General features: G+C 53.5%; 1 protein-coding gene across 1 annotated transcript; it reads right to left on the bottom strand.

Moving 5' to 3' along the window:
* Positions 1-68825: 68825 nt before the first annotated feature.
* On the bottom strand, positions 68826-282171 carry Grik3 (glutamate ionotropic receptor kainate type subunit 3). The gene is made up of 16 exons (XM_046418816.2): positions 282022-282171; positions 155254-155430; positions 144016-144273; positions 136206-136387; positions 134201-134254; positions 126790-126963; positions 126123-126266; positions 120269-120376; positions 117020-117133; positions 108265-108468; positions 95103-95326; positions 89873-89991; positions 87245-87462; positions 77986-78208; positions 77367-77617; positions 68826-74884 (listed from the first exon to the last, which is right to left on the bottom strand). Exons 1-16 carry the CDS (start codon positions 282134-282136, stop codon positions 74690-74692), a joined length of 2760 nt encoding a protein of 919 aa, XP_046274772.1. The 5' UTR covers positions 282137-282171; the 3' UTR covers positions 68826-74689.
* Between the last annotated feature and the right edge of the window lie 3204 nt (positions 282172-285375).

The raw sequence follows: 285375 nt of genomic DNA, 5'->3' as shown, positions 1-285375 counted from the left end.
GATCCTTCGGGTCTGAGGAACAGTTATGGATGAACCGTCCCCAGGGCCTGGATGGTGTTTGCCAGCGAGGCACCCCCGGAGTTTCTGGCGCGGGGAACTCTTGCGTGGATGGAAACAGATGGTGGGTCATGAGAAGGTGCTTGGACTCCTTGCGAGTTAGTTTCTACTGTGATGAAACATTGCATCCAAGGGTCAAGAGCTATTTCTGATGCTGCATTCTTGGTCCCTCTTAATTTCTAATAATTCTGCCCTGAGATTGAGGTAACTGTCAGAGGGGCCCTTAAATGCTCCCTACAGATCTTAAATCAACCACGAACCAGGAGGAGTTCTGTTTGGAGGGACTTCACACAACATGGGTGTGTGTCCACTCTCACACGGCCACCTTACCCCACCCCTTCCGCCTCTTTCCCCTTTTCCCCTTCCTCTCCCTGTAACTCCTGGGGACTTGGTTTTATGGCTCGGCACAGCTAGGTGAGGTGGCCCTCACACTTTCTGGAGTGGCTCCTGCTTTTTTAGAGAAGTCAAACAGGAAGAAGGCTTAGGAAGAACGAGTGTGGTCCCAGAGAGGTCACAGACAGCGCCATGTGCAGCCCGCGGACACAGCCGTGGAGAGGAGGCAGCTCGTGTTTGATTTGAGATTGAAAGGGAGGCCGGTGGTTTCTGTCTTAGGCCCCTGCCTGGACCTTGAATTTCCAGAAGAGTGTGCTAAATAAAACTCTTTTCTTAGGGTCCTGCGTTGTGCAAGTGTTATGAACACAGGTAGCTGGCTGGGGCCAGAACCTCTGGGCTTGAATCCTGGTTCTTCTATTTCTTAGCTGTGTGACATTGTGAGCCTCAGTTACTTTATCTATAAAATGAGATAATAACAGTGGCCTCGATTTATAAAGATTGAGTAAATGCAGTAGAATTTTGGGAACTGTGCCCGACATGGAATAAGCACGGTGTAAGTGCTTTCCTTATGTTATTGAAGAATGAAAGTCATAGCTGATGAGCATTGATCATTCACTCTGGGGTGTCACAAGAAGCCCAGGGCAGGAGGAATTGTGAGAGGAAAGAGTCACAGGAGTCAGACACTCCACAGAGATTAGACAGTGCCAGAGGGCATCATCAAGTCACTGGTGAGTCACCGGTCCAGACCCACGGGGACCTGGTGTCAGGCAGACCAGGCACCGTCCCAAGTCCTCCACAGGGACTCTCCTGTGTCCCCCTCTCGGAATCTCAGAAGTGAACTACAGTTTGGATGCGATTGTCTTCCAAGGTTCATCTGAAGGGAGCTTGGTGCCCAGGCTGGCAATACTGGGAGGTGGAGTGTGGTGGGAGGTCGTTAGGTCGTTGGGCACATGTCCTTGGAAGACAAATTTCTCATGCGATTCTGGTTAGTTCTCAAGAGAGGGTTGTTTTAAAAGCCTATGCCTGGCCCCATCCAGCCCCTCTCTGTTTCCTGTTCCAAGATGTGGTCTCTCCCTCTCATCATGTTCCTGCCATTGTCATCTGCCATGATATGGTACAGCCAAGAGGGCCCTTGCTGGAGCTGAGCTTGAATTTCCAGAACAGTGTGCTAAATAAATCTCTTTTCTTCATAAGTACTCTGCCTCAGGTACTTCATTACAGTAACAAAAAATGGACTACTACAGGTGGGTACAATATTTACCCTCGTGTCACATATAAGACAACTGATACACAGAGCAGTTAAGTATTTTGCTTAAGGTCACATTTGTCATAAGGGGTAGGACTAGGAATCAAATCCAGACGGTCTGGATCCAACATCAGTGACCTAACCAGTCATGGGTTGCAACGTTGTGTTTCAACTTAGAAAGCAACATCAAGGTGCACAAACATAACTGTATCTTTAAAAATCATGCCAGAACTCAATTAAATTATGGGTGCCGAGGACTCTGGGTCATTCTTTGAAGATGATTAGGGTATTCTTTTAGGGTAAATGAACACACCAATCCTAACATCTTTATGGAAATGGGAAGGGATTCCCAAGTAGTCAAAAATAATCTTGAAAAACAAGAACAAAGTTGGGGGACTCATAGTTGTGATTTTAAAACTCACTACAAAGGCCCAATAATCAAAACAATGTGGTACTGGCTTAAGGAAAGACATATAGATCAATAGAAAAGAAGTAAGAGGCAATTGTGTTTGTGTCTGATTTTTGACAAAGGACCAAGATCATTCAATGGAGAAAGAATAGTCTTTTCAATAAGTGATGTTGGGACAATTGATTATCCACATACAAAAGGACATATTCTCACCCCTACCTCACGCCATATTAAAAATTGACTCAAAATGGACCAAAGACCTAACTATAAGAGCCAAAACTAGATAGCTCTTGGAGGGGAGCCAAGGTATACGTCTTAATGATCTTGTATCAGGCCAATGTCTTCAATATGATAACAAAAGCAGAAGCCACAAGAGAAAAAGTAGATAAACTGTACTTCAACAAATTAAAATATATTTATACACGAAGGGACATTATCCAGAGAATGAGTACACAGCCTACGGAATGGAAGAAGGTATTTGCAAGTTATATATCTGATAACAGTCGAGTATCCAGAATATATAAAGAACCCTTACGACTCAAGAACAAAAAGACAAACAACCCAGTTAAAAAATAGGCAAAGGATTTAAATAGATGGTTCTCAAAAAAAAAAAAAGACATAAAATGGCTAATAAGCACATGAAAAAAATGCTCAATATCATTAGTCATTAGGGAAATGAAAATAAAAATAAAAATGAGGTATCACTTTTACACCCACTAGGATGGGTTTATAAAAAAAAACAAAATGGAAAATAACAAGTGTTGGCAAGGACGTGGAGAAATTGGAGGCCCCATCCGCTGCTATCAAGTGGTGCAGGCGCCGTGGGAAGCAGTTTGGCAGTTCCTTGGGAAGTTAAACATAGATCGACTGCATGATCCAACAAGTCCGCTCTGAGGTGTGTATCCAAGAAAATTGAAAACATATGTTTCCACAAAAGCGTGTACGGGAATGTTCATAGCAGCATTGCTTAGAATAGCCCGAAAGTGGAAACTGCCCAAATGTCCATCAGCCCAGGAGAGGATAAACAAAATGTGCTGTACCTACACAAGGGGTTACTATTTGATTATAAAAAGGAACAAAGTACTGCTACACGCTACCACGTGGACAAACCCTAAAAATATTACACTCAGCGAGAGAAGCCACAAGAAGACTACCTGTAATAGACTTCTACCCGACAGAATGCCTGGAATTGGCGATTCCATAGACAAAATGTAGATTAGGGGTTGACAGGGGCTGAGGGGACAAGGGGATTGGGGGTGACAGTGAATGAGTACAGGGTTAATTTTGGGGGGGGTAACGGAATGTTCTGGAACCAGAGAGTAATGGTGGTTACGTAATGTGGATGATCAAGCACTGAACAGTACATTTAAAAATAGTTCTGAATGCCAGGCTTTGTTGCGTGAATTTTACGTCAATTAAAAATATTACAAAAGGGGGCTGGGGCTGGGGCTCAGCGGTAGAGCACTCGCCTGGCACGTGTGAGGCACTGGGTTTGATCCTCAGCACCACATAAAAATAAAAATAAATGTATTGTGTCCACCTACAACTAAAAATAAATATATTAAAAAAATATTGCAAAAGACAAAGCAAGCCTGAGCCCCCTGCCTGAGCCCCCTGCCTGAGCCCCCTCTCCCGGCTGCTTCTCATCCCAAGGCCCACCTGAGCCACTGCTCCTCCTCCTTAGCCTCGCTCAGGCCCCTTGACTCCCTCCCCATTGGACTCCGCTCTTCTTTCCTTCAGTCCCTTCTGGGAACCTGCCAGGCTTCCCACCCTGCTCTGGGCCTTTGCACAGGCTGCTCCCTCTGCCTGAAGCATTCTTGTTCTTCCCCCTTACAGAATCTTCCATGACCTTCTTGACCATGTCAAGACTCACAGAGCTCCTCGCTCTTTCCCTCTGAGCCTTCGCCCCGTTTGTGTGTTGGCGTACACACACGCACACTCATGTGAGCACAGATAATGACTGAAGCCCATTTTACCCTGTCCTGGACACAGCGTCTAGCCCCCAGCTCAGCCTCGGTTGGTCCCTCCTACTGTGGATTCAGGCACTAACTCTAGCCATCCCTTGTTACGTCATTCTGCCAGCCCAGGATCTTAATCCTGGTCGCTCAGTTGGATTACCCAGGGGACTTAAACCCTGCCCCTGCCTAGGCTTCAAGCAGACAATGGAGCTGGAATTTCTAAGGAATGGGGTCTGAGCAAGGGTGATGTTAAAGCTGCCCGGTGCCTGATTGCAGCCAGGAGCGGCTCCTCCAGTCCCATTTCCTCCCCTCCAAACCATGCAGGGCGGGAAGGACCATCCCGGCTCCTCCACACAACTTATGTCACCCTTGGGGATGGCCCCCTTTTGAGCGTGTTTGTGGCCTGAGGCCTTCCCCAGCCCCCATGCGCGGTGAGGGCCTTCTCCAACATTCTTTTGGCGTCAGTCCTAGTGGATAGGACAGGAGACCCCTAGGGGTGGCTTCAGACGTTCCAGTGTTCCATGTATGTTTGCATCTCTCTTCTGGTTCTGCCTGGGCAGGAGCAGGCTTCCTTCTCATGCCCAAGCCCCACCAGGGGCCTCAGGTCTCTTTCTGGGAGGGGTCAGGGTGACTACCTTCCTGGAAGCAGATTGGGGCAGGGCTAGGGGATTGGGCATGAAGTTATACATGTGCGGAAAGTCTGAAATTTTAACTTTAGTCACATGTTACGTGTGAGCAAAACTCATATCCTTTAAAATAAGCCGTGACTTTGGCCTGTGAGGCAGGAGCAGAGCACTGGCCTGGGTTTCCACTCGGCTGTTGACTTCCTGTGGGGCTCAATTGCTTCTTCTTCAGAATTGACATAATAATGGAACTTACTTCTCTGGGTTTTCGGGAGACTTAATGAGATAATACACATACAGCACTTAGTACAGTGAGTGGAGCAGAACACACTCAGGAAACTTTATTATGATTAACTGAGCCACACAGAGATGTGTACGTGTGTGTGTGTGTGTGTGTGTGTCCCAAGAAGCGTATCGGGGTCTGTTACTCGTGCATTGTATCAGCTCGTGCATTGCATCACACATAACCTCATGAATAATGGAAGAAAGTTAGGCATTAATATTTAAAGTAGGTTTCTCATTACTGATGTTTTGTAATGTGGGGTTAGCTTGGAAATTAATTTTGGGTCCATGGAATAACACGACGGTAATCATTTTATCAAGGGACCTGGTGCTTGTTTCATACATTGGTTCCAATGTCCGCCTCCTGCAGAGGCAGTTTTTTGAAGGATATGGACCATTCTGAGGTCAGGTCAGAGACCTGGGGCTATGAACCTGCTTTAAGGTTCCCATTTCTGTTGGGTGTGCGGCCAGTCTCTTGGGTGTTGGGGAGAAGTTCAGAGGGGACGCAGGGTGCAATGGGGTCAGGGAGACCTGGGTCTCAACTCTGGCTCTGTGCACACAAGCCACAGGGAGGTGTGGCCAGCAGAGTGTGCGGCCAGTGCTTAGCGCCTGGAAAGCGGCTTACAAAGGGCAGTGATGATCAAGGTCTCCACTTTGGGGCACTTTTGTAGCACCAGGGAGCAACCTTTGTGAACATCACCAAGCTTCAGCATCAGTCTCTTGGCCCTGCCCTCCCTGCCCAAGGGCTGAGGTTCCAGAAGGAGACTTCTCCCTCCGGTTCTGCTCTCTGCGCCTTGCCATGAAGTCCCACCATGTGTAGGCCTGGCCCTGTCCCCCTCCTCCTCAGCAGGCAGGCCGTTTCCAAAGGAACCCAGCTACCTGAGGGGGAAGATGGTCACAAAGACCTCACCATAGAGGTGCAAAGCCGTAGGGGAGGCAAGATGGCAGAGGGGCTCTGCAGCTGACTGCCACTTGGCTGGTTCTTAAGCCCCCCGGGCCTCAGTTTCCTCATCTGGACTCTGGGGGTGATCATAAGACCTTACTCCTAACGTGGCCGCAAGACTTAGAACGATGCTGCAGCTCCGAGACGGAAACTTGTGTTCTCGCTCATCTGTGAAAGCTAGAAAAGATGACTCCATAGAAGCAGAGAGCAGAAGAGGGTTACTAGAGGGAAGGACAGGGATGGGAGGGTGCCAAAATACGGTGACATATGTTCTAATGTTCTGCAGCATGGTCGGGTGACTACAGTTCACAATAACTTATTGTACATTTTATCACAAGCGAGAAGCGAGAAGTTCAAAGGTTCCAACATGAAGAAATGGTAAGTGTTTGGGGAGAGGACATGCTGATAGCCCTGAGCTGCCCGTCACATATTGGGTGTATGTTTCAGATCATCACCTCGACTCCATAAATATGTGTAATTATCACGTTATTAAAATATTTATTGGAAAAAAACACAAACAGAATAGTGCCTAGGTACTTAATAGGTGTCAGTTACAACTACCCCTAAGTCATGTCCTGAGGGAAGGGTGCCGAGCTCCCTGGTACCCCATATCCCCCACGACAGATTGGGTGCTCCAGAGGGGCAGGGCCATGGCTTGGGTGTCTATAGTCCAAGTGCCCAGCACAGGGTCTGGCATAGCAGGTGCCCAGTAAATGATTTGTAGCCTCTAAAGAGGGTTATGGGATTGGGGTCGAGTCCCACAGGATGGAGAAGGAAATGAGGTCCCAGAGGCCCAGGGACAGGAAATGCAGACTAGGAGGGCATCTGGCCTGCAGCCTCCCCCAGGCCACAGCTGCCTGGGCAGGGCTGCACTCCCCCTCCTCTCCTGGGCCTCGGCTAGAAAAACTACGGGGAGGCAGGGCTGGGCCTCTGGGATGGGCTATGGATCTGGATTCTGGGGGGGTGAGAAGTAGGAAGGGAGGGACCATCACGCTGCATGGCTGGGCCAGGGTGTGACTTGGTCCTCGTCTCCGCTCCTACAAGGGCGAGTGGAGAAGGAGAAGCAGAGAAAACCCCGTGGTTAAGTCACAGCCTGGTCCACTGTAGGAGAGGATGCTCCAGGCCACACTGGCCAAGGAGGCGACCCTGGCAACCTGTGGCCCTGAAAATCTGCTCCTACCCTAACCCCACTGCCACCTCTGTGCTGGAGTTCCACTGCAAGGGCCACTTCTTTGCCTAAAGCTGTGACTCTGGAAGGACCTGTGAAGATGTATCCCTGCTGCGCGGGGAACAGTCACCATCGCTTAGTATGACCTGCTGTCACTTAGTGAGTGCCAAGGCGGGGCTTCAGGGGTGGACACAGGAGATGGGGGAGAGTCTTGACAAGAGTGGGTAGCACAGAGGGCAGGGAAGGAGGTTGGTCTAATAGAAGGTGGGGCTCACTGAGGCCGGCAGGGGCTGTGCACGGGGGCAGGGGTGAACCAGGCACCCGAGGGCAGAGGACACCAAGCCTGACCTGGGGGCCTCCCCGGGCAGGGGTGAGTGCTCTGGGGGAGGGTGGTACAGGAGGGTCCTGAAGGCACCCTTTAGTCTTCTCTTTTCTGAGAAGGCCTCTGTGTTCCCTAGGCCTTCAAATGCTGCCTTGGGCTGGGCTCCCGGGAGGGTCTTCTGGATGGCAGCTCCTCCCCATCACCTCTTGCAGAGCAGACTCTGCCTCCAGAAGCTTGTGGCCTAGGAAGATGAGTCTTGCCCTTTGGCCTTGGTTTCTCCTCCTGCAACATCAAACGTGTCTGCGTCACTTCCTCCTGGCTAGTGAATTTGGGGCTGAGAAGATGGATGGTGACATAAATAGCAATGATGATGACAATGTTACGTTGACAGTGACAATAACAGATGCCGCTTCCCTCTGGTGAGCCCATCTTATAGAGATGGGGGTGCAACTTGTCAGGATCATGCAGAGGGGATAGAAAGGAGCTGGAATTCAAGTTCAGGTCTGTCTGGCTGCAGTGTGGATACTCTTAACCACCATTCAAGTTCAAATAGAATGAAAACATTCTACACCTTTAATTAAGGTCAACATAGGCGTGAGGAACCCCTGGGGGTCTAGGTCTTGTTTGAGGAGAAGATAGAAGACCTGGGACATGATTGAGATGCTGCTTAGCAGAGTCTCAGTGCCTGTGGGGAGATGGGTGGCATCCTTGGGCATGGAGTCAATGTCCCCTGCTAGGGCAGTCCTGCTCCTGACTGGGCATCCACGACAGAGTTTCCCTGTCTTGTCCCCAGTAAAGTTTACCCAAGAAGTTCTTGGCTGTAAATTTTTCTAACTCCAGCAGCCTCCCGGCCCTGGCCCCAGCCTCGGTCAGTGGATGGTGCTGAGCAGACAACAGATTTGTCACTGGGCGAGTCCCTGAGCCAGCATAGCTGTCAGCAGGGGGGAGTGGCTCAGCACCATGGCCATGGCAGGTTTACCCTTGAGCATGACAGGTGCAGACAGAGACCTCAGGATTTGTGGCTCTTCCCTGTGAGTGATGGATGGAGCTGGCTCCTTGAGCCTCAGCTCCACCGCCTGCTGCCAGAGGAGGCGAGTCTGGCTGGTGGGGCGGGGAGCAGAGGGCAGGATGTGGCTCTGTGTGATGCTGGGCAACTTGATCTGCAGGCAGGGCTGGGCCTGAGCACAGTGTCCTTGACCAAACTAGAAGCCGGGACTTGCAGGCTGTGACTGGGGTGTCCGTTGTTCTGCCAAAGCCTCCCGAAGATCTGCATCTTTCCCCTCCACACACCATGGCAAAGAGCAGGATCCAACCCTCCCTCCCTGTCTTGCTTGTCTTCTGTTTTTTTCCAATGACCAATCCATTCAGTGTTGACTTCTAGAACCTGCACTGTGAGCAGGCACTGAGCAGGATGCTGGAGAAACAGCGGCAGAGGAGACACCCAAGATGCTACTCTCCGGAAGCTTCCAGTCCAGCAGGGGCAGCCGTCAACACCCACAGCACAGAAGCAAAAGCCTCAGGGGACTATCAGGGTCTTGCAGGGACTCAGCAAGAGAATGACCAAGGGAGGGGTCTAAAGGGAGGAAGGTGTTTCTTTGAAGGTGACGTTGAATGATAATGCAGGGTTGGGCAATTTCGGGCAAGAGCCTAGGAGGCAGAAGAAACCCCAGGTGCAAAGGGTGGAAGGTGTGGGGGAGCTGGGAGCATTCAGATCAGAGGCAGAGGCCTTTGGCTGGAGTGGAGCAAGGGGTGGGGACGTGGCCCAGGGCTACTTCTTTGCAGGATTTGATCAGCAATGAGGGGCTTGGGATTATCCTAACTACTGGAGGATGGGAAGCTACTGGGGATTTAAAGTAGATGAGAGGCCTGATCTGATTTATGTTTTGAAATGATTACTCTGGTTTCATTAGAGCAGATGCCACTAGCAAAATCCAAACTTGCTGGAGTTTTCCAGCTGCCAACTCACACAACCTGCCTGGAATAGCCAATGCTGTTGGTCCCGGTGCCATGTCGGCTGCAGAGGACGCATTATGCTTAAGACCGTTTTCAATGTGCACAGGTTTTGTAGTCGTGTCATGACACCCAGACATATACCTCACGAGGACTGCTTTATGAGACCTGTGGACAAGGTCCAATCTTATTTGAGCAAAGATACACAGCCCTGAGTCAAATTGGCACCATTACAAACCATCCGGAGTCCATCCGTTGCAAAAACTACTCCACATAAATTGAGTAAAGGAAGTCAAATGCAGGAGCCTGAGGAATGTGGGCCCATTGGCCCAGAGGGATATTAACAGATTGGTGTTCGAGTGTTGATGTTTCCCGAGGTTTGGGCCGCTTCCGAATTCAACACATGGCTTGGTGTGACAACATTTAGTGTGATATGTTGAATCTCAGATGAGTATGTCATCTATAAAAGAGAGAGGGAAGAGCTAGCTAGAGCTCAGAAAAGAAAAAAGGGAGTAAAAATTGAGAAATGTGTATTAGAACACGCTGGGAAAGAATCTAGAGGTCCTGGAGTCCAATGGGAGAGAACAGCGTGACCATATTTCTTTAACGTTCTGCCTGGTCCCTGAAATAACCCAGGCTGCCTCTGGGCGGCTGTGCATCTGACCCAGCGATCACGACATAACTGGGCAGTCCCCGTGTTTTCAAAATGTCTTTGGGGAAATTGGAAGGTGCACAGAGACCATTCCAAAGAGGATCCCCCGTTCCTCTGATAGGATGGCCAAGTAGGGACAATCTGAGCACAAAAATTAGAAATTCTGGGCAAGCGGCGCTGACTCAGCCTGCAAGAGAGTCTAGGAGACTCTTGAGACGTGGCAGAGAACGTGGGGTGTGTGGGAGGCTGGCAGACACGCACCCAGTTTTCACCTTGTTTTGCCCAGGGAAATCGTTAAGTTACCGAGTTGGGGCTCACGCCTAAATTGTGACCAGTCACCCAGGCCAAATTCTGTTGACTTGTTGCAATTGTTGCTTGAAGGATGAAAATGTGTGTGGCATCGTGTGGTCCTCAAGACCTTTATTTGTTTGTGCGTGTGCTCTACGTTTGTAGAACCAAGGGACAGAACAGTGATCTGTCAGCTGTGCCCGTGCTCAGACCCCCAAACCCAGATACTGTCGGTATAAACATTGCCCTTCACCCAGGGAAGTGGATCATACTAAAAAGAGGTGACGATGTCTTGAGAAAAGGCCAAGAACCAACAGGGTATCTTTGACCCAAGACCAGAACCACCAATGCCCTAGGGCCACATTGAGCCACCAGATCCCTGTGTGCTGTGCATGTGTGCATCTCAAAACTGACAGATTTTTTTTTTTTTTAGAAAAAGCAAATATTGCAAAATTTAAAATGAGGGAGGTTGTACATATAATCCTGCTTTTCAGTTCTTTTGAAAATATTTGGTCTTGACAGGAAGTGGGATTGAATAGGGACTGCCCTTTCTCCACAGCCTGCAGGTCAGTCAACCCCAGTCCCCACCACCCGCAATGGTTTCATGCAACCATCTTCTGTAGGCATTTGAGTTTTGGGCCCCGCTGATGACACAAATTGGCTGTCGTAACTAAAGGGCTGTTGTCACTATTTTGTAGGTTAGAAAGCTAAGGCCCAGAAGGCTCAAGGATATTGTCTGAGGTCTCCGGCCATAAGAGGAACCACTAGTTGACCATCCTGCCACCCACTCTCCTTCCTCATTACTAACAGAACCTTATTTTATTGGACCTGGCAATGAACTCAGATAAAAAAGTCTATTTCCTGGTCTCCTTGTGGTTAGATGTGGCCATATGATTGAATTCTGTCTGATGTAGGCAGAAGCATAAGGCACATTTTAAAAAGTATCCTTAAAATTAAGGGGAAAGTCTCCCCACTCCCTTTTTGTTGTCATCCTTCATACCTGGAATGCAGTTACAATGGCTGGAGCTCTTCCAGCAATATTTGGCCATGAAAAGACCTTGAGAATAGAGGTCAGGCATGTCAGAGCAGAAAGATAAGCACTGGATTTTCTGATGAATGTGCAAATCCGCAACAGCAGTCCCGCGTCACATCCTTTAAGACTTCTTTTACGATGGTTCAGAAAACTACAGGCTTTTAAGTCAGGACTTAATTACTGCAACTGATACAGAATTGAGGCCAGGATTCAGGCTCAATCCGCCTGAGCCTACCAGGGCCTGGGCTCTTGGTTCTTCCTGTAGCCAGAGTTCTAATCCAACCCCAGACTTTCCCTCTCACCTGTAGCTGGCTTCCACACTCCCTCCTCGCCTCTTGGCATCGCAGGAGCAGGTGCACCCCGTAACTGCACAGGCTGACCAGCACATGGCCATCTTCCAGTTCTGTACAAACTATAAAATGGACCCAAACGGGGACAGCTTGGGAGTTCCTCCCTCCTAAGGGAACAGTTCCATATGTTACCTCCCTGTAAGAACAATAGCATCTGAACTTCCTTTCTGGGCTACCCTCCAAGGCCAAATGACAGATCAACGACGCCCACCACAGGGAGCCAGGGGAGGGGGTCTCCAGGCAGAACCCAGCAGTCTGCTGAGGCTGTCACCAGCTGCCACTCTGTTTGTACTCACGTGCAGGGTGTTCCTGGAGAGACAAGTGTCCTCTGAGTTCAAAGTAATGGATCTCTCTTGTTTAAGTGGTTGGGATTATTAATTTTGCTTTTGGCACAAGAAAAACCCACATGGGCAGATATTGAGAAGCCTCCTGGGTGCAGGGATGGCGACAGCCTTCTGGCTGCTTTGTGCTCCAGGCCTTCCCACCTTAAAAGGGATGGTGACCACATTCATGCCATCCCTTCCAGCCACCTTTCTTCTTGCTTTCGCTTCTTCCAGAAATGACCTCAGCCCCTCCCCCTGTCCCCTCCCCTCCCCCTCACTGCTCACCCCAGCAGCCTCTGCTTCCTCCAGGGCTCCGGGGACCCCTCTGGTTAAAGTCACCAGCCGCCTCCTCTCCGTGGAGTTGGATGCCCTCGGCCAATCCCTTCTCCAGGTGCTCTTCCTCTAGACTGACAACAGGGTCTTGTGGGTTCCCCTCCTCCTCTCAGACCCTTCGTGGTCTGGATCCTGTTCTGCAGAGGCTCATCATTGGTCCCCTGCCTGCCCCCACCTCCTCCTCTCTGCTCTCCTTTCTCCTTTCACGGTGCCTGCCGTCCATCTCTCCAAGTGCCCACTTGAAATCAGCTTCCTCAGAAGGAGACTCTGGGGGTGCAGATTTGCCTGCAGAACTGTTCCTGGTGGGGGTGCTGTGGGAACAACGGCCGAGAGGGACGAAGGACCAGGTTGCTCAGAAGGGGCTTCAGTTGTGGTGCAGTTGCCACCAAGGCTTTATTAGATCTCACGGGGTGCTCTGGCCCTGGGGTGGTCCTTCAGCGTCATCCTGAGTGGAAGTAGAAGGTCCCCGCCCACCTCAGCATCCCTGGGGCTCAACTCACAGGTGTGAGCTGCCCCTGGGGAGTGGGTGCCACCCTGGGGGGAGGCAGCTTCCTTCTGCCAAACCCAAGAAGGCCGAGCTAGAGCAGACAGCAGCCCTGGTTCCCAGCAGCTAGGGACCGGCAGCTCTGCCCCTGAAGCGGGGTTTGGGCAGCTCCGCGGGATTCACTGTATGACCCAGGTCTGAATCTACAGTCCTAACCTTTCCTGAGCAAGTCAGGTTTCCTGTTCAGCCACTGCTGCAGGTCCTCGCCAGCCCCCACCCCCCACGCGACCAGCTGGCACGTGGCTCTGCCTAGGATGTGCTCCTGGTGATTACTGTCATTATTTCCATCCCCTTCCCTGTGTCCCCAGGGCCCACTCTGTGCCAGGCACTGTGCTAAGACCTGAGTCGCTTACCAGGGGCTTTCTGGGAAGTCAGCTCTGGGGCATGGGATCCACCTGCCAGGTCCAGGGAGGCTGATCCGAAGGCCCTGGCTGATCAGGGCAGGATGGGGGGAGAAGCCGGGCCAGGGGATGGTGGCTGGTATGAGGCTGGGGGCCTGGGGCAGGGCTCCCATGACTGACCAGATATGCCTGGGACTTGGGGAAACTGGGGCAAGGTGCCTCCCACCCTGTGCAGCCCCTGCCTGGCTCCCTGTAGGACCCCCAGGCACCTCCCTGCGGGGGCCAGCTCCCATGTTGCAGGAATCACCCTGTGGTCCCTGATGACTCAGTCCAGCCGAGTCACACGCAGACCCTGCGCTATCTATGTGCCCACAAACATAAATGTTCCATGTACAGAAGTACCAGGTCGTAATCTCTGGAGCCCCCCCGATGCACACCCACACACCCGTGTTCCCCACAGACTTGCACACATGAATGGAAGGCATAGGACTGACACGAGGCCCGGTCATCAGCACTCAGAACCCCCACACAGGGGTCCCACTCTCCATGACATGTGCACACATGTTAAGGAAATTCACCTGCATTCTCCTGGGCCTGTGAACACCAGTTTGGAGAGCCTGAGTGACAATTGTTAAAATGTAGCACTGTGGACACCTGCAGAGTCAAGTCCCTGCTTCGGGGCAGGAAGAATTGTGGCTGGGGTTGCCTCAGCCTCCAGCCGGCAGAGGAGGGAGAGCCTTTTCCTGCTTCTCTCCCTGGGCCGCCCTTCTGAAGCGCCATGAATACGTATCCTTCCCTTCCCTCCCCAGAGACCAGGCTGCTCTCTAAATACCAAGGCAGGCAAGTGGAGACTTAAAAAGGTCATTACCAAGTTTCTAGAGGGTGGTATTTAGCTGGAGAAGTGGTTTCTGCAGGAGAAACCTCAGAGCTCGGCGGGAAGCCTTTGTTATCAGCCAGTTTGCCACCTGGGTCCCAGTTGCTGAGCCCCTGGGAAGGCAGGAGGAGCAGGGAGGCTCCACCCCCCAGGGTAGGAGCAGGGACTGAGGACCACGTGGACACTGCATGGGAAAGATGTAGCCCACAGGCCGAGATCAGAGGAAGCTGGGCCCAAGGGATCCCCTATTTTTCTGGGGGGCAGGTGGGAGGAGTCAGGGCTTCAGTTGCCACCCCAGGACTATAGGGGCCTGGCAGGGCCCCCAAAGGCCTGTCCTTCTGCTTCCGGACTTAGAGATTTCTGGAACGGGCAGTGATCCCTTCCTTCGGGGACACCTCCCTCCTTCATTCTTCTGTAACTGAGGTTGGAAAAAGAAAAAGTGACCGTCTCCCTCCCAGCTGTAGGCCACAGGTCCTGTGGTCATAGATAGAGTCCTGCCTCGTTCCTCCTGGCCTGGCTACACTTTCCTAGAGATGAGGACACCCTGGGGATCACCCCGGAGAGCAAGGGCTGGAAGGGTGGGTGGTGATGGGCCTGTGGGTGGGCATATGCCGGGGAGAGGCCAGGAAAGGAGGTTCAGAATCCCAGAATGGGATCTTCCATGTAAGGAAAACCTGGTGGTCAGCCGCTCCTGCCTGCCCCTGGTGAGCTGTGGCTTCTCCCTCTTCAGGACCAGGTGGCTCCCCTTCTTGTCCACCTGTGGCTGCCTGGAGAGGGTCGGGGAGGAGGAGCCCCATGGGAGCTGTGATTTGGGGCTGGGCTTATTTCCTTGGCTCCTGTTAGGCAGTGGGGGAGAGGTGCCTTTTAGGACCCATTTTTTCCCCTAACTCGTGACGCATAATGCAATCAGATGACATTTAAATATTCATGTCATAAAAAAAGGGATGCAGATGCTAGTGTGAGATGGGCGGGCTGGAGGGGTGGGGAGGGGAAATGGAGAGCCACACGCTGCCTTTTATGGGGCTGCAGGATTTCAGAGTGAGGAAGGGCGTTTGGGATCCTCCGGTTGGACCCTTCACGGAGGCAGGGATTTCTTTCTGGTGGCCCTCGTGAGGGACCCTCCCCACCACACCCACTCCATCCTAAAGCAATCCTTGCTGTGGGAATTCTTCCTCAGATGGAGGTAAAGTCTTCATCATGACCCCCAGGAGAGTCGCCTGTGGTCCTGGCTTTGGCCCCCTGGGGTCACCTAGGATGTGGCCTCTCTAGATGTCCCCCCAACAGCCCTCAGAGAGCTTCAGCAAGTCTGTGTCTTCCCAGCTCCAAGCTAAGCAGGCCTCCGCATTCCCCGCCCTTGACCAGGCCTTCCTTCCGGTGCTGCCAAAGAGACCCCCGGAGGGAGGAGGAAGGGAACTCACTACTGCCCAAATGAACAGGGGATCAGGCATGTCTTTCTGGAACCAGTGAGGGAGTGGGGTGGAAGGGAAGTGACACCAGCGTGGGCGTCAGGAGGCCGGGTTCTTGAGCCAGCCTGCGTACCCCTGGCTGCACGACTGGGAGGAAGTCACTTGTCCTCTCTGAGCCTCAGTTTCTTCACTGGTAATGCAGGGACACTTCCTTACCAGGACTTCATGAGGAGTAATGAGCTGGGTGAGCCTGTCCTGCAGCTGGAAGGGACATGCAGCTGGCTGGTGGAAGGACCTGAGGCTGGGGGCCTGGGTGTCACAGTCCATTCTCCCAGGCTCCACGTGGCAGCCACTTTGAGTGACTGGTGTGGAGAGGACTCAGAAGTCAACGTCACTGCTTGGTGATGTGGCTGCAGGACGGCTGCCTCTGCCAGGGTTGGACTGGGGTCTTGGAATGGGGACTGTGGACCCAGCTGTGTGGGATGGAACAGGTGTGACGAACCCGGTGCTATAGGGTGACATTTTGCTCCTCCATTTGCTTTGTGACCTTGAGCCAAAGTCCAGCTTTTCTGACCCTTGGGTTTCTCTAACCGAAAATTACGGAAAAAAATAGCCAGACCCTCCTGGGAGATGTTTTATTAGAGATTAGTCATTAATTAATTGAGTTCATCAGGAAATGAACCCGACTGGGTGGTCCTCTCAGAATTCCAGGATGGGTGTGTGACTGAAGGTGGCCCGAGGAGGTCCTGGAGAGGGGGACCTCAGCTCAGGACAATGGGGTTCTTACATACATGACAGAAGAGAATTTTAGCAAGTGTCAGATATTGAGAGTCACAGAGATTTATTTAGGAAAGAAAGGAATTCAAGGGAGAATGAGGGCCATCTCTAGAGTGAGATGCACTTTTGGGGTTTGGGGGAATCTTCTTTTAATGGAAGGTTGGAGAGAAGGGAGCATGGAAAACATAGGGGTGACAGTCTGGTGGTCACAATGGCTTATGGTGGTCTTGCATCTCAGGATCCTTAGGTTGACATCTTCTCCGTTACCCAATCAATAGGTAACATTGGAAAAGTACCCTACATCATAGGTGTCATAGCTCCCTTTGGGTTATGGTTTGAAGTGCCCCCCAAAGACTCAGGTGTGGAAGGCTTGGTCTCCAATACAGCAGAGCTCCGAGGGGGGCTTTTGGGAAGTGACATCTGAGGGCTTCCTGGATTGACAGCTGAATAGGCCACTGGGAGGTGGTGGAAGCTGTAGGCAGGTAGGGCGTGGTTCAAGGAGGTAAGTCACTGAGGAGACACCCTTGGGGACTCCATCTTGTCCCTGTCCCCTCTGCTACCCGCTTCTGGCATGATATTCTGCCTCACCTCAGGCCCAAATCAATGGAGTCTGCCAACCCTGGGCTGAAACCTCTGATACTCTGAGCCCAAATGAGTCTTTCTTCCTCGAAGTTGTTCTTGTCGGATATTTTAGTCACAGTGACGAAAAGCTGAGTAGCACTCTTTGTTAACTTTAAGATCGTGACTGGAGTGAAGATTTGTAGATTTCTCAGAAATTTGGGAATGACGGGCCTGGGAGAGAGAAGTGGCTTGGGGAGGAGAGTACATGGCACTTGAGCACGTATCTTCCAGATTGAATTTATAATCTCGGTGTCCTTCGGTTGGTCTCCCTTCTTTCTATGTTTTGCTTCTTTCATTCTATCCTACCTCAGATGGGGTCAGAGGAGTGACCAGGAACTGTGCAGGGCCATGTGCGTGTGTGTGGGGGGCAGCGAGGGTGTCCACAGGGTGCTGGCCTGGCCAGACGTAGCATCATCCCTCCCAACCTGGGATAGCTGAGGGAGAAGGGGGCCCTGTGGCATGCCTTTAGTACCCAGGGAAGGACAGGACATGGAGGGTCACTGTCCAAGACCCGCCCCCAGCTTGGGAGCTCCCACTCTTGGTCCCCACGAGGCTCTTGGCCTAGACTTCTTGACTGAAGGGGACTCACCACTCCTTCAGTAGCCCATGGCAGAGTGGAAGCTCTATCAGGGAGTCTCGCTCAAGCTAGAATGAGTTCTTTTTCCACAGTCCATCAGCTTCCTTGGCCCCAGACAGGCTTGAGAAGGGCTAAGAAGCTTCCACCCTGGGGGCTGCAGGAAACATTCTCACACAACAGAGCAGCCATCCCCGGGCCTTGAGCTGTCCTCGTCCCTGCTCAGCCCCGTTCCCTGTGCTCAGCCCTCACGGCTGCCCAGAGTTCCCTCCTCTCCCGTCTCTCGAGGTGGAGGTCCAGCGTCTCACCTTCCAATTTCTTGGGGCTCAGGCTCCCTCAACTCTCTGGGGGGCCACAGTTTCCATGCCCATCCTTGCTTCCTCCTTCCCATTCCCCATGAGCAGCAGCTACTCCTCTTCCGGTTTGGTTACCCTCCCTGGGCCCTTGACCCCATCCCCCAGTCCTCCTGCCTGACATCCTGCCGACCTGCACTGGGGACCACACCCACTTTCTTTGGACTGGACTTTGGCTTTGAAGGCATCACCACCTCCTGGATTTCTGCCCACCGTCTGGCCCCAGTTTTTCACCTGCTCCTTCTGATGCCACCAGTTATGGCTGACGAGTCCTGCTTCCTCACATGTTGAAGTCTGAGCGTTAGAGAAGCACGCTGAGCCAAGCATATGAAGCAGGGTTTATTCAAAAAGGGGTAACACAGACTTCTCCAGGGAGGGAGAAGGGGGCCATAGCTGGTATCCTGGTATCCCCCAAAGCGAGGTGTTCTGCCCTTTTTATATGTCCTAGGCTTCCTTTTTCTCCTGCTCTCTTCCCCTAACTTTCTCCTTCCTGCTAAGGTACATGACTGGGCATTTGACTAGGCCCAGGAGTGCTCAGCGGGATGGCCAACAGGTGGGTCACAGGTGGGCTGAAGGGGAAGGGCAGGAGCAGCCGAGGACAGCTGAATTAACAACCTCATATATTCTTGTAGGGAGGGCGATTCCTTGGACAGGTTACTTTAGCAGCAGGTTGGAGCAGGGGAGGTTCTTGATAAGGGTGGAGGAAGGGCTCTGAAGGAATTAACACTTCAGTTCTTCATGGGACAGTCTCCAACTTGCCGGACCCACTCAAAATTGGCCTCCTTGATCCGACCTGACTCGATTTACCTATCTATACCGACTGCCTGGCTAATTCTGGCTTCACTTCTCACAGGTGAAGTTCTTTGGTTTTGCCAGGCCCTCTCTTTTGCTGGATGAGGCCATCCACTGGGTGGCCATGAGTGTCATCGATACACCAGAGACTCTTGACTCTCTCTCCAGCCTGAGTCTCTCTTCTGAGCACCAGGTCTAAATCCCAACTGCCTGCAGGGCATCTCTGCTTGGATGCCCTTCAAGATCAACATGAACTTGAAGCTCGTCATCTTCCCCCAAGGTTCTCTGTGTCAGGGAACATCACCTCTAACAGCTGTCACCCAAACCAGAGACCTGTGGGCCCCTCTTCAACTCCAATCTGTAGGGCCTGCCTGTCTTTCTTGAATCTGCCCCTTCCATCCTAATGTATGAACACCATTGCTGTGGTCCAGGTCAGCATCTCTCACCTAGATTACTGACACGCCCCTGCTGGTGTCCCAGCTTCTATCCCTGATCACAGCAACACTGGCACTGCTGGGCCCCAGGAAGGAGGCAAGGTGTCTGCAGATGTCATTGGGACAGGCCTCTGGCCCTCCCATCCTTCAGAGCCTGGATGAACCTGGAACAGATCTGGGAGTCCTGCGTCCTTGTGAGTAGGGACCTGGACTTGGGGACAGGGGTCTATGCATGCATGGGTGTGCACACGTGCGTGCATGTGCATGTGCTGGAGGGTGGGAATGATCCAGGAAGGGCTCCCATCCTCCTGGTCTCCGGGAGATGTTTCCCAAGAGCCCGTCTCCTGCCGTCGCCCACCCACGCGGGAGAACAAAGCTCTTTCCGGCTGACTGCCGCCCGTGTTAGCTGAGACAAGGGTTGTACATCTCAATTTTTATCACATGAAAACGAAATAAAAGAATGCGAGAATAGACCCCAGAGAGACAACAGTGAGGAGATGAACACTTCTTTGCTGTAGAGACCCCTAGTCCCCTCTGCATCTCCCAGAAGAGCTGTCTCTGTTGAGATACTGGCACTCTCTTTTGGGGGCCTTCAAAGAGGGTGGCTCTTACATTCTAAAACACAAGGAGAGTTAAATGCATGACAGCGACAGAGGCAAGAAACGCAGCCAGGAGAGGTGCTGCGTGCTGGCTGGCGCTCGCCTGCACAGGCTGCCTTGATGTTGCCACCCGGACTAGACTGCAGATGCTTCCCTTCTCAATTAGGAAAAGTCCACAGCTGCAGGCCTGCCTGGGAGGGGGCAGCTGGAGTGAGCACTGGGGGAGGGAAGGGGAGGGGAGGGGAGGGGAGGGGGCAAAAGCAACAAACTTCCCTCCCTGCTGGGCCCAGGTGAACACTCTGTTTCTCTGGGTCTTGCCCTCCCTCCCTCTCCTCCACTTATTCATGCAGTAAACTTGAACTTGAGCCACTTTCTACTCTGTGCCAGGCTCTGTTGTAGATCTGAGGTCGCAGAGGAGTAAACTATGGTCCTTGCCTTGAGGGTGCTGAGGGCTAGATAAACCCAGAAGCCAGATCCAGGCCAGGTTGATTCACAGTCCCTGCCAAACAGACTGCACACTGTAGTCTCCTGAGGTTCCTGCAAATCCCGGAGCGCTCTGCACACAGCACGGTTAGATGTGCAGATTGGAGTCAGACTGCCCGGGTTCAGATCCCAATTCTCTTCCTTGCTAGAGCCTCACGTTCCGCAACTGCTCTGGGCCTGTGTCTCTGTCACCGTTACATTTCCACGTCTACAGAAGGCGGATAATACAGGTAATATCAGCACCCGCTTCGCAGGGCTTCGCAGGGTTGTCGTGAGCATTAAATGAGTTTGTTCCTGTGCAAGCTCAGAGCCCAGCCTGGCACATGGCAAGCACTGTGAAAGATTAGCTCACATTCTCATTGTCATTTCTGCCCTGAGCTCCTGCTTGCATTGAATTAATTCAGTTTATGCATCTTCTTACCCCCTGCTGATGTTGTCAGTTTCACCCTGAGTCGGTCCAGACAGGACCTCAATCCTTTTCTTTATGTTCCATTAAAAAAAAATCAGCCTCACCCCTAAAACAAAGCATGGCTGGGCACACAAAGTCTCCGTGGGTAGCAGACATTTCCAAAGGATGGGGAGACGAAGGGATTTATAGATTGCAAAACCGCCAGCAGTGTGAAAGCCCATCTTTGATATATCCCTTCCTAAAAGCCCCTCAGCCATTTCTACCACCTGAGCTTCAACCTCCTGTTACATTGTTTTATTATTTTCCCCTTTGCTCTCTGGCTCTTCCTGGCCCCTCCCAGTTTTCACTTGTTTCCCTTGCAGAGCAGTTTAGCAAACCATTTGTCAAATCAGGCCTTCAGGATGCTACCTCCCCACCAGCGCCTTGCCAAGGTATTTTCTTATACAAAGACCCGTTTGCTTCTCTAAGAGGAATTCGGATGTCAGATGTTATATCAGTCAAGATCCAGCCACGAAAAGAGAAACCTCTCTCAATATTTAGGACAGAAACGATTTCATGCCGGGCTTTGGTTGCGGATGATGGTTGCTGATGGGAGCGGGGAGGAGCCAAATAGCAGGGCTCTTCCGGTGAATTAGATATGGAAATAGATTTCTACTGGGGAAAAGCAGGGGTGCCAGGCCCCCAGGGGCTTTGCTTCTGCCTCTCCTTTCTGCTCCTCCCCACCTCCTCAGGATTCAGTCACCAGAGGGTTAATGCCATTCCCAGCAGGGCGCCTCCAGCATCTGCCCCAGGGTATCTTTGTCACTGTTAAATATTTGGAATGCCACCCCCCCCCCCCCCCCCCCCCGTCTGGATGAAAGGGGCACTGTGAGTGGGAGCAAAAGTGGAGCCGACAGTGGCCTTGGAGGCGGAGGAGCCTGGTTGAGCCAGCAGCAGGTGCCTAGTTAGAAGGCTCTGCAGGGGGTTGAGGCCAGCCTGCCAGGGGAGGGTCCTCCGAGTTGTTTCTTTCTTCACTGAGGGTGAGGTCTGGGTGGGACACTGGTCCTGTCTTTTTATAGATGGGGAAGTTGGGGCTGAGGAGAGAGGTTGTTGTCCCTGGTCCTAGAGAGCACAGACCCGAGCTCTGAAGCCCGCCCAGCCCTAGCCGCGGTGTAAGGTCAGCAGCACATCAAGAGTCAGGAAGAGGAGAGGAGGGGAGGGGTGGGGCGCAGGGCCCACTGGAGGGGGTTCTCTCAGGACACAGCCACACTGGAGGAGGCCTGGGAATGACTGCAAAGGGAGGCCACCACTGAGCAGTCCAGGACACACACAGCCCCACTTCTGGGACAGGAGGGGGCGAGAGATGATTCAGGGTGGTGACAGACAGTGACAGAGTGGCTGTGGGGAAAGAAGAACCAACCCTCTCTCAGGACAAACCTTGTCCGAGAGCCTGGCTCTGGGCCTGCTGACCTGGGCTGATCTGAGAGGCACACAGCCGGCTAGAGCCCGAGGACAGCACGGGGGTGAAGCAGTTCCTCCTTCTGGGGTCAGGCTGGGTCAATCTGGTTCTTATTGAAAAGTATCAGAAATGAACGCCTGGCCTGCTTACGCAAAAAAGCATTGCCCAGCAAGCAGCCTTTGTGGTTGTCCCAGGCTCAGGAGGAGACATCAGGACTGGGCTAAGATGGGGAAGGTGGGTCAGGTGAAGGGGGCAGGGTCTCCGGCTGGTACAGCGTGGCCAAGACCCACCTCTGGGCACCCCTCGGAGAGTCACAGGGGCCGCCGACTGAGGTCTCAGGCTCATTCCCAAGCTGTGCAGGGATCAGGAGAAAAAGAACAGCTCAACCTTCAGACTACAAGTGAATCACCTGGAATTTTCTTTGCACTGAGCACTGAGGCAATACTCATCGAAGCAGAGGTGACTCCTCATCTTCACCCTTCCCCAAATCTGGGTGATATTAAAAATTGGATCTTGGGAAATCAACACCTGAAATATCCACGGACTGGGGCTCTTTGGCTTCCCCTGGTCCCCTGGGGATCGCCTCCTCCGCCCTGCACTCTGTCCTGGTCCCCAGATCCCCCGAGTGCTGGCCTCATTCCCTGGGGCTCTTCTGGGGATACAGTTTTTCATTTAAGCTGCTGCAATATCTGCGCGGCAATCATCTCTCGCTCCACTTTCCTTTGGCAGCTCGCTGCTGTTCACTCCACAGCCAGGACGTCTTTAAATGCGAGAAACTTTAAATAAGTTTGGGAGACTCTGAAGGAAAGAAAACAAATCCTCACTACTCTCACAGTTAGGAAGACCGTGCTGGCGGCTGGCGGCTGGCTCACAGGCCGTCCTTCACCTGGGGCCGAAGAAACACAGGAGGACTTCTTTCCTTCCCCCATCCCTGCCACCCACCCTCCCCGTGCCAGGTTAATTGGATAGGAGGCTGAGCCCAGGTCCCCAGGGCAAGATCGGTCCTCTCGTGCATCCAGGGTGACAGGGTGGGGCTCCCTCTCCTCAAGGGTAATTTCACTCTCCTGTCAGCACCCCAAACTCTTTTCAGGAAGGGGAGTGGGCTTGGAAGGAAGGAAGAAGGCAGGAGGAAGGCAGGAATTGGTCAGCTCAGGTCACTCCTCTAGGCTGCCAACCCAGAGGTTCTGGCCTCGGCAGGGCCCTGAGTGTCTCTTGGGATGAGCAAGTCTCCAGTGAGGTCCTGGCTTGTGCTCAGCTCTGTCCTTGGTGCTGCTGCAAGAAGACCCATCCCCTTGCTTCCTCTGCCCATGGCCAACCCCTCCCAGGGTGGGCCAGGATGGAGGACCAGGCCACAGTGAGGGGCCTGGGGCTTCACCAAGCCCAAGTAGAGAGCTTCGTGGGTTCTTTCTCTCCCTTCCTCCCTCTCTCCCTCCCCTGGGGTTCAGGCTCATGGGGACACAGAACTCTTGTGCTCATTTCCACTAAGTGTCTCTGAGCATCCAAGAGGTGGGCAGGTAGGGACCTCTCACAGGTGCAGTCCCTCCCCAGGAGGGTGAGAGGTGGGTGGGTGAGCTGGTGCTCCCCCAGATGTTGGGGCAAACCTTCCTCCCCTCTTCTTCCCGTGCTGTGGTGAAATTGAAAGAGCAGGGATTCGGGGTGTGAATGGGAGTAGATATCCAAAAAGACATGGGGCCTGTAGGCCCTTGGCAGCCTCAGGTCCTCCAGGGTGCAGATGCGGCCTCCTGAGCTCCTTGTGGTCCTGCTTGGACCCTCAGGGAGCAGCTGGGGTCTGTGGCTGCCGCCCCATTCTTGGGCAAGTCCTCTGCGTCTCCTCTGTCCAGCCTATAGCAGCAGCTGACTGCCTGGGGTCCAGAGGTTCCATCCTGCCATCTGTCTGAAACATTAGCTCTTAGTATACTTATTGGGGACAAGTCCAACGCTGTGAGTTCCACTGACATTGTCTCTCTTATTTTTTTATTGTGATAAAATATGCTGACTATAGGGGCTGAGGTTGTGGCTCAGTGGTTGAGAGCCCCTGGACTTAATCCCCAGTACCAAAAAGAAAAAAAAAAGATACAAAATATGGAACAGAGTATGACTACAGTGTTTTCCTGTTCAGAAGACAGCAGCAATTTCTCTGTATAGACTAGAGAGACAGAGTGAGCAGAGCCTCTTGTTTGTGGAAGGTGCGGGAGGCTTCCTCTAAGTAATACAGGTGTAAGACGAGCAGGCAAGGGCATTGAGGGGCAGCGCAACATCCCAGAGGGTGGATGTGCATGTGCCTGCTTAGATGGTGTAAGAGCTGGTACCCTGGGTGCTCAGGGGTGCTGGCAGGATTTACCCCTGCTGCATGGACAGGTTTCCTGGCAGGCAGGACGATCATCTTTAATAGGAATGACCTGTGTTGAGCCCCCCATGGCTTTGGAATAATGTGGAGGGGATGAGAGGCCAGGTCTCAGTGGAGTAGTGGGCACTTAAATAACTGAGAACACACCAACAGATGTGTCTGATTTGGCACCCACCTGCTGAGCTGGGCCATGTTGGTACAGGCACTTTATGTCCTTAGAGTGCTTGGCACACAGAAGGCATGAAACCCAGAAGCCACTTTCAAGAATTTAAGCCGGAGCAGGGGAGGTGAGGCTGAGCATATTTTGAGGACTGTAACTCAGACTTTTGCCTGACCCAGCCCCACGGAGTCCTGTGATGTGCTTGGGAGAAGGGAGGAGACCTACAATTAGGTAAAAACAACAATTGGATTCAAAAACCTTGAGCATGACTCTGGCATCCCTCTATCCTAAGAGAGGAACAGGACCTGCCTGCCTGACCCTGACCTCTTCTTCCAGGGGGGCTGCTCCATCTCCTGTCCCAACCCTGTGGTTCATATGGGAGCTGTCAATCACAGTATTCATCCTGCAGTCGCTAAGGCACGTGACCAGGTTCCCCCAACCGTGAATCTTCTCTGAGACTATTAAATTGGAACTGAGGCCAAAGAACCAATTGGTCTCTGTGTCCAACTTTATCAAGAGAAGCAGAGCCGAGAAGTGGAGACGGGGAGGACTTGGAGGGCAAACTCCCGGCTCGGATCATTTCTGTACTCCAGGTCTCTGCCCCAACTTCCCATGGTTTGGTCATGAGAACCAAAGAACTTTTCATCTGGCTGGTTCCAGTTGGGATTCTAGAGCTTGGGAGTCTGGGCTTTGGGACCAGGTGTTTCCATGTGCATTGACAGAGCGATGGGCTGGGGGAGTTGGAAGCCTGTCAGGGATAAGGGTCCCTGCTGAGAGGGGTGGTGCCCAGCAAAGGTGGCCTTCTACCAGAGGGATGGCAGAGACATGGAAGAGAGAAGGCAGGGTTGGGGACACGAGCAGCATCTCACAGAAGCAGCAGAGAGCGGGAGGGTGAGTGGAGGGAGGCCATGTCACGTCACTGAACAGACTTATTTGAGAAATCTGTCATACAACAATCGATGCAGCCTAGCATTCTTTTTATTTCCACTTGTCTTTACACCTTGGGCGTTTTTCTTTAAAATTAAATATGATTGGGGAGTGTGCTTTTTAATGACCACAGAACATTCCATCATAGGAATCTAACATGATCTGTTTAACAAATTTCCTCACGTTGAGCACTGTAAATAATTTGTCTTCATTGTTTTCTGGGTTGTTTTTATTTTATTTTATTTGTTATATACCATGCTGCTAGGTACCTCCGTGGAAATAAATCTTTGTGCACATCTCTAATCATATCCTTAGGAGAAATTGTTATAAATGGAATTGCCTTCTAAAGGGTCTGGACATTTTAAAGCTTTTGATCCACATAAATAAATCACCCCGCAGAATGGTTGAGACAAGTCACGCTGTCACCATGGGATAGGAGCATCCCCTTCCCTCTGAATCTTTGCCAGCCCTAAGTACTAGGATTTTTTTTTAAAAAACTTGGCTAAAATGACAGGTGGAATATATATCTGGTTGCTTTCATTTGAATTTCTTATATTATTAATGATGCTGAAATTTTTCATGTATCTATTGGCTATTTGTAGTTTTCTATGGTGAATTTCTTATAAATGTCCTTTGTTCATTTTTCTAATGGGGTTTCTGATTTTCTTATTGATTGTTTAGTCACTTTGTCTATCATATGTGTTATTAATACCATTTCCCAGTTTGTTTGATCTTAAATTTTGTACATGATATTTTGATTGGTTAAATTTTTATGTTTTCACATTTGACATTCTTTTCTTTTGTGCTTTCTTCTTTGTCAAAAGAAAGAGATCATAAAAATGCCTTCCTCGCTCCAAAGTTAGATAAATATTCACCTCAGTTTTCTTCCAGTTCCTCTAAAATTTAGTACTTTGAGAGCATTCCTATAATCCCAGCTCCTTGGGAGACCGAGACAGGAGATCTCAAGTTCAAGGCCAACTTCAACAACTGAGTGAGACCTTTTCTCGAAAAATAAATCAGTAAATAAAGAGTTGGGTGTGTAGCTCAGTAATTCAGTGCTCCCGGGTTCAAATCTCAGGATCAAAAAAAAAAAAAAAAAGTGCTGTGAATTTTCTCATCCAATTAACATTTATTTTGATTAAAGTGAGATAAGAATTTAACTATTTTCCTCTCCAAATAGTCAAATATTTGCTTCAGCATTATGTTAAACAATCTATTCTGTTAGCACTCATTTGAAAGGGAACCTTATCATCACTGAATTGCTTTAAGGGTTAGAGTCTCTTTCTGGGCTTCTGATAGGTTCCTCTGGTCTGCAGTTTGCCCTCCATGAATTCTGCATTGTGGATTCAACCAACCACAGACGGGAAAATATTTCTTAAAAATTGCATCTGTACTGAACATGTACAGAATTTTTTTCATGCCATTATTCCTTAAATAATACAGTATAACAACTATTTACATAGCATTTACATTGCATTAGGTATTATAAGTAATCTAGAGATGATTTAAAGTATATAGAATGATATGCATAAGTTATATGGAACTATGCCATTTAATAATATAAAGGACATATGCATTTGCAGAGTTTATTGTTTGAGGGGTGTCCTGGAACCAATCCCCCAGAGATACTGAAGAATGACTATATCTGACTATTCTTAGATCAGAATATAATTAAATTATTTTTTTTGTAACCTAAACCAAGAGTCCTTGTTTTTTTAATAGGGAAATTTAATCCCATTGGTGTTTGTTAAAAAATTGATCATGTAGCTTTGCATTCCCATCACGGTTCATGTTATTTTTTTTTTCTTTTTTGCTTTCTTTTTTTCTGTCTTGTTCACTGCTGTATCTCCATTGCCTGGAACAATGCCTGACAAAGAGTAGGAACTCAATAAAAACTAATTAAATTAAGGGATGTGTGAATTTAGTCTAGGATAAAGGTGGCCATTTAACTAATCGAAGAAAGAATAAGTAATGTTGAGTCAATTGGCTAGCCATCCAGAAACCACGCACATATAGATTCTGACCATCTGCCATGCACAAAACCAAATTTCAGATGAATAAAAAAAAATCTTTGAAGTAAACTAAACAAATATAAGGAAAAATTTGGAAGGTTTAACAGTGGAGTAGATAAGATCCTCTTAAGAGATCAAAAGCAGAACTCACAGGATTGATCATCTGTCTACATCCGAATTTGAAGCTTTCTGTAAGACAAAAGATAGAATAACCCCAGCAACAGAAAAGGAGAAAATATTTGCAATATGGAACAAACAAGAATCAGAATAGATAAGGAGATCTCATAAATCTGTAAGAAAAGTAAAAATGAGTTCAGTACAAAACAGAGTAAAAGAAATGAACTGGCAATTTGGAGGAGTAAATGTTCCCCCCCCCAAAAAAAAGTAACATTCAGAACATAACATTTTTTTGATCGTCAGGATAATCAGAGTTATGAAAACTAAATGACAATTTTCATCATTTGGTTAGAAAATATCAAGTGGTGAGTTGGCTTGGGTGTAGGAAGAGGGTATGCTCACACCCACCCAGCGGCGGGGGGGTCATCATGGAAGGCAGTGGAGCATCATCTATTAAAATTAAAAATACATGAGACCTTTGACCCAGCAATTCCACTCCTTGTTATTTATCTTCCAAGAATTACTCCCACAGGCAAAAAGAGGTAGGTATAAAAATGTTTCTATTATCTTTGTGAAATCAAATGATTTTAAAGACCTTTATTATATTTCCTTCAGAGGAACAAAGAAATAAACCGAGGACCATTATAACAAGCATTCTTAACATGCTTGTGCCATGAAACTGACGGGCAGTCTGGGGAAGCCCATGGACTCCATATAGCAATGTGTATTTTTATTAATACCATATCATCAAGACCTAGAGATCTGTTAACTACTGGAAAATTGAAGCTGAAGGTAAGCACTCTTGGATATCTCAGATATCTCATCTGATATGAAAGCCCTGTGATTTCTGTGGGTGACAAGGTGATACTGTTGCTCATTGCCTACTGTATTAGTTTCTTCTTGCTGCTGTAACAAATGACCACAAACTTACAGATTTGGAGAAGTTAAAAAGCGTATGAAGGGCCCCAAACCAAGATGTCTGTGGGGCATCATTTTTTATTTTTTCCTTTGGAGGTTCTTGGAAGAATCTGTTTTCCTGTTTCTCTCATCTTCCAGAGGCTGCCTGCCTTCTGGGGCTTGTGGCCCACCCCCATCACTGAGGCCTCTGCTTCCCTCAACACATCTCCTTCTCAGATTCTGGCTCACCTGCCTCCCTCTGTAAGAACCCTTGTGAGGACATTGGCCTACTAAGATAATCCAGGATAATCTCTCTATCTCAAGAACCTTGATTTAGTCACATCTGCAAAATCCCTTTGGTCTTATTAGGCCTCATATTCCCAGATTGTAGGAATCAGGACCTAGATATTTTCAAGTTCATTTCCCTGCTCCTTATGACTAAGGGATATGCTCTTTCAGTGGGAGATTAGTGAAAATAAAGACGCAAAAACTTCTCACTCAAGTTCACAGATTTCCCAGGAACTCCACCCATGAACCTGGACCTGTGGTATCGATACCTACAACAAATTGCCATATAGAAAGGTGGGACCAATTCATACTTTGTTCAATGGGCCATGCAAGTGTCCATGTCCCTTGGGCCAGGTTTTGTCATTTAAAAAAAAAAAAAGGAAAGCTAGAATGAAGGAAGGAATACAGGAAGGAAACAAATGTCTTCATCAAACTGAAAGGGGAAATAACTGAGAATTTTACTCCACTGAGACACTATACTCTTTTAATCTCAAAATTTACCTGAAGTTTCCGCACCATCTTTCTGCTTCCTGTGAATGGCCAGATGACACATCCTTCAAGCTCCGTCTATGTTGCAGCTACTCAATTCTGCATCAGAGTGAAACAGGCACAATATTTGATTCAACAAATGAGCATGGCTTAGCTCCCAGCGGAACTTTATTTACCAAAGCAGGTGCGCCTGATTTGGTGTATAGACCCTAGTTGGCCAACCCCTGTTTCAGAGCAGCGTTTGATATTAAACATAGAACGCCAGCCACACATGTCATCTAAAATTATCTAGTATCCATATGAAATAAGTGAAACAAAACAGATAAAATTAATTTATTTGATTGGATGCAACATTTTCAAAATATTATCATTTCAACATATAATCAACATAAAAATTATTGGGCTATTTCATAGTTTTATTTGGTTGAACATAATCACAATCTGGTGTGTGCTTTTCCACTTGCAGCACATTCCAATTCAGACCAGCCACACTGTAAGTGCTTGATAGTCCTGTGTGGATAGTGGCTACTGTGCTGGACAGGAGAACACGAGTCTAAGCCTAATTTTTTTATATGCAGGAACTGTTTTTTTTTTTTTCTGTTTAAATATTTACATGTAAGGCTAGGAGTGTAGCTCCGTGATAGCATCTGAGCATGGGCTCAATCCCCAGCACCACACTCACACCTCAAATTGACCTAGGATATATTTAGTCTTTCATGATTTTCAGTATGACTGTCTGCTATTTAGTGATTTATTTCAAACTGTGGACTCACCTTTTAAATGGAACATATTTCTTTTAATATCTTTGAATATTGCTTTGGTCTTATTGTGTGTTTTAGAAGCACCAATTATTTGCATATTGGGTCTTAGTTCTCTCTCTCCCTTAACCCTCATTCCTTTGACATTATTTTAGTGTCTTTTTACTTTGCATTCCAAGGCAATTTTTTTAAGGTTCATCCCCCCCATCACTAATTCATTTTTTTTAAATTATTTTTTTAAAAAAAATCTTAACAGGCTTCCAATGAAGATTTAAATACTACAGTGTTTCCTTATCTAAATAGATAGGAAATTGTTTTCATAGAAGGCTGTTCTCCTTAGTATAGAGTGATGCAACCACTGTTTCCTATTATAGTTGGTATATAGCTTTATTTCTGCCTACCTCTCAGCCAAAAAGCTTCCTTTTCCTCTAAAGCTTTTGTTTTCTTACTTACTTTTTTTCCTATTTAAAATTCAATTTGTTGAACATTTAAAAAGCTTATTTTCTTAACCCTCTGTTGAAACCTAAAACTATGTAAATCTTCAAATTATCTAGTGTAGGGGCTGGGGATGTGGCTCAAGTGGTAGCGTGCTGGCCTGGCATGCTCGAGGCACTGAGTTCAATCCTCAGCACCACATAAAAATAAATAAAGATATTGTGTCCACCTAAAACAAATATATATATATATATATATATATATATAAATTATCTAGTGTATTAATCAGCTACTGCCAAAATGATGCTGTGTAACAAACCACCCCAAACATCTTGAAAACAGTAAGCATTGTTCTCATGCTTACAGGGCTGGGGACTGGGGGGAGGTCCCTTTGCCTCAGGCTGTGGGCTGATATGTCAGTTGGGCTAGATCTGCTCCCTGTCTTGTTTGGGTCAGTGGCCACTTGGGACATATTTTTTTCAGGATGGAATGGGAGTCAAAGTTGCCTGAGAGGCAAAAAGTCTCTAAGACACAGAAAGCTGGGGCTCAAAACTCAAAACTCACACTGTCACTTCTGCCCATTTACCCTTGGCCAGACCTTGTCCTATGACTAACTGAAAACCAACCAGGAGAAGTTTTATCATTTCATTCTTTATCACTTTAAAGTGAAGACCATTTTTAAAACCACAGTGATATACTACTACATGTCTATTAGAAAGGCTAAAGTAAAAATCAACAAAACCTGATAAAACCACGTGCCGCCAAGGATGCAGAGAAACTGTAACACTCATACGATGCTGGTGGGAATGCAAGATGGTGCAGCATCTTTGGCAAACAGTGCAGCAGACTTTTATAAAGTTAAATATACATATAATGCATGGCCCACGATTCTATCCCTAGGCATTTGCCCATGAGAAATGACAACTTACCCTAAGCAAAAGAATCCAGATTGAGAAAGCCACATACCAGTCCTCTCCACTTATATGACTTCTGGAAAAGGAAGGACTATGGGACAGAGAACAGATGCATCAATTAAAAAGATGATTGAAAACAAAAACTGAGGTCTTTCTAAAACTGCCTTTTGTTTCCTTTAGGAAACTGTATTCACAGAAGGCTCTTCTCCTTGGTACAGAGTGAAGCAGCCACTGTTTATAGTATAGTATATTCCACAGCCGATGTGGTTGGATTTCCCCCTTTCCAGTTTTGAATGAAGAGAATTTTAGTGTAACTGAGGTGTTTACCATAGTTAAAGGGCTCCTTGGTTCTATTGAACCTTATCATTTTTCTATCTGATTTCAAATGGGAAAGTCAGTTTTCCGACTGGTCTTCCTGTCCTCTGTAGCTCCTGGCCAGTGAGCCTGTCTATGCCGGTGCCAGGAATACTGTCCTGGGAGCATCATTCATTAGAGGTGTCGGGGGTGCAGGTCTCAGCCCAGTGATCTGGGCCTGAGAGGCAACAGGTGGTGCCTTTGACACCTTTCATGAATCTCGAGAGGGGACTCTTCTCTGGAAGGGAGACTCAGGCCTCCATTTGCTAGGCTTGGTGACAGTGGCCCCTGAAATTGCAGGGGCTGAATGGTCAGGAATGAAGGCATCCAAACCGAGACTTTCCATCCCCTGTCCTTCCTCCAAGAGAGGCCAGGGTGCCGTGGGCCAGGCTATCCAGACTCGCTAGCCCTTGGGGCCCCTCTCTGCCAATTTCTTCTCTAATTGAAACCTTCTTTGCCCTCCCCCATCAGCCCCAGCTGGGGTCCCCAGCAGGCAGAGCACACATTAATAATTAGCAGATTTATGGCTAAGAAGCCTGCATAATTCTGCAGAGATGAGCTTCTCAAAGGAATCTCCCGGGTTTGGCTGATGTTCCTGGCTTCCTCCTCTTGTTCCTGAAATTATCTCTGGGCAATCAGTGATTTCCTCCCACCCCCTGGTCTGCTCTGGGAATGCATGGAGCCCGCTGGTCTCCTTGGGCTGACCTAGGGGGTGATGCCACGGGGCAGTGGCAGCATCAGGGCCCAGCCAGGGCTAGACCAGGGACTGCTGCCACCCCTCCAGCCATCCTCGGGGCTCCCTGCAAGTGCAACTTTGCTTACCTCTGCCCTGTGCACCACTTGCCATTTTAGGGCCAGCTTCCATCTTGGCCTGGCTGGTGTGGGATTTAGGGAAAGGTCCTTCTCCTAGACCTTAGTGTCCCTTTCTCAATTATCTCGGGAAATGATTTGACTAGCCCTGAAAGGAGATATAAGGACTGGGTGGTGGGTGGTGGGTCTTGGCCTGGGGGAGGGAGTCCCCCTTTTCCTCTGGGCCTGTGTCGGTGGGACCTGCGCTGAGCTGAACCCGTCTCTGCCTTCTGCAGGCAGGCGGAAGCCAGGCAGTTTTTCTGAAACTTGGCCTTTCTGAAGCCCCCTCGGTGGTCTCGGTGTGGCCTGGAGGGAGCCTGGCACCTACAGTGGAGATGAGGTGGTGCAGGTCTTTGGGGAGTGGGCTCAAGGGGAAGAGGGTGGTGGGTAACTGTTGGATGGATGGTGCACTCAGGGGTGCTTTGAGGTGGGTTAGACGATGGTGGTCCAGCTGACTCTGCTTAACAATTCCTTAGAATGGGGCTTCATTTTGCAGTATCCACCTGAGAAGCAGGGACATTCCAGTGGCAGAGGGTACAGGGAGGGGGCATAAACAAGGTGCCCAGAAGCAGGGAGGAAGGAGCACCTCCTTCCATCTGGGGAGTCAAATTTTGCAGAGGGCTCATTTTGAGTGGCTCTCTGAGGGCACTGAGTGGCCACCTTTGGGCACAGCCCTTTGCTTCTCAGACTCTCTTTGGGACAAATTCTTGGAAGTGAAATTTCTGTGCTAGAGGCTGGGGTGGGGGTAGGTCACATCCTTTTAGCTGTAGTGACAGAAACCCCTCAGACTGGCTCATCAAAACCAGACGAGTGTGAGCAGCTGCCCTGGCTCCTCCGCAGGGGGAGAGCCGGGATCAGTCTGCATCTTCGGAGCTCATCCTCCTTGCTCCAGCTCTCGGCCTCTCGGGCGACTTAATTCCCAGACAGGCTGTCCCTGCTGGGTCCCCTGGAAGCTCAGGTTTAGATCCCACCAGCTCAGCACAAAAAGGGAACCTCTCTTTCTCATTCAGGCCACAAACATCCTAAGTTGAGTCTCACGGGACCACTTTGAGCCCCCGACTGGGACACCGAGGCTGGGCAGTCAGGGTCTCCCACGCCTCTCTGGAACATGAAGGGGGTGGCCACACAGAGCAACAGATGGACAGTGGGAAAAGGGGGTTCCCTAAAGGCAACAGATGGAGAGTGGGAAAAGGGGGTTCCCTAAAGGCAAATCGGGATCGTGCTAAGAAAATATAGTTCATCAGCCCCACGGAGGTCCACGGCAGGCAGGGCTGGCTGTGACCCTCGCCGTATTTACTACATTTTATTCTCAGCAGTGATTCTGTGGCCTTGGAGAGAGCAGTGGGAGCAGAGGACCGGGGAGAATCGGGCATCTGTCCTACATGCATGGAATGTCACTGAAGGTCAGGAGCTGCTAGGAGCCCAGGTGAAGAGTGAATTCATGGGCCGGACCCCGTCCAGGCCCCGGGCAGGGAACAGTGAACCCCACAGTGACTGTGGTCAGGAGCTCCCGTTCCATGGGGGGAACGCACGGTGCTTGAAGACGCGGGGGACAACCAGATCCCAGCTCATGGTGCAGAGGACAGATGAGTGGGCTCAAAGGGGAGGTGAGCCTTAGGGGAAGTGAGACAGAGCTCTGAGACGGGGAGGATGACTGGCACTGCCGGAGGGGGGAAGGATCTTGAGCAACGTCCAGTGGCTGGACCCCTGGCTGGAAGGTCTCCCTGCCCTTGGGTCTGGGTCCTGGGGAGGGGTGTTGTGCACTCAGCCCAAGGGGTTGGCTAAGGAAAATAAAGGGTAGGGAGGGCCCTTCCCAAGGGAGGGCCCTGCCCATGGGCTTGATTTTGAGCCATGGGAAGCCAGATAAGGGTTCTGAGCAGGAGCATGGCTCAGAGGTAAGTGAGGTGAAGCTGCGCCCAGGCAGAGGGAGGGACCCATGGAAGATGGGGTGACGGGGCACACCTGTCTCTGCTCCCACCCTCCCTCCCCTCCTCTCTCTGGTCTGCCTCCCCCTCCCTCCCTCCATTCCCTCTTCCCTTTGTCTCCTTGGAGGATGGGAGACGCCTTCCCAGAAATAGAAGTTTATGGGGAAGTTTATCCTTGGCACGAGAGACATCCGCCTCACTCCAGAAAACCCAGGGTAAAATAAATCTAATTAAATCTGTTACTGTTCACAGAGACTAGTTTTGTGGGCAATTGACCTGTTTTATTTATTATGTAAACCATCATGAAAACCAGGCTCCATATTATTTATGCTAATGGAGGGAATAGGTAATAAATCCCGCATGAGGATGTAGGCAGACCAGATGGTGCTGGTGGCACTTTGATGGCTGGTGCAGGGGGAGGCCGGGCCAGCCGTCGCTCCCAACCCCAGGAGAAGGCCTGGGAGGTCTGGGAGGGGTGGGGGTGAGTCTGGGGGGCAGCCTCACTCTCAGTAAATTGCAAAATGCGAATGAGAAGAGGGCCTTTTCTGGGTCACCTCCTTCTCCCTCTTGGAGGAAATGCCAATCTGCGTGCGGTTCGTCCCTTGGAGAGACGGGAACAGAATTAGATATGCTGGGTCCGAGGCAGGAATGCCACCTAAGCAATGGCCCTGGACTTCCACAACGACCCCAAGAAGTAGGTCGGCCCTGCCCCTGGTTCATAGGTAAGAAAACTGAAGTGGCCCCAGGGCTGGGGTGTGAAACTGGGGGTAGAAGCCTCGAGCCCTTCCAGGGTGCCAGGGCCCTGGATAATCCAGATCTGGAAGAAGGAAGGAAGGGTATGGGCCAGGAGGGAGACAGGAATCGGGGCAGGGAGCAAAAGGAGAGACCGTAGGAAGGACAGGCCCCTCTCTCTCCCCCGGAGAACAGCCGGCCCTAGATACTCCGGGGAAGGAGAGGTGGGCAAGTTCAGGGACCGTCCACGCGCAGGCTGTCGCTGCTTCTAGCTGTGACAGCAGTTGCCTCTTAGGGACAGTGAGAAGCAGGGAGCTTGTTTACTGAGGAAAGTTGAGCGCCACATCTTCCCTTCAAAGAAAGGAAGAAAGACACAAATCAGCAGGGTATGGAGAGAGCAGGGGTTGGCAGGAGCCTTGCGTGTAAGGCCCTGGGACACCGCGGCGGGCTTCTCTGCGCCAGGCGCAAGCTCTCTCTTTGCTTGCTCATCCTATGGCGTGTGGTCTGCTTCCCAAACAGATGAGGTGCCGCGGGAGAACCGCGGAGAGGGCACTGGAGCCTTCGGTGGCCCTGGAGAGGGCTTGGACTCGCTCTGCGAACTTGAACGGGTTAGTGTCTACGAGCCTCAGTTTTCTCAGGGGACAGCACTGGCCTCCTCTTGTGTTGTGGTGAGGACTGAGGAGGACAGGGGACAGGCCAGCACAGTGCCTGGCACAGAGGAGGAGCTGGCTTAGGTCAGACTCCGAGGAGCCACATTTTCAGATGGGGGGGTGTCCCAGGAAGCTGGGTGCAGGGTGTGGGGGGCAGGGTGGTAAGTAGGACTGGGTGGAGAAAGAAGTTCAAGGGTCATGTGGTGGCAGCAAGGGCTTTAGCTGGGAGCTCTGGATGCACCTGCAGTAGGGTGACCAAGTGGCCTACTTTGCCCAGAGCCAGGACTTTTGGTGCTAAAACTGAAGAAAATCCTAGGCAAACTGAGATGAACTGGTTACCCTGTCCTATGGAGCTGGCCTGCCTACCCTACAGGGTTTCTTGTGTGCCTGGGGTTGGGGTCCACCTGCCCCTCTGTCTCTCGGGCATTCAGGCTCTGAGAGTGTTCCAGAAGGCAGGAACTGGGAGCTCCCAGTCTCTTCAGGCTTGGGTGAAAACTGACCTGTCCTGTTGGTCAGCGTCATCACAGAGATCATGCTAATGCAAAGGCGAAGAACACAGACTTTCTCCCAGTGAGAGGCAGGTCAGGGAGTTTGTGGCCGTCTTGAATCTACCACAGGGCCCGGTCTGTTCCTAAAGCCTGGTGTTTAGCTGGCTCCAGGGTGCCTCTCTGCCTCCCTCTGCAAGCCTTCGCCTGTCCCTGCGATCCCCTGTCATTCAGAAGATGAACGAGCAGCAGTCCCTTTGCCCCACAGCCTCAGATCCCTGATGGAGGCCGCCGGAGTCCACCTCCCTGAGGGTCTCCACTCCTTGTCCCCTTCCCTGCTTGTCTCCCAGGCCCGTGCTCCAGGCCTGCATGGCAGCTCTGTCCTGGATTGGCCCGGGGACAGTTCTAGCAGACCGCGGGGCAGCACCATCCGTCAAAGGGGAGATCTGCAAGTCTGCACTGGCCGCTGGGGCAGGTGGGGGGCAGCCAGGCTGGCTCAACACTGGTGGTGGCAGTGAGGAACCACAGTCCAGCTGGCCTCAGGAGCCTCCACTCTGGTCAGGTGGCCCGTGTTGTCTGTTGCCAAGGCCCTGGTGTTTAGCTGTCACTCAGGCTCGAGTCCCACACGATCTGATCTGACCTACTCTGGAGCCTCATCCCATCTCGGACTTTCTTCTACACTTGTTTTTATCTGGGGGAATATGGGGACTGGAGCTGCCGAGGCCATCTTGAAGCCTGGAGAACTTGGAGGGGAGTGAGAAAGTAGAACTGATGGATGGAGAAAGGGAGAAAGGGAATGGGAATGGGGACAGGGAGATCCTGGATAGCGGGTTGTGTTTGATACCTGGATCAAGCCATGCCTGAAGCTTTTTAGATATACACAACTTTTCAGTCACATGATCAATGAAATTCCTATTTCCTCAGGCCAGTTTGGGTTGGAATTTCTGTCATTTGTAACAAAAGAGCCCTAATGATGAGGGCGGTGAGACTCAGCCTGGATATTTAGTCCTGGGTAGTGGTCTCCCTGGGAAAGAGCAGAGCATGTGACTGACTTGGCTGGGAAGCTTCATTCTTCATTGTTAGTGGGAGAAACTGAAGCCCAGAGGGGCAAGGTCACACGTGGAGGGCACAAGGTCTCTGGGGTCTGAATCGGGTCCTTGTGCCACAAGAGGTGTTTCAGCAGGGAGGGAATTTCAGATCCGAGACTTCCTCCTGAGGCCCGTGACCCCACCTTGAGTTGTGGGGCACTGTGTGGGGCTCTGATCTTGCCCAGGCTCCACTCGGGGGCAGCATGACAGTTGAACCTGTCCCAGGGAGGGGACAGGGTGGAGACACCCACCAGGCAAATCCTGAGTCCCTGGGCTTGGTGGTTCACGGAGGATGCAGGACTGAGGGTCAGGAGGCCTCAGGGGGTGGGGCAGATGGGCAGCCTCAGGACTGACCACTGGCCAGCACAGGAGGCCGGAGGGCCCAAGGCTGAGGCCCAAATAGGTAGTAAGGACACCCCAGGATTCCACATGGTCCACTGTTTCTAGAATGTGCCTAGAAACGTGCACACCAGGGCCTTTGAACACAGTTTCCGCCTCCTCCCCCACCCCCCACCCCGCCTTGCCATCCCCTTCCCCTCCCCCAGGTCTCAGCTTAAATGTCACTGTCTCAGGAAGCCTTTTCTTATTGCCTTCAATAATTTAACAAGTGTCCCTGAGCTCCTAACACACGCCAGACACTTTCAGAGGCCGGTGGTGGGCGAGAGCAATTGGAGCTTCCTGTGTCCCTGGGGGGGCCAGCAGGTGAAACACAGACAGACAGACAGACACGAGAGGCCCACACAGACACTCACAGATGCCTACCGCACACAGGCACACAGAAACACACGCACAGCACACACGTAGATACACCCGACACAGAGACAGACGTACACACACATCCGGGCACATGGATATACAGACACACACAACACAACATACACAGACACAGAAATGCATGGACACATATGGAAACACACATGGTGAGTGTAGGGGGCGGGGCTGGGGCTTGGCTTTGCAGGCCCAGCCAGGAGCCCAGCCAGGAGCCCAGGCAGGTGGGGGCGCTGGTGAGGTGGATGGCAGGGCTGAGGTCACAGAGACAGATGGGGATGCTGCAGGCCTGGCCTTTCAGGCCCACGAAGGCCTTGGAACTTCACTGGAGTCTGCAGTGAGAGGCCGTGGCGGGGGTGGCCTGGTCTGATCCAGGTTTCCATATGCTCCCTCTGGCCGCCAACGGATACGGAAGCAGGAAAACTGTGCCACTGGTCCAGGCAGGCTGGGTGGCCACTGGGGCCAGGAAGGGAGCTGTCACATGGGGGAAGGGGTGGGATTCTGGGAGGGCCAGCAGGATTTGCGAAGCACCAGGATGTGGGATGGGGAAGAGGCCAGCGAGCGCCTTGTCCTGGTGAAGCTCGCGGAGGTCGAGGGAGGTGGGTTTGGGAGGAAGCTGGAGGGTCCACGTGGTCTGGGATGCCTCTCAGCCGGGGATGTGTCCAGGAGGCAGGTGCGCAGCTGAGTTTCCAGCTCAGAGGTGGGTTGGGGTGGAGACACACCCAGCGTCATGTGTCTAGTGCCACCTACTTGGATGATGAGGGAGATGTAGGAGGGCGTAGGCAGCCGGGCAAGACGGTGGGTGAGGAAGTCAGAGGCAGGGCCAGGCCAAAGGAGCAAGGAGCAGGTCTTCCAGGGAGGCCACTTTCCCGGTTGACAAAAGTACTCATGGGCAGAAGTGGGGGACCCAATAGACACTTCCACACTCCTGATCCTAAGCGGAATCCAATAGGAAAACTAAAATAGACAAGAGGACACTGGGGACACCGATGAACAACCGTGAGGAGGGAGTGGAGAGGGGAGGAGATGGGAAAGGAGGAAATTCCAGGGACCATAAAAAGAACAGCCCAAACATCCCCAGCGGAATCCCAGCTCTGAGAACCTGCTTTTTGGAGAAGTGTGTTACTGTTGCTTTTGCAACAAGCCTGCTGCTTGCTCACTATCTTCGTGTCCTGTTCTCCAGTTCTTTGCTGCACACCTTCCAGGGGTCTAGGGACAGGCTTTGCTTGCTTTCTCCAGAATCTGGGGCCCCAGGACAGGAGCGCTCCGTGGGAGGACGGCTGGGAGGAGAGAGCTCTGTAGGACTGGGTGGGGAACCGGGTGCTTCCTCTTTCTGGAAGGAAATGCACCCCTCAAATCCTTGCCTAACACCTGAGAGTGCCACCCACCTTCCTCAGCCAAGGTGCCAAGTGCTAAGCCTGGTCTGGGCCTGGATAAGCTGCTGTTTAAATAGTCAGAGATTAGTTTTCAAATTGACAAATAAAGCCCATCTGGAGTGCTTGCAGCCGGCCCCTCCAGGGCCTGGCTGAGCAAACCCAGTTTAATTAGCCCTGGTTCGAGGCCTGCAGGGGTGGCAGGGGAGGGGTGCTGGCATCCCTCCAGCTCCCTAGACAGCTGGGATGGCCCCTGGCTGTCTGTCTGTCTGCCTCAGTTCTTCTCCCCAACAGTTAAAGTACAGGAATGGGGGTCTCTGAGCCCTTCCTCCCCCTGGCCTCCCCTCACATGCTGCACTGAGGTCCCTTCGGAGCCTCATGCTTTTACCTGTGCCCGGGTGTGCCACTCTGTCGTTCACCCGTCCTTCCATCCATCCACCCATCCATCCATCCATCCGTCCATCCGTCAAATAATTATTGAGCACCACGTTGGTTGGTGCTCAAAGAAGACAAAGGCCCTGCCCTCTGAAGCTCTGGGTCTGGGGTGGTCAAGAGATACCGGTTAAATCATCAAACCAATATATAATCACAGACTCTGAGACGTGCTCAGGGGAACGTGCAGTGTTGAGTGAGTGAGGAGCTTGGTGGGGTTGGTGGAGGTGGGGACCCTGAGCATTTGGGGACACCCCCAAGGAATGGCATTGGAGCTGAGATTTGAAGGGGGTGAGGGGGCTGGCCAGGTGAAGGGAATGAGTTTGAGTGTGTATATATGTGTGCTTGGGTGTGTCTGCCCGTGTGTGCAGGTGTGATATTCCAAGCACAGAAGCTGGGCCTGGTTCTGGAAGTGAGGGGTACAACACCCAACGCACCCAAGGGGAGGCCAAGGTGGGGATGGAGCCCAGGTGGAGGTCCTTGACCTGCTGCCCTCAGTCTTGAATCCCCAAAGCCATGGAAACCCTTAAAGGCCTCAAGATCAGATTTACTTTTTTTTTTTTTTTTTTTTTTTGGAACTGGGGATTGAACTCTGGGGCCCTCGACCACTGAGCCACATCCCTAGCCCCATTTTTTATATTTTATTTAGAGACAAGGTCTTGCTAAGTTGCCTGAAGCCTTGCTAAATTGCTGAGGCTGGCTTTGAACTCACGATCCTCCTGCCTCAGCCTCCCCAGTTGCTGGGATCACAGGCGTGAGCTACTGCACTGGCTCAGATTTACATTTCAAAGAGATCTTTCCTCTTTCTGCCAGAAACACTGCTCCCCAGCCACTCTATTCTGCCCCTTCCCACATCTGGGGCTCTCCTGGTACCTGGTCTGTGTTTTCTCAATGCCCATTTTTGTGCTAAGCTAATGTGTGTTGGATGCATGATTGAAGGAACCAGTGAACGGAGTCTCAGCTTACGCCAAGATGAATAGACTCCTGACTGGGCTCAGGTCCTAAGTTGACCTGCTCCTTCCTCCCTGTGCTTACAGACCCCGCTCAGACATCTGTCATCCCCTAACCCAGACCCAGTGGTGTGTTAACAAACATTTAACAACCAGCTCTGCAGAGGGGGATAAAAGCCTGATTTGTGGTGTTCGCTGATACGGTAAACATGCCCACATGGCTGATTAAAAACTGCTCACCTGACATTGAAGAATGCAGAGCTGGCCAGGGGTGTGCGTCGCCTGCTTGGGGGCCATAGGAGCCAGCTCCAGCCCAGACCTACCCATATGGCTCCATTGGAACTGAACCAGGATCCACGGTTGGTCAGGGTGTGTTTGGCCTCAGGTCACTGCCAGCTGCAAGCAGTAGCCCAGTGTCCTGGTCAGATCCCAGGCTCTGGAGCCAGAGCACCTGGGCTGGAGTCCTGGACCCACCTTTTACTAGCTGTCTGACTGCAGGCAGATCACCTGCCTCCCCTGCCCTGGTGTCCTCACCTGAGAAGTAGGGGTGAAGACAGTAATAACTCCTTCCTGGAAGGGTGTGCAGATCAAGGCCCAGGCCCCTCACCTCCTCGGACCCTTCCTCTGGTCCTCAGTAGAGACCCTCCTGTCTGTGGCTGGTACCTACCACCAGTGGCAAGAGCCAACCTGTGCCAGATCTGGGGTCCTAGACCTGGTCCTAGAAATCTGGAAACTTCCATCATTCTAACAATCAAAATCTGTAAGCAGAACAGGGGTTTTGCACCAAGACCCATGAATTATTCATGAGGCCAGTCTGGAAACTCCCACCCCTTCTCCTAAGTTGGCTGCAAGTCCCAGGGATGAGAGTCCAGGAACACAGGAAGGTGGCCGGGGCGCGCTGGAGGATGCGTCATCTGTTGATCTCTGCGAACGGTCATTCAGGACCCCGCCAGGCTTGGTGCAGACACACGTGTGCCCACAGACTGGCTGCTCTGCTGTCCTTCCTGACACAGACGGGAGTTGGCCCCGTGAGCAGTTGGCACAACAGAGGCCCGGCCAGGCTGGGCGGAGGCCAAGGCTCCCTGACGGGTTTGCTTTCTGCCTGGTGATTACCCATTACTCCCGTCAGTGCCTGATAAACCGTTATCATGGAATTATCCGCCGCAGGCTCCGGCATCAGTATGAAATCCATTACTGTCCGTCAAGCCCTGTGGCTAATGGGAAAAACCCGGCAGCTGCCCGGTGCGCCAGGCGGGGCTTGGGCAGATCCGTTATCTGTCTATTACTTTAGCAATCGCACCTCGTAATGGAATCTGGGATGGGAAATGACAAGACGTCCCAGGATGTGTCATTCTGATGGGCAGCTGGTGGGTGGGGCTGCCTGACTGGTTCTGGAGTGTGGAGTGGGGCAGGGAGATGACTCAAGGGGTCAGCACTAGCGCCAGCCCCTTTCGCTGCAGGGCCTGTGGGAGGATTCCCAGCACAGAGGGAAACAGACATGTTAGTGGGTGGAAAGATGGACTGATGGACAGATGGGTGGATGGACTCCCAGGCCGTATCCCAGCACGAGAGGTCTGTGCCTCACTGTTCCCGCTCACCCCCCCTCCTGGACTGAGTGCCCCCCTCATCCAGACACAGATCAGCTGCTGTGGTGGCCTGGTGCAGGGGCGGGCACCGGAGTTGGGCAGAGCTGCATTTGAGGCCAGGACTCAGGTAGCAGACTTGGGCTCTGTCTCTGTAAAATGGAGCAATACTGGGGTAATAGCACTTGGCTGATACTGGGCTGTGCTGGGTGGCCAGGGGGTCATGCCTCATCTTGTCCCTTCCTGTTTGTGATGGCAGTAGCATGTGCTTATTGAGTGCACTGATTTGGGAACCAACCTGGGCTTCAGTCCCGACTCTGAGGTGTACTGCAACCTGACCACTGGTCAAATGCTTCTCTCTTCCACTCCTCCTGCTGCATCTGTGAAATGGCAGGGGTCTTGGAGTCTCGTGGTGGAATCCTGGGTGCTGGCATCACCCTCTGACTTCATTTCCAATTCTCTCCCTTGTTCACTCTGCCAACCCACAATCTTCAGTGGGTTCAAACATTCTCCTAAAGCCATGAGTCTGGGTACACTCCATTCCCTAAACATGCCAGGCTCTCTCCTGCCTCAGGGACTTTGCACCTGTGCTGTTCCGTCTACCTGGAATGCACGTCCCCAGATGTCAACATGTTTGGGTCCCTCAGCTGATCCAGAGCTTGGCCTCATGTCACCATCTCTGCAAGGCCTTTGCCAATCATCTGGTCTAAAATGACTACCCTCCTGCTCCCACTCCCCATCCCTGTTGGCTTCCCTCTTAGCACTTACCATCTTCATTTCTAAGTACCTCTTGTCTCATTCTGTCCCTCTAGAATGGAAGCCCCCTGAGGACAGGGAGTTGTCTCTTTGGTTTACTGACGTGTCCCCAGCCGCCTCTGGTTCACTGTATGTGCTCACTAAATACAACTGAATGAACCCTGAAGAGGTACGTGCAGGGCACACAGGGAGGTTGGAACTGCCAGCTTCTTTGGTCACAAACCTTTCAAATTTGACCCCACTTTCTTCTACTTCCCTGTTCCTTGCCCTGGCTCCCAGCCTCTCTCCCCAGGGCCTCACCAGAGGCCCCCCACTGCCAGCTCTGCTTCCTCCCCTTGTCCCTGTGGTCCAGCCCCACGCAGCAGCAGTCAGAGTGGGGCTCTTGATTCATGGGTGGGAATCAAGGCTGCTTTTCCCTCCCCAACCGAAAGCTTCCGGTGGATTCCCAGTGCGGCTGCAACAGATTCTAGTCCTGGACTCCACCCGCCCCCTCCCCTGCCCAGGCGAGCTGGCCTCTCTGGCCCTCTCCTGCAATGCTGGCCCCCAGGTCCCTACAGGTCTGGCTCCTTCCTGCCAGTTGGATTCAGAGCAGGAGAGTCTCCCCGGGGCTTTGGACCTCTCTCTTCCGTGTCAGTCTGTTTATTTTCCTCATGGGTTGATGGCTAACTGCAATCATTTTATTTGTTTGCTTTTTTGTCGTGTCTCCCACCAGAAGGTAAGTGCTTCCAGGACCAGGGCTCGTTTGTCTGGCTTGGGCTGGAGCCTCAGTGCTTGATGGAACGTTGATTTATTGAAAGGGAATGAAAGAGAGCAAAAAGAAGAGAGGGAGGGAGGAAGAAAAGGGGGGAAGGAGGAAAGAGGGAGGGAAGGAGGGAGGACAGAGGAACAGGGAGGAGGGAGGGGGATTTCACGGGACTGCGTCACCCTCTGTTCTGCCACCATCCTGCAGGTCTCAGGTGGCCATGCCGACAGCCTGTCCAGCACCCTGGCCTCTCGGTTCCTGAACATCTTCACATTGGCCACCGTGTGCCACACCTGGGCCCTGAATGCTCAAAACTGGTGCAATGTCGACACTTTAACAGCCACCCCCTGTGTCCACGACCTTCTATCCTTTAAGTGTCCCTTTTCATGACTTTGTGGGAGTGAAGAGCTGTGTGGCTCTGCCAGGCCACCCCATGCTCCTCTGCAGCAGGTCTGGTGACGCTCCTTGCAGGTGGCTGAGGGGCTGGGGCCCTGCATGGTGGCCCTGGCTCCTCCTCCATCTGCCGTTCCTCAGCCGCCTCCTCTCCTTCTACTAACTCAGCCTGAGGTCCTGGAGGGCGTTACTGGGCCACCTGCTGCCCCCTGCACCTTTCTCCCTGCTGCCCCTCGCCTGCTGGAAGGGCCCAGCCCTGGGTTGATCCTCCCGGGTTCTTCTCCCCACTTCCCCTGGGGACTCTGCAGTCTGAACAGGGCCACAGGCCGCCCCCATGGTGCCCTGCAGGTGTGTGGTCCTGGGTCTCACTGGGGCCACAGGAGAGAGCACCAGGCTCTTGTCCATGCCCAGGTCCAATTCCTGGTCCCCGCTGTGCTCTGTGGGTGCTGCCCTGAGCCTGCGCTGGCCCTGCTTTCTGGTCCTCCACCGACACTCGGTCCCTCTCTGCTCCCCTACTTGCCCATGCCTGAAGCCTCACCTCCAGCAACGGGGCCACCCTCCCTCCAACTCCCTGTCTGAGCCTGTCTGGGGACTGGGTGGCTGTTGCTGATTGACATCTCTGCCCCCCAAACACGTTTTCACCTCCCTGGATATTCTTTGCACACACAATGGACCCACATCCATGTGTGCTCTCCTCTCTCTCTCACACACACACACACACACACACACAGGTGTAGGAGATGTCAGTGGGAACAGTCGTGGGGCACATGGGTCACTCCCCTCCCATGTGATGAGCAGGAGGGAGAGTGGAGGCAGAGGCCGGCAGCTCAGGGGCTGGAGGTCCTATGTCCCGTGGGACAAAGAATCCTGTCCTGACGCAGGGACTGGGAAGCAGGGAGCAGCCCAGCTGGACCCGCAGGGGCTGGGGAACCAGCCTGATGGAGGATGCTGTCAGTGGCAGGACCCGGGCTGCTTCAGGAAGGTGGGGGGATGAGGATGGAGCTTGTCCCAGGATCCAGGGGCAAGGGGCGAGGTCAGCAGGGGACTGAGGCCCGGCAGAGCGGGCGCACCTTGCATCCTGACAGGAAACCTGGGGCAGGGCTGGGGGGCAGGCCGGAGAGCACGAGCTCGTGGTCATTGAGCCCTTTACATGGTGACCTTGGTAGGATCAGCCCTAAGCAGGCAAGTGGGGTGACAATGCAGGGATCTGTGACGGAGCCCAGGTGGCTGGTGGCAGCGGTTGAGCCCTCCCTGTCCTGCTCATGCAGTAAGTGCGTGCACCCAGGGGCACGGGTGCACACCAGACCTCAGCGGCTCCCGCCTGCCCAACAGAAGGGTCCTCCAGCTCAGACTTGCCGCCTGCCTCTGCGGCCCCTGGACCGTCAAGTGGAATTAATTCATGGAAGCAGAGGAGGCACCAGGCGTGGGAAGGACGGGAGCCGCTAAGCAGCCCACCAGCTGGGCCAGGCCCCATGGAGACTCCCAAGCCCAATTAGCAGTTTTATTAAAGACCGTTGGATTAGCGGCGTCTGATCTGGGGGCGTCTCTTCGCTTCCGCCAGTGAGCTGTTCCCTGCTACTCTTGGGCCCTTGGAGGGCTTGGCCTGCTGGACACGCCCTTGCTGGCTGGCTCCTCTCACCTCGCCGCATGGGTCCTCTCCTACTGCTCACGCCAGCTCCTCCACTCCCTGGGACAGTGCCTTGCCCAGGAAAGGGTGATCCTAATAGTTCTGCGGCTGAAGTCGAAAGAGAGGAGCTGGAAAACAGCTACGCTGGATCCTCCCTCTCCCTCCTGATGACCCCTAGCCCACCCACTGTCCTAATGGGTCTCAGAGCAAAAGAGACCTCACGTCCTCCTGCTTCCTGTGGGGAAAGGTGCTGGGCGCATTCCCACGGCCACCTCCCCTTTCTATTTCCAGCCTCTGGGCTTTGACACATGCTATTCCCTCTGCTTAGAATGCTGTTCCCCAGTTCTTGGTCTGGCTGGTGATTTCCCATCCTCCAAGTTTATGAAGTGCCCTGAATGAAAGACACTGCTCCTTCCTTCCCATGGAGAGAGTCTCTTAGTGACGGCAGGGTCCTGGGTGACCTCATAGGCACCACCTCCTCTACACACAGAAAGCACCGAAGGTCCTCCCCTGCCCCAGGGGTGGGTCAGCCTCTGTGCCTACAAAGCATTCGCCAGCCTGAGGTCCCAGGCACGGGAGGGGTGGCCACAGGCGCTGCGTCCTCTGGTCCCCAGTCTGGGCGGGGGGGCAGGAGGCTCTCCAGGGCCAGCAGCAGTCTATTCCCACCTGCTGCAGATATTAATTTGGGGGTTTATAGAAAAATCCATACAGTGTGAGTTATCCAGGGCGGCGGTCACAGGGAGAAGCACAAAATCGATAGTGAGAGATGGTCCTATTTCATGGCTTCTGTAAACCGGCTGGCTGGGCCACAAGGGTTGGCGCGGGTAGGCGCAGGTCAGTGGGCTGCTGGCCCTGCGGTGGTGCGGGGGCCTCGGCCAGTCCTGGGGGAGGCTCGTTCCAGCACCCGTGGGGTTGATTTGTGCCCTCAAAGGGCTCCGTAAAAATTTATTAACACTTCTCCGCAGGCGAGAGCGCTTCTTAGCTGTGGCCGAGGTGATTCTCATCACGTCACGCCGGGCCGCTTGCCTGCCATGGACAACAGTTGGGGGGGCGCGCCAGCAGCCCAGGGAGGGGTCCCAGCCTGGCTGGGGCAGCCGCAGCTTCGTCATGGAGAAGTGGCCTGAGGTTTTGCAAAGCACGAGGCCGGGCAGCGCCTCGGTGGAGAGGATTCCACTGTGCCGCACTGTCCCTCCCTCTCAGCCGGTGCACCTGACTTCATCCACAAGCTCACTGCCACACTCAGGCCACGTCCTGGCCAGGATCAGAAGCACTGGAGCAGTGGTGTCCCGAGAGAAATCTGATGTGACCTGCAAAGGCAAGTCATGTGTGTGAGCTTTAGATTTTCTGGTAGCCACGTTAACAACGGTAAAAAGAAACCAGTGACATTAAATTTAATAATAATTTTTCTTAACCCAGTAGATCCCCAAATATGATTTCAACACTGTGTTAGCTTTCTGTCACTGTGACTCACATCCCAGAGAATTGACTTACAAAGAGACAAGGTTGGTTTTGGGTCACAGTTTTGGAGGTTTGGGCTCACGGTCTTTGGGCCCTTTGGCTCTCAGGTCTGTGGCCGGGAGGACATCATGGCGGAGGGTGTGCGGCAGAGACCAGCTGCTCACCTCAGGGCCATGAAGTAACAGGGAGAAATAAGAGACCAGGGTCCCACGTCCCCCTTCCGGTCCATGGCCCCAGTGATCTGAAGACTCCCACTAGGCCCACCTCATGAAGTTTCCATCTGTCCTGTCCCTGTGGTGTCTGTCATGTCAGACTGGGGGCCACACCTTATCACATAGACCTTTGGGGGACACTGAGGGTCCAAACAATAGCAAAGATTCCCAGTTGTCCTGGGCACTGGGCAGGACTGGGTTGTAGGGGTGAGCACATGGCTGGCTTCGGCGAGGAGGTACAGGTGAACCTGGGCAGGTGAGGTCTGAGGCTTTAAGAGCCAGAGTGCCATTCACTTGTGTCCTTTCCTCTGCCACAGTGACAAGCAATGAACCACTAGTGGCAGCTCTGAGTCCCTGTCAGCCTGAGTCCCCGAGGGAGAGGCTGAGGCCTGGGAGGACCCCACAGCACGTGGGAGAAGCAGACGTTGGTTGATCTGGGCCCTTGAGGCTGGGAGGTGTTTGCCGCAGCTGCCTGACCTGGCCTCTGCTGGCTGGTGTAGGTGGACGCCACATTGAGGACTTCACCTAGCTGTCACTCAGCAACGCTGAAATGCGTGTCTCCCAAAGCTGCGGCCCAGGGGTCCTGTGGAAAAACAGTCCAGCAAGGGCCCTGCCCACGTAGCACTATCATCTTAATGGGGACTCAAACATTAAGTGGTGGCTTTCCCAATTATATGTCTAATTTCTTTCTCCTCCTCCTCCTCCTCCTCCTCCTCCTTCTTCTGGTACTAGGGATTGAACCCAGGGGCACTTAACCACTGAGCCATGTCCCTAGCCCCTTTTTAATATTTTATTTAGAAACAGGGTCTCACTGAGTTGCTAAGGCCTCGCTAAGATGTTGAGGCTGGATTTGAACTCGTGATTCCCCTTCCTCAGCCTCCTGAGCTGCTGGGATATAGGTGTGTGCCACCGCACCCAGTTTATGTGTCCAATTTCAATCATGATGAGTCATTGAAGGAGGCAGTGAGGGGCCAGGAAGCACCTGGCTTGGGAACCAGGAAGGCTCCTTGGAGCTGTAGGGACCCATGCTAAGTGCCAGAGGAGGGCAGGGTCAGGTAGGCAGAGGGTCAGTGTGGAAGTGTTGGTGGCTGTGGGGACAGTGTGTGTGAGGTCCCTGAGGTGGGAAACACATCCGGAGAATCCTAGTCTCCAATTCTTGTATTTCCAGGAGGGAATGTCCTCTCCAGGGAGAGATGCCTTGTCCCTTCTGTCCCCCTGCTCCTCTCTGTCCCTCCCTGAGGAGTTAGGAGAGACACAGCAGGTGACTTCAGGAGACTGAGCTTGCTGGTTTGGCCCTTTTCCCTCTCACCTGAGTCTGAACACGGAAAGAAAAGAAACTATTGTGTTTCCTTCCTTCCCACTCTGGGGCTGTGGGAAAGCTATGGCCTGGCCCAGTGTTGGGCGGGAGGTGGAGGTGAGGGGGGAGGTGAGGGAGGAGATAAAGGTGATTGTGAGGGTGAAGGTGAGGGTGGTTGAGGGTGGTGGTGAGGGTGGAGATGAAGGTGGAGATGAAGGTGGTAATGAGGGTGGAGGTGAGGGTTAAGGTGAAGGGTGGAGGTGAGGGTGGAGATGAAGTTGGTTGTGAGGGTGAAGGTGAGGGTGGTGGTGAGGGTGGAGGTGAAGGGGGAGGTAAGGGTGGTGGTGAGGGTGAAAGTGAGGGTGGTGGTGAGGGTGGAAGGGAGGGTGGAGATGAAGGTGGAGGGGAGGGTGGAGGTGAGGGTGGAGGTAAGGGTGGTGGTGAGGGTGAAGGTGAGGGTGGAGGTGAAGGGGAAGGTGAAGGTGGTGGTGAGGGTGGAGGTAAGGGTGGTGGTGAGGGTGAAGGTGAGGGTGGAGGTGAAGGGGAAGGTGAAGGTGGTGGTGAGGGTGGTGGTGAGGGTGGAGGTGAGGGGGAAGGTGAGGGTGGCAGATGGACAGGGTGCAGATGATGCTGGGCCAGGAACCATGACAAGGGTTTTAAAGCAGGATGGACTGACGGCCTCCTTTCCGACGGCCTTCTGGAAGGAGGATGGCCTGGGGAGTCAAGGATGCTGGAGGAAGAACAGCCAGGAGGCTGTGGCTGGTGGACCCTGGTGAGAGGGTGGTGGCCTGGTCAGAGGAAGCCATGGATGGGGAGAGGCAGTGAATCTGAACGTGATGTTGGGGCCTGGGGGAGGACAGGGCGTGGGCCGGGTCAGAGCCAGAACCTGGTGCACTTCTGAGAACCCGCGACCAGCCTTGTCCTTTGGGAAGTCTCAGCGTCCTCCTTGGCAGGGCTCACAGGCAGCCATCACGAATGGGTTACAGCTGGTCTGGGAGACAGACTCTGTCACTGCTGAGCTGGGTCCAGTGCCTCTGGGGCTGGCATGCAGTGTGGCTGTCCTGCCAGCCCAGCAGCTGTCCACCACACACAGCAGGTATAAAAGCTTGTGCTTCTAAAACAAAACACCCCCGGCTGGGTACTGTTTATAAACAACGCAAGTTTATTTATTTCCACAGTCCTGGGGGCTGGAAGTGCAAGTTCAAGGCACTGGCATTGTTGTCTGGAGAGAACTGTACTCTGCTTCCAAGATGGCAGCTTCTTCTTGAGCCCTCAAGTGGTGGAAGGCAGAAGGACTAGGGAGGCCAGATGCCGGGGAGGCCCCTTTAGTAAGCGCCTAATCTCACCCTCAAGGCTTACCTCCTGAAGGCCTGGCTCTTAAGACCATCACTTCCAGTTGGCTTTTGACACATGAATTTTGGAGAAGGGACACGGTTCCAACTCTAGCACCAGTGTCACTTGTTCTGTCTCCCCTCTGGGGTTCTGAGATGCCAACCCTGGGGTCCCAGGATCTCACAACAGGCTGTGGGCAAGTGCAGCAGTTCCTGACACACGAGAAGATCCCCGCGTGGCCCTTGAGCTCCAGCAGGGCATGCTAAAGCCGCTTAAAGCTCTGTTTTATGGAGCTCTAACCCGGGCTCACTAATGACCACTATTTGCTAAAGCTCCAGATGAGTGCACACCTGAAGAAGCCACGTCTGTCCTCAGAATTTTAAGGAGAAGGGGTTTCCTGGGGGCCTTTCATTACTTCCAGCCAAGGTCATAATGGGACTGGGTGGAACATGGGGTGGGTGGCTGCCCGTGAGATAATGGCCCAGACTGGGCCAAAACCTAAGGGTCCACCACAATGGCAGCAGAGCTCTCAGTCACCTCTCCCCTGGAAGAGCCCCCTCCCACCTCCAGTGGGTGGGCTGTGCTTCAATGCTGGGACCTCTGCCAGCCCCACGAGGATGGTTTTGCCACCCTGGAGACTCCTCCACAGCTGGCACTGAATGGCTCGCGTGTGCCCAGCGACTGCAGTCACATGAAATGTGCAGAAATTGCAAAAGGGAAAATGTGAGGGCCAGGAGATGAGGAAGGGTCTCTCTCTAACGACCCTTCTTCACTGGTTATGGGGTGGGCGCCGTGATCCGGGACCACCCCTCCGGTTTCCAGGGAGTGAATCTCTACTGGAGCAGCCCCAAGGACCTGGCGAACGCCCACCCTCTCATCCTGCTCTTCTGATTGGTGGGTTTGGCCGAGGCACTGAGCATGCTCAGCTGAGGCCCTTGCTTCCTCCGGGTCCCAGCTCTCTGCACAGAGGTCCCACCACCTTTTCTCTTTCCCCTGGGAAGCAGAATCATGCAGGGAGGGCAGGTCTGCCTTGTGGGGCGGGGAGTTCCGTTTATGGGGCTCATCCTAGGAAGACCCCACGCCTCCTACACCCAAACCCTGGATCTCCATCTCCCTGGGCCTGATTCTATTGGGCAGAGAGGGATGTTGTTAAATTGGCCTTTCTTAAGAATCATTGTTGTCAAAAAGTATTTTATTAAAAATTTAAAAAAGGAAATGGACTACTTTTTTTTTTTGAAGACAAGGAGCTTTGCAAAATGCTTGGTTTAAGATCCAACGGCTAATGGGGTGCACCCTGGACATTTCACACAGGACACTCCACCAACACTGAGGACAAGGGGGACCCTATCACAATATGACAGGGCACAATAAAGAGTGCTTGATACCCGAGGTGATCAGGTATCAAGGCCAGCCACATTCCTCAGCCAGCCAGCAGGACACCAGTCTGCTATTGTCTACCACCTGACCTTGGACCTGGCACCTAACCAAGTGTGGGGTGTGGGCTTGAGAGTCACCCAGACTTGGGTTTGGAGTCTGACTTCCTCGCTTACTGTGGGATCTTAGGAAAATCACTTAACCTCTCTGAGCTTCAGTTTTTCCATGTATCAAATAAGAATAATGGGATTTCCTCTTCCAGGAGGGTGCATCTCATGGTGCTGAGCATGCCACATGACCTTTCCCCAACGGGCATCTCGTGAGTCAAATGGACAGAGTTACCCAGATATCCAGGTCGGAGATTCATACAGAAGCTCCGGACATGTGCTGTCTTCTGTTGCCCACCCTTTCCCTCTTTGTCCACCTAGTACCCTCTGCAAGCCCACCCCACCACCCACCTCCAGGGCACAGAATCCGTTCCATGGACAGCGTTTGACTCCCACCTCGGTGTGTTGGGCTGATTTCACGCCAACACGACTTAGCATTTTGACACCGCCAGATCGAGCCTCTTTATTCCGTCTCAGAATTGTGAGTTTTTCTCATAAAGTGTTTACTGGGTATGTAAAATATAATCACGGCTTTATGAATATGAACTAGATTATTTTAATGATTGCAGGTAATTTAAAACTTAAGGGCAATCACATTTCCCAGCCATCTCACGGTGCTTTAGGAGCACGAGTGAGCGCTTCTCAACAGCCCTGGTCTCGCACGCCTGCCCCTCCGCAGCGGCCCCGTGTTACAGCGATCTGATTATTGTAATTGATGACATTAGGAATAAAGAATCCGCGCAGAATAATACAGGAGCCTGTCATGCCAGAGCGGTTTTATTCATTGTCGGAGAAGTTCATAAAGTTGAGAGGAAGCGTGGACGTGGGCGGTCGCGGGTCTCAGTCCTTTTGTAATCCGTAAATAAAATGATGAATTCCAGGAACCCACTGAAACTGACAATTGAAACCAGCCCTGCACCCGGCTCCCTCCTGCCTGGCACCCCTGGGAGTTGCACTCTGACCCCCGTTTTCTGCAGGAGACCCCTGCCCTGCGCAGCCCCAGGCTGCAGGGCCCTGCGTTTCTTTTGTGCCAGGCCAAGTTCTGCTTTATGCTGTTTTTCGCCTGCCCTCCCTTGGGGGACCCTCTTCCCGTCTGGCTGCAGAGTTGGCGCCTTTTGTGTGTGACCACTGATGACAGAACTGGGGGTGTGGAGGTTCCTTCTTCTTTCTGGAACCCCAGGTCCCCCTTTTAGGAGGCCATTGTAATCTATGGATTTCGACTTTCTATTGAGTGATCGAGTACAATAACTGTGGCTGGGTGAAGGCTACCGCGTGCGGGTGTGGCATTACCCGCCGGGGTTACCTAATGGAACTTCTCTGGGTCACCTCCTGCTGTGGATTTTATAATTCCCATGTTACAGAGAAGGAGGCTGAGGGCCAGACAGGTTGAACTACTGGCCTAACAACTACCTTTTAGTTGGTGGCCGTGATGAGAGTCAAACTCAGGTTCGTCTGGCTCAACGTGACTACAAAGTTGCCGTCTCTCCAGGAGTGTGGGGTGCGTATTCAGGAGGGCGTGGGCGCAGGGTGTAGAGTGGGGTCTGGAGGCATTCCCGATTCTGGTTAATGAGTGCTGGTTCCCGTCCCATCCCCCACCAGGAGCAGTTCCTTGGTGGAACAAGAGTGGCGTTAGATGGCGGACGGATGATTTGTGCCAAGGAGAGGAATTTTGAAATATGGACGGGGGAGGGAGAAGAGTGTTTTGATCAGAAGCAGCAGGAGTCAAGAATCCAGGAGAGAGGATGCTTACAAGTGGGGAGGGATTCCACGCCTCCGGAGCGTGATGTCCTTCAGCAATGCCTGGTGGCTGCAGAGGGAGACAAGGGGAGGAGATGTCAGGCCGCCCCCTGGTCCCCCAGGGGAGGGGTCCGGAGCTTGAGTCTCTAGCGCCAGCCTGTGTCCACGCGGCCCACACCTGGGCTGCTGGTGCGCGTCCCTCTGCCTCCCCGTCACTCTGCAGTGTGACTGCAGATTCCCAGCTCGGGCCACGGGGAAGGCAGGGTGAGTTCCCTCTCGCTTCTGCTAATTTGCTGCTTCTGCTTAAGCTCGTAAAAAGTTTCCGAGCAAAACCATTCCGGCCTGAGTTCGGCTGGAGCCCGCTGAGCTGGTGTAATTAAGCTTTGATTAGCTGGCTATAAATTCCCCTTTGGAAGCCAGCTTTGCCCTTGGAGGACCTCAACGGAGGGGTCGGTCGGAGTGTCCCACGTGGCTGGAGTCCCCAGGAGCCATGGTTCTTGAGCTGTGATCCTCAGGGGTGAGGCCCGTGCCATTCGGCTCAGTCTGGCTGAGCTGGGGACCTGCAGGAAAGAGGCTGGGGCCAGCCCCACCACCTCCCCGAAGGGAGATGACCAGGGACTGGGGTTCCCGGAGCAGAGGAGGCCGCTGTTGGGCGGGGATGGGGTGCAGGCATCCTGGTCTCTGTTCCTTGACACCAAACAAAAGACCTTGGCCAAATATATTTTTCTACTACCACAAGCTTGTTGCAAAGTGGGTTTTATGGACGCACTAAACCTGCCTTTTAAATTATCGTCAAGTGTAATAAAACGGCAGAAAATAGTCAATTTTCCTGAGAATGTGAGTAAAGTGAAAGTTAGTTACACGCCGGCCTGGGAGCTGCGGTCCAGCTGCGTCTGCAATCAGAATGAAGTCCTGCGAGCTTTGGCGGAACAGCTGTTTTCTGATGGCGCAGCAGAGCTTGGATTTTATTTGGAGGAGCTGAGGCCAGAACCTTGGGCAAGAGGCCCCTGCCTGGGAGATGGCGATCTAGGGCCCATGTGTCTGTCACCCATCCAGAGGTCGATGAGGATGAAATGGAGGGCTCAGAGTGTCCCCAACCAAGGCTCCCACCTCCTCTCTTATAATTTCCAGCCAAGAGCCACGATGGCCCAAGATGGTCAGGATTCCGTAGCGAGGAGCAGGTGGCGGTGTGCTGTAAATGTTTAGTGACCGACTCTCAAAAAAAAATGCCTGCCGGGTGGCGTATGCCAGGTTCCATGGTGTAAATACTTCTGGTTTCAAAACGCCCACATTGACAGTCCTGAGCACGGAGCAGGGAAGAGATGCAAGCCACAGTGATATATGGTGTCTCTGCCCCACAGATTTTTTGGGCATATCTAACCCCAGGTGCCTAGATAACAGAACAACTCAGCCAATTAACGGACATGATGCGCTTTGAGCTATATCATCTTGGTTTCCAACACAATTACCACAAGTTAATATGATTTAGTTTTTTTAAATTGCTTTTATTTTTTAAATACATGACAGCGGAATGCATCACAATTCTTATTACACACATAGAGCACAATTTTTCATATCTCTGTTTGTATATAAAGTATGTTCATTATTATCCATGGATTCAGGTGGCAGCTGACTCGAACATTCTTGGAAAATGGACGGGGGACTGGGCCGGGCTGGTGAGGGCCTCCTGCAGCCCTGGAGGCATCCTAGGAGTGGCCTGCTAGGTGGCAGAGTCCAGGAAGGCAGGACGCCCACTGCCTCTGTCTGGCTCGCTGTTGGATCCTTTCCACGGAGCTCAGTGCTCAGCACTCAATAAACGTGTCTAGGATTTATGAATAACAGGTGGCAGGAAATGTCCCTCGCAAGGCGTCTTCCTGTGGCAGCGCTGATTCAGAGCTAAGCGACCCTGCCCTCCTGCTGCTCGGAAGCTGTCCTGGAGCCCAGCAGGCCAACCTGGAGAAAGGAGGAAAGAGAGTGGGGGACAGGAGGGGAGGGGCAGGGAGACACAGGTACAGAATGGGGATGAGTTACAGCAGCAAGAGGAAACTAACCCACTCCCTGAGACATGCTCAGACACGCCCAAAGGCTCACTGCCCTCGTCCTCGGGCCGGGACTCCCACCTGCCAAGGCTCACCTCCAGCCCCTGACCTTTGGGAGCCCCATTTAAGCTCGTGCCCTCAACCCTCACCTCCAGTCCTGACCTCTTGATGTTCACCTTTAACCTCTGACCCCTGAGTCTCCACTTGGTCCCCTGGAGCTCACCCCCCATCTCTCACCTCCTGAGGTTCACTTCCTGCCACCAAGCACCCCGCCCTCCCATCCTCGACAGCTGCCCTCCAGCCTCCCACCCCCTGGGCTCTCCTGGGACCTCTCCCCCTTAGGCCTCCGTAGGCATCTGGTGGTCAGGCAGAACCTCATGCATGTGTGACAGTTCACAATCCCTTCTCCGAGGATGGAGAGAGGGGCAGGTGGCTTTGGGTGGCCCTGCCTTCTAGAGTTTTATGTTTCAGTAGCTGCATCCACATGACACCAGAACAACTGGCTGTGGAGGGAAGCTTGGCATTGTCACCAGCCAGGAGAGGAGCACTGGCGTATTTGGACTAGATTCCTTAATGAATTCCACCAAGTACTCTGTAAATATTGAGTTGATCAGAATGATCTTCTAATAAAGCTACTATATATTGAGGATGTTTTATGGGTCTGACACTTCAGTTACACCTTCCAATCTAATTCCCATAACTACCTCTGGGGGAAGTTATTATTTCTCTTATTATAGGAGAGAAAAATCAAGGTTCAGAGGGGCCAGGGGACTTACCCAAAGACACACAGCTGGAAGGTGGCAGAGCCAGAATTTGAACCAAGCAGAGTGGTTTAGCATCTGTGTTCTTTTTTTTTTTTGGTCATCTATTTTTGCTCCTTGAAACCTCAGTTTTCCCGTCATAGAAGGGGGATGTTGCGGTGGAAACTACAATTTCTCTGGGGCTCTTCAAGTGCCAGTGGGATAGAGGGAGGGATGCTCTTCTGGCTTCTGCTGCCAGTCTGCAGCCTGGGTTGGGCACCAGTTCTTCTGGGTCCTTAGGGATTCTGCCCCTCTTGCCTGGAACACACCAGCCTTTGCTCCCCGGGGCCTCCTCCGGGTTTCCTTCCCAGGGCTGCTCTGCACCGGAAGCTGCTCCTCAGGACAGCGCTGGAGAGGAGCTTCCTGCATGCTCCCCCACCTCTGCACCCCCCGGCGACTCTCTGGGGCCCTGCCAAGTGCCAGGGGCAGGGCCTGGCTTCCTTGCCTCCTCTGGTTATAGCACAGGGGACACAGTTCTGGGGTTGGATGGGGAAGACACCTCAGAGGGACCTCCAAGGCCAGGAGGAATTCCCAGTGAATCAGGGGGATCTGATGACGCCCCTTGAGCTTCCCACTTTCTGGGTGGCCTAAGTGAGAGGCTCTGCCTTCATTATCCCTGTGAGCCTCCGAGGAAATAAAATATTGCGCTCGTCTGACACGGTTCTTGTGCTATTTTGCTTTTCCAATCGTTCCCTTTTAAATGCATTTAGTTTTAAGCCCCTCAAATCCCGTTTAAGTGCATGGGGATAAGCCTTCCACGAATAAAGCAATAAATAGAGAAATAGGAAGAGTCGTGAGTTTCTTCTTCCTCCCTCCTCTGCCCCCCTCTCTCTCCCTGAAGCTGGAACCTAATGCCTCTCCTGACTTGCAGCAGTTTGGGGCCAGTGTCCCCAGGCTGGGGGAACAGAGTTGACTCGGCGCATGGCTCAGTGTCTGGCTGCTCTGCCGGGCCAGCTGGAGGTCAGCCCCCTGTACCCCAGGCCCTGCACCCTGGAACCCCACAGGGCACCTGTCAGAAACAGAGCCCAAGAGGGTGGGGCTTCCCAAACAGTGGGAGACACTCTGGGAAGAAAAGGAGGGAGAGCAGGTAAGGCCAGGCGAGAGCAAAGGGCCTGAGGTCTCCGAAGCACAGGTCCCATCTTGAGGAAAGGGCAAGCAAGGCTTTTGTGCGGCCATTTCTAAGGCCACTGGCTGAGCTGCCTCCTGTAGGTGGGGGGAGATTGGAGGCATCACCTCATGGGGAGAGGTGCTTGAGACTTCTGGGAGCCAGGACCAGCCAACACCACAGCCGCGAGGGATGAATGCACTGCCCAAGGGAGGGGATCTGGGCAGGGAATCTCCTTCGCCCACCCAAGAGGCCCAGCACCTCCAGAATGGACCCCTGTCTCCCCCTCCCAGGTCTATCCACTGAGATCCAAACCCAAGGGGCTGCACATTTCACATCCATTTTTACAAGCTCACAAGGTGGAGCCTCTGAGCATGTCAGAGAAGTTGGGTAATAGAGCCAAAGTCACACAGCTTTGAGGCGGTAGGACTTCCCAATCCCATACAGGTGCTGTGCTCTTGTCCCTGTCCTTGTCAGTCCTACAAGACTCCACTTTCAGGGACCTTGATTGTCCTCTGCCCAACTTCAGTCTCCCCTCTGTGCAGCCAACTCCACTTTCCATAACATCCCCCTGTGGGAGTCGCTCCTTCCTGCGCCCCTGCCTTTGCCCACTGCGGCTTCACTCATCTGCCAGGAGCAGGAAACACCTGACTTGCCCACAGATGGCCTCCACAGGGGTGGGGGGGGGAGATCTGGGCTCCACCTAGTCCTTGCTGACTCTTCCATTGACCTGGTCCTTCTGAGGACAAGGGACGCTTCTCCCTGACCCTCTGAGGCACAAGTGCCATCAGATGCCGAGGCCTGAATTCTGGGTTGTTGCCAAATCAGCGATGGCCCTGGAGTGAGCGGAAAGAGGTGGTGCGGGGGGGGGGCACAGAAATAGCAGAAGCCCCCTCCCCTGCAAGGAGCCTCCTCCTGGGGCCACCGAAGGCTGCAGCCCAGGGCAGCGGGGAGCTCGCGATTCCTCTGCTGCGTTTTGGGAAGACACAGGACAGAAAGAAGTGGGGAACGTGGAGATTGGGGGCAGGGTGTGGGCTGGCTCTGGGGCTCAGATACCAATGTGGAATGAACACCAGAAAGGGGCCCTGCAGTCACATGTCCAGCTCTGGCCTCCGAGATGTGAGTGAAGAAAGGGTGTCACTGCGAGGCTCAGGTGGTCACAAGCACTCACAGGATTCTTCAGCCCATTCGTCCCTGGGCTCAGGCAACCATAAAGGTCTCGGTTGAGGTGGTCGAGCCACAAGATGGACCCCACCATCAAAATCGGCCTGTGCCACTGGTTTCCACAATGGAGGGCAGTCAGACCCCCAGGGGAATAAATGGGCAGGAGAAATAAAGATGGACGTGTTAAGCCTCCAAGACGTTGGGGTCGGCTGTGGCCTGCCCTCTCCTGACCACTGCCACTGGTATCTGTCGGTCACCCTCGAGCTGCCAAGGACAGCCAGCTCCCCATATCCACGGACTCTGCACTCATGGATTCAGCCAGCCACAGATAAAAAAAAAAAATTGTTAGGAAAAAACTCTCCATGCTGAACATGTACAGCTTTTTTTTTTTTTGTCATTATTCTTTAAACAATAGAAGATAACAACTATTTACATAGCACTTACATTGTATTGCCATTACAAGGGATCTAGAGAGGATTGGAACTATCCAAGAGGACTGTGTAGGTTATATGCAAACACTGGGCCATTTTATAGAAGGGACCTGAGAATCTGCAGATTTTTGGTATCTTTGGGGGAGTCCCGGTGGCAATCACTGCAGATCCTGGGGGTCAACGAGGTTGTGCTAAGTTCTTTTTATGTCTCATCTCACTAAATCCATGCCACACCCTCCAGGCAAGACCTATCGTTAACTGTTGCACAGATGTGGAAACTGAGACTGGGTTAAGTTCCACAAGATGTCCTACAACTAGCAGGTGGCAGAGCTGGAACTCAAACCCAGGTCTGTCTGATCCAGAGCTATAAGTTGGACACACAGATTACAGAGAAGCTTGGATTCTCTTCCCTAACTGGGGTCCTGGCGCCCTGATTTCCACAGAAGCTTGTGAAAGCTATTCCCGGAGCATCCCAGACAATGAACTGTGCTTTGTCCAATGAGTGGGAGTCGGTCAAAGGCCACAGACACATTCGTCTCTGTTCCTATGAGGTTCCCAGGCTGATGGAGAGACCAAACTAAACAAAAGTGTAGGCGTTGGGCTGAGTAGTGTGTGTGTGCGTGTGTGTGTGTGTGTGCACAGAGCATGCCTGTGTGCAGGTGGGTAAGCAGCCAGTGCATTGGTGGGAGGGGTTGAGTGTGTCCCGGGCAGAGGCCATACGGGGTCCCTTGGCCTCTCTGAGGGAGAATTGGAAGTATTGGGGTTGGGGGGGACCCGGTCCGCCCTCACCCATCCTAAAGCCCTCCGGCTTTCCAGCTCCATCCTCGGGGAGAGCCCGCCCTCTGGCCTCCTGTGGCCTCTTCAGGCTCACAGATGGGGCTAGAGCACAGACTAGAGATCCTGGGAAGCAGAGTGAAGGGCTGAGACCTGAGCTGGGCAGGAAGACTAGAGAGAGGCCGACGGGTGGGAGTTCAAGTACAAGTTCAGCTATCACCACTTCCACAGGGGTCACCTTGAACAAGCCCTGAAGGTCGTGTCTTCCTACGACAAATACAGACACCTGTGAGGACCCAGTGGCACACACTACGTTCCTCTCCCTCCTCCCCTCTCTCCCTTCCCACCCTTCGAGCCGGCTACCCCCAGAAGCCGGGCATGACCAGGGGCAGGCCACAGGCCGCTCCAGCTGGGGAGCCCTGCTGAGACCCTTCTCTGGAGCCTGCCCTAGAGGGACTCCGGTGCCAGCTGCGGGTGAAAGATCCACTTGAACTCAAAGCTCCCCCAACCCCTCCCAGTGTCGCGTGCCTGGAGGGCGTTCGTGGGCCTGGTAATGTATGGCTCCATTTTTAGATGTTGCCGAGTTCCATTTGCGGGAGATCTGTGTTTTATTGCCGTATCAGTGTTTCTAAATTGCACTATATTTTCTTAGCTTGATGGGGATTTACAGCACCCGGATCCGAGCGAAATTGGGCTCTCCCCACGGCTTGGAAATCACGGGGGTCGATTGCCATGGCTGCGGCCTCCCCCTCTGAGCCTTTCGGCTAATTACTCATATTAAGAAGGGAGCTGAGTCTGAGAAGGGAGGCCCTGGGAGGCCCCCTTGGGAAGACATCCATCAAGGGCGGGGAGTCTGTGGCTGTGCCCCATGGGGACCGTGTGACTCTGGAGAAGGCGGGAGGGCTGTGCTGTGGGTGTGGAGCAGAGCTGGGGAAGTCCAACCAGGAGCCAACGGAGGGCCTGGCACATCCCGGGGAGTGCTAGACATCAGGTCGCCATCTCAGTAACCAGAGGGCTGATGTGGCTCCTCGGGACACCCTGTCAATGGCCTTCCAACCCTTCTGTACCTTCTTGATCCTCCTGTGAGGAAAGGAGTCCAGGGAATACAACCCCATTTTACAGAGGAGGACACTGACGGCCCAGGGGACGAAGTCCCATGGAGGAGCTGGGAGAGCAGCCAGGACTGGGCGGCTCCCTAGGGGGCCCACTCTCGCCACGCCCAGCCTGGGTGTCTCTCGCTGCAGACTCGGGAGGGCTGCTCTCTCTCACAGAGCCTTACTGCCCACCAGGCACTGCGCTAAAGGTTCCAGCCAACCCAGAGGTGGGCATCGGTCCATTTTACAGAACAGCCTCTGGATCATAGGTCCTTTCCCCCAGATCTCACAGAGACTCCTCAGCAGCAGAGCGAGGTTCAGTTCCAGGAAAAACTGCTTCCAAAACCTGTTCTGAGCCACCACGCTTTACTGCTTCTAGTGACACCAGCTCATCCAACTCCCGCTGATACAGGCACCAGCTGCCCAGCTATGGGGTGGGGATCCCGGTGCATTCTGGGAGTCAGATGTTTGCTATCTGGCTCTGACATCCAGCAGGCTGCGGGTCTGCACAGTGCTCGCTGGGGGCTTGGGCTACACCTGCATTTGAAAGTCACCATTACCCTGGCCCCAGCCTCCCCGGGAGACAGGGCACCACCCCAGGGCTTTGGATAGAGAGTGGGGAGTCCTGAGGACCCAGCCCAGGGCGGCAGGAAGTCCTGGCCCATGCCTCTGGCAGGTCCAGGCAGTTTATCTCACTTGGCAGTGATCCTCTGTCTAAAAACACGTCCGACGTTTCGTGCAATAAAGTTAATGGACTTCCCCGTCTTTGAGCAGCTGAATTCTCTTGAAGCAGATGCTGAGGGTTATGGATGTTCTAATTAGGAAGCTGCCTTTGGCATTGAGGAAGGGAGGGAGGCTCGCGATGCGTTCTGCACGCCCTGCAAAGACCCCCTGCCAAACTGCTTTCCGGAGCCTGCCAGGGTAGAGGCGCGCTGCGGCAGAGGGAAGAGATGCTGCCTTCCTCTCCCACCTTCCGCTTCCTTTCCAGCACCCACCGTCCTCCTGGTGTAGCCGGAAGTGACCACGAGGACCAGGCACCATGGCCACACTCTCTCCCATGTCGGAGCAACCGCAAACGGGGTTGAGTGTTGTGATCAAATAAAACTTACAACCAAGTTAATCTGACACATTTATTGATGTGCATGATTGTTATTGGACTGCACCGCAATTAGGCATAAATGGTAGGTCGTTCTTGTGAGTGACTGTAATTAGTAATTCTCGTTTTTGGCTCAATCAAGTCTGGATTTTTTTTCCCCCCATAAGCTGTTTTTCCCAGTCTCTGTTTTCTGATTCACTCCTTCATTTATTCATTTTCTCATTTGCCAAATCTGCGAAACAGCGGTCTCAGACTGGAGGCCTCATTCCTCTGCCTTCTGGGTGATTGCGGGTGATTCCTCTTCTCTGGGCCTGTTTCCTTGTGTGTAAACAGGGAGGCGACTCCTCCCAGCTCATAGGGTGAGAGTCGGGCCAGATGAAGCATGAAGGGAGACAGGCAAGGTGCCAGGTCTGGGGCTGTGGCTCAACTGGCTGCCGCCTATTGTTTTTATTATCAAGGACAATTCCTCCTGCATAAGAAAAGGCTGAACACCAGCGTCCTCAGTCTTCAGGAGGGTGATTCCAAGTTCAGAGGGGACTGTCCCTTGGACCCAAGGGACTGGAAGTCTGGGTCATGCAAGAGGGCCCAGAGTAAGTGACATTTGGGTCCTGGCAGCTGTTATGATCTCACCTTTACCCACAGGTGAATGGGGCTGGGGAGCTTCTGGTTTTCCATATCTTTAATCTCATCACCACCCAACCCCTGGGAGATAAGGATCTGGCCCTGATAGAGGAAAGTGACTTTTTAAAGCATCATGCTTAGAAGTTCTCATGAAATGCTTGGCTTTCTTCCTGTCCCATAGATGTCTTATCAGAGTTTAGGGAATTTTTAGTGACCCAAGGCTGGGTTGGGGGAGGGAGGACGCAACTGAACTGGTGAGGATAAACTGACAGGCACCATGACCCTGAGCCTCCAAAACTGTGAACTAAATAAACCTCTTTTCATTACAAAGTTAGCTTGTCTCAGGTATTGTGTTATGGTAACAAAAAGCTGACTAATACAGAGGGGAATCTAGTCTTAATAGAAAATGGAGAGTGAAGGCTTTGGGCCAGTGGGATTGGACAGAGGTCTGCAGCTTCTTGGAGGAAAATCTCTGCATAGGGACTCCCTGGGGAAGGTGTGTGCTTTGTCAGTATACTGCACACTGGGAGAAATTGGCCTGGGAGACAGCCTGGAGCTGGCAGGGTTGTAGGGGCTGTCAGCAAGGCCAGGGCTATAGGAAGGAGCATGGGTGAGGGCTGGGCAGATGCCCCAGGAGCTCACACTGTGAGAGAGATATGGAGGGCCAAGGGGTAGGGAGGCACTATTGGCTTCTTGAGTTGGACAGGCAGAGAGTCCTGGGTTAGACTGCTTTGCACCTACTCACTGGACCTTGGGCAAGTTATCTGGTCTCTGTGCCTCCATTTCTTCATCTGTGAAATGGGATCATAACATGCTGTCAGGGTCTCCCACACATCCCTTGCCCTTACACTTCGGTGTAAGCCACTCATGTCCCACTGCTAACATGTGCATTGCTCTGCCTGAGGCCTTGTCCTTGTCCAGAGCCCTCCTTGCCACCTGTGACATGCCACAGATACCTGGTATTGATCACCTCTGGAGATCAGCCCTGGACCAGAGATTGCCAGGACTTGGTGTATACGCACCCCACTCTCTCACCCCTCCAGTGGGAAGCTCTTGAGTGGCATGGTGGAGGCTGGTTCCCAGAGTGCCTTGAAGGATAGGTTGCCCACGGAGGCAGCTGCACCCTTCAGCATCTTGCATTCCCACCTCCATTTTTACCTTGTCTCAGGGGTCTCTTCCCAGTGGAGGAGGGTCCCAGACTCAGAGGACAATCCTGTACCTGACTCCTAGCACGGTGGGGCCTGGTGCCCATTAGGCATTGAATACATCTGGCTCCCCATCATTTCCCCTGTGTCCTGCTGGGTACCAGCAACTCAGTCTTCAAGGGGCTTCCGCTGTTGGGGAATTGAGGCCAGAGGCCTGAGCCACACTGGGCTGAGGCTTGGGTCTTTGAAGATGAAGGACAGGGCTCTCCTGGGATGGAGGCGGGCCTTGTGGGCTGTCTGGAGGGCAGCCGAGTGTCCCAGGGCGGGGCTGCTGCTCGGGAAGCCATCTCCACGGGGCCTCCTCATCCCGGATCCTGTCTGGAGGCCTAGGCAGGCAATAAATCCCCTCGGTGGAGCTGGTCCCAGCGTGGGCCACCCTGCAGAAAGGCTTCATCAGTGGCCTCATTTGCATAAGATAATGAAACCGCAGTAAAAATAGTGAAAGAAAAAATGGCCTGGCAACTTTGTTTCCATAATGACAGATGCTCCTTAAACACCGGGCTTCTGTTCCCAAAGAAAGTGTCACCGAGGCCCTGGCCATGACCCAGATGGGCTTTCGGAAGAGACACTGGAGCCCCTAGAGCCCCCGAGTGACCCGCTCTGACCTCCTGCTCCTTGGCTTACTCCTGGGCAGGTGGCAGGGGACAAAAGGAAAGGAGGGAGGGGGACGCCACCTGACTGAGGAGCAGAAATGAGCCCTGGAGAACAGTGAGCCCCATGCTGCCCTAGTGCACGAGTGTACGGGAATGTTCCTTCATCCTTCCGGGAGTTCCCCGAGACAGCCAAGGTGGGCATCCTCCCTGCACAGGTGAGCCAAGGCTGGTGACTTGTCCAAGGTCTCCTGCTTAACATCCAGGCACAGTGGAGGGGCCTCAGAACTCATCACTTCTTCTGTCCCTGTCTCCTGTGCTGGTTGTCATTGGAGAAGGCTCGAGAGCTGGCAGGGTCCTGACCTGGAGGCTGTTGGGGACCTGCGGGGGGTGGGAGCCAGCTCATGGGGTCTCAGACCTCTGCTCTGAGAGGCCACAAAAGAACCCAACCAGAGTCCGCTCCGGAGCTGTCTTGTCTAACCTCCAGGCTCTCTGCCTCCTGGCCTGGGCTGCCTAAATAACAGCCACAAGAATGATGATGAATCGGGTAATGGCTGAGGGAGCCTTCCAGCTCAGAGGGGAGCGCTGGTCTAGCTGTACTTGGCTTGGTCGCCCGTGGTCCTTGCTGCCGTCCCACGACCTTCCCTGGAGAGTTCTTAATGGAGCCCTGATTCCTTGATTCATTCAAAGAGGACATTGGCTGTGGCAAAGGGTCTTCACTTGGCTCCACTGCAGTCAGGCTTCTGACACTTCTCCTAGCTCACCCCTGTGCTTCCTTGTGAAAGTCAGTTTTGGCAAAGAATCCTGCTGAGTCAGTTCAGCAAGAACCCCCACCCTCGAGGCCTGAGCCTCCTTGATGTCTGGCCAGGTCCACCATCCTCTCTCAGCCCCCAGCTGCTGTGTGACCACCCTGGCCTGTCCTCAGTGAGAACAGGCTGGGTCAATCCAGCCAGGATCCCCCTTAGCCCTGACGTGCCCTCTTATCATTTCCAGTCATTGATCCCCTCGACCATCCTGCTCTTCGGCCATAAATCCCCACGTGCCTGCTCTGTGTTTAGGGTTGGGACTTGTGGCAAGACCTGTTGCAACAGTCCCTGCATCCATTGCAAGGGTTCTGAATGACCTTCCTTACTGTGTTTTAAACAAGTATCACTGAACACTTCTTTTTAACAACCACGCAGGGCAGGGAAAATGGACACTGAGCCAATGCTCAGGGTATAGATGGGATGTCACTCAGCAAGATGGCCACTGTGTCACTGGCTGCCAAGGAGGGTGTCCTGAAGGAGACACTGAGCAGGATCTCTCAAGAGGCATATTTCCCGGGCCCAGGGCTGAGTTCATGCAAGTGGAGACTGCTGGGTCCCCTCCCCAGGGCTCTCTAGGACTGGCAATTGGACCAGCATGTGCCGGCAGGAGCTGGGGTCTTTCTGAGGTGTCTCCATATCTGCCTAGTGGTCCTCCCCAGGCTCCCTCCTCCCACTTGGGGAGTCTCTGGTCTTATTTGGAAAGTATGGAAGCTTCCAGAAGTTTTTGATCTTAGACTGGGACCCAGACTTTTGAATCTCAAAGCTGGGTCTTGAGTCACCTTTGTTTTCTGATTTCTTTGTGTTGGGACTAGCCGGACCCTTGGCATTTTGAGGAGTCCAGTCATTTGCTTTGCCTCCATGGTCAGAACTAGCGTTGGCTGAGCTGGTCAGTGCCAGGCACCAACACTGTCATGGAATCCCTGCAACAGTCTTTTGGTGGGGGGGTCTTATTCTCCCCATTCTGAAACTTAAAGAAGACAGAACAAGAGGCAGAACCCGAACAAACTGCTCCTCATGGAGTGGGCTGGGGGCTGTGCCTTTGGAGCTGGGAGCAGGAGGGCAGAGGCTCACTGTGCTGACTGCGATCCAGGAGTCCCAGCAGTCCCTGCAAGTTTGTGGGCAACACACGCTCAGGCCATCCCAGAAGGACTGGACCTAACCCTTCACTGGAACGGGATTCTTCGTGGGGCCAGGTGGAGTTGGAGGAGTACGTCTGCAGGCTCCGCTCAGACGCGGCCCCTCTGAGAGAACTTCTCTACCCAGTCCTCTTGGGAGAGGGGAGGGTAGATGATTGGATTGGGGGACATTTTCACTCTCTGTGGTTCCTGTTGGACCCTAGGGCTGGAGGGACCTAAACCAAGGTGGGGGCAACCATTTCCCCAGCAAGGAAACGGGGAGGGAGGTAAAGAGTGAGGTGGTGGTGGTGGGGGGGGGCTGGTCTGCTTTGTCATGTGCTTTATGATGAAGCCCTGTTTTTCTCCAGGGAGGTTGAGGGGTTTCTGTTCCTTGCCACAGTGATCCCTGACTGAAGAACCTTCTAGAACGTTCCATCCCCTGGAGGCCCTGTGCAGCAGAACTAGGAGTCAGTGTATGTCTGTTTCCTGAGATGGGAGGGGCATACAGGGCCCTGGCCAGGAGAGGCCAAGGCAAACATGGCCATGCTCACAGCAGCCGGGGCCCAGCCAGGACAGCCGCAGCGTAGCCTACCCTCTCCTGCAGTCCGTAGGCTATGGGGGCAAAGTGTGGGGCGTAGTGCCTGCTGGTACTGAGCACTTGGTGATGGGGCTGCACGTCCCTCCTTGGGGAAGGAGTAGTGAGAAGCTGCTCCCTCCAGCTCTGCTCTTGGCGGAGTGCAGGGGAGGCCTGACCCACCACCATTTCCTTGCTTCCTGGAGGCAGAGATGGGGATGGAGAGCCAGGGAGGGCAGGCAGCTGTGCAGGGCTCTGAGGGGCAGAGTCAGGGCTTCTCAGGGAGGGTGGGAGGCTGCCTGGTTCCGTCCTCCCTGCTGCCCAATCCAGAGACCATCAGGGCCACCCCAGTATCTGGAGAGGGATGAGTGTCACAGATGCACGAGGGGTGGTTCTCGTGGTCACGCATGTCACAGATGAGGAGATGGAGGCTCAGGCAAGTTCAGTTGCTTGTTCAAGGTTACAGTCAGTGGGTGGTGGTGATGGGACTCATGCACAAAATTTTAAGTCTGTGATGAATGAATGAATAGAGGTGGGTGCTCTGTCCCCACCACAGGCCTCATTCCTACCATGTCCCCTCATTCCTACCTTGTCCCTTGTCCATGTCCCCTCACTCCCCGCAGGACCTGGAGTCTACCATGAGCCCCAACATGCTGAGCCCCAGGACCTCTGCCCTCCAGTGGCTAATGGACAGCCCAGGACCTTTTCCTGCCTCCTACCTGGCTTGGACCCAAAGCCTCCCCTTGGGCTGTGGCTCCAATTGAGACCCAGGACTCTCTGACACTATCGCTCAGTAGGTCCTGGCTTCCTCTCCATTCTGCAGAGATCTCTGGGGCCTCAGCCTGGCTTACCTGGCCCTTGTCCGTTGATGGAACAAGGGAGTGCATCTTTTAGGGGGCCTGCCAACCCACAATCTTCAGTGGGTTCAAACATTCTCCTAAAGCCATGAGTCTGGGTACGCATGACTATATTTTGTGACTTCTCTCTCCCAATCATAGCCACTGCCTGTCCTGAGATTATAACTGGGACACAGAGCCTGTGCCAATGGTCCTGGACATTGGGACTGAAGGGTCTGAGTTTTGTGGGCATCTGAGGAGAGAATGCAAAGAGGGATTATGTGCTAAGAGCCTGGCACAGTGCTTGCCTTATGGGAAGTGCTCCTTCTCCCTCCTGGGCTGTTTGTCGTGGCACTATGAGGTTTTCTGCGGCATCATTCCACTATCCATCTTCAAGTTGGATGATGAGAAGCAATTAACGCGGGTGGTGAAGGCAGCAGCTTCTTGATCCAGACTTCTCGAACCCCGGACTGCAACTGTGGAGTGTGTCTCTTGTCACAGCTGTCATGTCACTCCCCTGGTGGATCCGTTCCCTATTGTCCTGGGAGCCCTTCTTGGGGGCCTAGGCTGGCCTTGCTCTCATCCCTCACATTCATGTTGCAAACCCCTGTATTCAATTCTTTCTGCTTAAAATTTCCCACACTGAGCTCTGATTGATGTAGACAGCTTCCATCTCCAAAGAGTGACTAACTTACGGCTTTCTGATTTCCAGTTTGCAAAAAGCTCTAGCAGAACCTCTGACCAGCCACGCTCGAATGAGACATCCTCTAGACCTCACCAACTGTGACAAAAGGGATAGGGTCACTTAAGGACGTGGCAATTCACAACGGAGCTTTGAGGATGATAAGTTGGGGAGGGATGTACCCAAGAGAGAAGGAGACAGAGGCCAACTAGTCTCAAGGACAGACACTCCATCTCCCATATTTGAAACAGAACAGGAAGGCGGGGCTAGAGACGCCCACCTCATCAGCACCAGAACCTTCTGCCCATGTCCTTGTCATCCCAGGGGGTACAGAGCCAAAACAAACTGTCCAGCACCCCCTGGTTCTAAAGAGAGAAAAGAAACAGAAAACACATCTCAAGGGGGCCCTGTTTTCTAGAAACATTTCTTTATTTAAAATTTAAAACCATATTACTTCATACAGCAAACTGTGCACTTTGATATATCACAGTGTCTTAAAAAGGAAAATAATCGGATTTGTTTGGAAATTTATTTACATCAGCCTAGAGTGATTGGCAAGTAACACAGTTACTATGAAACCCAAATTGTTACAAAATGTTTACAAAAAACTATATTCATAGAAATTCTGCATGTCCACAAAGGGCATCCCCTGAATGGCCCAGAGACCAGTGTGTGGGAACCTTGTTGAATGGGAGCAGGGGTGTCCAGGCACTCTGGTCTGGGTGGTGGGACAGGCCAGGGCTCTCAGAGGCCCATGGTACTGTCCAGGGGGCTCAGCCCAGGGGCTGGAAACTGAGGTCCCCATCACAGAAGCCCAGCCAGGAATTCAGCCCAGGCAGGGGTGGCTGGGGTTTCGGAGCACAGTGGCATGAAGGCTCTGGAGCCTCTGGTCCCAGTGGGGCCAGGACAGGATCCTCCTTGGGGCTGGATTTAGATGCACTTGGCCAGGGCCCAGAGCTAAGTGCAGACTGATGCCTGGGGCCGAAGCAGAGGGCAGGCTGCAGACGCCACAGAAGCCAAGCCTACTCCAGCTCTGTCTTCCCCTGCGTGGGCCAGAGGTGCACGGACCCGTGAGGGGCTAAAGAACTGCAAGTGCAGAGCACAGATGGATCCAGCAGGTCTGTGGCTCGCTGGGGCTCTCTGCCAATTGCCCTCTGGGGAAGACACAGAGGACCGGGCAGACAGGTGGCACTGGGCTGTGCTGGGACAGGAGCTGCCTCTGGCCTCCCACCTTTCACCTGTGTGTCTCCTCCATTGTTCCCTGACATCTGGCCCCTGGAGAGTGCGTCTGGGTCGCAGGGGCACCACGTTCTCAGCTGGCATTTTTCCGAGCCCCTGGCTGCTTGCTCCTACCTGGAGGCCTCAGAGACAAACTGTTGGGTGAGGTGAGGTCCTCCGTTCTATAGGCAGGGGCCAGGAGAGCAGGAGTGGTGACCTCCAGGGCATCAGGACATTGTAGTGGCATGCTGGCAATGTCCTCAGGCCCCTCTCTTTACAAAGCTGGGGGTGTCCTTGTGTGGTGGCACCACTCTGAGGCCTTTGCTGCCCAGAATAGCCCCCATCTGGGTGTCTCCAGGTGGAGCTTCACGCCTGCCCGGGGACTGCAGGTGGGCAGGACCGCAGCCCTGGGGTGTGCCCCTTCCTCCGGCCAGGCGTCCCAGACCGTCCTGCCTCTGACTCCTGGATGCAGACAAGGTCCCGTGGCTGCTTTCTGCCCCCACACGAGGCCCACCTGCCAGCCCTGCACGGTTCTACCCTCTTTTTCAATCTCTGATGGATGAAGGGCCTGTCCCACCCCTAAGGGCTTTCTGAAACCTCTGTCCCAGACCTTGCTGCAGTGGCCCCCATCTCTCACCTGGTCCCCACCTACACCGGCTGGGTCCCGTACACTCTGCAGACGTGCGGGGAAGGCTGGTATACACATGGGCTATGGGCGTATATACACTGTGCATATATATATATATACATACAGTTATATATATATATATATTTACATTCATATATATATTGTACAGAACATTAACCTTCTACCTAAAACTGTTTGGTGACTTCGTGTACCACCTCAGCTCTGAAAATTTTAACATCAGGGCAAATCAGGGCTGAAATGAGGTCTTGAGTCCAACCAGCCTGGGGACAGAGGGCAGGGCCCTTCCACTGTGGCAAGAGTCTGGGCCCATTCCAGATGTGTCTATCCAACCTGGAACTTCCAGATGTGTCTAATCCACAGACCCCTTCACAGAGCTGGGCCCATTAGTTTTTTCTTTTTCTTTTTTCTCATCTGTCCATGGGACTGGCTGGTCCCAGATGTTATTAAACTCATACAATTGTCCACATCATGAGGCCTTTCCAGATGGGTATCCATGCAGGCCACTCCAGATGTGGGCCACTGAGTTGAACCTGCTTTCTGATGTGCGTGCACACGGCGGTGTGACTCAGGGAGGGGCCAGCTTCATGCTGAGTGAGGAAGCAGAAGCTGCTCCCGGGACCCCCACCTTGGAAAAGCAGGCAGGGAGGGGCTTCTGACTCATCTTGGTGAATCTGTGCCCTGGTCTGACTTCTGCTTTCTAGGAGGTAAGCGGTTTGGACCCCTCCCACATCCTGGACCAGGGTTTGCATCTTCTGGTGTGAGGCTGTTGGGGCAGAGCCCAGCTGAGCTCTTCCAGCGGAGGCAGCATCTGGACTGAGGAGGGGTGGCCCTCCATCCTCAGGGATGTAGAGTCCAGCTGACTGGCCAGTGGGGCACTTTCCCTCTTGTTAGACACTTGCAGAGTGGGGCCACCCCAATGCCAACAGAGCTCTCAGGGATTCTTGTCTGCCCACAGCAGGTGGAGGGAGGGGCAGAGGAGGGCTCACTGTCGGGTGGGGTGGCCTCTCCTCGGTTTGGCCAGCATGAGTACGTGGACAGGCGCAGGCATTGTGGAGAGGGCCTTCTTCTGCTCAGCGCTGGCACGTGGGACCAGATGGGGATATTTAAGCACCCGCTCAGGCACCGTCCACCTTCTGCTCCATCTGCACCAGCTTTCCTGCCTCCTGTCACTCCACGTGTGCCCCGACACACACACAGGCGTGGCTCTGCCCCGGCTCAGCTGCACCCCCCGCAGGCAGCACAGGCCCCAACCGTAAGAACTCTTGATCCGCCTCAAGAGCACCTCCCTCAGCACCCTCCTCCCCTCCCACCTCACAGAGGGAGCGCCACCTTCAGCACCCTGGGAGGGACAGCTTGGCCCCAGGCAGTGCCGTCTCAGTGCACCTGGCCCGTTGGGCTGGTCTCTGGAACATCAGCCAGAGGCTGAACACTAGCCACACCTCTGGACACAGGCGAGGAGGGGACAGACCAGGAAGTGCGCCATCCCACCTCCATGGAAGAGTCTAGAAACCATTTCAGTACCTTTTGGGGACTGCCCTCGTTGAATTGTGCCTGTTTATCCAACCATTCTTCATTCCTTTTATGAAAAACTTCCAACCCCACGTCACTTCCCTTTTGTCTATCACAATCTCCACAGGTGCATAGCCTCAGAAGAACACGACACGCACGTACAGCGTCCTACACGGAAGCACACGTGTGAGCCATGAGCGTGGACGTGGCATGTGCTATGAAGTCGTATCTGACAAAGTGAGACAGTGGTCCATGACTGTGGTTGGTGGGAGGGAATCGATACATGTGTTCATTAGAGTCCTGGTATCAGGAATCACAAATACAAAGCTGTTTTCCCTTCTAACAGGGCACTCTGCCTATAGCATAGGAGTCACCAGCCATGAGCCCCTGCAGGGATTCCCCACGGGGACGTCACCCGTGCACACACGCGTGCCATCTCCCCATATCTGTGGCACACAATCCCTCAGTGATAGGAGTGCAAACCGACCCTGATGTCCCCTTCCTGGTTGATTGTCCGTCTCTGCTCCTGCCGTGAGCTGGAACACACATGTGTGTCCAAACACTTGGGCACGAGCACACTCACACACGCAGTCACAAACTCCAGTTCCACATGCTCCTCACATGCCCTATGTGTGGACCCATGCTGCGTGACAGTCTGGTTCTGCCCACCTCCTGCTCTCCGCTGGGCACACAAGCCTCCCCGTGTGCTCACTGGCTCACGCGTGGCCCCCTTGATGACATGGCTTCTCCTTTTACATGTATTTGGCTGTGCTGCAGGCCTCACCTGCCCTCCATCCTCTGCCATTCAGTGTATGAATGTGTGTGCGCGCGCACACACACACACACACAAGCCGACACACCGTGCCTGTATGCGTACCTCTGTGTACTCGTCAGAACCCCGTTACGACATGGCTTCTCCTGTTTTTACATAAATGGGGTTCTACTGCTGGTTCAGATATGTCTTCCTAGTCCTCAGTTCACTCAAGTGCACACACACACACACACACACACACACCAGATCCCAAAAGGTCACCTATTATTGTGTGCCCTGGACATTATATGTCCAGATCAGTTTCCCCCCCTCAACCCCCAGGCTCACACTTACAGAGACAAATCCACGTGCACACTCCCGCGACCCCGCAGAGCTCACGACAGCATGGCTTTTCCCATCATCTGTACCCTGGGCTCCACTGCAGTCTAGCCCTTGGGTCCCTCCTCCAGTGTAGCCCGTCCTGCTGTGATTCTGGGAACCATGGGGGTGGGGGTCCCGCTCAGTCTGGAGGAGAGACAGGCTCCATCACATGTGCCCAGGGAGGGTGCTTCACCCCCACCGAGAAGGCCCTGGAGGCAGAAATGTGGCTCTTCTCACTGGATTCCCAGCAGCACCAGGACAGAGGGGGGAGAAGTGGCTGTTGTCCCCTGGTCCTCAGTCCAGAACTTCCGGCCCTCTCTACCTTGCCCAGAAATTACCCTCTACCCTTGGCCACGGGAGGCCTGCTGGCCCCACAATGCACTCTTTAAGGACACTTTGCACCTCACCCTTCACGTCTCGTTCTTCTCTAAGAATCTTAAAGTCCCAGACCTCTAGAAAATCCATGATAGCAAGGTGGAACCCCCAGACCATCTGGTCTGCCTCCCTCCCTGGCAGCCCACACGTTGCTCTCTCCCCCAAGCCCAGCAAGGCCGTAGCTGCTCCAGAGAAGAGACCAGGGGCCAGGAGGGCATGTGTCTCTGTGTTGGGTCTTTGGTTAATTCTCCAGGAGGCAGCTTCTCCCTCCCTGCCCTTGGGGCCTGAATCTATCCCATTCCTCAAAACCTTCTGTTCCAAGGCAGGAGTTATTTGGCTCCCCTCAGGATTTTCCCACCTACCCCAAAGTTAGCCGGTTCAATAGGACACTGACCCCTCTTTTAAGAAGGGATAACTTGACTTTCACTTCAATCGAGGTCATTCTTTCAAGATGAAAGTAAGGCCAAGTTCAACTGGCTAGGCATGGAGAGTGGGTGATGAGTAGATGGCACAGATCCCAGGTTCCCAAATGCCAACGAGGTTTAGAAAACAGCTTGGTGACCAGCAAAGCAAGGTCCATGGGTCAAAGGCTTGTGGATTTTTCATGGAATCCACAGTTCCTCTCCTGGGCTTCAAATATCAGATGGATCTTTGGGCATCCTTTATGATAGACGCATGGGGTCCTCTGTCCTGTGGCCAGAACGTGGAGAATCTGTGGTGACTATTACCCCTTTTGGAGGAGTGGGAGCCATTGGGACATTATCTGTAAGGATTCAAAATGGCGGCTTCTATCTGTGCATTCTCTTCTCTCCTCTTTTTCATTCTGCCTTCAACTTGGCCAAGGAGCTGCCATGGGTCAAGCCAAGTCTAGAAGATCAGGGCCATGTGAACAGCCCTCAGGGGCTGAAGCTTTCCTTTTACCCAGCTGCAGGGGATGACCATCCTTGGGTTTCCATTGGCAACCCCACTCTAAGATCCTCAAGGTGCCCAGTTTTGCATCTCTGGTCTCATGGTCAAGACCAAGAAGGCTTGGGCTCTTGGGGAAGGAGTGGCAATATAAGATCTATTTCCCATTTCCTGTGGCCTGACTCTAGAGGAAAGTTGGGGGCGGGGGCGGTGAGTTTGGCCTGAGAGAGGCATGTGCTTCCTTTGGCCTTGGCTATCTTGGCTGGCAGCTTTAGAAACCCACAGAAGAGACAGGAGGAGAAGGAAGCCCCCACAGCGGGCCTGAGGCCTGCTGGTTTCCTGGTAGGTTGGGGCCGAGAGTTCCTGGCCCCACACGCAGGCAGTAGCTCTGGTCCCCAAGCTCAGCGTGGGGGATGGGGATATCCTTTCCAGTTTCCAGTTTCTTTTACCTTGCGTCAGGCCTGTGGTCCCCACCCCACCTGAGCCTAGGGGAACACAGGGGCTAAGGATGTGCTGCAGGTCATGCTGTCCTTGCCCGGAAGCCGGCGGTCATTGAATGTGTGCATGTTGATGACGGCGTCAGTCTTGACCATCATGGGAGGCTGTGGCTTGTGCTTGACCCGACGCTGGCAGGTGAGGGAGAAACGGATCTCATCGGCCACAGTGCTGCAGAAGGAACGCTGGGGACGAAGCAGGGCCCACGAGTTAGCCTGGTTTGGCAACTCTGGCCGCCTCCTCCCTCCTCCCAGACCCTGTGCCAGAGCCTCCCTATCCGTCTCACACCTGCTCCCACCCATTCCTCCGCCTCCGGCTTGAGGGTTAGTTTGTACAGTCGTCTACAAAACCCCCTCTCTTGTTTGGGGACTAAGGAATGTGGGGCAGGTAGTGTCATCCCCAGCTCACAGATGAGCAAACAGATGATTGGCGTGCATGTTAGAGTTCGAGGAGCTCTGGTTTATCTGTCTGGTCCTCTCTCCTGGTCCCTAAGGGCAGGAATCAGCCACGTTCATTCCCGCGAGCCCAACCCCCAGCGCCAGGCCTGGCCCAGACTCAGGGCTCCAGATACACTTGGTGGAGGCGTGGGCAGCCCTTCTCCTGGCAGGACTTCCAACCAGGGAAGAATCGCTGTCCTCCCATGCAGGAAAGCCCAGCACGTGTTTGTCACGGTGGGCAACTGGGAGGGAGCTCCTTGCAGGGTGGTTGGGTGGCAGTTTTTGGCCCTGGTCCCTGTAGGCAGCCAAAGAGGAACATCAAAAGTGCAGCCTTGCCACGCGGATCGAATGGTGGTGGCTTCCATGAGATGAACCCCCAGTGGTCATCCCAGGGCTTGTATGGAAGGCAGTGGGGGCTGCGGAGGCCTCACCTGACCAGCAAGGCCAGGGCACCAGGACCACCTGCCTAAAAGTCATGGGATGCAGGGGTGGAGACCCACCTCTGAACTCTAGCTCTGCCTCTTACCAGCTGTGACCTTCCCTACCTATGAAATGCAAAAGGTCATCCCTCTGTTTTCTTCAATGTGCAAATATTACCTGAGACTCTACTGTGCACTGTTCTAGGGGTTAGGCATCTAGGAGTGAAGAAGACTGATAAGATCCCAGTGTTCAGGGACCTTGTGGTCTAATGATGGGATGGAAAAAGATTAAAAAAACAAAAACACTTAAACTAGCAATTTCAGATAGTGATAACTATTTTTAAGATAACAAAACCCTGAAATGGGAGAGAGAGGGGCTGGGAATGGGGACAGGTAGGAGAGGTTACTTGAGGAGGTAAGCTGAATGACCAGCTGGTGCCAAGAATATTAAGATGCACTGGAGGAAGAATATTAAGATGCAGTGGAGGAAGAACATTCCAGGTGGGTGGAATAGGATGTGCAAAGGCCCTAAGGCAGACGCATGTTTGGTGTGTTATGGACTAAAAAGGAGGCCAGTGTGTATGGAACAAAGTAAGGGAGAGGAAGATGGGAAGAAAGAGATCCTAGAGATGGGCCAGGACTGAGTCCCATAGGCTTTTTGGTAGAATCTGGAGCTCTACCCAATTTTAATCTAAATTCCTAAAGAATTTTTTTTTTTTTGGTATCATAGTTTTTTTTTTTTAGCCATTCCCAATTGTTGGACATTTAGATAATTCATCTATGTCTTATGTTATAATTAACACTTCAACAAATATCCTCTTAAGTAAAACTACATGTATCCCTGACCAATTCCCCTGGTGCATTTCTAAAAATAGAAATTGACTGGCCAAAATCTATGACCAGTTTAAAGACTGAGCGCCCTGGGGCTGCCTCGTTCACTCTTCTCTCAGCAGCTGGGGGCGTCTCTCTCTCTCCTGCCCACGATGACCAGGAGGAAGGATTGTCTTCCCTTCCTCCTTGCTGACCAAGGCTTGCTGGTTATAAACGACTGTTTCATTTTTGATGGAAGTAGAAGCTGTCTGTTGTCACAACCCTTCAGTTGTGATCCAACTGCAGTCCCTGCCACACCGGACCTAGGCTCCTTTGAACCTCTCTGGTAAGAGGCGATTCCCCCACCAGAGGCCTCAACTCGGTGCGTGTTTAAATCACCCTGTAGGCTTTCTGAAAACCACCGGTGCCAGGCTCCACCGCAGGCCAATTAGAAAGGAATCTCTGGGAGCGAGGCCAGGGCATTAGCACTTAAAAACCCTCTCCCTGTGGTTCTCATTTGCTGTGGGGACCCAGAACCACTGCCCAACCATGCTTGAATTAATCAGACCGGCAGAGCCTTGTTCCACCGTCTGCATGCTAGGTCTAGGCCTCTTAACTTTATTTTTTTTTTTTTAAACTTCTGATTATGGAAATTTCCAAATCTATACAGAAGTAGAGAGAACAATATAATGAACCTCTATGCCACCGTACCAGCCTCCACCACCGCCCTGCAGGCTTTACCCGGGGGACTGATGAGGTTTAAATTAAGTTTCACGCCGGGCACTGGCTGCCGTTTGACTTGTGGAGGGAGCAGGCAAGTGTGGAGGCTGGACGGCCAGACTGGAGGCTGCCACAGGGACCAGGCCACAGGTGCGGAGGCTTGGCCCGGGGCGGAGTAGCAGGGTCTGGACAGTAGAGCCGGCAGGACGTCTTGGAGGACTGGACGCACCAGGGCCTCCTCCCTCCTGCCCCCCGCCCCCCGCAGGTCCCCACGGGGTCACCTGTTCTCGCTCTGCTGTCTTGCGGAGCTTGTACACGAACTCTCCCACGGCCACCAGCACCGACAGGACCAGCCCGGCGGCCAGGACGATGAAGATGCCGCCGATCTTCTGGATGCCCAGGGCGCTGGCCTCCTTGTTCTCCTCCTCGGGGCACCCGCTGCCCCGCCACCATTTCTCCTTCATGATGTGCAGCTTGTCTTCCTCCTGCAGCTGCAGGATGGCGATGGTGATCTTGTCCCTGTACGGGGAGCCTGGGGAGGACAGTGGACCCCCAGCTGTTGGTGGCGTCTGTTTGGCGGGACATGTATTCACCTCTGGCAACCCCCTTGAGTATCTGTCCCTATGGGTCCCTGGCAGGCCCCCTGTTGCTGGGCTGTATCAGCAGGGGTGGGACGAGGGGAGGTAGGTGTGGCCTCTGGGAACTGGCCCCCCATTTCCTGCTCAGCCAGGGCTGACCTCAGCAGCATGTGACTCTGTCCGGCTCCTGGGCTGGGGAAACGCCACCCCTCTAGGTTTGATGGAATGAGCTGGGGTCCGTGTGCATGAATGGATGTGGGGGGGTGTGCCGCCCTCCTCTGTCCACTCCGCCGAGGCCCTCCCCACCACGCCCCTGGCTCACCCATGGGTGTGCCGATGCCGTAGCCCTTGGAGTCGATGAGGCCCCCGATCTGGGTGAGGTTGCAGTTCCTCTGAGTGACGTATTCGATGGTGGTGGACTCCATCAGCAGCGCGTAGTCCGCCGTCAGCGTCCGCTGGATGCCCTCCTCATTGTTCTTCACCAGAGCCGAGGGCTTGCTGCTCATGAAAGCCCACATCTTCTCGAAGGTGGAGATCTTGGATTTCTGGGCCGCGAGGGAAACAGGGACACACACATAGTTACTGAGCCCCCCAGGGACCGAAACTGCTTCCCTGCTCAGCAGGGTCACTGAACTCTCCCATGTGCTCTTCAGGGTAAGGGAGCGCTGCCCGTTGCTCAGATGTGGAAACTGGGGTCCACGGAGGCGCAAGACACATGGCTGAGGAGTGAGGAAGCAGAGGTTCGGGCTCAGACTCACTTCCTGAAAACCCTGGTTCTCTGCCATGGCACAAGTGGTCTTCAGAATGACTTTTTTGAAAATTATTCTTTCCTCTGACATCAGTTAAGCTATCAGCCCGTGCACACCTAGTTCTGAGCGCCTCACCTGCATGAACTCATGGAGTCCTCCCTGAGATCACAGGAGGCAGGGCCTACCATTAGCTCCATGTACAGGTGGGGAGTGGAGGTATGGCCTAGGAACTTGCCTGAAGGTGCCCAGACGGCAGAGCCAGGCCTCGAATCCAGTCCCTCTGGAGCCCGAGTCCGTGCTCCTCACCACTGAGCAGCACTGCCCCCCGGGACCCCGTGAGGGTGGGTGGTGGGAAGCACTGTCCAGGGGAAGGCTTTGCCGAAGTGTGGGTTCCAGCCTCTCCTTCAGTCCAGTGAGCGAGGCCGGTGGGGATCACAGAGCGGGAAGGGGGGCCATCAGAGCAGGTGGTCTGCAGGCCCCGGGCTGGATGCTGTTGCAGGGGCAGGGCCAGCACCCCTGAGCCCTGGGGTGGTGGGAGGGCTGCCGCACCTACCCTGGGAGACTCAGAGAGGTTGCCGGGGCCGAGAGGGAGGACCGGGGCTGAGTGGCTCTTGCTGGCTGGGAGGCTGGGCAGACAAGGTGCTTGGTGTTCACGAAGTTTCTGGGGGAACTCAGTTCCTGCCAGATGCCTGCTCCCAGCAGGGACCAGCTCTCCCCAGCGGGTCCCAGGGGAGCAGGCGGCTCTGCAGCCCCCGTGCTAGTGGCTGTTTCCAAGTCTGCTGTGGCTTTCTGTGATGTCAGCCTGTCTGACTGGCACCCAGCCCAGCCCTGGTGTGCGTGACAGCACGGGCACTCACACAGGCTGGCACGGGACCGGGGGCTGGGTGGTGGATGGGGAAGAAGCTGACTCCTCCAGGAGGGGGTGAGGAGACGGGAGGGAAGTGAACTATCTTCCTACTGGCAAGGGATGGCCCCTCGGGAATGGCTCCTGGAGACCCCAGTACTCGGTGGGCGAGAAGGCAGTGAGGACGGGGGGTGGGGGCGGCTGGAGCAGTGGGCAAGGCCCTGTGGCAAGCCACCTGGGATGGGGCCAGCTGAGCGCCAGCAAGACCTGCTCTGGGCGCAGGGGATGGGGTACCTTTACAGATAAGCAGCCACTGCCCTGCCTACAAATTTACCTGCCCCAAAGTCAGAGGCAGGAAGGGCTCAGATGCCCTGGGTCCTCGTCCTCGATGGGCTGCTCCGGCCCCTCTTGGCTCCTGGCTGCTCTTCCTGCCTCCGGCTGTGCCAGTCACTCTCCCTCTCTGCCCTCCTGCCTCCTGGGGTTTTGTGTTCCAAGCTGCCCCCCTTCCTGGCTACTCTTCCGCCTCAGCCCCTCCCCAAGTGTCCCCGCCAGCTCCTCTTCCCTCCAAGGTGTTCCTCGTTTCCAGATCTTCTGGCACCCAGATGTCTCCTATTTCCTAGGTAATTTCAGATGCGCAGAGTCTCCCGCTGCCAGCTTCCTGTGAGCCCTCTGTTCCTCTCTCTGCAGGTTCCTCCTCGGGTTTCCTGTGGTAGGAAGCTTCTAAATAGCTCCTAGGGATCCCATTTCCTGGTAGTCAGACTCCTCTTGGATGCAGGATGGACTTCCTGACTGGCTTTTACCTCCTCCCTAAAGTGTTGGAATGTCACTTCTAAGATAAGCTGCAGGAGACTGTGACGTCCTCTGTCTTCCCTGAGGGAAACACTGTCAGGTTGTGAGTTGCCTTATGGAGAGGTCCCCAGGGCAAGGGACAGAAGGTGGCCTCTGGGCAACAGTCAGTGAAGAACTGAAGCCCTCAGGCCTATAATCTGGGAGGAACTGAGTCCTGCCACCAACCGCATGAGCCTAGAAGCCACACCTGGAAATGACTGCAGTGCTGGTCACTTGGGATTGCAGGCTATGAAAGGCCCAGCCAGGCGCTCAGCTGAGCTGGGCTGCATTCCCGACCCACAAAGGGAGATGCCAGGTGCTGCTTTAAGATGCTAAGTTCTGGGTCATTTGTTACACAGCAGTAGATAACTAATACACTCTGTCACCTACATATTCCCATGAGCTACTTCTGTTCCCCAAATAGTTGCTTTTCAGATAATCATTAATTCTAATTATTCTCACAATCAAATTATCCAGGTCCAGCCATCTCTGCAATACCAGATACTCACCCTCTCCCCCAGGTCACCCCCGCATCCGATCCTTTCTCCTTTGTACCCATCTCACCCACTCACTCTCCCATGCAGCCAGTCATCCATACCTAAGTCTTGGCCAAAGTAACCAAGGAACCATTCACAGAAAACACCCCATGGCTTCTGTCTCAGAATGGGATCAGAACAGCTCCTTTCTCCAAACCTCCCCGTGCACCCTCCCCCCATCATCCCACTCCTCCTACACATGGGTCTGCCTGGCACCCAAACATAGGCTTTTCCCAGTGACGCAGCGCCATGCAGGGAGACAGGGATTTCATCCGGAGGCTGAAGGGAATCTGCAGATGGTGCTGGGGGACAGACACATCAAGCCACCCGTGGGTAAAGGAACTGAATACGGGAGATGGGAAAGGACACCAAAGAATGTGGGCCGTTGGGACAGGAGGTGACACCAAGGTAGAAGGTGGCTGTGACACAGACTTCCAGGGGTGCCACCCTCCCACTCCAGTGCCCCAAACTTACCGCCTCTACCACCTTTCAGCAGATGGACTGAAATCTTCCTGGGAGTGGGCTTCCCACTGTCCTTGCCCATATCTTGGGGTCCCCATTCTCAATGACATCAGCTCATGGTCTCTGCATCCCCTTCAATTCTGCCTTTGAGCAATTCTAGGATTCCGGGGCACAACCCTGAGAAGCCCTCCCTGGCACCTTGAGGCAGGGCAAGGTCAAGTCAGGGCCCCTCTTGAAATCTCAGGCCTCCCTCCCTGCTCTACAGGCCTGAGCACCAGAGCCCCGAGTTCCAGTCCCTGGCCTGGGCTACCATCACACCCCCACGGAAGAGAGTCCCACACACCTGCAGGTGCTGCGTCATCCCACCTGTCCTGGCTTCGGTGGGAACCTTAATGAGGTTTACTTCAGGGCCAGTCACCCAAATCAATTAATGGAATCATTCAGAGCAGCCAATACAGGGCCATCTGCCAGGGCGGAGATACTTTTTTTTATCAGAAAAATTGGCAAGAAAGTAAGTTTCAGGCTCACGACTTTTCAATTCCAGCCTCCTCAAAGAAGTAAATTGATTTTCCCCAGCTGAAGATACTTAATCTTGAGAATTTAACATTTCTGTACAAGAGAACATATATAGGCCTATATATACATACATAAAAATATATATATATCAATTTTGAAGGGAGCTGGATCCCAGGGAATATGTGCAGAGAGACAGCAGCGGTGTGATTCCATGCAAGACCCTGGGTGTTTTCCACACTGGAAAGGAGACCTTTCCCCAAATTAATTAGCTTTCTGATTCCTGGATGTGGAGGCTTTAGCCTTATCGGATCCATGTCCTCTAGCAGTGAATCACTTCTCTTGGGTGATTTCCATGGGGACCAGGAAGCCTCTCTGAATTTCCTGCCTTTTCCCCCTGGCTTGAACTCCCCAAGGAGGACAGACAGACTGACCCTGTGCCCCAGCAGCATTTCCCAAAGTCCCTGAGGCTTGCCACAAAGGCCTGTAGTTGGGCTTGCAGCTGGACACCACAGGGGAGCCCAGAGGTGTGGGCGGTGTGGGCATGTGCAGAGGGAGGGGTCAGCTCCTCTGCACCGACTCTGGTGTCACATCAACCTAGGTTTAAATGCCAGCTCCTTCTGGGACCACAGGCAAGTGATGTCACATCTCTGAGCCTCCTTTCACCTCTGTAAAAGGGGCTTTGACTGCACAGCATTATTGTAAACATGCAACAAGAAAAGGCGCCTGCGCTGCTTATTGACCCAGAGCCTGGCCCCCGTGTCTCCTGGTGCGGTTGGCTTCATTACTTCTCTTTAAGGCTCCTTGATTCTCTCTAAGGCTCAGTTTCCCTATTTGGAAGCAGGGGGCAATATGATCTTCATGGTGCAGAGTGGCTGCAGGATTTAAAACCCACATAAGAAAGACTTAGGGGCAGAAAACTCAAACGCTGATGGGGCCAGGCCAGGCACCGGAAATAGCTCACGAAGGCTCGAGCAGACTCTGGAGACAGACTTGCTTCTGAGCTCTGAAAACTGTCCCCCTGCAGGACAGCCAGCTCAGCGGTGCCAGATCTTTCGTATATTCAAGAAGCTCAGAAGGTAAAAAAAATTTTTTTTTTTTAAATTTTAAACACAGAAGACTCTAAACTTTAAAATACTGGCAATTAATCTAAACAAATATCTAATCTATAAGAAAGCCATGCATGGCCCCCAAATCTTAACTGTGCCAAACACGCCTGGGTATCACCGGTTTGCAACAATAAACAGAAACAGTTGACATTGACTGTGTCTGCTTTGTGCCAAGTGCTGTTCTAAGCTAAATTCACGAATGACCCCATTTAATCATCTGAATAACTCGATGAGATGGAGGACTGTTATACCTAGCTCACAGACGAGAGAACTAAGGTCCAGGGAGGGAGGTCCTCAGCAACTTAGGCATTTCCAATGACTTCTCCGACACTGCTCCTCACCCTGCACCTGCTGCTGTTCCTTTACTGGCTTCTCCCATTCTAAGGACCTCGGGGCTCTTTCTGAAGTGCTTAGTCCTGTGCAGAGGAAGGTGACCACCCTGCAATAGGAGAGGCCAATGTTCACCATCTCAGGAGGTCCAGTCCAAGGGGATCTGGAAGAAGAGAGGATCTCCAGATGCCCTCTCGCTGGCCCCTCTCCAATGTGCTCTGGTGAAGTCACTGCCTCAGGAGAGAACTTCGGGACAAGAGAATCCCTGGCCCTGGCTAACCAGTGTCCAGTAGCTAACTGAATCCAATTGCAAATTGCCTCATGGTGGGCCTTGGTATCCCTGGGGTACAGGGGAGCAAGCAAGGGCTTATAGAAGCGAAGTGACTTGTCCAAGGTCAGCCGGCATAGTTATTCCCCAAGACTCACATCCTGGTCTGTCTGACTTTAAAACTGATGTTACCTGACCGGGCCAGGCTGACCACAGTTGCCTGATCACTGCATGTGGGTCCTTCTGGCCTGGAAGGCAGAGCTAAAGCTCCAAGAAAGGCCAGCAGATGGGGCTGGAGAAACTGGAGGCTGAGCGGAGGGGAGCATCCTTCAGATGCCTGCAGCTCAGGGAAGAGACAGCTATGCAGCTAGAGGCAGGGGGTGGATGGGGGAACCTCTCCAAGTGCCTTCCAGGACAGATGCTAGGACAGAGGCTGTGCAGAGTAGAGGGACTGACCATGCCCAGGGCCCTTCCGGAGAGGCTCCCTCCCACCTTGCTCAGCTCCCCAGCCCCACCAGTCAGAGAGGGCTAGATCTGCTGAGAAGCTGTCTCCCCACTTCTTTTCCCTTCAAAGCCACCCAGCCCGCCCTGCAGAGAGCACGATTGCTCCCACATCCTCCTTTACATTTTGCCTACATATTTTACAGCCAAACAGTGTTTTCAAAGACCTCCTTTTTCATCTCCTAATTAATTTTATCTTCTAAGACCGAGGGAGGACAACACAGGAGACGCTGTTTGTGATGTCTGCTGCTTCCTGACAATTCTCCAAGTGAAACTATCTCGGCAGAGATAGGGCTGCCTGGAGCCATGCAGCTCCCAGGCTGCAGGACGGGGCTCAGGGACCTGGGGGCCCTGTGAGCTGGATGCCCTGCTTTTTGCTGTTGTCCTCTTTGAAGAGGGATGGGTTCTTTCCCTTGTGTTCTGCTCTCAGCCAGGGGAGACGGGTGTTCAAAGACAGTTTGCAGACTAACCAGGCACAGGCTACGGTGGAAATGAATTTCACCTGCCCTACACTTTGGACGACCCACAGGACACCACCTGGGTGGTTCGTGTTCTCAGTACTACCGCCTGCGCTTGCTCTCTGTGGATCCCGCCTCCTTTAAATGCTATCCTTTAATTTCATGGCAGCCTCCACTACTGCAACCCAGCTGGGGTGGGGGCAGGGGAGGCGGACCAGGAAGCCCAACTCTGGAGGGCAGAGGGCGGGGGAGGAAGTAGGTCTGTCCAGACGCCTCAGGGCTGGGAGTGCACTGCTCCTAGCTAATGCTTCCACCTTCAGGATCCTCCCTTCTCCATGACAGTCCCACTGCTGCTGCTGCCAGGGACAGGAAGCCTGGGTAAGAGGAGCTTCCAATGAACGTGAGAGGCAGCGTCGCCAGACGCGGCCAGGGATTAATTGGCCACCGGGAGAGCATGAAAGTGGAGCTGGTTCTGCAAGGGGATGCGCCCTTGCTGTTTCTGGCCAATGGGCCCTCTGAGCACGGCTCTCGAGCCCCAGAGCCCCAGCTGGGTGTCAGCATCGGCGTCCCTCCTCTGCCCTCCTCACTGTGCCATTTGCAGGGAAGGTGGGTGAGGGCGGAGTAGGCTGCAGGAGGCGCTGCTTGATGCTGAGGACAGAGGCTCGGTGGGGAGCTGGGACCAGGCTCTGGGAAGCCAATCTGAGCATCTTAGCATGGAGGGAGGCAGGGGCATCCAATCAGCGGCAATGAGCCGGCATCGGGCTTATTTATGCTGCTTCCCTTTGATCGGGAGCCCTGCTTGGAGAAGGCTCATGCCTAATGCATGAGAGAGGCTCTGGCACAGTCAAAGGGCTGGGCCGCAGCCCGGGGCAGACAGTGAGCAAACGAGCAGGTACACACGCGCGCGCGCACACACACACACACACACACACACACACACACACTCACTTTCTGGCAGGCACTTGTGTACACTCAGAGGCACAAGTCCGTGTGCCCAGATCACAGAGATACATCACACATGTGCCCACCAGTACACACAGATGCAAACACTTGTACCCAACCCCAGATACATGCACCCACAGAAGCACATTCTTGTGCATTGGCGCATGTGTGCACACTGAGGACACAAATGCACGCTGACATTCCCTGATGCTGCATGCACACGGGCAGCCATGCGCAGGTATGCAACATCATAGACATTTCATACTCATGAACACACAGAGCTCCTAATGTGGCTTTTTTTTTTTTTTTTAAAAAATTAAAGTTGTAGTTGGATACAATACCTTTCTTTTATTTATTTGTATGTGGTGCTGAGGTTTGAACCCAGGGCCTCTCACGTTCTAGGCAAGCGCTGTACCACTGAGCCCCAGCCCCCTAAAGTGTTAGATAGCGCCTTGGCTTCCTCTCACTCTACATATGTAGCTGTGCCCCTTAGGCAGTGGGTCTGCGTCTTGCTGGTGGCAGCAGCAGCATGCAGGAAGCGAGTCTTCTCCTCCTTCTCTTTCCTAAAGATCTCCTTCCAACATCGGGGAGGGGCATGGAAGGCTGGGTGGGGGTCAGTGCTGGGGGGTGGAAGGCCTTCCCACCCAAACTCTCCACCCAGGCCCCTCTGGGGGCTCCATCTATCTCTTGGCCTAGAAAGAAGAGGGCATCCAGGGTTCAGAGGAAAGGGAAATGCCCCAGGCTTCCAGGAGGACTGAGAGCAGTTCATAAATGAATGAATGAACCTGCAGCCACAGAGTTCCAAGATTCTGATCATTTCTGAGCCATCATTAGAGCAGTAGTTCTCAAAGTGTGGTCCTAAATGGACCCCACCAGCATCACCTGGGAACTTCTTAGAAGTGCTAATTCTTAGGGCTGAGGATGCAGCTCAGTGGAAGAGCACCTGCCTAGTAAGTGTGAGGCCCTGGGTTTGATCCCCAGCACTACACACAAAAATCCTTTTTAAAACAGTTGCTCATCCCTGACTCTCTCTCAGACCTCCTGAGTCATATACCCTGAGGGCTGGGTCCTGGAACTGAGGGGGATTAGAATGCATCCTCAAGTCCTTGAGCCACCGTCTTAGAACACAGACCCTGGGGGAAGGCAGACCTGGCTCAGCATCTGGCTCCTCTAGTTGTGAGTCTCTGGATGAGTCACTTAATGGCTCTGAGTCTCAGTCCCCACGCATGTACAATGGAAATAATGACAGTGCCAACCTCACAGACAGCCATGGAGGTTAAATGAGGCTGAGCACCAAGCACCGTGCCTGGTGCACTGTGAGCGCGCGGTGTGGGTGGCCATCGTTATTGTTATGTGAATTTCTGGGGCACATTGACCACTACTGGTCCTTGGAGGCCAGGTAGAGGAGTTTCCGGTCTCCTTGATGGTCGGCTATACCAGTAGAAGGTGGATAAACAGTGGGGAAGTGAGAGCCATCCCTTCCAAAGCTGGAGGAGCAACAAAGTCCCAGCCAGACACCCTCTGGAGCAGTCACGTGGGCAGGGGCCCCCAGCATTCCAAGAGTCTGTAAACACCTGCTCAAATGTTAAGTCCCCTCCCTTCCCCTAGGATGTGCCCCTGTTCCCTCTCAGTGGGAGGGCGCTCACCCCCAAGCCCAGGCTAGCCTCTTAGACGTGGATGGCACTAAGGCCTCAGGCCAAGTGCAGGGCGCCCACGGCCCCAGAGGCTGGGTGTCTGACCACTTCTCTCCTCTCCCTTCTCCCATCCCTCTTGTCTACCTGTCCTCTTCAGATGACTCACAGTCTTTGTCACAGGTACAGAAACTTCTAGAATCTGTTCTGTAACCAAACTACATGGCTCACATTGCCATAGCTCCCCCAAATCAGCTGTCCTAAACAGGGAGGGTGTGAGCCTGGGGTTCTCTAGCCCATCGGCTCCAGCAGTGAGGGAAGGACAGAGACCCCTTCCTCCCACTCCTCTTCTGCTCAGCATAGGGGAGGGGCCCGCTCATTGTGCTGCAATGGGAAGGAGAGACCCTCACCTTGAAGAAGGTCATGGTGGCCCCGTCCTTGACAGCCCCGTACTCAATCTTGGTTTGCTTGGCCAGGTCATCAGCAGAGTCGATAGGCGATTCCATGCGCTCCACGGTCAGAAAGGCAGCCAGGTTGGCCGTGTAGGAGGAGATGATGATGAGTGTGAAGAACCACCAGATGCCACCGATGATGCGCGTGGACAGAGCTTTGGGCATCAGTTCAGACCCTGGGAGGAGGCAGGAGGCAGATGGCGCCTTACAAGGTGGAGGCTTGAGTGAGACAAGGAGTTGTCCGAGCCCTGGGGTCATGGACGACCCCGACATGCTCACCAAAGCCCAGACCCTCGAGGTTCTCAGAAGTGTGGTCATCAGTATTGCCTGAGAACTTGCTAGAAATGTGAATTCCCAGGCTCTACCCCAGGACCTACTGAACCAGCACCTGCGGGGCAGCGCAGGATGAGCAATCTGTTTGAGCAGCCTCCCAGAAGGTTCTGATCCAGGCTCACATTTTAAGAGCTACCGCTCTCAAATCACACAACACACATGCCCAACAGTTCACGGGCTCCTCAGCCCCTCAGATGCCTATCCACCAACTGCTCCTGGGTCCCAGGTTAAGAACACCTGGAGGTCAGAACCCCTGGGGTCCTGAGTGGATCCTGTTCCCAACTCTCTGTGTGATCTTATGCCAGACACTTCCCCCTCTCAGGGACCCTGCAATGTCCTTCCTCTGTCCCAGCCTTGCAGAAATACTGCGATCGGCAATGATACAATTTGAGGAGAAATTGCATCACAAATACAAGTGGTATACAAATATAAGATTGCTCGGCGGCGCTTGGCAGGAGGAGAAAAATCAACATTTTTGGAAGCTCTTTGCTGAAATATATCACTCTTCCTCCCCGACCTTGGGTGTGGAGCACAATGCAGATGAAACCTTCTAACTGAAGTAATTAACTAGGCGGCTTTCAAGAGATTTAAATAGCAAGTGACTCCTGAACTTTCCAGAATATTTGGACCTGCAATCTAAAAAGTGTCTGCTTTGATATGGATGATTTTTTTTTTCTCAAAGAAATCACTCAAGGGAGAGTTTTTCAAATACATAACTATTTTTCTCCCTTCTAATCAAAACCATGCAGGGAATGCATCGGGGGCCAGAGCTTTGAATAGCAGCAGGAGGCAGAAGAGGAGAAGTTATTACTGCAATGAGGAGCTTCCAGGTCTTTCCCAGCTGTCACCGAACAAAGATGATGGCAAAAAAGCAAGGTGAGGCTTCGGGACACTTGTTAATGGCGGGGACAAATTGAAGCACTTCCCTTGAAAGCTGTCTGTCACTTCTCAGCTACTGGAGCCTCCCCTCCCCAGCCAGACACTCCCAGCCTCCCCCAGGTTGCTCCATGCTGGGGCTTCGGCTGTGCCCCCAAAGGGAGAATGGCTTCTTTGGGTTGTTTGCTTGGGGAGCTCCTGCAGGCAGCTTGGACCCCCGCCCAGGCACAAGCCCCTGCCCTGGCCCCTGCAGGGCTGAAAGGTCTCCCTGGGACTGATGTATTTTTCTCTCTTTTCTTTCATGCAACTACCCAGCATAGGGTGGAGAGGACCTTTGATTCATTTGTTCATTTAGCATTTGCTCATAGCTGTCTCCTGAGGATGGGAGTTTGTGCTGGACTTTGAGGTCACACCCAGAAGAGTGAAGGACAAGGAAATGTTCTTTGTTCCTTGAAGCCCCCTCATTCCCGGCCCTAGTTAGGTCCCCCAGGGGGACTTAACACAGCAGAGACTGGGCTGCTCCCCACCCTCGGCCTGAGCAGGCAACTCCACAGTTGCAACTCCACAGCAGAGGCTCAGGGCTCCTGGCCAGCGGGCTGGCCAGGGCAGTTCCCCTGGGCTCTTTCCTGGCTGGCCTCCCTCTCTGCCTGTCTTCAAGCCCTGTGATGTCTCTGCATCTCACTCCTTGCATTGAGAGCAGGTTCTCTGCCTCCTAGCCATTTAAACAGCTGCGGATACTCCCAAAGGGCCACCCACACAGGTCAGGAGCAGCACATTGGCCCTCCCTTTGGAGGACATAAGAGAATCCCATCATCCTGTGGATCCCACCTCTGGTGTATGTGGGTGGAAGTCCCTCCTCAGCTGATCCCTCCTGCTCCCAGGTGCCCCAGAGCCAGATGACCCCAGAGTCCTGACCATCTGCCTCCTAAAGTCTTCTCAGTCCACCTCTGCCTTCCACCCTCCTGGCCTTGACCCCAGTTCAGGTCTCATCTTGTTCCTGCAAGGGCCTCCACCCAGCCTTCCTGCCTCTAGTGCCCGCCCCCCCATCCACAGCTCAGTTTTGCTTAGCTGGATTCTGTGGTGGGGAGGTCACTGGGGGCCAACCCAGCAAGCAGGGTGCTCATGTCCAACTCATGACGCTAAAGGTGCTGGGGCTGAGTCCTGCGTGCCATAGGCTGGCGTGGTTTATCTGCTCAGATCCTCCAGCTAGAGCATTCTGAGGAGTGGGGTGAAGGAGGGGGGTACACCTCAAAGTATCCACCGGGGTCTCCAACCTTCTGATGGCTCAGCAGGGACTGACGCTGCCCTTGAGCTTGGGATGGCTCTGCTGACTCCACAGAGGCCATGGGACACCCTGGTAGAGAAGACGGCACTCACCTTGCTGCATGAGGGAGCCCATTCCAAACCAGAAGCTGTTGAGCAGAGTGAAGTTGTTCTCCACCACCTCGGAGCCCGGGTTGCAGGGGTGGGCATCGTACCACTCATAGGGGCTAAACCTACCAGGGGAGAGAGTGGCAGTGAGGCGGGGCTGTGGGGAGACAGAGGGAAGTGCACCTATGCTACCAAGATGGCAGTGTCCCCAATGTGGATGTGGGTGGCTCATTGTTCCTCCCCGGAGGCAGGCAAGGGGCAGAAGCACCACCGTCCCTCTTGTCCTTTACCACGGGCGCCCTTTTCTGGTTATAAAAGTAATTCAGCAGCACTTCTTAAAATTAAAATGCATGTGCCCTTCAACCTGGCAATTCTGCAACTCATTATCCACCCTAGAAAAAAACACACACGAACATAAAGCAAAACACGGGAGGGTGTTTATCAAAGCGGAGTTTGTAACAGTGAACAACTGCAAACCACCTCAATGTCCTTCACCAGAGGAGCGACTGATAAACCCCGCCACAGCCACGCTGTGACATAGCATGCGGCTGTTAGAGAGAACCAGAGACTCCTAGGTGAGCCAACAGGGAGAGATCGGCAACACACATTTGGCTGAGAGAAAGTGATAAAAAATAAGAACAGTGCGATCTCATTATATATATTCCTGAATTCATGACTCTACGGCTCTTTTATGTATATTTGTATGTGAAATGCATATAAAAGGGTCTAGAAGGTTCCATATGTAAAGAATGTCGGTGCGCATCTCTGGGGAGGGGAGTCAGAATGGCAGAACGCACTTGAGGAGGCCTGTTGCTTTATATGTATCACATGAATTTTTTAAAACGAGAAGATGCTTTTGAATTTTGTATATAATTAAAAAACGGAAAGAAAGTAAAAGACACTGTATGAAATATTCAAATGGTATAGAAGAACACAATGAGAAAGCAAAAGTTCCTGGCAGCCTGCCCCCTGGAGAGAAGAATGTGGTCTATAATTTTTCATAGTTTTCTCTTTGAATATACAAATATATAAATGACAGGAAAAGAATTGTTTTGAGAAGCTGCCCACTGCCTTCCAAGGGGCAGGGCCCGGGATCGCTGGAGGGAATCTTGGCTGACTGCGTGAATTCCAGGTGGCAATACGTAAATTCAAAGATGCCAAATGACTGAGACCACGGAGGGGTCCCTGGCTAGGACGAGAGGTGTGCAAGGAGAGACAGGTGCCATCAATTTTGTTATGTTTTCTAGTGTGATGGCCCTTAAATGTGATGTTGTGGGGTCCCTTTTCCACGTCGCTTTTCCAAGAGTCCAAACATCATGAATGCTCGTGTGAGATGAATTATGTTCTCATGAAGCAGAAGGCCCCTTGGACAGGAAATTCCCCAGTAAGGCTTCATGCCAAGTTGAGAATTTTCAAAGGAACTGACCATGAACTGGTTGAAAGATCTAAAAATCACAGGGCAGAGATGGGGGATCAGGAGAGCAGGGGTGAGGGGCTGTGTGAGGAGCACCTTGGAGACAGCCCCAGAGAGCTGGGTGCCCAGAGTCTCGGGAGAGGGCCTTCCTAGGATGCTGGAGGGCAGGGCTCAGGAGCATGACCTCTAGGTAGGTGGAAGCAGGAGGGTCCCTGCTGTGAGCCCAGAGTCCACCAAGCCCAAGGACCATGGGTGCACAGAGCTTCACCACTGAGTCCACGCAGAAGAGAGACCCGGCCAGGCCCACCATGGCTGCCTCCCAGAAAGCCAGCAGACGTCAACAAGTGGAGGACCCAGGACAGGGGCTGCTCGAGGGCCAGGGGCTGGGTGTGGGATGGGCTGCTGGAGGAGGCACTGCCAAGGGGGTCACTGGGGCTGGAGAAGGCTCCCGTGAGTGAGTGAAGACAGAAATCCTGAGTGGGGGGACGCTGAACGAGCTTTTCATTTTTGGATTGAAACAGTGAATTCACGGTCTAGAGTGGCACCTAGACTTTCTGTGACCTGGCGGTGAGCCAAAAAGCCACAGTCCTGACAGTTTTCATGGGATGGAGAAAACCTGAGTCTCTGAACACAGTGGAAGGAGGGCTGGGGACAAAGAAGGGGACTTCTGGGAGAAGCTCATGGGTCCTAGCGTTTCCATGCTCCAGTTACACACACACACACACACACACACACACACACCCCAACAACAAAAAAGACTGTCATACCAGTATCCTGTCCTAGAACTTGGTTTTCCTTTTTCTTTTCTTTGTTTTTAAATCTGATAGTCACCAACCTCTCTCAGGCCAGTTCCTCTGGATCTACCTCATGCTTCGTAATCACTTCCTGGGGTTTCCACCCTGCCTCTGTGGCGGGCACTTGAGTGGTGTCCTGTTTCCCACTCTTGTAGACTCTGCCCACCACCGTGGACACCAAGGCCAAAGGGTGGCCTGGTCCCCTGGGACGTGGCTGTGAAAGGCTTCCTAGATTCTGAAGTGTGGTTTCAGATCCCCGGAGGTGGAATTGCTTATCATGATGAAAGGAACTGGCCCTGGAAAAGGGACCCTCGGTTATCAAGTGTCGTCACAGGCTGGGTCCCCACCACCGCTGGACGGTTCCCCATTCAGTTGCCATCCTACAGCAGGGGAGGTGGGTGCCATCCTGCAGGCAGTGGGTGGGAGGATCCAGATTCTTCAGGAGAGACGAGGAGGGGACGATGGCCTCTGGACAAGGCCCGGAGGTACCACACCAAGTTAAGTGTGGACCTTGGATCTAGGGCTGGTGGCTGTGGGGGGCTCTGCAATCTTGGGAGCAAATGGGAATTAGAAGCAGGGACCTGGAGACACTGATTCCACTCAGGGAGGAAGCCATACTCCAGCTGCAGAGGTGTAGACAGGACACTAACTGTGGCCACGACCCTCTTTTCCCTGGGATACTCATTTGTGCAGGATTTGGCCAGAAAGTGGCTCCCAGGGCTAGACTGGCAGTTCAGCCTGGGACCCGTCTCCTGGGCCAGACACCAAGGATTAACTCCCTGCCACAAGTGCCCACTGTTCTCTCAGTGGTGATAAAGTGACCTCCACTCCTCTCCTGTGTCCTCTTACCTCACCAGGCATGAAGCAGACTATAAGAAAAAGCCTGGACCCCTCAATGCCTGGACCCCTCAATGCCTGGATTCCTGGTGCTACACAGGCTTAGGTCAGGCTGGGTCAGGCCAGTCTGCAAGATGGACAGCCCAGTGCCATGCCCAAGCTGCCTCTGAGTGGGCCTAGGACCTGCCCACTCACAGCAGACTCCATCTTTTGGAGACATGGGCTGTGTCCGGACCTGTAGCAGCAGCATGGAGTCACGCGAGTTGTGGGGAGAGACGGCTCCATCCACAGTGCAGATGTCTTTGTGCTAGACCCCAACAGTGTTATAAAAACCAAATTAATGGCCACACAGAGAAACCATGAGAGGTCACATAAAAATCTGACTCTTGCTGTACAAATCATAAGTGCTGTGACACGGGCCCTAGGTCTCTGTCTAGCAGAGAGACAGGTCTGTTGGTGCAGGGTGGCGGCCACCCCCTTAGCCAGCTGTGCATGCTCAGTTTGCTTCCATCCCGATCGCTCCTGCTGCCCGCCAGTTGGCTTGCTTCTCTTCCTTATGTCACCTGTCTGTCCCTGTCTAGCACCTGTGTTGGATTTCATGTTGAACAGGACTGGCCCAACTCTGCCAAGGAAAAGCTTCGAGACTCCTGGCAATGAGCTGACCTCTCTGGGCCACAGTTTCTGCTACTGTAAAGTGGGGATAGTCACACCCACCTCAAGGACTGTTGTCAGGGTTTGACGAGACGGGGAGAGTCCTATGGTGATAATTGCCCTGTGGGGCTCCTTTGGGCCAAGATGTTCATCCCTCTCCTCTCTCTGGAGAGGACCCTATTATTCCAGTGGCTCTAGAAGTCCTGTCTCTTCCCAAAAGTCTCCCAGACCAGCCTTGGGAAGGGGCCTCTGCCTTCCCGCCAGGAGGGAGAGCCTGGGAAGAGGCCAGGGACTGAAGGGGGAGGGGAGATGCGCCAAATGAGCAGAACTGAAGCTGGAAAACAGGGTGGTGGGCCATGGAGAGGCCGCTGGAGCTGCTAAAATTATGGCAAGTGCGCCGTGAGCGGCTCCTAGCCCTCAAAGGCCCGTTAGAGCGTGAGAGACAAGAGGTGTAATGAAGGCCTCTGGTGGCTGCTGGCTGGGTGACCGGGCAGGGCAGCACCAGGCCGGCTGGCAGCAAAGCTTGGGCGGCAGGACGGTTTCATCTCTCACATCCTTCCCTTTGGTCTCTCCCTGTGTGGGAGGAGGGAGCGCACAGAGCCGAGTGGGGGGATGGCTTTCAAAGAAGGCTCCGGAGGAAAAAAGGCTGAGACACCCAGGCTTGGATCTCCAATTGCCTTTCCAGAGAAGTCTCTCTTCACCCCTTGTTAGGATTGAGAGAGAAAAAGAACCAGGGCGGGGGCCAGAGCTGGGCCCTGGAGGGAGGAGGCAGAGGGCCCATTTGGGAGGGAGTGGAAGGGCTGGGTCACACAGCCACTGGCTAGGGGTAGGGTCAGAGCAGTGGTCGGAGGTGTGCATAGCAGATTAAACCCTTGGTGACTCAGGTTCAAGTGCCAGATGTGCCACTTATTGCTTGTATGATCTTTCTGGGCTTTGGTGGTCTCCTCTTCGAGGGAGGCTTTGAGACTTAAATATGGTAATGGCTACAGGGTGCAGAACACCGTGGTCAGCAGATACCAGGAGCTCCCAAAGGGCTGGGCTAACACTGTTCCCTAGCAGCCTTCTACCATCCACCAGCCAAGAGCGCTGTGTCTGTTTCACGTGATCGACCAAATGTGCAGGCATGCTTCCAGCACGTATCCCAGCCAGGCAGGGGTGTGTGCGCCACATTTAAGCCACCCACTGTGTGTGCTGTACCAGGTGCCTGGCCCAGGGGTTTCAGCTTTGGGCAAAATGATTCAACCTCTCCAAGTCTGGTTCTGGGACCTGGGGTGCAAACGCTGCATCTCGGAGTCCCCAACACAAACCAGGGGAGGACCAGGTGATTCAAGACTGGAGAAGGGAATAGAATGTTCCCTAAGTGGGGGGATGGCTTTCAAAGAAGGCTCAGGAGGATCTAGGCCACGTGTTGGGAGAGAGCAGCAGCAACAGTAGTGGCCTGAGCCTTGGCTTCCTGTGCCAAGGGCTGAGGATGTAGGGACACTCCTGGCTCCCAAACCTTCAAGCTTGGGCCTGAGTTCTGGCCAAGGCATTACCTTACCTGGCAATGACAAAGAGGACGCAGCTGACACCCAGGTAGGCGAGGAGCACATACATCCAGATATCTGGGGACAGGGGGTTGAGGAAGGAGAACACGCTGGGGTTGGTGCCGTTGGGCTTGCGATACAGGATGCTCACTCCCAGCGTCATGAAGGGCTTGGAGAAGTCGATGGCCTTCTCGCGGACATGCGTGATGGTCAGGGGAGCCACGGCCAGGTCTGCCTTCTGCAATGACAGACAGACAAGGAGCAAAGTCTCAGATTAGCAGGTGACAGAGCCCCCCTTCTTGAGGAGGACCGAGGAGGGAGTGAGGTTGTCTGAGCCCAAGGTCATTTCTCCACTCTCCGGGTCTACGAGCCTTCCTTCTGACCTGGGCTGGGCCCAGGCTGCAAAATTACAAGGATGAGTTCAACTTAACCTTTGTCCTTCAAGAGTTCATGGCCTTGAGAAGAGGAAAGTGACGTAAAGATGCAGAGAATGGAATCCTGTTAAAGTGTGACCGTGTGGTGCCTTCTCAAGAAGCTTTGTCAAACAAATACAGTTCAGCAACCTACAAACATTTAAAAATAGCTCATGTTCTCTCCACGTATTTCAAATATCTCAAAGAGGACACAACGACTCTTATTTAAATCTGCTTTCCCTTCCCACCCACCTCGGGGCTGTTTTGCCCCATGCTGGATGGTCTAGAGATCCTAAAACCCTCCCCAAAGTCAGTTGGGCAAAGACAATACCCTTCTTGGAGGGTAAAGTGAGCAAGAAATTGAAAAGGCAAGTCAGGGCCAGGTTCCCAATAGGTGGTGTGGAGGGAGACGGTGGGGATGGGGATGTCTAGGGATGCTCATATGTTAATAAGTTTTATTCCAAAATTTTAGAGGGAGGAAAAAATAAAGTTTTATTTCTTTGAGCTTTTCCTGATTACAAATCTGAACTCCCTCCTCCCCATCCCATATTCCAGCCTCACCCCACTGTGGCCTCCTAAGCCAGGCCCCATTAAGCCACCTTCTGTTTCCTGTATCCTCTTGTTCTCCTCGGGGCTTGGCCCATCTCGCTGCCCTGTTGAGGATGACCCTCTCTACCTCTAATTTTTACCCTCTCCTCTTTTCCCTGGTGCATGGTGCCTCTTCCAGAAACCCTTCTTGGCAGCCTCCAATTCTAAACTCCCATGAAGTACCATGGTGAGACCCAAAGCCACTCGGCACGCAGGGCAGTGTGTGCAGCCAGGGGCCCCGTGTCTCACCTGCTGATCCGCCTGTGAGTTCTAGAGTGCAGCAGAGGCTATGGCTGATCCAGCGCTTTCTTCCTCCATTCCCCAACCCCCCTCAGTCCTGGGATCATCTGTTGATAGTCTCCCCTAGGCCTTCTGCCGGTATATATACCTCAAAGTGGGAACAAAGTTATCTGGTGGGACAGGGCTGAAGAAAGGACGGGTCCTGAAGGCCAGATCTAAAGACCCATTGCCAAGGGAGACCAGTCTTTGAAACCCTCTTCTAAGGTAATGTCTCTAGGCAGTCCTTTGCTGGCCTGACCCTACACTAACCATTAATCCATCCACCCACCCACCCACATCCTTCCATCTACCCACCAGTCTGTCATCTGTCCATCCATCCATCCATTGTTCTATGAGATCCACCAGGCACAAAGGATACAGAGCAGACCTAAGCCAACATGGTTTCTGCCCTCATGGAGCTTACAGTCTAGTAGGGAAGATGGTCATTAATCAATATTTAGAAAAGGGTAGCTGTTAACATGAGCTCTGACTCCATTTAGAATTGGAGCTAGAAATCCAGTAGAGATTAGACTTCAAGGAGGGGTGGGCTGGGATGGTGGAACCCCAACTTCTAGACAGATCTGTGTGTAGTCCAGGCCGCGAGGGAAGCTGGGAAACACACAGCTCTGGTGTTTCACACCCCAGTGCTCCTCCTGACTCAGCCTGTACCCCACCACGGACACTTGGAGCCTAAGGGTTCAGCAAACTTCAGAGCCTGAGAAAGGCAGGGAAGAGAAGTCTACAACAAAGGACTAATATCCTTCCTTTTGCAAATTTCTGAATGTGTGGGTTGGAACTTGCCTGGCTTTGAAGGTAAGAGAAGGAGGAAGGGGGCAGCTGCTGCCTCCCCAGCTCCTAGGGCCCTCTCAACTCAGGCTGTGGACAAAGGAAAGCAATGGAACACGAGCGAGCTCTCAGGGAATGTGCAGAGTGACCAATGTGCATTGGCTCAAAACCTAGAGTGCACAGGCCTGGCCCTGGCTGGGATACAGTGGCAAGCAAGTCCCTGCTCTCATGAAGCTTCAGGTCGAGGGAGCCCCTGATGAGGGTGATGACAGGACTCCTGGGTCATGTAGGAGTCAAGACACCCTGAAACATCCCCTTCAGTCCTGAATTCTAGAATTTTCTGTAATGTTGATGTGACAGGGATGTGGAGGGCCTTTTATTCTAGAACCCAGCCTCCCCCAGGTGGGTCCCTTCAAAGCACACCCAGTTGGGAGGCTCTGTTCTGACTCCAGAGTCCCTGTCATCCCTCAGTGTGCATGGTGAACGGGCTCTGGGAATGGCCTGCGCGGCTTGGAGTGGTTTCTTGGAGAAGTCCGAGGTGGAGCATCTTCCCTGGGCTTGAGAGCAAGTTGCATGAGAGCAAGGTGTTTGCAGCCAATGCTTATCCCACCAGAATGTTCCAGAGGCTGGAGACAGAGCCCGTGACAGGGCCCTCTTCCTTTCCTCAGACTCTCTCAGGGCCTTTGGAATCTTCCTGCCATTATTTTCCTGCTGTCTCGCTCTAACAGGCTGGGAGGCAGGAGCGTGCGTGGCATTCGGTGCCTACATACCAAGATAATTGGCCGGCATGACCTTCACTGGGAGATTAGACGTGTTCTCCCTTGGGCTTCGGGAAGGCTGGCTTCTCCACTTCATTTTTGGGTTAGGCAGGAAATACTCTGTTTCACTGTTGGTAACGATTTCCCTGAAAAAGGCATTATTTTGTCCAACTTCCCTTGAAAGATGGGAACAGATGTCAACGCTTTGCTGTTTCAGTTCATTACTCAGAATGAAAGGCCCAGTCTTGGCAGACTCTTCCCACTTGTGCGAGTTCTCTTCGAGGATGATTCATAAAATCATAGGCTGTCAGAGCTGGACGAGGACCTTCCAGAACATCCACTCCAACCCCCCATTTTTTTGTTTTTTTGTAGAGGGAAACTGAGGCTTGGAAAAGCTCCTAGGTCTTCACTCTCCTATTTACAGAGCCAAACCTCTGACCTTTTTGTGCACATCTTCACTGGTCTTAGACCAGGGTTGGTGCCTCCTGCCTCGTCAAGGACCTTTCTATACAGTTCCTAACCCTCTGGAGCGGGAAGGGTGGCCTTCCTGGGACATTCTTTCGTCCTTGCAAACAGCTTTCCACTTATCTAGAATCTGCTTGGGATGCACCTGGCTCAGGCCCTTTTTGTGTTCCTCCAGCTTCCCACGGAGCCCCTGGCCTCATCCACTCTGCCACAGCCCCAGCTTCCAACGCTAGAGGCAGGACTTACCTAACCAGCTGTAGATGGACACAGTGCCTTTATTTATTTATTGTATGTAGTGCCGAGGATTGAACCCAGGGCCTCACACGTGCTAGGCAAGGGCTCTACCACTGAGCCACGCCCCCAGCCCCTCGGGCTCCACATTCTGGTCCTTAGTATTCAACCATCCTGGCTGCTGGCTGGACCCTAGCCTTGCACTCCAGGATGGAATCTGGGCCACCTCCTACCAGATTCTAAGAATGGGGTTGGGACTGTGGTCCCAGTTCCGGTAACTTGTCACTGATGGGCCTTCTCTTGAGACAGGGGTCCTTCCCCGGAGTTTTAGACCTACTACCTGAATGCCAGCTTGCTCCCTGGTGTCCTGTTGGCATCTGTCCACTAGGATTCCTTATCTCTATGCTGTGCCTCTTGGTTGGGTTCCCCCAGGGCATCTGGCTGCCCGGACTGTGACCTCTTACAGTAAAATGGTAAGAACCGCTATCGCAATGGGTGCTTCTTACCTGCTGACGATTGCTAAGTATGCTGTGGACATTGCTCCTGCAGCCTCCTAGTAGCCCCGAGAGGTAGGAGGCGTCATTACTGCATTCCAAATGAGGATAAGGTGGCTCGATCACACTCAATCAGATTCAAAGTGGGTGAGTAGCAAAGCCAGTGCCTGGACTCCATTCACGGTGACCTCAAAGCCCAATATTTTACCACTCTATCATACAAGCCACGTGCAGTGAGTTGAATTTGTGCCTGATCTCAGTCACTTCCAAATCCTAACTGCCAGTCCCTATGAAGGTGCTCTTATGTGGAATAAGGTCTGTGCCGATGTAATCAAATTGATATGATTGTAACCATATCAATTACTTACTGAACTAAGGTGGGTCCCCAACCCAATGACTGGAGTCCTTCTAAGAAGAGAGAACACATGGATACACACAGAAATGACAACGAGGCAGATGCTGTGATAATGCAGACACAGCCAAGAACCCCAAGGGCTGTGGGAACCTCCAGAAGATGGGAGAATGGAACGGCCTCTCCCCCAAAGCCTCTGAAGGGAACAGAATCTGTTGTTACCTTGATTCCTGATGTCTGGCCTCCGGAACTGTGAGAGAGAGAGGAAAAAAAATTCTCCCATTCTAAGCTAGGAGGTTTGTGGACATTTAAAAAAATTTTTTTTTTAAGTTGTTGGTGGACCTTTATTTTATTTATTTTTATGTGGTGCTGAGAATCGAACCCAGTGTCTCACACGTGCTAGGTTAGTGCTCTACCACTGAGCCACCACCCCACCCGGGTATTTTTTATGCCAGCTGTAGTAACTGGAGAAGGGTCCTGTTCCTGACTCCCAGAAGCCTCCACTCTGAGCCTCTGTCTCTCAGGAAGGACAGAGTCGAGCATGCATGTACCTGGCTCCGTCTCCCGTTAACGCAGGTTTTCTCCCAATTACGTGTTCCCACCACCCCCGCACTACTCTTTGGTGGCCTGTGCACAACGGACTTTGTATGTACAAGTTGTTGCTAAGTCTCTGGCCCCTCTGCCGTCTGACTCCAGGAGAGCAGGAGTCAGTTTGTTTTCCTCCTGATGGGCCTCTTGGGATTAGCACAAAGCCTGAAATAAAGTGGAGGTTCAATAGTGTTTTGTTGGGAAAATGAGCCTGAGGATGCCCCCAAGGCTGCTGCTCTCCCCTCCCCCCAGCCTAGTGGGCGGAGCTCTGGTCTGTCTCCCTGCTCAGCACCCCATTCTCTGAAGCCACATGGACCCTGACAGTTGACCCCATGCTCTCTCTCTGTTTGGACCCTGCTGCTTGTACCCTGGCACCTGATGGACCAATCTGAACTTTGCTACCCTTTTCCCTCTGACATGCCAGTGTATCCCCAGGGCAGACAGCCCTCACTCGCCCTCAAGGACCTGATGACATCCTCAGCTTCATAGGGCTCCCTAATCACTGCCCCAGGCAACTGGCTGTCCACATTTGTAGTCTCTCTGTCCCCCCTGCCTCCAGGACTCTGTTTCATCTTGGGTGAGCTCCATCATTACAGCACTCTGGCCCTGGGCTAGGGGGCTGGCTAGGTGGGGCTCCTCTGACTGCACACATGGCTTAGGACTGATGCATGCAGGCCAGGTCTGGTTCCTGGTTATGAGGAAGAGGGGACACAGTGCGGCAATGGTGGTGTGTCTTTGACACCAGCTCTTCCTGTCAGACCTGGGGTCTGGAGTGGCCAGAGTTCAGAGGTCCCCAGCCATAACTGGTGTTGAGTGACGGCTTCCCAAGACCATGTCCTCCTTCACCCAACGCCACCACCATCTTCTGCTGCTCGAGAAGGAACCGGAAAGGACAGATGCCTTCCCTGGATTTCTCTGACTGCTGCTGGCTTAGGGGATGGGAAATGGCTACCTGCTGCCACTCACAAGTCTTCAGGACCTTCCTCCAGGGTTTCTTGGGATGGGTCATGGGGACTCCCTGCTGCTCTCTGGTCCACAGGACCTGCTGGGAGCCAGTGGGCTCTAGTACCAGCCGTGTCCCTCTTTGACACTGCTCTGGCTGCGTGCTGACCCCATCCTTACGTTACAGATTCCCGTCTGTTTCCTCCATGAGACGGTAAGATCCCGGGCTCGGAGAAGGACTCCTACTGTACCCGCAGCACCCAGCGGGGCCTGACTTCATAGACTGACTGAACTGGTCAATGTAAACATGGGAATTCATAGAGGTCGCCCAGCAAGCCCTCTGTCAGGAGTGAGGTGTGACCGCATTCAAGGTGCGCTGTCAGAGAAGGGGCTGCTGGTGACCTGCCAGCCAGCAGGTAATCCTAACGGATTAGCACTGTGGGTGTCCGTTACCTCAGAACATGGCGCTCCAAATAGTTCCCGTTCACCCGAAAAGATGCAGGACAGGTGTTAGAGAACCCCAAGTGTCAACAGAGGGGTCATGCACCTGCGGGGCACACAGCCCTCCTGAGCTGAGGGATCCCAGCAGGGAGACAGGGGGAGTTCCCCGATTTCTGGGCCCCCGGGGGCAGGGCTGTGTTTGTGTCAGGAAGGCTCAGCAGGTATCCCTGCCTCATGGTGCACTAGGGACACAGCACACCCTCCACTGCCATTCCTGGGAGAATCCCCTTCCCCACTCCCCGGGTATCCACTGGGCAGCGTCCGCCCAGGTCCGGCCTGGGTACCGTGACGCAGGCCTGCGGGTGCCCAGCTGCAGCCTCGGTTAGGCCCTGACGGGGGGCAGACTTCTCCAACCTCTGCAGCCACCAGGTAGGCTCCCTAATCATGGTCTGGCACCATTCTTCAAGCTGCAGCTTAAAAGCCACTTCCTCAAGGAGGCCTTAGCCACTGTCCTCTGTTCTCTCCCCAAGCCCCTCTTCGCAGCAGCAGCTGAAATCCTAATGACATTTTGCTTGTCTGTTCCTGGAGGGCACAAATCCTGTCTGCCTCTGTCACCCTCACATCCCTCTTCACTGTCCTGGGTCTGGCCTGCTGACGGTTGGTGCTGGGGTCACACTCATCTCATGCACTAGTTAAGACATGGCTCCCACCAGCCTCACACAGGTTCAGCCTGATGGCACCTCTCTCCTGCCCACCTGGGAGCTGAGACGCCCCCCCCCCCCCCGCCCCAAGGTTTCCAGTGGACGCTGCTACAGAGTCCTGATTGCCTCCCATGTCCACCAATGATGCGTGGAAGTCAGGGACATTGGTAGCCCTGTCCCCTGCCTTCTTTTCCTCCATGAGTGACCCTCCTAAGGCTCTCCAGGGTGGGGGTCATGAACTGAGCCGTTAGCCATGCTCCTGGTGTGGGCTTCCCTCCTTCCTGCGGCACTTCCTCTGCCCTGTCCCCTCCTGGGCGTCACACTCTAAGTAATGGCACAGGCCTTGGCCTTGGCCTGGGCTCTGCTCTCTAGGATCCCAGGTGGAGACGGTGCTCAGTACGGTTCTGCTGAATGAAGGAACCAACAGATGGTCCCAGCCAGGGCGCGCATGGTTCCAGCTGCCCCTCCAGCCTGTCTCCCTTCGATACCTGCTGCACCCTGAAGCTCTCTTGCACCTTGTCCCAACCATGATCCCCGCAGGTCTTCGCAGGCCTTTCTGCTGCTGAGTTCTAGAGCTGATGCTCCTGGGGTGCATCTCCCAGTCCTTCCTGCATCTCTGGCCAGGTCCTCAGAAAGATCCTGGTGACACCTGCTCCTCAGCCCTTGCTATGGCAGCCTGCTGCCTCGACAAGAGTGCATCTTGGTAGCGCACCTGTTTCCTCTGCCTTCCCCCACGCTGTCCACACACTTCCGACCTCTCAGGTCACCTCTAGTTTGCCTTGCTTCCAAGGGTGGTGGCGTGGGCAGAGCTTTCCCTGGCCCAAACAGGGGCTGGGAGCCTCTCCTAACACCAGTGCTCACAGCCAGAACTAAGATCTGGCTCCCGCCTGGAAGGTAGGGGACCTGGTGGGTTATGGGGCCGTGGCCTTGATACCAGACCCTCCCTCTGCACACCCTGGAAGGTGTCACGGTAGTGAGTCACTCCTGACCCCACAGCCACGTCCCTGGGTGAGGTGGGCCAGCCCGTGCTTGTTCTCCTGTCCCTCACTCCCCGGCACCTGCTCAGTATGGGTCTGGCCCGTTCTGGGTGTTGGGCAAGAGCCAAGTTCAGCCCACCAGGTGCTCCAGGAAGAGCCAAGCAAAGGGCGTGGGCAATTCTGCCCATGCCACCCTCCTTGTATTCAGCGTTATGGGAAGCAGTTACTAAGTAGCACTCCGGAAGTGCTACTTCTCCACAGGGTAGAGGACCATAGGCCAAGGCTATGTTTGGCTATTCCTTGTCTCCATCTTGGGCCAGGCCATCGCACAGCCAGGAGAAACTCTGGTCATTCAGTATGTATGACAGTGAGGGCAAGAGCATAGAGATAAAGGAGCCCAAGGGCTTGCTGTGCCCCAGAGGCCCTGGACCCCTCCTGCTCCTTCCCTCTTCCTCCGCCTCTGAATCCAGTGCCCAAGTACCTGGGAGAGCAGCGTGGACAGGGCTCCTGTGTCCCTGAGACCAGGTTTGCCACGGGCCAGCCAGGGGCACTCAATGACCCACGCTGGGGCTCACCCTGCACCCTGGGGGGTCAGGCTCAGGCTGTTGTGTAGGTGCTGCTCCTTCCTCGCCCCAGGGACCGCCCCCCGCAGCTCCGTGCTGTCCTAGGTCACTGTTTTCCTCTTTGGCCTTCACAGCCCAGGTGTCTCCGGAATCCCCCTTTCATGCTGTTCCTGGTCCTGCCCCAGGTCTCACCTCTTCTCTTCCTGAGCAGAGACCCCATCCCCGACTCCCAGGTCCCCTGCAGCCTGAGCTGCCTGTTCCCCCAAATCCTAACCTCCTGCCCTGCTGTCTCCTTGGATGTCCACTCATATGGCCAGCTGCCAACTAGGTCCCAGGTCCCAACATGTCCCCAGCTGAACTCATGACCGCTCCTGAGTCCTCGTCTTCTCTGGGGGACTTGCTATCTGGCAATGACACCCGGCCTTCCATCTGTCCTGCTGGAATTCCACACCTCGTCCTGACTCCTCCCTTCCCCCTCTCTGTCCACCAATCACCCATCTCAATAATGTCAACTCTGTGTCCCCTCGCTGTGCCTTCACTTCCCCAACCTAACGCTCTGAGTTAGGCTACCACACTCCCCACCCAGGCCCCGGCCACGCCTCCAGAACGGCTTCCATTTGCCTCAGTAGCAGAGTTATTTTCAAGTGCCAAGTTGACGTCACTCTGCACCTTCTGGGATTCAACCAAAAGTTCTGGTTCAGTGCACGGGACTCTTCAAAGCTGTCTCTTGCCCCTTCTCCACCAGCAGCTCTCCTCTTGGCCTCAGGATCTCTACTCTTGGGGCTCCGCCTCCCCAGGCCCCAAAGAGGCTCCTGGGTACCTGGCGCCAGGACACAGAAACTCTAGATGGCAAGCTGGGGCTCCCCGTGTCGGAAAGGCCAGTGCCCCATACTCTGGAGTTCAGTCAATGTGAGTCAGTTCCCCGGAGCTGCCTGTTTGGGGTCCTTGAGGTAAGGTTGAGGTCCTAGCCACATCTGGCCTAGCAGGAGGGTCACGGCTGATGGGTCATTTCTCCCACAGCCACCATATTGAAGCAGGGTCACATGTTAGATGGGGGGCTGCCCCCGAATGGAATAGTGCCCAACAGGATGGTTCCCAGGTCTGAGGGCTTACTCAGCACCAGGCTCTGTTAAGCATTTGGAGGCAAGATCTCATGAAATCTTCCCATGAACAAGGGGCAAAAGGCCTCTTTATTATCCCCATTCCACAGATGTGGAAATAAAGGCCAGAGAAGTTAGATAACTTTCCCACGGTTAGCAGAAACACCCCAGGCCAGAATTCGAATCCATTTCCATTGGATTCCAGTGTCATCAAAACACAGGGGGGTCATTGAGGCACAGGGGTGGGTAGAAGGCTTCTGAGGTGGTAAACAGAGCAAGCAGGCAGCAGCATCGCAGAGACAGATGGGTGAGGATGCAGTAACTGCCACCCTAATTGGGTTTGTGGCTCCCGTGGTTCAAGTTCAAGGCCATCCAGGGAAGGTAAGTCATTGGCAGGTGAGGGGAGCATCCTCCAGGTACCCTTCCTCCTCCACAGCCCTGGCTCCTTGGAAGGCTGTGTGGCACGGGACAGAGGCCAGCAGAGTGTCAGGGAAGGACATTTTAAGTCCCGCTGGTCGGAGGCTCCACCCAGGGCCTCCAAATGGGCCTCGGGAGGCAGACACTTGCAAAGGTGGGCATTCATCATTTTTACACCTACGTTCAGATCCCTAATAATGAAGTAATAATATTGCCAAGTCTTTACCATGCGTTCTAGGAGCTAGTGAGAAGACTAATTATCTGACGACACTAATAAATGGTTATGATGTTATTAAAAAGGGCACCAAGCTAGGATTAATAGGCTCATCAATTGTAGGGAATCGGGTTTAACAAGGTCCTCTGCATGTCCCATTAGGGCTCATGGCCTTGATGGATCCTGGGCCTCCTAAAGGGCCTCCTAGCTGTGCAGAGGAGGCCGTGGATGAGGCTCCCTCCCTTTCCCAGCTGAGGGTCACTCGGGAAGACGAGGCTCTGCTGGGCTTTCTCTGCATAGCCCTTTTAAAAGTGGCTCTTCCAAGCTCTTGGGCCACTGGAGAGGCTGTGACTGGCAAGAGCAGTTCAGCCCGGCTCACATCCGCACGTGGCCTTCGCTCTGCCTATGACACCCCCTTCCGCCCCTGCCTGGCTTGCCTCTGCAAAGGACGGGCTCAGAACCCACCCAGGGCCCCAGACTCCAGAGCCCCACAGGAGGCGCAGGGGAGCGGATAGACGGAGGTGCCTCTGGGGCCTGCTGACTGATTTCCATAATAATTACAGTTATTACTAATAACAGTGACAACACCACTCCCCTCCACTTACAGCGGATCCTACCACCTAGAAGCTGCTCCCCCACCCGCTGTCTCCTCCGGGCCTCACCACGGCTGGGAAGAACTCGGGGCAGGTATCATCATTCTCACTGCGGAGTCAGGAAATGGGAGCTCAGGGAGGCAAAGGGACTTCCTGAGGCCCCTTCCCCCAGCCTCCAAGGAATAACTGGAAGATGGGTGTGGGGGTGCACATCTGTAATCCCGCAACTCAGGAGGCTGAGGCAAGGGGATCACAAGTTTGAGGCCAGCCTCAGCAACTCAGCAAGACCCTGACTCAAAATAAATAACTAACTACATAAATAGGGGTAGGGATGTAGCTCAGTGGTAGAGTGCCCCTGGGCTTAATCCCCAACAGCAATAAATAAATAAATACCATTTTTAATAGAAGATGCTGAGGCTGCGCTGATTAGGAAATACACACATGTTAACTGAGTCCTCGTGACAACCTCATGAAGCAGGTATTATCATCATTCCCCTTTCACAGATGAGGAAACTGAGGCACAGAGAAGTTAAGCAACTGTCCAGGAACACACAGCTCCTAAATGGCAGAACCAAACCCAGCCTGAGTTCATCCTCTTTACCATTGAGACTTTCCTATCAGGCTTCCCCGGAAGACCGGTTCCCTAGGCCCTAGGACAGGACTCCGCGGAGTCAGGCTCTGCTTGAGCCTTCATGCTCCAAGCTACAGCCTCCCTCCCCGTTCTCAGCCTCCAAGGTACGGTAGCCCCCTCAGACCCTTAACAGGAAGTCTGTTTGGCTTGCCTCCTCCCTGGAGAGGTGAGGTAATGAGTCCTACCCATTGGCTGGCACTTGTGGGTTGCAAAGACCTACTGCATGAGCTGCCTCTGCCCTGGCTCCTGATTAGGATATGCTTTTTGGAGAGGCTGCAGCCCTGGGCTGCTAAGGCACAGAGCCCCCAAAGACTCTACCACTTTGAATCCAGATCCACCACTTACTCTCCCGGGGCCTTCTCTTTACTGCCTCATCTGTGAAATGGGTGTTACTGACAGCATTGACCACAGGCGGCTGGATTCAGGGTAAGTGAGAGAAGGAATCCAAGGGGTCTATTATAGCCCAGGCCCTGCATCCGTTAGCTTCTGGTATGATTTCTATGGAGTTAGACAGATTCTTCCATCAAGTAGAGGACTCTGAGCCGGAAGGCAGGGGCATTTATTCTGTGCCAGGTGAGCCTGCACAAATGGGGCCTTAGGGGTTGCAAATATTCTAAATCCTCCTAGAGGAGAAATGCAGACATGGAGGCCCAGGGGGGTGACGAAATGTGAGGGTCACACGTCTATTGGGTGGGAAAGCCGCACTGAACCCCGGGTTCACTGGACTGGGGGTCCCTGCTTCCAAGAGCCAGGATGTGTTTGTGGTAGCATCTCACGAGGCATGTGGAGCCGGAGCCTCACAGCAATACCAAACGGCTCCCGGGAAGAGGGGGATTAATGTGCCCATTTCACAGAGGAGAAAGCAGCTCACAGAGGTCAGGTGACTCACCCCTGTCCCCATGCTAATGAGGGAAGAATCAGGAGACCAGGGTCCCTGATCTCTCCCCTGCTGTGGCTTCCCTACCCCCTTGATCCCCCCCTGCTGTGGTGTCCCTAGCTGGTGGCTCCTCTGCTTCCCTCCCATGTCCCTCAAGCCCTGGCCCTGACCAGCCGCCCTCTCTTCCCTCCGCCCGCTGTGGCTCCTGCTTCCCGGCCCTTCTCCTACCAGCAGCCTGAGAAGCTGCTTCTGGTCTCTTCTGGTAGAGCTTGCTCACCCTCCCTCCCGACCCTCAGCCGGCTCTCTGGACCACCTGTCTCCCCCGTGAACCCAAAGTTCCTAGAAGCAGTGACAGATCTCTCCGTGTCCTTGAGGTTGGTGGACCGTTCCATCCTGGCCCCCCAGCCCCTGGCCCACGTCTGGGACATGCTTTTGTACCTCTTAAAGGAGCCGAGGGCCCTGAGAAGCTGGGAGACTCCTGAGAAAGTTCATCATAGATGCTGGTGGGGCATGCTCAGCCTCAGGGGCTGACACAGGTGTTTACAGGAGGTGGTTGGCAGGAGGAGGTGCCCAGGAGGCGGGGCAGGTCTGGGAGAGCTGGGCACACTTCCCCAGTCTCCAAGGGCACAACCTTCACCTCCATAGCCCTGGCCACCAGGTCCTCAGCTGCTGGATGCCTGGCCCTGATGCACAAGTAGCACCTTATCAAGCCTCCCAGGGGCCTTGCCCACCACCCCACCCCCGCCCGCACCCCTGTCCCGCTTACGTGGTCGATGAGCTCCTTGACCATGCCATTCCACTGGCCCTTGTCGTCCTGCGCCCCGTACTTGCCGTCCTCCACCAACCGGATCTCATAGGAGAAGCCCAGGATGTGGGCCAGCTCCTTGAGCAGGTCAACGCAGTAGCCCTCGAAGCGGTCATTCCCATACAGGGTCCTGTCAGACTTCCGGAACATGACGAAGGGCTCCTCCTACAGGGACAGATGGGGGAGGGGATGACAAAGGCTGAAGGGGAGGTGGAGGCGGCTGGAAACCTCTACTTTTTAAAAAATAAAACATTTGAGGGCTGGGGTTATGGCTCAGTGGTAGAGCGCTTGCCTAGCATGTGTGAGGCACTGGGTTCGATTCTCAGCACCACATATAAATAAGTAAAATAACAATCCATCAACATCTAAAATAAATAAATAAATAAAAAACATTTGGGGTGGCTCAGATGAGCGGCCGGCTAAGTGGGCAGAGGGACAGCGCATTTCCCAAGAGCCAACTTGGTGCCCTGCAAGCTGAATGCTATGGGCAGTTCCTGGGTACCTACTGACCCGCTAGCCCAGTGGCCACAGAGCTAGAAGGTGGTAGGACAGGGCTTTGAGCTTGAGACCGCCTGATTCTAAACCCACGTTCTCTCTGGGCCAGAGTTCTGAGTGAGCTCCCGGGGCAGCATCAGCGGCAGGACCTGGGAACTTGTTGGAAATGCACATTCTCGGACTGCATCCCAGACCTACTGTGCCAGAAACCCTGGGTGTGGCCCAGCAATCCGGGTTTGCATAACGCTCCTGAGAATCCGGATGTCCACTCAAGTGGGAGGACAGGGCTGTAGAAAGCCCTTCATCAAGTGTCTTCCATACTCCGGCTGGAAGATTAGATCGACACACTCCTGATACCACTCTCTTTCTAAGCATCTCCTCAGTCTCCGCGCTAGGATCTGCCAGGTGAGTGATGGCCAATAACGGAGACAGCTTCATTTGTATGTGGCTGTGCGGGCTCCAGGAAATTAGCAAATGAGACAGAGCTCAACGTGCGTGCTGAGCACAGGAGCCCAGAGTCACCAGGCAGAAGCCGGGTGCCTGTTTAACTGCAGAGCAGACCCATAGGGGGTACTCGTGACCCCATCTGATGGAGGCAGGAAGTGAAGTTCTGGAGGACAAGTGACTTGCACCTGCTGACCCCGGGGGCATCGAGAGGGGACCTGAACTTGGGGGATGGGACCCCTGAGTGCAAATTCCAGAGGCCCCAATCCCCATGGTGTAGCTCCCTGGGGACAGGTGATCCTCATAAGGTGGTTTGTAGAGCCAAGGACACCTGACCTGTGTCAGATTCCCCTGCCACAGGCCCCCACATCTGCAGAACCTGGGGGTTCTGATGTGTCAAGGTCCAGGCCTCCAGCATGGTGACCGGAGGCCAGGTCAACATGCAAGCCCATGTCGCTGCTGGTTCTGTCTACCCAGGCTCACGCATATTTCCCTAAGTTGGGGTCTGGCTGAATTCCAAAAAAACTCAACATGGAATGAATTCCTACTATGCACCAGGCACCAATTTAAACTCTTATCACAGGATGTCTTAAGTCTCACTAGCTTGCAAAATAGGTGACATTATTCCTATCTGATAGATGAGGTTCAGAGAAGGTCAGAAAGTTGCCCAAAGTCACACAGGAGCTGACTTACAGTTCGATGGGTGCAGCTCCAACCCTCCGTGGGCAGCACCCCTGCCTGGCTGTTTCCCTTCATGTTCCGGGGGGCCGAGGGGGGTGTCGGAACTCCCTGACTTCATGGGCTTTCCTAGATTCCAGACTCGGGTCTAGAACTGACGTTCCAGTGCCTGCCTCTGGACCACTGGCTTGGGCCTGCAGCTTCCCTGCTCCTTCCCGCTGGCCGACCTTCCCCGAGCCCCGCTGGGCAACCTCTGCGTCAGAACGCCTCGGGCCTCAGCTGAAGGAATGGTCCTGTGGTGGAGGCCTGCGTCCCCTCCTGCCTACATTAAGGCACATGCCTGAGTATGCAGGTGTCCTACTGGCCTCTCCACTGCTGAGGCCATGCTCTTGACCCCATGGGCCCCTGGGGTGGGCTGGGCACTGGGAGGTCCAGTGAAGACTCCTGCCGAGGTCGGTCAGGAGCAGAACCCCCAGTAGCCTCCAGGGAGCTCCTGCTATGGAGGGGTTCAATTTTTTGGTCCAGGTTCTCCAGCACTGCCACCTCCCGAAATCCCGTCCCCCATATGACTGATCCACTCTGGCTTTCAGGAGTCCCTTGGGATGGGGGACGCGGGGCACATCTGAATCCCAGGGGGCCCTGACTCTTCAGGGATGCTGGGAAAACATCTTCTCAGTCTAATGGATGGAAAGCTGGACCTTTCGGCCAGCCTTGGTGCCTGACCTCAGTGCCTCTCCTGTCCTCCCGCCAACTGAATAGGTGGCTCAGCAGTGTTGGGGACGAGTCCAGGTGGGCTTGGGGAAGGTACTGAGGCCACCTGGAGGAAAGGGAGATTCATCTGGTCCATATGAAGCCTTCCTATCAATTAGTCTTTGGGCAGAGGCTGCCTGAACCCTGGTCCAGGGCCTGGTGAGCAGTGCCTGGGCAGAATTTCAGTCCAAACTCATCCTTGGTTGATGCTCTTGTGCAGTGAACAAGCCACACTACCGCCCATGGTGGCCCTGATTTTATTTAGTTCAAGGAAAGACTCAGAGAGAAGGTACCATCTTGCCTAGGGGAACCACCAACCACGCCTAGATTCTTAATTCCTTCTGGAAGATGGGGGTAATAACAGACCCCACCCTAACCTGCAGGGTTGTTGTAAGGATATAACACATCCACCTCCGAGAAGCACTTAGCACCTGGCAAGTGTTAGCTGTCCATATTGTCTCCATCAACACTGTCACTGTCGTCATCACCTTCTTCCCGTGTGCTGGCTGACCTGTTACTGCAGTGACCTTTCCAACCTAGAGACCGCCCCCAATGCCACCACAGGGTAAAAATCACCTCGCCGGCAGGGGGAAACCACTTGGGAAAGGTCCCTGAGAAAGCACACCTCCTGACCCCTCTGCCCCCCTCTCTGGCCTTATCCTCTAAAATTAGCACTTCATTTGTGAAGCCACCGAAGCCCAGAATCTATACATCTCCATATAAATACGCTGCCTTCGGAGCAGCTGTAAAATGCCATTAATTTCGGGAAGTGCTTTGCGGATGGCATACATATTTAACAGCCAAAGCCCAGAGCATTAAAATGGTGCTCGCCTTAGTAATGTGTCTCCAGACCTGCAACATTTCCTAGGGGGTAATTCTGAACTCCGCCAACTACTTATTCATGGACTATTTCACAATTTATTACTGGAAATGTCCAGACAGCCAATTCACAAGCTCTCTCGGCTGCTAATCGATTGCTCAGTGAAGGTGCCCTCAATTTCATAACTTCACGCTCTCCTATTGCTCGGGGAGAACAGCCGTAGGACCAGGGGTAATATTTCTCTTCAACAAGTCACAGAAAACAGGGGTCCAGAAAAATAACCTTTTCCGACTTTCTGTCACTGGGGCTGCTGCTTGGGTTTCTCAACAATCACTTTGACCAATGTGAAAGCAGGGCCTAGCACTAAACTTCTCCCCGTGATAGGACCCTGGAGTCAGAAAAGCGGGCTGGGGGACTAGCCCTAAGTGGGGAGGGGCTCAGGGGTTAGCTACCTAATCACTCTGCTCCCACAACCTGCTCCTTCCTTCCTTCCTTCCTTCCTTCCTTCCTTCCTTCCTTCCTTCCTTCCTTCCTTCCTTCGTACTGGGGATTGAACTCAGGGGCACTTGACCACTAAGCCACTTCCCCAGCCCTATTTTGTATTTTATTTAGAGACAGAGTCTCACTGAGTTGCTTAGTGCCTTGCTAAGTTGCTGAGGCTGACTTTGAACTTGATCCTCCTGTCTCATCGCCCCCTCCCCGCCCCCACCCCAGTGCTGGGATTACAGGCATGTGCCACTGTGTCTGGCCTTCACCCTTCCTTCTGATGTCAACCCACATCCACATGTTGACACCCGTAGGTACCCAGAGCCCCTGGCAACACCATGTGCCCAGGTGGTCTGTCTGCCTAGCCCTGCTGGGACACGCTGGTCAAAGCCCCTGGACCCAGGGCTTCTGCTGGTTAGAACAAGAGAGGCAGGAGGAACTGGCTGCTGGACTGGGGTGCTTCTCCCAGTCCACATTCTGGCCCTGGCTGGGTCCCCTCTCCTGAGGCTGGGTGCTGAGGGTTCGGCCGGCCTGGCAGTTGGGTCTATGTGGGTCACGATGTACACTCAGCACAAATACTGCCAGTGAGCATCCGGACCCCAAGGGTGGCCAGTTCCACACCCACACCCTGACACTTCCGCTCACATCAGCAGCTAAAAGAACCCTGAACCTTCAAAAGCAGGGCCCCCAGGAGTGGGCCGGGTGTGCTTTCTCTGTGTGTGAGCTGAGGTTTGGGCAGATGAATTTTTCATGACCTCATGGAAGAGCGGAACTAGAACAGAGGCCGGGGCGGGCGGGAGTCAGGGTGGGGGGGGGGGCGGAGTGAGGTGCTGCAGGCAGGAATGGGCAAGGCTGCAAGAGCTCAGAGAGTCAGAGTGCATGCAGTCAGCTTCTGTCCGTCTGCCTGTCCAGGGCGAGGCACCCTCAGCACCTAAGCCCAAGTTTTAGCACAGGGGAGAAGAGGAGGCCAGTTTGGGGGTGGTCCACCCAGAGCTGCTGGGGTCTGCCACAAACAGGGAAAAGAAAGAGGGGGAGAAACCCCCGGGGGTCTCAGCTCCAGGCCTTGTTCCCCAGAGGCAAAGTGGTTTGATGTTCTTGCCCTGTGATTCAGTACCTGCCTGTCACTCAAAGTGCTGTTGCCTTGACAACGCACTCCTGGCCAGGCAGGGGGCTGCGCTCACAGCGGGAGGTGCTGGCCCTGCATTCAGCTGACTAGCACAGGGGCTGGGTTTTTCAGCCAGAGCCACTGGGCCTGGGCCAGGCTGGGCCACTCCCTACAACCTGTGCAGCTGCACCAGAAGCCCACGACAGAGAGCTTCCCCCAGGGCTCTGGACATGCAGACGGTGGCTCGGAGCCTTTCAGGCACCTTCCCTGGAGCATCTGAAGCAGCTCTAGGTCTCCAGGTGGCCCCAGGCCAATCCTTCACAGGAGCGTGCATCTCTCTCCCACTAGGATACTTTCAGCTGGACACAGAATTTCTTGGAGACCTGTGCAAAGGCTGGACCACATTCTCCCTCCATTTCCTGCCTCCAGGAAATACTAGGCTTTTCTCACTGCCCCACAGGGAGAAGCAGAGCTGACCCCAGGGGACGGGGAGAGGTGAGCCCTGGCTCATCCCTAGGCCATGTGGCTGATACTGCATGATGGAGTGAAGATGGTCAGTGTGGCCATCCATGGGTGTGGGACAGCTGCTTCAAGGCATGTCAGAGGTCAAGGCAATAGGGCCAGAGAGATGAACTGTTATGATGTCAGAGCCAGGCGCTCAGACAGTGACCAGGGAAAGGGACTAGGAGACAGCTGATGTGATCTGCAGTGTCACATCTGAGCAGAAGATACAGCTTGGGTTCCTGAGGGGGGTCACCAACCCTAAGGCCTTCAGAGGCCAGTGGGGAAACAAAGTGATAAGAAGCAGCCTCACAGCCCGGCGGGCATAGTGGTGCACGCCTGTAATCCCAGTGGCTCAGGAGTCTAAGGCAGGAGGATCGTGAGTTCAAAGCCAGCCTCAGCAAAAGTGAGGCACTAAGCTACTCAGTGAGACCCTATTCCTAAATAAAACACAAAATAGAGCTGGGGATGTGGCTCTGTTGTCGAGTGTCCCTGAGTTCAATCCCCGGTACCTCCCCACTAAAAAATAAAAGAAAAGAAGCAGCCTCACGTATGCATGTGCCCATGAGGGAGTGATGGAGTCTGGAGAGGCCCACTGGACCAGTAAGACATTCAGACACAAATTCAAAGTTTATAATGCAATGTGCCCCATGCCAGGAATCACCACTGGGACTGCGGTCAGTCTTTGGTGACATCCAGGGCTCTGCCTGTGGACAGAAGCAGAGGTTTTCACTACAACTCTTCGTCCAAGTGATATGCTCAACCCAAGCTCAAGGGGCTCTGGATATATAATCAATAGCAATGAATAACAAAAACAGCTCTCATTTAGTGCTTGCCCCACGTGGTTTATATTTATTAACCATTCATCCTCTCGACTCCACGGAGTAGGTGCAATTATTATATCTCACCTTTCAGATGGGAGCCAGGCACAGAGCGGTTAAGCAATGTCTCAGGGTCACACCTAAGTCAACAGGGAAGCCAGGACTCATCCCCAAAGGCCGTGCTCTTAGCCATCACACGGCCTGCCCCTGCAACCGTCCCAAGATGGTCTTTCTCTCCCTCTTGCCTGGGCCTAAGGGCCAGTCGGAAGTTAGGGTGGGATGCCCCTTAATGGAATGAACATGACAGGTTGGGGACATTGGCAAGAAGCTGCCGGTGTTCATGAAGAAGCGGAGAATACTGGCAGGTCAGGAGCACGGGGTGTCTGCTGGATTCTGCCTCTGCTCCAGTAGGAAAAACCCCGTGCTTCTGCACAAGGACCTAAGAAATCCCTGATGCCTCTGCAGAAGGGTTTTATGCCCTTGGAATTGGGCTGCTGCCATTTTAATAAAATTTAACCCTGTGGTCTTTCAAGGTGGCTGTCTTTTGAATCTTTTTGGGATATTCGCCCTCACTTACCTCTTCCTTTCCAAGTATTGTTTTGCGGGTTCTACCGCCTTAGCTCATTTAATCATCTCTCCTCCGAATCTCTTAAATCATACTAGTTTTATCTTTTTTTAATCTTGCCTTGCAAAAAGTGTTTTATTTATATCTCACATTTTATGCAGCTCTGCTTTTAATCTTTTACCACCTTTTTATTATTTTATTTTTACCCTTTTATATTTGAGCTTTGTCACACTTTTATCCTTTTGCTTTTTGACATTTTGGTTTAACATTTTTTACCTTGTCTAGTCGGGGCCGTAAATTATTTAATTTTTCGTCTTTTTTAATATCGCTCCTTCCTCTCTCATTCCTTACCTTCATTTTCTCTTCATTATTTCCCTCTTAACCTTTCTATTTGGCTCCTCCCTTAACTCTCCCTTTTCTCCGTCCTATTTTTAAACACATCCATATTCCTCTAATTGCCCATCAGCAACCCTCTAATTCCTTTGCTTTTTTTTATTTGTTTATTTTTATCTTTTACATTTTCACATTATGGTTTTTTCTCCTGTTCTTGTTGAGATCTTTTGACTTATTGGGTTTAGCAGCTTGAATTTTTTATGTGAGCCTAGTTAACAAGAAGTGGATCATAAAGCCTGTCAGGATGGAGAGATCATATATATATATATATATATATATATATATATATATATATATATATATATATATATATATATTTTTTTTTTTTTTAACTGGGAAGATTCCAGAGAGGGTCTTGCCCCAAAGAAGGGGCTATTCTCTCCCCAGCCCTCTTCCTCTGGCTCCATCAGCAACCTGCCAAGAATCCCCATTAGACCTATGTCCCCCTTATTGGGGATCTCTCGGTGATAATAACCCTGGGATCTGGGGATAAGGCCCACAGACTCAAGCTCCCGCTACACAGGGGCGGTGCCCTGAGGTCTGCTATTCCCTGGGATTCCTGGAGGAATGGTGTGCTTCCCCATTGCATCCCTACCTGTCCCACCACCCAGCCTCTGGGCGCCTGTGCCATGAGTCACAGTTTGGGGGAGGACATAGGACCATCCAGGAGGGCCTGACCAGAGGCATCTGCTGGGAAAGCAGCAGGGAGCCACCCGTCTGGACAATGCTGCATGCAGGCTACTCCCCGCAGCAGCCTTACTGAACCCCAAACAGGCTCTGTGAGCTCCCCCCTGGGTAGAGGAACAGCCCAGGCATGTGGTCCTCACAGGTCTGTTTGCTGTGTTATAAGGGAGAGGCTGAATAGGGCCAGAATTACCCTTAAATCTTGGGTCAGATTCTGCTGGGCTGTGACTGAGCTGTCTCCCCTCAAGCTAGCCCTGCGAGGGTCCCCATGAGCAGTGCTGTGACTCTGAGAGGGTCTGTCCTGTGCCTCTGCACAGTCCTGAGGCCTCCCTCGCAGGAGGGGCTGGCCCTGTGGAGTGGCTTTGATGCTACTCGGTGGAAGGAACCGAGGCCTGAGTCTGTCCTCTGGCTCTGATCCAAGCTGCAAGGTGCAGAGAGCACGGGAGATCCCAAGAGCCACTTCCTGGTTGAAATGGGTCAGAGGGGACTCTATTCAGTCCCCATCTGAGGGAGGAGGAGGATGGAGGAGAGAGGAAAGCATGGAGAAAGGATGGGATGCCAGTGGTCCTAGCTGCCAGCTCTCAAGGAGGGGACACTGCAGAAGGTGGCATGTAACAGGCTTCCAGCCTGGGGAGGCAGAGCCACAGCAACCCTCACAGCTGAAGGACGGAGCGGGAGAAGCAGCCTGTGGCCTGGTGCAGTAGGCAGCTCACCCCCTTCTACCTCCATCTTGGTTCCTACTCAGACAGCAGGGGCTCAGGTAGTGGATGGGGGTGGGGTGCACAAGCATGGGTCTCCCTCAGCCATGTGAGTGGCACCCATGTCCCAGCTGCTCCCTAGGGTTCCCACCTTCCTGAAGCCCCCCGCCACCACCCGGCCTTTTAGAGGTGAGCACGACAGGGGTCTCTCCAGCCTAGATGGCGAGCCCACCCCCAGCGCAGACAGCCCTTCCCACAGGGGCTGCAGGCTCTTACCAGCACGGTGGTGACGATGAGTGACCTGTTTGTCAGAGAGTCGGTGACATTAGGGCCTCGGCCTTTGGCAACCTCCGTGATATTGAGCCCGTCAGCGGGGCTCCACACCCCCACCTGGACGGACAGACAGAGGAGAGGGTGCTTTCCATGTGCTCCCTAGCCGCCAGGAGCACCGTCATCCCACTGTCGTTGCCTGCATGCTGGGAGTCAACTGTACCGATGACGACTCTGTTGCCCTCCCTGTCCTTCCAGGACAAAGACCCCCAAGGCATCCACATGCCTGGATATATATACCACCTCCCCTTTCAGAGGGACAGGAAATCAGAGGCAGCTCCAGGGAACCTGGAAAAGCAGCTGGGCTGAGCAGATGCCAAGCCGGGGCTGAGCGACTTGGAGGTCCTGCCCTGGGGTCAGGTCCTGCCCTGGGATGCCTCTTGGAAGACCCTGAGCATCCTGCTGCTCACTCACTGGGTCTGAGTCCCAGTGTCACCTTCAGTGACCAGACACCTTCCAAAGCCCAAGATGGCCTGGAACAAGGGCCACATGCCCCACCCGATTGTGGACTGAGGGAGCAATGAGCGGCCTGTGCGCAGGCCTGCAGTCTGGCAGGAGGGCTGTCCTCGGAAGCCCTTTGGGGGTGGTAGCATAAGGAGGGGTGAACTTCACAGCAGGGGGTGGTCTGGGATGCCCCTGGGTTTGAGGACAGTTTATTTTGTGAGTTACTTCTAAAGTCAGCAGACACCTTGGCCAAGATGGCAAAATATCTGCACCCTGTCCCCAGCACCCTTTGGATACGGGGTTTGAGGCTGGAGGGAGGAAAGGAAGGTCAAGTTTATAAATGGGCCTAAAGCTCTGGGCCTCTTGGAGATCCTTTCTGACTCAGCTCTGCCCAGCTGTGCCCCATTTTGGCCCCTCTCTGTCAAGGAAGGTTCTGGCACGCCCACTGTGTCCTTGGCCCAGTTGGGGAGGGGGGGGGTACTCAGGAAACTTAATCAATTAAACAGAGAGGCTGAATGCAAACACCCCATTCAGAGAGCTGTGAAAAGCAGATAGCAGAGAGATATGTAATTATGCCTGGGTAATTCTGCTTTAATCCTCCCAAAGCCACTGGCTGAAGCTGCCTGGATCAGCTATGACCTGGCTTAGCAAACAGAAGTGAGGATATGAGAGGCCGCGCGGCTGCGTTTGGGGCTCAGCATCCTCTCCAGGCAGGATCTCTGCCTCTGCGGACCACCAGGGCCACATGGAGAGGGGACAGGTAGGCAGCAGCCAAGAGGCTCTTTTCTCACATGGACCAAGCTCAGAGTGGAGGTCAGCACTGGGGTGTCGGAGGTACTTAACAAACATCTGTCCAGAGGTTGCATGAACAGCAGGGTCCCTCCTGTAGAAAGCTCTACTGAGTTCTGGCTTTGGGGCTTGCTAGACAGCAGGTGCTTTGGAGCTGAAAGACAGTTAAAGAGCGAGGAGGCTCTCTGCTCACAGTCTAGGTGGCTGTGACCAGGAGCCTCTGGTGGGTGCCCCACATGCCAATCTATGTCCAGGGATAATGGTATTGAGCATTGGCCAGGGTGTGCCAGATTGCTGGGATAGGGAGACTCCAGGTGGGCACAGATAGGAAGAGTGTGCCAGTGATCAATTATTGATGCCTGCCATGGGCACAGGAGAAGGAAATGGTAGCGTGTGTGCCATCGACTGTCATCTCTATTTTCAGAGACGCGGTAGCTGAGAAAGCAAAACTACAACAGCAACCTGAGCGAATTCTGCACCCCCGAAGCGCTGTCAGGAAGGCTGCTCTCCACCAGGGTTGAAATGGAACCCACTCCATGGGAACTCAGAGTTTGCATGGGGTTGGACCAACTGGCCTTGGTCATCTCAGGAGTGCAGGCCACAACCCCGTCCTTAGGGGCTGGCACAATGTGTGACATGAAACGGTTGTGAAGGAAGGGTGAGCTCTCCCTGTCCAACCCCTCCCCAGCACAGTGGCCCCCATGTGTCAGAAAGCTCAGGAGTTCACAGAGGACTCCTGGCCACAGGAGCTGCAAGCCGAGCGGAGTGGGTCTGTGCCTGAGGGGCAGAGGCCACAGCCTGCACCTGGGGCTACAGGAGGGAACATGCCCAGGGATGTGGGAAGGTGTGGGTGCAACTGGACCGTGGGGTTTGTTAGGGAGCAGTGGAGGCCAGGCCTGAAGGCCCAGCTGGGATACTGGTCAAAGAGCCTTTTGGTTCTGAGTGAGGCTGAAGCTTAGTGATTTGGCATGGGGTGGTGGGGGCAAGCTGGGCTTGGGGAAGCTTTTTGTGTGTACATTTGAGATGGCTGAAGGGCTCAAGGGTGAGAAGCGGCAGTTCGGGTAGGATATTAAAATAATCCAGAGGCTGAGCCAGGTAGGCGGGGAGGAGAGAGAGGAATCAACCTCTGAAGCAGCATCAGAGGCCACCCACTCTCCAGCCTCAACTCCCTGGGTTTTATACACGCCATCTCTCAGGATTGGGGAAGGGCCCCGGTGGCTACCAGGGACCAGTCTGTTGCAGGACAGGTATGGCTGAGCCCTGGCCCCATGTTCCAGGGGTTGCTGAGAATCTGGGGCTCACGTTAAACCTATTCTTGGCCCAGCAGCCTGACTTTGACAGAACATGCTGGGGGTTCCCAGGGGTCAGAATTGGCCTCATTAAAAACATTTCTACGTTAGTGAGATGGGGAGCCCCACCCCCACCCCAGCCGGGCTTGCTTTCCTTGTCCAGAACTCTTTGAAATCAGAAGCCTTAAAAGCTGAGTGAGCTCAATCTGTTCCAACCTCTCTTCAAGGCTAGAAATCACCTCAAGCCTTATAGACGAGCAATGGGCAGCCAGACAATCAATCTTTGCTTACATGCCTCTAGTGACAGTGAGCTCACTACTTCCCAGGTGGTCGTGCCCTGGAGGTTAGAATGCTAGTTTTATTCATATCAGCCCTGCAGGGACTCAGAGGCAGTCTGTCGTCTGTCCCATGGGTCTTTTAGGTTAAGCATCTTTGATGGTCCTTGCTCAGTGATGGCTTGGGTGTCTGCTACCACCAGCCACTGGGCTCTTCACCTCTCGTGATCTCTGCTGGGCCCATAGATCTGCAGTGGTCACAATGGGTGGTGTCCAACCTCAAGCACAGGCTGCACCAGGTCCTGCCCTCTGCCTCTGAGCCTCTGCCAGGAGCCTGCGGGAGGGGGTTGAAGAAGACCCTGCTCCTCTGCCTGACCTCCATCTCTGAGTCCACACACCTTCTCCAGGCCATCTTCCTTCAGGCTGATGATGTCCAGATCAAAATCTGTCCGCAAGCCACTGGTTTTGTTGAAAACAATCCGTCCAGTTAATCCTTCCCATTGAGCCTGCGGAGGGGAGAGGGCAGAGAGCGGCAATTCCTCAGGCTCATAAATCATCATTCGGTACAACTGTACAATGCTTCATTTTAATTACTCCTTGCACTGATACTGTTCCCCCAAGACCATGATTAATTAATAATCACCTCCATCATTGCTGGGGCCGCCGTGCGAGCCAGCGATTTCCATAAATTCTATTATGCTCTTTACCCAGCTCTGCATTCGCACCTCCTCGTGTACAACATCGATCTCGGATGCGCTCAAATGAGCCCCTGCCTCAAAGCCATGGGAAGGGGGAGCCTGTGTCAAACCCCCAGAGAGGGTAGGGAGGCAGCAGAGGTGCTGGGGCAGGCAAGAGCCGCCGAGAGGCAGGAACACCCGAGGGACCTGGCTACAGAACTAGGAACCTGAAGTAGCCCCCCAGAGGCAGGGGAGACCGAGGAGGCGCCTCCTCCACCCTCAGCCCTACCTCCAGGCACACTAGGACTCAGAGCTCTGGGGTCAGGGTGCTGGGTTCAAGCACAATCGCCGCGGGAACTTGGGTGTTCCATGTCTCCTCAGCTATAAAATGTAACTGATCGCTACGTACCCCTCCTACCAAAGTGCGGTAAGGGCGAAATAAATCACATAGACTGCTGAGAACAGTGCCTGGCAGAACATGAACCCTGGACAAATAGTGGCTTTTATTTTATCTTATTTAGTTTTAAAATTTGAAACGGTATTTTTTAATAGACCAACTATTAAGGAAATAGCACGTTCACGAGTTGGAACCAAGAAAACAGACAACTTAAGATTTTAATTTAAGATTTTAAGTTATTTTGATCATTATCCATCAAAAGACTCTAAATACAATAGACATTGTATTTTAAATATCTTAAATTTTTTTTTTTTTAAATTGTCATTAGGATCATTAACAGAGAGAGGCAGGTGGAGGTTCGGCAGGCCAAACTGAGTGAAGCTCCGCCTTCCAGACCACGGTGAGCCCAACTGGCCACTGGCTGTTTTTGTAAGTGGTTGATTAGCTCACGGTCGTGCCCACCTGTTCACAGACAGGTTCTGGTTGCTTTTGAAATGCAGCTGCCGAGGTGAGATGTGGGGACAGAGCTGATTTGACCCAGGAAGCCTGAACTTCTTTTCTATCTGCTTCTTTATGGAGAACTGGCACCACACAATACCTTTCCTGGGGGCCTGGAGCATCAACTCTATGAGGCACGTTCAGGCTGTTCAGAGCACATGACCTCCCTAGGGGTGGGGGTGGGGGTGTAGTGGGCCAGGCCAGGATCCTGATTCCGGCTGGAGCCACACCAGCTCACACAGCCCAGCAGAGACAGCAGAGACTGGGCCAAGTCAGAAGGCCTTCCCAGGGCCCTGCCCCGCAGCCCCAGCTGGGTTCCTTCCCAGACTTAGGATGGCAGCAGCTCTGCGTTGAACACTCAGGCTTTCTAAGTCTGGGGGAAAAACAAATCCCTGGAGTCCTGGGGAGCAAAGGTAGGCTTGGGAGCAAGAGACAACCTGGGGCCCACACAGCCTGACTGGGCTGGCAGGGGAGAGGTCTCCAGGGAAAAGAGAGGCCAAGGGAGAGCTGAATATTGGCTGCATCCTGGCTTGGATCAGGTTCCCTGCAGACTGAGAAAGGCCCCAGCCTTTCCCTGGATGAGCTTGCCCAGAACCCGTGCATGCACCCACAAGTTCCCACAGATCTGGGAGGCTGAGCTACCCATAGATCCCAGCGAAAACCCCTGGGACTCTCCAAGCACTGGGGCAGTTCTGGGGCACTGTGAGATATTCCTGATGAATACCCATGTGGACAAATGGGTTTCCTAACTCAGGAAGGGGGCGGCGCCTTGGGGGTCAGGAAGGCATGTAAAACAAAAGGGGTTAGAACATGAACTTTAGTGATCTCATCCCTCAGTTGCAGGAAGGGACAGGTTACCGCTTCACAGGTGTTGAAAAAGTCTATCAACTGCTTGACACGGAGTCTGCAAGTAGCTCTCTAGGTTTAGGGCTGGCACTTGGCTGGGGACAAAGGGGTTAGTCACTTGGGCCAAGTCCAGCTCCAGTAGGAAGCTCATCACAGAACTGTTATCTTCCCCTGCAGGAGCCCACTGAGTTCTCACGGTGATCCTGCCAGCTGGGCCTCCTATTAAAATGCCCCCACCTGACAGATGTGGATACTGAGACTCAGAGAGGAACCGAGTTATGCAGGTCCCCAATACTGGCAGGCACAGAATGGCCTCTTGCTGCAGTAGCAGAGCTGAACGGCTGCGGGGTGGGGAGAGCTGACATGGAACTCAGGGAGCTGGGAACCAAGGAACTGGGGACAGAGATTAAAAGACACACCAGAGAAGGCAAACGCCAAAGTTTCTGACTTCACAGGGAGGCTCTGCTTCCCTCAGGCCGGCTCCCCAGTCCCTCTCCTCGCAGCCCCCACAGCCTGGGCTACCTCCTGGCCCCCAGGGGAAATCACAGCGGGTGCCCTGGAGGCTGGCTGGGAGGCAGCTTTCTCCCCACAGCCACAGGGGAATTAAATGCCAGCAGGTGCGGCCTGTCTGTGGGCGGGTGGGCAGGGGCAGGGCAGGGAGCCACCGGCAGCTCCTCCCCTTGACATTTCCCAGCCCGCCCGCCCCCTCCAGCCGCAGCGCAGGACTCGCTAAATGAAAGATGCTTCACACGCTCTGAACTCCGGCCTGGTATTTCCCAGCTCCTCTCGGAAATGCCAAGTCTTTAAAATGATTTACTGTCACGCAGTCAGATGGGGAGACGGGCAACTCGGAAATGGACCCGGGAAGACCGTGCACGGCTCTGGAGGGGCACCTGGGTTCTGGTTGTGGCCAGCTGCGGGACCACGGGCAAGCCGGCACTAACGAGATGAGATGTATGGGGGCTGAAGATGGGGGTCATTTATCCTCAGGGTACCCCAACCATGGCCAGCCAGTCCCAGGAGGGAGAGAAGCTCCCTGGGAGGGTGGGCAGGGTTGCATCTGCTCCCTCAGGGGTCCATTCCAAGGAGGGAGGGGTGATGGGTGGAGTTGAAGCAGGGTGGTCTGCAGCCCCTCTAGCTGGAGTGGTGATGGCAACAGCAGTAACAGTGGCCAAGATCCTCAGCACCCCTGTGCCCGGCACTGGCCTCCATGCCCCACGCACCCCACCACTCCCTCAGTCCTCCCACAACCCTACGAGATGTCTGCTATGGCCTCCACAGTAGAGGGAGACATTAAGGTGCAGAGAGGTTCCGTAGCTTGGCCAAGGTCACACAGCTAGAAAGTGGTTAAGATTCCAAGCCACCTCCATGTGGCTCCTGATGCTCCCAAATCTACCTGCAGAGCCAGAGGAGGGATAGGGCAGGGCTGTGGACTGGCGTTACCGAGACCCCAGGGATGGACGTGCAGGGATCTGGAAATTCAGTCTCAGAGTTCCCCAAAAGCAAGTGATGTCACCAGCTGCTCAGCTCTTCTTGGGCATTGGGCAGTGAACTACCTCTGCACTTTTGATGGGTAGGATGGGAAGGGATAGTCGTGAACCTCTTAGGCCAGAGCATCTCAGGATCCTGGAGTCCCTTCCAGGAGTGAGGGGACTAGGCCCGAGGCCTGGCTTCTCCCTCTGGAGGACTGTCCACATTCCTTTTAATATTGCTGACAGGTGGGAGGAGCTGCTGTTGGCCTCACCCCAAAGCAGCCACGGAGACCTGGGGCCTCAGGGAAGCTGTCCGGCCCTTGTGTGAGAGATGGGGGTCCCCTGATGCCTTCCTTTGCAATGGAATCATATTTGAATGAAGTAACTGGGGGAACGCCTGCCTCCCTCCCAGGGCTGTGGGCTCTGTGGGTGCCGGGCTCCTCTGCTTTAGCCACAGTGGGACCCCGCACAGCTCGGTGCCTGACCCCCACAAGCCCACAGCAAATAGCTACTGAGTCAACAAACAAACCCTCAGGTCAGCGCGCCTCCTTTGTTGTCCCCTGTGCTTGTTCCTGAGGGACCCTCTACCTGGAGCCCTCCTGAAGATCTTCTCATTGGCCTTGGTGTTGCCCCACATGGTCACACCCTCTGGGATGCCCCGCCTAGATCTCCTCCTCCCTAGCCTCTTCACTGGACTTCATACCCCCATTTTACAGATGAGGTGACTGAGGCTTGGGAAGGTTCTCTAGCTTGCTTCAGGCCACACAGCCAGCAAGCAAAGACCCCCACCTGCTGTACATTGAAGCCCATGCTATGGCTGTCAACAGTACCGACCACTTGCCAGCACGTACCACAGCCTGAGGACTCTGTCTCTCGATCACCAGTAAGGCTGGTCCTTATACATCCTGGAGATTAGTGCTCTGTCTGACGTGTGTGTGGCAAATATTTGCTCCCAAAATGTAGGCTCTTTCCTCACCTCATTGATTGTTTCTTTTGCTGAGAAGAAGCTGTTTAGTTTGAGTCCACCCATTTATTAATTCTTGATTTTATTTCTTGTGCTTTAGGAGTCTTGTTAAGGAAGTCAGGGCCTAATCCCACACGATGAAGATTAGGGCCCACTTTTTCCTCTATTAGGTGCAGGGTCTATGGTCTAACTCCTAGATCCTTGATCCACTTTGAGTTGAGTTTTATGCATGGGGAGAGATAGGGGTTTATTTTCATTTTTCTGCATATGGATTTCCAGTTTTACCAGCACTATTTGTTGAAGAGGCTATCTTAATCTCCAGGATACATAAAGAACTCAAAAAACTTAATACCCAAAAAATGAACAACCCAACCAATAAATGGGAGCTGAGCAGACACTTCTCAGAAGAAGATATACATTTGATCAACAAATATATGAAAGAATGTTCAATATCTCTAGTAATTAGAGAAATGCAAATCAAAACTACTCTAGGATTTCGTCTCATGCCAGTCAGAATGGCAGTTATCAAGAATACAGACAAGAATAAATGTTGGTGAGGATGTCGGGGAAAAGGCACATTCATACATTGCTGGTGGGACTTCATATGGGTGCAACCAATCTGGAAAGCAGTATGGAGATTCCTTAGAAAACCTAGAATGGAACCACCATTTGACCCAGCTATCCCACTCCTTAAGTCCCAAAGAACTTAAAATCAGTGTTCAATAGTGACGCAGCCACATCAATGTTTATAGCTAAACTATGGAAGCAATTAGATGCTCTTTAATAGATGAATGGATAAAGAAACTGTGGTATATATACACAATGGAATATTACTCATCATTAAAAGAGAATAAAATTATGGCATTTGCAGGTAAGTAGATGGAGTTGGAGGATATCACGCTAAGCGAAGTCAGCCAATCCCCCAAAACCAAAGGCCAAATGTTCTCTCTGATAAGTGGATGCTGATCCATAATAGGAGGGATGGGAAAAATGGAGGAAATTTAATGGGGCCAAGGGGAGGGGGCATGAGGGTAGGAAAGATGGTGGAATGAGATGGACATCATTACCCTAGGTATACGTATGACTGCCCATATGGTGCGATGCTACATCGGGTACAGAGAAATGAAAAGTTGTGCTACAATTGCAATTGTGTACAATGAATCAAAATGCATTCTGCTTCATATATACCTAATTAAAATAAATTAATTAATTCATTAAAAAAAGACTGGTCCTATGGAGCTCATTTTCAACCAAGGAAACTGAGGCTCAGCTATGCCAGGAAACCTGCCCAAGTTCATGTGGAATTGAAAGCTGTCCTGGCTCTGAACCTGGGCCCACCACCGCCCTGCTGTGCTGGGGCGTCGGCAGCCTCTGGAGGGAGGGGGCGTGGGAACTCACCTCCTTGATGAAGTTCATGAAGCGGCCACCAAAGCGCCAGGCCTTATGCCGGTGGCACTGCAGGGAGTTCACCGTCATCTGGGGGGCCCGCTGGTAGCACACGGACACGATGTGGACAGCGTCATACAGTAAGGCCGCGTCGGTCTGGAGGGAGGTCCAGGGTCTGTCTGAGAGCAACCCTGAGCCCCTCAGTCCTTTGCCCACCCTGCCTGAGTCCTGTCTCCCACTGCAAGCTCAAGGCGTCCTGGTGAGAAAAAGGCCCAGAGGCCATCCTGTCCCACCCTGGAGAGAGGCCAGGCATGGGCGACTGCTGGTCTGCTAATGCTCCCGGTGCCACACTCTCCTGACAGACCTCCCACCCCGCCCCTTCACAGATCCCTGACCACTCCTCTCCCTCCTCCCCAGTCTCACACCTGCTGGCCACAGCCTAAAGTCCCTGTGCCCAGGATCCCTGGTCCTTATCCCTGGGGCCCCTGGGGCAGGGCTGTCTGATTCTTCTTAGTGCCCCTGGCTCCTGACCTGGGGTCCGGCTCACACATGGCAGGACTTAGGAAGTGGTGGGAGGGAGACAGGAAATAGGAAGGCAGGAGAGAGGGAAGGAGGGAGGGAAGGAAGGGGGAAATCAGGGGGAGCCCCGGGGGTCCGCCTGCCTGGCTGCCCTCTGTACCATCATCACTCCATCCAACAGGCCAGACTCTGCTCGGGGAGCCGCCTGCAGCCGCTCCATGGACCACTTCTCCACGATGGCTGAGACGTGGGGGTTGTCCACGTTGAGGATGCGGAACCCCGTCAGGTTCACCCCCGAGTAGCGGTAGGGCTCCAGGTCTAGTGCGTAGAGATCCTGGGGAGAGAGGTCTGCGTGAGTCAAGGTGCGGCCACTGCCTTAGCTCCAGCCCCGCCTCCTGCCCCTCCTGAATCAGGGTTGCCTGGGCCTGGGGCTGCGGCTCCCTGCAGAACCCTGCAAAAGTGCTGGGAGCACCCATAGGAGGACTGGACTCAGAGTCAACTCGGACTCAGGTCTGCCTGGGGCACTGACCTCGGGCTAACTAGGGGGCCTCAGCCTGTTTCTTCTTCTACAAAATGGGGACCACTCCTCTTTATAGGACCTAGTGAAGCAGTTCCCATGAGTCGCCCATCAGACAAGCTTCAGAATGCTGTTTCCTTTCCAGGGCGGCAGGGTGGGGAGGACACTCACTTTGCAAAGACAGAGGGTGCTAGGTCTGTCCATCTCCAGGTTACCCAGAAGGACGCTAAAGGGAATGTTTTCTCCTTTAAAAGAGGGGACTCAAGGAGTACTGCTGCCCTCCCCACTCCTTCCTCCCCAGTCACAGCCAGGGCCACCTCCCATGGCTCCTAGGAGCAGCTGTCCTGCAAATGGCCAGGGCAGGCCCCAGCTGAGCGTCCAGAAGAGCAAGGTCTTAGAGCCTGAGCAGCCCGCCCCGGCTCCTGCTGCAGCTCCAGCTTTGGGGCCAGGGAACCGTCACATCAGGGAGCCCAAGAGGAAGGGGCAGTGGGAGAAGCCAACTTCCCCTGACCTGCCAAGAGATGGCAGTAGAGAAAGGGTGGGAGGAAGTCAGAGGAGCAGAGAGAGCTGTGGTCTGTTAAAAATGACCCCCAACTTGGAAATAGGCAAAAGGGGAGCAGAACGTTCTCGCAATGCGACAAAGAAGGGTTGTTTACCAGGAAGGTCCAGGGTTACTTAATCCCCCAGGGGATGCTTTGACTTCACTGTTGGCTTCTGATTAAAGGCCCAGACGCAGGGTGAACATGCAGATCTGTGTCCAGCAGAAAAGGTGACCCCCCTAAGGCTGTGAGGTTTATTGCTTTGCAGGAGATTAATTAATTTTGTATCTGACCTATGTCTCCCCTCTCCTGTCTGAAATACCAATGAACACCCAGTTCCTCAGATGCTCTGCGGGCCAGCTCCACCACCCTACTGGTCCCTCCCACCTGGGAAATATGTTCATCTACATTTGCATGAGATTCATTTCTTTGGCTTTTTGAAATGTATACTTTGGCAATCTAGGTTGGCCCCTCCCATTGGTGGGGAAACTAAGTCTGGTGGTCATTGTTTGATCTCCCCCACAGCCTCTGCGTTTCCATATTCTTCCCTCACTGAGCTGACTTCCCCCCTGGCCTCTGGTCTGTCCTCTCCCCTGGGTCCCGGACTCCATCACTGTACCCTGTGCTTGAAGAGATGGCTAGACACCCTCCTTGGTTGTACTTGATTCTCCATGGTACCATCATTGCAGCCTCCACCCCATCCATCCCAGCCTCAGATGAATCAATGATGGCTCATGCAAAGATGATGAGTGATAAGAGCAAGAGCCCACAGAGCAGATCTTTTACACTGCGCTGGCTTCCTGCGGTCTCTGCCATGTCCCTAATGGATGCTCAACTCCTCCTGCTCCTCCTGCACCCTCAACGGCCCCCTTCTGGAAGGCACGGTGTTGATTTCTTCTTTGAAGGTTTGCAGAGCAGACTTAAAGGAAGGTAAGAAAGTCTAACCCCACCCGTGCCCAAAGGGGACCGTTTGCCTTTGGTATCCACAGCTCCTAGATATGGATACAACCACCACAGAACAAAACCATCAGAACAAGGTTGTGTCCACACTGAGCATGTAGGCTGAGCATTGTTTGGTCCTGGAACAATGCAGTGTGTTAGCTATTTACACAGCAGGGATGTTGTATTAGGTCTCATAAGTGATCTAGAGATGATTTATAGTACATGGGAGTGTGTGCACAGGTCATGTGCAATTACCACACCATTTTATAGAAGGGACTTGAACATCTGCAGAGGTCCTGGAACAAATCCCCCACGGCCACCAAAGAATAGCTAGACAGCCCTGATTCTAAGCCAGGATTTGGGTTGAGGAAGAGGCTGGATGAAAGCAGGAGGCAGGGTCTTCAGCAAAAGAGGGGTTCCCACTGAGATGGCCAGAGGGTGTCTAGATGGCCCCGGTCTCAGCGGGGAGTGGAGGATAGCCACTGTCCTATCCCTGCCTGTGGGGGACATCACAGCCCCCATGAAGTGGGTATTTAATGGTGTTCTCCTTTTATAGGTGAGAAAAGAGGGTGCGAAGGGTAAGGTGACTTGTGGAAGAGGTGATTATACCTCCAGGACTCTGTCCCCACAAGCGGGTTAGAGCATAGTGGGTCAGTTACTGTGGGCGTGATCCCGGTGGATGAGTTTGGGATTTCCTCTCTCTCCCTGGTATGCTCACGTGCCCTTCTGCCATCGTTACGATGAAGCAGGAAGGCCCTTGCCAGATGCCGGCACCATGAGCTTGGACTTCCCTGCCTCCAGAATTCTGAGCCATGTAAACTCTTGTTTATCACTTCCTCAGTCTATGGCATTCTGTTATCACAGCAGAAAATGGGCTAAATCACATCCCGAAGGAGGTGGCTTACTGAGGCAGCCTGAGGTGCTGGCTGAGAGCAGAACACGAGGTCAGGTTATCTGGGTTCAAGTTTCATTTGCCCTCCTCAGTTGCCTCATCTGCAAAATGGGATGATCACCATACCTACCATACAGGCTTGACGTGAAGGAAGCGGGTTAACTGACGTGCTCAGAACATGTCTGGTACACAGGGACATTTGACATGTGTCTGACAAGTTGCCTATTTGCCTGTCTGGTGGCAGGTTGTCACAACCAGGGATGCAGCCCCTAGGGACATCGCCGGATCACTGGAGGAGAGGAGCAGACTCGGGTTGGGCCCTTCCTACCTGAGCCCTCCTGGCAATCAAAACACTGTCACAGTTTGCTGAGCACCTGTCCCCAGCAGAGCAGCAGGTGCTGTTCTGAATGCCACATGTATTAAATTGTCTAACTCATGTCCCCACTTCCCACTCAAAGGAAGAAACTGAGTCCCAGGGAAACTTGAGTCTTTGGCTTGCGGGGACAGAGCTGGAGAGTGATGGTGTCAACCCCAGTCACTCACTCCTTTAACCAGGACCCAGGACCAAGAGAGCTTCCTCAAACCGCCTCTGACGGGGGTCTGTGGAGCTGGGAGAGGGTCAGAGCTGAACTGCTGGGGCCATGGGACAGAGGCCGACCTTTGCCCTCAGGGATAGCCCTCCTCCCACTCCCAGCAGGAGCCTTGGCCTCTTCTGATTCAGAACTGACCTGACGTCTAAGGCTTGACAGATGCCGCAGCAGCAACCTGCCCAGGGCCTCTGTGACTGGCTTATCCTCTTCTAGCACCAGAGACCAACCTGACTTAGGGTGAAGGGCGGCATCTCTGGTGTGGAGGGGGCCTTGGGTGCTGGTGTAACTGTTTCTCACTTTCCAGACACAGCATTTGTCTGTTGGGACAGTCACAGCCTGGGAGGGAATGATGGGGTGGCGTGGTTGGGGGGGGGGTCACCTTCCTCTTTGTTACCCGCCCTGCCTGGCTGCAGAGTGTTGTAGGGCTTGTGGCACAGAGTGCCCCCATCCCTGTGACATGAGGGCAGTGACAATGGTGAAGAGGCCTCTTTGTCCAGCTCTGATTATTTTTGCTCAAACTGCCCTGGGCTGAGACCCCCAAGTGCTGTACACAGTGAACTGTGGGCAACTCCGCCGCTTGGCAAAAAGTCGCATTCTTGATGCCAAATGTTGACACACTGAATTCAGTATCGACTAGGGACCTTTTAGAAACATTCAGCATAACATAATAGACTAATTCATTAGCACCCCATGGGTCTGAATGGGTAGAAGCTGAAGCTCGGGAAACATCGCCTTAAGGAATGACAGATGAAAATATCTTTCCCATGATATAACTGTTATTGCCGGGAAGTGGCATTAATTGTGATTGCTTATCTATTAATTTATTATAATTCTTTTTTCACCTCCAGGCTTTTACCTACACATGACATGTACCGGGCCTCAGCTGGGGCTGATTAACGCAGGGTTATCTGGGAACGGCTCAGAGCTGGCTGGAACAGATAATGCGGCAGGGGTAATTAAAATGTCTTCTGCGTGGGAGAAGCAAGTTTAGTTTGGAGAATTCTTTAGAGGCAAAGAGTTGGTGACGTGGGTTTCTCCAAAGGGGAAGGAGATAAATGCCAAATGCCACTGCCCTCCCCAGTACAGCCATGAATGACCCAGGGACACAAAGAGGGAGAATCGGGAGGTGGCGTTCTAGGCCAGGCAGGAGGTCCCTGAAGCTGGAGCAGGACAGGGTCCGGGGGACACAGCTGAGCCTGGGGCAGGGGGCTTCTGGGAATACCCTGGTAGACTCCGCACATTCGCTCCACTGCAGAACTATGTGTTCTATAGGAGCCGGCAGGACCCAGAGTCAGGAACCTGGGTCTCCGTCACTGATCTGCTGTGAGATTCTGGGAAAGTCACAAAAATCTCCCTGATGCCAGGTCTCCCCATCTACGGGGAAGGTAAGCGTCCTGCTGGCTGGCCTCAGTGGGGTGACGAGGAAAATCTGCAGATGCAGAGAGAGGGCCTTGAAGGGTGGGGTGCTGGGATTTGGCGGGGAGGCTCCATTTCCCTGACTAGGGTCAACCACCAGGGCTGGACCAGGCAGTATGTGGAAGCCCAGCTGGCCAGAGGAGCCGCGTGACACTTCACGCGAGCTCTGAGCATGACAGGTTTGGAAGAGGGCTCTGGAGCTGGACGGCAGATCCTAGGTGCCCAAAATTCACGCTCTGCCCCTTTCTTGGGGCGCCACCTCTCTGAGCCTCAGTTTCCAGGTTTTCTAAAATTTGGGGAGAGCCATAGCTTCCTTGGAGAGTTGTTCTGAATTCTGCAGGGGACGGGGTCTGCCGAGCACACAGAGAACATGAGCAGGACTCATTTAATTCGTTTATTGAATACTTCCACCGCGCTAAGTGCCAAGCGTCGTGTAAGCCGGTTATGGATATCAACGCATGAAACACTCCCGCTAACAATCCTAGAAAGTAAAACCGCTGTCGTCACGATTCTACAGAAGCGGAAATGAGTCACGGAAAGGGCAAGTAGCTTGCTCAAGGCAGCGGAAGAGTCTCGGTTCTCATCAGGGAGCCTGGCATCAGAGACCGCGGTCTTAGCTGAGGCTGCTGTGACAGTGTTGGTGACTTCACTGGTCACACTCTGCATTGCGGGCATGCACTCATTCATTCACCCATCACGCAGGCGTTAATGAGCACCTGCCACGTGCCAGGCATGGCTTAGCCACTGCAGGTGGATTTACCCATGAAGAAAGCCTGCCTGCCCCTGAGCTCTGTGGGACCCATCTCTCTACGCCCCTCCCTCCCAAATGCCCAGCTCAGAGCCTGGCACCTGGGAGTGCCTTTGTAAATGGCTGCTAGACAAATGAACGAATGATTGATTGAATTAAGGAAATGAACAGTTAAAGGGACCCTACTGGGAGCTAGAGGGAGACCCCGAGGTGCTAGGATCCTTCCTCTAAGACCTCCTACCTTGTCCCCAGTGGACAGTGGTCTTTCTGTGCAGGGCACTGGGGTCACTGGGGAGGTGCCTTTTGCAGAGCCTTGTCCTGGAATGGTATCAAGGATCTGGTGGCCTCATCCCAAGCCTCTGCTGACTTTCTAGTACACAGCATGGCAGGAAGAAGCCAGTGTGGGTGGGCAGAGATCCAAAAGGGACTCAAGGGAAAAGGTTCCTGGTCCCAGTCCCCAGGATTCCTTTTACCCAATGGGGCTCCTGGCAAGCTCCAGGTCTGAGCCCTGGACAGGCTCTGCATGGGCACAGGGTACAGCTGGGGAAGCGGGGTGACAGGCAGGTGTGCTGGTAGATGCTCTCTGGTGTGGGGAGGGAACCTCACTGGTAGCACATGCCTGCTTCTATGGCATATGCACTCCCCCCATGGCCAATTTCAAGCTACCAACAAGATGTGGAGTTGGGGGGGCGATGATAGCAGTCGGCTCTCGGAAGCCAGAGCGAGCCAACTCCAGCTCACTGCTCAAGAGCTAACCTGCCCCTCAGCTTTTGCTCATGCTCTTCTTTACACGTGGAGCCCCTTCCCCTCTCTGCCTTGCTGAACTCCTACTGACCCTTCAAAGCCCAGCGTCCAAGCATCTGCTTTTCTGCAAAGCCTGCCTCAAACCTCCCACCTTCCCCCAGGCCCTCAGCACGAGCATGCCCTTGTGCTGAGCTCCGCAGCCATCCTTCTGGCCTGTGCAGGCACAAGCCAGCAAGCCTGCTGTATCGAGCAGGGCACAGGGAGGAAGGCTCAGAGAGGAAGGCCTCTGTCCTCGTCATCTGCAAACACTCAGCTTAGCCTAGGTCTGGGTAAGGAATATAAATACACTGGGTGCCCAATAAATGAATGAGCTATACAGGGAGGGGCCTGCAGGGCTAAGGGTGGCTTGTTTCAGCAAGAGGGTGATCAGCGGTGCTGTTGCTGCCCAGATGTGGGTTGGTGGAATAGTCTACCAGGACCCTGGGGGAGGTCTGGGGTGCCTAGTTCTAAGCTAGGTGGCTTGGTGTTGGTGCCCTTGGCAAAGGAATACTTTTATTCTGCTGATCTCAGGCCACAACTAATTATCCTAATGGGTTTAAATGGCCCTAAATGTTCTCAAAGTTTGGACAGGACCCATCTGGAGCCTGCAGGTGGACAGCGAGGGGGCTGACTTCAGTGTGGACGCAGCAGGAATCAGAAGTGGTCATTCTCGTTGCTGTACAAGGCCTGAGACAGGCGTGGGAGAGTGGGTGCTGCGAGCGGCGGGTCACAGAGGAACACTGGCTGCCTCCCCGGCTCTGCAGGAACTAGGTGCTGCTCCCAGCATCTTGCCCGATGGACTCATTAGTCCTCACGACTTCCCCAAGGGGCAGAAGCCCATTTTGCAGAGGAAGAAACTGAGCCACAGAGGTCAGATGACTTACCCAAGGCCCCGTGGCCAGTGGGCAGTGGAGCTTGAGCCCATCCTGGCTCCAGAGCCCAGGCCCTTCATCCCAACACCAGGAGGCTTCTCGAAAGTGGGCAGGTCACAAAGACATCTATGGGCCCTTACCCGGAGCCACACCTATCGACTTGGATCCTCTCTAACTGCAGCCACTGTGTCCAGCAGGCTGGCCCAAGCCAGGCTACCATGCCCCTATCTAAGGCCTCCCACCTCCTTGTGCCAGGCCCGGGGGTACGTTACCAGCGTGGTGAAGATGAAGTGGTAGTACTCGGTCATCATGCCCATAGCCATGGCCTGCAGAAGAGCAGAGGGTCAGCCGCCAGCAGCACCCAGTGCCCTCCCTTCACCCAGGGGCGAGAGCTGGGGACAGGCCAGGCTGGGCCACGGGCTGGGTGAGGCTGGTGTCCTCTAACACCTTCCTTGAATAGTGACAATGACCAGCCAACAGATGACGGTGGCATCAACTGGGACGGATTCAGATGCAGAGTTTTGGGCCACACTCTCCAAAGGGTCCCCATTTTGTGGGACCAGCTAGGGTTGAGTGGTGTTGGGGGGCTGTCCTGAGCAGGGGCCTGCCCCAGAAGCTGTGTGCTGTGTGACATCCCTGCTCGGGTCCCGGATGCCCACAGAGCAGGCCACACAGCTGCTGCGGGTTATTATTCCACCCTCCACGAAGCCTGCATTCCCTGCGTCCTGTGTATTTTTGTAGAAGCCGATAATCCGTAATACTAATGACGCTAATGCTTTTTCCATAGAGCTCCTCAGAATGCCGGACCCACAGAGTGCTCTGGGGAAAATGTCACAGGATCAAGTAGACCTTGAAACTGCCACATGTTCCCGCCCACCCCTGGAGCCTCCCAGGCCCGTCAGCCAGGTACGGGTTGGGCTGGAGGAGCTAGCAGCAGGCAGGCGGCCTGAACTTCCTCCAATCCTGCATTTAGCTGAGCACAGCCCTCATTTTTAATTCTAGAAGTTTTCAAATCAGACAGAGCTGGGAGTCAATTCCAGCTTCCTAGCCGGATGACCTTGGGTCCATTACGTTCCCTTGAGCCTCAGTGTCTGCCCACCTGTCCACCAGGCAGGCTATACACCCCCCTTTCCGACAGTCAGTGAGGAGCGATGGGTACCTGGCAGAGTATCTCCTCAGTAAACCAAAGTTGTGATTGTCCCTTTCATTCTGTTACATGTGCTGGGAAGAGATGGGAGGCCCTAGGCACAGGTGGCTGGGAGAATGCGTGTGGAGGGATTTCTGGAGTCTGGGTTTCCTGCACATCCATGTCAAGGACGCCCAGGCCCAGTGCAGACTGTGCCGGGGACTGGGACCAACTCTTGATTTCCTCCACTCAAGGAAGCCTGCAGCACTGCGTATAGTGGGGGCTGTCAACCCCACCACAAAGGAGGGGTGGATTCCAGGCAGGTCACATGGAAGGGCGGAAGCAGGTGGGACTGGAGCCCCTTGAGGCTCTGAAAATACTCCAGGCCCCTGCTCAGACCCCCTGCCTCTTCCCCGGTGTCCTCGATGCCACCGGCACCTCACTGGCTCACATGCAGAAGGCCCACAGATGCCTGCTCCCGCCGCCAGGAGTGCTTTCTGGGGTGACCTAATGGCCTTTGACTCAAAGCACAGGCGCAAGTCTGGGTGGCTGGTTTTGGAGCCACACCCAGGAGGGGGTTGCAGGCGACTCCACTGTTGTTTTCTTAGGTGTCTGGCAGAGCCGGGCTCTTGTCCCCTGTGTGCCACGTGGAGCGGTGCCCAGCCAGGACCCCCACCCCCCCGCCCTGTTGCTTCAGAGTGGAGCAGAACCTCCATAACCCTCCCAGCAGCAGGAGAGGAACAGCACCCATCTCTGGAGCCACGGGGGGAATGAGTCACTGGGGGAGGCGGCCAGGCCTTCTGGGGACCGACCCTGAGAACCCAAGGCCTCTGCTCCGCGTGGCTTCAGGGGCCTCCCGGCAGCCCCTGACCCCCTCCAGATGGAAGGCAGCATTTACCCAGCGCTCCAGGCCTGGCAGGGGCAGGTCAGCCACCCCACACCACGTCAGAGTGCAAAGGTCACTCGCTGTCTGCTTGGCTGCTGGTGGAACTGAGGCTCAGAGAGGAAAACTGACACCCAGGGTCACAGGCCAGGCAGAGGCAGAGGTCAAGCCCAGTTGGGATGGGGCAGATGTGGCACCATACTCAGGAAAGGGGAGACAGTGGCAGGCAGACCCCCACCCGGTTCCCCACAGGCCGCTGCTCACGCACCTGCTTGAGGATCTGGGCGGCCATGGTGTGGCTGCAGTCGAAGATGATGCGGAACTCCCGGCCGCGCTTCATCTCCTTGAGCAGGGGGCGCGCGTCATCCGAGTCGATGGGGAGCTGGCGGATCTTGAGGCGGATGTTGTATCTTGAAGGAGCCATGATGAGCTCCTGCAGCCGGATGAGCCCTGGGGGACAGGGGCACAGCACACACATGGACACATGCGCACACACCCACTCAGATGCGTGTGCCTGTGGCCACGGGTCAACAGACAGACGTGGACACAATGTGTGGCCCACAGGGACCTGTACATGTCCCTGGGCACAGCCACAAGTGTCTCGAGACAGGCAGGGGTACCCGTGGGCAGACATGTGCACACCCCTGGGCGTGCCTGCCCACGCACGCACACTTATAGCAGACGTGTATGCACCTACGGATACATGGCTACCGTCGGGTGGGTGTGGACTGGACACACACCTGGGCTCATAAGCTCCAGCAGATGTAGGACAGAGGCCTGTGCAGACACGGATACAGGTGCACACAGGGACAGAATCCAGGGGCTCAGGCAGCGGATTCCTGCCCCCCACGCCTACCTGTTTCTCTCTGGTTCTAGGTTAGAGATTTACAGAAACGTGGGACGTCACTTCCTTAAACATCTCCAGCAAATCTGCCTCTGGGAAGTAGGCACAAGAGCAGCTCCGGCCTCAACGTTGCTAACCCAGACCAACCGCCCACACAGGTAGAGGCAGGTGGTACCAATGCCACCTCCCAAGGGCAGGGTCAAGGGCGGGGTTCATTCAGCCACCTCCTCCACGAAGCCTTCCTCTATTGCTCTGCTCAGAAAAGACTCTCTCCCCGACCTGCTCTGCGGCCTCTCCCTCAGTCTCCCCCAGCCTCCCCTCTCTCCTCACCTTGCAAAGAGCACCTGGATGTTCCTAGCTGGGTCCCCATGGCGCCTGGCACAGGGCCTGGCACTCAGGTAGGACTCAACAAAAATTTCCATAATTGGATTGACTTACTGTTTTTCTCTCCCCACACTGAAAAAAAAAATCTACCCTCCAACTTGGCATTTTGTAAAACCACTTAATCTGGGGACTTCCAGGGAAAACTGAATGTCACTTCCTGGAGACAAATGGCTTGCTCAGATCTAATTAAGTTCACTTCCGTTCCAGTTTCAAGCCACATTCTTGCTGACTCTTCTAGGCTTGCTGCTCTCCAGAGGCCCCCACCCAGCCCACTTGAGGAGGGGCTGAGCCAGCAGGTCCCTGCTCATCCCCAGGCCCGGCCCTGCACCCTGGACCCTGTTCTCACAGCCAGTAAGCTTCTGGATTTTGTGATTCTGCAGGGGTCCAGTCCCAGCTCTCAGGTCAGATCATGTGGCCCCAGCCTGGCCAGCTTGCTAGCACTTCCTCTACGAGTAGGGACTGATTCAGAATTGGATACAGGACCCAGTTGGTTCTATCAGAGTGATTCCCAGAACCTGTGCCAGAACAACTGGTCAGAAACTCTCCCTTTTCATTCAACTTCAAATAGGGAGGATATAATTCTAGGGGTCACCGCATGGAACTTCACAAGGACTCCAACAGGGCAGAAGTCAGAGAGGATAGACAGAAAATAAGTTCCAATGATACTCATGGGAGCCCCTGGATCAAACAGTACCTGAAGCTAAAATTATCCCTGAACATTTTAGTAAAGGCTGCCAACAAACCCTCCCACAACACATACGCCTTTTTTTTTTTTTTAAAGCTAGCTCATACTGGATTACAGTTGCCAAAGGCTGTTACAATGTCCCCTATCTGGACAGAGTCGTCCACTCGGCCCACTTCAGAAGCCTTCCAACAGAGTCCCACTTTCCAAAACAATCCCTGGCACACAGCCTGACTCCATTCAGCTCTCGTTCCCATTCCTGAGGGGTAGACAATGTGATTGTTGTCCCTCGTTGCACTGTGCTAGTGGGGACAGAGATGCAGCCCTGTTCCCTCTGCGTCCCAGAGAGCTCCAAAACAAGTTCCACCAAGGTCAGGGGCATCAGGAACAGCCAGCTCACTGAGAAGCCCCAAACCAGGTGCCTTGGCAGGGGGATGGCTGTGCAATTCTGGAATGTTCCAGGCCACACAGGCCTCCTAACACCAGGCTTGATGGGGGGAGGGGAGGATATCAGTTGACCTCAGCAAAGGAGGGGCCACGAGCTGCCCCCCATCCAGGCCCGTCTGTCCACCTCCCAACCGATCCAGAAACTGTCACTTGGTTTGGCTGAAAGATGTTGACCTGCCGCACCTGTTGCTGGTCGGGAGGCCCAGAGTGCGCAGTTTGCTCTTGGTTCTCCGATTCATGCTCAGCATCAGCAGGCATGTGGGCTTTGGGGACGCAGAACATGAGGACAGGGACAGGCTGGACGCTGGAGCAGAGGCCACCAGGGCCTCCGTGTCAGCCGAGCACATGTAATGCATGGTGACCCACATTCGCCGGCAGCAAGTGCCCGAGCTCCTGCCCATCAGTGTGTTCCCCAGGGAGGCCGGAGGCTACTCTTGGCCCTCCCTGGTGCGGGCCCGGGCAGCCTTTGCCTGAGCACTTCCTGGCCACTTCCCTAATCAATCCCTCTCAAAATATCTGCAGTGAATCACGGTTGTTGGAATCGTACTTTCCACTTACGAAGCACTTCTGCATTCATTACCCTATTTAACCATCTCCCAAATCCTAGAAGGCACAGAGAACGCAGACCTTCATTCCGACGTGACAGATAAAGAAACTGAGGGCTGTGGAGGTGAAGGGACCCTCCCGGGGGTTTGCAGATTGCTAGGAAAGGGATCAAACGTTGAGACCCAGTCTTTTGGCTCCTAGGCTGGGACCTTCCTCTCCACTCCAATTTTTCTAACCCTCTCCTTTCCCCTTGATGATGCATGGATTGGGTTGGGATGGTGGAGACGGCAAAGCGCAAAGGGGCAAGTGCTGGTCGACCGCAGGGCGAGCCCCATTCCTCGCCTGCCGGTATCCACGTCCTTTGCCCGTGTGCCGTGGTAGCACACGGGAGGACAGAGAGGTGCGGAGGAGAGCTGAGGTACGTCTGTCATCCCTGCAAGGCCTGCTGAGACTGTCCAATGGGCAGGTGAGCCAGCAACTGAGACCAGGAAAACCACCGAGCCACACTCGGGAAGTCGCTGGCCCCGGGGACTTAGGAGCTAACAAGTGCTTATTATTTCAAGCCACTGAATTTTTGGGGTGTTTTATTTTTACACAGCTTCTTGTAGGAAGGGCTGACAGATGCACTCTCTGCTGGCACGCTAAAAGAAGTGTGCTTTTGGTTGGTGGCAGGGTGCCAGTCCCAAGAGATGACTCATGACTGGGAGGAGCCAACCAAGGCAATCCCATTCCCATTCGACAGTTTCTAGAGTACTAGGCATGGACCCAGCGAGCTAGACAGGACCATCTTCTAGAAGGTTCCAGGAAGATTTCCCTCCATAAGAAGTACAACTCACATTAAGACACATCCCTTCAGTTCCTACCTGTTTCTTTCCTGCTTGGGGCATCATCAGGTTGAAGAAGTGATGGCCAGAGTTACAGCCACTCTATTGAGACCATGAGGGGAACCAAGAGGGCCGTGGCAAGATCCACCCAGCATCTTGACTTTGTGGAGCTGTGACACAAGCCCCAGAAAGGCCCAAGCCCAGTCTTGGCAGAGAGGTGACTGTGTGGTTACTGTGCAAGTTGATTTGAGCTGCGTGGTCTGTTACCAGCTATCCTAATGGACACCCCCTAATGGTACCCCCAAAGCAGAAAGCTAGAACACTTCCCATTCCATGGATCTGAGGACTCGCACGGTGTCCTGCCCCACCTACCATGTCCTGACTGCAAGCACGCCTCTTGCTACCCACAGTTCATTTTCAAAGCTAAATTTATTGTTTAAATCCAACCCCAAATCCCTAATGCCAATTGTCTTCCTGACTAAATCGCTTTCCTCATTGACTCTTTGTTTTTAAAAGCTTTTCTTTTGAATGGAACTGAATGGAATTGAGTCAAATGAAAAAAACAAATCAAATTAAGTGATGATTAAATATTGCAGGAAAGAATGTATTGGGCTCTGGGGAAAGAAATGAAAATGCAAGCGTCCCATTTTTTTTTTTTAAGGAATTAACCATATTATAGGAGAGTGGTGCCCATCTAGAGGTCACTGGTCACTCCAGGCCGTGGGATCTCAGGATCCAGTGACACCCGTGTGCAGTTGGAGCCAGAGGCTTGGGGCCAGGAAGCTCCAGACCTCAGCATGGGCTCTGAGCAATGTCACCAGTGAGGTGCCCGTCAGGGTGTGCCAGCTCCCTTTCCCCTTCCAAGCCCACCCCACCCACCAGGTGGAGGCCAGCGCCCTGGACGGTGGTGGACACCAGGGTCTGTTCTGCCTGCTCTGTGCCCAGGACACTCCGATGTTCAACACCCTCTCACATCGGGTCCCCTCTTCCATTCCGCCCAATTCTCTGCCAAGCCACCCCTCAAATTCAGACCCCCTTTGTCCCCACCAGGACCAAGACAGCCACCTCCTCTTTGGTCTTCTTGCTTCGGGCCTCCCCTTCGGTCCTCCGTGGGACTCTCTAAGAGCTCCTTCTCAAGCTGTGTCCACCATTCGACTCCTTTGCACAACGACCCTGAGGGCCGCAGCCACTCACGATGTGGAATCTGAACACGGGGGCCGACGTCAGAGCTCGCAGGGCCACAGACACCTGTTAGTCTGCCTGTCCCTCCACGCTGATCTTCTCCCAGGCCAGGCTGTCATCTTGCTAAGACTGCCACACACTATCCCATCCCCCGACTTTTGCTCCCGCTGTTCCCTGTGATGCCCTCCCCAGGCCCCTCCTGGTCCTTCCAGCCACAGGCTCTGGGGCAAGTCCCTCTCCTGTCCTGTGAGTCAGCTACGACTAACAGGGCCACAGAGCCTCTGACACCAAGGCCTCTAGCTCCGAAGGCATGCACATGTCCCTTGATTCTCAGTGCTGATGGCCTGAAATGACCAGTGACCTCCAGATGGACACCTACTAGTCTATAACATGGTGACTACCCAAGAATAAAGAATGAAAGAAAGAAAATGAAAAGATGAGACCGCAAAGCCTTCATTTCTTCACCCACACACTCTTCCCTGGAATATATAGCTAGAGTTTAATTCAACCGGATTTTCATTTACAAACATCCACCTTGCACCAGGCCCTGAGCTGAATCTGAGGGCTTGTGCTCGGGAAGGGGAAGGAGCTCAGAGACAGACATCCTTCAGAGTGGGAGGTGGAATTAGTCAGCTTTTTGTCCCTCTGGTCAAAACACCTGACAATTACAACCTAGAGGAAAGGCTTCTGGCTCATGGCTTCAGAGACTTCAGTCCCTGGTCAGCCAGTCCCGCTGCTCCGGGCCCCAGGTGAGGATGAACATCATGGCGGAGGGGCGTGCTGGAGGACAGCTGCTCAGCTCACAGCAGCCAGGAAGCAGAGAGAGAGAGAGAGGGAGGGAGAGAGGAAGGGGCCGGGGACAAAATAGAGTCCCCAAGGGCACGTCCCCTGTGACTCCCTCCCTCCCAAGATGCCCCACGTGCCTACAGTCTCCACCGCCTCCTGGGAGTCCATTCCACTATCGATGGATTAATCCACTGGTGAAGTCAGGGCCCTCCTGGGCCAATCAGTTCCCCAGAGCCCCGCCTCTGGACCTTGCTGCCTTGGGGACCAAGCTGTCAACACATGAGACTTTGGGGGACATTCCAGAACTAAAATGTAACAGATGTTCGGCTCTAAAAGCCACGGTGCTGCAGTGACACTGGCGGTGACTCGGCTCTGGCAGGAATGCTCCTTGATGGAAGAGCCCTTGAGCCGGGGGCGCCAAGGAGGGGGCGGGTCCCTGTTTTCAAGGATCTGCTCTGGTGCTTTGGGTACAGCAGGAGCTCAGTCGATGTTTGCAGAACCCCGAGGTAAGTAAACAGCTTTTCTGAGGCTGCTCTCCCTGCCATTCCCACCCCCCACGAGGAGGCAATCAAGGGCCGAGGCTGGATCACAGCCCTGAGCGCTCGAGGGCTCTTCCAGGCTGGACGCTCTTGACACGTGGAAACCGCGAGGCCAGATGGGCTAAGTGACTTGCCAAGGTCACTCTCTCTGAAGAGGCCAGACTAAGAAACGTCTTGGGACTTGAGTCTTTGGAAAGAAAGAGAAGGAGAAGGCCCAGCTGCACACTAGCTACGAGCCCGGGCTTTGGAGGCCAACCGGCCTGCAGGAGCCCGTGGGCTCTGACCAGCTGGGCAGGCGTGGGCAGGGTCTGTGGCCTCTTTGAGCCTCAGTTTCCTCATTTCTAATTCATCACTCCACAGAGTCCCCACGAGGCTCAAAGGAAATCAAACGAGTTCACACCTGCAAAAACACTTGGCTCACGGCGGACCAGCGCTGGCTTCCTGTACGCACTGACCTGGAAGCATTCCTCTTCCCCTGCCTGTCCTTCACCCCCGTGAAGGTGACCGAGCATGAAGCCAGGGGCTGGCAGGGGCTCCTCTCTTCCCTTCCAATGGCTTGCACAGGTCCTTTCTGGAACTTTCTGCAGCTCCTTAGCTCTCTGTGTACAGCTTCACAGAGACATGATGCGGTGCCCTGTCTGTTCCCCCATGACACAGGCCTTGCTAAGATGGAGACCTGACTCTCATTCCTCTAGGTGTCCCTGGCTCCCAGAAATGGACGGGGTCCAAAGGGAAGGCCCAGAATGCATTTGCTGGATTGGCTGGTAGGGATGTGCTCTGGACCCACACGGAGGGGCCCAGGGCTTGAGAGGCAGATGGTAACACATTATAGTAAGAGTGTTTTCTGGAAGGCAAGCGTTAGGCTAGATTTGGAGGTCAGACAGGACTGGACCAAGCAGGTCCCACTCAGAAGAATGCTGGTGTCAGCTCCAGCTATGCAGGGTTCATGGGACAGGTGCCTCTACTCCAGGGAGTCCAGCCCAGGGCCTGCAGCTCAGAGCCACATGCCCCATGGCCCCTGTGCTCCCTCTGCCATGGAGGATGAGACTGGAGCCCAGTGTTCTCTTCGGCAGCCTGGCCTTGGCTGGGGTCCACAGCCTGGGGGTTGGTGTCTGTGTGAGTACAGCTGGGTGTGTCCAGGTGTCTTGGTGCCTGAGTGGAGGTGGAGACAGGTGCGTGGCTCAGCACAAGTGGAGGAGCATTGGAAGAACTGACTCCAGCAACCACACTGAGTGCTGGTGCCTGTGTACACCACGCCCTTTATCCTCCGCATTTTACAGCTGAGGCAGCTGGGGCCCACAGTGGCCACCCAGTCATCGGGTTGGAAAGCTGGACTTGAACCCAGGTGGTTTGGCTCCAGTGGGTACACACTTAACACCAAGCCACCCATAGTAAGCTCCGTGTGTGAGCGCAGCATGAGAGCAGATGAGTTTGCTTGGAATGGTGCTTGGGGGTGTAAGTGCAGCAGGTGTGGTGTAGGTGTGGGTGCAGGTGTGGTACAGGTGTGGGCAGGTGTGGGTGCAGGTGTGGTGTAGGTGTGGGTGCAGGTGTGCTGCAGGTGTGCACGCTGGGCTAGGCTGGGTACCACATACAGAGCTGAGCACTCATGCTGCAGGGGCTTGGGTGGGAGTGTGGGGTAGGTGTGAGGCAGGCGTGAGGAGGGCTGAGATTGAGCTCGGTGTGCGACTGTGGTGCCTCGGGGCGAGGGGTGTGACTGTGAGGGCGAGCAGGTGTGACAGGTGAAGCTGGGCATGGATGGGGACAGTCTTTTTCCAGGGGTGGCTGTGTTGGGCGAGCAGGTCGGAGCTCCACCCTCCACTCCCCCGCCGGGCCCTGTCACTCACCTGTGCTGTCGTCATAGACCACGGTGGCTGACCGCCACTTGAGGTACTGGACCAGGTCGAGGATGGCGTGGCTGAGAGAGGCGTAGTCGGGGTAGAGGTTCACGTAGAAGGTGTCCTTGTTGTCCAGCGGGTGGTGCTTCCAGCGCAGCTGGATGTGGGGCACCTCCAGGGCATTGCAGATGGACTGGACGGCATTGGTGCAGGAGCCCTGCGACGGCCCGAAGATGGCCACCACGCCCAGGGCCAGCTGGTCACAGGCTGCAGGAGAGGGGAGGGCAGCACCGGGGTCAGCGCTGGGGGTCATGGGCCCGGGAGGCAGTGACTTGGACCATCCCATAAACCTGTGGGGAAAACAGGGGGGCCCCCTTGGAGGGCAGACAACGGAGCAGCATCCCCGGCTCTCGTGGGAAACCGAGGAGCAAGCAGAGTGAAGCAGGTCCTGGCTGGTGCGGCTCAAGCTCCACCCTCCAGCTCCGACCTTCCCTAAGGCCTGGCCTGGACGGCTCCCCTCTTCCCCAACGTCACCGTTTGGACGCTAGGATGCATCCCAGATCAACATGTCCAAGCATACCCCCTCTTCTCCTCCCAGCCTCCCCGAATCAGCAAAGGGCACCCCCACTGTCCCACGCCCTCAGGCCAAAAGCCCTGACTTGTTGTGATACTGGTCCTTCTCTGGCATCCCATGCCCCACCCCAGTCCGTCAGCTCCGGCCGCTTCACCTTTGAAACACACCGCCATCTGACCACCTCTGCTCCAGCCCACTCCCACAACTGTCCCAGCTGCCACCATCATTCATGAGATTTATGGCGGAAGCTCAGTCATCCTCCCCGCTGTCCCTTCTGCAGCTAGTGCGAGCCCTTCATGAACACGCAGTGGGTGACGTCACTCCTTTGCTCCAAGGGTTCCCAACCCATGCAATGTCAATACCAAAATCCTTCCAGAATCTATAGAAGACCTACTTACTTCAGCTCATCCCCCTCCCTGTCCCCATGACCACTGCCACTTCTCTGACTTTGTCTTTCATCCTTTTCTCCTCACTTCATAACACTGAAGCCCCTCTGGCTTCCATGATGATCCCCAGACACAGTGAGCACTAGGCGCCTCAGGGCCTTTGCACTCGCTGTTCTTCTAGCTAGAATATCCCCTAAGATATCCACATGACTCTGTCTCTCCTTTCCGTCAGATCTCTGCGTTTGTGTGTCTTATTAAGGAGACCATCACTGCCCAAACCTACAATACCAAGTCCAGTCCTAGCACACTAAGTGCCCTGTGACCCTGCTCTATTTCTTTATTAAATGATCACCAGAATTTGTTTATTGGTTGGCTTTCTCCTCCTGCTAGGTTGTAAGCTCCAAAGAGGCATTGGCATGATCTGTGTTGTTTATTGCCGACCAACAGTGCTTCACCAACATCGGAACCCTGAATGGATGCTGAATTGGTGCCTTCAAACAGTTCATGCTCTGCAGAGGCCCAGGGGCCCACACAGGTCAGACAGCAGATGCTTTGCGCTTGTTTGGGATGGTCCTATATCCCTGGGCTCAGACGAGCATCAAATGAGCAGACCCGGAACAGCGGGGGCGCAGGGCAGGGATTTTACTAAAAGATCTGCATAAAGGGGGCCTCTTGGGTACACTCGGGGAGGGGGCCCTCCAGGACCTCACCTCGTCCTCCCAGCCATCATCTCTCATTTTCTGTCTCCACCCCCTTTCCCATTCCCTACCCAGAGGGGTTGAGCATGTGACTTAGACCCAGGCCAACCACTCACTAACTTCCCCTTGCTCATGGCCATTGGCTGAGAGGATGGTCATGTGGCCAGTCAGAGCCAATAGGGTGCATGAGACCACCGGAGAAAGGGGCTCTCTCCTGGAAGCAGGATCTGCCCCTGCAGTGGCTGAGCCGCACTCTGGGAGGAAGCAGTCCTGTCCGTGGGCCGCCAACGTGGAAATGAGCAGAGCTGAGGGAGGGAAAGACATAGGAGCCCCAGACCCAGCGGGCCCCTGAACTCTGAGCCAGCGCATTCTCTGTGCTTCAGCCATTTAGGTTTGGGTTTCTGCTTCGTGCAACCATCAGAGATGCATCAAGGTGACAGGAGTGACTCCCAGGCTGGGCTCATGGGAACGGCAGCACACACCCACGGGCATGCCCAGGAAGCATATAGGTGGGGACCAGACACAGTGCCCAAGCATCCGTATTCCAGGTAACAGACACGTCTTAGCTGCCTGATGCCCCTCTGGAAGTGACCTGGGCACAGGCCCACTGCTAAGATTTACAGGTCCGAGAGCCAAAGTACCACTGGAGATCCTGGGCCACGGGGCTAAATATTTAAATGGGAGTCAAGCTAACCACTGTTAAGCAAAATGTGTCCTTTCCCCTATCTTGAGAAACGTGCCTTCTGAGCAGCTTGCAAGGTCAGGTGGGAAAGGAGACGTCTCCCATACAATGGTGTGGAAAGAGGTGGCCTCTGGTCCCCCGCCTGCCCCTTCTGTTTTACCACCGGCTCCATCCTGAATCACAGGGGCCTCTCTCCCTCCATGTGGACATCCAGCCTTCCCATCCATCACAGTCTGCACCTCTGCCGACAGCTGTCCCTTGCTCACCCCTGGGCCCAGAAGCTCAGCCCTGGAAGCTTGGCTCCTCCCCCTGGAGAATGGACCTAGGCCAGAGGGTCATGCCTTGGAACTGGGCTCAGGACCATCTGAGCAAGAAATTCAGGGCTCTAGATACTTAGAGCAAAGTCTAGAAGGCTCCTGGTGGGCGAGTTACCGTGGTCCCACTGACCCTGTCTTGGGAGAAGAGGCCAATCGCAGGGGAGAGTGTGGCCCTCCAAAGCACAAAGAGGTACCAAGGGACCCAGGGACCCAGGTAGATTAGAATCCAGCAGAAAGGGTGCTACATTCACCGCCCCTGCTGCCTCCCGGGCATGGGAGGCATAATACAAAATGGGAGGCATTATACAATATTTTTTCTGAAATTCCAACTTCTCCCAAGGATATTGGAGACCACCATCTGGGGCCCAGGAGAACACAGAGCAGTGTGGGAGGAGCCAGTGCCGTGGGGAGTCTTGGAATCACCGGACGTGGGCCGGAGAGCAGTGAGTCAGCACAGAGGGTGACCAGGGCTCCTTGTGTCCAAGGCCAAGTGCAGGGAGAGGACACACCCCAGTCAGAGGGTGCCTCCTGGCGCTCTGCGGTCCTGGGCCTGGAGGCCAGGCCAGAGGAGCACCCTTTGTCCCTGCCCGAGCCTCAGGCAGCCAGCACACGTGTGGGCAGTGTGTGGGCACGTGAGCGACGATCCCCAGGGAGGACAAGGGCCCCAGACGCCGAGCTCTGGCTTCGCTGGCCAGCTGTCAAACTTGGGGACAGTTCTCTTTGCAGTCTCCCTTCGCAGGGAGGCGGCCCCAGCTCTCAGCTGTTCCTGCTCCTCCTTGTAAGTGTGCGGAGCCCCGGCCTCTCCACCCTGTCACCTTCGGAGTAGGAGCTCCCTGGGGGAAGAGGCCTCTTGTGACTACCTCTAGCTACAGACACTGGATACCAAGAGGGAGGAGATGGTGACAAGGACTAAGTGACAGCCCTCACTCAGGCTGGGCCACATGGGCCCCTTACCAAATTGTGCCTTTCCTGTTCCCCATCTTACCTCTCTGTCCCCGTTTCTGTCCCAGCACTTCCTGTCTCTATTCTGTTTTCCTGAGGGCTCTTCATTCTGAACACGTGATGCGATGGCTGTGGTCTCCCTCTCTCCCTCTGCCACTTCTAGAACCTTCCTGCTGGATTTCACCCATTCATCCGTGCCCTGGAGCCTCCAGGCACATCTGCCCACCTCTCCTGCCTTGCACAAGCCTCCAGCAGCGCCCTCCCCAGGCCCCGCCCGCATCCTGTTTGAGGGGGTGGAAGGCCCAGGTGACAGGTGTGGTGATGCGAGGGCATCAGGGTGACCTCGGAGAGGGTTTTGATTTTGATGTTGAGGGTTAGGATAATGACGTGATGGAGAAGACCCATCATGAGGCTGGAGACAATAATAATGACAGCCTCCATGACGGGGAAATTGACAGGGACTCTGTGACAGCCACGTGGGATACTGTTGTCAATGTTGGTGTCGTCAAAGACGTCAACGCTGTCACAGCAGTGGCGATGACAGCAGTGGCGATGACGACAGTGGCCATGATGATAGTGATGGTGATAGGATGTGGTGACACTGGTGACAGTACCAGTGGGATGGAGACTGCGGATGATGACGACGGTCGTGGTGGTGATGGTGATGTTGGCGTTGGTTCCAATGGAGGTGATGACACTTTGACAGTGTTGATGAGGTGGGTGAGGAGGAAGGTATGGCCCATGATGGTGACAGTGATGATAACGTCAGAAAGAATGGTCATGTTGGCGTTGATGGGGATGGTGGCTGTTGCTGTCACGCAGCGATGGAGAAGATGACAGCAGGGTAGCGTGGTGGCACTGGTGTCAAGAATGCAGGTGACGTCGTCGTGGCTGGCAACAGTCAGTGTGGGGCTGACCTATGGGTGTCGACAATGGTGACCACCTTGGTGATACGATGGTGCTGCCCATGCTGGGTTTCCTTCTGAGATGTGGTGGGAGACGTCGGTCCTGCGTCCACTCTCTTCTCCACTTCCCTTTCCCTGTCCTCTCTAGTTCCTTCTGTCCTCCGAGGCTCTCCCAGCCGGGGAAATAACTGCTACCCCACAGGACCAGGGCAAGGGTTGCAGCAGCTGCTGCCACAGCCACAGCTTTCCCCTCCAGATGTTTCCAGGGCAGCAGCCAACCCTGGTTCTGGCAGCCCCGAGCGCACACTGCAGTAATTACATTATTTGTGGCTTCAATTTGGAGTCCATTTTCTGGTCATTTTACAGTAACTCAGGGGTTCACAGTCATCGCAGGAGTCCGCAGCCTGAATGCACCCCCTCCCCTTTTCCATGGCGATTATAGTTATAGCAAAAATTATCCCAATCAATTTATGTCTTAAAAGGAATTGAGCAGCCCAGAGCAGAAGTGAAGGCCCAGGAGCCCGGGGAGCTCCGGTCGATTCCAGGCCCGCTCCGGTCAGACTTGGACGAAAACACAGACGCTCTCTGGGTTTCTGGCTCAGAGGCCGCTGGGCAGTCAGTCATCTTTTAATTTTCCACAAAACATTTCAAAATAAAGACAATAAGTGAAAGTCCCTTTTGATTGGGAATAGCCTCCTGGGTCTCATGCGGCAGGGGGGAGGGCTGATTCATCCAGAGCTGGTGGGGCAGGCAGTGCCAGGCTCTGAGCCTCTGTGTCCCCTCACCCCACGTGGCCTGAGGTGGCTGGATTCAGCTGGGGAGAGACAGCAGTGACAGGAACATCCATGTAGGGAAAATGAATTATCACTAGATTAATCAGAATCAGGCCCCAGTGCCCTCCCTGGGAAGAGTCCTAACTCTGCTCCTGAGAAACACAACTTTAAAAACCAAAGATCAAAAGAAAAAATAAAGATCACAGGAACATGCTGCTCCCTGAGGGACGGAGGTGCCCCGTGGGAGCACTGTCCAAGAGGAGAAGTTCCTCTGGGGTCCCACGGCATTGCTTGCATCCACATCAGAAGGGCGTCCTCTGAAACTTATTTTTAAAAACTGAGATGCGGCACAAGATTGTAAAGTGAGCTCACCGTAAACACGCAACGTGTATGAACTTTGACATAGCACTGCGCTCATCGGTCGTGTCCTCGTGGATCCTGAGCCACCTAGATCAGGATGCAGCACATCTTCAACACCCCAGAGGGTTCTCTCCTGCCTGCATCCAGGCAAAATCCAGAGCACACACTCCTCCCCCCACTAAGGACCCACTTTTCTTTTATTCCACATTATATTTGCAAGCTTCATCCATGATGTTCTGTGTAGTAGAAGTTTGTTCTTTTTTATTCTTGATTATAATTCCTTTATATAACCAGACCCCAGTATTTCCATCCTCCTGTGGATGGGCCCTTAACTTATTTCTGAAGCGGCTAGAAACAGCCTCCTAGGCAAAAGGTTTGCACGATACTGCCCAACGGTTCTGCAGAGAAGCACAAGTTTTCTCTTCCACCAGCATTGAATAGGAAAACGTACCACTCCCCACCTCCACCTCCCATCACACCCGGAAGATCCAGTGGCCACAGATCATAGAGCTAAGCATGAAAGTTAAAAACAACAGAGCTGCTAGAAGAAAACAGGAAAGAATGTCTTCAGGACCTCAGGGCAGACAAAGACTTCCCCAACAGACACAAAAGACCTTAACCAGAAGGGAAAACGTTAATAAAAGGGACTTCTTTAAATTAAAACTTTGCTCCTTAACAGGTATCACTAAGCCATGTAAAGGCAAGCCCGTGTCCCATGGCTGTATTACACATAGCCCCGACAAAGGACTCTTACTGAGAACATGTAAAGAGCTCCTAGAAACCAGTAAGAAAGTGACAAGCAACTCAGTTTACAAAAAGTAGTTGGAAAGAAAGAAAAAAAATGAAAGAGAGAAGTTGTTGAAGGGCTGCGGGTGTGGCCTGGTGACAGAGTACCTGCTTGGCATGCATGGGGTTCTATGTTTGATCCCCTGCACTGCAAACAAACAAACAAACAAAAAACCAAAAACAAAAACAAAAAAGTGAGTAGTTCCCAAAAGCATTTTCCAGAAAGAGAATATCTGAATGTTTGCAGGGAGGGAGGGAAGAAGTGGTGGGGAGTGATACGGGCCAAATTACACTGTGACATTGTGGGCCTGTACAAATAGGTAATAACAAATCCCACCACTATGTGCAACTATCATGCACCAGTAAAAAATATGAGGGGGAAGAATGAATATTCAATTGACCTATTAATATAAGAAAAAATACTCCACCTCTTTAATCATCAGGAAAAATAGAAAATAAAACCACTCCGAGATAACCATTTCATAAACCACCAGAACAGCCAAAGTCTAAAAATAAACCGACTTCGCCCAGCGTTAGTGAAGCTGTGGAGCAGCTGCCCCGCCCTGCCCAGGAGGAGCAGGAACTAACCCCCTGCAGAAAACCCCTCGGCTGGACCTGTGCATGTCCTAGGGCCCTGCACTTCCACTCCCAAATTCACGCCCAGCAAATGTGAGGACATGTGTTCACCCAAAGACACCCACCAGGACGCCCACGGCAGACCACACAGAGTTGCCCCACGGGGGACACGTGGAAGGGGCTACAAAGGGGAAGTGGGTTTTAACCCACGTGGTGCATCGAAGCTTGACCCAGGGGTGGTGATGCTGTCTGAGCTGGCTTGAGCAGGTTTGTCTCTTATAACCAAAGGCTCCTGGGCCCAGCCGGGGCTCCACCCCCCTTTCCTGCACCCACTGGCTGATCTAGCCACCTCGGCCCTGCCCACTCTGGGATCCCCAACACCTGGCACAGGTGGACGCTGGCTGGCGAGGATTTCTCAAGTGTGTAAACTGGCCTCCTTCAAATGACATGATTCCCACTCTGCTCTCTGCATTGGCCCTCGCAGCCCTCCTTCCCACCATCCTTCAAAGTGCAACTCAGCATCTCCTCCTCCAGGAAGTCCTCCTGCCCTGCTACCACACCCCTGTGGGCTTCCCCTGCCTTCAGGCGGGTCTAGCCACCGACTCTGCTTCCTACCCTCCCGGGTGGGACCTGTGGAGGGCAAAGCCTTGCTTCCTGCAGGGATCAGAAGGAGGAGTTTTGGTTAAGGGAGTTTCACACTCTTGGAATCCATTCATTTTTGCATCAGACAAAAATACCAACATTGCTTTTGTGCCTCCTGTGTGCAGGCCGACGGGAGGCCGTGTAGTGGAACGGGGAAAAGACAGGCTAAGGGATGAGATGGACACCCCTGCCCGCTGCATCCCTCACACACACCCAGTCAGGACTGTGGAAGAAAAGCCCAGGGTGTTATGAATGTGAAAGGAGACTGACCTCTGCTTGGGAAGTGTCCGAGGAGAAGAAGGAGTAGATAGTCAAGGGCAGGGCAGGAGTGAGGAGGGGGTGAAAGAATTATAAGCAGAGGAAACAGCATGTGCAGAGGCCCGGAGATGGAATGTATGGCTAGAATCTAGAACCCAGAGTTTAGGAGAGAGAGTGGCCCAGATGGGCCTGGAAGGTCAGGTTGGAACCTTGATGAGGTCTGATGATGGATGACCTGGGAAGGGGACCCATTCAAGGTTTTAGGCAAGTAAGTCATGTGACCTAGTATAGGGTGGGAAGAGGCTGTGGCTTTGGTCACTTGGGAGCCTAGGGCTGGACTTGTAGGAGCTGGGGGCTTTTGTCTGTGGCCTGCTGCAGGCAACCTGTTCCATGTGGGGTGGGACCATACATTCTGGGAGGAAACCCTCCCGGGGGGCTCTGAGACCCTGCCCTGGCCCCCTCCTGGCTGGGAGCCCCCTGTGTGGAGCTGCAGGGTACCACTAAGGTACCACTAAGGAGGCATCATGTTATTTTAGTGATTTTTAGAAAAACTGGATTGAAGACTCAACCTCGCCCTTTGGGCCGGCTGTGCCCACGTGGGCCTCTGTGTTCTGACTGCAGGCATTTGTTCTGTGTCCTGACCTTTTTATGGAGCCGTTTTAGTTGAATGTAGTCATTTTCTAGCCGGAGGAGGCTGGACAGAGGGTGGCAGCGTGGACTCTCAGCAGGGAGGTGGATATTTGGCTGCGCAGCACTGGCTTCAGGGCATGCTGGGAAGGGAGCGGGAGGACTTGGGCAGGGAGGAGGGCTGATGGGCAGAGCGCAGCTCTTCCAGGCTGACCCGCGTGGGGAGCCTCTGGCCTGGTGTAGGCTGGCTCTGAGATTCCAAGACAGGGACAGTAACTGTGCTCCACGTCCGTCAGGGAGCCTTGGACCTTCCACACAGAAGCCAAGAGGAGCAGGCAGGCAGGTGGGGTCCAGTCACGGAAAAGCCCTGACCTGATGCTCAGCGCGTAGAGGGCAAGGGAGCCGAGCTTAACCAGAGCAATACCTGGTGTAACTATGGTGACAGACACTTCCCTGAACGCTTGGGAGGTGCACCCATTTCACAGATGAGGAAGGTCCAAGGTCACACAGCTACAGTCCAGGCAATCTGGCTCCAAAGCCAGGCTATGCTCCCCTCTGGCTGAGATGCTCACCCCATAATTGGGCTTTGGAAAATGGATGCAGCAGTAGGGAGAACCTAGACAGGTCTGCACCCGTGAGTCCAGGAGACGGAGTGCCCTGGATTGGAATACAATCGTCCTTGACTACACCCTGGGAGCTCTTTAGAAAGGCCAGGATCTCCTGTAGGTGGTCCCAGTCTGTCCAAAATGCATGGATGATGCTGTCCCATAAGCTTGGCTGACAGAGGCACTGGGCAATGATGCTCAGGCTCCCGTGCCTCGAACCCATGTCATTCATTCAGTGGTTCATTCAACCGTCATTGCACTGAGCCACTACTACATGCCGGTCTTATGGGTGCCAGGGCATCATGTCAATTATCAAGAGAGGGTCTTCTTTTCAGTGGTACTGGGGAAAATGGGAAAGACGTTAAATACACATTTATAGAGCTAAAAATTGTGATAAGGGCTTTGAAGACGGAAAGCAGGGGGCCGTGATATCATATTCCAGGAAGGGTGACCTAGTCGTTTTGGGAATGAGATTCCTTAGGCTTGAGAATTTTAAGCAGAATTACATGGAAATCGGGAGTTCTATGGAAGCTATTTCCAGAGTTCTCTAAGCCTTGAAGTTATATCTGAATTAAATATATATGTAAAAATACAGTTCATCTCTGCCGCTTCCCTTGACATTCGCGGGAATTGGTTCCAGGACCCCCTGAGGAAACCCAAATCTGCAGATGCTCAAGTCTTTTCTCTAAGTTGGCACAGTATCTGCATATATCCTACCCACATCCTCCCAGATACTTTAAGTCAACTCTAGATTACTTGTAATACCCAGCACAATGTAAATACTACGTGAATAGTTGTCACACCGAATTGTTTAGGAAAAAAATGACAAGAAAAAAAATCTGCCTGTGTTCAGTAGAGATGCAATTGGCTTTTTTTTTTTCCCCCCTTGGATGTTTTTGATCTGTTGGTTGGTTGTCCTATGGATACGGAGCCATTGTCAATGAGGAGGCCAATGGTGTGTGTGTGTGAGGGGGTGGGCATTAGTTGTGTGTGTGTGTGTGTGTGTGTTTTAGTAGTAACAAAGAGCACTCTGCTTCTCGGTTGGGTGTTGATAACTCACCTTCCTTGGGCATTTGAGGACCTGGAGTCCCTGGAGTTTATTTTTAATGTGCCTCCTAATTAGGAGAGATGCAGCACCACGTTTGTTTGTATTTTACTCTTAAAAATTCAGATGTGGGAGACTCTTTAATTGGATTTACTACAACTTTTTTTTTTATCATTTAGGATTTTCTTGTTCTTATGCAGTCAAAACAAATTTAGAGAAAACCCTGAATAATGAGGTCCCACGTCAGACCTCCTCTGGGGTCAGGTGGCCGCAGGCACTGAAGCAGCCGTGTTGTTTTTCTTGTCTTTTTTTGTTTTTACAGCAAATAGATGTTGCGCGTTTGAAACTGCAGATTATCTGTTTTATACGTATTTCCCATGTTGCTATTTTTGGGTGGGATTTTAAGGAAAGACAGCAGTTTTCCGAGCAAGGTGACTCTGGTTCATAAGGATGGATTGTCTACTCAAAGTAACTAAAAGGGAGGGTCTTTTTTCTTGTTTTGAGGCATCGGGGCTGGAAGCCAGGGCCTCACAAAGGCCCGACCAGCACTGGGCCTCTGAACTACATCCCTGGCCCCAAAGGGAGAGTTGTGAATGTTCCCACCACAAAGAAATGATAAATGCTTGCCCTGAAAGTACGCTAACACTCTGATCTGATCATATCGCAATGCATCCATGTATCAAAACATCATGCTGTACCCGTAAATATCTACAAGTATTATTTATCGGTTCGAAATAAAATAAAATGGAAAAGAAACAAATTAGAAAGCGTCGGCTTTGGTGCGGATGGTGCTGGAGGCCTGGGCACATGGCCTCCCCGCTGCTACCTCTTAGGCCCCTGTCCTCACCTGGGATGCCTCTCATAGGGCCTCTCACCTGCTCCTCACCCACCCTCTGTGGCCTCCCCCTCCCTCCCAGCCCCTGATGGTGGCCTGAGTTGGTAGACAGCAGCTTGAGTGGAACTGGGACTGACAGGACCCCGGACCAGGTGGGAAAGCTGCAGGTCCCCACCCCTGGCTGAGCTCTGGCCCAGCCCCAGGTGGGAAGAGGACATCAGGGGCAGCTCACTCACCCTTCTTGGTGGCCTCAAAGCTGTCATGGAAGTGAATCCTCTGGATGTCGTAGGTCAGGGTGGTGTTGGGCAGCAGGGTTCTGTTCCTGTTGATGATGTTGGCGGAAAATCGGAAGGCGTGCTCCTCGGCGTTCATGACCTGGGCATTGGGGCCGTCCGCATACTCGAAGATTCCTCCTGGGAGAGATAGTAGAACTGTGTGGCGGGGAGGAGGGACAGCATCCAGCAAAGCTGCTAGGCTCAGAGGGTCTCCAGGACAAGGTCCCCCCACCCAGTGTTCAGTAACCTCCCAAAGAACTGCCGCAGAGACAAACTGTGCCAGGGCACAGGATTTATGAAAATCCTCCTGGTTCATGTCACCCCACTAGCAAATTCCTGATCACACAGAGCCGAAAGGGGCCAAAATAATCAACTTATTAATATTGCTATGAAAAATTCTCGATAGAGTTCTGGCAAGTATAATCTACCAGAATATCACTAGGATAACTACCATGACCATTCCAGAAATGTAAGACCGGTTCAATATCAAGAAATCCATGATTATCATCCACCACATCAATAGTTCAAAGGAGGGGAAAAAAGATAATCAACTTACAAAATGCAGGAAGGCATTTGAAAAAATCCAATATCTACTGCTATTAAGAACGCTTGATAAAATAGCGCCAGAAAGACACTTTCTTGAAGCACCTTTAGCTCATATCAGCCTTTAATATCACACTAACTAGTATCTAGTGAAACACTGGAGGCATTCTTGTTAAAAGGGGGAAAAAAAGAAAAAAGAAAAAAAGGCTGTGGGTAAAGATTTGCACTGTACCAATAACCAACGAGACAAGACAGAAAATGAATTCAGAGCACAGCTTTTGGAAAGGAATAAATTCTTATTTGCAAATAATATAAATGTCCCCCCAAAAGCCCTTAAATTAATTCACAGCCATGAGAACAAGTAAGAGCTAGTAGGAGAGTTGAACTAAATGATCAGTTAGCCCAAATTAATAGTATTTCTTTATAACCGTGACAACCATTTGGAAGTCAGCGGAAAAAGGATTCACTTTACAATATCAACCCAAATATTCATTAGCAAATAATAAACCAAATAAGAATTGTACAATTGCAGCTTTTAAAAAAAAACTGACAAAAACAAATAAAAACATCTCAAGTGAGGAATATAAACATAGTCTTTTCTGGGCCTGGTGGTGCACACCTGTAATCCCGGTGACTTGGGAGACTGAGGCAAGAGGCTCACAAGTTCGAGACCAGCCTCAGCAACTTAGTGAGGCCCTAAGTGACTTAGTGAAACCCTGTCTCAAAAAATAAATAGATGAATCATAATAATATAAAAAAAAAGAACTGGGGATGTAGCTTAGTCATAAAGTGCCCCTGGGTTCAATGTCCAGTACCAAAAACATACTCATCAACAAAACAACCACCACAACAAACAGAGGAGGTTCCTAGGAGGTTCCTATGTTCCTAGGTAGCAAGGTTCAAGGTGCTAACTTTCACCAAATTAAGTTTTCAGTTTAATTCAGTTCCAATTAAAATCATAGAAGGATTTTTTTTTCTTTTTCTTGGCAAAATGATTCTAAAACATACCTGGAAGACTAAACACAAGATAATGACCAAAAACTGTCTTTATAAGAACAATGAAAGGTGACTTGTATTGCCAGACCTTAAAGTCTATTACTAAACCAAAATAATTAAAACCACATTGCAATAGTGTATGAAAACAGAGCAACCGAATGAGAGGAAAAGCCCCTAGAGAGAGATTCAAATAGAGGTAAACATTGAAAAAATTATAAAGGTGGCTATTTCCCACTGGTCAGTAAAGAATGAATTACTCATTAATTGTGCTCTGACAATTGTTCAATTATTTTGGAGAAATTTTAGACTACAATCTTAACCTGTGCATCGAAATAATTTCAGATGGATTAAATATTCATTGTAAGAAAATATGAACGAGAGGAAGAAAACCCTATAAAATTACCCCAAAGAGAAAATATAGGTGAATATTACACAGTATTGGGGTGGAAAAGGCCTTTCTAAGTATTTTAAGAAAGATAAAAACTGTAGAAGAAAGACTTATAACTCCATATAAATAACACAAAACTTCTATGCATCAAAATCACGCTAAGCGAATCCCAAAAAACCAAAGGCCGAATGTTCTCTCTTATAAGTGGACGCTGATCCATAATGGCGGGGATATGGGAAAAATGGAGGAGCTTTGATGGGGCCAAGGGGAGGGGAGGGAGGGGAGGAGGGATGGGGCAGGAAAGACGGTGGAATGAGACGGACATCATTACCCTAGGTACATGTATGACTGCACATATGGTGCGAGGCTACATCGTGTACAACCAGAGAAATGAAAAGTTGTGCTGCAATTGTGTTCAATGAATCAAAATGCATCCTGTTATCATATATACCTAATTAAAATTTAAAAATTAATTTTAAAAAACTACCATAAACAGCTGGGTGTGGTGGCCCACACCTGTAATCCCAGTGGCTCAGGAGGCTGAGAGAGGAGGATCGTGAGTTCAAAGCCAGCCTCAGCAACTTAGTAAGGACCTAAGCAACTCAGTGAGACCCTGTCTCTAAATAAAATACAAAAAAGGGTGGGGATGTGGCTCTAAGTTCAATCCGGGATACCCAAACAAAACAACTACCGTAAATAGCATTAAATGGCAAACAATGAACTTGGGGAAAATATTTGTAACATATATGGCCGTATAAAGGTTGATGTTCTTATGTTCTTATTTTATAAAAAGCACTTCAGGGGCTGGGGTTGTGGCTCAGCAGTAGAGTGCTTGCCTTGCACGTGTGGGGTGCTGGGTTAGGTCCTCAGCACCACATAAAAATAAATAAATAAAATATTGTGTCCAGCTACAACTAAAAAAAAAAGACACATAAAAAAGCACTTAAACTCAACAAAAAACATAAAAACACAAAATGAAAAATGAAAAAAAATGTAAAAAAAAACATAAAAACACAAAATGAAAAATGAAAAAAATTTGCAAAACAATAAAAATATGAATAAGCTATTAACGACTGGAGATAATTAAATAAACTCAATTTAAATCCACAGTGAGATTCTATTTTTTTGCTCCTCTAATTGACTAAGATATGAAACAAACCATGCTGCCCCACTTTGGTAGGGTGTTTGGAAATGGCTACCTGCTTAACTCTTGGTGGATGGGGAAACCAGTCCACCTGCCTTGACTGCAGCCATTAGAAATATATCAAAGCATTAAATATGCTCATGTCTTTGATTCAATACTTTGATTTCTAGAAATTCATTGCACAAATAGGCACATGGATCATGTATGGGGAAGGAGGTCTAGAATTGTCCAATAAGAGAAGCAGGAAATCAGCAGGAGTATATCTATATAATGGCAAAAATGTAATGATATGCTAGGTGTAGTGGCACACACCGGTAATCTCAGAGGCTTGGGAGGCTGAGGCAGGAGGATGGCAAGTTCAAAGCCAGCCTCAGCAACTTAGCAAGGCCCTGAGCAACTTAGCAAGACCCTGTCTCTAAATAAAAAATAAAAAGGAGTGGGGATGTGGCTCAGTGGTTAAGTACCCCTGGGTCCAATCCTAGGTAGCAAAAAAAAAAAAGTAATGATATGGAAACTATCCATAATGTATTTTAAATGAACAAGGAAGGTGTTTGCAAGAAACTTAGATTCTAACTCAGAAGATAGGAGGAGAAGCTGGGGGGCGGACTTAAATCATTAACACGAGAATGAAAGGAGACATGGCTTATTCTGTTTTCATGTTTTTCTTTATTTTCTAATAAAACTTTATTCTTTTAAAAAATTCAACTTCATCGGACTGGGGTTGTGGCTCAGAGGTAGAGCACGGGCCTAGCATGCGTGAGGCACTGGGTTTGATCCTTAGCACCACATAAAGTAAAATAAAGACATTGTGTCCACCTATAACTAAAAAATAAATATTTAAGAAACATTCAACTTTACTGAGGCTGTATTTACTTTCCACAAGATTCACCTGCTTTCAGTCTACGGCAATGTTTAGTAAATGAGCGAGTCACACGACCATCACCACCATCCAGGTTTCTGATTTCCCCATCACCTAATATGACCCCATCGGACAATTTTGGTCACCCATGATTTTCACTTCCAGCCCCAGGAAACCACTGATTTACTTTCCATCACTAGAGATTTGTCTTTTCCTAACATTTCATATGCATGGAATCGTGTGTTCCTTTGCGGTTGGCTTCGTGCGCTCGGTTGTCTGAGGTTCATCAATATTGCAGTGTGTATCAGCACCTCATTCCTGTTTATTGCTAAATATTATTACTTTAGAAGGATGCACCACATTTTATTTATCCACCCACCAGTTGGTGGGTATTTGGATTGTCTTAATGGCTTTTGGAAGTTTCTTTTTTTGTAGAAATAGGGGTTTCCAGTTTCTGGTCTGACAGCTAAGAAGCTTGGAAGCTGCTGCTGCACCCTACAGAGTAAAAAGCGGAAGGAACTAAAACACCAACAACTGTTCCTGGCTCTGTGAGAGAGGCCAGGCACCAGGGCAAACCGCTGTCTCCCAAGGTGGGGAGCCGGAGAGTGGAGGGGGGGATCAGGGTGGAAACCTCCGAGGTGGGAAGATCCAGAGTGCAACTGACATGCTGCGGGGCTCCTGTGGGAGACAACTCCAGGGGACTTACGTTAGGTCCCACAGCTCTGTGAGTTTCAGCCTGGAGCTCTACCAGGTCCCTGCAGTGAAGGCTGCAGACAGACCCTCACGTGCTTTGGGCAGTGGGAGGGGAAAGGGAGCCATTGCAAAATATGGCCGAGCGTTCTGTTGCTGGAGGTGAAACTAGGTCACCAGAGCCTACTGCTGGGGTTTTAGTGAGCCCAGTGGACCTGAAGGAAAGGACCCAGCCAACTCCAGCCATCTCCAGCCACCCTGTCCCACCAGAGCGGGTGGAGTGAAGAAAGTGGAAATCACCTGCGACGTTCACCGTGCAGAAGCCCCAGCGCACTGCAAGACTGCATCCTACACCCCTCACCCCACCACCACACGACCACCACGTGACCAAACGCCTATTGACAGCACTTTCTTTTACCTGGCACAGCATGACAGGCTATCACCAAGGACAAAAAGAATTACAGGGCAAAGTCAATGGCAAAAAGTACATTTTGAAGCGTCAGAGCAAGCATCAGCACCAGATTGAGATGTGGCAGGGATGTTGGAATGATCAGACAGAAAATTCAGAAGAGCTGTGATTAATATTCCACAGGCACCAATGGATAAAGTGGATGGCATGCAAGAACAGATGAGCCACGAAAGCAAAGAGGGGAATTCTACAGAAAAAGAAGCAAAAAGAAAGACTAGAGATCAAAAACACTGTGACAGAGATAAAGAATGTCTTCAATGGGCTCTTTAGTAGATGGCTAAGGACAGAATCTCTAAGCTTGAGAAAATCTCAATAAAAATCTCCAAAAACTAAGAAGGAAAAATACTAGGAGAGGGCAACAGAACAGAGTACCCAGGAACTGTGGGGCAACTAACTGCAAAAGGTGTATCAACTATGAAATGAAGATATCCAAAGGAGAGACAGGGACAGAGTAATATTTGAAACAAAAATTTTCCCAAATTAATGTTAGACACCAAACTACAGATCTAGGATGCTCAGAAAACACCAAATATTATACATAGGCAAATAATTTTCAAACAACAATAAACCAAGAACACACATCTATATATAGTCAGAAGCAAGAGGATACATCTTATTTATAGAAGGGTAAAGATAAGAATTACACCCGCTTTCTTAGAAACCCTGTAAGCAAGAATAGAGTGGAGTGAAATATTTAAAGTATTGAGAGTGAAGGAAAAAAAACCCCACCAACCTTGAATTCTCTATCTTGAAAAAAATATCCTTTTAATGTGAAGAGAAATAAAGATGTTCTCAGACAAACAAAAATGGAAGGAATTTGCTGCCAGGAGACCTACTTGCAGGAACTATCAAGAGAAGCTCTTTAGAGAGAAGGCAAATGATGTAGTCAGAAAGAGGGTTCTGCATATGCAGAGAAAAAACACTGGAAAGAGAGTAAATTAAGGTAAAATTGAAAAAAACCCATATTTTTTCTTATTTTTAATTATCTAACAGATAAGTTTGTTTAAAATAATAGAAACAATGTATTCATATATATACACTTATGTATGTTTATGTATTAGCAAAATGTATGAGAGCACTGATACCATATGGGAGGGAAGAATTGTCACTATAAGGTACTAGCATTGTAAGTGATCAAATGTTTTTTGAAAGAGGACCTGGAATACTTGTAAGTGTACATTTTAAACTACAACCACTAAAAAGAGAAGTAGGCCAGGCATGGTGGCCCATGTCTGTAGTAATCCCAGCTCTGGAGGCTGAGGCAGGAGGATTGTGAGTTCAAAGCCAGCCTCAGGAAAAGCAAGGTGCCAAGCAACTCAGGGAGACCCTGTCTCTAAATACAATACAAAACAGGGCCGGGGATGTGGCTCAGTGGTCGAGTGCCCCTGAGTTCAACCCCTGGTATCCCCCCCCCGCCAAAAAAAAAAAGTTTAACTGAAATGATAAAAGAGGAGAGGAAATGGAATCATAAAAATTAAATTAAACACCCAAAGAGAGAAAAAAGCAAAAGACTAAAGTAGCAACAAACCAACAAAGAGCAAGGACAACCAATAGAAAACACTAGCAAATATGGTAAATATTAATCCAACTATATCAATTCTCATTTTAAATATCAATGTTCTAAATGTATCAATTAAAAGACAGAAATTGTCAGAGTGGATAAAAAAGCAAGTTCCAATTTATATGTCTGCAAGAAGCCTACTTTTAGTACAAAGACACTGAGATTAAAAGTAAATGGTTGGATGATTTATTCCTGAAATGCAAGACTCATTTAAAAATGCAGAAATTGACCATGGTGATATAGTACATTACCAGAATGAAGGCAAAACCCCTACATGATCATCTTGATCAATGCATAAAAGGCACCAACAAATTCAACACCCTTTCATGATTAAAAAAAAAAGCTTAAAAACTAGGACTAGAAGGAAATTATCTCAATATAGTAACAGTCATGTACGAAAAACCCACAGCAAATATCATACTCAGTGACAAAAGACTGAAAGCTTTTATTTTGGTATCAAGGATGAAGGAAGAGTGCTGACTTTCACCACTTCTCTTCAACATAGCGCTGGCAGTTCTGGCCACAGCAATTAGACAAGAAAATGAAATAAAAGGCATTTAAATTGAAAATGAAGAGGTAAAATTATCTGTTTGTAGATGATAAGATCTTATATGTAGAAAATCCTCAATGTTCCACAAAAACTCTTAGAGTTAATAAATTCAGTAAAATATCTTATTACAAAGCCAGTACACAAAAAAATCAGTTGCAATTCTATATTAATATAATGAACTAGCTGAAAGGATATTACAAAAATAATTTTATGTACAATAGCATCAGAAATAATAAAATATTTACAAATTAACTTAGTCAATGATATAAAACTACAAAACATTCCTGAAAGAAATTAAAGTAGACGTAAATAAACGGAAACATAGCCCATGTTCATGGATTGGAAGACCTATTATTATTAAGATGTCAAAACTACCCAACGTGTACTACCCAAAGTAATATATGGATTCAATGAAATCTGTATCAAAATCCCTAAGCTTTTTTTTTTTTTTTTTTTTTACAAGAAAAGAAAAAAGAAATCCATCTTCAAATCAATATGGAATCTCAAGGGACCCTGAATAGCTAAAACAGTCTTGGGAAAGAAAAAAGCTGAAGACTCACTTTTCCTAATTTCAATTTACCACTTAATATATGTAAGGCCTAAAAGTTTAAAGCTCTGAGGAAAAAGAAAAACAGGGTGAAAGAAGAAGCTATTTGACAGAGGTTTTTGGCTGTGACTTTCCTGCATTTGACACCAAAGGCATAGACAAGAAAAGAAAAACTAGATAAACTGGGCTTAATAAAAAATTTGATTGTGCATCAAGACATTATTAAAAGAAAAAAGGCAACCTACAGAATGAGAGAAAATATTTACAAATCATATACCCAGTAAGAGATTCATATCTAGAATATATAGAGAATTTCTAAAATTCAACAAGAAAAGCAAACAACTCAATCAAAAACGGGAATTGGTTAGATATTTCTTGAAAGAAGATATACAGATGCCTGATAATCACATGAAAAGATGTTCAATATTACACTCATCATTAGGGAAATGCAAATGAAAACTACAGTTAAATAATACTTTACACCCAATAGGATAGCTACTATTTAAAAAAAAAGCAGAAAATAAATGTGGATGAAGATATGATAAAACTGGAACCCCTGTGCACTATTGGTAGAAATGTAAAATGGCATGCTGCTGTGGAAAAACACGTATGGCAGTTCCTAAAAACAGAATTACTAGAAGCCCCACCATTTCCATTCCTGGGAATATACCCAAAGAACTGAAAGCAAGCCAGGTACAGTGGTGCATGCCTGTAATCCCAGCAGCTTAGGAGGCTGAGGAAGGAGTTCAAAGCCAGCCTCAGGAGAAGTGAGGCGCTAAGTAACTCAATGAGACCCTGTCTCGAAATAAAATACAAAATAGGGCTGGGGATGTGGCTCAGTGGTTGAGTGCCCCTGAGTTCAATCCCTGCCCCCCCACCAAAAAAAAAGGACTGAAAGCAGGGGTTCAAACAGGTATTTGTACACCAAGTTAACAGCAGCCTTATTCATAACCTCAAAAACATGGAAGCAACCCACAGTTCAGTGATGGGTGAATGGGTAAGAAAATGTGGCCTAGACATGCAATGGAATATTTCTTTTCCTTTTCACTTTTCCATTTCATATGTCAAATTCTGATGTATGCTATCACATGGGTGCACACTGAGGACAGTATGTGACATGAAATAAGCCAGCTACAAAAAGACCAACACCATATAATACCACTTTAATGAGGCACTGAAAATACTTGAAGTCAGAGAAACATAAAGAAAAATGGCCATGGTGGGGGGAGGGGGCAGGGCTTGGAGGAATGAGGAAATATCATTTATGGCAGTCCTAGCCAATGCAATAACACAAGAAAATGAAATAAAAAAATAAAAATACACAGATTGGGAAGAGAGAAATAGCACAACTTTGTTTACAGATGACATGATCAACTGTAGAAAATCAAAATAAAACAAAACAACAACAATGATATCTAAAATCTCCTGGGGCTAATCAGAGATGAATTAAAGAGGAGGCAAAGTAGACATATAAAGGTCAGTTGCTTTCCTATGTACTGAGAAACTGATGTGACTCCATTTTTGAGAAACCAGCCTCTACCTCAGAGCAAAGCCTGTCCAAGGAAGGGGGCTGACCCTTGTCCTTGGAAAAACCCACAGAACCTTTCTAGGCACATACCCATCCTGCTGAGTTGTTTATCTGTAAATAACAGGAGAGATCTGCTGCGCCAGGTATCTCTGACTCAGTTAGGCTAGGTGAGGACCCATAGCAACCCCCTAGCAACCACCAATCATCGTGAGACAGGGAAAATACCTGGGATGCCAGATGACCCCCAGTAGTTTATTGTGGTTGATAACATGTTGGGAAACCATGTAGTTCAGCACGTACTCCTATTGTGGCTTAAACCAATCAGTTCAAAGGAATCCCCCTCTTGTACTAACCAATTACCCCTACCCAACTTGTTCCTACCAGTGAATGTACCAATCAATGTTAAGAGTTGTTATTTGACTTTCCTGCGGTGTGGAATGATTTGCTGTGTGATGTTGTGACGCATAGAGTATCCCCCCAAAACCTATAAAATCTCACTGAACAAAGGACCAGGATTCACTCCCTGGGTCCGCTGCATCGGAATGGTTGTGAGTCCAGGTTCGAGCTTGCAATAAAGACTCTTGTGTGATTGCATGGGATTCGGCTCCTGGAGGTCTACTGGGGTCCCACGAATCTGGCATTACAGTACCAGCAATGAACAAGTGGAATTTGAGAGTTTTACAAATATCATTTACATTAGCATTTAAAGAAAAGAAACACTTAGGTGTAAGTCTAACAAAATACCTACAGGATGCATGTGAGGAAACAAAACTGATGAAAGAAATCAAAGAACTAAATAAACTTCAGCATTCATGGATAGAAAGGAGAGATATTGTCAAGATGTCAGTTCTCCCAACTGATTCAATGCAAATTCCTCAAAATTCCCTGGCAAGTTATTTTGTGGCTATTGACAAAGTGATTCTAAAATGTACAAGGAGAGACAAAAGACACATATCCAAATGCTACAACACATATACATATGTCATACAGCCAACACAATATTGGAGAAGAGTATTGGAGATTGATACTACATAATTTCTTTCTTTCTTTCAATATCTTTATTTATTTATTTTTATGTGGTGCTGAGGACCGAACCCAGGGCCTCATACGTGCTGAGCCACAACCCCAGCCCTGATACTATATAATTTTAAGACTTACTATAAAGCTACTGGAGTCAATATAGTGTGGGGCTGGGGTGTGGCTCAGAGGTAGAGCACTTGCTTAACCTGAGCTATGTCCTGGGTTCAATCCCTGGCACTGTAAAGGAGGGGGAAAAAAGAATTTATTCTTTAGAAAATTAGAAGGATCCCAGTGGGTTAGGAGGCCAAGAAAGGAGGATTGCCAAATTCAATGCCAGCCACAGCATTTTGGGGAGGTTCTAAGCAACTTAGTGAGACCCTGTCTCTAAATTCAAAAAATAAATAAATAAAAAGAGATCTGGAGATGTGGCTCAGTGGTTAAACATCCCTGGGTTCAATCCCCCATTCAAATAAAATAAAATAAAAAAATAAACAAAAAATAAATAAAGAAATTAAAAGGCAGTATGTTATTGGCAGAAGAATAGAAAAATAGATCACTGGGACAGAATAGAGAGCCTAGAAATAGACTCATGTAAATATAGCCAACTGATCTTTACTATAGGAGCAAAAGCAAGAGAGAAAAAAAATAGGCTTTTTGAACAAATGGTGGTAGAACAACTGGCTATCCACACGCAAAAGAAAGAAATATAAACACAGATCTCACTCCTTCACTAAAATGAACTTAACACGGATCACATATAAATGTAAAGTTCAGAAACTATAAAACTTCTAGAAGATAACCTAGGAGAAAAATCCAGACCTTGAGTTGGACAATGACATTTTAGATATAATATCAAAGGCATCATTCATGAAAGAAAGAATTGAATAAATTGAATTCATCAAAATTCAAATTTTCTTTTCTGCAAGAGACACTTAAAAGAGTGAAAGGACAACCCTGGACTAGGACACACCGAATAAAGGACTATTATCCAAATCTACAAAGAACTCCGAGGACTCAACAATAAGAAAATAAACAACCGGATCGAAAATCTTAAAAGAGATCTCTCAAAGAAGATGGCAAATAAACATAAAAAGGATACTCCACATCCCGTGTGGTTGGGTAAATGCAAATTAAAACAATGAGTCACCATGACACATCTATTAGGATGACCCAAAGCCAGAACACTGACAATAGCAACTGCTGGCTTGGAGCAACAGGAACTCGAATTCATTGCTCGTGGGCTCAAAAATCACGGCAGCCACCCTGGCAGTTTTTCAGTTACTTAGGAAACTAAACAGGACCCTCACCACACAATCCAACAGCCGTGCTCCTTGGAATTTACCCAACGGAGCCGAAAGCAGGTCCACATAAAAACCTGCACACAGATGTTTAGAGCAGCTTTAGTCGTAATTGCCCAAACTTGGAAGCCACTAAGACGCTCCTTATTAGGCGAATGGATAAACAAACCAGGGCAGCCACACAAGGACAGATTCCACACTTAAAAGAAATGAGCCATCAAGTCCGGAAAAGCCATGGAGGAACTTAAATGCAAGTCACTGTGTGAAAGAAGCCCATCGGAAAAGGCTACAAACTCCACATTCCAACTGTATGACATCTTGGAACAGAAAAAGCTATGGAGACAATAAAATATTCAGTGGTCTCCTGGGGCTGGGGGAGGGAGGGGTGAACAGGTGAAAGCACAGAGGAATGTTAGGGCAGAAAACACATTCTGTGTGATGCTGTAATGGTGGGGACATGTCATTGCACATTTGTCGAAACCTTTAGAATGTACAACACCAGAGAGAGCCCTAATGTACATGACAGACTGGGAGAGGTGTCAAGGTAACAAGCGCAGCACTCTGTGTGTGGGGGTGTTGAAGGGGGGAAAGCTGTGCATGTGTCAGGGGAGAGGGTTATATGGGAAATCTCTGTCCCTCCTGCTCAATCTTGCTGTAAGCCTAAAATTGCCCCTAAAACAGTCATTAAAAAAGAAAAGCAGGGGGCTGGGGATGTGGCTCAGTTGGTAGAGTGCTTGCCTTGCATGCACAAGACCCTGGGTTCAATCCCCAGCACCACACATACACACACACACACACACACACACACGAGAAAAAAAGAGAGAATGTTTTAGGAACCAAACAAATAAATCTGTCTCCTTTCTACAGGACTCCAGTAGACTCCAGCAGGTTATAGATTGTAATATGCAACTGTATAAATGTGAGTCTGTGTGGGTGTGCATAAACACGGGGTATACCCACACCACCCAGGGGGAGAAGAACCCACCAGGGAACATCAGGAGTGGTTTTCTCTGAGTACTAGGCTTTCGGGTAACTCATTTCCTTCTTTGCGATTTCAAAAAGTTCTGTCGTGAACCTGCGCTGCATCTCTAATCAGAAAAGTCACCAGGTGATTGTGTGCATGTGTTTCATGGGAAATAAATGGTCGAAATACCAGTTGACCCTGTAGTTCCACTCCTTAACACATTGGCACGTAAGGACATTTTTACTATAATATTGAAAAAAATGGAAACAAGTTAATGTCCAGAAGCAAGAGACGAGTGATGTGTCAAAACCCACCCACAAGGTAAAACAAGTGGCATGCATTACACTGAAAAGAGAAGATGACCTAATATGTGCCTGGAATTTGATTCAAAATATGGGAGAAGTTGAAGTGAAGAGGCTGCGGACAGGGTGGGAGAAGCCCTGGATGGCTGTGGGGGGGGGGCCATGTGTGATGGGCACCCTGGGATTCACTGTACTCTCCTATGTGTGCGTGGAAGATATTCTTGGTAATAAAACATCCTTTAAGGTCATGGTATTGCAATCAGAAAAGAGACACAATTAATATTACTTGATGGTGCTTGTTATCGCTCCCTGGCCAGTGCAAAAGAGTCAGATGAAAAGAGCAGAAACAAAGCAGAGAACTTAGAGAAGGACCAGCACACAAATAAGAAAACATATAGCCTTCCTCCACATCGGCAGTAAACAGCGAGGGATTACAAGGGATCAAAGAGACCCTACTCACAAAAGCAACCACAAAAAAACTAAAATGCTTTACGATAAACGTGCAATTCCTCCATCAACCAAAGTACAAGACTTTACTGGGGGACATAAAAGGAGGCTTGAATAAATGGAGACACATAACTTACTCCTGGAAGGGGAGGCTCGGCATTGTAAAGATGTCAGTTCTCCTCAAATTAATTTATAAATTTAATGCAATTTCAATTAAAATTGAAAAGGACATACCAAAAGGACATACACCAAAATGTTAACAGAGGTGCTCTCTGGAAAGTAAAAAGATAATGGATGGTGTGCTTTCTTTTTTGTTGTGTTTTGTTGTCTAAGTCCTGTGCATTAAAAAGAGCTTTGGTTATAAGGCGGGGAAAAAGCTCTTAAAAATGCTCTTAAAGAATACTTAATGACATAGAAAATGTTCATGCTCCTTTCCTTGCAAAAGCTACAAAATAATATTATCATATGATCCTTGTTTACCAAACAGCAAGCATATATTTACATTTACAGAAAAGAAAAGACTACAGCAGCTCAGGAGGCTGAGGCAGGAGGATCACAAGTTCTAAGGCAGCCTCAGCAAGTGACTAGACCCTAGCAACTTACAGAGATCCTGTCTCAAAAATATATATATTAAAAAAAGGGCTGGGGATGTGGCTCAGTGGTTAAGTGCCCCTGGGTTCAATCCCTGGTACAAGAAAAAAAAAAAAAAAAGACTGGAAGAATCTACCAAACTAATGCCAGTGTCTCTGGATAGAAGAGATTGATGGGTTATTTTTATCTTGCTCTTTGTATTTCCTTGAATTTTCCAAACTACTTACAACACATATATATTGTTACTTTAAAAAAAATAACAGAAGGCTGAGGTTGTGGCTCAGTGGTAGAGTGCTCGCCTTGCACGTGTGAGGCCCTGGGTTCGATCCTCAGCACCACATAAAAATAAATAAATAAAGGTATTGTGTCCAACTACAACTGAAAAATTTATCTTAATATTTATTTTAAGAAAAAAATAACAGAGACTGAGGAGAGATCTGGTAATTATACATCTGAAGAACCTCCCGGCCCTGAACCCCATACGAACCCCATACCCATTCCAGTGACAGCTGTCTCCACAGGTCTTCACACAAACTCGGTCTGCTCTATACAGTCCAGTTCCATCCAAACCCACACACTCTGCCCAGTGCCAGCCGATCACTGGGCCTGGGTCAGCACTGGGCCCCTACTCTCAAGGGCACTCTTTCTCGTGGGGAGCCAGACATCACCATGAGCAGTCAACCTATGCATGGCACTCCCTCTGAGGTGCAATAGTGCAAAGGGTTCGTGATTCTGGCTTGTCTATCAGTCACGTCTCAGTTCAGACCCTACTCAATCCACTGGAGGAAGAAACTCCATCTCTCTTGAGACTCACTTTCTTCATCTATAAAATGGGATTCTCTTCCAAACGTCAAGCGTGGCGGGGAAGAGCTAAAACAATGTGGCAAGCTGCATAATCCATGCAGACTTCACACCTGGCAGCTAGTAGACGAGGGGAGGGGCAATGCTACTCAGAAAAACAATGAATTTGAGCGTTCGCATCCTAGGGCAGGGGCAGATGAACTTTTTCTATTAAGGCCCCGGGGCTTAGTGGGCAGGGGGTCTTTTTCACAGTGACTCAGTTCTGCCACAGTAGCATGAAGTCAGCCACAGACATCACGTAAGCCAATGGGTGCTGCTGTGTCTCGATAAAACTTTATTTATAATTACAGGTGGTGGGCTGGATTCTGCTGTTGGGCTGCAGTTTGGACCCTGTTCTCGGGGAAGGGCAGCCTTCATCTTGGAGATGAGGGCTTCCTTTCTCAAGAAAAGCCCCTTCGCGCCTGGGTAAGAAAATGACAGAGCTAAACCGCTGTGCAAAAGACAGGAAGAGGGGCGTGGGGTTTTTGAGAGGGAGGATGTTCGGGGTGGGGGGGAAGCCTGTGTCCACAAGATGGGCCCAAAAGGGAGAGAGGAGAGCATGACCCAGGCCCACAGGTGGGCGAGGGGAGGAACTTCCCATGGCAGGAAGAGGCCAAGGGTTTTAATCCAAGATGCCCATGCTTAGGTTTTAAGGTGAGCATCAGTTGCTGTCACCTGGCTTCCTTCCAGTCATCATTGGAAAGATCCGTCCCAGGAAACCCACAGCAGCCTCTGCTCTTTGGGGGAAACGGAAGGAAGACGACAGAGCTCAGCACGTGGAGTCAGGGTGAAGGAGGACAAGGGGTGCAGGAGGTGGGTGTGAGGAGGTGGAGGGCTCAGGAGAAGGGAGCCTTGGAGCATCTGGAGATGTTGCAGCAGAGGGGATGCACCCCCCCCCTCTCAGCCAGGAGGGGAGTTATTCTATCTGAACACCTAGGGCGAGGTGAGCCCCAAAGTTCTCACGTCTCTGGGCACCCGGGCAGGCTGAGGTGGAATCTTGGTTCTGTCCACAGGCTGCCCTGTCCTCTAGAGAACTGTTCTCAATTCTGGAAGGGAGCCCCAGGACACCGGCCCCTCCCCTGGGGGCAGCCTCCTGGCAATGTCTAATTCTGAGTCTGAGAGTGTGGTCCCCTTGCTCAGGTCTAGATAGCTCTGTGGTGTGACACCTGTTCCAGAGCCCCTCCCAACCCCCCTCCCACTATTTATCAGGCAAAAAGCCAGACTTGACCTTGGGCCACATCTTTGCTCCGCCCTGTCCTCTTCCCACTCCTGCCTGGCTCAGCCCCTGTGACATGTTCCTGGAAAGTGCTCCTCCTTATCAAACCCCTGCACTTCAATCCCTGCCTGGCTCTGCATTCAGGAGACCTGACCTCAGGCAGGATTAACATTACTTGAAGAAGGGACACTGAACCTCATCAACCGAGGAATCATCGAGGGTCCTCCATTACTCTCCCTTCTGGGTCCTCTTGCCCCTTCTCCCTCTCGAGCAGGAAGCTGCTGGAGAGCCCACGGCATCAGAAACCCAGGTGTGTGCTGGACCGGGTTCTGATCCGAGCTGCGCCGCGTGGAAGACAGGCTGCCTTGGGTCTCGGCTTCTGGAGAAAGCTCCTGCCCCGCCTGCAGGCAGCTCCCCCTTGCAACTGGCTGCTCTCCCTTCTCTCCTTTCCCATACATTCCTCATGATCAGTATTTAAAGAGGCTAATAAGTAGGTTGGCACCGTTGATTAATGCATAATCTTAATCATGATTGCATAGTGTAATTGGCATTAATTTGAAGAGCCAGTTCATTATGAAAATAATTGCCACTGCTTTCTGCTTTAATAAAACGGAGCAGCGACACCAGGGCCACTGAGGAAATGGGATAGGGTGTGTGTGTGCATGTGTGTGTGTGTGTATGTGTGTGTGTGTGTGTGTGTGTGTGGAGAGAGAGAGAGACAGAGAGAGAGAGAGAGAGAGAGAGAGAGAGAGGCAGTTCCCAGAGATGTAAGCAGGGGGTGGAGCAGGGTGCCCTGGAACATTTTCTTCAAGTCAAACCTTGCATGGAAGCCTAATGGGTAGAACACGTGATGATGATGATACTAGCTGGTGGCGCGCCAGAGATACTGCTGCCGTCTTCCCACCCACTTCCTTTCATATTCACAAGGCCCTCCACGCCTCCATTAGAGAGAAAGCACCATCGCCCCATTTTACAAAGGAGAAAACCAAGGCCCAGGGAGGGTAAGGACCTTATTAAAACACCCTTCTGCAACCAAAAACCAGCAGTGTGCCGGGGCTCACTCACACCAGCCAGCGAGAGCCAAGAGTTAAATTTCCAGGCACTTGAAAGGCCAAGGGCTTCCATTGCTGGCAGCCTGAAATCAGCCATGGAGAGAGAATTTACACCATGGAAATAAGCAGATGCTTCTGATCAGGGCTTTTTTTTTTTTCTGGACAGTATTTATCAGCACACTACTGCCCAAACCCATTTCCATCACCTGGGCTCCCAAAGACTTGATGTCCCTATAGCTTCTGAGAAGGCTCTATAAGCCTTGGGGCTCCACCAAATAGGACCTGAAAACTGCTGTTCAAATCTAATCCCCCACCCAGGGCAGGATGGGGGAAGGAGGGAGAGAAGTAGCTGAGTTTGCCAGAACCCTCCTCTTTCTGGCTCCTTCTACCGCAGTATGTTAGCACAGGTTTCGAGAAACATTCTGAATGCCCTAAGCAAATGCCTAGATTTTTAAGATTGCTTTTTATACCTCTAGAAATGTGCCATATGGTGGACTCCTTCTGTCACCCAAGTGAAGATTCTATGGCGGCCTGTGTCAAGATGAATGTGACCTCGAATGCCAAGAAGAAGGATTGTCACTGGCCCTGACATGTCTCATGTCCAGGGAGGGGATCCCAGAGGCACCCTCACCCCCAGACTCACTGTGGGCAAGTGGATCTCACAGAGTCCCTAGGGCAGAGGGAAGCAGAGGCTGAGTCGCCCGCTGAGGTTGCTGACCTCCTGATGTCCAGGGACTGCCCGGAGCCTGCTGGGGTTTCCCTTCTCCTCAACAGTTTTGTGTCCTTGAATTTGCCCTTGCAAAAGCAGCCCAGCCTGCCAGGCCCTGAGCACAGCGAGCTTGGGAAACTCAAGCAGGGTCTCCACCGAGCAGCCTGTGAGCCAGATAGCGAGGCCCCAAGAGAGGCACTTGTGTTCCCAGCACCAGGTCCAGGCTGCACCTGTCCTCGGGCCCGAGGCTGCTCTTCCTTTCTAGATAGCTTTGTTCTTTTCTGAAGTTTCCAAGGTGTCACAGGGATTAATTGAGACACTGATCAGTGTGACTGCTGCTGACACCTCCTCCTGGCTGCCTCCCCGTGTGTTCTGATCAGTTGTCTCTTGTCCCCGCCAGGCCCCTGTGGCTCTGTGTGCCGCCGCTGCGGGCTGCTCTCAACACCTCCACCAGTCCCTGGGGGCCTGGTGGTGCCTCCAAACTTGCTACCTGAGCGTCTCTGCGCCTGTGTCTCACCAGGGGCTGGGGAGGAGGTGGCTGGCTTTCCCTGCTGGACGCCGCCCCAGCAGTCCCCAGCTTAAGATGGCGCGCCCTAAGGAGTTTTCACATTTACGATGGTGCAAAGTAATACATACTTAATAGAAACCAGCTTGGAACTTTGATCTTTCTCAGGGCTAGGGACACGCGGTACAATTTTCCCTCAGGATGCTGGCGGCGGCAGCAGTAGCAAGTGGCAGCCCCCAGTTAGTCACTCATCAGGAGGGGAAGCAACAGATACTCTGGCGCCCTGTGTGGCCACGCTTTGGGGTGGCCCAGTGGGTTAGGTGCATTGAATGCACTTTCAACCTCACGGTGGGCTTATCAGGACGGAGCCCACCGTGGGTGCAGGGCATCTGTGTACGGTTGAGAGACAGAAGAGTCCTGGGTGGGCTTTCTGATGTTCTGGGCAAAGAAGGGGACACAAAGAGGGGACACCATTCATGATGATGGTGTGGAGAGGGAAGGAGGGGCCCGGTAGGAAGGCAGCTTTGCCTTTCTAGAACTGTCCAGTGATGTTGGGAGAGGGCATGGAGGTCTGAGAAAGGGGGTGATGCATGGAAGAGAACCCACACTGATGAGGCCTTGAACAAGGACATGGCAGGGTGAAGCCTATGGACTCAGCAGCCAGGCACCTGGACTTGCATTGACTCCACGGCTTCCCAGCTGCGTGACCTTGGGCAGGGCTCCCCTCATGGCCCCAAGCCTCTGTCTCCTCATCTGAAACAGGGATATTAATAGTGTCTACGAACTAGGGGTCTTTGGAGGCCCTAATGGCATAAATCATCTAAGATACATCGTAAGCCCTCAATAGAGTAAGAAGTTATTATTATGGGGTGGCAGGGAGGCCGGGGAGCCTTCGATGGAGACATAGGTATCCAGGGAAGAGGCAGTTCCGGGACAGGACACGTGCTCCACTGGGGACCCAGGGGAGCTCCTGATTAAGTCTCAGGGCCTGGTGGCAGTTGTTTTAATTGATCTGGTGATATGCGGAGCTTTGTCTGTACAACTCAGGGACATGCAAGTCAAATACTGCAGAATCGACCATGTCGAGAGGATGGCTGGAGGCTCTCGGGCTGCCCAGAGACCCTGATGAGGGATGGGCTGTCATCGAGCAGGAGGAGCAGGAGCAGGGAGCAGAGGGGCCTGGCGAGCGGGGGAGTGCCCTTGCCGGAGGGGCTGGAGGATGGGAGATCTGGAACCTCCACGCAGCCCCCTGATACATGGACAGGGCCGCCCCACCTGGGTGATTGATGGGCTGAGCAGTCCCACAGCCCGCTGCTGCAGCCAGTCCCCCTTCCTGCAGGACGTCCTACCCACCCTGCTTCTCACACTCCCTTCCTGTCCTTGCCCTTTGCTCACAGCCTTGCTGGGCCTGCGCGTCTCTCCTGCTTTCTGTTCCATCCTGACAACTCTGGCTCCCATGTTTCTCTTCTGAGCCTTCAGAGCAGATGTGGTTCTGATCCCCTTGTCCCATCCCCAAGGCCACCTGCAGCCATCCTTCAGTTTTCTCTCTCTCTGGCTTGGCTTGTGTGCAGAATACCCCACAAGTACCCGAGAGTGACCAGCTCAGCAGCGGCTTCGACCCAGCAGGCATGGAGCTGGTGGGCCAACGCCGCTGTCCCTACCTCCTGCAGAGGCCACTGTGAGGCAGGTTCTCCTCAGCTTCTCTAGTGTACCTGCAGCCCACCTGCGCACACCTGACTGCTCCCCACCCTTCCTGCTCTCCCTTCCCTGCCCCTCAGGGTGCTGGTTCCTGGGATCACTTCCCAGATCTAGTCCTTGTCACCTTACCTGAGTCATGGGTCCCCCACCAAGATGCCTTTCCAGGGCTCCATGTACATCCTCCTGTGTAGACTTGGGTGCTACATCGTGTTACAGTGAGATGTGGGCCCCACTCCCTCCCCCATGAGACTGTGGCCATCTGGAGGGTGGGGACACACCTTTGCCGTTCCGGCATCCCCTTCTGTTCCCCAGTGCCTAACACACTATCTAGTGCAGAGAAGACGTCAAGATGTTTTTTGTTAAATAAACGCATCTATAAATGCACACGTGTGCCCTGGTGCTCTGCTTTAGGAAGCTAAGCCCAGATGGAGACTTGGATAGCGACAGGCAAACAGACAACACCCAGCACCCTTCAGGCGACCCACAGTGGAGACGCCCAACCAGGGGAAGCTCTGCTCCTGCAGTCCTCACGCCCACCCCAACCCAGCCCCGCACTGATCAGTTGTCACTAGAGACACCCTGCCCCAGGCATGGATGGAGAGGGTGCCAGTGTCTGTAGGTGGCTGTAGAGAGGACCTGGCTGTCCTGTGTTGGGGCGAGTCCTACAACCAGTTTTAACTGGCTCACATCTCCACCCCAACCTGGGACACCTGCTGGACAGTGGAGGCAGCACCAGGAAGAAAGCCCTGCCCCCAGCATCCCTGTGTTTCAGCCTGTCCTCCCATAGACCTGCCTGAGAACGCCAGGACACCCCATCTAAGGCCACCCTGGAAATGGCAGTGGGCAGAGGTGAGGGTCAGGGAGCAGGGTGCAGGAAATTAACAGAGGAGAGCGGGGCTGTTCTGCGTTATTACTCCCGTCCTAGTCTCTTTTAAATATCAATTGCTATGCAGGTTAAATACTTATTCAGATGCCTTTTAGCTTAAAAGCAAGCTAATTGATCTCTGGAGATCCTGAATGAACAGTGAAGAAACCGCACTAATTATAGAATCAACTTCCACTCTCTGTTTTGTTTTGTTCCTTTTCTGACAATGCTGCTGGAGCAGACAGGGGCCTGGGGGAGCAGAAACACATGTTGTTTTTATTCTGTGGCAAGAACCAGCCATGTCTCCCCCAGCCCAGCCCAGCCCAGCCCCCGACAGCCTGGGAGGAGCCATCTCAGGCTGGGCTCCCCTGGGAACCTGTCCCAGACAGGGGTCTCAAAGGCAGGGCTTTAACAGGCTGAAACATCAGTATAGTTCACCACTGGTCAGAATCCACAAAGCTGTCTATCCTTAGCACCCCGGCCCTATAGGTCTACCTTCTCCCTCCACCCCCAACCCCTGAAAGAGCCAACAGGAGTCCTGCCAAAGCTGCTCCCAGCCACTTCCTGCTCACACAGTTAGACTTCTGCTGGGATCTCTACTCCAATTTTGCACTGACCACCTGGATTCAGAGGCACAGCCCAGCTTTGACCTTGGCACATCCCTCTGGTCCCTAAACACAGCTCCCCGCTTACCTGGGAGGCCCCCGCAGGGCAGCCCAGTGGTGCCTGGGCAGGGCTGGGAAACGGAGGATCAGGATCTTCATCTAGTCACAGAGAATGAGCATCCCCGATCTGAAAATCCAAACTCTGAAACTTTCTGAGTGCTGATATGACGCTCAAAAAGTTTCAGACTGAAGCGTATCAGATTTTGGATTTTCAGATTAGGGATGCTCAACCCGTAAAGTCTATGCAAATACTTCAAAATCAAGAAAATCTCCGACATCTGGTACAGTTATGATCCCAAGCATCATGAATAAGGGATCCTCAGTCTATTGCAACAAGGGGTGACATCCTCTCCTCTCTCTTGCTTGGGGAGACAGATGTGTCCTTCTTTCTCTTCTCACGTGACACTCTGACGCTCTGACTCCCACTTCTGGCCCTCAGGTGGAAGGGCCAATGGGCCCCTCTGCTTGGCTGGGGACAGCACTGTGGCACTGCTACTTCAGCAAACCCAGGGACCTGCAGTCGGGTGCAGGGAGGCAAACATCTTCTCTAAGTTTGGAAAACTCCAAGTTGAACAAGGTCAATCAGGTTTCCTTCCTATCTGCAGGAATTCTCCGGGCATTTTGCTTCGCTCATGTGCACTGAACCTCCCAAACAGGGGATGCAACATTCCCCAAACTGACTTGACAACTGTGGAAACCCTTCTTGGCAGAGCATCTCGCCGGAAACACGCTTTGGGAATCGCTGGGTTCCAGTGATTTGGGCAAAGGTTTTTTTTTTCCCCTCCTTTTGAGGTGTGAGCTATTTAAGGTTCGGGGCTAGATCCTCCGCATCTTAGTCTGCCCCACATACCTGGTGCCCAGCCTTGGGCACTACAGATGCACAAGAAAGAGTGAAGAAGAAGGGATCTCAGCAAGGTATCGGGACTCCTCAACCCCAGGGGTCCTGGGTGACAGGTTTTGTTTTCTACTGGGCTGAGTCCTAGGGCTTCAGTGACAGGTTGCTTTAATACAGCCTTAGAGGTATGATTCCTCCACTGGGCTCTCATCGGTACGTCTGTGTGTGTGCACACCTGGGCAAGTGTGGGCACACGCTCACCTGGGTGGAGGCTCAGCAGGGAAGGAAGCATGGGAGCCAATCCATCAGCCCCATGCTTGTGTCTTTCTCCCCAGGGCCTCTGCTTGAAATAAGAGATTCTGACTTAATTATGATCATTAGCAAATGAGGCTGTGGAATCTTCACATGCTCCTGGCTGTTCAAAGGGATTCCAGGGACCTTGTCCCCCCGCCCCCCCCCCCCACCGCGGTGACAGACCTTCAGCCACTCAGCCCTTCCTGCACTCACTCACGCAAACATTTAGGAGCACCTACCCTGTGCCAGGCACTGGGAACACAGCAGATAAACCGTGGGGAGACTGCTGCCCCTGAAACTTGCCTGTTCCCCCAAAGCTCCCAGTGCAGTTTGGAATAATCTCAATATGTATTTGTTATCAAGTTTGCAGTCCACCTCCGTTCCCCACCCTGAGCATTGCAATAGAAGCTCTTTGAGTCTATGGATATGGTCTGTCTAGAGCACAGGGCCTGGCACATCAGAGGTGTTATATAAACATTTTGTAAATACAAATGAATATGCATGAAATACATGAATATGTATGAGCAAGCATGAAATGGCTAAACAACAAAGCTCCAGGGAGGGAACAAGTGGATAGCAGCTTTTAACTAGAGCTACTGCCTCAGGGTGGTTGAAAGGGGCAACACATAAAAGTAAGAATATAATTCAGAGCTTCTAAGCGGTGGGCAGTGGTGGTGACCAGGAGAGCTTCCTCACAGAGGCATCCAGACAGAAAGCTCAACTCTCTTTGCCAAAAGCTAGAAAGACCCATAAATCCCCTCTAGTCATAGCCACTCGGAAAGCCCAAGGCAGTTTATAACGGGAGGACAGGAAGGCAGGTACGTTTGCAGAACTGATGGGAAGTTGCAATCTCAAAATGTGCCTGTGCTGTCAGCAGCAATCGAGCAAAGAAGTAGCTGGAGTTTTTAAAATGCATGTTTGAAGACACCGTCCGCTAAACCCTGCACTTTGAACAAATGTAAAGACAGAATTTTCTGCATAACCACCTGGTGGAGGCTAGCGGGGGGACAAAAAGGCAGCTCTGGAGCCATAAAAATAGTCCTGACACCTATCGAGCTTCTGTTCCAAGCCCTTACGCCCATTATCTCATTTAATCCTTGCAGCACCCTATGAAGTGGATTCTACTGTGAGTCTACTTTTTCCTGAAGGGCAAAGTGAAGTTCAGAGAAGGTGATTTGTCCAAAGCCCCACAGCTCCTGCAGGAGTCAGGCTCTGTTTTGACTTGGGAGCTTAAGGTTGTGAATGTCAGACCCGAGATGGAACGGACCATCCACACCAAAACCAGAATGGAGTCTCTTGCTAAACCTCCTCTGGGACAGGAGCACCCCGTGTTAGCACCAGAGACCTTAAATCAGGTTATTCATCAATGATGTGGAATGTTTCGTGTTTTATGTTGAACTGTTTAGCCCATAGTATGTGGTTCTCACTCTACAGTATGGGTTCCGTCGCCTCCATCTCATTCTCTTATTGCCTTAAACAGGCTAAAATTAAATGACAGAAAAACCATTTCTAAATAGAGGGAATTAGGCCAGGAGAATAGAACAGATAAAATCTCTTTTTTTTTCCAAAAGGACAGACCAATTAAACGTCCCCTAGAGAATGGGGCTGTCCATGTCTCTGGGTGGCTGCCTGCCACCGTGCCCAGGACCGTGGGATTCCACACTTTCTCCCAAGTGGAGGTGGCCTTTGATGAGATGGCGGCAGTCTCCAGGCTATGGCTGGGGGACAGGTTCTGAGTAAGGTGCCATGACATGTGGTCTGTCTTCAAGTCCTCCACAATGTCCCCAACCCAACATTTCTGAAATGAAATACAGCATTTCCCCCAAACCTGCTCTTTTCCTGGGCTTCCCATCCCAGGAGAAGAACACCAGTGTCCTTCGGTGGTCCAGGCCAGAAAAGACGCTGTCATCCTCACCTCCTCCATCTCCCTCATGGCTACCTGACCCTCCAGCTCCTGCCCTGAACCATGGCCCCTGCTCCTTCCTCCTCTCTCTCCTCTTTTCCCAGAGGACCAGAGCCCCAGTTTTCTTTCTTAAGAAAAGTACTCTGTGTCTTTGTAAATCCAGCTGCTACCACCTTTCTGCCTGAGCTCGTACTGCACCCCTCCACGCCATGTGGGGTTCAGTCACATCCGACTCTCACCAGGCCAAGGACTGCCACTTCCTGATGGCTTTGCTCTTGACATTGTGTTTGCTAAGGTGACAAAGTATCTGAGACCTTGCACGGACCAGGTCTTGGGCCTCATGCTTTACCTGCATCGTCTCATTGAATCTTGGTGACATCCCCAAGTGTTGGATTCTTACTCTATTGTGGGTGAAGAACTTGAGGTTCAGAGTGGTGACTTCTCTGTGGCTCTGACTCTGCGAGCTCATCCTGGCCTGTGTGGTGCACCTGGCTCATTCCTCAAGTGTGTCAAATTATGCATCTTACGGTGGATGGTGTCACAGACTTGATGAAATCAAAGCAGACCCAGGCATGAAGGGGCGCTCCCACTGAGGACCTGGCCTGCCATGCCCAGGTGTGTCATGCTCTCCAGACTATACTGACTGGTTCCACCCTGGTTTGGCATTTGTCCCATTGTTATTTCCACGTCTGTCCCCCAACTAGACTCCACGGCCTTTGTGGGATGGACTGCTCAGCCCTGGAATGGAGCTGGTGGGAATAAAATCCATATCCTGGGCCCCTCGGGACTCAACTCTGAGTGGCCCTTCTCTAATTCACTCCTAATTCAACAAATATTCACTGAACAGCTACTATAGGCCAGCTCCTTGGGCACAGGGAGCAAGGCAAGCGAGGCCCTGCCTTTAAGGGGGCACCTCCCTGTGACAACAGCCAGGCAGGGATGAAGCAGGGTGAGCTGACAGCAAGTGCCCAGGGAGGCTGGACACAGCTGGACACTGGACCCTTCTCACCACAGGGGAGGGGGGATTGCTGTCACCCCCTGTCGTTCACAGCCTGAAGGGGAAAGAATCAAATGAAGTCATCATTAACAGTGTAAAGGCCAGCGATGCTCTGCTGTGGTACATGCAGTGTTCGGGGAAAGAAAGTAGCCGGGGAGCATCTTAGAAGGTTCCTCAGAGGAGGTGATATTTAGTCTGGGCTTTGAAGAGTGAGGAACGTGGATGGAGTAAGGGGGAGAAGAAGCCCCAATGGAGCAGTGGAGCAGAGCCTGAGAAGCCTGGGGGTCTGGGGGGCGGCGGGAGCGGGGCGTGGTCATGCCTGACTACATCACATCCTCCCAGTCCCTTGCCGGGCCACACTCTCTCTCCCTCGTGTCCTGGAACTGTCTTTCTGCAGCAGTGCCGTGCCCCATCGACACACTGTGATCCTGCTATCCTGGTGACACTTGTCCCCCAAGAGGTGCCACGCAGAGGACTGCGAAGTGTGCAGGAAAGCTCAGAGCCTAGGGCCTCCCAGGCCCTGCTACAGCAGGTGCATTTGTTCATCCTCAGGAGAAGCACATGGTGCAGGGGAAGAGGAGGATGGCAGGCTGCGGCCAAGGATGCCCAGTGGGGGCTGCTGGGCTCCCTGTTCCCCAAAGCAAGGTGTGGGCCCCACCCCCACCCCAGCCCCTGAATGAAGGGGCTGCACCATACTGACCTCTGAAGCTGGTCTGTCCTGATCACGTGCCCTGGCTCTGCGAGCTCATCCTGTGTGGTGCACCTGGCTCTTCCTCAAGTTTCCCTGGGAGGACCAGAGTGCAGTGGCCTGCAACCAGACTGCTTGCTGCAGCTTGCATCCTAGCTCCGCCACTAACCAGCTGTCCCTCATCCCCTCTGCATGTCCGTTTTTACATCTGTGAAATGGGTAATGCCCATGACTACTGGGCTTGGAAAAGGATGAGGTACCAAAGTCCCTTGGTCCAGTCGGAATGGACGTGTCTTGTGGCTTCCCAGACGCTCCCTCCTGGACTCTCTGCCTGAGGTTCAGGGTGGGTCTTGCTCCTGCATAAGCAGGCTCTGGGCTCCTTTGGCCCTGTCTGGTCCCAGAAGGTGCCGTCTGCCACTGGGGCAGGTTTGGGGCCCCCAGCTCCCTGTGTCTGTCTGTCTAGCACTGTCCCCATAGCAGGTGGTCCTGGCCTCTCTGGTCCATCTGAAGTTCCCTGAGGAGCTCAGGACACCAGCTCCCCTGCTCCAGCCCTGTTCTCTGAGGATGCTGAGCCAGGCTGGCCCCTCCAGAAGGAAGCCACACTTCCGTTCCCCACACCCATGCCTGGCTTTCGCTCCAGCCGAGGCCCTCGCGCTGCCTGCCTGGTGATGGTTGGGGAAGTGAGCTGATGGGCAAAAAAGAGGCTCTATTTCTCTCTGGGACCAATTTGTGAGGGTTCGGCGGCGGCTCAAGTTCTCAGTTTCTGCATCGTCCTTGCCTGCCCGCTGCTCCCCTCATGTATCCTGGCTGTTAGGAATCCTGAGGAGGCCAGAGAGGTGGGGACCACCCTCTGCTGGGTAGCCAATGTCCCAAGGTGGAGTGGGGGCGTGACAGGGGAAGCCTTCCGTGGACCGGACCAGGAGGGCCAGAGAGAGGACAAGTCCTGTGAGCGGGCAAGGAGGCTACCTCACTTGCTCTCGAAAAGAGGCGGGAATGTCTAGTGGTTCAGAGCACAGAAGAGTGAGGTGGAGTGAGGCTGAGGCACAGCCCCGTCCTGCTAACAGCAAGTCAGCTCACTGCCACCTGTAAAGTCACATGACCTCAGACACACAAGCTCTGTGGGCCTCAGTGTCCTTAACTGAAGATTTGGGAGGTGATCTTGATAGTACATTATCAGACGCAAAAAAAATGCTTCAGGATGATCAGGATCGCCTGGGTGACCTTGGAACATTGCTTAACCTCTCTGAACAGCGTCTCACTTCACAACCTACCATGAAGATTAAATGAGACGCTGCACAAACAGCTCTCAGAAGAGGGCCTGGCGCCCAGAGAGCTCTTGATAAATGGCAGCTAGTGTTATTTTCATTACCATATTGCATTGATTCCAAATCACACTTTTTTTTTTTCTCACATTTTAACATCCCTGAAATCGAGATGGGTCTTGCAATAGAAGATAAGAAAGCACTGTGTCATAGTTTAATTGGTGGCATTTTTTTTTTCTTTCTTGGGGGAAGTGTGTCAAATTATGCATCTTACGGTGGATGGTGTCACAGACTTGATGAAATCAAAGCAGACCCAGGCATGAAGGGGCGCTCCCACTGAGGACCTGGCCTGTCAAGCCCTGACTGTGTCCCCCGGACTCTGATCCTTCTCCGGGATGAGTTCCTCCATCACCTCAGGGACACTTAGAGCCTAAAAGAGGGACTGGTTTTGCTTTCATATTGCTCACCAGGGCCCTGTGGAGGGAGGGAGGGGCCCAGGAGGTCCCGCACCAGGCTGCAGGTGGCGAGAGCTGGATGGTGGGTAGCATGTGTGCACTGGCAACTGGGCCTCACACGCCACTGGGAGGGCATGCAGTGGCTTTGCCACGCTCCAGCAACCCCCAGCACAGTGGAAAGACAGGACAGGGGCTGACTGGCGGGGTGGGGGGTGAAGGTTCAGCAGTGAGAAGGTGTCCCCTGAGTGCAGCTGCTTCATGGTTTCCAGAGAAGGAGGAGGACAATATGCACCCCAGGAGAGCTGAGAGGTAGGGGAGGTCAGGGTGCTGGTTCCGTCCCCTGGATGGCACCTACAACCCTGCAGCCAAGCAGCATCCTGAACCTTTTGCTGCTGCGTAAGCTGCTTCAGGCCCTCCCAGGGCGCCCCTCTCTGAATCCCTCATGACCCAGCAGCTAAGGGTCTCATAATGACTTGATCCAAGCCACATGGGGGGCTTGGATGGGCCATGCCCCGCCATTGGGATCATATGTATTGACATCACCCCGAGGTAATTCAGACTTCCAGTCTCTCTGGGATTGGTTTCCATGGTGTGGGGCCATGAGTTTATCTCTCCAGGAAGGAAGCCTTCCTAGATTGAATATGTACTCTACGCCATGTCCTGTGCTTGGACTTCACCTTGGCTTTCTCTGAGTCCTCCCAATGCATACAGGAGGTGGAGGAGGTAGGGCTGCTTGCCCAGGTAGAGGCTCCGCGGCCCTCAGAGCTCAGACCAGCTGAGGCAGGTCCTGCTCTCAGGGACCCCCCCACTCTCCCAGCTGCTAGCAGACGTCCAGCATCTCTCTCAACCCCCAATCCACCAACAAAGCTCTGATCAAAGGCGAAGGCAGGAGGTGGTGCTGGCCGGGAGCAAGGGGTATAGGGAGGCCACACTGCCGAACTGCAGCCTGGGAGCCCCCAGCCCTCACCCTTGGTCTGCGAAGCTATTAAATATGCAGCATCTCATCTTGTTCCTGGGCAGCCGAGGGCTCTGAGTCACAGGAGGTGACATTGCTCTCCAACAGGTAAGTTGTTCAACAGATGGGCAGTCGAGTGGCAAAGAAATACATTATTAATGTTTCTGGTTAAATTAACTGATTAAAACCACCCCAGGTAAAAATGTACGTATCAGCGCTTTGCCCACAGCAAATGAGGAATTAATGGAATATGGCTGTGTCTTCGTAATGAGACACAGACAGGGGCTGTCTGGAAAGGTTGGCGCTCCTTTGCACAGCGGCAGGGGGTGGGGGGCGGGAGCCCTGATCGGGCTGTTAAAGGGACTTCCAATGATTGGCGCAGGGCAAGGCAGGGCAGGGCAGGCAGAAGCCAAGGGGGCTTCCTCAGGTCTGATGGCGACCAGACCAGAGAGATCTGGAACCTGGCATCTACTCTGCTGGAGGCTTGGAAGGGGCTCAAGGCAGAAGCAGCAGGCCACTGGCGAGAGGGTGGGAGGTGAGACCATGGGGCTGGTCCAGGCTCTGCCCTTGCAGAATCAATGCAAGGAAACTTCCTGGTGGGAACTCAGTTTCCTTATCTGTAAATTGGAAGGAGAATGAAATAGTCCTGCATGTTCTCTCTCAATTCTTGCTTGTCTCACATGATAGCAGAGACCCCAGGGTTATCCTGTATTTACCCTCAGCAGACAGCCTAGTGGGGAGATGAACCTCACTTGGGGTATACCCAGACACCTCCTGCCCTTGCATGGATTTTGAGAAACAAAAACACAGGCTCGTGCGTGCCCAGCAGTTGGGTGCACACAGATGCATGAAAACACACAGATGCACATACATACATGCTGACCCACACAGGCACACATATGCATACAAACCAGCCTACACCCAGACACATAGACCTCAGAGTCCCATGCAGGGGTGCACACCTGTGTACACAGAGCTGAACACAAAGGTGAAGTCCTGATGTGCAAGGTCCAGAAGGGTAATGGACATGGCAGGTTGGGGACAGCTCCGGGGATGAGGCACAGGGAAGGTACTTCAGGGGGCAGAGGATCAAGGACCAGTTTTCTCATCAACAAAATAGGTTTCATGCCAGGGTTTCAGGAGCTCCCAGAGGCTGTGACCCAATTCAGGCAAGAGTGAAGTTGTACATAAATTAGCCAGGTAATCACATCCCTGCCAGGGCTTCCCTTGATCCAGAGACCTGGAGTGGCTGGAGTCCCAGAGCCCTAGTCCTGGCTGTGCCTGGTGCACCTGGACTGAGGCAGAGGCTGGCATGTGCCACTCTGACACCCTCTGCACCCCGCCCCCGCCCCCACAGGGCCTCCCAGGATGCTTTCAGAGCTCTCCAAGGTGCTGATGGCTGAGGGCAGGGAAGGATTGGCTAAGCAAAGTTGTTTTTCTCCTCCACAGCTAGTCTGCTGGCTGTGGGAAGGGGAGGGGAGACAGGGTTGGATTCTGGGCCCTGCTGCCCTCTCGCACCCGCTTCCAGCCTCCCCGTGCCAGGCTGGGGGAGCAGGAGGCAGGCGCCAGCCAGAAGACTCCTAATGACTCCCAGCCTGTGAGGAGGCCCGCGAGGGGGTCAGCGCTGCCGTCGCAGTATCATTAGCTGTTTACCCTGAGAAAGTTCACACTTCCGGAGGCCGCACTGGAGCTGTCAAAAAAACTGCACACAGTGCTGGCAGCCCTGCCAACTGCGCTCCCCAGGGCCCAGCAAAGCAAATATTTAGCAGGCGCCTGGCTCTCAAGCACACGTGCACACACCTACTCACAGGGGGCGCAGCAGGCCAACACATGGATACAAACATCTGCACAGACTCATTGCCCAAACACACACAGCCTCAGAGGCACACAGAGCATCCGTACACAAACAGACACACTCGTCAGCAGGGACACGTGAACCCACACTCACAGGATCATCACATCCTGTGATATGTATCAGGCACTTACGATGCATCAGGCATTCTCTCCAATCGGTCAATCTGCATTATTTAATCCAACTCCCCTGGCAACACTAAATGACAGGCATTAGCATGCTCCCATTTTTCAGATGATGAAAATTGAGGTTCCAATTTTCTGGCAGGAAGAATCCACAACTAGTGCTCTTCCCATGGACTGTACTGACTGACCCACCCCGCCTGCTCTTAGGCATGTGTACATCCTGAGATCACAAGCAGTCATGGACATGCTAAGCCACAGAGGCACACTTGGACTCACAGGCAGGTGCATTCAAAGAAACACTCGAGTGCATGCATGCACACACGTACATACATGAGCGTTCATACACACACTCCCACACGGCACCGCCAAGCCCACAGCAGCTCCAAGCACTTCCCTCTGGATGTCCCTTCTGCCCTGACCCCCCAGCAGGGGCCAGAACATACCCCTGAGTCCCTCCTCTGCAAGCTGCCCAGGCTCTGGTCAGGCTGCCTGGCTGATGTCGATAACAGCCCTGGCAGCCAGCGAGAGTGGGCCTGGATGGGGAGCAGGTCCAGATGGTGGCAGTAAGCCCCAGATGTTGTATGGAAACAAACAAGCCTGCTGAAATCTGGAACTTGGCTCCAGCCTGGCCCTGCGGAGAGGCTCTCCCAGAGGCTGGGACTCTGTGGAGGGTGTAGGCAGGGTGTCCATTGTCACAAGGCAAGCAGGGTGCAGAGCCTGGTGACAGAAAGGGAGGGCTCAGCTCTGGGGTCTGGACTGCCGCTGGGCAGCTCAGCTGAGGGCTATTTGGAATGCCTTCATCCCAGCAGTGAGGGCATTCAGAGCCCACCAGTGGTACCTGGTGGGTACCTGGGTAGGGAACCTAGAGCACCACCTATTTACTTATTCCCCGCTGGCCTAGGTCCCTTGGTCACCTGGGCCTGACCTGCAGCTCCCGCAAGCTCCAACTGAGCACCTTCCCTGAGAGTCCTTACTCACTGATTCACCAAACCTCTACTCACTGATTTCCAAGGTCAAGGCCATTGTTCATTGATTTCCAAGGTCACTGTGTGATGATTTCAGAAGTCATTGGCCGGAGGTCCTCAAGATTTTCCAGTGCCCCCCGAGATCACGATGATTCCTAGAGCCAGTTTCAAGCCTGCCTGCAGCCCCTTTTCTCTTTAGGAAGCCCCTGCCCTCTGCTCTCTGCCCTCTGCCCCCTGACCTCAGCCTTAACAGGAAGTAGGCAGCTTCCTGAGCAGTGCCAACTTTCTGATAGTTAATAGCACACAGAGCAAAGGGGGGTGGAGGGCAGCAGGGACAAGGTGACTGGGGAAGTGAGGCCCCAGGCCTCAGGTGAACTTGGCAGTTCACACACAATGTGCACTCTTTCAATCCCCACCTTTTTTTTTGAACGGGATTTCCTTGGCCCCTGGGGTAGAGAACCACTAGCTATTGTCTCTGGGGCCAAAGTCAGGGCCTGCCTGCCTCTTAAGACTCCCCAGGTTCTTATCATCACTCCCACTTTTCATTATTTCAAGAAAAGATCTCAACCTTCCCTCTGACCAGGTAAGTCAGTCGCTGAGTCTAAGTCAGCATGTGTTCTCCTGGGGAATTTGCATGAAAAGAGGTAATCAGAATTGAACCAGAGGAGTGAAATTTCAGACATCATAGAAGCTCCTTCCTCCAACTGAGCAGACACATTTCCCTCCCCAGGTACTGCCCGAATTGCTAAGCAAGGAAAACATATATAAATAAAGTGTCACATCCCGACATTTGATAATTTAAATTCAGCATGGAAGGGCCCTTGCTTAATTACACACAGAGCTGAATGGGAACACGGAGAGACAGACACCAGGGGCGGCAGAGACCCCTGCTTGAGAATGCTAACAGCCATGCGGCCCCGGGCGTGCAGACAGCAAGATTTGTCTTTTGAGGTTAAATTAAAGCCCACGTTTCATTTTTTTTTTTTGATGCAACCTAATTCTTCTAGTTTTCTCCATCTACCTCCTCAAACTGGGGCCTTAAGTGGAAAAGATGCATTGAATAGCAAATGCAATTCAACAAATATTATGACATGCTGTTCATCATGAGCCCTAAATATTTAACGGTTAAACTTTATGGGCTTTTCATTTTGTTTTATTTTCATTTTTTGCCAGATGCAATGAATTTAGCACTAACAGGCCCCGTGCCGAGGAACTGCCAGTGTCCTACTTTGCAAAATGCACAAAGTGAATTTCATTCAGGTGTCTGTGACCTCCGTTCATTCGGGCAACGTTGCCTTATCTTGGCTCTGCCCAGCTGGCTTTTTAGAAAAAAAAATAAAAGTGAGATAGAAGGAGAGAACGCAGAGGGTCGCAAAGCCTCCATCGGCCAATTCATTTCGGTTTAATCCACCTGCATGCTGCAGAAAGCTCCTTTGTGGTAGATGAGACCAAAGGTCGGTAATAGATTTCAACAAGTTCGGAGAGGCTGTTGACTGCTCGGAGCTGTGTGGGAGTGTGAGGCTCCCCGAGAGGCAGGGGGAGAGAGATAATTGGAGACCCCGAGCCCCAGTTTGCCCTCTGGCTCCTGATTTCACAGATTTAAGAAGAAACAGAGACCGGCTAGGATTCCGCCTCCAGAATTGTGTGTGAGAGGGAATATGAGCAGAGGTGGGGACACAGGGCCTCGCCAGGCCTCTTCTGCAGCTGCCAGCTATGGCCCCTTGTCCTGCTCAAATAGAGGGGGTTGGGAGGGAGGTCAGGGAGTCTGAGCCAGGCCTACTGATGGGGAATGGTCTCTGGGGAGCTGGGAAGGCCCTGGGCCATCTTTGAGGCTCCTGTAGAGCTGTGCCTCAAGGAAGAGGCAAAGTGACCCCCCTCCATACTGGGCTGCAGGAGGGAAGAGGTGAGTGGAGACCTGGGGGAGGCAGGTCCCAAATTCTGTTCACCAGCTGTTCTCGGACAGCCTCCCTGAGCGTGCAAGCTGGCTTTAGCAAGGAGAGAAACTCCAGGGCTGTGGCTTAGTCACAGCTTCTCCACCCTAGGGCCCAGCCACAAGACCTTGGTCCACTCCATATTGTTCCCAGGTCCTTCTCTCTGGCTGCCCTGGGGAGCTATTTTGCCAGATGTGTCTGAACAAAAGTGACAGTGGTGATGGTGGACGTGGGAATAATACTGTCCTCTGCTCTGGCCTGAGCCCTGGATGCAGGATTTAATATAGCAGACTGCTTGGGTGCATGTCGGCCCAGCCTCGAGGAACAACATTCAGACGGCAGGCTGAGCACAGGATGGAGAGCCAGCTGGTCACCCCCCTCCTCAACATAGTCCCTGGCTCCCTAGCACCCAGGAACCCAGCCCAGACTTCTAGTCTGGAAAAAAAAATCATTAAAAAAATCATTAAAAATCCCCCAAACCTACTTGTTGGCTTGATTTTCTGACAGGCTCTGCTTTGGTCATATCACCCCTCATCGTCCCCAGTCATGTGGCAGAAAATGCTCAGATGGAGGTAAAGTCAGAATGTTCTCAAAGAAGGAGTACCTAGGGGAACCTTGGTCACCTTGGGGACGCAGGTGTCAAGGGGCAGGTCCTAGAGGAGGCAGCACCTGAGCTGAAGTCTGAATGGGTGATAAATATCACTGGATGCTACTATAGGTGGGGTCATACATGTCCCCAAAGGCCCATGTGTCAAAGACTTGGTCAGCGGCCTATGGCACTATGGAAAGGTGGTAGAACCTTCAGAGTTGGGACTGCTGGAAGGATGTTAGGTCACAGGGCATGCCCTCAAAGGTGATGTGAGGACACCAGCTCCTTCCTCTCTTTTTTGTTCATTTCCCAGCCACTATGAGATGAGTGGCTTCCTCGACCACAGGCTCCAACCATTATGTGCTGCTTCCCCAAAAGGGTCGACTGATCTCACTGAGTGAAACATCCAAAATTGTGAGCCCAAATGAACTTTCCTTCTTATAAGCTGCTTGTCTCAAGTATTTGGTTACAGAGCTGGAAAGCTGACCAGCACTTACTGTATGGCAGACACACGATTAATGCTTTATATATGTTGTTTCACTTAATCCTAAGACCTTTCCTGTGGAGTAGGTACCATCATTATTAGTTTCCACTTATAGAAGAAAAACGGAGTCATAGAGAGGTGAAGAAACTTACCAAGGCCACCCTACTTGTAAGGGACTGGGGCTGGGCTCCAGAGTCCTGCATGATGACATCTGAGCCCATACTCTAACCACTCTGTTAAATCCCATGGACAGCGAGCCTTTGAGGACAGGGACTCTAGGATTCATTTTCGTACCCCTAGTTCAGTATGGTTCCAGCAGAGAGGTTCATGATGTTGATTGAATGGAGGGATGAACAGATGGACGCATGAATGAATTTTTATATAGGTTCAACCTAAATAGACCTCGGGAGTAGCATGTACCATGGTAAAAATAAAAAATTCTATTTAACTAAAACACTCGTTCCACAACCATAGTCCATGGACCACGTATTACTGGAATGTGAGGCACAAATTCTTGCTTGCAGTCATTGTGAGTTTGGAAGATTCCAGGTTAAACAAAATTTAATTATTTTTTGTACTGAGGACTGAACCTAGGGTCATTTTACCACTGAGCTACCTTCCCAGCCCCTTATTTATTTATTTATTATTATCATTATTTATTTATTTATTTATTTATTTTTTGAGACAGGGTCTTGCTAAGTTGTTTAGGGTATCGTCAAATTTCTGAGATTGGGTTTAAACTTGCAATCCTCCTGCCTCAGCCTCCTGAGTCCCTGGGATTACAGGTGTGTGCCACCACATCCAGCTAAACAGGTTTCTTTACTCTTGAGTTCTCAAGTTCTCCTGTGACTAGAGGCCCAGCAAATAAAATTTGGGAAACACCATCTTTGGGTTACTTCCTTTGCCGTTAAAGGGATGGTATATTAGTTATCTATTGCTGTGTAACAAACTATCCCAAACTTGGTGACTTAAAAGCAATAGTAAGTATCATCTCACAGTTTCTCTATATAATTCAGGAATTCGGGTGTAATTTAGTTGGATACCTGTGGCTTGGGGTTTTGCATGAGCTGTAGTCAGGATGTCAGCCCAGGGTCCAGGCCTCTGGAAACTTGGGCTGGGGACGGAGCATCCACTTCCAAAATGGCTGGTCCACATGGCTGGCGAGATGATGCTCACAGCTGACTGGTCTCAGCACCTCACCACGTGGACCTACCTAGAGTGGCTTAAGAGCCCTCCTGATATGACTTCTCACGAGTGAGTGATCAAGAGAACAAGGCAAAGGGTTCAATATTTTTTATGACCTAACATTAGGAGTCACAGTCTATCATACACACCAGATTTTATCAGTCACACAGGAACCCTGACACAACGCAGGAGAAGGTTGTGATACCAGGAGTCAGGGATCATTGTGGGCCTTCCTGGAGGCTGGCTATCCAGACCTCTGGCCCAAGCTTCTGGAACTTGGTGATAGGTGTGTGTACCCTTTTCAGACCTATAGGTGCATGACACAGATGTCTATTTTAAACTACCTTGGCCATCCTATTTCCTCGATGGTGACTTGGTCTTTGTACTCTGTCCTCTTCAGTGGCCTCTCTTGACACCCTGGATCTCTTGACCTTGTGGAATCATACATCCTGGGTCAGAGTTCAAACTTTTATTTTACAGATGAGAAAACTGAGGCCAGGAAAGGCAGAGGAATCGCCCAGGACCACAGAGAGGGTTAGCGGCAAGCTGCGGCTTGCAGTTTTTGTGTTCCGTCTCTTGTCACACATTCCCGGCAAGATGTAAAAACGTGAATCCACTGGCCTGAGCTTCCGGTGGGACATCACATCCCTGCCCAGAGCCTTGAACTGCCTTTAGACTCGACAATCGCCAAGGGTATGGCGCACTCCAGGCCAGACATGGTGCCAGTGGAGTCTTTGTGGGGGTAGGGCATGAGAGAAATATGATGGGATGGGCCTCATAGCCCCCCTCATTTGTCCTGTTTCCTTGTGTGTCTCTGCCACCAGCATCCAAGGGAACAACAGAATTCTAGAAATAGAAGTTTCCTCCTTCAAATCCTGAACTTTGAGACTCACCCTTTCTGCATGAGCTCAGCCAACCGCTCTGGCAGAAGTGGGTCCCTGTGGCTGGACACCTGGGCCTGTGTACCTGAGGGCCTGCTGCGCATACCTCTGGCATGGCTCGGAGGTGCACAGCCCATTCCCAGGAACTATGTCCTTTCGGGCCTTGCCGGTCATTGTCACAAGAGGCTGAAGGACCCAGAGTTAGCAGCATCTCCCCTTCACTCAGTCTGTCGGGACTCAGGGTACTTATCTTAAGTTTCCATATCCACACGTTCTTTCTCTGTAAAGTAAATCCATCAACTATAACAACAGCCCTGAGACGACTCTTAATAAAAGCAGGATAAACGGGGAAACTCAGGAGCAAGACCAAACAGAAAAGGAAACACCTGTCTGCCTTTCCACAGGCATGAGCTCCGTCTCTGTCCCCGGGTCCCCTGGAGAGGCACAGGTGGGTCTCATCCTTCTGCAGTCTCAGCTTAAGTCTCACCTCCACCAAGAGCCTTCTCTGATGGCTGTGTCTAAGGTTTCCTCGCCTCTTCTTCTCCGCGGCGAATCCCATTTCATTTTGTAATCATACATGTATTTATTTACTTGCTCATTGTCCATCTGCCTTAAAAAACTGAGAGTGGCATAAGGACGTGGACAACGAGTGTTTTATTCCCAACTCTGTTCTCAGGGCCCAGCACAATGCTGGCGCTCAATAAATGATTGTTCTTGCCCCGGGGAGAAGAACATTTCCCGTTGCCATATTGCCCGAGTGTGGGGACATCTGGAGGAGAGTCCATCTTCCTAATTTGGCACCAGGACCAGATGAGAGCTTCTCCAACCCACCCCCACCGAGTGCTGTGTGCAACTCCTCCTGTCTGGGTCTCAGATGCTGGATCTCCAGCTCCTGGCAGGGAGCCCTGACTGCTCCCCAGCCGGCTGGCGGTGGCTGACTTTCTGACCTCAGTCTTGTCAGGCACATTTTTCAGGAGTGGACTGTCCAGTGCACCTTTGTCTTCTCTGGTCCTGCTTGGACCTCCTGGAAGACCCTGTTCTGCATGTACCCTTCTATCTGCCCACGCCTCCCTCTGCATCCTGTACAGCCCCTTGAGACAGGTCTCATCTCTGACCTTGCTGTGACTAACAGCCTGGATCTGTCCCCTCTCCCCTTCCCTGGGGCAGTTGTTTTCTGCTTGGGGCTTCGTAGAGGGTCGGCATCCTCAGAATCTGTTGGCCTCTCAGCGGGTTCCTCCTCCGTTCCTTTGGGCATGACGGGGAGTTCTGATGCTGGCCATTTCTGCTGGTTGACCTTAACTCCAGTCTGACTGGCCTTAGATTAACACGGCAATCTAATGCTACAGAACCTCCAGGTGTAGAGAGTCAGCCCTGGGTTTGCTTAGTGCTCAATCCCTAGAGACTTGGTGAATGCCACTCCCTAGCAAGTGAGGGCTCAGGTCTGCTCTGGCCTCTGGGGACTTGGATGTGTCTGTCTTCCCTCCCACCAAGGGAGGGGCTGTAGGAGACGCCAAGGGACTGTGGCTGCCTTCTTCATCTCTCTGTTCACTGCTACCAAGGACACTTGGAGTTCTGCATCTCTTCCTTTCTGGGGCTGAAGCAAGAGACCGTGGAAACGACACTCCCAGGGCGTTCCGTTCCCACCTAGACTCAGCAACCAAAATGTTCACTTCCTAACCAGTGGCACGTCTTCCATGAGGAGGCTTTTTGGCTAAAACAAGATTCACATTGTTTTCCAAACCACCACATCATGTCTGTCCACTCCACCTCCTGGATGGCCTCTACCTTCTTATTCCCTTTTGAACATTTTTGGAAGAGGGGAAAGAGGCGGTTACATCTGGTCACTGTCATGGGTGTGTCTATGGTCAGCCCTTATCCAGATATACCCTGAGGCCAGGGACCATGTCTATTTGTTGTTCTGTCCCTAGTCCAGTGTCTGGCATGGCAACCTACTTTGAATACATGCACCAGGATAATGGTGGGGGAAAGAGTTTATGCAGAACCCCCAGATCACTGCTGAAGCTAATAACCAAACGTGCCAAAGGACAGATTTAATGTAAAACGATTCGGTTACAATTGCATCCAAGATGTAGCAACACGGGTGCGTGGAGGCTGCAGTCTGTTACACTGTCGGTTTCTATCTGAGAGATCTTTCTTTGGTGAACAGAGAACAAAGCCTACCCTAACACGGTTTGTCACTGAGCAAGTTGAACTCTTTGCTTTCTAAATAGTCTGGCAGCCCACGCGGGCCAAGTCGACTAAGCCCAGCAGCATCAGACCTCCCGCCCCACCGTGGCCACCTTTCCACCCAGCGACCGCATTTCGCTCCAGGGGTCAACTCTCAGCTGACACGAGGTACGGTGGAGTCACTCACACAGGTATCTCCATCAATGTTCCAGCTCCATGTGCCACCAGAACCGACTGCAGATGGGGGGCAGGGGTTCATGTTGCCAGAGAGGCAGTGTGGACCTTACGGTTCCTGCGCAGTTCCAAACAGGTGGCACGTGGAAAATAAAGACACTATCGCCAATGGGCAATCAGTCTGATCCCCCACCCCACATCTGTCCTGATTATTCTTGGTTTTCCCGTGGCTTCTCTGCCAGTCAGTGAATCCACCCACGGTCACTGAGTGTCTGGATTGTGCTCAAAGCCACAGCACCTCTAGGTGCTTTCTTATTCATGCACCTTACCTACTCTTCCCCAACATCACTTCCAAGTTCAGGGGCAGCCACAAGGTATAGTTGAAGGGGCACAGGACTGAATGTCCGAACTCACTGGCCAGGTGATAGAGGTCAAGTCCTGGGCGAGGTCAGGGGTGAGTCCCAGTGTGTGGAGGGGTCATTTGCTGCCCTCTCCTCAGACTCCTGCTTCTCCCCAGAGGAAGGAGGCACCTTCACTCGAGCTTCTCCCCACTCTCACCCCCCAGAGGACGAGGAACTGTTAATCTGCATATTCTGAGTCCTCTGGCCATGCGTCCTGGTGGGCAGGGATACTGCTCCCTGGTGGTGAGGACCTGGTCACTGAGTCACCTGCTTTCTGCCCATGCCTCTGTCTGCAGATGGGAATTGGGGACAGGAAGTCTGTCTTGGGGTCTGGTGACCCATGGTGGCACAGGGTGGCAGGGAAGCAGGGCTCTTCATCCTGGACTTCCTGGGCAAGAGTATGTTATGAGTCCAGGCTAAACAGCTGCCCCTCGGCTTCCTCCTGGGCCTCCCGGGTCTGGGGAGCCTTCCCCTCCCGGAAGCAGTCCCAGGTGGATGTCCAAGAGGCCTCTCTGCCCACCTGGCTCTCCTGCTCGGAGGCCCCCATGACTCCACCCTCTTTCCTGTCACCTGTCCTCAGTCTCAACCTTCTTCTTGATTCTACTCCCAGTTTCTTTCTGCCCTGGCCACAATGGCCTTGTTCCTTGAACATGCTAGACCCTTCCCCGGATCAGAGATCTCTCAAGCTCTTACCTGTGCTTCTGCTCTCACTCCTAATGTCCTGTCTTCAAGTCACTTTCCCCCAACCTCCCGGTCCTTGTCCTTTTCCTTCACTGCACCGATTACAAATTGTGATCATATAGGAAAGCGGCCAAGGTCCCAGGGCATATCTGGGCCCGTGCCCGATGATGATTCAGCCGCACCTGCAGGGGTTCCGAGCAGCACACGCCCACCATCCTCACCCGCCCCCAGGTCTGTACAAAACTGGATTTCTCCTCTGTCCTCTCCCTCCAAAGTCCCAGGCCCCACACAGCTCTGCTCTCTGCAGCCTCTCTCCCTGCTCCCCACCCTGGGGTCTCCGCCTCCTTTGGGGGGCACCTGCCCCTCCAGCTCTCTCTTCCTCTGTCCTGTCTGGAGTCACTCAGCCCCCTGGGTTCTTCCAGCCCTTCCTCCCCATTGCCCACCAGCCAAACAAAGATTGGAAAGGGAACAGAGAATAACTAATAACTTGATTTGTATTTTATTTCGTACACTTATGTACATTGATCTGATAACTGTCACCACCACTATTTGTCAGTTCCATGACACTTGAGCTTCGTGTACCTAGCACTCAGCCTGGTGCCTGGCACACAGCAGGGGCTCAGGAGTGTCAGCAGAATGAACAACCACCATGTGTCCCTAAGGCAACTGGCTTTTTATTTCCACGTGAGTGTCTGGAACCCTTGCTCAGCCAGTCCTGGGTGCCCACCTGCCTGGTTAGAAGGTCACCATCAACTGCTGTACATATCCTGGCCTGCTTGATCTCCTAACGAAAATGTTAGCACCCAGAATACCCCACCACATTTGGATTCCATTTGACCCTTTCAGGCATGGGATCCTCCAAATCTGGGACACGGGTCCCCTTGGAAACTCTGTGTTCTGGGAACACAATCTCCCCTCCCCTCCCCTCCCCCACCTCCAGTACAGATGAGAATGACTGACACAAGCATTAAAGATATGGAAACTTCCCCCCTGAATGATTTCACTAATGGTAAATTGATGGGATTGAATACATTCAAGTCGGAAATGATCCAAATATATGCTAATGAAGCTGAATATGCATTATTTAGAGTAAAACAAACTAACTGCGAGTCAGGAAATAAAGTAGGTGAATTATTAGTTTGGCAACTCAAAGAATCGGAAAACTCAAGCACCGTTCCAAAGACTGGCAGAAGCAGGCAGGAAAATGTGGTTAATGAATTCTAAACCAATTAACCGCAAATTGATGGCGCACTGGAAGGAGGCTCGCCACCCCCGACTCCCTCGGATTGCTTTCTGAAAATCTAAAAAGAAAGTGCTGTTGTCATGCACTTTTCTGGTTTTCTCTTCCTAAATGTGCTCTCCTGGAAACTTGAGTCTCAGGAAAAAAAAAAAAAGAAAACTACAAACAGATTCCAGAGACAGGAATGGGGCTATTTTGGCCACAGGGGGGGGGGATAAATAATGCAGAGAGGAACTTCTCAAGTCTTCTTTGTCAAAGAGAATCATCCTCAGACCGAAGAGCCTAAAGCAAGCCTTGATGGGGGGGGGGGGGCACCAAAGCCTAAGTCGGGCGAGGAAACTACAAGAATACGCATCCCCAAGTCCCGAAAGAACAAGGACTCTCTCCCTGCTCCCCAAATCCCAACCCTGGGCACACAGAGGGGATCAACAGGGAATGCAGGGATGGGTTCCGGGGGGACTGAGTTGTCACTCAAAAAGGCTGGGAATCGGGAGATGGGGCGGTTTCCTAAAGGTAGAATCAATCGATTCCAAGGCATTTGAGAACAACCCAAGAAAAAGCTCGTGTTCGATTATTGAAAAGCCTGGAAGTTTTGGAGATCTTAAGAAAGTGGGGAGTGACCAGCTAGAACTGGCCTGGGCCCACCAGGGAGGACAGTGCTGCTGAGAGGGCTCCTCTGTCCGGGAATGCCGTTCTGATTGCGCAGAGGACACAGTCTTGCCCGCCCCCAGCCCCAGCCCACCCAGCCCCACTCCTGGGCTCTGTTTTTCTCCTTAGGGGACAAGGCTATCGAACATACATGTATTTACTTGTCTATTTTCTTTTCCTCTTTCTAGAATGTAATCTCCCTGAGGACAGGGACTGAGTGTATTTTGTCCTCTGTGGGGTGTGCCTGGCACCTGGTTGGGGCTCAATCAATACCTGCTGAGGAGCAAATGACCAAATGGGACATCCCACTTCCGTCTCCTTTCTTTTTCTGGAAGAATGTTGGATGGGAAGAAGAAGGACGTTCTGAAAGTCCACTAGATCCAGGTTCTAACGGAACACTGTCTCCTCACGATGTAATACAAAAAAGATGGAGAAGCAGGAGCTGGATACGAGAACAGGTGGAGGATGCGCAGCTCTGTATGTGACTGAACCCAGGTGATGGATGGGGACGCCGGAGGGGGACGATGGGCCCAGTCTGCAATCCTGTCCACGTCACCACTTTCCTACCAGATTCAGAAGTCAGGGCTCTTCAAATTGGGGCAGGTGATAAAACGGGAGAAATAGTACCAAGAATCAGAACAGAGGATTCTCAAGAGCTGGAGCACTGAGTACTGTCCCTGAATTAAAGTGAAATCTGTCCCCAGGGTAGGAAGGGAGGACGCAGCTTGGTGACCCACCCTCAAGTGAAGGAGGAGCCCGTGTGAGCCAGTACCCTAGAACTCTAAGGAGCTCATCCGCCTGTTGAAGGAAGAGGGAGACCTGGAAGGAAGGTGACTTCTTGCTCTACTCTGCAAGCAAGGATGGAGCTGGGCTCACTTTTGAGATCCCCAAAATTTGACAGTGGAAGACAGAGCGAGCACAGGTATTTGAGCTACTCCTCACCACAGGATGATCATCTGACACCACAGACTTCTAGTCTGAGTGCCTGTGGTTCAGGGGGACAGAAATGTTAGTGGGGAAAATTGGCCCCAGAGACAAGCCCGGCCTGCCCCCCAGCCTGGCATGAGGGCGGGCGCTTGGAGGTGGAGGGCAGAGATGACCAAGTCAAGTTCCTAAACTGACAATTCGGTTGAAGAAACAAGTCAGGCTCAAAGAAAAAAAGGAGGAGAAACGAGCTCTTGAGAAACAGCCCTTCCAATTGAGATCACTTCAGGTTTATAATGAACGATCAAGTGTCACACCAATTCATAACAACACAGCGACCACTTCGTCCATTAACTAGCCCAGTTGGCGGAAAAGGCCCTTCTGTACTCAGCCTGGAGGGCCTTTAGATAAATGCTGGCCAGGCTGCATTGAGTGGTCTCTGTGGGACACTGGGCTCTGCTAACAGGCATCCGCAGCAGACAGTCAAGGAGCATTCCCTTAAGGTTACGGCAGCTGCCCAGCCCTGTGTCATGTGTCAAAGGCAAACCTATGAGCAAGACCTAGTCTCTGCTCTCCCCCAAGCACCAGTAGTAGAAAACACACAATTTCAATGCCATCTTCCTTTGCAAAAAAGGTAGCACAGAGCTGGGGCTGGGGCAGGAAGCTGTGTGCGGGATAAAATGATGGCACTGTCCCCTGGCCCGCTGAGGCTGGCTCTAACCCAGACCAGTCAGAGGGAGAGGATGGGCTGACAGGCACCGGGCTGGGCCAGGCAATGGGGTATGGACCTGATGTCTTTCCCCATAGCTCCTCACGGGCTGAGGGTGTTTTCAGCTAAAGCCCACACCCCTGAACCCAGAGTTAGATCACAAGCCATGATGAAACCTTGACCGGCTACTGCCAGGGAAGGAGACCAAGGGGTCAGTCAAAATATCCATGCTGCTGTGTTTCTGTTCATTGGAGAAATGCCTCCCCAGCCTGTTGTGATCACCAAAGGTCTTCCTTCTCCGGCTGAAAGGCCAAGAGATGGCACACACCCCTGGGTCGCTCGTAGCCTGGAAGGACGTCTGCAGCTCACACTGTCCCCCAGAAGCAATGTCTGTGTTACCCCTGTCCCCACCTCCACCCTCGGGCTCCAGGCCGTGTTCTGGATGGAAGCTGTGGTCCTCTTGCTAAGCCACACTCCCTGACCACAACGACGGGTCCCAGTCCTTCCCCGGGGTTTTCCAGGCTGGACATGGAGAGAGGAGACTTAAACCACAGCAAATGAGAGCCTGGACCTTCCACAGACTATGGCTCAGGCCTCACGGAAAAGCCAACCTGAGAGGATAGAGTAGACTCACAGGGATATGGAGGAGTCATGGGCCAGAGGAAGATGGCGGGAGGGAAGGGGAAGGGGGAGGGGGAGGGGGACCCTGCTGGTCTAGGCCGTACCATCTCCGCTTACAAATGGTGGGCCTGGGCCGGCGGGGCGAAGAGGGAAGGGGTCCTCACAGGGAGGAATGGTTCCAAAGAGTAAAGCCGATGGTGCAGCAGCGTACCAGCCCCTCCAGCAAGGGGAAGCCAAAATGAGCCCTCTAAACCCACCAGGATGGGCTACAGCTGGGTCCATGATGTTTTTTGAGTTTGCTGCTAAAAAATTAAAAACAGTCTTCAATGATTGTCAATAGTTCTGTTGTCATCTTTATAAAGTGTTAAGTCAGGAAACCCCTGATGCCCCCTCACCCCCAAAGTACCTTACTAACTTCAACCAAGGCTGTGCCCACGTCTGAAGGCCACCACTTCTTCCAGAATGCGGGTGGAAGAGTTCCATGCAAACAGGAAGGGAGACCAAGGAACAGAGGAGGGGGCTCCCCAAGAGGGACCTGGTCTACCTGCCTCCGCTGCACCAGTCCCTGGGCCCGCCTGACATATCAGCCCCGCCACGCCTGATGCGTATCTGAAAATGAGGGCCCTCCAGTGACCCCTGGAATCCTCATCCATTTGTCAAGTGTCTACAGTTCTCAGTGCCATTTTTTGGGCTGCATGCACTGCTGTGAATGAGATAGACACGGTGTCTGTCCTCCGGGACGGCATGACAGGCAAGGGCACAGCAATACGCAAGTGAACAGAGGAGCAAGGTAATTACAGAGCCCAATAAACACGGAAGGCTCGTCCATCCCGTTCCCTATCCCATGGAGAGGAAGTGGAGGCCTGGAGAAGGTAAGTGATTTGCCTAAGCAGGCCCAGAGGAGGGACTCAGCCCCTCACTGTTTCTCCACCTCCATTCTGTTCCCTGGTAGCCCCGGGCAGGCCTGCGGCTCTGTCCAGAAATGCCCAGGGCCCTTATGGGCAAGTCCTGGGAGGAGGCCTATCTGCCTAGGTCTCTGTGGCATCGGTACATGGTTAGGGTGCTGTGTCTTGCTTTGCTGGGGCCACTGTGGCTGATGCTTCTTGTTTTAGAGCAATTACTAATAGAACCCACTTTCATTCGCAGAAGCGTCCCTGTTTGGAAATGACATGGCACCCCCATTCCGGGGGGGTACCTGAGTCTCAGGGTCCTGGGAGCATCTTGATGACAGAATACTACACGTGGCATCTTTTCCAGATGTTGCACAACACCAGGTGACCCTCTGCATCCTGCCCCAGGGACCGTGGAGTCTGCCTCCCTGGACTCTGCCCGGGCCTGAGAGGCTCACAGAGGGCCGGTATCTCCATGCCCTCTCCCATCTGCTCAACCCCGCTTCTACCCCCAGCTGCAGATCTGCCCTACCCTAACCCTGCCCCTGCCAAGGATTTCTCTGGAAGGCAGAGCTCCATTACTGCCTTGGAAACTCCTGGAGAGAGCCAGAGTTAGCATGGGAACATCGGGAAAGACAACCCCCTTGGCCAAAGCGCATCTCGAAGAGAAGCCTGCGGCTCCAAGTCTCACCCCAAGGCACAAGCAACCTGAATGCCACCTCCCCTCCCTAGGACACCCCAAGGCACTCGATGATGGGCATCCTGTGTGTTAGGTCTCTGGCTGGCAGAAGCCCTGACCTCCTGAGGTTCTGCCCCTGTGAGTGTCTGGCTTCCTGGGTCTCAGGCCCCTGGGTTAGAAGCCCTGTCTTGCCCCAGAAATGACAGGTGTTGGGCAGGCCTGGGTGTCCTCGAATAGAAGGATCAGCATGGACCCCGAGGATCCTGTCTCTGGGACCACGCTGCAGGCGACGTGGGGAGACGAGCCCAGAGCCAGGGAGCAGCGCGCCCTACCTGTGCACACCCACTCTGCCTGCAGTCGCCCTCCCCTCCCGCAGCCCTGCCGGCGCAGCTGGGAGGCAGCAGGCGGCCTCTTCATGCAAATTAAATAAAACAACCTTTTTATCTGTTGGCTGATTCCCTCTTTTGAAGAAATCACCTACAAATTCATTTTTCGGGAGAAGCAATTACGATGATGGATGGAATGTCAGGGAAGGGGATCAAACAGAAGGCTAGAGGCCCGGGCTTCCTGGGGCAGAGGGCGGGGACAGTTGCTTTCTGCTCCAGTCCTGGCCGCTTGCTCGCTCTGCCCTCAGCCCCTCTCCAGGGTGGGTGGGGGCAGGCTGCTGTGTAAAGGGCCCCCCCCCGCCAAGGTCTACTTTGGCTCTGTAAAAGAAGGATGAGAAAAGCACAGTGAGAGGCGGAGCTTGTACTCAATAAATCATAAGCAATTACCGTGCAGGTTGCTCCCTAGGCTCCAGCTGCCTTGATCTTCCCGCCTGCCCTGCACCATGAGATTGCTTCGCCCATTTCACAGATGGAAAAACTGAGATGCCTTAAGTGACTTGCTTGAGATCATTCAGCTCAAAGGCAGCAGAACTAGGAGGCAGCCTTTCTTCAGGGCAAGAGGAACCCTTCCAAGGAAAGTAAGGTCTAGCTCAGAGCCCTGAAGACCAGTGAGCCCACCTGCCCCCCACCCCACCTGTTTCCAGCTTGCAGGTGGATAAAGGGAAGCTAACTGTAGGTCGAGGGCCCTTCGTTTATTAAACTGATGATAATACACATGGTAGGCACGGACTTGGTTCTCCAGCAGGTAGCTCCCTGTTGGAGGGGGGGACACCTGGCTGTCACCCGGAGGGACTCACATGAGCCCCCTGAGCCAGCCCAGAGCCAAGGCCCTGGCTCTCAGGCAAGGACCAAGCTGGTGGCAGCGTCTGCCAGGCTGTCAGTTCTGGGGAAATCCTTCACAGAGATGGGTCTGGGCTTCGACTTCAAAGGCTCCTGCCGTAAAGACCTGCTAATTGTTTGAAACACATTCTCAGTGAAGTGTGAATTCTCTCTCCAACCTCCTGTGAATCCAGGAGAGCTCAACTGGAAGGAGCCAGGGATGCTGCTCCCTTGCCTGCAGCTGGGGGAACTGGGAGTCAGGGGACAAGCCCACCCTGGGGCTCCCCATACCAGGGGCTCCTGGGCAGAAGAGTTGAGGGGCTAATCCTGGTGGGGTTGCTCTCCTGAGGGGGCTCAGTTGGGGGAGGAATTGGGGCTCAATGCACCCTCCCCAGGTGCTGAGGGGCTAAAGGTCATGAACAGCCAACAATGACACACAGTCCACCCTGCGGCAGGCACTGTCCCACATGCTGTGCACACTACCTGTGGCATCCACCACAACCCTCACTGCAACCTGTAACTCAGGGACAATTACCGTGTGTCTTTTACAGATAAGGACAAGGGGACACAGTTGGGGAGTTTAAGTAGCTTGGCCAAGTGTCACGCTCCCCCAACTAGAGAAGACCTGGCCCTGGACACCCTGCTCAGGATGTCACAGATGGGGCAAAATCAATCCAGAGAGTAGCAGGTAGCTGAGACCCTTTCTCGCCACCCCCCACCCCGGCCATTGCCAGGTGGGCAGGAAAGGACAGCAGCTGTCCTCCTCCATGTCCCCCTCCATGCAATGGAATGACCATCCCTGCCACCAAGGTTGTCTTCAGGAGCTGAGCCACGCGGGCAACAGCTGACCCTGAGAGTGAGTGTCACCTTAAATTTTGTAAATTTTGTGCCCAGAGCACCCCATTAGATTCCCCCTAGTCCTGACCTAGGAGATAACTATGCATTAAGAATCTGGACCTAAAAATTCCTGGCAAGACCAGATAAGGAAGGAGCAATGGATACAAGGGAAATGGACGAGCAGAGGCTGGATGAATGATAGTCAGCTATCTGGCCTGTATCCACTCATTCATTGTCCCCTCCTGCCAGACCCTGTGACTACAGCAGGCATTGGATTTGCCCTGCCTTCTGGCAAACAGTCTAGGAAGGAGCTGGAGGAGCAAGGATGCCCCACCTCTGGCCAGGGCGGCCCCTCTGCCAGCACCAGCCCTGCCCTGTGTCCTGGCCCTGCTGCCACCTGCCAAGTACCTGGCTGTAGGTGAAGCCTTGTCTTCCAGAGAAAGACCTGGGCCTGGCCTGAAGGGGGCAACGGTACTTGGGCAGGTGGCCCCTGCCCCACGGTACCTTCTCACCAGCTCAGCATCTCACTCGGGGCACAGCGGAAACCTGGGGCATAGGTGTCACAGGGCCATCCACCTGGGATGCACACGGCAGGCCCACACGGGGTGGGTGGGGGTCCTCAGGGGGCTGCAGCTGGTCTTATAAATAAATCTCCATGGCCTGGGAGGAGGAATAGAGAAGGGGTGGAGGCAACAGAGGACAGTGGTCTTCCCAGGGCTTATTCTGCTCCTGAACAGAAAAGCTAGAGGGGTTGTGCGCTCCGGACCTGGGAGACGGCTGTTCCCTGGAGACAGACACTCGAGATGACTAGGGCGCCCTTTCAGAAGATTACAGGCCTCCTGCTGGCTTCTGTAGCCAACCAAGTATGGGCATCTGGGCTCCGGGCAGGCGCCCCAGGGCTGCAGGAGGCCAGAGCAGGGGGGGGGAGGGGCTGGGGCAGGGAACCTGTTTGTAGCATGGACACCGGAGCCCCATCGGAGGGAAGAGGAACGGGTCCCCAGAGACCTGGGGCGAGGGCTCCTGCAGCCTCCCATTGCTGGCAGGAAGGCTCCTCTTCTGCTGCCCCTGGGTCCTCCAGGGCAGCCCCTTCCCTGTGACCTCCCAAGGTCACTGAGCATAGTAGTCAAGAGCTCTGGAAACAGAGACAGGGTCTGCATCAGCGTCCTCATCCACAGAACAGGAGGACCAAGCATGGACCTCTCGTGGTCGCTCTCATTTGCAGCCAGGTGACATCTGCATCGAGCTCAGCCCAGGCCCAGCAGAGGACGCAGGAAGAACCCAGAAAACAGTGGCTGCTGCCATCTCCATATCAGGGCTCTTAGCAGGGACTGGGCTCACTCTGGTGTCCTCTCTGACCAGAAGAGCCGGCTGCCGAGTGACAGAGGTGGGCAGGGCAGGGCACACTGAGGTCGCCCCAGCCACCGCAGCCTATGGGCAGCAGGTGTGCCTGGCCAGCCCCACCCCCTGGCTGAGGGCCACACTGTTCATTAAGCAAATGGCCCACGGTGGCCAATGATCAGTGGAGCGCTGGAGGTGGGGGGCGGGGGGCGGCCTCTCTCAAGCAGTCCTCATAAAGGATGGTGCCCAGCTCATCGCAGGATCTAAGTGGGACATATTTTTCCTGATGCGGCAGTTTCAAGCGACCTGCATTGTCTCCAGATAAACAGCGGAGTCACGGCAATTAGCTCCCGGACACGGCACCAGTCTAGGGTGGAGGGTGAGAGGCCAGGGCTGGGACTGGGTGGCTGGAGGGGGTCCAGAGCCAGCCTTGAGGACCTGGGCCCTCTGCCTGGGCAGGGATGGATTCTCAGATCTCTGCGTCCCCGTCAGGGAACGGAAAAATCCAAGTGTCAATCACAGACCTTCAGAACTGGCAGGGACCTGCAACATCATTTAGACTGATCCCAAAACATCATTTAGAGTGATCCTTCGTGTGACAGATAGCAGGACACTGGAGATTCACTAGAGAATACAGACAGCTCAAAATTGTCCCTCAAGTCAGAGGCACAACCTGGGCTCTCAACTCAGGTATTAGTAGGTGACTTGTATTTGCCATCACACTATAGCTTCAAAGGTGCTCTTGGTGTGTATAATCTCTTTTAATCAGCACAGTGTGCCTGAAAAGATGAAATCACTAATCTTACTTCAAAGTTCAGGAAACAGAAGCTCAGAGAGGTTAGGTGACTTGTCCAAGGTCACACAGCGGATGCATGATGGCTTTGAGGTTCTGTTCTTCCTACCACTCCATGCTGGAGGAGAAAGGGCCCTCATTCTCTTGCATCCCTGAGGATGTTCAAAGAGCCCTGTTGTATTCTAGGAGCACCTTGGCTTCCCTAGGGTGATAAGCTTCTGATTGCCAGAATGTCTCCAGCAGCAGTGGCCCTGCCAAGGTGAAGAGCAAGGGAGATACACGTGTGGACGCCGGAGAGAAATGAGGGGACGCAGAACTTTGAGAGGCAGCCTGATGAAGTGCCACCGGGATGGGGGCCGGTCCTGCAGTCAGTGGGGAGTCAGATGCCTGTGGCTCCTGCTTTAAAGCTGTGGCCCAGGTCAAGGTAGAGAGAGCTCTGCACCGGCACCGCTCCACCCCGAGGTGAGCCCGGACCCTGGGGCCTGGGATGAACAGGCCCAAGAGAGCAGATGGGACTCCTGCCCTTGGCCTGAAAAAGACCCAGGTAAGTTGTACCCTGGGGCCCTGGCCTCGGGGCAGCCCGGGCAGCTTCAGAGCTGCTGTGTCCAGGTCTCGTGTGGCCCCAGCAAGGGACACAGCCTGCATGCACCCCAGGCCTTCTGCAGGGAGACCAAGGTCTGGGCTTCCTGTGGCCGTGGAAAGGAAGCCCGAGGGCCGGGCAGCCTGGCCAGAGTGGGGGTTCAGGACACGCGGCATGCATGGAGTGACTTGGGCACATCAGCCTCATCCCCAAACACCTCACTGACGTGGCTCTGGCACCTGGGAGCCACCTGGGGGCACCACCGCCAACAACATGGTCTCCACTCACGGGGTACTTCTCCAAGCCAGGCCTTGTGTTGGCACGGGATCTGGGGCCTCCGTGGGGTCAGATCCCTCCCCTAGATGGCAGAGCTGGGATCCAAACGTTATTTTGTCCAACACAGAAACCAGGGCACCTCACTAGTCCCTGTGCTGTCCCCGCCCATCAGGCTGTCAGATGCCCTGGGAAGACCTTGAGATCTTGGCAATTTGCTTGGAAATGTGTCCTCCAAGAACACTGGCTGGGAAGGGTAGGGGAGGACAGAGGAGAGAGAGACCCCGGGAGATGAAGGACAGGAGACCAGACACTGGGTTCTGACGGCAGGGGAGGCGCTGCGGGAGGAGGGGGCGGGGAGGAGGGAGGCTCAAGGGGAGGAGGGGGAGGGGAGGAGGGAGGCAGTTCCAGAAGGGAGGGACCATCTGCTCCCCCACCCACTTCTGGGCCTGGTGTTTCTGATCCTGGTGACCAAGCCACCCTCCCACGCCTTTGGTTTTGACCTCCTCTCTCAACCTCAAACCAGACAGTTCCACCTTCAAATGCCTGTGGCCTTTGCCCCTCCCGCTCCTCCCTTCCTGGGCCACGGCCACCCTCCCCATGGGTCTTGGTCTCAGCTCCAGGTTTGCTACTGACCACAATCTGCTGCTGGATCATCCTCCTCTGTTTCAAAGTCCCCAGGGTCACGGTCTAGACATTCGATCCACATTCTTCACCCGACATCCAAGGCCACTCTTTTCCCACCTGCCTGCCCTGTGTCCCCCAGTCCCGGGAGCTTCTCCCTCCTGGACTCGGGTCAGGGTCATCCTATCAGAGAGTTCCAGAATAGCTCGGCCTCCAGCCTCCCCCAGCCTCCTCCAGCCTCCCCCAGCCTCCGACCTTCCTTTAGTTTTGCTCCAAGCGCTCGTTCTCTCTCTCTCCTCCCGCCCTCCAGGAAAGCAGGCAGCTTTACTCTGAGCTGTTTGGTCCGGCTCAGGACAGTGCCTTCCCCCCACAGGCTCCGTGCTGGATGACAGTGACGACCCTGCCCCGTGGCCCTCGTGGACCCATGCGCTCGCCACCGCCTGCCTGAGCACTTGGGGACACGGGCCTCAGCTCCAGGGAGCCCCTCCTTACACCCGTCTGAGAGCTCGACAGGAAAGGGCCAGTGCCTGGTCACCTGGCCTCCAGCTCAGTCAACAAGAAGGAAGGCCTGGGCCTCCCTCTGCTCACCCACCCCGGCCCACGGCAGCTGGAACCAAACCGGGTACTCGGTGACCATTGCTGGGTTGTCCATAGAGAATGAAAACCCCCCAGCAAACATTGTTTGCAAGTTTGCCTGTGCTGAGGCCAGCTCTGGATTGGTGAGGCCCTACTATGCACCAAGCCCCACGCTAGATGAATGCCTACTGTGCGCTGCAAGAGCTCCTACTATGTGTATAACCCATGCTGAAAAGCAACTCCTGTGTACCAGCCCATGTGAGCTGAAGCCCTACTACGTACAGATCCTGTTGGGATGAGCTCTTGATGGAGGTCAACAAAGTGCCCATGCCGAGGGTCACCCACTGGGGCGAAACATGGAGGTAGGAAAGAGGCCCTCTCTGCCTGCAGGCACAGCCCAGCCAGCCCAGGAGCAGCAGCAGGAGGCAGAGGACAGGGAGGAAGGAAGCGCGGCAGAGATTAATACTAACTACTTATTCTGGCAAATTGCTAGCGCACGCGGGGCCATCTGGGTGCACAGTTCCACGCCCCTCCTCACAGCAGGGCCAGCAAAGGAGCCCAGCTCGCTCCAGGGAGCCGCGGAGCCCGTCAACTGTCAACGCCCAGGGCAGGGAGAGCCCGGCCTCCTTGTCTCCAGCGCGCCAGCCTGCGACCCGCCAGCTGGGCAGGCGGGAGCCAGGTTAGACACACTGCCAGGTAGGGCCCGGGGGCGGGGGCGCCTCCTCCTGCCAGGCTGAGCCCACCCTCGGGGTACCAGGGCACAGGGGCAGCTCCTGGGGACTCTCTGACCCCCAGGGGCACTGCTCCCTGGCTCACACTGAGCGGGAAGAAGGCACCAGGCAGCCGCTGGCGGGGCTGACGCAGGCCAAGGGTGGCTTCACCCGAGGGGCAGAGGTGGGACCCAGAGAAGGTCACTGTGGCTGCCCAGCCCTGCAGGATGCTCCACCGGAAAGCAACAGATGAGCCTGGGCCTTAGTCTTAATCCTCCTTCTGCTGGGTCTTAACCTGGACCTCAGACTGAACCCTGACCTTAACCCATCTGACCTCTGACCCCAGCTATACTGAACCGCAATTTTCATGGTGGCCCCCCAGTCCCTTGACTGAAGCTACTAAAGGATCATCCTTGTCTCCCTCTTCTCTGAAAGTCAGGTGGACAGGGCCCTGGCTGAGAAAAGCAGCCTCTGGGTCAGAGGTGGCTTTGAATCCCAGTGGCCTGGGAAGGAAAGTGACGTGTATTCTATAATAACATAACAAGAGCAAAAACAATAACAGCTAACATTTACAGAGTCCCTGCTGTGTACAGGCACCATTTTAAGTTCTTTGTGTATATTCATCCCTTTATTTCTTATCATTACCTCATTTTATAAACAAGAAACAGAGGCACAGGGTGGTCAATCAACTTTTCCAAAGTCGCACCGCAGGTTAAGTATCAGAGTCAGGATTTGAATCCAGGCCCCAGCTGGCTCTAGAGCCCCTGTATGTGCCCATCATATTAGAATTTCTCTAAATGACTGCCAAATCTTGCTTCAGTGTGTGCACATGTGCAGACACGTGCACCCACGCACACACACAGATTTTCTTTCTTGGAACAATGCTATGCAATGACTTTTATTACCCCAGCCCTAGAGGTGCAGGAATTGGAACTGTGAAGGGAGAGGTGGTTTGCCAAAGACAGCACAGCTGAGATGCAATCACACTGGCACTTACAAGCTCAAATGCTTAAACATAATCATCCCTCCCTGCTAAAGACACGTCCACTGAATAACATAAAGAAATTAACAACATGTACAATGGAGCCATCCAGAAGTGCCGCCATCAGTGTCCTGTACCATCAGTGTCCTGGTATGGTCCTTCCAATCTTTCCTCCACGTGTAAAATAATATTTTTTTTTCCAACAAAATGGGGATGCTCCTTAATTTACTGACAAATCCTAAGAGACAGGCACAGCTAGGCTGTGGCTGGTGTTGCAGCCCATCTTCCCGCCCTCCAGGACAAACCAGAGTTCAGGAAGATGAGGTGGGAGTAGGTGGTGGACCCCGGGCCCTGGACTTGGAGAAGCCCATCTTGGGCTGTGCAGCTGGGGCTCCACACAGAGCAGAGACCTGGTGAGACCTGGACAGTGGCCCCCGTGGTCCCCTCCATCCTTCCAAACCTCCATGAGGCTTGTCTACGTGTTCATTCTTGGACTGTTTTGACCAAACCTTGGTGTTTCCCTGCTATAGGGCCAAGCTGTCACTTGGGGGGCATGGTGTGCAGGGGCTGATCTCATCAATGCTCACACACTCCCACCTGTCAATCACGCACTCATCCCCGGGGAGGTCGGGGACCTGGGACCTTACAGTGAAGAGGCTGCGTGGTCTGGAATAGGGCATGGCGGAGCCCCAGCTGCAGGCCGGGGTCACAGGTTTCTTAAAGCACTAGCCCTGGCAGAGCAGAGCGAAGGTTCTGGAACACAAAGGGAATTTTTCCCGAGCAGCGCAGATGAAGGCGGTGGCCTGGAGCATGCACCAGCCGGGAAGCAGAAGCTGGCCAGGCCAGGGGCCCAAGCGGCTCCATGTCACCAGGAGCTCCGCTGTGGGAGCTCAGGACTAGGGGGACGGACACAGGAGTCCTCTGAGGGTCAGTAATGTGAGCACAGGCTGAGCCAGGTGGCCGCAGGCCTGCAGCACCCCTGAAGCTGGGTCCTGGTGAGGAAGACTGGACGGTGACCAAGGACACACACAAGGAAGGGACAGCGAACACCCTGGGTCCTTGGGCCGGGAGCAAGGACACATGAAAGAAATGACAGCAGCACCCTGCATCTCTCCCTTCTCCTTCCCTCTCCTTCATCTTCTTCCCCAGCCCACCTGGGGGTGGCCGTGTGACTGCCAGGGGGCCATGTGGCTGCAACCCGGGCCCCTGTCCACAGGCTCAGGCTCTGTCCTACTTACGTCTGCCGGCGCCTCCTGCGCTGGGCTCGCAGATTAATGAGGCCACGGCTGAGGCCCTGCGTCAGGGGATGGGCCTTGCTTCTAGGTGACCAGGTACTTGAGCCTAAATTAACTTTGACTACCCTTTGTGTTTTCCCCCGTGGGCAGGGCAGGAGGAGGAAGGGGAGGGGAGGAGAGGAGCAGGGAGAGGGCTGGAATCAACACAGGAGGGAGGCGTGGGGGAGAAGGCATTGCCGGGCCTGGCCAGGAGGACCCTGTCCTGCAGCGGGGAGAGGGCATCTGCGTCTGGCTGTGTCCACTCTGCCCTCTGGGGCTTCTGTGAGGTGGCTGCTCTCTCCTGTGAGGGGAACATAAGGAAATGAATGTGCCTGCCAAGTAGCCACGTAAGCCCACAGCCTTCAGAGAAGCAACCTCCTCACCTCACAGAGCAAACCCAGGGTGGGGGGGAAGAGGCCTTCTTGAATGCTTCGGAGCAAGGGAGACTGGGGCCCAGGCTCCTGCTGTCCAATGCCCACCACGGTGATGAGCTCCTACGCGTCCTTCAAAACCCTACTCGAGTGCTCCTCCTCCAGGAAGCCTCCTCAGGCCTCCCCACAGACGTCACCTGTGGTCCCCTCCCTGCTGGCCTGAGCCATCTCCCAGGCAGCAACTCTGATGACACATCTCTGTGCCCCAGTTCCTGGCACAGGGCCCCAAGCACAAAATAGGTGCTGCAGGAATAGACGAGAGCAGGCCCTGGTCAGACCCACCAGGTGCGAATCCCACTCCATCTGTGACCACTGCTGATTTCCCCGTCTCTGGCCCTGTTTTCTCCTCTCCAAAATGGATCCCTTGCAGGGTTGAAATGGATCACAGGATACACCCCTTCCATGATGCACATACTGGGCATATGCTGTGTGCCAGAGGCTTCTGAGATGGGCACCAGGTAACCTGTGGGAGGATCAGGTGGCCTCTGTCCCAGTAAAGCTCAGGGCTGGGCAGGGCCAGCAGACAACAGAGGGCAGAGGAATGAATGAACCTTCCACTGCAGCGAGAGCAGGAAAGGGAGGAGCCAAGCCGGTTGGCGGAAAACCATGGGGTGGCGGGATCCTAACATAGTCAGGCCTGGAGGACCTGCTCAAGGCGGGGACAGTCAAAGCTGGGGACCAAAGATGAGCAGGAGCCCAGCCATGACTGAGATAGCTCACCCCAGGAAACAGCATGTGACACTGTGTCAAGCAGGTGGTGGACAGTATGTCACCATGAAGGTGACCACACTGTGCCCTCTGAAGGGGCTCTGCAGGCTGCCCCAGGGCTGGGAGGGGGAGGGGGAGGGGGAGGGAGAGGAGGAGGGGAGGGGGAGGGGGAGGGGAGGGGAGGGAAGGAGGGGGAAAGGGAGGGGAAGGAGGAGGGGAGGGGGAGTTGGAGGGAGAGGGTCAGCCCCTGGTGTCCTCTGCTCGCCCAGTTATTCAGCACCTTGCTGAGCTTCAGTGTGTGCAGACACCACACCTCACTGCGGGCACCGTGGATGCCACACGGGCAGCCCTGGTGGGGCCCTGCCTCACAGCACTGAGTCAGGAGACCTTGAAGTCATAAAATGATGCCCAGACACGTGTCTTGCTTGGGCTCCTAGAGGTGCTAATGGGCGCCGGGTGCCGAGCAGGAGCAGTGGAAGGCAGGAGGACCCGACCTGGCCTAAGTCGGGGTGGGGGAGGGAGGTCAGAGGAGGCCTCCTGAGGATGTGTCACTGTGCTCTCTGCGGGATGAGGAGAAGCTGGAGGGCCACCAATGGGCTTTGGAGTATCCTAGGAGCGATGGTGCACTATTGGTGGCATTAAGCAGGGCACCCCATGATCATACCTGCAGAGTCCCTGGGTGAGGGGCAGTTGAGGGGTGTGGCCAGGGCAGATGCATGGAGAACAGCTCAGGTGGCAATGACAGGGGCCCGGGCAGGCTGGCTGCAGAGGCTCTGGGAAGAACTGCTGGGGGCCCGCTCAGAAGGTGAATCTGCAAGAGGATAGGGTGGAGGGGAGGGAAGACGGACAGGAGGACTCAGTGGTCACCCTGTGGGTCTCCAGCTGGAGGGCCGGCACCTGCCGGAGGGTCTGCCTCTGGGGACCAGGTGCCCCTGAGAAGGCCCAGTGGAGAGGGGGAGGGAGTGTGGTCAGGAGCTCAGCAGAGACACTCACGGGGCTTCATCGACTTCCCAAGAGTCAGTGGTGGCCCGGAAGAGCTCCCGGAAGGAGGCTGATGTGGGGCTTGAGAGGCCACCCAGGAATGAGGAGGACCGCTGGGCGGACCAGCCAGAGACAGGAGGTCACCAGCACCCGGCTGAGGACACCCGGGAGCCACAGTTAGGCCTGCCCCTCCCCAGAGTGTTGCCTCTACAGCCAGAATGCCCTCGGCCTCCTTCCTGCTGGCTGCCAGGCAAGCCCTGGCCCTAAAAAGCCCCCTGTTCAGAGAAGGAAAGGGGCTCCCAGGAGTATGAGGTCAAAGAGGACACAGGACAGGCTTTCATCTGGAGAAAAGAGGAGGGTTTTGAGGAAGAGGCTGTGCAGGGACTTCTGAGCTCAGGGGGGCAGCTAATGGGAGGGAGGTCTTCCTGCCTGGAAGCCCTGGCCCCTCGCTGCCGCTGCTGCTGGGACTCACCTGGCTCCCAGCATGCACTACAGCCGGGGCCTGGGATCCTGCCATGACACCATCTGAGAAGTCTTGGAAGGCCAGCGAGTGTGTGCTCTGCTGGCCTCCCCCCAGCCCAGCACACAGCGTCAGGATCAGAGAACTTGCTCAGTAGAGGGGTCATGGAAGGCCTTTCAGGGGAGGAAGCCAGGTGCAAACAAAGGCTGGAGAGCGCTCCCAGGGAGAGAGGAGCCTGGAGCAGTCCCCAGCCTTGCAGGCTATGAGCCTTTCCTGGGTGAGTGAGTGACAGGCAGCCAGGAAAGCCTGTTGGGCAGGAGCAGCTTTGAGTGGTGTGAGCTGGTTTCCAGGACGAGGGGTGAGGAGAGGGACTAAGGGCAGAGGCCGTCTGTTTTCCAAAAGACAGGTACTTGGGGTTCCACCCGAGAATTGTAAGGGGACTGGGGAGTATGCACGTGTATGTGTGTGAGTACCATGCACACACATGAACTCACACATGTAGAGGCACATGCGTGCACCTGCACATACAACCACGACACTGCAGGTACATACGAGGTGCAGAAACACGCATTCAGGCCACACACAGGTGCCCTGCAACACACAAGTGCCTGCAGGAGTGGACAGAGAAGTCCACGAGTCAGCGCAGTGTCACCCAACAGCCATGTGAAGCTCTACTGTCCACCGCCACCATTGACTGGGACAGTGGTGGCATTCCACACACACCAGGGAGGGAAGAGTCAGCCACCTCCTTCCACAGCGCCTGCAGATGACAGGCTTCTGGGATCCCAGGAAAAGTGTGGTCCAGGGCTACAGGCCACGCCGGCCACACACCTGACCCCCAGGCTGCCCAGCGGAGTCCCTGTGAAGGGCTGTGAAGGCCCCAGGGGAAGGGCCCAAGCAGAGGCTGCAGGGCCAGGAGAGGCAGCCCTGGGAGAAAGAACACCAAGTCAGCGGACAGAGGGGGGATCCACGTGAGCCGCGAGGTGGGCCCACGGGGTCCTTCTCCACCTCTGCATATCCTAAAAATTTCCAAAATGAAGGATTTGAAAAGCCTTGGATCCTCCCTTTACAGACGACACTCAATCTTCGTCTTCTTTTACACGTCCATCCAACCCGGCAACCTGCCCTCCGGCCCTGCCATCAGCCAGCTGCCCCTCCTTGTCTTCTGAGTGGACAGCAGCGTCTCAGCTGCGTCACTCGGGGTGAGCACAGCCTGGCACCTGGGGCGTCAAGACGCAGGAGCTCCACTGGAACAGGCTGCAGAGCAGGAGGACTCAGCTGGCCTGGAGAGAGGAGAGGGATGGCTGGAGGGTGGGGGGCCAGTGGCATCCCACCCAGTGGGAGGCGAGCTGGGCGCCTGGGGAGGAAGCGCTGTGGGCTGGGGGGCAGCCGGGCTGGGCGAGAGCAGGTAGGTGGCTCCTAGGGCTGCAGGCACCTGAGCAGTGCAGGTCCTGACCCTGGAGGAAGGGTGTGGGCGTGGGGCAGGGGGGCTTGCAGGTGGCAGAGGGAAGAAGACGCTGTGAGCCTGACCCCATCCCCTCTGCCTCCTCCGTTAAAGCCCAGGGAGGTAGGAATGGAAACAGGCTCTGACGGCAGGCACAGGGCCAGGCTGTGGGGTCCTGAGCGCTCCTCTGACAGCCGGGCCTGTGCCCTCGCCAGCAGACAGAAGTTCTAGTCTTCACACTGCAGGGAGCTTTCTGTGCGGGGCCCAAGGAGGTGGGGAGCAGTTCTGAGAAGCACCCCGTGAGTCTGCGTGTTTCATGAAGACAGAGGCCCTGTCTGCAGTTGAGTGGCAGCGTGGCATCTGACCCCTGTCAATGCTCCGTAAACGTCACTGATGGAATGGTGGCAGTTGAGGGTACAGGATCCCCTAGAGAAGTTCGGGGACTCTGGGGGAGGCCTGAGTGGGCCAAGCTGTGGCCTCCAGATCCCTGGGACCACTCCAGGGTTGAGCCCAGCACCCTTTAGCTCACATCTCAGAGCAGCAGGAGAGCAGGCAAGGCACCCGTCCAGCCCTGGACCCTCCTCTTCAGCATCCCAGGCCCGCCCCTGCTAAGCCTGGCCCCTCAGGGATGGCTCCCTTCACCCCCTGGCCAGCCCCTGGACTTGAACTGCCCTCTGGCCCTGCTTGGCCAGCATCCCTCTCCCCCAGCCCTGGATGAGCACCTGTGCCCAGGAGTGAGCACCCTGAGGCCCCTTCTACTCTAGGGCCCCCTGGGGAGTTCAGTGGGGGGTACAATAGAATCCCCCAGAGAACAAAGGGTGTGACTTGGTCTTTGCAGGGAACAGTGATGTCTGTGGGCACTACTGCAGCCTTGGGATGGCAGTGGTCCCTCTAGAGCCGGAGCGGCACATGCGGAAGATATCTGCCCTCGGCTGTCACATCCCAGGGACAGCAGTGCTCTCTCCTCATCCCCTCCACGCTCTGCTGGTTTCTGCAGACATTTGGTGGCACAGTAGGTCCCCTGTACACAGAGGTGAGCCCCGTGCCATGCAGGTATGCTGCCCCCACACGCTCACCTATGCACGCACCCACGTCCTCCCTCAGTCACCTGCACGAGCCCCTCCCTCCCCCTCTCTCAGACTTGCCTGGCTCGGGCCCTGGCTGGGGGCTAAGGGGCATCCAGAGGCAAGCAGGAAAGAGGCCTTGGCCTGAATTCCAAAGTCTGAAATAGCCCACCACAAATTATCTTTGTTCTGACAGGCTGATTAGCATAATTATCCCATCAGAGAGAGAGAGAGAGGAAAAAAATAAAAACCAGGGGAGAGAGGACGAGGACAGTGGCAGACAGGGAGACAGCCTGGGGCACAGACAAAGACAGCAACAGGCACTGAGGCAGCATCTCAGAGGAGGCAGCAGTCAGAGTGAGTGAGGAGGCCCAGCAGCTGCCAGTCCCAGGGCGGCTGGGCGAAGCGTGCGCCTCAGGACCTGTCTGTGAAGCAGGAGCACCAATCAAAGGGACCTCCAAGGTCCCACCAGCTCCATACCAATGACTAGGGAGGTGCTAGACAGAATCACATGTGTGGGACACAGAGACACTGGCAATGAGAGTCTTTCTTTCTTCCCTTCTTCCTCCCCAGCAGTTGGGGTTGAACCGAGGATGCTCTGCCACTGAGCTTCACACCCAGCCTTCTTTCATCTTATTTTGAGACAGGGTCTCACTTAGTTGCCCAGACAGGCCTTGACCTTGAGATCCTCCTGCCTCAGCCTCCCAAGTAGCTAGAGTTACAGGTGCTGTGAGAGCTAATCCAAGAGCCAGGCCAGGCCTCTCAGGAATGTAGGTGAAGGACAGCTGTTCAGACTCAGTGGTGGGATGACACGGAAAAATTCCAAAGGAAGGAAGCCCCCGAGGAGGGTCTGACAGCTCCTGGTGGTGGCAACACAGGCCTGGCCCTGATGACATCGTAGCGGCCACCCAGTACCTGCCTCTGAACGAGTTCACTGCATTAGTTTCTCGCCGCACCCGGAGGGCAGGACCCTGCACGCAGGCACTCTCCACCTCGCTATCTGCCACAGTACCAGGCAGGACATCCTCACTGAGTGGAAGCCCTGGCCATTCCCAGAACCGCCAAGATGCAAGGGCCGGGCCTCAGGCCACTAAGTCTCCCTCCTGCCTGTCTCCTCCTCCTGAGGATGCAGGTACCTCCCAGGTGCACGCGCCAGGAAATCAGTCCCAGCCCCAACCCAGTGTTCAGGGAGGAATGAAAGTGACGCCGTCTGGATTCTAGAGCAAGCGGATGAGGCAGGGAAAGAGGACCAAGCAACCCGTGCTGCTCTAGGAGAAGACTGGACAGTCCTGAGCCTGCGGACCACGGGCACGTGGAGGGAGGCCGTGAGGAAGAAGTTGGAGGGAGAGGGACCAGGGGGGCCAGGGAGGGAAGACACATCCATCAGAGCTGGGGACAAAGAATTAGAGCAAGAGAATTAAGCAAGAGAGACAGAGCAGGAGAGAAGGGTGTGGATGGAAGGTCCGAGAGGGCAAGACGACACCAGCCATCTTGCAGATCTCTAGGAGGAGGCAGAGAGGGACCAAGCCAGATGGAGAGAGGGTGACATAAAGGGATAAGGAAAGGGGGAGGCAGAAAGGGAGGAAGGAATGAAAGAAGGAAGGAAGGAAGGAGAAAGAGAGAGAAAAGGCTAGAGAGGCAGATAAACAGAGCCAGATAAGGAGGACAATAAATAGCCAAAAGTGATGTGGGCGGGTAGAGATGGGGAGGGACAGAAAGGACAGGAAGAATGGGGACACAGAACCAGAGAGTGTCAGAGAGGAAGAACTTGGAAGTGGGGACAGAGGGAAGGAGGGACTCTAGTCTGGGCCCAGCCAACCCTGGGGTCAGGGCCCCAGGCAGGAGGCCTGGGGTGAGGGGTCGGCCGCGTGCCCAGTGTCCCCTGGCCCATCTGTCTGTCCACAGGAGCTAATCCTCAGCCTTTCGCTCCATCAGGCTGGCAGGACCCGCACCGACTCCTGCCCACTTGGCTCCTTGCGTGCGTCTGGGGCAGGCAATGGGAAAAGAGCCCTGGGAATAAACAACCCCCTTGCTCAGCCTCCCGAGACCGGGACATTCAGGACGCCAGGTGGAACGCGAAAGCACACCCGTCGCGCTGCCCGATGGCTTCCTGTGTGCCCAGGAGCTGCATGGATAAGCGCACTGAGGAAGAGAGCTCCCCGTGTGGCGGCACTGGGCTCAGCTCTTCCCACGCGTCATCTCACTGAGTCCTCACAACAGCCCTCTCAGCTGCGAACGCTTTTTCACTCCGCTTGAACACCTAAGGATCAGAGAGGCTTGGGAACTCGCCCAAAGTCACGTGGCCGGGAAGTGGTGGAACCCAGATTCGAACCCCTGCTCTGAACTCGAATTCCTTGGGAGGTGTAAAGAGAAGGGAGATGGCGTTGGCCTCTCAGTGGGAGAGTGCCCCACCTCAGAAGGCCCAGGTCCTTTAGGATCATTCCCCAGAGAGATGGTCTCGGGGGGCCTCCTGCAGACTCTCCAGGTAGACATGACCCAGAAGCACCCCTATGTGGACGGCTGTTGTTGACAAGGTCCTCCCAACATGTGCAAAATGACCTGAGCCCCAGCTCACCCCAGGGCAAGGAATCAACTAGTGAGAGTGAGGGGACCGTGTTTAGAGCCTGTGGCTTCTCCTCCCAAGGAGAGACGCAGGGAGGGAGGCAGGGGTGGGGGACTCTCTACCAATGTAGCCAAGGAGGCCTCGGGGGGAAAGCACGTGGAGGCAGGAGGTCCTAAGAAGTCCTGGGCCCAGCCTGGGCACAAAGGGAGCCGTGGTCTGGGGACACCAGGCTGCTTCCACAGCCAAGTACAACCTGGCAGACAGAGCAGGTGACTGATTGCTGTGTCCCAACGCTTTGGACAGGGCTGGTCATATTCCCCGGAATGTGTCTCCCCTTTGTCTCGTCCAGAGGTGACTCAGAACCCTAGGAGGGGGCCAAGTTCACCAGCCTGACCTCCTCATCTACCATGGCTGATGAGGACCCCAAAGAAAGAGGGGATCAGCCCACAAGGCTCGGTGTGACCCAGGGTGGCCTCTCATGGTTCCTTCTCCACCTCCGTCCTCAGACAGCTTCATGGACAGGTCCACTTAAAATGAAAGCCCCGCCTCGCCACCTTCCGATGCAGCCAGCCTGGACCAGGGACCCCACACGCTGGGCTCTGACCTGGACACTTCCCCATGCATCATCTTTTATAGTCTTCCCCATGACCCTGCAAGAGACAGCTCCTGATGCCCACTGGAGGCATGAGAAACGGAGGCTCAGAGATGTGACTTGCCTAAGAGCACAGCCACGGAGGGTCTCAGCATGGCCTGGACTCAGGGACACCCATGGCCTTTCCACCATCTGCCCCGATGTCCCACATTTTATGACCAAAGCTGCATCAGCAACAGCATCAAACTCAAGACCCATGTAGCACTTTGAAAAGCAGAGTCCCCAAGGGGGCCCACGCCAGGGCCCATCGGGAGGCTACCAAGTACCACCATCGCAGTCGGAGCCCATTAGTTGAGCCAGTTTCTTAGAGAAGGTTTTTGAAGTGCTGCTAATTCTTCCAATTATAAGACAAATGCTTGTTGATCCCGTTAAGGTTTATCACACCGCACAGCTGCCTGTGTGACAGCTGAATCCTAGAGGCTTGGCACTGGGGAGGGGGAAGCATCCAGTACCCGAGGAAGGAGACCCACTTCTCCAACCAGAGCTGCCCTCACTCAGAGAATGACCTTGGGCCAGTCTGTTAACCATCCTACATGTCTATTTCCCTGTCCATCAACTGAAGGAGTTGAATTATGTGGTCCCCAAGGTCCCCTGCAGGCTGAACCTTCTAGAAGCCCATGGTTCGTGATTCAATTAAAGTTTAGCAGGCTGCCTATCAGCAAATTTAATGACTCTTCAAAGTTGACCAAGACAAGAAAAAAAAAAGATTATAAACGTAATTTTATCAAAATGGGAGAAGACAAGGATAAGAAAGAAGCGAACAGCATCCTAACGCAGAGGCCACACTTACCAGGTACGGTGACTCATTGCCTCTGCGTGGGGGAAAAGGAAGAATGAAATTGGATTCTCTGGAGCTCACGTGGGCTCGGCTTCCCAGAGCCTTGGAGAGGATCAGCCATGACTAGGGGCAAGATGAGACCCTTGGGGTTAATTCAAAATAGGGGAAAGGAGGGAGTGAGGTCTCAGCAGAATGTGATTTAAGCCTACCTAAAAGAGGAATTTATGACAACTACAGTCAATTCTTCTCCATTTGACCCAAAGGCCTCCAGATCTGCTGGGATTCGGCTCTGAGAGACTCCAAGGTGGTTTAGATTGAGTCCCGTCGGGAATGCTGGTCCTCGGGAGGTTAAAGGTCCCCTGTGCAACTTTAATTTCCCAAGAAACACTGCAAAGAGGGCAATTTAAGCAAAAATACTATTTGTTTCCCAATTTACAAGCAATTACACATGATTTACAGCCCAGCCTGCCTCTTGCACAAGCAGCTCTGTAATTTACAAGACCATAAAGTCGGGGGCTCCCACGCTCCCGCCACCATAAATCTGGCCCGGATGGTGACTCGGGGCGGAAATGATTAATCTGCCCTTCCAGGGATGAGCCTGCACAGCGCTATATTAGCCAGGGAGGCATCGTGCTGAGACGGCACTTCTCAGCCCCACCCGGGACACCTGTTTTGCACTGGAGGAGAAATACGGCCCATGGTCCCAAAAGGCTGGGCCATAGGGCTGCTGGCCAGTGAGGGTACAGCCAGGGACGCAGGTCCAGCCACCTATGCATGTACGCTGCCGGGGGCACAACCCCAGCCCCTCTCCACTGGCCCAGTTGTGGGGCAGTTGGGGCAGCTTGTGGCAGACCTGTGAGGTCCTAAGCAGGAGATGGCACCAGGCAGGCTATCAGGCACGTGGGAGACAGACAGGCCGTGGTGTGGCCTGGACCCAGGTTGAAGATTTTGCCAAACCAACAGGGGCCTTGAAAGGCTCAGCAGAACAAGTTTGCTTGGCCTGGATCAGCCTGGATCAGAGCCCCTTGGCCAGGACAGAGGCGGGGAGGGGAGATCAGCACCAGGGACAGCTCCCAACAGGTCTCCTGGGTTCAGGCTGGAGGTGACGATAGCTTTTGACTTCCATGGTTCAAATTAACTCTGCCTGAGATGTGAAGGTGGGAGAAATCCCAAGCTTCAAGGAAAGGCTGGGGCTGGGAAGGGCCTCATCTTTATGGAGAGGGCTAGTTCTCACCCAGGCCAGGCCCTCTCTCCCCTCTTAGGAAGCTGTGCGTCTCTGGACACCATTACGTCGCCTACATTCAACGGCAGCGTATGTCCCGGGATCCTCCTGGGTGTCCTGCACTCCAAGTCCCCAAGAGAATATTGGAAATGCAGGATCAAAGGCCCGGGGGTCAGCTGTGTCCAGCTGGACAAACGAACATTAGACATGTCAGACGCCACAACCAATGACCTAGAAGGTGGGAAGTGACAGGACAGGAGGCTAGGAGGAAGCAGGATGGAAAACCAAGCAGGAAATCCACGCTGACAGACAGGAAGTGGTGTGGACAAAAGGGGTCCTTAGGCAGTGCTCCCAGAAGGGGTGGGATGAGAGGTGAAGGGGAGGGGTCACGAAGACGTGCATGGTGCCAGATGGGCCTGCACCAGAGGCCCACTTTGCTACTTATGGACAGGTGACTTAAACGCCTTAAGGCTCAGTTTCCTCATCTATACAATGGGGCTGACAAAAACACATCGCTGTGAGAACTGGGAGAGTGGACCTGCGATCCCTAGTGGGCACTCCACAGATGAGAACTCAGATAATAATGACCTAGACTGTGTCCAGTGAGCCTGAAAGACCAGGCTCCATGAACCCACAGACAGAGGCCCAGACTGAATACCAGGTTCAAAGAGAAGCTCAGTGTGCAGGGTGCTGGGGTTCTGTGATGGAAAAGACCCCCAGTGTCCCAGACCCCCATTTTTATCTGTCTCTTGCAGGAAGGAATGTCCCTGGAAACTTCCACAATGGAATTTGTGTCTCTTTGTAGCTTTCTTTTTGCACCACTCCCCACTTCCTGCCTCCCCGGCCCCCAAATTATCACTGCTCTGCAGGATGGATAACTGGTGGCCATTGGTAGGTCAGAGCATTCTGTGAAGGGGGTCAGTTGTGCATCCTTCTCCCAGGAATCAGGAAGCATTTTACCCTGTTTCTGGGCAAGCTTTGCACAGCTCAGAAGAACTCCTCGTTTGTCTTCTCAAAGGCCTGACTTGTAGCTTCTCCTCCTTTCTGACATGCCCCGCCCCATCCACCAGCACAAGGACATGATCTTGCATTTGACTTACAGCCTGGATTTTTCCACCTTCCTGTCCCCCAATCACAGCTCCATGTGGGACCAGGCCAAGCCTTCCCTAAGACTTTCAGGTCACTACCTGGGTAGCAACATGGCACCACTTCCCCAACAGTGGGTGTCTCAGAGCAGATGTGCCTGTTGGGACAGCACTGATGCCCCCCTCCTGGGACACACTCTGCTGTTGTTTGACAGTTGACAATTTGAGCAGACAGAATGACTCATTCCAGAGACAAAAACCAAGGCAAAGAGCCCTTCCGAACCCCTCCCGAGGGAGGCCAACAAATTCAGTGGCTTCACCCAAGTGCCCTGCCATGCCAGCTCCCACACCCTGCTCCCCCAGAGGAGCCAGATCCACGGAACTGAGTGCAAATGTCACCTTCTCCTCCCCCAAGTTACTCTGACCCCCAAGACACAGCAACCGCTCCAGAAAACCAGGCAAGCACCCTCTGGTCCCTCAACCACCCCTGGAGGTTTCTTGCCAAGAGTTACCTGGGGCTGAGTGGGTCCCTGTGAATGGCAAGAGCCAGTCAAGGCAGTCACAGGGGAGCAGGAGGAATGGACCCAAACAACTCAGGGAGGAACCCTGCCCCTCAGAGAACAGAGCGGGACCAGTCCTCCTCACTCCATCATACCCCCTGAGACCAGTGGCAGGAAACAAGGTAAAGGGGACAAGTCCGCCACCTGGACACAGGCCTTTCATTTCTTGTACTGGAGATTGGACTCAGGGGTGCTTAACCACTGAGCCACACCCCCAGCCCTTTCCAATATTTTATTTGGAGACAGGGTTTTGCTGGGTTGCGTAGGGCCTTGCTAAGTTGCTGAGGCTGGCTTTGAACTCATGATTTTCCTGCCTCGGCCTCCCAAGCTGCAGGAATTGCAGGCGTGCACCCAAATGTTCTTATTTTAGATAAGAATTTTTATCTTGGCAAATGAACCTCCCCACGTATCATCACTGATAGAGGTACTCACTCACTCACTCATTCATTCACTCAACATTTGTTGGTACCAACCACATGGCAGGCCTGTGGCTAAGCCCTGCTGTGCAGAAATAAAAACCCTAATAATGAAATAAGTACTAGAGTATAGAAGGGTGTCAGGTACCCTGGACACCAGGTGGAGAAGGAGCCTCTGTTTTCTAAGGATGCCAGAAAGGGCTTCATCGTAAAGGGGACACCGGCTTAGGCGCTAGGAGGATAAGTGGAATTCACAAGGGACACAGAGCTCACAGTGGCCAATGAGGTCTTGGCTCCCAACTTCAGGTGGCAACACACGTTTTCTCAAACCCGTCAGGAACTGCACAGCTCTCCATGGAGCCCCATGAAAATGTGGGTGGACAGAACCCCACGGTGGGAGCCAAGGCCAACTCTGGATACCGACCATCGTCACATCAAAAACAACACTATGGAGTATTGTCGGTCCATCCCACACGGGCAGGGAGAAAGTGTCTACCACTTCCTCCCCGTGGTGGTACAAAGGGTGAGCCAACGGGTTGGACGAGGATGCCGGATGTCAGGTGTGATTCCCTGAATACGGAACAGTCACGGGTCATGTCAGCTGCTACCACTTCCCGGGACCCGTGTTAGTAGGCACCAAAGTCAGATAAAAATGCACAGGGGTGGAGGTGACTGAGGACATCTTCCCAAACGACTGTACAACTTGGGAAAGGATTAGTCTCTGATGAGAGCTGCCGAGGGTCTCTCTGCTCCTGAAACCCCTAGAATGCCCTAGGAGGTCACTACCACCGCTGCCCTTAGGAAAATCCTTGAACACCTGAGCCTGGTATTGAAGGTCCCCATACACTGCCCCACACTGCATCGCTGGCTTTTGTCCCACTGTGATACCCTAACCTAGCTGGCTGTTCCACTGGCCATTACCTCACAGGTCTACTATTTTGCTCACCATGATGAGCTCAATTCCTAGCACATAAACTGCACTCAATAAATATTCAATAATATGGATACGGGTGACCATGGGTGCCTGGTTGGTTCCTGCCACCATGCCATTTGCCCTGCCTGGAACTCCCAACCCAAATCCAGCTCATCTTTGAAAGCCGGCTCCTGACACATCTCCTCTGGGATCCCTCCTGCCCAGCCATGCCCCTCCATGATGATTACTTGTTCTAATTCCTAGGAACGGGGTGCCCACTCACTGCGGGGTGAATGCACAGATTTCCCTGCCACGCGCCTTCTATTCCTCCTGTGTTGTGGTGGTTTTTTCACGACTCTGTAGCCCAAGTGGTCTGCAACTGCCATGGGAACAAAGTCTCCGTGTGTTGTTGGATGACATTCTTAGACCACTGGGCAGGTCCCAGGGGGAGCTCACCGGGATATTAGGTGCTCATCACAAGCTCCCATTAGGGAGTCATGCAGAGCCATGGGAGCCACCAGCCAGCAAAGCAAGTGTGCCAGCACTGCTGCTGCGTGACCTCAGCTGGCCACCTCTCTCTGGATTTCCAAGACAAGCTCAGCCTGGCTCTCCCGTGGCCCTTCCTTTGGAAACTCCTTTCCATACATGATTCCGGTGGAGGGGACAACCATGGTGCTCTTTCTCCTAATCCTAAGGATGGGCCAGTATCCAAGGGAGCAAACCAGCATAGCCATCCTCCATGCCACAGGGATGGAATTCAGGAAGGACACATCACCAAGTCTAGACCAGTTTGGAAAGTTTTATGCTAGAGCTGGCAGGAGAGACATCTTTCTCACATAAACAGAAGGAAGTGTATGCTGTAGAGGAGAAAGAGGCCACGGAAGCAAAGTCAGAGGATATAATGGCTTGATCCCCTAGATCTAACCATGCCTGAAGGCCATCTACCCCTAGGGTGTCCAATTGTGAGGGTCTTTTAATTCCCTTTTTATTTAACATACTTTGGCTTCTGAAATCAACAAAATTCAGGGTCTATGTTCTCCCTTATTACCATTAAAGCACGGGGTGGGGGGGTGATGGCAAGTTGCTCGCTTTTCACAGCAATTGTAAGGGGGAAAATGTATGCTCGGATGTCAGAAGCCTCTTAGAGATTCCTAGAACCTTCCTTCAATCCCAGGCAGGTTCTGGGATGGCCTTCAGTGGCTCTGACCCTCTGTTTGAGGGTCAGATTTCCAAATGGAGAGCAGAGTGAGATCCTCCACCTCCCGTCCAGCAGGACCACCGGCCTCCACGGGCCCTGACCTCACACCCTCCTTTCTGTCTGCTCTTCTTACAGCTGCATTATACTAACAGGTCCAGGAGTCAGAGATCTGGGGACACGGTGTGGCGGGGTCAGGAGGAACACCTCCAGCTCACCTCTCTGTAAAGCACATGTGCAGGAGAACCACTTCCCGGGGCCAGGGCCTGTGTGTTGTTAGAAATCTCCTTTGCTGATTATTAACCTTCTCTGAACAGAAATGAATCATGGAGTCACACAGGAGGGGGCTTGAGGAGGTGCTGGCAGTAAGCCTCCCAGCCGGCCAGCTCAGAGACTCCTGATCCATCTGTGGTGTGGGCTCCACGTGCTCAGCACTCAACCACACTCTTATTTTGGAAGGGGAATCCTCAGGGCCTGGGAGCCCTGGAAATTGCCCGTCAGAACCTCACTGGGGCTGGAGCTGCCTTGGAGCCTCTGAGGACTCCACGCTCCTAGGCCCCAAGAGCCAGCCAAGGCTGGAGGTGGCAGCCCAGTCCTCCCCCACTCCAGCACCGTGGAAGGAAGGGAGCAGCTGTCCCCTGGATGGGGAAGGACAGTGAAGCTCAATGACCTTGCCCTTCACTCTACTGCAGAGAGGATGGAAGGAGGCGGGGCAGGCTCTGGACTCGGGAGGTGGGTCCCATCCCCACCGGGGCTCCCATACCTCCAGGACTCGCTTCTGCCACCGTTACTTCTGCTTCCTTTGGGAGGCCAGGCCAGGGAGCGGGGATGAGTGTGGGGTACTGGGAAAGGAAACCCCACACCCTGGCACTTTGCTGTGTACCCAATAGAAAGTTTTCTCAAAGCATCTGCCCAATAACCATGTAAAACAGGCCTTGGCATCCCACTTAATAGATAGGAAATCAAGGCTCAGACAGGAAGGATCTGCCAAGGTCCTTCAGCTACCTGGTAATAGAGGCAGGACCCAGCTCTGTGTGACCTTGAACTTTTATTACACTGGAGGCCAAAGGATGGGGTTGAACGTGCATCTCCTGAGGAAGGGTTTGTTAACACGGAAGGACCTCCATGGGGGTCCCTAGTCTCAGACCCAGGGTCCCCACCATCATCGCTGCCAACTCTGACTATGTACCAGGTGCCCATTGACCCTGAGAGTGCAGAGACCTGAGGGGCTCCCTCTGGAGCCCCCTGGTGAGAAAGCCAAGCCCTCCTGTGTGGCTCCTTCAGTGCCCCAGGCCAGTCTGGTGTCGGCCCCTGGACAACAGAAGGAAGGCGAATCTCCAGGAGGTCACAGCAGCCACCCTGCATTGTTCACCCCTCCCAGTAGCTCCTAGGCTTGCACTCAGATAGGCTGCAGGCCCATCTCCCGGGAGACGGGAGACCCGTGCTTTACCTGCACTCCAGGCCTCTCTGCTTGAGCTGCTCCCTCTCCACATGAGTTTGCTCAGCCCTGCCCTTTCCTCAAGTGCCAGCAGAGGCGTCACTGCTTGAAGGACCAGCCCTTCCAAAGCACAGAAAGAGGTACAAGAAGTGTGCTCAGGCGATGTAGCTGCAGCCTCAGCGCACCTGGTTTCAGCACAGCCGAGGTGGACAGCTCCCGCCAGGCTCTCTCCCCTCTCTCTCTCTCTCTCTCTCTCTCTCTCTCTCTCTCTCTCTCTCTCTCCCCTCTCTCTCGGATTTGGCAAAGTGGGGAGAGAGAGCAGGGATGCTGGGAGCTGCCGCCCCGTGCCCAGCTGGCTGCCCTCCGGTGGGAGCATGCAGAAGTGGCTGTCCTTAGGTCTTCAGGCCTTGTTAAGGTGGAGCCCCAGGTACCCACAGCAAGAGCCAGCTCAGTGTCCTTTCCTGTCTCTTTCTCCACTCCATCACTGCTGGTTCCTCCCAAATGAACTTCTTGCGCTGAGTCCTCATTTTAACTTCTGCTTTCGGGGCAGGTGATCATGGAAAGCCACCTTTTTACCTATGTTAAAATATGAAGAGCACCCCGAGTGGCCCAGGGTGGCACCACCCAGTGCCCGCCCCCGGGGGATGGGTAAGCAGCGTGGTCCATGCATACAGTGGGACGTTTTTCAGCCTGAAAAAGGGATGACATTCTACCCATGCTCCGGCCTGGCCACCTCCAAGGCCTTTTAAGAAAAAGAAGCCAGACATAAAAAGACACGTATCGTGGTACGGAGAATGAGCAAATTCATGGAGAAGAAACTAGAAGCGTGTTTAGCAGGCATTGGGGGTGGGAGAGGGAGAAGGAGAAGGGGGAGCTCGTGTCCTCTGGATGCAAGAGTTTCTACTTGAGATGAGAAGGTTCTGGAAACAGACAGCGGTAACTGTTATGCATCATGAACATACTTCATGCCACCCAATCGTATATGTGAAAATAGCAACTGTGTGTCGTGTATATTTGACTACAATGAAAAACGAAAAATGCTTGAAAATATATAAATAGCACACCAAGACCCCCGATGTCACATGTAATATTGCTCAGGACAAGGCAGAGTCAACCCCTGAGCTGACTCAAGGTTTATTTAAAGGAAAACAAGAAAAAGTAAATAATAGTACAGAGGGAATTTGGACGTGGCAAAATTGGGAAGGGGGGCTCTCAGTGAGTGGCGTTTGGAAGCCCCGCCCTGGACACAGTGAAGTCCCCCCATGTGTTCCCAGGGTGGCCTCAGCTCTCTCCCTATCGTACTCATGACACCTGTAAAGGCCTCTTTCCTTGACGATTTCCTCACTGGTTCACAGGTCACAAAAGAGTGGTGACCATCTGCCCCTTCTGTGTCCCAGGGCGTCATGCCCACTCCATAAATGCCCAACTGAAGGGTTTTAGGTCCCTTCAAAGAGAAAGCAGCTCCTGGCTCTAGGGCAAAGCCACTTGGGCAGGGTCTGACTCCAACTGTCCCCTCCCGTGGGCCTTGGGCCTCGGCAGCAAGACCAGCAGAGCCTGCTCAGAGGCCCAGCCCCCACTCACGCTCACACCAGCAGACGAGGACTGGGAAGTGTGGGACCAAGGGCACCTCGAGGTGTGCTGTCGGCTGAGGGGACAACGGGGCTGGTCCTGTCCCCTGGCCGAGCTTTCTGGATCTCCCAGCTCCTCCCTCCTTCCTAGAGTCTGAGCCCCAGCAGCCCCTCGCTCCCTTCTAATTCCTACCGGCTTAGTCCCAAGGCACCAGGCCACTGGAGGGAACTCCCCTGTGGGCGCCACGCCAGGGGCAGGGTGGGCGGGGCCAGCCCTTCCCAGGCACTTCTGAGCCACATCCCCTCTGCCAGAAAGGACCCTGACCCAGGACAGAGGAGAGCCACTCGTCTCTCTGTCCTGACCGGGCACAGAGTGGCCTCTCTCAGACAGCCAGGGTTCACAGACTCCCCGTGGGTGTGACTGGCACCGCTTGGTGGCACCCCTCAATTCTGTTCCTCTCTCCCGAGCTGGCTGTCGGTCCTCTCCTTCCTCTCAGGAAGCCAGGGCCCAGCATCCTTTTGGTGTTGGAATCAAGTAGATATGGATTCAAGTCCCGCGTGGGCCATTTGCCAGCTCTGCAAATTACAGCCTCCTGAAGCCGCCACTTCTGCGGCTCTGAGATGCGGTTAATAATCCTTAACTCACTGACGGAGTCCTTATCAAGTAACAAATGGACTCAACGCCTGTCTCTCCCACGCCAGGTTCCACTATATTAAAGATTTGATACCCTTATATCTTTCTCTTAGAGATGTGTGAAGAGTCATACTTATACCAAAGGTTCTGGAAAGTTCCATGTGAAAGAAAGCCAGTGCAGGACATGAACCCTCCAACCCGAGAACAGCAATACCAGCCTGTGCACAGCTGGTTGAGGAGCCGAGTTGGTGTATGCAAAAATAGCTCAGTGCCTGGCAGGCAGTAGATGCTCAATTAACAGGTCCTCTCTTCTCCAAACACTTCCCCCTGGAAGAGCCAGATATGCAAAACATGTAGAAAATTAAGGTAATAAAGCCATTCCCCTGTGAGGCTCCCTGTGACAGCTCTGAAGGCACTCTGAGGGGGGGGGGGGGCTAGAGAGATGGAGGAGCAAGGCACCACTTCCTGAGACCAGCTGGCTGATTCTGGGGAGGCTGCCCTGCCCTGCTCAAGGGGGCGGGTGAGTCCTGCCAGATTTCAATGCTTCCTAATTCTCCCGAGGGTTTCTCTTCTGACAGCCAAGACCCACCCACCCATTAGCAGGACTTGGTGGCCAGAACAGAGAGAAGAGAAAAATCAGTGAAAAGGAAATGAGCCAATCAACAGCGTCCACCCACTGCCAGAAGCCTTAGCGTCCCAACTGGAGCCAAGTCTGGGGGCGGGACCCGCAGGGCAGGACCTCCCCTGCAAGGCGCTGGAGACCCAATGGGGCTGCTCTTCATGGCTCCCAGGCCCCTCCAGGCACCCCCCACATCATGTCCGCTGATTATGGCAGTGTTCCCTACTACAGCATAAACGAATACATTATGTCTTTGTTATGCTAATGTCATAGCACAACGCAATTTAAATAGCACTTCCAGAAAAATTAAGTATGTTCATTGACACAGTGAAATGTTTTCACCCTCGATGTAACCTTCACAGATTCTGTACAAAATCCATCAGTCAGTGAGCTATTCATTTGCGAATGCTTAGCAATTATTATGCTAATGCATCACAATGCATTACAGCAAATTCTCTGTAAGTGGCAGGAAGTGCAGCTGCCTGGCACGCTCGCGGTACCCAGATTACAGGGCATCTATCAATACACCAAGTCATCTTAGCAACTTGAGTCCAGCCACATTTGAAGTCCTGCCTTTGAGGAACAGACCTCCCCAGGTTTTTATGGACTGAGCTAGAAAGCAATCATCAACACATCCTCGGAGGTCTCCCCGCAGGGAGGTGTATCAGTTAGCTACTGCTGTGTAACAAACCACTCTATAACTCAGGACACACTGCTCAGGAGTCATGGATCATCTAGATGGTTCTACTAATCTGGGTCAGGCCAGGCAGAACTCAGCTGGATTTACAGATGTGTCTGTGGTCTGTGGTGGTCTAGTTGGTCTATGATGAATTCATTTCATGGCTAACCATAGACTGACTATCAACTGGGGCAAGGGGGTGATTTAGCCTCCCGTCTCAACATCCAGCAGGCATACCAGGCTTGTTCATTTGGCAGCAGCAGGATTTCAGGAGAGTAAAAGCACACAAAGAGCCTTGAAGTCAAGCCTAGAACTGGTGCAACATCCCCTCTAGCGAGGTCTATATAAGTTCTGTGGCCAGCCACCCTAAAGGAGAGGAGAAATAGACTCCGCCTCTTGACAGAGATGCTGTGGCCACCTTGCACAGATGGTGGATGTGGGGCATGGGGGGTTTAAAGAACTCCAGCCACTTGCCATCAACCTACTACCAGAGATGTTTGAACCTTCATATTTGCAGATCAAGAGAGGCCAGCACTGACCGTGCTCAGTTGCTGCCTTACCATACTGGGGCAGAACAGCCTACTAGGTAGATCAGGGACAGAGGAATCGCTAATGCCTATGGTGACTTCCATAAACTGACTGGCCCTCCTAAGTCCTGTGCCCAGCTCCAGTCAAATGGGCCAGCCACTGAGACAGAAGAGACCTCCAGAAGCCCAGTCCTCTCCACAGCAGACACTCTGGCTGTGAGGTTGGTCTGCAAAGAACCGTTAATGCCCGTGAGCCCACAGACCAGAGTTAGTGCTTACCTATGGCTGGGGGTCAGGGTCCAGTTCCCGCCCACCCAGAGCTCAAAGACTGGTTTTGGCCTCCTGGCACCACAATCAGATCTAGTAGGAAAGTCTGACGCAGAGAGCTCCCGCGCAGAAACACCCAGGTCTGGACCCCGCTGGTCACGCACCTGCCCTGGTCACACGCCTGCCCTCTTTCCCAGGCACTGCCCTCTTCAGAGCCTCTGCTGCCCTGGAGGCCGTGTCTGTGTCACATGCTGCCTAGACACAGCTGACTCGGCGAAGGGGCAGGCACTTGACCCAAGGACAAAGGACCTATGGCCTGGCTCAGAAGAGGAGTGGATCCCAACAGAGTTCTTCTCTTAGGAACTAAGAGACAGAGATTTGCCCGTCAGGGGTGGCAGCGGCTGCAGCTGAAAGGTCACGAGGCACAGGCAGGCCAGAGAGGACTTGGTGGACGGCCCGTGGCCCCCGGTGTGCTGGGCCACAGAAGTCACGGGCTTCTGAGGAGGCAGATGGGGAGGAGGGCGAGGCTGGCTCCGATACCACATGGCACTGCTAGGGAGGAGGAGGAGAAGGACAGGAGGAGAGGAGAGGCTGCCCTCCAGGATCCCAGCAGGCCCTCCGTGTGGTCGCCACCCACACACATCTTGAGAGTAAGCCCTCAACAAGCCACGCGGCTCTCCGCAGCTTGTGCGTCCCCACGTGTCTGCTGGGGCTTTCCCAGGGAAGCTCTCCACGAGCGCCCCGCTTTGTGGTGGTGGAACCAGAGACCCAAACCTGGTCCCCGCCCGTTCTCATGGATGCTCCTGTGGCTCTTAAGATAAAGCCCACACCCTCTGAGGCCTGGGGGCACCATGTGGCCTGGCTCTACCCGGCCCCACCCACCCCAGCCAGCCCCTCCCAACATGCTCACTATGCATCACATGGGCACCTGGCTGCTCATGGTGCCAGCCGCCAGCTCCGTTATCCACCGGTCTCTGTCCCTGTGCTCCCTCTCTCTGGGCGTCCCCATCCTCCTGCAGTGTCATTGGCCTTCCTGACTACTGGGATCCAGTGTGCATGGCGTCCCCACAGCTGGCTAGTCCCACTCAGATGCAGAGACTCACCTCGCCCAGGTTGGTGGGTGCACATAACAGGCATGGGGGAGACTGCAGTCCAGTTCACCCTGCCTGCCCGGGAGGGCTACAAGGTGGGGCTCCCCTCATGGGGGCTCTGTTCCTCCCACCCTCACTCACAGGGGAAGAGAGCACAGAACACAAGACAAACAGGAAGGCCAAGTTCAGGCCACAGTGTAGGGTCCCTTCCTGAGGACCCCGAGGGCCCAGGCCCACTGAGCAGGGGTACAACTGCAAACCCCGACGGACTGCAGGACTGCCTTGCCCTGTTGTTTACAGACAAGGAAACTAAAATGTCCCCTCCACCCATGTATCCCTCCTCCCACTCCCTGCCCCATTAGCACTGCCCTACGAACAAGGAGCAGAGGGCTCCATCCAAGGGCGGCCACGGCTGGAACGGGCTGAGTGCTGGCCACAGTACCAGGCTGCGCCCTGTTGACGCAGATCCCATGAAGAGCCCAAGGCTCCAGGGGTGTTCAGTGGCTCACACTAAGTGGTGGTGCTGGGATGTCACCCAGGGCGGTCCTGTTCCAGAGCTGACGCCAGTCCCGGGCTGCCCCAGGCCACTCAGGTCAAGCTGGGGCTGGAGGATGGGTGAACAGAGAGGGGGGCCCCATGCCCAGCTGGCATCACCACAGGGCTCAGCTGAGGGACAGTGTTGGGCGTCGCCACGCCCCCTCGCCATGGCCAGGAAGGTGGGATACAGTGGCAGCAGCCCCGACGGCAGGATGGGACAGGGAGCCACAGGTGGGCTCCACTCACACGACGCTTTGGAACTCCACCACACTCGGGTGGGGTACGTGCCCATTTCACAGCAAAGAAAACTAAGTCTCGGAGAGAAAATCTGGACTGACAGCATGCAGCTTGGCAGTGGCCAGACCCAGGAGTGCAGCCAGCCCTGTGGGATGGCCATGTTTTACCTGTGAGTCTAGCCCGGCCAATCCTACAGGAAGGAAGAGGGTGACAGGCAGCTGTGCCCCTACCTTGTCACTCTTGCTCATTCCTACCAGGAGCGCAGGCTGTCTACGTGCTCACACCCCCCCACCACCACCACCACCAAGCACTAGGCACTGAGGACACCACACCCAGCAAAGCTCCCCTGGGGAGCCCAGAGTCTAGGTGCAGGAGTCAGTCCATGAGCCAGTCAACGCAGACTGTCACGTTGGGTGGCACCTGGACGGGGTGGTGTAGGACTGGGAAGGTCGGGCCCTGGCTGGCTGGCCAGCAGCTCTGGACGGTGGTCCTCCAGGCTCAGGCCTTACACGCAGCCCCTGCTCCCACAGTGGCCGGAGGAGGCGGCCACCACTGCCCACCATCCAGAGAGGACGGGTGGGAAAGACACAGAGTCCTTGGGAGAGGCCACTTTGTCCCCAGCTGAGAGCCTCAGGTCTTTGCTACTCACAGCATGGCCCCTAGAGAGGGCCCTGGCAACACCAGGAGGCATGCTGGAGTGGCTCTCTCTGCCCAGTGACAGACTCAGAATACTGTGACTAACTCTTGGGTTCAAGCTGGAGAACGGCCTGATGTCACCTATCTAAGGGACACATCCAGGGGTCTGTAGGTGGGGGCAAGAAAGGCGGCAGCGCCTAGCGGCCAGGCCAGCCACACCTCCCGAGGGACTGCCAATGACCTTCCCAGGCAAGTGGCTGGTCAGAGAGGGGGAAGGGGCAGCCCAAGGCCCTGGGGGTCTTTAAGCAGTTGGGGAGGGGGAGGACAGAGGGAGGGGGAGGGGTCAGGACCAGAGCTCTGGGCTGGGACAGAGGGTGCCAGCGGGCCATGGGGGAGGGGCAGAAGGAGCGGCTGCCAGCCGGGCTGAGGCTGTTGGCCAACAAGTGGGCAGGGAGCCGGCCACAGCGCGGAGGGCCTGGACAGCTCCCCAGGGCCACCATCGCCACTGAGCCCTGGCAGACCCGGGCCACCTGCTGCCACGGTGACTCTGGCTCCAGGCCTCCCTGGCACACTCGTGCCTGTCCTCGCACAGTCACACGGTCACACATTCCCACAGTCCTGACACACACACAGGTGTGTACCCAAGCAGTGTGCAGTCTCTCACTCACACAGGAAGGGCTGCCTGTGTCCTGAACTCGGCCTCTCCGGGGCACGGACCCCATACCACACTCACAAACGTGTGGCATGCTCGCATGTTACATGTGTGCAAGAGTTTACACACACACACACACACACACACGCTCTGGAGTGTATGGACTCATACCTGCATCTACTCTGTCTCCTCACACCCCCCACAAGCATGCTGTGCTCACACCCACCTGTAACACGGCACACTCACCACATGCATGCACCCCCTCCCAGCACCGAGGACAGGAAGTGATCACTCCAGGGAACACTCACTGAGCACTTTCCAGGTCCTCGATCCTCCCCACGCTGGGAGGCAGAGGCCACTATCATTCTCATTTCACAGATGTAGAGGCAGAGAGAGGTCAAGGCATTTGCTCAAGGTCATACAGCTAATAAGCAGCAGAGTCAGACCTTAAATTCAAGATTTTTCCCCCCAGTACCCAGAATTGAACCCAGGGCTTTGCTAGGCAAATGCTCTGCCACTGAGCTACCTGCCCAGCTCAAGTCCAAACTCTTGACACTGCTCTGGACTGCCCTGTCCCCTCATGCGCCTGGAAACTTCCACAGAAGCCCTCCTTGATGCCCCAGTTTAACCAGACAAGTGGTCTTGGAGCACCTCTGGGCCTTTCCTCGATGTTAATTATCAGTTAATGCTATTTATAGGATTACTTCGTTTCCTTTCATTCTTTTAGGGGGTATCTACTAGGGGCCAGGCCAGCTGCCCTGGGCTGGGGACTCCACCTTTGGCGCGGAGCAGGCATTCAGCAAGGTGCCAACAGAGGCTCGGTGAACACGCGAGTGAGGCAGGCTGCACACGCGCAGGCACGGGGGTCCTAAACCCCCCAGGCTCGCAGTCACCTCAGCCTCAGCAGCCACTGCCATGGCTCACCCCTCGTTGACACACTGTCACACACACACTCACCCACACTCACCTAGCACACCCTCACGCACCCACGTGCCCACCACACAGCCTCCCCCCCACACCCACACAGGCACGCATGCCCACACCATGTTCACGTGGACACACCTACTCATCACACATGCACTCCTTCACATCCAGTCACACTCAGAGGGTCACGGTCAGGAGCTCTGGGGGAGATGGGGTGGTGCAGAGGGGAAAGCCGTGGGGACTTGGCAACCAGGATGGAAGGAAGGAGGAGACAGTGAATGACGGTTGAGACACAAGTCCATCCCTTCTATGGCCCTTCCTCAGCCCTGCTGGAGGGACACCTCTGTGCCGGAACCATCTGGGCACACAGGCTGTAAGGGTGCAGAGCCCAGGCCAGGGCTGCTGTGAACGAGAGCAAGGCTGAGGGCTAATCAGGACCTTCTGGCCTTGGGGACACCTCAGGCAGAGCTGGCACGTGCAGAGTGGGCAGCGAGGGGATGATGGGACCAGGCTGGACAGGAGGGAGAAGGGTCCCAGTCCAGGTTAGGGTATGGCTCGAAGCTGGGCAGAGACCAGCACAGTGACCACAGGCCCCAGGGAGCAAAGGCAGGACCAGAAAGAACACTGTGGGCACAGATAACGAGAGGACCCAAAAGATGATCGTCCCTGAGGTGGGTGTCCAGGACTTTTGGAGGCAAGTGGCTCCCCGTGTGGTGGACATGGGCCAGGCAGAGGAGCCAAAGGTAGGGGAGAGGTGACACCAGAGGATCTCTCTCTTGAGAGCCCTTGGGAGGAGACTGAGGCGGGGGCGGGGCAACATGCTGTTCTTGCCCTTGTCTTGTCCCCTCCTTAGGCGCCAAGGCAGAGCTGTCCCTAACAGAGCTGCCTGAAAAACTGGTAACTCCTGTGTGGCTGGAGCAGCCCCCTCCCAGTGCTGCTGAGCTCAGGGACACAGCCTCAAGCCGGGGACCACCTTGATGTCTGGGTGGGGCTGCAGGAGCAGGTACAGTGGAGTTCATGTCCAGAAAGATGAGGTGGGCATGCACCTGTGCCTCTGGTCCTTGTCCCTGCTGGGAAAGAAGCATAGGCATTGGTCCGTTCCCAGTGGTCCTGGGAGGGTCTCAGGGACAGCAGCAGGATGCACAGGAGAGGAGAGGCTTGGGACCCTCCTCACACCCAGCCACTACCTGGCAAAAGGCTGGTGCTCAGATGCTGTGCGCTTAGCTGCCAGCTGTTGTCACAAAATCTCAAAGGCACAGCACTTCCTGCCCCTCTGGGCTGTTCTGTGTGAGCTTCCCTTGCCCACACTGTGCCATGTCACACTCAGGACCCTTCTCTGTCTGATCACCCATGCAGAGGCTCCTGGCAATGAAGCGTGTGATCAGCCCTCCCATCTGGTTTCCCTCCCCCTCCTCACTGCAGTGTCTTTGTAAAGAGTAGGGGACAGGGATGGCTCCAGAGGAGCTGGGGGAAGAAGCCCTGTTCCATAGCTCTCCACCCCCCAGAGGAAGGACCCTACCCTTCAGCCTCAAGGAAACCCTGCCCTACCCCAGGGACTCACTGCACCCTCCTCTCTGAGCTTCCAGGGAGAATCCTAAGGAGCCAACTGCCTCAGAGGACGGGCAATGCACAAAGCTGATGCTTCTGAGTGCTGAGGCCCAACTTGAGCAGTGATTCTGTAGCATCCATCCAACAGCCTCTCCACCCTTCCACTCACCACTCACCCACAGTCCAGCGGTCAGTCTATCGCCCACCCACTCACCCATCCATCCATCTATTCAGCCATGGATTTGTTTGTCCATCCATCCATCCCTCCATCCATTTGTTCATCTATTCATTCATCCGTCAATTCACCCATTCACCATCCACCATCCATCCATCCATCTATCCATCCATCCGTCAATCTGTCCATCCACCATCCATATATTCAGATCACATTCCCGGAGCTGCGGCTGTGCCAGGCCCTGGGCTCTGGAAACAAAGAAGATGAATCAAAGCAGCCCCTGCCCTCAAGCAGCTCCCACCCTGGTCAGGAAGGAGACATGGAGACAAGACAATGTGATAAGTGCAGTTACCAAGCTCTGAACCAAGAGCTGTGGAAACACTTCAGCCAGAGCCTGGAGGAGCCCGAGAAGGGCTTGGCAGTGGAGAGGCATTTAAGCTGAGTCTTGAAGAATGAGTGGCAGTCTTCCAGCCAGGGACAGGAAGAGCTCATTCCAACATACCTCAGAGATATCTTGTGACAGTTTTAACTCTACAACCAATAACCCTCAGTTTCAAACTAAATCCTTCCCTGACATTAAGTTCAAACCTTATGCAGTCATTGCAGACCTTGAACTAGGAATGGAGCCTTACAGGAAAAATAGTCCCCCAGGCCTCCGAAGGACACCACCTGCCCTTAGGAACTTCAGCACTTTTATTTAGAACAGGATGCTGAAACTGGCTGGCTGGACACTACCTTGCCTTCTCATAGGAATTTGGGTCAAGGTTGAAGCATTAGGAGCAGAGCCCAAAACCATGGACATGCCATGTCCAAAGTCAAGCCAGTGGGTAGAGGAGGCAGAGTTCAAGGTCCCAGTCCCAAGCCCATCAGGTGGGCAGTCCTATGGTTCAACTCCACATCTGCCTAGCAGAGTGTCCCCCAGAAGCAGACGGTGAGACAGGTTCTGAATTCAAGAAGTTTATTTGGGAGTTGCTCCAGGAGACACTGGTGAAGGAAAGGTGGAGAGGGGAAGGAGGCTCAGAGGAGCGTGGCTGGAGAGATTATCACCAAGGGTGGCCTGGGCTCAGTCTCACAGGGAAATGCTGGCAGATGCCTAGACCATGCCCCAGGACGACTCTGCCGGACGGCAGAGAGGCTGTTCCCACGATCATGGCCACTCCTGAAGCTCTAGCAGCCCAGCACCTGTTGCCTAGAGCATCCTTCCATGGGATCTCCGGGGCTTGCAGCAAACCCTGCTGGCATGGCTGAAATGTGAGTGCAACAGAGCTACAGGCGCATCTCCAAGGGCACCTGCTACAGTGCTGGGGGCCAGGGCCCTCTAAGACCCCGGGGAACAGGGCACCAGTGAAGCAGCAGCTACCTTCTGGGAGGACGGAAGTCTTCCGTTTCAGACACTCCAAAGAAATCTAAGTACCTGGGAAGGTTCAACTCTGCACAATCATTGGGGACAACACAAGCCGACAGACAGCATCCAAGTGACAAGCATCTGCCCTAACAGAACTCAGGCAGGGCACAAAAGGACTCAGAACAGAGGATCCAAAGAGCTTTAATGTAAATAAAAACCTCAGCCAGGGCTCCATCCTCCCAGAGTCCCAGCTCCTCAGGGCCCCAGAGCATGACAAGGAAGGCACACCGAAGACCACAGAGGTGCCACAAGTGGCAACGGTGCTATCCTGCCTATAGGGCAGCAGAAAGCAGCTCTGAAAACTCGGCTGAGCGCCCAAGCCCGCCCAGAGGCCCTGCAGCAGGGGGAAAGCAGCCCGGGTGGGCACCCAGCGGAGCCCCCGGGGGGCGTGGCCACGCCACAGCTCCCCTGCGGGGAGAGTAAGTTGACTCCAGAGTGCGGCAAAGTGAAACTCCACAAAGTGCCGAGTCACAGAAAAACGCCAAGATTCCTCACACACAGAAATAATGAGGCAATAAAACTCAACTATAAAGTTAAATAATTTACCATAAATATCTAAAGCTCTCAAATTATTCTCTACATTAACTGCCTATGTTTAAAATGATCTTTGCTTTCAGTATGTCACAGATGGCAAAAGCAGACAAGAGAGTCCTTGACAACTCTAACTGCAATTAGCCCTTCCCAGCTGCGGTGATTTAAAGGCCTTTTCAGTTAAGCTGAATGAAACACCCGCGCTTTATAAATAAAGGCTTTACCAGGGCCGACAATGGAGTATTTGAAACGTACAGGCCCGAGCTGCTCGAGAGGGGGCTGCGGGGAGACGACTGTCACTACATCCTAAAACCCAAGCCCAACACGCCCCTCCGCCTACCGCCCCTCCCCGCTTCCCTCACGTGGGCTCCCCCTGCGCGCGCACGCAGCAGCCCCCCCCAACGCCCGGCACAGGCCACGCCTCCCCTTCCCAGGCGACCCGCCCTCCTCCCTGCGCATCCTCCAGTCTAGCAGCCAAGCACAGGCACACAGGGGCTGCAGCCCTGCGCCGCAGGCACAAGGTCCAGCCCTTTCCCCTTTTGTGTACACACACACACACACACACACACACACACACACACACACAAAAGCACGCACGCACGCATGCGCAGAGCTGAGAAGGTTGTCCATCTCCCAGAAAGGTGCCCGGGATCATGAGCAATTTTCCAGCATGTGAAGGCCAGCGAACCTTGGGTGGGAGGTCCGCTTGCCAGACCTCTGGTGGTCAGGCCTGGGACCCTGACCCCTCTGCTCCACCTGGTCCAGCAGGAGGAGCTTCACCCTGTGCTGGGGCCGAGCTGCCCTTCAACAACGCGGGAGCACCTTCGAGCCGAGCGTTAGGAGGCAGCTGCGGCAGCGCGCACGAAGGAGGTCAAGGTTACCCTGATTGCCGCCAAGTGCTCCTCCCTGGGGCCTGGCTGGTTAATTGCTTGGAGTCTGGTGTGGCAGAGAGAGCTGTCAGCAGCATGGCTCCTCTGAATCACATGCCTGGGTCTCTGAGATCCTCCTGGAGACCAAGGCTGGGCCCCTTTGCTTCCCAGGCCCATCTGCCCCCAGCACAGCGGACACAGACTGGGGCCCAGCCCAGCTCAGAGAAGCTGGGCTCCCCTAGTGCTCACCCACTGGGGTGCTCTTCCTGCATGTACTGCAGGGACCAGAGCTTGTCCTGACTGAGATCTCAGCCTGAAGGAGTCCTAACTCTCAGCCTCTCCCATCCCCACACCCACAAAGCAGAGATAGCCATGACCCCTTACCAAACAGCTAAGCCACCCCAGGCACCAGGCTGAGCCCCTTCCAGACAGGATCCCTTTGGGGTCTAAGAGTCCAGGAAGCAGACACTGAGATTGTCATGCTCTGTTTTCAAATGGAGAGCTGAAGCCCAGGAAGGCTGAATAACCTGTCTGAGGCAGGAAGGGAGGGGATCTGAGTTTGGCAGCTCAGCCAAGCACCCTTCTCCACTGCTTGCTGTATGCAGTGCAGCCCTCTGTCCCCACTGCTACCCTCCCAGCCCCAGTCCTGCCTTGTTGAACCTAACTAGCTCTACTGGCCACCTAACTTAAGATCCCATTTCTGAAAAATGAGCAGTGCCCCCACTGTCTCAGTGCCCCACCCACCCATCCTTATGGCCTCCCAGCCTGTCCACTGGAAAAAGCTTTCCCTCTTAAACACACCATCACCCTGGGCTGCCATCTGGTTTCCATCACCAGATCCTCCCCCCACCCCCAGCCTGGGAGGGCCAGCACCCTCACACCAGGGCCAGCCATGTGCCTACACCCCCGGTGCTAGGAGAACTCCTAGGGGGAGCCGGCTCCAAACGGATCTGAGGCTGTGGGGAGAACTGGCCAGAAGTTCCGGAGAAGCATCTGTCCTCCTGAGGCCCCACCCCAGACAATCACTTATTAATTTGCTGTTTATAATATTTGAGTTCCAGAAAGCTGCCTGGGCTGGGACCCAACTCAAGAAGGAGGAAAACAAACCCATTCCATCTCTGATGGCCAATGAAGACCGTGGGGGATCTGGAGATCCGTTAAGGAGGCAGGAGGCTGAGCACGGAGGCAGTGGCAAGGATGGGTCCCCGGTCAGCTGCGCAGCCCTGGGACCAGGGTGCCCAGGAAGTGGCAGCCAGAGTTCCAGGGAATAGGGAGGTGGCCCTGAGAGTGGGATCACTGGAATCAGATGAGAAGGAAGGTCGTTTTGCTGCAGAACTGGGTGTAGGACTTGCTGAGGCCTTGAGCCTCTGAGAAAGAGGCAGTGGTTTGCTGATGCTTACAGACAGAGATGAAGGAAGGGCTGTTTCCCGCCCTTCCCATGTTGGGGGAAGTGAGAGAGACTGACTTCAAAGGTGGAAGAGCACCAGGCAGGGAATGGACTGGAGGAACCAGGAGCTCAGCCAGGCAAGACCCTGGGATGTAGCACAGGAAGAGGCTGAAGAGGGAAGTGTGGTGGGTGGAGAGGGTCTTCAGGGCCTGCGCCTGCCCAGCACCGACACTGAGGCCTGCCTCAGCTAAAGAACAGTGCCCGCCCACACTCAAGGGTCTTCCATGGGTGGAACAACTGGTCAACCCTGGGGCCTACCTGCCTGGTCCTCTCATCCTAGCACAATTCAACTATGAAGGGTCAGCGGAGCCTTGGCCATGAGGGTGCTACAGCTCAACTTCTCTGCCAAACCTGCTTCCCCTCCCTGCCTTCCACAGACCTGGATCCCTAGCTCAGTCCTAATGAGCGCCTCACCAGATCACCAAGCCCATCATGGCAGAGATGCTGCACCTGCAGGAGTGGCCTAGCCCATCACTGTACAGAGCTAGCCACTCATTACCTGGCCATCCCACCCATAGCTACCGCTGTGACCTTCCTCAGGAGTCCACACATGGCTGCACCACGCAGTCCACCCTGATCAGGGTTATCCCCTTTCCATTCTTAGCTCAGTGACCTTGGACAAGCTATTTCACTTCTCTAAGCATCAGTCTCCCCTTCCATCAAATGGGGATAAGAACCCTTACTTCACTCAGTTGTGTTAAGGAAGCCCTTCCAAAGAGTTCCACACACTGCCCATTCTGTGATATGGGCTCTGCCTTCAAACTATCTGACCTTTCTCATGCCTGATTTCTCAAACAATTGACAAATATCTAAGTCTCAAGTTATTTTAAGCTGAGCAACCTTAAGCCAGTTACTTAGCCTCTCTGTCCCTTGCTTTATATCTATAAATAGCATCAGTCTCATAGGATGAGGATGGGTAAGGCCATCCATGGGACAGTCATAGACAGTGTCTTGCACACCGTACTTCTCTGCAAGTGACAGCTATTAGCTTCAGAACTCCCCTTTCATCTTCTGGTGGTAAGGATGGAAAGTAATAAACTTGGCTCTGGTCTCTCCCCCTGCAGAGCAGTGTGGTATGGCACTACCATCTCCCAGGTTAGTGCCTTTGTTTCTAATAATCCTGCCCAGAATTTTTAGAGAGGGATTCTTTTCGGTGGGAACAGTACACGGAGCCACCAGTATGAATGTCTTGGGAAAAAATAAAATGAATAAAAACTGAACAAAACAAAAAACCCTGAACTCTTTCACACACACTTCTGTGGTGCGTCTTTGCCTTTTGACTCATGCTGGGCTCTGTACCTGCACACAAGGTCCCATGAGATGGACAGTCACTGTCAGTGACCCCTGCTGAGACAAGGGGACCAAGAGGGGCTGGGGGGGGGTAGGCTGGAGCTCCACAGGTACCCACGGAGGACGGAGCATTTTCCTGAGAACTACAGAGCCATGGAGATCCTTAATAAATGTCACTCCTGTCATCCAGTATAATTGCATGTCCCACGATTTCATATCTCATGTGAATTTAATAAGCCTATGTACACCTGCCACACCACCAAAAATAATAGTCATTATTATTTGCAGTGCTCAGGTTTAATCCACCACAACCGTCAAAAGGGCAGCCCTTGGGCCTCTGGTGACCCTCCCCATGCCCCATCTCCCATGTCCCACTTCAAATGACCATGAAGGCTGGCAGCACATCCATGGGTTGACCAGAGCCCACGACCGTGGTCTCACAGGAAAAGCTGGTGGCCTCACGTGGGTCCTTCTCCTGGGAACTTGCACTAGGAGATGCTGACCATGACGTCGCTGGCAGGAGGAGCTGAAAGACTGTTAAGGTAGCTAATGAAGGGACCGTGACCGAGCACGGGCAAGTGATGGGCACCAGGGGCAGGAACCACATATGAGTGGAAAGAAGAGACTGGGTGAGGCCATGGGTGGGGAAGCCCTACCTATAGGGTGCTCCTGCTGCTTAGGCTCCCAGGAATGTCCTGGACCCACACCAAGGTTTAGCCTCTGCTCGGACACAGCCCTTCTACTGGGTCTACGCATCTGTGCCCTGGCAACACTCACTTCCTGGGATAACGAGAGGGAGTCTGCATCTAGCAACCCGAACCCTGTGCACAGGAGTCAGGGGAAGATGCCTCTGGACTCTAGCAAACCCCTTTACCCGTGGACTGAACCGTCCACCGGCTGGCGCCTCTAGAATACAGTTGTGGGGCCGGTTACTCTCCACCTCACGGTCTCTTCTGACATTGGCATTTCTACATCTTGTGCAGGAGGAGAGTCATCTGGGTCATCTAAAGCCTTGCTGAATCCAGGCGCTCTGCATTCCCCTGGCCTAAAGTTTCACGACCCTGCCCAAGAAGAACGTTCAGCCTGGCAGAAAGCTTGGCTTCTGTGTGTGGGAACCGTGCAGGGTCTAGGTGCTCACCAACATGGCCTCAAATAAGCTCTGCTCTGTGGTTTCTGGTGACCATTCCCCCTTTAACACCTGCCCCTGCCCTGTGTTCTCCAAGGTCACTGGCGGTCATTCCATCACCCTCGTGGCCCATCCTGGCGCGTTTTCTCTCCCTGAGGATTGGGCTGCCCCTGTCCTTCCCCTCAAGCTGAAAGCAATACAGGAGTACAGTGTCTAGGTGTCCCTTGTCACTAACATGAAGCCCTTTGCTTGTTCTCAATAAAAACGGAACAGACTATCGAGTCCCCTCTGTCCTTGTTCGGCTGTCCTTTTCCCATCCCACGGCCCTCTGGGGCTCTTCTCCCCATCATCTGCTAAAGGGAGGGACCCCCTATTTATTGGACACAAGCCACATACCCATGGCTGTGCACACGGACCGTAAGGATAAGTTTACAACCTCCTTTCTGGAAAAGAGAGACCGATAACTGACCCAGGGCCACAGAAAGCAAGGAAGTGACCACCCTGTGATGTGCATCCAGGTCCACGTGGCTCCTCTGTGCCTTCCCACTACCGATGGCATGTGGGGCTTTTAAAATTGTTCTGCCCTTCTGAAAAAAATGGCATCACCAGAACTTCCGACCTCATGGGGCTGCTGTGAGGAGGAGTCAAGCCATCACCTCCAGAACCCTTGGCCCTGTGTCTGGCACATGGTAAGTGCTCAGTGCATGACAGCCATTATTATCCCCAATGGTCATCTTCCCCAAACATATTCTCTATCCTGCCTCGAGGTCTCCACATTTGAAACTCCTCCCAGGGAGTGAGGTGTCCCAGGAATGTCACTTCACATGCACCTTCTTGATTCATGCTCTCTTCTTTTACATCCTTGGAAAATCCTCTATAAATACAGCCTCTCCCAAGGGCTTCTTAGGAAACATGTTGCTTCCAATGGCAATCACCCAGAGCCCCGTCCTTGGATCGATTTGCAACTACAGTTGTCCCAAAGGATCCACAGGACATTGGGTCCAGGACAGCAGCAGGTACCAATACCCAGGGCTGCTGGAGTCCCTGATATAACATGGTGCCGTATTTGCATATAATCTACACACAGACTCCTGTGTTCTTTAAATCACCCCTAACTTACTCATAATAGCCAACGCAGTGCGCGAGCGAGGTGAACCGCTGTTTGACAGTATTGTTTAGGGAATGATGATAAGAAAAAGGTCTGTGCGTGCTCAGTACGGATGCAATGTTTTTAGAATATTTCTAATCCACAGTTGGTTGAGTCAGCAGAAGCAGGACCTGAGGACGCGGAGGAAATGGACACTGCCAGAAACAGGAACCTGTGCTTTTCCCCATTTCCTGCTCACGTGTTCCCTGAGGGTCAGTATGTCACTTGCTGAGGCTGATGCTGTGCTCTCCCCTGTGTGGGCATCACAAAGGGTGGGCAAGGCGGCTCCCCCCACGGCCGGCCTTCTCCAGTCCCCTTCTTGGACAGAATTAGGTCCTGGGCAACTCCTCTGGTGACATTCTTTGTTCTGGGAGCTGGGTTGTCACTGGGCCAGCCAAGAGCTGCTCAGAGGCTCTGTGCAGGCCACGGGCACTCCCGGCTAATGCCTGGAGGTCCAAGCAGTCCTGTCACTGCCACCTCCTGCCCCCTGCCAGCCTGGGGTTGGCTCCAAGAAGGCAGCATCTACTGCCCCCACGTCAGGCCTGGGTCAGGATCCAAGCCTGATGCACCCAAGCCCTGCTTTCCGGGAGCTGATGGAAGTTAGAGCGGGGACAGCCGGGTCTGCAGTGCTCATGGCTCTCCCATCCGCTGGCGCGTCCCTCTGCCGAGTCCTTCACCCAGCAAGTGAGGCTGGGAGCTGGGATGACATGCATTGATACGTGGCTTTATTGGTAGCAACCCAGGGACCACTGGGTGGGAAGAGCCGGGGAGTCCTTCCTAGATGCCCCCAAAAGCTTCCCCAAACCTGGACTTTCAGTGTAAAACTAGAAAAATCCGCACAAACTGAGATACGCAGGTCACTCCACGTTCAGGTTCTGCCCAGAAGAAGGGCCACTCGAGGAACTTGGCTCCATCTGTCCTAAGCTGAGAGGGGATGGGACAAGAAACAAAGACCAAGAAGAGGCAAAAAGAGCAGCTCTGGCCGAGATGTGTCTGTGGCCTTCAAGGCAGGTCCCGCCCGTGTCCCCTCCAGACACTTCCCTGGGCTCCTGGAGCATCCCTGTGGCTGTAGCCCCCCCCCCCCCCCACATTGTTAGAACCTGCTTGGAGGGGGATGGTGAGAACAAGTTTCCCGCAGCTGCCCCGCTGGCTCCTAGACCCAATGGTGGAGTAGGTGCCTCCCTGAGGACAGTGGCACCCTGCAGAGAGTGACTTCTTGCCCCCTCCCAGTGGACATCTGTCAATGTCTGGGAACATTTCTGGTTGTGACAACCGAAGGGGAGGGTGATACTGGCATCTTGTGGGTAGAGGCCAGGAGGCTGCTATGCATTCTATGGAGCCCAGGCTGCCAACCTGGGGAGGAGTTACCTGGCCCCAAATGTCACAATGCCGGGGCTGAGCAGCCCGGCCCAAGGGAGCCGAAGGGGTGGATCCAGGAGGGACTGCAAACCCAGCGTTTAAGGAGGCCCATCCGGAGTCTCTGCATAACCAAGGGCCACCCCAGGGGGAAACTGGATGCTCCCCCCACAACCAATTCAAAACGGGCAGTAGACCACTGTCAGCGGCAGGCCTGGGAGGAGGTAGCAGGGGTGGGGACAGGCGTTTTTGGCGGAGGCTGGCAAGGAGCGGGCTTTACGACTTGTTCTGTTCAGAGTTTTAATTAAGCGTCTCAAATAAGGATTTAATTGGGCTGTAACGAGCCAGGCTATTGTATGCGAGAGAAACACCTGGGGATTATTAGAAAACATTTTTAAGGCAGTAAAGCTGCAGCAAACACTCGCAGATGTTAAATCGGGAAATATCATTCCACAGCTCCTGGCCACACACAGAGAGGGGACCCAGCCCCTTATTCATGCCTCCACGGTGGCCAGCAGGAGGGGCAGTATGGTGGGGTGAAGCCAGGGAGGGGTGAGGCCAAGAGCAGTGGGGTACCTACCCCTCAGCAGAAGGGCTCAGATGAAGCTGCTGCCACCTCCTGCATCTTAGGCTGCTCTGAGCAGCTGTGCTCAGCCTAGGAGGGACAGGTGACCACACGGGGCCTGAGGGGGGCATGATGGTCAGGCCTAGGGGTCCTGAGAGAAGCCAGGACTGACTAGCCTCAGGACTAACCTCAGTGGTGCCAAAGACTGCCAAGCCCAGTCTGGGTCCCAGAAGGGACCAGGGATGACCAGTCCCAGCCTGGCTAGGGGATAGGGAAGATCCATTTTATTGACCATCTTTCCGTTAATCAGAACTTAAGTTCTGTTAGTCCCGGGACCAGGGTCTATTCTGGTTGTAAGTTCAAGAGCACAGGACAATGTCTGGCACACAGTGGGCGGAGCCGAGTGAATGAATGAACAACCGGGAGGGGGCGGTGCACCAGGTCCAGGCCCATCTCATAGGGGCCAAGGTTGGATGCACTATTCCCACGAGCCCAGGTGTCTGCTTGGAGAACTGGAGGGGACCAGCTAAACACAGGGCCAGTCACCCGATCCTTGTCCAGGGAAAGAGGCCCCCACCAGGACACCACTGCCCCTGTTGGTAAGGTGGCCCAGGGTTAGTGGCTCTTCCCATCAGGTTGAAAGAGGAACCCTTCCCTGGCTCCCCAGCACCAGGCCTGACCACAGGGCCTTGGTACTTTTCCTGACCATCCTCGGCCTCCTCTAGCACCAGCCCACGTGTGGTTTATTCTGTGTCTCCAGCAGCGGCCAGGGCTTAGGCTCAGAGAGGCTTAACGAGCGCTGGCGGATGGGTAAAAGATGACAGATGTGGCGTCACAGCATCTTCTTTGTGGTGGCTGTCCTTTATTGGATTCCCCCGTCCCCTGGCAAGCTCTACACACCCTCTCACCCAACCCTCCTGGTGGCTTCATGACAGGGCTTCCATCTCCATTATTCAGAAGAGGAACTTGAAGCCCCGAGAAGCCCCCTTTACCCGCCCTGCTGCTCCTCCTGTTGGAGGGAGCCCGTCCCCCAGCCTGTGGATGGCAAGTTGGATTTTAGCTCTGGGCAGGAGAAAGCGCAAGGTAAGTCTCCAGGCCCCAGAGTCCCCAAGGGCCCTCCGCGTGGCTGAAGCCCACAGGCTCATCTGGTAGGGTTTGCAGCTCCCATCAGCCTCCATCTGGTAGGGTTTGCAGCTCCCATCAGCCCTCAGCCCCGCCCTGCCGCAGTCTGCTCGGCTTTGGAGGGGAGTGTGTGTGTTAGAACTGGAGAGAGGGGAGCAGGAATGGGGGACTCGTGGGGAACAGCGGGAGGCTCAGGTGATGTTCAAGGTTGGGGCTCAAGTGTGCGCGGTGGGGGATGGGGTGAGTCAGCTGCACAGGGAAGGACAACCAGGAGTCAGAGGGGCCAGGACACTGAGACGCACTCTCTGGGGTGGGGCTCGGGGTGGGCGAGGGTGCTGCAGGCTGAAGATGGTTGAGCAGAGACCTCCCCTGGAGATGTCAGATGCTGTGTTCTCTCAAGGAAGGAAACAGCGAGTCAGGAGACAGGTGTGGATGCCCAGAGAGCACCAGGGCAGGTGGACAGCACTGGGCTCAGCATCTGGCCATCCAGGTTGCTCTCTGGAAAGGACCCTGATTCCACCCCTGCTCCCCACCCACACAGGCCCACGGGAGCTGGCGAGGGCGCTCAGGGTGCTCCTCTAACCCACCCCACCCGGCCGCCTTTCAGCAGCCCACCACCAGCCCAGGGCAGGGGCCTGGGGCCGAGCCTCAGGGGCACCATAGCTGCCCAACTTACAGAAGGCATCTGCAGGGCAGGGGTCAACTGCAGCCCCCTCATCAGGGACCGGGTCCAGCTTCAAAGCACCACCCCCCCGTCCTTTCTCAATGGATCATCTCGTTAATGTCCTGGTGACCCTGACCCCATGCTAATGCCTCCTTAGAACTTAACAGCATGGGGGCCACTCTGTATTTGACACTAATCATCATGCCAGCAGCCTGGTTCCGAGGGCCAGGAGCCGTGCTGTTTTACTGGAGTGGCTAACACACAAGTGAGCCATGGAGAAACAGCTGTCCAGTGGAGGAGTAGATGGCCCTGCTTGACGTCCACTGTCTCGTGTGCTTTCAGCCTTCCTATGAGTAGGTTAACAAGACAGGTGTTATTTTATTGCCTCTTAGCACAGGCAAGTGAATAATAATTATCCTAATCATAGCTAACTTTATTGAACACTTACTATATGCCAGGCCCTACAATACAGTTCTCACACTGATTGAATCTGTAACACTATCCTATGAGGTAAATACTATGAACTCAATTTAACAGATAGGGAAAGTGAGGTTCTCCAAGTTCACACAGCCATGGGCCTGGACCATGCTGAAGGCTTTATGTAGGTTCTACCATTCAATACCTACAGCTATTTCTTTTCTGTTTTATTTATTTATTGATGTTGTATTGGGGATTAAACCCAGAGGCACTTAACCATGAGCCACATTCCCCAGCCCTCTTTTATTTTGAGACAGGGTCTCGCTAAGTTGCTTAGGGCCTCACTAAGTTGCTGAGGCTGGCCTCGAACTTGTGATCCTCCTGCCTCAGCCTCCCAAGTCACTGGGATTATAGGCATTCACCATCTTGCCTTTCCTATTTTTCTATTTTATATAAAGGGAATTTGAGGTCCAGAAAGATGCTAAAAGTGACTTTTTAAAGAAGCCAGGAGATTGCTGCTCTAAAAACATGGGAGCTGCCCCCAACACAGCAAGCAAGATGCAGAGTGAAGACTGAACCCCATATCTGCTATCCACGGTCAAATGTTGAGCCTGATATGGGGCACTGAGCTTCCCATTGGAGAGGACGTTCTGTGGGACCTGAGGTCACAATGCGAGAGATGGGTCCGAATGCCTCTTGGGTCAAAATGCCTGTGGGAGTCTTCCAGCTCTCAAGGCCACGTTCAGGGAGCATCACTGGCACTTACTAAGCTGTAGACTGGGCATCTGCTTCCACCTGCTCCTCCACCAGGGAGGCCGGGTCAGGGACTGAGAGCCAGAGGCTGCAGCAGTTCCTTCTTCAATTCTGGCCAATACCTGTCCAAGGACATTCCTGGAACCACCAAACAGCAGTTTTCATTCATGAGAGAAGTTTATACACCCTCAGAGCTAGGAATATGTGTGCTGTGTCCCCCCCCACCCCCCCATCACCTCCAGCACTCTGAAAGATGAGCTCCCATGGGCCAATCACTCCATTTTATTGTCACAACCCAGGAGTAGCCATGATTGACAAGTGGTTCTTCACCTGCCTATTGTCAGAAAGAATTGTCTGGGATCAATTGTTCTAAAGCAAAAATCAATTGCATTTGGCAGTTGTCCTCTCAAGTTTAATGAGCTTATATTCAATGACTCCATACAGCAGGGAACCTAATCTAGTTACCTGGGGGACATTCTGTACCCAGTTCCCCTGGTAGGAAGCCACATGGCTCCAACCTTGGCTCTCCTTGGGAGCGTTATGGAATTTCTCCCTGCCGGGCGGGGCCTGGAAGGTGGGATAAGGAAATCTTCCAGGCCAGAGTCATCAGACGGGGCATAGACACAGGACAGGCTTTTTAAAATACAAACCCTGATCCTCCTTGTGGAAGGGAGAGGACAAGATCCTGGAGAGATTCCTTAATTCCTGAAAAAAACACTGCTTGGTTTGGATTTCCCTGGAGGTAGAATCTGAGATTAAAAAGTTGATCTGGGAGGCAAACTCAGGATTCCCCGATGGGGGACCAGGCATCCTGTGGATAACAAGGGCCTCAGCAGGCAGGCTGCTACTGCTGGCGACTCCAGCACAGCCTGCTGTCACCTGGGGTCCTCTGGGAACCTGCCTCCCAGTCCTCACAACTGGGGGAGGGGAAGCTGCGGCAGTGATCAGCTCAGCCTCCCACAGGAGGCTCAGGAAGCCAGAAAATAAAAGCTGGCCAAGAGCAGTGGGAATGCTCAGCAAGTAGAGGTACCCAAAGGGGGTGTCCCCAGCTGAGAGACGCTCAAAAGACACCCCACTCCGGGAAGAGGAAGGCCATGCTAACTTCTACCCAGGTTGATCTGAATCTCGTTGCTCTCAATTACTTGTTTTTGTATGTGATACATCATCTGTTATATCAAATTTAACAGATTAACCCGCTGTACTTTGATATAACTTTGAAAGAATAAGTGAAATTTGTAAGGATGACTTCTACACCTTTGTACTAAGGGATCGTGATCAAAGAAGCCAGGAGATTGCTGCTCTAAAAACATGGGAGCTGCCCCCAACCAAACCACCACCTGATGTCAGGTCTGACAGAGGGGGTCCCCTCAACTACCCACAGTGACATGTCAAAGGTCTCTTGGGGAGAAACGGAATTTTGGTGAACTGATAAAAAAAAAATCAGGCCAAGGCCTCCTTCCCCAGGCATTCTGGGACTCAGAGTTGGGTCAAGCTGGGCCCTTGGCCCTCGTGGCTTGGTTCCTCCCATAAATTCACTCCCTAAACTGGGCTTTGTCATTGTGTCTTCAGCTGACATACAGGAACTCAGTACCAGACTTGAGAAATGCAGTCATCTGTTAGGAGGATATGGCACTTCTCAGAATTTCCCACATAAAGCCTTCAGATGAATTAAAAATTTTTTAAAAACTATCTTAAAAAGGGCGATTAATGAAAGCTTTGTTTTGTCTCAGAGATACTAGGAGTATTTTTTCCCAGGTAAGAAAGGTAAAATTTATGTTAACTAACCGTGTTTCCCCTTTCCCTTTGCCCACCAGAGAGCACGGTCAAATGTTGAGCCTGATATAGTAACTCTATGGATATGTTGGCTTAAATAGCATTTTATTTTTCCTCCCAAAAAACATTTTATTAAGTGATATTTTTCCCTGGTAGGGAATTCTTCGAATAAGTTAACTATCTTTTGAAATGCAATTCTTATTAACAACTTCAAATTACGACCGTGGAGTAGGACGGAATGATTAACCAATTCATTACCCAAAATCAAGGCCCAGCCCATGGCCCCAGATTGTATTCAGATATAAACACAAAACACCCACTGATGCCCCCAGATCCTGCTGCGGCATCTCTGCTCCTGCATCTGCCTTGCACATGACAGGGGTCCTCTGCTCCACCTGCGTGGGGTGGGCCTCAAAGGAGGAGGAGCCTGAGCCGCAGGCTCTGGGGGGCGGAGCTGAGGCCGGTCCCGCCCTCCTGGCCCTGCCCCTAACCCCAACCATGTTCCACTCACTCTTCATTTATGCCCTGAAATCAGTTCCCGGCCTTTCTGACCAACCCTTATAAAGCCATGTCTCTCCTCTAAACCTCATCTTAATCAGTCCTAAAACTGTCCCTAGGGTGCCGAGATCAGCCCCTTGGATACACAGGGCCTGGGACACCAGGCTGGTCCCTCCTCTGCTCTGACCATATCTCCAGAGCTCAGCACTAACAGCTGCCACCCTCCAGGCCCACAGGCCCATCTCCTGTCCCCCATGCTGACCCTGGGCTCCCGGCTCTCCCACTCCCCTGCTGGACACTGCCCACTGCAGAGAGGAAGAGGCAGCTATGAGTGGCACCTGCCACCTGTTTGGGACCCCTGCAGCCAACGCAAAGGAGGGAGAGGAAGATGGACTACTCAAGGCAGCATGGGGCCCAGCCTCAGCCAGACGCTCCCCGAGGCAGTCCCCAAGCCATCAGAGCATCATGGCCAAAGGACACCTCCACCCCAAACCCCACAATCAGAGCAGAAGAAGTCCTAGCTAGTCCCTGCCCCACAGCCCACCCCCAGGGGGCTCAGACAGGCCTCAGCACCTTCTCTGAGCCTCGATTTCCTCCGTGTCTGTGAAGCAGAGTCAATGATCCCCGTCTGTCTGGCAGGGGCTGTATCAAAGGGAAAACTGCACAAAGAGGTTTTGAAGGGGATAAAGGATCACACAAAGAGGTGGGAAACTGTTACTGCCATTGTTCCCTCCAAGAGCCAAGTGACCCCAGAAGAAATTGAGCTTCGGATGGATGCAGAGGGGGTGGGGGGCTGGGGGCTGACCAAGAGGCTCCCAGCTCCCTCCCCCAATGCAATCACTATTCACTGGTTTTCATTTGTACCCCTGGGTCAGCAGGCTTCTGGACTTCAGGGTCCTAGAGGGGTCATCCGGTCCACCCCCTGCTCCGTGCCCAGGTCCCTTGGTCATCACGAAACTGTGTGTCCTCTCATGTCTTCCAGCGGAGGAGATGGTATACGTGTGACTTGGGTGTGACAGCTGTGGGGACAACCATTATCTGCAGTGGCAGATACCCCTTTACAATACCCCTCCACACCATCCTCATCCCCACCTCCCCAGACCCCTGGGCTCCGGCTCCAGGTCCAACTGGGGCAGGAAGGATGTGGCCTGTCCGGTCCAGCACTGAAGAGAATGGACCCCACTGGCCAGCTGGAGCCCTGCCTCACTCCCTGGCTTGAGAAAAGAGGTGCACATCTCTGACACCTGTCTAGAAGCTTCTTCTCTTCAAGGGCCGCTTCTCTAGTGACAGAATCCCCCAGTTCTGAGCCACTCTGGGCTGTGGCCATGGACTTCAGAACCCTATCCCCTGCTAGGGTTGCCTCTGAGCTCTGTCATCTTGTGGCCCCATGCTGTACTTCTTTGGTGGCCCTGCTTGCCTGGTCCCCACCAGCCACTAGTCCCCTGGACATCACCACCTGTCCTGAGAGGACCAGACCCCATCCCCTGCCAGTGTCTGCATCTTGCTCCCTGCACCCCACCTCACCAGGGCCGGCCCTGCCCTCTTGGGCAGCTCCATTTCCCCACCACCAACCAGTCTCTCCCAGCTACCTCGTCTAAAAGCCCCAGAGGAACTCGGAGGTGCTGGGAGGCCACAGGGGTGAGGCACACCCACCGCCCTAGACCTTCAGGGGTGTGCAGTCTTGCACACCAGCAGAAACACCCTAGAAAGTCAGACAGCAAGCAGGGCACTGGCCATCTTCCAACAAGATGCTGCCAAAGCTAGCAGGAGGGGTCACAAGGACCTGGGCCACCACGGAAGGCACAGGACTGAACTGGACAGGATAGAGAGCAAGTGCACACAGGGGGTGGGAGGCATGTCTGCAGCAAAGGCTCTTAGAGCCAACAGAGCCGTGGGGAACTGTATGGGCCACTGCGTCACTTATTCCCGGGTCTAGCCATCCACTCAGCAAGGATTTAATGAGCACCTACAATGTCCTAGTTACTCTCCAAAGCACCTGATGACTTGTTCCCGCGGGCTTCACTCATTCCCAAGGGGTTTTAGGGCTGCTGAGGAGGATGGAGAGGTACACGGGGACAGACTATGGAAGGTCTTGAATGCTGGCGTAAGAAAGTTGGGCTCTGTTGGGTTGGGACTGGGGAGCCCTTGAGGGTTTCTTTGAGTGAGAGTAAGGTGACATATCAGAATCACTAACACGAAGGTGAGGAGGTCCAGAGTTGGGGGGGACACTGTAGTTAGGCAGAGAAGAGGGGAGATGTGAGCCCCCGGAAGTGAGCTGGGGACCAGGAGCCACAGCCCAGGGAGGGGTTATGGGGCTCTGTCTGCATCCCAGGGACTGTGGCCCTGTCCCCGGCCTCTACACACAACTGCCAGAGCCACACGTGAACCCAGACCTTGCGGGGCGCATGCCCGTGCTCGCTGGGGCCAGGGCTCCTCCTCCAGCCCTCCAGGCTCAGCCTCCCACACTCACACGGACCTTAATAACGCCAGGAGGGAGCCGTTCAAAGGCCTGGCCAGCCTAAATATAGCCAGCCGGCCACGTGCAAAACGCTCTCCCGAATTTACTTAAGAGCAGGGCTCGACTGTTCCACCGGGGACTGCACTTTGTTTCAAAAATCACGCCAGCCAGCCTGAGCCCGATGGGCCCTCAGAGCTTTCTTTAAACACAGAAAAAACATTAAATGATTTTCTGCAAAAGCCTCAGCGTGAGAGGAGGCAGTGGCTAATGGGAGGTTCGAGTCAAAGACCTTCCTTGGTCAAAGCCCTGCAAGGCTCAGGTGAACTTATTTGTTAAAAATGTAAATCCCTGTGCACAAAGGGCAGTGTCCGTGCACACCGGGCAGGTGGTTAGATGTCAGCACTGGACCCCGCGCTGAGTCATGGGAAATGGGGGGGGGTGAGGGGGGTGAGGGGGGGCGGGGGGGAGGCTGCGGGGTGCAGCAGGTGGGGTGGCCCAGGCCGGCCCTGCAATGAGTCATTAGCAACCACAGAGTCATTCCAGGGGCCACAGCACTGTTGTGCTGAGCACCTTGGGAGGCGCATCTGGCTACTCTCTCCACTTCACAGATGAGAAAACTGAGACCTGGGTGGAGTTAAGGAATTTCCCCAAGGAGCAAGACAGTGGTGCCACCAGGGCTTGGATTCAGGTCCACCTGCCACCTGAGCTGCTGCTTCTGACCAAAACACTGTTGGTAGCCCTGAGCCCACCAGCCCTCACTCCACAGGCCCATGTCTTCCCTGACATGCCAGGTGCAGAGGCGGCTGGTTGCTGCAGTCAAAGGGGACAGGTACGCGTCCCTGCCTTCCAAGCGCCTTCCTAGGGGGAGGAGGGAGGCAGCCTGGGAGGTGGCTGGCAAAGGCTGCAGCTCATGAGAAACAACAGGAGCCACTGCCCAGAGCCCCACAGGGGCAGGCCAGTGCCCTGGAGATTGTGACTCACCGAGGCCACCCAATGAGGTCGGCACTGCTACCACTGTTTTGCAGGGAGTGAAACTGAGGCACGGAGCCCACTGGAACTTACCCAGCATCAGGCAGCCAGGAGGTAACAGTGGGGAGTCAAACCCAACAGCTGGCAGCAGACTCTGTGCCTCCAAGCTCCAAGTTCAGGTGCTGGGAGGGGGCAGGGGGAGTGTCACTCCCTCAGGGAGGGGGGGCTTCGCTTCCTGGAGGAGGTTGAGGTCTGACCTTGACGGACCTCGGGCAAAGGCAACCCAGAGAGGATCTGGTACACAAAGGCCTGGAGGCTCCAGCGCATGCAGCAGAAAGTTCCAGATGAGAACACAAGCACAACTCTCGTGCTGTGTACCTACTGTGTGCCAGGCTGGGGACAAAGCACTTTCTGAGGCGTTCTCTCAGCACATTCAACCACCCACGACTGGCTCCACAATCATTTCTTTACTTCCCCGTTGAAGAAGGGCAGCCCTGCAGAGGGGGGGGCGTGGCCTGTCTGAAGATGGCAATAAACACCACGTGGGTACAGGGATGTTCCCTGCAAAATCGTTCCACTTTTCTATATATTTAATTATTTTCATAATAAAATATTTTGGAAAAAGAACCACGTTTTTCCCCTGAAACAAGCCCAGACAAGGCGCCCCCCCTCCACCCTGGCATATCTTTCTGGTAGTTTCACCTGGGGAAAAGGACACTGGGAAGATGGACGGGTCACAAGGGAGCGCCCAGCATGGCTCTGAGCCAGGGTGCTCTCATGCCCCACCCCAGAGACGCAGCCTGGCCCACCTGGCTGGGCCTGAGCTCTAGCCCCTCCAGGTTGGAAAGGTCAGGAAATGCCGACCTGCTGCATTCTGAGAGATGCCAGAGAGACACATGGTGGGCCAGAGCTCCCCGGGTAGGGCCAGGAAGTCACCACCACAGGATGGGAACAAGGAAGGAAGTCCTGCTGGCACTGACGCCTTCCTGGGTAGAAAGGAAGAGGTAGCTGCGACATTATAGGTGAAGCTACAGGCTCTGAAGCCAGACTGTCTGGGACCAAACGCAATCTTCACATGCGCCGTGTGGCCTTGGGCAGGATGGGCCTCAGTCTCCTCATCTGTAAAACGGAGAGGTACAGTCCCTCCCAGATGGCCCCGAGAATTAACTAGTTCACGCGTGTTGAATGCTCGGCATATGGCGAGCACTCGAGAAGGGTCCAGCTACTTTATTTGATTTGATTAAGGAAAACCACTGCCAAGTACTACACTTTATAGTGCCCAAGTGGAAATGAGCTGAGCACAAGGGGATGAGGCAGGACCCATGATCCTTATCTTCTGACCACATCAAGGAGGAGGGGAAACTGAGGCTGGGCAAGCTGCGTGCCCCACTGAGGGAGACGGGGGACCAGACGCTGGCCCCCCTCAGCGGGGGCCCAGACTCCCTGAGGAGCTCTGCTCTGGCAGCCTCTCCAGGCTCAACTCCCAGGGGGCTGCCAAAAGCCAAATCTGCACACAAACCACCTTGGAGGAAAAGCATTTTTTCATTGTTTTTTTTTCCCTCCCATTTTCATTTTAAAAAAGGATCCATGGAACTGGGGCCGAAGTGGCAGTATGCATCTCCAGCTGGACTAGGGTGAGAGTGTGTGAGAGTGAGAGTGTGAGAGTGTGTGTGTGTGAGTGTGTGTGTGTGTGTGTGTGTGTGTGGTCCATTCTTGCAGAGCCCGTAATACCACAGTTCGGGGAAATGTCAGATTCTTGGAGAAGGAGATTTTAATTAGGTTAGAGTTGCCTCCAAAAAGTACTAAAATTAAATATGAATCCATAATGTATGGCATCATAGCTAATGGTATGCAAATGGGGCCGAGCCTGGCCCGGCTGAAGTAGGAACTTGGGCAATCTCAGTAATTGGGAAAAATGTCCCTTGGCCAGCAGCCACCGTCCTGAGGATGCTGCCGGAAGGAGCAGGGGCAGGGGTGCTGGGCTTGGCAGGGTGGCTAATGTCCCTTTAAGGGAAGAGGAAGCCAGCATGGGGACTGCAGAGCAGGGGAGGCCACCTGCTCACCTGCCAGCCTCCAGGGCGGCCCTGCTGTGTTCACAGGCAGCCTTGGGGGAGGCTGAGCTGCCTGGTGCTGCAAGCAGGGGGTCAGGGTGGCTGAAGTGCAGAAGGAAGAGACCCACAGCTGTGACCTTGGACAGGCTGCCAGCGCTGGGCCCCTCTGCTCTGCCCTGCAGTCTCCCGGCTATCTGGGGTCAGAGTGAGTCCTAAGTATGTCATGGCTACAGAAACGGACGTCTACGCTTTTTATTTTAAGGTTTATTCTTGAAAAGAATAAATAAGAGGTGATGCCCACCGAGTGCCATCTAGGCATCAGATCTCTTCCCCCAGCCCTGGGGATACCAGGAACAGTTGGGAAGTGGGGGATCCAGGATCCAAACTCAGTCTGGCTCAAGATCCTGCTCTCTTAGCAGCTCAGCTACCATAAGGTTAGGGGTGCTCCTGGGGGAAGGGCACTATTCATAATCATGCAGGACACTTGTCATAATAAGCAGGACTGCCCAGAAACCCCCAGCACCCAGTCCCCGGCTGTGATGCTGGCAGGAACCCCCAGCAGCCACCCTGTCTGACTGTCTGTGTGCTCTCAGGCAAAGCAAAATACTTCACCTCCCCAGGGGTCGGTTTCCCAGTCTGTACCACATTTATTCTGCTAACCCAAACATCTTCCAGAGTTTTCCAACTCCGAAGCACTACAATTGGACCAGACTATCCAGTACTTCAGAAAAATGTCTGGGGCTGGAGTCAGACCATGTTTAAATCTCTGCTCTGAGACCCTGGGCCATCTGTTCGACTTCACAGAGCCTCCGTTTCCTCACCTGTAAAATGGGGGAGCTAAGAGTTCTTGCCTTGTAGCACTGTGGACAACCCCACGAGAGGATGGGATGAGCTCACGTCACCCACCGCTCTGTGTCAGTCACTGTTCCAGGCACTCTGCAGGGGCCCCCTCTATTCCCCGTCACCAGCTAAAAGCAGGCAGCAGGGAGCATCCCTCAATCCTCCACCTGTTTCATAATTACAGGATAGACATTTTTTTGGACCCATTTTACATAGAGCAACTAACAGAGAGGCTAACTAAGAATGTGACCAAAGTCAGATGACAGAATTCGAACCCAGGGTCTGGGCTCATACCATCACACCCTGAGGGTTCCTCCAACGCAGGGGAGCTCAGCAGAGCAGGTGTGTTTTATAAGCGCATAATAAAGACTACTGTCGTGTACACAGGGTAAAAAGCTGATCTCCAACCCCGATCATTGGGTGAGGATTCAGTAAGATCTCGCGTGAAAAGCCGCCAGATGGAGCAGGGACTCCAAACCCATGAACACACAGGAGGAAGGGAGCAGAGGGAGGGAGGGAGGGAGGACAGACAGACACGCCAAATTTAAAGGAAGACACGGGCCTATACTGGTTCCCCCAGGCCAGATGGCGACCCTGTAACTGGTGGCCACTTCCCCAGCGGGGCTGCTAATGCAGGGACCGGCATCCCTAAGGAGCATATCCAGCGGCAGCGGGCAGGGCGCCTGTGGGCCCTGGAAAGCAGAAGTGCTCTCCAAGGCCTGGGCAGACGGATCAGCTCTCCTCCATCCAGTCCCCATGGCCCTAGGCCAGAAGAGTCCTGCTCCTGGTCCCAGAAATCTCAAGAGTCCTATTTAAGCAGGTGCCGGCTGTAGCAGCCACCCCCAACCCCAGGAGGGGTACACGGAGGAGAAAAATGGGATGGCGACGGCACCAAGGTGTTAGAGAGGGAAGAAGCGTAAACGCCCTTCCTTTGTGTGGGAATGAGCGCCGGGGGGCCCTGCCTATTGAGTTTTCATCAAAGTAATTTATTGATCAATACAGTGAACATGGCTAGTTCAGCGATTTCGTAAAAAATAACCATGTGCTGGATGCGAGGAGCACTTTGCGGGGTGGTGACGCGGAGGGCCAGGCAGGATCGCCGTGCTTTATGGCCTTCTGGGAACTGGGCCCTGGCAGTTACATCTCTGTGGCTTTATCTTCATGACACCAAAACATTTGGATGGAGGGGAAAAAAGATGGGCCAATCTTCCAGATGTTTTGTCTACCTGGCAGCAAATATCAAGACGTTTCCTGTGCAAGGTCACCGTGATGATGAACCCGAGACCCCAGGAGGCTGGGAAGGTGGGGGGAGTGTTAAGAAGCAACCTGGCCCAGAGGCCAAGGCCAGAGCACAGGGAGTTTTGCATTTACTAAGCACCTACTGTTTCCCAGGCCCTGAGCTCAGCATTTTGACAGTCACCACATTTTCCTGTGTTTTCAGGAAAAAATGAGGCGGGCATTGTGCTCACAAGGTCACAGAGCAAATAAAAGGCAAAGGGATGATTCCCATCCAGAGCCATCTTGTCGGCTTTCCGGATCCAGCTTTTATAGTCAGACTTGGAATAAGCAACAGGACCTCACCGGGCCTCGGTTTCTTCACGTGTAAATTGGGGATCTTGGGTCCTGCCCTGCCCACTATGCTAACTGCTGGGGGTGGGGTGGGGACCAGGACAGCCTGAAGAGGATTCCATTACTGCAGACAGTGGTTTCCCTTCCCGGAGCCCCCCCAAAACACCAAGCCCAGACCCAGGCATGAGCAAACATGTGCTGGATAATTTATCAGTGTTTGAACCAGATGGCCCGTGTCCCGTCCTCCAAACAGCTGGGTGCTCCGATGAGTGTGTATGCTCTCTCCAGATGTGTGAGCCACCTGCAGGTACAAACTGGCAGGCTTCATGGAGGGAACCAATCAAAACCTGGGCCTCCCCACCTGCCCTAGGAATGAGCAGGCACCGTTAGGTCCCCCTGGTTTATTCACCTGGAAGCTGGAGCAGCCAGGAGACGGCCATCCCTCTGGAAGCAAAGCCCCTTCCCTGCTCCTCAGGTGTCCTGCTGGCCACCCCATGTCTGTACCAAGCACATACTTGGGACCAGCTTTGGGGAGGCCCCTGGTGGGGAGGGGCCTCAGTCATGAGAACAGCTCCACAGAAGGCAGAGGAGGATAAGGCCCAGGCCTGAGAGGCCAGACACCCACTGCCTCAGGGGGAGAAGAGCCCACCTGCGAGCACAGCAGGGCCATCTCTCCTGAGAGAGCAGAGCAGGGCTTAGGAGAACCACCTCCTGGCCTGGCAGGAGGCCACAGCCCACCGGCTTGCACACCAGGCCCGCCCCAGACATTTGGGCATTGTTCTTGACCAGGCAGAGCCCTGCCCACCCCCAGGCCTCACACCCAGCTCCCTCCATCTGGAATATTCCCCCAGCTTTCTCCACAAGACAGGATCCTGCCATTCTTCAGGCCTCAGCTAAATGCCACCTCCTCAGAGGCTCCCAGACTAAAGTGGCCTTCCAGCTACTTTCTGCGTTTGCTGAGATTCACCTCTACGTCCTTTACTGTTGGTCACTGGGAGCAATGGGGTCCCCTGGGCTTATCTCTTTGATCATCACTCTATACCCAGCACCCGGTACTACTGTGTCTGGCACATAGTAGGTGCTCAACCAATATTTATTGAAGTAAAGAGAGAAGGGAGGGAGACAGAGGGAGAAAGAGGAGGGACAGAAGGAAGGGAAAGAAACCAGGCAGGATGACCAGCCCCCAAGAGCCAGCAAACACAGGTGTGCTCCCCTGCGGAGCCCCTTCTCTGCAGACCTAAGACGTTGCTTCACGTGTGAACGGAGCAAGGAGATCTTTCCACACATATCCCAGGTAGGTGAACTGGCTCCTCCAGGAAAACGCCACCGGGTGACCATCCGAGCTCTATTCTGTGCAGGTGGCCATTTTATAAGTGGCGCTCATCGGACGGGAGACAGAACACACACAGTGGCCTCTGTGCTGGGAAGCTGGGGACAGGCAGGGAGGCCAGAAACACAGGTAGAGATCAGAGCAAGGCGGCCTCAGGGACACCTGAAACTGCCATTTTTGACTATGAGGGTGATTCAAGCCCCACGAGGCACTGGAAAGTTGGGTCATCCCAGTACCAAACCCATCTGCCTCCCTTCCCTGTTCCTGTGAGTGCGTGCGTGCTCCCTCTCTCTCTAGCACTCTCTCACTCTCTCTCTCTCTCTCTCCCCCCCTTCTGTTTCTGGGTGTCTCTTTCTCAATCACAGGTTCCCTTTCTCTGGCTCCCTTTTTCCCTCTCAATGAGACTGCATCTACACTGACCGGTTCCACGGTCAAAAAACTGTCTAGACATCTTCCAAGTCACCAAGTCAAGACACTCCAAAGCCCAGGAAATTCCTATCCGGATTCTACAGAACCGCAGTTTCAGAAATCAGGAAAAAAAAATTGCTATTTTAAAAAACCACTTAGATTCTCTAATTACTTCAAGATGTCCCCGAGTGAAATGGCCAAGGGCCAGGGCTCTGAGGCTTGGCTTCCAGGTGGGAAACATGGCCCTGTGGCCTGCTGGCTGCTCAACCACAGGGCAAGTCCTTGAATCTCTCAGGGACACGAATTCAGCTATAGGGTGGGGGCAGCGGTGTCATCTCCTGGGGCGGAGAGTAGAAAGGAATGGTTACACAGCAGAGCCCAGATGCCCCGGCAGACACTGGCCAGACTCCCTGGTTCCGGCCAAGCTCCTCTTTGTGGCTTGTTGTTGTTCGGTTTCAGTGCTGGCCTGTCCCCTGGCTTGTGGTAATGAGGAAAGAGAGTTCTGTCCGCTGTGGGTGGGAGAGAAAGGAGAAGCCACGTCTCCCTGGGGACTGTGTGCTACAGTAGAGACCCTGGGGGACAGGTGGCAGAGGATCACCCTTGTCTGGGTGGGCTCCTCTCAACTGCAGGACTGCAGTCCACCCAGAATAAGGGCCCTGCCTCCCGCCATGTCAGAACGTGTCACTTCAAGCTGGGAAAGGAGCACGGGACCTGGGGGCGGTGGCCTGTCTCCTGGTCCTCTCCTCTGCTGGTTCTAAGTTCCCAGGAGGTGGAGACATTATATCCCCTGGGTGCTGAGAAGGAGGAGTGCCACCTAGACACTTCCCCAAGAAGCTGAGCCTCTGACCTCTCCAGACCGGGTCACTTCCAGGGACCCAGACCCCTCAGATCCCACAGTGGAGCAGGGTCTGAGCTCAACCCAGAGTTGTGGGCCCCAAACCCTCCCAGGTGGTGCCAGCAGGCCACTCCCGCCAGCTCCCTGCTGTGACCTCCCTCACCATCAGCCAAGGGCACACCACCTCCATCCAGGGATTTGCTTCTAAGTCCAGAAAGTCCAGGTGTCTAGAATCCCAAACTGGAGGCTTTTTGGAGTCTCGGGATCCCCGAGTTTAGATTTGGAGGATAACCCGTCTTCCCAAAGCATACCCCAGCAGGCAGGAAGGCAGAGCCAGCCCCAAATGACAGGACAGTGAGAACCCCTACTTGACCCAGGCCTCAATCCACCTGCACAGGAAGTTGGAGGTTCCACAAAGAAGTCATCTCCCAGGATGATCCCAGCGCCACCTGGCTCTAAGAGGCGGGTGACATAATCTCAGGATCTGGGCGAGGCAAGATTTGCAAACACTGTTCCAGGCTGGAGAGCCAGGGCTTTGACTGTTGATAAATCTTTCTTCTGCAGCCACCTCCTGACCATATCCGCAGGGGACACCCATGTTCTCCATAGGTGCCCCTGGCCTACAACCTGGCCAGAGCAAGGGTACCCGCAGCCTGTGCCCATCTGAGCTGGGGGGGAAAGCCTCTGCCTCCCCCCACCATTGTCCCCGGCTCCAGCCCACATGGAAGACAGTGGTTGTTGCAAAACCTCCTCCTCCTCGACAGCCCAGGAGGGGAGCCACGGGAAAGGGCGCGTGTTTTGTGGCCTATTATCCAGGCCCAATTAGTTGCTGGGACTGTGCTGGAGTGATGGCCCTGCGGCCAGGCAGACGCTGCACTGTAGGAGTGAACAAGGACAGAGGCCGTTCTAGGGCCCCTGCTGAGCTCTGATGCCTGTACCACGTCCTCCTGCCTCAAAGACACGGCGACGTGAGGGGGACTCACAGCAGCTTTTCTGCCCGGCTGGTGTTAACTCTGGGTAATGCTGCCCCAGAGAGCCGCCACAGCAGCCCGCAGTCAGCTAGGTGAGGAACCGAGGCAGCAAGAGCATCCCGAAGGGGCATCCCGAACGTGCCGCCACCCATCTCCAGGGCGGACGCTTCCCACCTGGCTCACTCCCTCTGGGACTCTGGAATTCAACTGGACTCTCCAGGTCCTTGTCAACTCCCTACCCTGGGCTTCACTGGGGCAGCCTGTGGGAATACCCTGAGGAATCGTGGTAGAGCCAGGCGGGCTGGCGTTCCAATCTTGGTGGCACCTGGACAAGTCATCTTATTGCCTGGGTACCTTCACCTAAGGTTCAGATTTCTTACCTGGGAGGTGGCAGTACCTGCACTCACCTAGCTTGACTGCAAGGGGTGAGACAGAAAAGGCCTCAGTGAACTATAGCTACTGTGATCAAACTGGGAAGAAGACCAGATTCCCGCCTTGGGAGCCTCTTGTCCACAGGGGGTTCAGGACTCAAGCCTACGACAGCCAGTAAGAAACGGTGAAGCAGAACCAGTCAGGGAAAACAACTGAAATGAAGAGTCCCCTTAGTCTTTCCTTTGCTTCCCCCTAGTAGTATAAACTGGAACCCAAAACCCTTCCCCTTCCCCTCTGAACTCTAGAAAATAACTACACGAGCAGAACAGTGAAGAGCCCTGGCATGGGGAAGACTCTGAGGAGGGGTGGAGACTGGGGCATGGGAGAATGTGCTAAGAGAAGCTGGAAACCCAAGATCATATGCAAAAGCTCCAATTTGCTAGGTGTTGGCTGACTCGGCTTTAAAAAAACAACCTATTTCGACTTAAAATTAAATTGATGCACAGTTGAGAAATAGAATTCTCATAGAGAAATCTCTGAATTTCAAGCATAGGGGTTTGTCTTCAAGAGAATAAACCATCAAAAGGTGCCGTGTTGTTTTATTTTTAAAAGAAATATATTTTAAAAACAAAAGGAAAGCAGCCCTAGGCAAGCACAGGAGGTCCGCAGGCTCAGGAACTCTGAGCTCCAGGGCCTGATGGGGAGGAGCAGGGCAGGAGGTGGCTGCAGCCCAGAGCCTGCTCCACCCAGGGCCAGGGGAGGGCTCCCGGGAGGCTCAGGGAGGTCCTGACCCGCTGCCTGGTACCTCAAAGAAGCTTCCTGGAGGCAGGAAGGAGAAGTTAAGCAGGAGGCCAAAGAGGGAGGACTTTCCAAGCAGGATCCAGAATGCAAAAGCCCAGAGGTGCCCAGGGCAGTGGTGCACACCTGTAATCCCAGGCTTGGGGAAGCTGAGGCAGGAGGATCCCGAATTCAAAGCCAAACTCAGCAAAATTGAGGTGCTAAGCAATTCAGTGAGACCCTGTCTCTAAATAAAATCCAAATTGGGCTGGGGATGTGGCTTAGTGGTCAAGTGCCCCTGAGTTCAATCCTCAGTACCCCCACGCAAAAAAAAAAAAAAGCCCCAGAGGTAGAAAGAGCCAGACCTCCATGGGATCACTGAAGGCTGCTAGGGAGCGGGCTAGGCGGTCCCCACTGCCTGTGCCAAATCCTGAAAGATCAGTGTCCGGTAGCACCGCCCCTCCAAAGAGGGGCATGGGGTCGTCCCAGCAATAGTAGCAACAGCTGGGAAATGGTGCCTAAGGAGTCCAGAGCATGCAGATGCACTGGCTGTGGGGTTCAGGCAGGAGGAGAAGGAAGGGGCCTTGGGTGTGGGAATGGAAGCAAGAGCCCCTGGGCAGCAGGGAGCCAGGAAGAGCCCTTCCTTAATGGAAGGAGACCCTCATTGTTATACAAAATTACATATAAGAGGATGTGAGGGCAAAGAGAAAAAAAATCAAGGGAGAGAAATTAATTACAGTAGATGGGGTAGAGAGAGAAGATGGGAGGGGAGGGGGGATAGTAGAGGATAGGAAAGGCAGCAGAATACAACAGTCACTAGTATGGCAATATGTAAAAATGTGGATGTGTAACCAATGTGATTCTGCAATCTGTATACGGGGTAAAAATGGGAGTTCATAACCGATTGAATCAAACGTATGAAATATGATATGTCAAGAGCTTTGTAATGTTTTGAACAACCAATAAAAAAATAAAAATAAAATTAAAAATAAATAAATCATGAAAAAAAAGAGCCCTTCCTTAAGCTGGCTTCTGAACCCAGCCGACTCACCCGATTTTCTGCCATGTAAACAGACTCAACAGGTCCTTCCTGAGCAGCTGCCACTGTGATCTGTGTTTGCATCCCGTTATTTAACACAGCAACAGCAACAAGTATCAAAACATCACATTGCACCCCATGAGCACGTAACATATGCAATCATTATTTCTCAACTTAAAAAATAAAATTTAAATAAATAAGTAAAATCATGATGCCTCAAAAAAAATTAAAACAATAGTGCAGCTGCTGTTGGTGACAATAACAGCAACATCCTAATATCAGGAAACTGCCATACAGTGCTCTCTGTCCCCATCATCCCAAGCTCTCGGCTCCCTCCTCTATAATGTGGGACAGTCTTAGATTTGCTGAGAGTCCCGAGTGGCTGAATGTCCAAAAGATGCCTTGGCACAGGGTCTGGCACATGGTGAACCCTAAATGGGTCACTGCTGTTGTTTTTATTGATACAGTAACATTGCGTCAGCGGATGAGGCTGGAAGTTTAAAGAAGGGAAGAGGACAGTGGCATCAGATCTGCATGGGGCTGCCACTCCTGTCCCAGCGATGGCCCCCGCCGCACCTTCCCTGCAGGATGAGGTCTCCCTCTTCCACCACTGTCACCCAGAAGGAAGGCGGCTCCACCCGCAGTGGGCAAAGGGGCTCGGCTCAGCCCACAGCAAGCTCCTGAGCCCTCAGACCTCTGGGCAGAGCTAGAGTCCCTCTCATGTCCTTATTCAGGTCCCCCTGCCAGGTGTCTGAGGGACCCGAGACTTGCAGCAGGCCGCGGCTGCCCACGGAGCAGGCTGTGAGAGGACACCCAAGGAGCGCCCACCCTCAGGTACAAGGAGGAAGAACAGGCTGGGGGCTCTCTGGTCAAATCGGGGAGCGGTGACATGGGGCTGCCGTTCCAGCTGGGTTCACAGATACAGCGTCGATGGAGACCTCAGAAAACAGGCGCGGGGCTCGCGGAAGGGGCGGCTCAGGCACGCTGTGGCCCAGGCCCTGCTGCTCAGCTCAGGGCAAAGAGGAAGAGCTCAGGACAGGAACGGTGTCCCCGGTCTCGGAACAACCCTCGGCTCTGGCCTCCGCCTGCTGTTCTTCCTCACCTGGGTCATCAAGCAGCCACTCTTACCCCCTGCAGTCATGTCACAGTTACCAGGGTGGCTCTCAGGAGTGCCAATGGGGTTGCACCACTGTCCTTCCTGTTGTCCCTTGTGGCTGCCCAGGACCCATCGAATAAAGCCCAGCCTCCATCCTGAGACTCACACGGTCCTCCCAAGGGACCACCCCCGGGGCCACTGGCTCCACATCCCCCTTTGTTCCCACCGTTCACAGTGGACATCCTCAGGTTCCTTAAACACTCGCTGGAAAAATGAAATGGCCGATACGTGGCCACGCTTGACCCACAGAGTTGACAGTCTGGTATGATTCCTCTAAAGTGACCTCCAACGCCACCTTTGTCACTCCCTGTACCTAGAACTCCCCTGCCCTCTCCTCATCATCTTCAGCCAAGTGGCCCTTTCTCCACCTCTAGGACTCAGCCCCAGAGCCATTTCCTCAGGGTGGCCTTTCCTGATGCCACTCGACAGCCTGCACCTCCCCCATTAACAGGCCTTGGTGTCCGTCTTTCCTGCCAGACCCTAAGCTCCATGAGGGCAGGCCTCGTGTCTGTCCCGCTCACCCTCGAAGCCCCAGCACCTGGCACAGGGTTGGCCCAGGAAAGACGCCCTGAGCACAGAACCACCGTGATGGGTGGGCCAAGCTCCAGCTCTACGTGACCTTGGACCTTCTGTCTGTTTCCGATACCAGTTTCTGCCTCTGCAAAAAGAAGTTGCCGGCCTCAGAGAGAGATGCACATTAAATGGGACCCGGTGTTTGGTAAGTTTGCCCATATGCCACCCAACAGGTTGACAGTCCCCCCTAGAGCGGGCTGCAGCCGCCAGCTTCCTTGCTGACCCGCAGGATGAGCTGTGATGCAGGATCCTGGGCCGGGCATCTTCCCTGCAACCAGCACGCCACGTGGAGCTTGGCCTTCACGGGGTTTGCATAACCCGAGCAGACGCAGCCCTGGCCTTCTCAGGGAACTCAAAACCTAGCTGTTTACAACGTCTCTAGCCGCACAGTTGGGCATGCCTGGAATTCCAGAGTGAGCGGCATCCAGGGCTCCTCTGTAGCTTCTGGCCAGGCTTGAACGGCTCCCCAACAGGAAGCCTGCCGCCCTCTGAGGCATCTTACTGGATCTTCAGATCATAAATGTGAAAGAGCTGGGACTGAGCCAAAATCTGCCTTCTTGGGCCATCGCCCCAAATCTATAAAGGACCCCGAGGCCAGGTTTGTTCCCTCCCCCCACGGCAGTCCTTGGAGATTCAGAGATGGCCACTCCTGACTCCGTGTCTCCAAGTTCCTGACTTTGAGCATCCTTCTGGCCCTTAGAGTCCAAACTTGCGCAGTAGGGACAGCCCTCTCTGCACCTTGTTCCTCTGCAGGTATGGGGACTGAGGAGGACAGAGCAGGAGCATTTGTTCTGACGGAGGAAGGGGAAGAAGAGCCCAGCCCTTCCTCACCGCAGGCCTCCAATCCAGGCTCCAGGAGCAAAGCAGCTCAAGGGAGAAGCCTCCTGGTGCTCCATGAATCAGGCTCAAAGACTGTCTGCCCTCCCCGGGCTCAGGGGGAGATTGATGCCTGAGCTGACGGATCGCTCCAATGTATTAGGTAGATAAAGAAATTGATTATTTCATAAATCATTGTCTCCATGGAAAAAAACCCAATTTTTTAAAAAAGAAAATATTATAAATCTGCCCAAGCCCTTGTGAGTGAAAGTGTAGCCATTCCAGTTTAATTGTCTGAGAGCCTCTTTGCTACAGATCTGAGAAGAAAAGCTCCTGAAGCTAAGGACTCCCAAGCTAGAGCTTCCCACCCTCCGGCAATGGCCACAGCGTGTCATGAAGGAGACGGATTTGCATCGCAGCAGGAAGAATCTGAGTGAGCTCGGAAGAAGAACTTTCTCAAAAAAGGAGATGGAATCATGTCTCTTGGAGACTTAGAAACTGGATACTAACCTTTGCCTCCACTTCTTCCTCCTTACTCCCACGTGCATGATTGGGTTCAAGTCTGCCGAGAAGGAACCGGGCAAGAGGAGTCCTACGGGGGGCGGGGCTGAGGATGGGGGTGACAGCCACTGGTAAAGAACCCTTGCAGAAGGACTTGAGTGACGGAGGGATGGAGAAGGTGCAGGGGCAGGAGGAAGGCAGGAGCCACAGGTGGAAGGAAATGAGATGGCTTCCCTGTTGTACCAACCAGGTAACTTTCTGTTCTTCACCTCTGGGAGCCCCATCTCTCCCCCAGAGACACAGGGAAATGAGGAAGAGCCAAGTGCAGGGCTCTGGTCTGAACAGCGCAGGCTGAATGTTCAGGGATCAAGTTTGTCACTGAAGGTGGCCCCTCCCAAGGTACCCGGATGCCATCTAGTCCCTCCCCCAGCCCCTGCACTCCCGGCCCCCTCGCTCTGCGGTCCACAGAGCCGGCGCCGTCTGGTGAACCAATGAGTCAGCCCACAATCCACGTGGGAAAAAAACAGGAAATAAACACAAAATTACAAACAGCATAAAAATAGCCACTTTTCCAAAACAGATTTCTCTAATTCTCTGAATCTCAAGAAAAGGAGCAAAAAGCCCCCAGTCTCCTCATGCTAAGATATCTCAGGCCAGGGCCCCTGGCGGAGCCCTGACTTTGTAGATCCTGTAGCCCATTCTCCCCTGCCCATTCTGGATCTTTCTCCCTGCTGCAGGACTCCAAGATGCCATCATCTTACCTCCTAAATCCCTGGGACCCATCGGCCTAAAGCTCACTCCTTGTTCAGAGGTGAATGCCAATTCCTCTGCCCATCATTCGGACGCTCCTTGCAGCCCCTGGCCCTCTGGTTTCTCGCCCAGGTGTCTCCTGGCAGCCCTCCGTCTCCCCGTGATGGGCAGAAGTCATGGCGGAACCTTCCGGCCTGGGAGAGGCCCTTGCAAAGGCCCACCCCGTCCAAGGCTTCCAGACACATCCAGGTGGTGCAGCACCTGGAGCTGAGGCTCTTTGGGGAATGCCACAAAGCTGTGACACATTTATTTCCATCACCTGAGCAAGGAGTAATTTTATTTATTAGCAGAAAATACGGCTCTATTATAGGCATGCAGGGCTCCACGGCTCGGGAAATAATAACACAGAAAATACTTTTAAGAAATCACGTTCAGCAGGATAAAAATACCTTCCAGAAGCCTCCTTACCAAACGCAACGTGAGAGATGATGCTGACAACCTCGGCGAAGACGCCTGGCATCAGGTGTGATATCTGACAATGGAATGCTCACTCGTTTTGTCATCTGCTACTGCTCCCTAGCAGACAAGCCGTACAAGGCACCGAAGATTTAAGAACAATTTATGTGGAAGGGTGGGAGGGCGGAGAAAAGGAGAAAATTCTATCCATGAACTTCATCTTCTTCTACCAAGCATCGCTCAGGCGACAGTTCCTCCGCGCCTACTGGGTGCCTCCTAAAGATCACAGTCCAGTGGGCGCTGCCAGAGTCTTGGGAGGATAGCTTTTGGAAAAAGAACGCCTGTGTAGCAAGACCCTACAAGGACCACATCACCCCTTCTAGAAAGAAGAGTCAGCATGCAGATGCTGCTGGGCCACCCCAAGCCCGGCTGCTCTCCGTGGTGCTGAACGGAGAGGTTAAGGGTGACCCTTTATCTCCCTGCCTCCCAGGGAACTCACCGCACGTGGTGATCCGTTATCTGTGAGTTTTGTAAACACATACGAATGCAACTTGTATTCCCTCTTTTTGTGGAAAAACGTTTCGTGGGTGTTTGTCCACACTGGAACAGTCTAGTCTACTTGGTTCTTTAAGATGGCAAATTTAAACCTTCAAAGCAGCGCATATGTACAGGCCTTTGTGTGTCTGTGTAACAGGAAGACAGGTGAGTCTTTCTTAATAGACTGGGGACCAGGGGACCTATGTTTTTGTCTGTTTTTTTTTTTTTTTTTTGCCCACAACTCACCAAGGATCATGGCACCCCTCATTTCTCCTTTTCTGTCCTCCATATCCTGGCCTTTGCTCAGAAAGACTGGAGGGCAGTACGGCTGTGCTTGCCCTGTCTGGGGTGCCTCAGCTGGCATCCGGTTCCTGCGTGGACTCAGGGCATCTAGCACCATGACCTTGCCTGCCTTCTTCCAGCACTAGAAGATTGCCTGGATTCCCCAGGAAGACACCACTCTCTGCTTCTCTTTCAGGAAGCCATGGATTCCATCTCCCTGCTCCAGCCTCCCCCAGCCCTCCGTCCTCATGGACCAGCCATAACTCAGCAAAACCTGAGAGTTCACTCATATTTTATTTACTGATTCAATGTTACGAGACAAGTAAAATAGGCGGCTGTCACCTCTATTAAACTGGGCAGGAAAAATGGCCATGTAGTTCACAGGCTCTTTCTGCTCACGCGGTGTCATCTGATTCCCAGGGAGGGGAGCAAGAATGGGGGAGGGCCTGGCCCGGGGAGGGGGGAGAGTCCTGTCCTGACATGTTCAGAAGAGGAAGCTCAGGTCTCCACTGTAAGCCTCCCTCACCCTCGCTCACAGCCACCCTGCACAGGAGCCCAGTCACTCAGGGTTGGGGACCGGCATTCAAGTCCTCACTGTTCCCATTGATCCAAAGGGAAGTTGCTGTACTCATTCATGAGGCTTGGGATAAAGAGTAGTTGTTGAGCCCCAACTTGCAAACTTCCATCTGGACACCTCTCACAAGCACACACACACACACACACACACACGTGTGCACACTCCCCAGAACCAGTGCGGATGACCCATACATTCCCAGAGTTAAATGGCTCAGGTCGATGGTCCACACAGCCCGGATCTCCAGGATGATGGGCAACATCTCCACTTCACGCCAAGGCTGTCGTGTAGACTGGTTGTCAACACATCCTAGCAGGATCTGGTGATGTGACGAAAACAGGAAAAAAGGAGACCTGATCGATGGCGGGCAGCAGGGCAAGTGGCAGAGCGACACTCTGCCTGACAGCTGTCCTGAGTGATCAGCCTATTAAGGATGAGACAGCAGAAGTTTTCTTCCTTGGTTGAGCTCCCAGAGGGAGCAGCAGAGATGCTGAGGGGCACGTGGGAAGGGGAGGTGACATCAGAACAGGCAGGAGGAAGATCATGATCTCCTCCCTGTTTCTTCTTGACGTAGGCAGCTGTGACTCCCAAGGAGACCCACGTGGTGTGAGCCAGACCGTGGATGTAGAGCCAACCCCAGGCCTGGGAAAGAAGGGTTCATTCCCCCAGACAGCCCAGCTCTGCCCAACAGTCTGGAAGGGAGGGGTCTTGGCAGAAGTTGCCCACCTGGCAAGTCAGGAGGGTGCCACGGACACCATTATCATCCACAGCAGAAGCCCAGGTAGTGGGAAGTTCACAGGATCCTCATTCACAGGACGGAACAAGTGCCGAGCTGAATGACAGGGCAGTGGGGTGGACTGGCGTTAGAGGACGATGGTCATCCATGCATTCGTCTATCCAGCGATACCCACTAATCACCCCTGATGGGCGGCAGGAGACACTGGAGAAGTGGTGGCCAGGCCAGCCGAGGCCTGCACTCTCACACAGCCCATCTCTAAGGTGACCATGGGTATCAGCACCGCGAGGGCTAGAGCCAGGGAAGTTCAGGGAGCTGTGGGGCTTGGAGGGGGTGTGGAGGTCAGAAAGGCTTCCCGGAGGAGAAGACACGTTTGCTGAGAACTCAGTATGAGGACAGCTGACCAGGAAGAAGAACGAACGGGGCAGAGGCCCAGAGTGTGAGGGAGCGGCAGAGCCTTCTGCGGCCATGGGTGCTGATTCAGAGAGCAGAGCGTGAGGCAAGGAGGGACCGTGCTGAGTCCAGGGATGGCGAGCACGCGATCCTGAGGCCCAAGGCATGAGGGGACCACGGTGCTGTGCAGCTGGCTGAGGGGCAAGACCGAGCGAGCATCCAAGACCACTCGATAGATCCACGACGGTGACATGGTCACTTCCTGTCTGATGTGTTTATGACAGAGCTGAAGGAGAGGAGACATGTCTACCCCAAGCCCAGAATGGCACAAAGCGTGCCCAACCAAATGGGGAGCCCCCCAAACTCCCCTGTTCAGAACGTGGTTCCCAGATCCAGCCACACCACTTACCCTCGCTCCCGCAGACCCCAGGAAGGAAGCAATGGGGAGAGAAGAAAGTGCCACTCCTGCCTTCCTTCCAAGGACAGAGCAAGGGGGACAATAGGCTTTAGTCGTCCTGAAATAATGAACAAGAACAACTGCCTAAAGATTCAATGGATAAATGGCAGGTCCTGCCTTTAGGCTCAAAAGATCAACTACCAACAAGAGGATGAGAGAAGTTTCAGATCAGTGGTGATGTCCGTGGAAAAGACCTCATGACCTCAGGAGACCACCAGCTCAGTATAAATCAATAGAATACAATGGTGACAAAAGGCCTGAAATAATCTGGGGTTGTATAACTAGAGACCAAAGTTGAGATCTGAGGAGGTGATGATCTCACTGGTTTCGATGAATAAGCGGTATCACGGTCAGTTGTCAACACCATGCTGGCGGCACTGGGCATCGTTAGTACAAAAAGATGTCTTCACATTTCTGCAAGGCTACAGGGCAGGCCCATAACCCAACCAGAATAAGGGAGCCGTGTAATCACAAGAGTAAGAATAACAGGTAGTATTTATTGAGTGTCTGCCATTATCCTATTCCAAGCATTCTATCGGCACCAAATCATGCAGTCCTTACACAACCACCCGAGGCAGGTACTGTCATCATTATTATGTTGAGACATTAAATAGTTTGCCCAAGATCATAAGATGGGGGTTGGCGGAGGCAGTCTTCAGCGCCAGGCTGTTGGATTCCAGAGCCTGTGAGCTTACCCACAAGGCTAGGTTGCTAAAATGTTCTGAGGTCGTCCTTTCTACCAGACAGGTTCATGCCCACAGTGACCCCATGAGTGAAGTCTGCCATTGTCCCCATTTTTCAGGTGAGAAAAATCTAGGCTTAGAGAAGTTCAGTGATGTATCCAAACGTACACAGCCAGGAGGGAAAGAGTAAGAGTCCAAGCCTAGGCAGGTGGATCCTGGAACCTGCAATCTCAACACCCAAGTTATAGTGTCTTCTTGGAACAGCAGGTGACAGACTCCAGCTTTTTTAAGGGAAAGTCCACCACCAAAATGGGGATGGGTCAGCACGTTTACTATAAAGAAGGAGCAGGGCCTCACAGGGGTGAGCTTCCTGTCACAGGTAGGTACCTGCCTCTGTAGCCTCCACTGACCTGAGTGATGGTACCATCTAAGAAACCCATTTAAAATGCAAATTCTTAGGCCTCACTCCAGACCCACGGGATCACAAGCCCTAGGGATGGGTTCTAGCAATCTCCGTTGGAAAGAGCCCTCCAGGTGATTCTGATGCATCTAATGTTGGAGATCCAGAGGCCTAGAATGACCCCTGGGGTTCTTTGCAGCCTGGATGCTGTGATTCTTCGCCATAGACAGGAAATGTGATGCCTGGAGCCCTGGGAAGTCCTTGGCTCCCCGCTCCTGCTTTTCCGCCCAATTGGGCAGCTTTTTGGAATAGCATATTTCAGTTCTGCAAAGCAGATGCAGGAAGGCTTTGCAGACATCTCCCTCGTTCCCATATTTAAAGAGCCCTGCAGTTGTTCAGAGAACTCTATAAACCCCCTTCTATCAGCAGCCTGTCTGCATCAGTCCTTTTAATAGTGCAAGACTTAATTGTCTCCTATGGATTGGAACTCTCTCCATACAAACCACAATCTCAGCTCCTCCTCGCTCCTTTTCCCCCCTCTGCCTTCTTTAACCACCATCCAGCGTGGCACCCAAGGGTCTGGAGTGGAAACCCGCCACTCCTCCCAGATCTCATTCCATCTCATTATCTCCGAACTATCTGATCACCATGGGGACTCTCTCCTCCCCAGTTTTTGCCCAGGGCCTCATTACCCGGTGTCTCCCAGGAGAGCCCGCAATGTCTGTTCCCTGGAGCCCAGCCTCCAGCCGCAGACCCTCTCAGGTCACGGGGCTGGCCTGCCCAGGAAACCAGACGGAACTCCAGATCCAGGAAGGGCTGGTCAGTCAGGATTCCCCAGACCAACCCCTCAAGAGCAGCCCATTGCCAGGGTCTTCCCAGCTCTGAACACTTGTAACGTGCATTTCAGGGAAAACACTGCAAATGCGGGAATGAACCAGCCCCCCCACACACACACACCCTGGCTTCAGGTGTGTGGCCCGGGAGCATCCTAGGAAGGGCGCCTCTCCCGTTCCAATGTCTGGCACAGCTGCTGAATCCACCCATTCTGCTCCTGGGCACATGGGTATGTGAGCCATGAGCCAATGCCACCCAGTGAGCTGCACGGAGTCCCGGGCGCCAGGGCTGGCACAAAGCAGAGAGCACATGAGATGCAGATGCCTGGGGCGCGGAGTCTGCAGGCAGAGACACAGCCTCCACCTTGGGGAGCTCTGCTTTTTCTCCTAACATGTATTAAACGTCAGGTTCTGTACAAAGAGCTGTCTGTACTTGAGCTCCTTTAATCCTCGTGATAGCTCTAGGAACAGACGATAGATACTCTAAGGTTTAACCAAACAAAAATTTTTGCAGGTCAAAAACAGCAGAGTATGATTCCACCCAACACTGAGACTCGTATCTCACAGAGGAAAGGAAGGCTCAGAGGCAAGTGACTGGCCCAAGGTCACACCGCAGATGCATGTGACTCACACCAAGGCAGACCCCACTGCATTTCGTCACGCCCAAGGCCGTTACATGGAGGTGCCCAGAAAGAAACAAAAATCTCATGTGCACTCAGACATGACACAAAGGAAAAAAAAAAGTCCCTCTTAGAAACCATGATGTATATTGTTTGACTTTCTGCCTCTTGGTAGAGGTGGGGAGCCATGGCACCCTTGGGCAGCACCCTGTCTAAACGTGGCGTGCTGCACAAGGGTGCCATGCAAGCCCCGACCCACCCCCGGCCTAACCACAGCCACCTCGAAGGCATAGCACAAAGGCTTAAAGGTCAAGGAGGCAAGGGGAGGGACCTGGGACACCATGGGCTCTGTGGATGGTGGCTGTGGAATGTGGAGAAAGGGAAAGAAAAGCAAAATCAGAATGATTTGTTGTCCTCGGATCCGGTCCTGCGGCCCTCATCCAGTCTCATCTCCTCAAACCTCTCCCGGCTAGAACTCGATCTCTGGGGCCCGGCAAAGCAGAAGGAAGCTCGCTCGACTCCTAGAGCAGAAGCAGAGCTGAGCAGGGCCAGGATGTAAGGAGGTGCACAGGGTCACCACCATATAAGAGTCTCCTAAAATCCTGCCCATGCTCCAGGATCAAGAAGAAATGCTTATCTTGGCACCACGTTTAGGCTTCTTTGAAAAGGCATCAGATCTGTGTGACCCCAGGAGACAGGTGGTACTGCTCCCATTTTACCACCAGGGAAATGAGGGTCCTAGAAAAAGACGGGTCCCTCTGATCATGCCAATCCCAAATCTGTTCCCACTGTAGGGACTGAGCAGTTCAGTCTCCCCACCTGCGGAACAGCTCTGACCCTGGCCGCCACCATCTACCCCAGGTTCCCCTTGTCTCCTGGGAGAAGGGGACGGAGAAGGGCTTTTGCTCTTGCAGAGGTGGCCTGGGTAAGGGTGAATTGGGCAGGCTGCTGCACCGAGGTCTCCTTACTGAATGAACCATGGTACCTGTGGGACAATGACAGGGTCCAGGCCCAGTGTCAGCAGGCCTCAGGCCTCACCCTCACACACTTCCCACCAGCCTCAATCCCTGGCCAGGCAGGCTTAGTTTAGAAGGTACTATGTCACTCTTTCTTAAAAATAGAATGACCAGCCGGGTGCAGTGGCCCACACCTGTAATCCCAGTGACTTGGGAGGCCAGGCAAGAGGATCCCAAGTTCAAAGCCAGCCTCGGCAACTTAGCAAGGCCCTAAGCAACCTAGAGAAACCCTGGCTCAAAAAATAAAAGGGCTGGGAATGTGGCTCAGTGGTTAAGCACCCTTGGGTTCAATCCTTGGCACCAAACAAACAAACAAACAAAAGATAGAATGACCATAAAACTGATCAGCCTAGAAAGGGTGCTGGAGAGGAGAGGGGACCCCTCGGGGCAGGAAAGTAAAGGTGAGGGAGGGAGGGAGGGAAGAACAAAGGAAACCCACTCGCCAGCCAGCCCCCTTCTTTCCCCAGGTCATGGATGAATGATAAGGATGAAGGGCGGGGGAGCCACAAACACAGCCCTTGGGTTTCAGAGCTTTGACAAAGCCTATGAGGACAGCCTGGAAGCTCCCAGGGACCTCAGAGCAGAGGGATTTCTGTGGGTGGACTGGCCCCATGCAAGGGAGAATCCAGCCTTTATTTAGGTCTTGGATTAAATTTAGGACTTCTGGGCAGAGTCCAGAAGCCAGGCCCAGGTAGCGGGCAGGAAGTGTGTGTGTGTGTGTGTGTGTGTGAGAGAGAGAGAGAGAGAGAGCAGGAAGGGTGGGAACACCATCTGTGCCTTTCCCCTGGAGGAAATAAACCTGCCCCGTGGCCAGCCTGACCCTGTAAGTTGGCATTCATGGGGTTAAACGTGACGGCGCCCGGCCCAGACCAGGCCCAACAACCTGAACTGTGGGAACAGGCGAGCTGCCCTTAGCCCCTTTATAAATTGTTGCTTTCTGACTTCAGACTACAGAGCCACTAGGCTAACAGCACCAGATCTGGAGTCAAGCAGACCACACGGTTCTTCTCCTGCTTCCGCCACTTATGAGCCGTGTGATCTTGGACGAGTCAGTTTCCTCATCTGCAAGAAGCAGATTAGCAGTTAGGAAGACTCCTAAGATGTTGAGAAAAATGCTGCATTTCCTGGGCACTAACTCTTCACCCCCACTACTAGTCACTGTTTGAAAAGCACTAAGCACACACAGTGCCAGACAGCTAATAAACGCTCAATAAATTGGGGCCACGGTTCTGTTGTTGTTTCATTATTTGGATTTTGCTCCCGACCCAGGTGGGGCCCCAGGCAGGAGATTCGAAGGCCCTGCGAGCACAGGAACACTGCCCTCTGCTGCTGCTGCTGAGGAATCAGCACCTGGCACAAGAGGGAGGACAGGAAACAAGCCCAAGGTCCAGGTGCCAGTCCCAGGGGCATCAGCTGTGTTTCCACACTGGGACCAGGACTTCAGCACATCCACCCCAGAGCTCTGGCCCCGCCAGGTCAGCCTGGAGAGGACAGGGCAGGGCCTGCTGGGGGCTAGCCCCAGGGAAGGGCCCTGCTCCTAGAGCATTAATCCTCCACGTTGCCAGGCAGAGCCTGGGGGATTCCTGGGTCCTCTGTGCTGCCCAGCAGAGAAAAAGCACCAGCTCTCAGTTCCCTCTGAAGGGTCCTGATGGAGCAGGGCAGGGATCAGGCCACAGCTGCAGGAGGAAGAGGCGAGGGCAGCTGACTGTGACAGGATAGAGGAGGCCTGGCCTCAGAGGGTCAGAGACACAGTCCCAGATGCCGATCACCCACAGATCTCCCCCAAAAGACCGTCCAATCTGCCTGCAGCCTCCCCTGCAGGAGACGTGCACCTCTCAGGAGAGCAGGAGTTGTTCGCCCGCCCACAAGAGTATCTGTGCCCCCTCCCAGAGGAAAGGGGCTCTGTGTCCAAGGACTGGGACACAGACTGGCTGTGGGAATGTGGGGACTAAGAAGGCGGCCCACAGGCCCTATGCAGGATCCTAAAAGCATTCCTGGAGGGTGAGGAATGCAGAGCAGCCCCTCCTAGTCCTTTCCACACAGCACAGCAGGCTGGACTTCGCACCCAGCTCATCACAGCCAGCTGCAAGGATACAGGTGACCTTGGAAAAGCTGAGTCCGGTCAGGGTGCCGGCTCACCCTGTATAAAGCACCTCTAGAAACCCTAGGTCATCCTGACGTCAAAAGGCGGTTTCGCGCAATGCCAGGGCAGCAGCAAGAGGAAATTAACCTCCAGCTGAAGGAGGCGGCCAGCCGGCTGACAGGAGCAGCTGGGCTGCAAAGTGGAGGCAGAAATTCCTCAAGTTAATGCTTCCGAAGGCCCCTCGGGCCACTCCCAGGTCTTGTCTGAAGCTATTTACTTCCAGGGGGGGAAACCCTATTGATCTTCATTCAGCGGCTGTCTGCTCCCACATGGCCGCGATGTTTCAGCGTATCACTAGTCACCGAGAAATTTCTCATTGTTTTACATGCAGTGGCTCCCAAACTCAAGAGGCAAACGCTCGGGATGACCTGAGTGCACCGATCAGAGGAGTTGCAGACGGGGTTAGTTTGAGAACTCTGAAGGAGGGGACCTTACTCCCCTGGGACCACCTGCTGTTGTCTGCACACATTCAGGCAGCTCAGGACCATGCAGTTACCTCTACTCTGTAGATGCTCTGAGAGCCCAGAGCTGGGCCAGCCCTTCCTCCCCTACCCCACCCCACCCCCATACACATACACCTGCTTTATGTCTCTGCAGTCATTTGGCTTTGAACTTCCCCACTGGCTGGCTGGAGATCACGGCCATCCATCCAAGTTCCTCCTCACACAGAAGGCTGGCCAGGCTTCCCCAGCTGCTGCCATCATTGCCTGGTCCCCTCTGCAAATTCTAGGCTGACCCTCAATCCTACAGTACATCTGTAATCTTAGGGGAGATCTAACCATGAAACCTACAACGACAGAGTTCCCACCAGCCTGTGCTCAAGGGAACTCGGAACCCATAGAATATGCCAACCATGAAGGCCAACCAAATTGTTTAGATGGGGAAACTGAGGATCAAGGTGGGAAGGAGGGTGTGATTTGAGCAAAGTGGTCCAACAAACCAGCAGCAGACAGAGCCGACAATCCAGGGCTCCTGCCTCCAAGCCCAGTGCCCCCTCCACTTTAGCTTCTAGGTCATGAAACCTGGAAATCCAGGTCCCCACAGGAGGTCAGTGAAAGCCCATTCGGCTGAAAGGACCCTGAATTAAACCGCTTTCTATAAGTTAAGACCAGGATTCATCCAAACAATAATAACGATGATAATAATAATAAAATGCTGAACAATTTGCTTTGCAAACCTTCAATGAGCAACACTTGGTAATCACACACAGAATACATCTTCCACATATTCATATAAAATAATCAATGATCATTTTTTCCGCAGACTACAATCCAATTACTCTCTCTCCCTCGCTCTCTCCCTCACTCTCCTTTGTTACTTGCAAACCATCCAAGCAATCAATGCCTTGACCTCTCCCTCTGATAGACACAATTACAAAAAGACAGAGCAATGCAATTCATCTATTCAAGACGGATTGTTTGAACACTCTGTCACACTGCTGAGCCATCCATCTCCTTGTCTAAGAGGAAATTTCAGACCCCAAAAGAGGCACAAAGAGAGGGGGCGGGTACAGTGCGCCCCAGCCCAGAGAGCCCATCTTGCACCTGCAGGTAAACCCTCTCTGGGCCGGTGCTCAGCGACGCCTGGCTGCTGGAGAAGGATTCAGCTCCAAGCTCAGCCAGTGCCTGCACCAGGCTTGGGAACCAGAAGCACCCAGCAAGCTCCAGAGCCCAATATCCGGGACCTCAATCCCTGCAGCCCAGCCAAAGCCCTCAGATCCCAGGGGTGGGAGGAATGGGAAAACGGAGATGGCACTGGCCCAGCCAAGGCGGTGTGTTTGGGTTTCAGCATGAAAAATTTCCTCTCTCTCTCTCTCTCTCTCTCTCTCTCTCTCTCTCTCTCTCTCTCTCTCCCTGCACCACATCCACTGTAGCTTTCTGGCTCCAGCTGGGGTTCAAGCACAAGCTCAGAAGGTCAGAAGCCCAGCCCCTAGTCTGCTCCAGAGAAGCCCAGAGGCCTCAGAGCCTTCCCATCCTCCACCAGAGCTGGCTCAGCTCCAGTGGTCACGTTTGGCAACCGCACAGCACCCCGGTCCCTGGGCTGGGAATCAAATGGGGCAGGGCTCTTGGATATAAATGGCCTGGGCCGACACGCTAATTAATCCTGGGGCTTAATATGAAGAAGATTAGAGGAGAGGAGGGCTCTGCCATCCTCTAATTGCATTATTACATGCTGAACCCAAGAAAGGGCGGGCAGGTTTAAAGATGGGCTTCTCATGGTGGCAAGGAACCCCCAGACCTATTCAATTTCACAGTAAGAAGGGGCAAGGCAGGGCACATCATTCTGCCCCCATTGGGCTGCCCTCACCTGCTTCTGTCTCTCTAGGTCTCCAAAGACTTTCATCCCTGAGGGTGGGCTGCAAGTACATCTATCCCACCCCAGTAGAGGGAAGAGTGGGACCATGGAAGAGGGTCCTGCAAACCATGGGATGGATATATCGCATCCTCAGGGGCTCCCCTTTTTTCTCCCAAGGATACCCTATCATGAAGGACCCTCAAAAAAATAGAGGGATGCCTTCTTCTGGTCCATAGTTAATGGGCTGCCTGCCCCTGGAATGGTGATGACTTGGGTGCTGGGCAGGCAAAAGTATGGAGACAGAAGACATTCGACTTGCCAGGAGCAACCTGGACCGCAAAGGGTTAAGCCTGACCATGAGGGCTGTCCCCAGAGTCCCCAACGGTGCCTGGCCTTCTCTGCCTCTCTGGGTGTCTGCCTGCCAGGGTCCCAAGCAAGGAGTGAAAGACAGCTTGGGCAGAGCTGAGGCACTGTGCTCTACCCGCATCCAGATGTTCAAAAGGGTCTAGCTCATGGGAGACCGCCAGGGAGGAGACAGATCCTCTGAGGTTTTTGACCTCCTACTAGGAAAACCTCAAGTACGGAAACCAAGCCCACATTGGTTCCCTGCATCCCCTTCGCGCGGCTGACAGCCCAAAGTCGGTGCCTGGAGAAACGCCACAGAGGAGGAAGGTGGCCTTGGCTGGACAGAGTTCTGCCCACCTTGTGCCTGACGCTGGCGGTGGCTCCTCGGGAACCCAGGCGGCCCAGGTTTCCAGCCTGGCGGCCCTGAGCCCAGGGTGACGAGGCTCCCCGGTGGCACGACCGGGCCCAATCCTGCGGGTCGGCTGGCCTGGGACACGCAGGGCCCCACCGCACAGCCCAGAGCGCTGCCCGCAGGGTGCCTCGGGCGGCCACAACAAAGTTAAAGCCCGAGCAAGAGTCTCTGGCGAAAAGAGACGCGGAGAAGCCCAAGCCCCAGAAAGCCGCGCGCAGACCCGCCAGCCGCCGCCAGCTGCGGAGGGATTTCGGCTAACTTTAACAACCACTCGCAGCCCTCGCTCGCCTTCCCGGTTGCGCTGGGCGGCCTCCGTCGCTCCCTTCCCCCCACCTTCGTTGCCCCCGGCAGAAAAAGGCCTGGGTCTCCAGGGACAGCCCGGAGTGTCTGGCGGGAGACTGCTCCTCCCTGCCCCACGCCACAGCGCTGAACGGGGGCCACCGAAGCCGAGGGCGGCCACTGGGCGAGGAAACCCGCTTCCCTCGTCATGCGAATCCGTACCCTGCGCCCCTGCCGCGGCTGCTCGAGCTGTGCCCGAGGTGGGGGCGAGGGGCCCGCGGGGAGCGGCAAGGGGAGAGGAGAGAAGTTGGCGCCTTCCCCAGGGCTCCTACTACCCGGAGAAGCCGAGTCCCAGAACTCGGTCTGCGGCCAGTCATGCTGCCAGTCGCCGCAAAATTCGCCCGGGTCTCGGGCTGGGACTGGAACCGTTCGCCACACTCCACCAGGTCTGACCTCCCAGGAGCGCGCCAAGGGCCCCTCGCCCGCCGCGGCCCGGCTGCCTCCTCCCAAATAAGTAAGGCCCGTGGCCCTGGCTTTGGAACTTTGTCCTCACCATGACGAGCTCCTGGTGGTTACCCGGTCCCGCCAGCCCGGAGAGAGGTTGGGAAAATCTCTAGAGATCACGTTCAGAGGCCCCCGTTCCCGCCCCCGCCCGGGCGCACAGAGACCCCCCGGCTCCAGGGAGCCCTTACCGATCCGGATGACGTGGGGCATCCCGCGCGAGTCTGGGATCCAGAAGGCGCACACGAGGAGCCCGGCCCAGTATTCCCAAACCAGACTCCGGAGGCGCCGCCAGGGAGCGGTCATCGTTGGGCGCCGCCGAGCGTGCCCGGGGCGCGGCCGTGGCGGGCTCCCTGGGGCGGCAGCTCTAGGCGCGGGCGCGCAGCAGCCCCCGAGGCGCCGCCTGGCCCAGCCGCCCGGCTCCCGAGTGCCGCTGCGAGTGGGGGGCGCCCCGCGGCGCTGCGCACATCTTACTGGGGGGCCGCCCCGCCGGCGCCCGCCCCGCCTGGCTACCGCCCACGGGCTGCCCGCGAGCGAGGCTCCTGGGCTCCGCCCGGGCTCTGCTCGGACTCGGCTCCGGCTCCGGCTCGCGTCGGCTCGGCTCCCGCGCGGGCTCCCACCTGCCCCGGCTGCCGGGCGCTGGCGGGCGGGCTGCACGCGTCTCGGGCCGCTCCTCCTCCAGCCGCCGCCGATGCTATCGCCCGGGCTCGCACAAAGCCCCGGAGTGGAGTTGCACGCGCGCACACACTCCCTCCCAGCCCCCTCCCCCGCGCCCTGCCTCCCGCCTCCCGCGCCGCCCGCCGCCCGCGCTCCCTCCGCGCACTCCCCCGCGCACACACTTCACATTCACACTCGCCGAGGCACACACTCGCGCGCTCACACCTGCGGAGGGGGCGGGGAACGGGACCCTGGACCCGGTTTGGGGGGCCGCCGGGAGGACGAGGACTCTCCTCGCTTCCCAGACGTCCCCATCCGCCCTACCGCCCCCAGTCCCTTCAACTGCGAGGGCACAGAGCCCGGGAGCCAGGCGTGGAGCGCGAGAGCTGGCACCACGAGCTGGGAGACGGCGGCAGCCCAGCGGCCCGACCAGCTGGAGGAGACGCGCCCGCCGGGAGCAGCGAGACCGGGAGCCCGCCGTCTGCGGAGTCTCGCCTTTCAGCTCCCACGCGGCCCGCGCTGGCTGGACGGCGGTGGCCAGAGAGTGCTCCGAGAACGATTTCCTTCCCTGGCCCCGTCCCTGGTGGAAGCAGGGTTGGGCCTGGGGCCTGGGGATTGGGGGTATAGAATTCAAAGAGAATTGTCCGCGCTGAGCCAGGGGAGCTGCGGAAGGGGTGAGAGACCCGGTCAGCCCCTCTGCGTGGAAGACAGGACTTGACCACGCGCCGCCGCTACAGGGCTGCGGAGGAAGACTGCTAAACCCCTGGATGTAGAGTTGGAGCCCACTGCTTTTCAGCCCTCTTCCCCAACTCTGCGAGAGGGGCTGGTGCCCCCTCCCCGAATCCTACTGAGAAACAATAAGGAGAAACTGTAATTTTCCGCGGGACGGAGCAGGACCCGCGGGGGAGCAAGTTGAAAGGGTTAAAAAGAAATGTTGTTTATTAGCAATAATAAATTTTTTTTTTCAAGTGGAGCTGGGTGTCGAGGGAAGAGAAGGGCTGCGGAGCGAAGCTGGAGCAGGAGGCTGCGAATTACGCAGTTAGGCGAGTTTAATGACCTTTTTGACAGAGACAAAGCGGTGCCGATACAGTAGATAAATAAACGGATCTGTCACTGAGCAGCGGCTAGGCTGTGTGTGAATTTATTTTTCTCATTTAAATAATTTGATCTAGTCCATCATTCCCAATCTCTCCCATTTGCCAGCTGTCTTGGTGAGAGCATGGCCCCCAACATCTGAAGAGCAAATCTTTAATTTTCTTACAAATATACTATGCGTCGGGCGCTAAACTGCCTGTTAATTTTGCCATTTCTTTCTTTCCCTTCCTGCCTGGGAGCAAAGGACCGGGGCTGGCTTTGTGCAGGGATGTGAATATCACTATGGCCAATCCTACCAATTAGGAGGGGACTCCCTCCCACCTGAAGTGAGGGGACTGTGGCCTGGGAGGAGAGACTCCCTGGGCTCTCCCAGGGAGAAGGGAGACTGTGGGCCAGGCTTGATGACATCCTCAATGATCTGCTGGTAAATGGAGGTTACTAAGGGTCTGTCTTTGCCAATCATGGGCCCCTCTTACCCTGAATGGGCTGCCAGTGGAAAAATCTTGCCTCCAGGACCAGAGGGAAGGACATGCAGACCAGAGCCAGAGAAGCAGCAGCTGACCTCTGTATGGAGAAGAAGGGCTTCAGTGGGCCCAGCAAGGAGGCAGTGCAGGAGAGGGGAGCAGAGGACCCCACCCTCCAGGAGGGAGCTCAGGGACACACTCCACAGCCCCATTACCTGCCTATCAGCTTCCACAGCTGGTTTGGTTGCCCCTAAGGAATCAAAAGGCCTGGCTGTTCTCTAAGAAAATTCCAGCAGCCTGATGGAGAAATGAAAGGGACCTGAACTCAGATCAAGGACGCACGGCATGGCCAACAGGGCCCAAGTCTGACTAGGGGACTGGGGGACGGAGTGAGGCGCCTGGGTGCCAATTGTGTGTGTGCTGTTCTTCAAGCAACCCTCTGACAGGAGAGAGGCAGGGGCAAAGGACAAGTGGTTTGACAGGAAACAAAAGAAGAAAGATAGAGGTGGGTCCCAGAGGGAGCGCAGTACTGAGGCCAGGAGAGGGAGGGATGGAGGGCGGGGAGGAGGAAGAGGAGAGGGGGCTTCCAGAAAGCTAGCAAGAGAAAGGAACTAGACTAGCAGAGGGGGAATCTGAGGACTCCTGGGGATGAGGGAGTGGCCCTGCCACCCATGTCTCCCTTGTCACCCCCAGGAAACAGCACAGGCCTGGCCTGCTCCTGCTGCATTCAGAGTGGGCGTGAGTTCCCCAGTGCTGCAGATGGAGGCTTTTCTCTGCTGCCACTAGGCTGCCGTGGGAAACAGCCTCCAGCTGCAGAGGCTCCTGGACCCAGTCTCCTGGCTTGGCAGCCCAGCCGGAACCCCGGGGCTCAAAGGGAAAGCTGCTCTCCCCAACCCAGGATGGGGCCTTATTCTTCACATAGCTGCATGCCATTTTGTGATACAGCAGCCTGTCCCCTCCCAGTCCAAGAGAGAGTGGGATGCATCACGACAACAAAAAAACAGCAGTGATAATCAGGACTGCTTGTATTTCTCACTCGTTTGCCATGTTCCAGACAAGGCACTCACTACCTTGCAGGTATCAGTTCTTCCAGTCCTCTCCACGACCCACTCTTCAGGGTCTTGGTTATTTTTCCATTTTACAGATGAAGACTCAGAACCCTGGAAGGGTAAAGACCAAAGGCACACAGCTAGTGAGTGATCTTCCTCCCTTCCCTCCCTGCTCCCTCCTAATATCTGTTGGGCATCACTGTTTTCCAAGCTCTGGATGAGGAGCCAGGGCTCCAGCACAAGCTCATGGGTGACCCATATCTACACCTCCCAGGCCGAG

The sequence above is a fragment of the Marmota monax genome, unplaced genomic scaffold (assembly GCF_021218885.2).
Source record: "Marmota monax isolate L192 unplaced genomic scaffold, Marmota_monax_Labrador192_F-V1.1 WCK01_AAM20220418_F8-fsc00008, whole genome shotgun sequence".
Lineage (NCBI taxonomy): Eukaryota > Metazoa > Chordata > Mammalia > Rodentia > Sciuridae > Marmota > Marmota monax.
The sequence above is the reverse complement of the archived record's forward strand: the minus strand, read 5'-3'. Positions and strand labels throughout refer to the sequence as shown.

Excerpts from the sequence above, each read along its gene's own strand:
- Grik3 (XM_046418816.2), bottom strand. The coding sequence starts at position 282,136 with ATGACCGCTCCCTGGCGGCGCCTCCGGAGTCTGGTTTGGGAATACTGG. Across the intron at positions 136,388-144,015 it reads GGTCTATGACGACAGCACAG|GGCTCATCCGGCTGCAGGAG; the intron begins GTGAGTGACAGG and ends CCTGTCCCCCAG. Across the intron at positions 74,885-77,366 it reads AGACAGCAGAGCGAGAACAG|CGTTCCTTCTGCAGCACTGT; the intron begins GTGACCCCGTGG and ends CTTCGTCCCCAG.